At 47.1% G+C, this 282,815-nt stretch overlaps 10 protein-coding genes across 40 annotated transcripts in view; 4 read left to right on the top strand and 6 right to left on the bottom strand.

The window, feature by feature from the left end:
- ZDHHC22 (zDHHC palmitoyltransferase 22) overlaps positions 1-8,497 on the bottom strand; it is a 17,178-nt gene extending 8,681 nt beyond the window's left edge. The window contains exons 1-2 of one of the 5 annotated variants that reach the window (XM_082451878.1): positions 1,721-8,497; positions 121-320 (exon numbers count right to left, since the gene is read on the bottom strand). The gene's annotated coding sequence lies outside the window, so the exon portion shown is untranslated. Of the gene's footprint in view, positions 1-120; positions 990-1,177; positions 1,264-1,720 lie in introns of those variants that run through there. The other 4 variants (XM_082451879.1, XM_082451880.1, XM_082451881.1 and 1 more) reach the window with 4 other exon arrangements.
- A 27,681-nt stretch (positions 8,498-36,178) lies between these two features.
- TMEM63C (transmembrane protein 63C) lies at positions 36,179-107,360 on the top strand. Of its 6 annotated transcripts, XM_082451262.1 has the most exons (24): positions 36,179-36,422; positions 49,153-49,294; positions 71,742-71,904; positions 72,455-72,534; positions 72,944-73,025; positions 77,170-77,207; positions 82,072-82,214; positions 83,618-83,666; positions 85,483-85,591; positions 87,011-87,084; positions 87,699-87,779; positions 87,892-88,015; positions 88,770-88,903; positions 90,354-90,476; positions 90,935-91,088; positions 92,317-92,423; positions 93,463-93,549; positions 94,127-94,192; positions 96,698-96,860; positions 97,097-97,202; positions 97,565-97,732; positions 99,965-100,074; positions 101,460-101,528; positions 104,425-107,360. In XM_082451262.1, the coding sequence occupies exons 3-24, from the start codon at positions 71,755-71,757 to the stop codon at positions 104,623-104,625; spliced, it is 2,418 nt and encodes an 805-aa protein (XP_082307388.1). In that variant the 5' UTR covers positions 36,179-36,422; positions 49,153-49,294; positions 71,742-71,754; the 3' UTR covers positions 104,626-107,360. The 6 variants fall into 6 exon arrangements, with proteins under 6 accessions (XP_082307388.1, XP_082307390.1, XP_082307389.1 ...); XM_082451264.1 differs by lacking the exon at positions 49,153-49,294; XM_082451263.1 differs by lacking the exon at positions 36,179-36,422 and having other exon boundaries at positions 49,019-49,294.
- Positions 107,361-112,128: 4,768 nt separating this feature from the next.
- On the bottom strand, positions 112,129-119,395 carry NGB (neuroglobin). 2 transcript variants are annotated; one of them, XM_082451460.1, is made up of 4 exons: positions 117,894-119,395; positions 116,245-116,356; positions 115,501-115,620; positions 112,129-114,086 (listed from the first exon to the last, which is right to left on the bottom strand). In XM_082451460.1, exons 1-4 carry the CDS (start codon positions 117,980-117,982, stop codon positions 113,952-113,954), a joined length of 456 nt encoding a protein of 151 aa, XP_082307586.1. In that variant the 5' UTR covers positions 117,983-119,395; the 3' UTR covers positions 112,129-113,951. The 2 variants fall into 2 exon arrangements, with proteins under 2 accessions (XP_082307586.1, XP_082307585.1); XM_082451459.1 differs by lacking the exon at positions 112,129-114,086 and having other exon boundaries at positions 114,215-115,620.
- A 4,980-nt stretch (positions 119,396-124,375) lies between these two features.
- Positions 124,376-169,827, bottom strand: POMT2 (protein O-mannosyltransferase 2). 4 transcript variants are annotated; one of them, XM_082451258.1, is made up of 21 exons: positions 169,336-169,827; positions 161,641-161,725; positions 157,018-157,122; positions 155,153-155,261; positions 152,874-152,982; positions 151,472-151,631; positions 149,999-150,105; positions 149,117-149,199; positions 146,871-146,980; positions 142,864-142,930; positions 136,524-136,593; positions 134,423-134,501; positions 133,120-133,271; positions 132,580-132,671; positions 131,438-131,514; positions 127,564-127,635; positions 127,223-127,282; positions 127,025-127,130; positions 126,022-126,162; positions 125,733-125,847; positions 124,376-124,889 (listed from the first exon to the last, which is right to left on the bottom strand). In XM_082451258.1, exons 1-21 carry the CDS (start codon positions 169,581-169,583, stop codon positions 124,784-124,786), a joined length of 2,253 nt encoding a protein of 750 aa, XP_082307384.1. In that variant the 5' UTR covers positions 169,584-169,827; the 3' UTR covers positions 124,376-124,783. The 4 variants fall into 4 exon arrangements, with proteins under 4 accessions (XP_082307384.1, XP_082307387.1, XP_082307386.1 ...); XM_082451261.1 differs by lacking the exon at positions 169,336-169,827 and adding an exon at positions 169,043-169,228; XM_082451260.1 differs by lacking the exon at positions 169,336-169,827 and adding an exon at positions 168,861-169,032.
- Positions 169,828-169,929: 102 nt separating this feature from the next.
- On the top strand, positions 169,930-179,981 carry GSTZ1 (glutathione S-transferase zeta 1). 4 transcript variants are annotated; one of them, XM_082451415.1, is made up of 9 exons: positions 169,930-170,082; positions 173,097-173,148; positions 174,975-175,042; positions 175,589-175,669; positions 176,044-176,169; positions 177,165-177,243; positions 177,788-177,840; positions 178,616-178,665; positions 179,437-179,981. In XM_082451415.1, exons 1-9 carry the CDS (start codon positions 170,068-170,070, stop codon positions 179,561-179,563), a joined length of 651 nt encoding a protein of 216 aa, XP_082307541.1. In that variant the 5' UTR covers positions 169,930-170,067; the 3' UTR covers positions 179,564-179,981. The 4 variants fall into 4 exon arrangements, with proteins under 4 accessions (XP_082307541.1, XP_082307539.1, XP_082307542.1 ...); XM_082451413.1 differs by having other exon boundaries at positions 169,930-170,154; XM_082451416.1 differs by lacking the exon at positions 169,930-170,082 and adding an exon at positions 172,587-172,609.
- A 157-nt stretch (positions 179,982-180,138) lies between these two features.
- TMED8 (transmembrane p24 trafficking protein family member 8) lies at positions 180,139-215,739 on the bottom strand. 7 transcript variants are annotated; one of them, XM_082451401.1, is made up of 7 exons: positions 215,606-215,739; positions 202,722-202,833; positions 196,808-196,937; positions 194,930-195,056; positions 194,224-194,529; positions 192,719-192,951; positions 180,139-184,014 (listed from the first exon to the last, which is right to left on the bottom strand). In XM_082451401.1, exons 1-6 carry the CDS (start codon positions 215,721-215,723, stop codon positions 192,734-192,736), a joined length of 1,011 nt encoding a protein of 336 aa, XP_082307527.1. In that variant the 5' UTR covers positions 215,724-215,739; the 3' UTR covers positions 180,139-184,014; positions 192,719-192,733. The 7 variants fall into 7 exon arrangements, with proteins under 7 accessions (XP_082307527.1, XP_082307525.1, XP_082307526.1 ...); XM_082451399.1 differs by lacking the exon at positions 180,139-184,014 and adding an exon at positions 184,728-192,365; XM_082451400.1 differs by lacking the exon at positions 180,139-184,014 and adding an exon at positions 184,728-189,832.
- Positions 215,740-216,182: 443 nt separating this feature from the next.
- On the top strand, positions 216,183-248,827 carry SAMD15 (sterile alpha motif domain containing 15; the record flags this gene model as incomplete). 5 transcript variants are annotated; one of them, XR_014260961.1, is made up of 4 exons in its annotated part: positions 216,183-217,787; positions 218,641-218,739; positions 234,266-234,746; positions 235,109-235,889. XR_014260961.1 is itself a non-coding variant. In XM_082451327.1 (3 exons), the coding sequence occupies 3 exons, from the start codon at positions 216,183-216,185 to the stop codon at positions 248,789-248,791; spliced, it is 1,797 nt and encodes a 598-aa protein (XP_082307453.1). In that variant the 3' UTR covers positions 248,792-248,827. The 5 variants fall into 5 exon arrangements, 4 of the variants coding, with proteins under 4 accessions (XP_082307453.1, XP_082307454.1, XP_082307455.1 ...); XM_082451327.1 differs by lacking the exons at positions 234,266-234,746; positions 235,109-235,889 and adding an exon at positions 248,699-248,827; XM_082451328.1 differs by lacking the exons at positions 234,266-234,746; positions 235,109-235,889 and adding an exon at positions 231,095-234,255.
- Positions 226,676-246,930, bottom strand: NOXRED1 (NADP dependent oxidoreductase domain containing 1). 2 transcript variants are annotated; one of them, XM_082451393.1, is made up of 7 exons: positions 243,935-246,930; positions 243,248-243,419; positions 241,348-241,559; positions 237,448-237,628; positions 236,734-236,885; positions 235,889-236,111; positions 226,676-227,763 (listed from the first exon to the last, which is right to left on the bottom strand). In XM_082451393.1, exons 2-7 carry the CDS (start codon positions 243,400-243,402, stop codon positions 227,586-227,588), a joined length of 1,101 nt encoding a protein of 366 aa, XP_082307519.1. In that variant the 5' UTR covers positions 243,403-243,419; positions 243,935-246,930; the 3' UTR covers positions 226,676-227,585. The 2 variants fall into 2 exon arrangements, with proteins under 2 accessions (XP_082307519.1, XP_082307518.1); XM_082451392.1 differs by having other exon boundaries at positions 245,242-246,930.
- Positions 247,066-271,438, bottom strand: VIPAS39 (VPS33B interacting protein, apical-basolateral polarity regulator, spe-39 homolog). Of its 3 annotated transcripts, XM_082451363.1 has the most exons (21): positions 271,298-271,420; positions 269,882-269,932; positions 268,458-268,550; positions 267,729-267,831; positions 265,787-265,930; positions 264,642-264,680; positions 264,224-264,288; positions 263,443-263,499; positions 259,751-259,843; positions 259,066-259,099; positions 258,456-258,558; positions 256,420-256,447; positions 254,978-255,051; positions 253,162-253,237; positions 252,580-252,714; positions 251,932-251,973; positions 251,519-251,608; positions 250,038-250,124; positions 249,360-249,449; positions 248,836-248,940; positions 247,066-248,079 (listed from the first exon to the last, which is right to left on the bottom strand). In XM_082451363.1, exons 3-21 carry the CDS (start codon positions 268,548-268,550, stop codon positions 248,059-248,061), a joined length of 1,479 nt encoding a protein of 492 aa, XP_082307489.1. In that variant the 5' UTR covers positions 269,882-269,932; positions 271,298-271,420; the 3' UTR covers positions 247,066-248,058. The 3 variants fall into 3 exon arrangements, with proteins under 3 accessions (XP_082307489.1, XP_082307488.1, XP_082307490.1); XM_082451362.1 differs by lacking the exon at positions 269,882-269,932 and having other exon boundaries at positions 271,298-271,438; XM_082451364.1 differs by lacking the exons at positions 251,519-251,608; positions 269,882-269,932 and having other exon boundaries at positions 271,298-271,438.
- A 418-nt stretch (positions 271,439-271,856) lies between these two features.
- Positions 271,857-279,771, top strand: AHSA1 (activator of HSP90 ATPase activity 1). 2 transcript variants are annotated; one of them, XM_082451396.1, is made up of 9 exons: positions 271,857-272,115; positions 273,484-273,674; positions 275,373-275,455; positions 275,857-275,974; positions 277,079-277,167; positions 278,026-278,154; positions 278,615-278,716; positions 279,208-279,259; positions 279,377-279,771. In XM_082451396.1, exons 1-9 carry the CDS (start codon positions 272,036-272,038, stop codon positions 279,547-279,549), a joined length of 1,017 nt encoding a protein of 338 aa, XP_082307522.1. In that variant the 5' UTR covers positions 271,857-272,035; the 3' UTR covers positions 279,550-279,771. The 2 variants fall into 2 exon arrangements, with proteins under 2 accessions (XP_082307522.1, XP_082307523.1); XM_082451397.1 differs by lacking the exon at positions 279,208-279,259 and having other exon boundaries at positions 279,377-279,541.
- The last annotated feature ends 3,044 nt before the right edge of the window (positions 279,772-282,815 follow it).

Here is a 282,815-nt window from a genome sequence, read left to right as displayed (position 1 = left end):
TGTCCGTCCTGCTCCACGCAAACCCATGTCCCTCGGATCACCCCTCCTCTCTTCCCTAACCCGTGACCAAGCAGGCGTGAGACCCCGAGATCATGACAGCTTCTGGGAGCCAAGCCCTACCTTCTGGTGCCCACCTCCTCCGTTTTTGAGCCACCTCGGCGCCTTGACGCCCCGGGGGTCAGGTACGAGGAGGGCGAGGTGGGGACTTGTTCTCCGTCCGTAGGAGGTGGGTGAGGGTGGCAGAGCGGGGGCTGCCTAGGGCTCTGCTTTTTTATGGCAGTGGAGACGTGCCCAGGTTTGGGATTCTTCCTTCAGACCCCCTAGGAGGAGAAAGCAGAAGATTTGGGGTGGGGGCAGATAGAAATGACCTACTGGAAGTACTGTTTCACCTCCCCTTTCTCCGTGCCATCCCCCATATTGGGCAATACTCAGGGACCTTGCCCACAACGCAAAGAGCTTTGGGGGTATGTGTGCTTGCCTGTGTGTGTGTGTGGGGGGGGGGTTCCTTGTGTGTGACTTTGTATGTGTAATCTGCGTGCGCCTCGGTATCTGTGTTTGTGTATGTGTGTATCTGTGTGTACACACACGCAGCCGCTGCCACCTGGCTTTTTAGAAAAAATCAATTACAACGATCGATACATTCCCACAAGCACTTAGGCAATGGGTGGGATTGGGGGGCGCAGCAGGAATACCTGTGTCAGCCGGTTCCGGTCAGCCCATCTCTCCGAAGCTGGCTGCCCTAGCTATTTCTTGGCAAAGAGCGTTTTCATTTGAGGCGACGAAATTAAAATCCCCCCCTCCTCCGCGCTTGCCTCCCGCCCTCCTGGAGCGAGAAACCCAAACAACCCCGATGGCGCTGAAACCCCTTCGATGCCAACAAGCTCTCCCTGGGCGCAGGCGTGGATGCTTGGCCAGGTTTCCACGGGATCGACCCCCGCCGCTGAGCGCAGCCCTACCACAAATTTATTCCACCCCACCCCACAGCCCCGGTTCCTGTCCAGCTTCGGAAGCCATCGAAAAATAGGATTCCGGGAGCCCGCTAGAACTTTTCCAGGGGCTAAGGAGCAGGCGAGCCCGAGGCGCGAGAAAAGTTCTGGGAAGGCTGCTGCACCCAGGACGGGCGAATGCCACTAGGCCTCCGTCCAGGCTGTCCCGTCCCCACTGGGTGACTGATCACCTTGGAGTCCCCTTTGCAGGTGCCAGTGCCCCAGGAGACTCGCGGCCCCCATGGGGACCGCGGGTCCCTCTCTGCCGCAGGGGCTCAGCGCAGGGCACGCCCGGGGGTGGTCGCTGGGGGCTCCCGGGGGCTGCGGCGGCGCTGCCCACCCCAGAGAGCCCGCGGCCCGGGATCCGGCGAAGCAAGTGTCTTCCCCACGCTGGTCGCCAGGGGGGCCGCGGGAGCAGCCTCCAGATGCGCCGCGGCGCCTGGAAGGCGAAGGACGGGCTGGGGGAGTGCGGGGCGCACGGCGGGCGGCCGCACCGCAGCCCCGGCCCTGTGCGGGAGAAGGGACAGCGGAGACCGCTGGGGCGGCCCGGTGGCCGTTTAGCACTGGCGCCGGCCGCGCCCGCGGCGGCGGGCGGCACAGCCGGAGCCCTAGCGAGGCAGGCAGCGCGGGCGGCCGCCGGCTTCTCGGCCACCGCCTCCCGGACGCCCGGGAAGCCGCCCCCCGCGCGGCCGCCGCCGCCGCACCGCCGCAGAGCAGTGGGGAAATGAACTCACCAAGCTCTGGTCGCGGACAAGGGGAGCCTCGGACGCCGGCTCTCGCCCTCCCCGAGGCTGCAAAGTTGTGGGCTCGGCCCCGCCGGCTCGCAGCCTCCTCACGCTTCGCTTCGGGGACTGGGCAGGTAGCGGGGGTGTGGGAAGGAGGAAGCGGGCAGCTGCCGTCCTCCCACTGGGGCGCCAGCGAGTGGGGGCCCGGAGACGGCGGGGATGGCAGCTGGGCACCCCCGCCCCCAGCCCCGTCACCCCTCCCTCCCCTCCGAGGGGCGGTGCTCTGGCCACCCCTCTCGGCCTCGGGGACTTGACCCCCTTCCTCCCCTCGCTCCTCTGGAGCGGGCTGGGGCTCCCCGCCTGACTTCAGCCGCTGGTTCCAGCTGGGAGCTCTGGATTCCACCCTGATGTGATGCTCTAACCATCATCTGCTCCCTCCCTCCCCACTGTGGCTAACAGCCCTCCGCTGCTCTCCATTCTCGGAGCGAGGAAAACCTGGGGGTTTAGGAGTTCAGCTTGCCGGGGGCAACACGCCTAAAGATCAACGTCATTGTGCACGGAAGTGCTGAGAGCCCCGACTCCGGAGCCTGTCTGCCCGGGTCTGAATAGCCATCATTCACTACTGTGTGATCTTCAGATTCCAGTTTCCCCATCTGTAAAACAGAGATGTGAGGGTTATATGACAACAATTTATGTAAAGCCCTTAAACAGGGCCTACCTGTGGTGAGCACTATTTGAGCATTAGTTTATAATCACTGACTCTATTTATTGGGTCCTTACTATGAACCAGGCACTGTGCTAATAAGCCTTTAGCATAAGGAAGCTTTGTTAACCCTCTCAGCAGAAGCTCCATGATCCCCTTGTATGGATGAGGAGATTGAGGCACAGAGAAGCTAAGTCACATGCCCAAGGACATACAGCGGGTAAGTGACAGAGCCTGGATTTGAACTAATGGACCTGCTCTCAGCCTCTACACAACCCAGCATCACCCTGAGACCCAGGGGGAGCTCTGATTTGGGAGAAGGGAGGACAACTGAGTGGTTTATCCAGACACAGAGCTTGAACAGCTGAACCAGGAGCTTCTGCCTGGAGTCCTGCCCTCATCTCCCTGTTCCTATTTCCTTTCTTTTTCTGATCCCACTAGTCTGAGGTGGGTACCAGGAGGGTGGGGACAGTTGGCCAGTGCGTGTCAAATGGAGGTTGGAGGGAGCAGAGAGAGCTTTGAACCGCTGCAGGAATATTGACACCACCACTACCTCGGTTTCTTGGGCTGTCAGAGCTCACCTACCTGCCCTGTTCCACTCCTCTGGGTGAAGGCAAACATCATAAATAAATGATTATTTATTGCTTCCTCAACTGATTGATTAAAACAAGAACAATCCCTTAAAACGAGGACAATATGCTTATCAGCTCAGCCTGTATTTTTGAAACATCAGATACTGTTTTCTCTGGATTTCGACAGTGTGCATCAAAATAAAAGAGGGGACCAGGAAACCTTTTCCTGTTCTGAAAGGATTTTACATACAAACAAAAGAACAGCTTGCCAGGTGTTGGCTCTGAGAATCTGGTGGCCCTGTGAGATCCAGTGGCCACAGGGCAGATAGAGGAAAGCACAAGTGGCCTTTTTTTCCTTTAGAGCTTCTTGGTGTCAAAATCAGGGCTGTCTGGACCCTTTTCACAAGCTCTGCCTGCCTCTCACCCTGGCTTGGGAGGGAGGGAATGGAGCACTTGGCTGTATTCATTGAAGATCTCCATTCCCTAAATACCTTGAGAGTTGGGGAGTATTTCTAATTTTATTTTGCATATGGGTGTGTGGTGGGAAGGTGTGCGTCTGAATTTCTGTGTGTGTGTGAGGGTAGGGAAGGAGAGAGAGAAAGGAGAAGCTAAAGGCACATGGGAAGATGTTGGTGGGGGAAGGGAGTATTCAGCCAGGAAAGAGACAGAGATCTGGCCTTGGAAACGCAAACGGACAAAAACAATGATTTATTTAGAAATATGGTTTATCAACAGAAAAGGACATTAAAGCTTCAGATCTAGAGCTAGTAGTTCCTCGGCACCCGGCTCCTAAGTGAATGGAGTAAGAGGAAGCACAGCCAAATGTTAGTTTGTTTTTCTAAAATTGGTGATTATCTTTGACGAAATCAATATAGAAGGCAATTTGAAAACTTCCCTTCAATTCTGGCCCCACCAGAATTAAGCAGACTAAGAACGGACACTTTATTGCCACTAACCAGCTGTGGCACCTGGAGCAAGTCATCGAACCTCTCTGATCTCAGTATTCTCCTCCGTAAAACGGGATGAAGATATTACCTTGTGGTGGTGCTGATGATCAAATGGGATAACATAAGTGCCTCAGTCCCAGCAGGAGACTGGACAGCGTTAGCTTCTTTCTCCTCCTGTCTCTCTTCTGGGCTCTTATCTTTATCCACAAGAATGCCTTATCTTTCTAACTAAAATGAGAGCTCCCAGTCTATGTTGGAAATATTTGGGGGTCTCCTCCATATCGCCTAACATGATGACTTGTCCAGAAGGGACACTGAGTAAAAGTGTATCAATGATGAATTGATACTGATCTTTGTCTGAGAGGAAAAGCTACATTCCAAGGTCTTTGAAATGTCTGCTGAGGACACATTTCCCATTGATCTTGCATCCCGCCACCACCCACCCCAACTACAGTCTCATCCTCCACAAACAGTGCCAGAAAATGATTTATAAGCCACACTCTCCATCACCCTTATCATATATTCTCATAGTCAAGCTATGACTGTACCTGCAGGCGATCCCAAGGGGTCAGGAACACAGACAGGCATCTGATTGCTTGTGAGCACTTTCCCAGAAATATGTGCCACAAATCTTGCTATTTGCTGAGGTTATCTGGATAAGATGAATTCCCTTCCCAGTGGCAATCATTCCATTTTGCCTCAAAATGTTGTGTACAAAGAGAAGAACTCTACGCAGTAAGCAGCTTCTCCCTTGGGTGGGGAACCCTACACATGTCTGTCTGGCCCTACAACTCCCCAAGTGTCTGGGACAGAGAACATTCCAAGATGCAAGGGCCACACCTAAAGAGGCAGAGGGGGTGGGTTTCCTTCATTCTCATGCTCTTATTTCAGATTGATCAGGGTGAAGATAGACTGGGGTCTCAAGGTTACCTTTTTTTTTTTTCAATGTTCAGTTTCCTTTAATGACCCCCATTCTCCCTGAAGGGCAGGTGCAGGTAGCTAGGCGATGGCAAGAGATGTTCACTTGAAGATCTTGCCCTGATTGAAGGCTTTGCCTGGTGCCCTGAAATTAAGATTTTAATAGACATCCTCAGACAGGATGCTCTTTACTGTCAATAGCAAGTCATAGCCAGAGGCTACCACAAAACGCTCCCCAAGTCTCAGAAAATTCAGTGAGGTGCCATCCCTGCCTGCCTGGATTCAAAAAACATACAAGTGTAATCTTTGTCTTAGCCAGCCGAATACATGAAAATTGGATTATCACAGAATTTCTATTTGGAGGTGATAATTTCCTTGGCCAACTGCATCTTCATTTTAACAATAACATTACTTTGATGTAATAAACCGCTTTGCAGTTTACAAAGTACATCTACAAAATTAAAATTTTATTCTACAAGCCTCTCAACAGCCCTGTAAGCTAGCTAGGGAAAAATTATTAAACCCATTTCTCTTATGAGGAAATTGAGGTTCAGAGATTTGCTGCACATTAATTTGCAAGCCTTGCCTATATTCGATTTAAAATGTGACTTAACATGTAAAAATCTCATTGATAGTTAACTTTTCTGGAAGATGAATAAAGGATGCAGGTACAAACCATACTCCCTCAGAGTAAGAGATCTGCATAATATCTCTTTACATAAGATATTTGGGTAAAATTGCGTAAATAAAGTAAGCCTGCAGCACATTAATCAAATGCTCTCTAACGCTCTGCTGTTTGTGGTGCTGGAGAGTGTGAATGTGATTGGGGCCAGTGATGTTCATCATCCAAGACCACATGCCAAGGTAGAAACAGCAGGTGTGAATGTCACCCTCTGGGTGACAGGTAACCTCAGCGGTCTCCCTAGTGATTGATGCATCGGCGTGGCAACCTTGGCTTGGCTTTGGCAGAGCCTCCTTTGAAGTGTTCAGGCTATGGAAAAAAACGAATGCGATCTTTTACCAATTAGCCGTGGTTTCCAGGGACTGCTCAGGCAGTCGTGGTAGGAATGCTTATGCCTGTGGACCAGTACACAGCTTAGCGGACAGAGGTAGTGGCAGCAAGAGTAATTGGCCCTTTCGTCTCAAAGCATTCAGGAGGCAGAGGCAGAGAGAAAGAGGGAGGGAAAAGAAGAAGGAAGTAGAAGGCAGAGGGGGGAAGAAGGAAAAGGAGAGAGGAAAAGAAAGGAAAGGGGTGCTGAGAGAGTGGACATTCACCTGTCTGACGCAACCTCAGTTTATGTCTTCAGGATGGAGAAGCTCGGGAGGCACAGGAGGAGGTTAGCTGTCTCCGAGGAGAGCCCTGCAACGCCAGGTGTCCAAGATGCGAGGGTATGAGGCAGAAGGTTGACATCTTAACTAGAGGAGGAGGGAGGGGAGACCAGGAGAGTGAGGTCACTGCAGTGCGCTCGGCTGTCGCTGTCGTAGGGCTCTTGGCTATGCCCTTCTGGCCGCAGAGCAGCAGGCAGCCAAGACCTCACACCCCTGAGCCCCCGCTGCTCCAGCAGAGACGGCCCAGGGCCCGGTGTGATGTGATGGAAAAAGCACGAGCTTTTGGTGTGAGCTTTTGGTGTCTGCTGACTTGAGCTTGAAGCCTTGTTTTCCCATTCACTTGTTGTGTGACCTTGAGGAAGTTCCTTCCTTTGAGCCTCAAGTACCTTGCCCATTAAATGGGGATTTTAACTAACCTGCAGCTTTGATTGTGAATTTTCAATGACAAGGATAGCACCTGCCTTTTCGACTGAAATAATCCCCCAGCTACTAACTACCAAATAATCCTGCTTGCTGCATAGCATTTACTGCTTCTATGATGATCCTGTTTGTTTGTATGTTTATTTTCTTGTATACTGTCCCCTTCCATCTGATAAACTATAAACTTCCAAGGGCAGGGACTTACCTGTCAGCTTTGTTCCTGTAGCTTGGACCCAGCACAGAGCCTGGCACACAGTGGGTGCTCAATAAATACTAGAATGAGTAAGAAACAGTCTTGGGGACAAAGGAGGGAACAATTTGGGTGTGAAAATCTATACCTTGATTGTGGTGGTAGTTATATGACTATATGTTTGTCAAAACTTATAGATCTGTACCCTTCAAGAAGGTGGACGTTACTGTATCTCAATGTCTGACCTTTAAAAATAGGCTAGAGGGAGCAACAGATAAACAGAATCCCACTATATAAAGATACATATTTACTGATACTTATTGTGCCCAGTTGATGGGGGCCAGGAGCCTTCACATTGGTTATTTCATTTAATCCTTACAGCACCCAAGCCTAATGAAAGTCTGATTCTACCTATTTTGTAGAGGGGAAAATGGAGGCTCAGAGTGGTTATGAGATTTGCCTAGACTGCAAAGCTTGCTGGCAGCAGGTATAAAATTCACTTTACTTGATTCCAGTGCCCAAGCCTCACCCAGTGTGGCTCCTTCTGTGTTTCTCACACCTAAACCCTCACACTGACATAGAAATAAAGAGCCTGCTTTTCTTATGGAGAGGGAACATATCATGCTAATGTTGGTCTCTTATGCTTTAGCCTGAGTTAGCCAGCCAGAATCTTTTCTCAGTGAAACAAGGTGTAGAGAGAATGGGCTTTTTGCTGGAGACAGGGAATGGGGTGGGATGGGGACTAGAGCTAACATAAAGAGGTCTGCAGCAGGGGATGGAAGTGTCAGCTGGGACCAGGAGCCAAAGGAGAGGGTCCAGAAGAGCAGTCAGAGGACAGCCTCTGGCGCCAGATGATCTAGGCCCAGATTTCAGTTCCACCAGTCACTTGTGTGACCTTGAGCAAGTTAATCAACCTCTCTGTGTCTCAGGTTCCTGATTTGTGAAACAAGGTTAATTATAGTTCCCACCTCATAGAATTTTTATATGGATTAAACAAGGTAACACTTGTAAAGCACTTAGAATAGTGGCTGGGGTAGAAATATTAAGTAAGAGGTAGCTATTGTAATTAATTAAGGTTAGGTTCTGTGACATGTGACAGAAACCCCAAGAGAACACTGGTTTAAACTAAGATGGAAGTTTACTTCACTCTCACATCAGTGAAGTTTAAAGGAGCCGGTCCAGGGCTGCTATGGAGGCTCAATGTTCATCTGCCCAGACTCTTTCTACTTTGTTGCTCCATCATCCCAAGCATGTTGCCTGATGGTCCAGAATGGTTGCTCCTGCCCCAGCCATCATATCCATATTCCAACCAGCAAGAAGGGGACAAGGAGAAAGGACATGCCCCTCTCTTTAAGGATGTTTCCTGGAAGTTGCACACAACACATCCACTTACTTCTCATCACCCAGAACTTAGTCACGTGGCCACATCTAGCTACAGATAGCTAGGTAATCAGCTAAAATTTGTGAGTTGTATTGATAAAAAGGAAAAGTAAAATTAATTTGGGGGACACCTTGGAGTGCTTTCTTCTACTATGGAAAAGTTTAGGCATATTCAAGTTATTTATCCCCCAGGTCTCAGGACAGACATAAGATTTTCCTGGCACTTCCAGCCTCTCTGAGATTCCAGTTCCTCACTGGTCAAATGGAGCTACTACCCCCTGCCTTTCCCCGCACCCCCACTGACCTTTGCCTTCCTCTTGGTATCTCTCCTCAGAGAAACAGGCCCAGGAAAGGCAGCTCCAGCCTGCCAAAGCCTTGACCTCAAATGAACATGGACGGAGAGCACTACAGGCAGCTGTGGTCAGTATCCCAGACCATCCGGCCAGCTCCGCAAGCTTGAAATCTGGCCCCGGATAGAACAGAAAGAAGAGACAGAAAAGATGAATTCTGAATATTTTCTATTTTAAAAAATCATATTTTATAAGAAAACACAAAAATTTTTATTAAAACAAAGCAGCAGGGTTTCCCTGGTGGCGCAGTGGTTGAGAATCTGCCTGCTAATGCAGGGGACACGGGTTCGAGCCCTGGTCTGGGAAGATCCCACATGCCGCGGAGCAACTAGGCCCGTGAGCCACAACTACTGAGCCTGCGCGTCTGGAGCCTGTGGTCTGCAACAAGAGAGGCCACGATAGTGAGAGGCCCGTGCACCACGATGAAGAGTGGTCCCCGCTTGCCACAACTAGAGAAAGCCCTCGCACAGAAACGAAGACCCAACACAACCAAAAAATAAAGTAATTAATTAAAAAAAAAAAGAATAGCTCTTTAAAAAAACAAAAAAACAAAGCAGCAATCCTTTAATACTAAACCCAGAGATAATCATCATTAACATTTCATATGTGTCCTTCAATCCTCTATCTATTCAGACTTTTCCTCCTTAATTACAAATTTGGGCTCACACTTCATCCTCTTTTCTAACTAGTGTTTAAAATTCAGCAATTATAAAACAGTCCTTCCATGTTGATACATACATTTCCCACATCATTTTCAATGGACAATTTATATGTCTCTCTTACAGAAGGGACACAGTTTAGTAGGGATGCAATTTGGCTTTGACCTTGGTGTCTGGTCAGAATATGCTCTTCAGCTTCATCTTCAGCCTTGGTCTTTGAAAGGCTGAATAGCTAAGTTCAGACTTCAGCACCATTTCTGGGTTCCCTGGACTTGTGTATGATCCATGAGCTATGACTGTGTTACATAACCTTTGCATCCAAGAAGCAAAATAATCTCCATTATACACACATGGCATGTCATTTGGCTCTACTGCTAATAATCACTTTCTAATGTAGATCACCTTCTAGAAGTAATTTGTAATGAGTATCTTCTTTTGTGCTCTATTTGTTGAAATTCTATCAGTTAAAGAATAAATGTATATTTATTATTGCAAAAGTAAAATGCTGTATCACTCATGATAATTATAAACACTGTCCCTTTTTTGGGGTACAGAAATCATTATTAAGCCTTTTAAATGTTTAAATATAGAAGGAAACATTGATAGCTAATACAAATATTGAGAAAGCATGTCAGCCAAATACTTTTAGAAGATACTTTTGGAGGCAACAACAATAAAACATTAAAATAATATGAAGCAGAATAACAGAGATTAGATTGTATCGTAGTTCTAATCTTTGTAGAATTGTTTGTGACACTAGCATTTGCAACACTAAACAAAATAATCTTTTATTTTATTTTTTAAAATTTATTTATTTATTTTTGGCTGCGTTAGGTCTTCGTTGCTTGCTGTGCGGGCTTTTCTCTAGTTGCGGCGAGCGGGGGCTACTCTTCGGTGCGGTGCACGGGCTTCTCATTGCGGTGGCTTCTCTTGCTGTGGAGCACGGGCTCTAGGCACGCAGGCTTCAGTAGTTGTGGCGTGTGGGCTCAGTAGTTGTGGCTCGCGGGCTCTAGAGCGCAGGCTCAGTAGTTGTGGCACACGGGCTTAGTTGCTCCGCGGCCGGACCAGGGCTCGAACCCGTGTCCCCTGCACTGGCAGGCGGATTCTTAACCACTGCACCACCAGGGAAGTCCCAATCTTTTAAAATGTAGTCAACTTTTAGTCACTTTATTCTATCTAGAGCATGGAGCTTTAATAGAAAGCCCTATTTGTAATTATTTACACCTTGTAAAGATAAAGTAAAAACAGAATGTCAACTAACCTCCCAATTTCATGAGGAGGCAAACCTCTAAAGTAATGTGTAACACTATCCATGGCAAATCATATTTGACCCAACATGGGAAGAAATATAAAGAATTTAAAGAAAAGTAGAAATTATTAGAACAAGTGAGGATCACATTTCTCCACCATCCTCAGTTGAAAGTAAGCATCAATTTATTAACACAGATGTGCGTAGTATACAATACCGGAGCAAGCTCACTACTGCCAGCACTGGGGAAGTAAGTACTGTTCTTGCTCTAAGATGTTAAATGGTTAAGCACTGACAATGACATTCATTAATAATGAAATTATCGTCACAAGTAACCTCTGATAAAATTTTAGATGTACTCCTTTATCAAAGATGTTTTTTCCATAAAGGTCATATTAGACATTGACCTGGACTTCAGCTGAATACTACTGATCTTGGCCATTTGGCATTCAACCAAAGTGTGTGTTGAGTGCATCTCTGACTTTAGATTATTCCCAATTTCTCACTATTATTAGTAACATTGCAGTGAATGTCCTAGCACAAACAACTCTATGGGGCTCTATGATTATTTCCTTGGCTGAATTCCTAGAAGTGGAGTGGCTGAGTGGAAAGGATCCCTATTGCCAAACTACCCCCCCCAAGAAAGTTTGTACCAGCTTCTCTCCCATAAGAGGACTGGAGCAGGGTGAGATTGCCTCCTGGCTCCTCAACAGCTATGGCACCTGCATTCTCAACCTCCCACGGTGGTTGGCAGTTGGATGGTTGAGAGTAGCATCCTTCGGATAGCTCCAAACCCTCCTGGATCCCACCATTGTGATCATAGCTATACTTCCTTTTGGGTTTATCTTGTTTCTGGCATTGTGATAGACCCTTTAGGTACTTCTTGCATTTTAATCCTCACAATGATGGTCTTAGTAAATATTACTTGCCTCATGTTATACATGAGGAAACTGAAGCTCAAAGGTTGGGTGGCCCTGCTCCCAGCCCTAATGGAAGCCTCCAGAGGCTGGCCAAGCAGCAGAATGAAAGTCATTTCCTGCAAGTAAATGAAGCTGTAAACTCCGAACCTCATTATGCCAACTATTCAGTCCCTGGAAGCTAACAGGCTCCCTGAGCCCTCCTACCTGCGTCCATTCCAGCCAGGGCTTGAAGGTAGAAGAAAGGTGAAAGGCAGTGCCGACCAAACCCAGCCCTGCTCTGGGCTGGGCTCTGTGCTGGGCACTTTACGAGCTTGCATGTCCATTGCTTCTTGATTGTTTCTGAAGGAAACTGTGCCAGAGCCTCTGTTATCCCTGAGCAAGCCGCCCCTCTGCCTGGTGTGTGTGTGTGTGTGTGTGTGTGTGTGTGTGTGTGTGTGTGTGTGTGTGTGTGTGTGTGTGTGTGTGGTAACTCAGACTCTAACAGCACCAGGAGAAGGTCAAGATTGTTGGCCATTGAGTACCCCACCATAGCTAGTTGACAGTTGACTAGTTGGGGAGAAGTGTAAGTAATGACCACATGCCTGGGACTTTATATACACTATCTCATGCAGGTCTCAAACTGCCAGGTGAGATAGTCACATCTTACTGGCGAGGAGCCAGAGAGTTAGGAAAATGTTCAAGAACTCACAGCTAGTAAGTGGCGAAGGACACACATAGTCCAGGATAGACGCTTACACTTTCTCTGATCCAGATGGGAAAATACACCCTAGTACATTTCTATCAATATTACCCTTGTAAGAGCCTGAAGCCTTGAGAGAGAAACAAGCAGTCTTCAGAAGCCCCATAAGAGCAGGAAGGCTGTTGTTCTGAGGCCTTGCAGAGGAAGAACACGTTGTCCCTGAGCTGAGGGGGACACACGAGGGGAGACCGCCTGGGGAGGGTGCTGAGCCCTGACTTTCCAGGCTGGAGCAGAATTGCCTGGGCTGAATGAGTGGTAGCAGTGGGGCGTTGTCCTCTCATATGAGGACCTACCCCCTTCCTTTCCTTTTCTAGGTCTGGGCCTCAGGAAGGGAGACCTGAAAGCTTAAAGGAGATGAGGATGGAAGTGGTCTCCTCTCCTCCCTGGCGTCCTTCAGCAGAGACACATACAAGACCCATGGGTGCCACTGCCAGAGCTTGGAGTCACAGATCTGAATCCAACCTGTCTTAGTTACTCTCCAGCTATGTGACCTTGAGCAAGTTACTTAACCTCTCTGAGTCTCAATTTAAGCCATAGAATGTGGGCGCATGAATAGTTCTTTACCAGTGGTTGTGAGGATTGAGGGAGCTGAAGCCTCAGCCCCATTGCCACCTCAGCCAGAAGCCAGCCCCCTGACTCACTGTCTCCAGTGCCCACCTGTGCAGGGAGCCTGCCCTGGGCAGTGACCTGGGACCCCTGGAGCTCCAAGGACCCACCTGAGGCCCTCCAGGATCCGACCCCAAAGCCTTGTAGGCTGCATGCTTACTCAGAGCCTTCAGGCCTTTGCATGTGCTATGGCCCCCACCTGAAACACACTTCCTGCCCCTCTGCCCGCCTTACTGAACTAGCCTTCAGGCTTGACATAGCTGCCCTTGTCTCCAGGAAACCTTCCCTAGCCCCCAAGTCTGCACCATATCACACCGAGTTTTAATGTCCTGTTCTCCATTGAACTGTGAGCTCCTGAAGTGTAGAGAATAGGTTCTGCCCATGTGGTAACCACAGAGCCCAGCATGGAACTTGGCCCAGAGCAGATGCTCAGGACATGTGCACAAAGTAGAAGGAAGGATGAATAGAGTCTACAGGGGCCTGAGTAGCAAAACCATGGGAGACAGACTACAACAGAACCTCTGTTTGAGCCAGGGAATCCCACGCAAGAAAGAGGAGGGCAGGGCTTTAGTTACCATGGTTTCAGGGAACCTGTCGTTTCAATCTGTCAGGCAAGAGAAGATGTATCTAGGGCCACCCAGTACAGTTGTTCAGCTTCTGCACTTTACAATTCCAGGGGGCATCATTTTCACACTTGAGTCGTCCTAGATTTGCATGGTTATTATGACAATTTTCCAGTAGATGGCGGTAAAGCATCTTGAGTTAGGGGCATTTTTTTCCTGTTTGTGCAGATGCACAGTTTGGGTTCTCTAGTGCTGGGAGCACCTGTCTACCAGCCCTCCAACCTGCTGCGAGGTTGCCTAACGTCCCCAGCCTTGTCCCACCTCCTCTTCACTTCAGGGCTTTACAAACCACACCCAGGGCCTTAGTATTGGCCTGGGAATTTCAGGAGAGAGAGCCATTAGAGCCAGAAATCCCCAATTGCATCCTTTGTTCCAAAGAAGGTGATGTTTGTGATCAGAAGCCCCAGGTTCAAGTTCCAGCTGCTGCATTTCCTAGTGAGTGGTCTTGGGCAAGTGACTGCAGTTCTAGGACCTAGCTTTCTCTTCCAGAAAGAATGCAGTAATAATCCCTGCCCTTGAGGTTGTGAGGAACAAATGCTGCCCTGAACATGGTCGTGCCATTGCTAGCTGTAAAGCACCTCTTCCTAGGAATATCCTGACTTAATAACGTGCAGGACTTTCCCAGCTGACCCCAGGAGGATTGCACTATTTGAGCAGAGGTGTGCTACATACCGCACGACTCCTATTTTATCACCACCCCACCCCCTAGAGTCATCTTCTCTTCTCCTATGTTATTTCTCTCCTGGTCTCCACCACTATTCCATCCCCAGGGGTGCTTTGGTCCCCTTCAGTCTCTGCTCCAATCTCCTTAGTACAGTACAGAATAGTCAGTCTGCCAGTAAACAAATACTCAGCCAGCATCTTCTATGTGCTGGGTGCTGCGCTGGTCTCTACCTTTTAGTTTCTCATAGTCCCATGGGGGCATAAAGTTAACACAGTCACCATCTTGTTTCTGAGTCTTCAGACCTCATTCTCATTTTAAAAACACTTCTGAGTGTTGTTACATAAGGTGTTTTAAAGGGAAGGGATTATCTTTTTATAGGAAATAATTAGAGGCCAGAATATATTTCAAATGTACTCTTTCTTTTAGGTTTACTATTGCTCCTCTATTGAAGTTCATTAAATGAAGAACTGTCTTGTTTAAATGTGGCAGAGGAGAATTCAGCTCAAAATTGTTAATACTGGAAATGGAGAAATTATCCTTTCTGGAAGCTGTGTCTCTATTCCTCTTCTGCTGGCTGTCAGGTGGATTTTAGAACTGTATTTCCACATGTTCTGTTTCCATGATAGCTGGATGCTTCCATGAAGGGAGGATTACACACTGTTTTTCTGTTCCAACGTATATGTGTCCACTCACCATCCAGTTCTGGAGGTCAGAAGTCTGTCCTGGGTCTCACGGGGCTAAAAATCAAGGTGTCTGTCTGCTGGGACTCTGAGGAGAAAGAGGCCTTGCCCACTCCCTCCCTTTCTGGCTCCTAGGCCACTTAATGACTGGACACTGCCTTTGGCCCCCATCATTAAATATCCTCCAAGGTCCAAACCAAGAGAGGCTTAGCTGGGGTCTTCCCTGCCCATCTCATACTGGCGAAAGCCTAGGTGAGGGAAGCAGAGAACAAACTCACTATGGGTTTCACTTAGAATTTGGTTTGGCTGTGAAGGGACAAGAAACTCAAAGTAGGATTGGCTTAAATGAGATAGCCTTGTATTGCCCTCTCATGTAAATCAAGTCTAGAGGCAGGCCATCCACAGCTCATATAGACACTCTACAGTGTCAGGAAGGACCCAATCCCTTTCCGGTACCCCGTTCTGTCATCCCTCAGGTGTAGTCCTCATCCTCATGGTGGAGGTGGCAGTTCAGGGCTGGCAAAGACCTTCATGATATCAGGACCCAGGCTCGCTCTTTCTTCCTTTCTTTCTTCCTTCCTTCCTTTCTTTTTTCTTTCTTTTCATTTATTTATTTATTTAGGCTGCTCCAGGTCTTAGTTGTGGCATGCAGGATCTTTTTTTTTCTTTAATTGCTGTGTATTTTATTTTATTTTTTATTTTTATTTTTATACCTGTGTCGGGTCTTAGTTGTGGCATGTGGGCTTCTCTCTAGTTGTGGCATGTGGGTTTTCTTTTCTCTAGTTGTGCATGCAGGCTCCAGAGCGCATGGGCTCTGTAGTTTGCAGCACGCAGGTTCTCTAGTTGAGGCAGGAGAGCTCAGTAGTTGTGGTGCACAGGCTTAGTTGCCCCATGGCATATGGGATCTTAGTTCCCCAACCAGGGATCAAACCTGCATCCCCTGCATTGGAAGGCAGATTCTTTACCACTGGACCACGAGGGAAGTCCCCAGCCTCCTTCTATATCGTTTCCCCATCATTCTTAGTAGGCATCTCATGGTCCAAAAGGCTGCTCAATCTCCAGCCATCAAACCAACATTCCACAGGCAGGAAGTGTGAAAGAAGGCTGAGCAGGGACATACCCTCTCTACCTAAGGACACTCCTTGGAAGTTATTTGTGATACTTCCATTTTATCTCCCACTGGTTAGAACTTTGTCACATGATAATATCTAGGTGCAAAAAGGGCTAGGAAATGAATCTTTATTCCAGGGACATCCAATTCCTGGGCAAGAAAAGGAGAATGGTTATTGAGGAACCAGGAGAATTCTCTACCACATCTTGCCTATAAGGTATCATCCCCTGCCTACAGGAGGTGCCTCTACCTGGAAGTCTCCACAGCATAAATTAATCTGGGAAATAACCAATAACCATAAGACCACAGAACAAGAATTATCCAAAGACAGCAATGGGGTTATTTCCTCTCCACATATAAATGACATTTGTTTTCTGCTGTAATTACCACCACTGCCAACACCCCCATGCTCTCAGCTGCCCACAGCCCTGTCCCTGCTGGTCCAGCTATGGCATCCCTTCCCCCACCCCCTATACACCCAACACTGCCCCCTCCCTTTCTAGAGTGGAGTCTGGCTGAAGTGACAGTGAGGGGAACAGTGAGGGGGAGGTCCTGTGACAGCAGCTGCCTCACAGCAGAAGCAGCGGCAGTTGCGTTGGTGAGTTGGGCAAAGAGGTTTCCAGGATGCGGCCAAGTGTTTCTCCTGACCTGCTCGCTACCCCCTTCTATTTCCCGCCTAGGAGACACCTCTTGGGGGCTGAGGCTCCTCAGTCCCACCTTGTTCTTTCCTCTGCCTCCTTTTAAAATACTCACTTGCCTGCTCATTACCTGTTCTTGTGAGAAGGGGTCTCAGGCACCCTAGGGTGTGGATGAGGGATGGACATTAACGTTGCTGTTCCATGCACCCTCACACCAGCCCTGCCCCTTAGGTACCCCATCCCCGTTCGACAGATCAAGCCACTGAGAGCTGCCAGGCAGCTGGCCCAGTCACCCAGCTTGTAGGTGGCAGCCCTGTGACAGGAACCAGCTGACTCTAAAGCCCACGACACCTTCTTGAGTTCTCCATCGCAGGTAGGGCTCTGATGGCAGAGCTTTAAGCAGCCTGCCAGATAGTGGAGGCGACTCTGGGGGCAAGAGAATGTTCACAGCACTGACTGTCCTCACCAGCTTTTCAGGGGTAAGTTTGGAGCAGGGAGAGAAAATAGGACCTTGCTGGTAGTGTTGGCAATAAGCCACATACCTGGCCTGTGGTTTGGCCGTCACTTTGAGACCAAGAGCTGTGGGCAGCACTGGCTGCTTCGACTCCCCACAGCTTCCCAACTCCCTGACCCCTGATCTCCAGGGACACTGGCTCTGCCCTGTCTCCAACCCCGCCAAGCCGAGAAAAATCATCCCTCCACTCAGCAAGGGAGGTGCCTTCAGTTCCCCCATTCTTCCCCTTGGCTCTCGGCTTCTCTCCTTGCGTCTCAGTCTCAGGGCCGCCAGATCAGGGTAGTGCTGGAATCCCCCAGAGGGCCCTGAAAGGGAGGGCCTCGCTGGGCAGCTCTCCTCGCCCACAGCCCCATTCAGCGATCAAGGAAGGAGGATGGGGAGAGGGCTGGGAGGGCCGTCAAGGGTTAAGACGTCTCAGCTCACCTCCTAGAAACGGGACTTGGGGACCAGGGGCTGGATGTTCTGAATGTTTACGCGAGGACACCTGCTCCTACACACAAACACGTTCTCACTCACGCACACACACCCACACACCCAGACATTCACAAGCACACACACACACACCTCTGTCCAGTATACTCTCACAGTTCAGAGTCTGAGCTCTGAAGTCAGACAGACCCAGAGCTGGCTTCTACATACTTACGATAGTTTCTAAACGATGGTTTCTCATTTTCCGAAGGCACTGTGGGAGATTCAAGCCATACAGAGGTGCCCTGAGTGCCTGTCTTCCTTCTCCCCCTGCTCCCAGCCTCTTGTTCCCCTCCCCCGGGGGCAACTGTTGTCACCACTTCCTTGTCTCTGCTTCTAGAGCTGGTGTGCGGACGACAGCCTCTAGCTAAGTGTGCGTGCAACACATGCGCATGCACACACACACACACGGCAGCCCATGGGCACGCTGCTTTATTTCCTGTGTGTGCAAAGGCTCCGCCTGGGCTCTCCGCAGTGTCTACCAGCCCTCCGAGCTGCTGAGAGGTGGCCTGACACCATCTCCCAGCCTGGTAGCCGTAGCTGGGGCTACTCCTGTCCACATGCACGCAGAGCACCTCATCCTTTCTAATTACAGCCTGGGCCCGTCATGCACACGCACCGTGACTGATTTAACGTGCCCCGCCGGGTGAGCACGGATTGTTTCCAGCTGTTGCTTTGCTGTATTTGCTGCTCCCTTCGGTTCTTCAGCGGTGCGTGCTGGACACTAGCCCACATGGGCGTGAGGACCTGTCAGCGCCGGGTGTGAAGGAGTGACTCGGCCCAGTTGTTCGGCCTCTTGCACCTCACTTTCTGGCACTGTAGATGGCAAGAATCAGAGCACCAACCTCGCTAGGTAAGGATGAGATGAGACCACGCGTGCTGAGCGCCCAGCACAGGGACCGGAAATGTTAGCCCCTGAGGGGACAGTGCGGGAATGGGGTGAGTGAGGGGCCCTGCTGACGGGCAGGGGCTGCCCAGCTCCCGTCCTCCAGGCCATCAAGTGACATCACAGGGGCCTCGGCCTGGGAAGCTCCCCGCCCTGGCGATCGGGTCAGAGATCCAAGCCTCTGGCCAGCCCGTATGGGAGCCACAGGGAGGAGGGGCCCAGCAGGGAGCCGGTGGGTGGGGACCCAGCAGCTGTACTGGAGCCGGAGGGAGGAGCAGGCCTGGCTTATCCTGCTGAGTCATTCCCACCGGAGCTTTGAAAGAGGGGGGCAGGCCTGTGTGAGGGAGAGGGAGAGAGAGAGGGAGAGAGAGGAGAGAGAGAGCTCTGGCACATACCGCACACACACACACACACACACACACACACACACACACACACACACACACACACACACACACACACACACACACACACACACACACACACACACACACACACACACACACACACACACACACACACACACACACACACACACACACCTCCCAGCTTAAGGAAAAGGAGGCCCTCCCAGCAGAGAGAGGCTTTGTTCCCCACAAGATGCAAAAGCCACGGAAACAAAAGAAAGGCAGCTCCCACTGCCCGTCCCGCAGCTGCCATTTCTGCCCCCTCTCTCTATCCTCACCCCATTTCCACCAGCCCTGCGATCCCTCCAACCCCGACCCTGCCCCTAGGGCGGTGATAGACAGTTCCAGGGACAAGTTGCTCACCTTATTTGCCCACCTCTATCCCCTCCTCATCGTGCACCCATCCCCCTGGCCCCATCCCCTGTGAATCGTGCCCACCTGGCCCCTCTCAGGTGATAGACGCTTTCCTGGCTCCGAGGTGGTGTTCTGATGTAGCAGACTTTTCCTGGCACTGTGGAAGACAGATGAGGGAGGCTGGGTCCCTGTGCCCAGAGGGGCTGTATATACCCTGTGGGGTGGGGAGGCTGAGGATGGAGTTCATCCCCCTCTACCCCAGAGCCGGCTGAGTGCTGGGCCCCCATGAGGTGGGGCTGCCTGTAAATCGTAGGATCCGGATGGGCTGGAGACTCAGAGGCAGGCTGGGTGGAGGACAGAATGCTTCCTTCATTAAAAATCGCTTTTTGTCTTCATACAAAATCCCCAAGCCCGACTATTATCTAATACCCAACTCTATACCCGTCCAGACATATTCCTATTCATATGGACCGGGTTTATGGCAAAGTCTGAATTTGACAGGATCAAACAGGACACATTTTTGCTTTGTCTCTCGTCACAGCCTTCAACCATGCTCTGTCAAATCTCTTCTTCTGGCCTTGAACAATATTCCCGGCAGATTTCTAGTTTTCTGATCAAATTTCCTAGTTTTTTTTTCAATTATTAAAAATTCAGGTTAGTTTAGTCCAATTTAAAGGTTCAACATCATATGCAAATACAGGCTGATCCTACCCCCTCCTCCCCCAATGCCAAGCAAAGCTAGGAGTGGGGAGGGGGCTTCTCTTCCCTCTCTCCCCCATCAGAATGCTTTTACTCCCTGGGTTTGAGGTTGGGGTATGATGGGGGTTGGGGAATAAGAGCTGGAAGGGGGCGGCCACAGGTCTTGTTCTCTCGGCCAACACTGCCTGATGACCAGTGCCTCCTCGGGCTGAAGTCTTCCAAGTGGGGTGAGCAGTCACATTCTCTGCGGAGAAGGGTCATCTGGCTAGACTTTTTTCAACACACCCTGTCAACACTCACCCCTGGATGCCCGTCATTGGAATTCCTCCTCAGTTACCTCCTTAGGAGGTACTGACCCACAGGAAACTCCTGCATTCTTGCCTAGCCAAAGGGGGGCATGCAGGCCACCTTCACTGCCCCAGCTCTGCCCTGCTGTCTCTGTCCATCCTCCTTTCCATCCCCCCTCACCATGGGCTGGCCAGTCAGCAGCCACTCAACTAAGAAATGGGGCACCCAACTCTCCTCTCACAGGCACCCCTCCCTCTGGGAATAATCCCTAGCAGCCCTTCCTCTACAGCCAGAAAGTGGAGGGAAAACCAGAGCACTCCTGCCCTAGCCTGGGAACACTTGATCTGTGCAGTCATACAGAGCTCCACGCCCAGAAGTGCCCCTCAATTGGTCGGATGCTCTGCTGTCTTGAAATTCTTCATGATATTTGAACAAGGAGCCATTCATTTTCACTTTTCACTGACCCTGGAAAATTATGCAGCTGGTCTCCCCTGGGACTGACTGCTCTGACCATCCTCATCAGCTTGTAGAGTAGCAGGGCTGGTTCCAGAGGCTGTAAATGCCCTGGGAAGTGCCACCCCACAGTGATTTCCACCTCTCTTTAGAGTGAGGGATGCTCCCCTCACCCTATTATCCTCCCCTTTGGGTTCCAGTCATCAGCTCCCAGGCAACAGGATATGAACTAACCAGCATCCTGTTACGAATATAAGCATCCTTTCACACTATCCTTTGACATCAAACACACTATCCAAATTGTGAGTTGAATACATTCAGATTATGTGCTTTTTTGTGTTTCTTACAACAATGAAATCAGGTTGAATATATTTTTTTATAGCCTGCTTTTTTCACTTAACAATACATTGAAAATATATTTCCATGGAGCAAATACCCATCTATAATCTAACTTTCAATATCTGTTTCAGTTACTTATTGCTGGGTTACAAACCACCCCAAACCCAGGGCTTAAATCAACAGAGATTGATTGTTTCTCATTATTCTATGGTTTGACCAGACAGTCCTGATCATTCACAAGAAATACAAAAACTAGAGAGAGAAAAACTGGGTTCCAGTGTTAGCTGAGCCACTTCCTGCTTGTATGACCTTGGTCAAGTAGTTGAACCTCATATTCCTCATCTGTAAATTGTTACAGATGATAACAGTGATGTCTCCCTTACCTGAGATATTTTGAAGATCAAATGAGAACTATAATAATAATATCTACCATGTACGGTTGTCATGAGGATTAGATGAGTTAATATGGCAAAAGTAACAAATGTTAGCTATTAACTATTATGCGTCTTGGTGAGGGGCCAGGCTACAGAGGGGATTGCTGGGGCAGGGAAGTAGCTGGTTCTCCAGCTCATTAGACTGAGACACAGGAGGGAGGGAGGATTTCTGCTGGGAAGAGAAGCATGTGAAAGGATGCAGTGAACACGGCTGAGAGTATTAAGCATTGCTCAGCCACAGGGGAAATGAGGGCTGGGGGAAGAGTCATCTTGCTGCAGTTGAAAAATACTTACCTGTAGCCATATTTTCCTGCATACTGATAACATGCTGGTAATAAAGTCAGGATTAAAATATGCTGGAAAGCAGATAGTGCCAGCCTAGTGATACCAGACTCAAAGAATGACCCATGGGTATCCACTGCCTCTATCCCTGCTCTATCATAGGGACCCCTTCTTCAGGAAACAGAGAGAAGAGGATGAAAACCAAGGAAGTATCTTTGAAGGGCCAGAAAAACAGTTATCAGGTAGTCAAAATCTAGGCCCCAAAGGCTTTCTGTGCCCCAAATGTCTCATTTCAACTCTTTCATTACACTTTCAGAGATTCTAACATGTTGAGATTCATGTCCTTGCGTCTCTTTAAAAATTATGCAATATTTACACCAAAAGGATGTAAAGAATAACACAACAAAACCCATGTTCTTGCTACCAGCTTAAGAAATAAAACATTGTCAACACAGTTAAATTTTCCTACCTTTTCATAAGAGGTAACCACTACGCTGAACCCTGAGGTTAATTATGTCCTTGTCCTCTTTTTTATTTTTCGAATACATGAATAAATCTGACAGAAAGGATAGGTTGTTTATAGAAATTTGTGTTCCAGTGAAGGACTTTTAGGTTCTCCAGCAGGATCTGGATGACTTCCAAAGAGGCTACAGGAGAAGCAGAGAGGGAAATGAAAGGCTATAAAAAGGAAGAGAGTCTCAGTAGCCTGTGACAGTATCAACTGGAATAATGTATGTAATTATTCCATATACTTGAGGGAGGCATATACTTGAAAAGATAATGGCTGTAAAATTTTCATATTTGATGAAAAATATAAACCCACAGATCCAAGAAACTGAATCAATGCCAAGCACAAGAACATGACACCAAGGCACATCATATTTAAATTGCTGATAAAAATAATTGCTGAAAATCAATGATAAAGAAATTTTTTTCAAGGAGCCAGAGGAAAAAAGAAACATTATATAAAGGAAGAAAAATACATGAATAATCTCTGACTTCTCATTAGAAATAACACAAGTCAGGAGACAACGGAACTATATCTTTAACATCCTACAAGAAAAAATGAAAAAACTGTCAACCTAGAATTCTGTTTCCAGTGATAAAGCTGAGGGAAATCATCACCTGCAGACCTGTTGAAGGCCTGAGGGAAATGATACCAGATGGAAACTCAAATCCCTGCAAGGAAATAAATAGAAAGAAATGAATATGGGAAATGGTAAAAGTAAAAGATGTTTTCTCTTCATTTTAAAATTTATGTTAAAGATAAGTAAAAGTTTAAACAAAAATAATGACAATTTACTGTGGAGCTTATAATAAATATAGAAGTAGAATGTATGACAAGAAAAGCACAAAGGACAGGAGAGGAAGAAAAGGAACTACAGTGTTGTAAGTTTCTTGTGTACTATGTGAAGTGGGATAATATTATTTAAAGGTAGAAATTAAAGATGCACATTGTAAACTTCAGAGCAAACACTAAAAAAAGAGAAAGGAATAACTAATAAGCCAACAGATAAAACGAACTCCTAAAAAATACTCAATCCCCAGAAGGCAGGGAAGGCAAAAAAGAACAAAGAACATATGGGAAAAATGGGAAAAAATAGCAAGATGGTAGATTTAAACCCAACCATAGAGATACTTACATTAAAAGTAAATGGACTACATGGATGAACTGTGAAAATATGCTAAGTGAAAGAAGCCAGTCTTAAAAGACCACATATTGGATGATTCCATTTTTATGAAATGTCCAGAATAAGCACATTTATGAAAACAGAAAGCAGATGAGTGGTTTCCTACGGCTGGGGGAGGGACGTGGGAGGGAAATGGAAGTGACAGCTAATTGGTATGAGGTATCTTTTTGGGGTTACAAAAATGTTCTGAAATTAGATTGTGGTGATTATTGCACAACTCTATGAATATACTAAAAACCACTGAATTGTACATTTTAAATGAGTGATTTGTATGGCATGTGAATTATATCTCAATAAAGGTGTTTTCTTAAAAGTAAATGAACTAAACATTCTAAATTAAAGTCATCAAAGAGCTGATAAGAGGGTGAGGAAGCTGCTTTAGTTCTACAAACATTGCCAAACTAGAAGAGAAAGATGCAAACTTGGGCTGTGTTTCTGGCTGCTGGGCTACCAAAAATGATGAGTTTAAGAACTTCCCTACTTTAAGCTGGCACCCAAAATGACAAGCCCTCCAGTGTAACAGTGAATTAGAAACAAATCAGTTCTTGCATAAGTTTTTAGTCAGGGTTCTTGTCACACCTGTGATCAAGAAAACCTCAATACTTTAACTTGACTTAAGGTAGTTCCAGTATGGTAGTCCTCAGCATTCAGCAAAAGCAAATGAAAATCCTCCCTGGGGAAAGTGCTATGATCCTAGGCCTCAAAGTATTTCAGCAAATACTCTTCAAATGCAATGTCCATTCGTATAGCACACAATTAAGCAAAAGATAACCAAGCACACAAGGAAATAAGACACTATGAACAAGAAACAGCAAAAACAACAACCAACAGAAACAGACTCATAGACTCGAAGCACTGGAATTCTTGATCACAGGATATGAAATATATGTTTACTGTTTTAAAAGAAATAAGTGCTCAAAATATGTGCATGGGAAAAAAGAATTAAAACAAAAGCTATAAGAAGTGACAGCACTGTTTGCAGATGACATAATACTATACATAGAGAATCCTAAAGATGCTACCAGAAAACTACTAGAGCTAATCAATGAATTTGGTAAAGTAGCAGGATACAAAATTAATGCACAGAAATCTCTTGCATTTCTATACACTAATGATGAAAAATCTGAAAGTGAAATTAAGAAAACACTCCCGTTTACCATTGCAACAAAAAGAATAAGATATCTAGGAATAAACCTACCTAAGGAGACAAAAGACCTGTATGCAGAAAATTATAAGACACTGATGAAAGAAATTAAAGATGATACAAATAGATGGAGAGATATACCGTGCTCTTGGATTGGAAGAATCAACATTGTGAAAACGACTATACTACCCAAAGCAATCTACAGATTCAATGCAACCCCTATCAAACTACCACTGGCATTTTTCACAGAGCTAGAACAAAAAATTTCACAATTTGTATGGAGACACAAAAGACCCCGAATAGCCAAAGCAATCTTGAGAACGAAAAATGGAGCTGGAGGAATCAGGCTCCCTGACTTCAGACTATATTACAAAGCTACAGTAATCAAGACAGTTTGGTACTGGCACAAAAACAGAAATATAGATCAATGGAACAGGATAGAAAGCCCAGAGATAAACCCACGCACATATGGTCACCTTATCTTTGATAAAGGAGGCAAGCATATACAGTGGAGAAAAGACAGCCTCTTCAATAAGTGGTGCTGGGAAAATTGGACAGATACATGTAAAAGTATGAAATCAGAACACTCCCTGACACCACACACAAAAATAAACTCAAAATGGATTAAAGACCTAAGTGTAAGGCCAGACACTATCAAACTCTTAGAGGAAAACATAGGCAGAACACTCTATGACATACATCGCAGCACGATTCTTTTTGACCCACCTCCTAGAGACATGGAAATAAAAACACAAATAAACAAATGGGACCTAATGAAACTTAAAAGCTTTTGTACAGCAAAGGAAACCATTAACAAGACCAAAAGACAACCATCAGAATGGGAGAAAATATTTGCAAATGAAGCAACTGACAAAGGATTAATCTCCAAGATTTACAAGCAGCTCATGCAGCTCAATAACATAAAAACGAACAACCCAATCCAAAAATGGGCAGAAGACCTAAATAGACATTTCTCCAAAGAAGATATACAGATTGCCAACAGACACATGAAAGAATGTTCAACATCTTTAATCATTAGAGAAATGCAAATCAAAACTACAATGAGATATCATCTCACACCGGTCAGAATGGCCATCATCAAAAAATCTAGAAACAATAAATGCTGGAGATGGTGTGGAGGAAAGGGAACACTCTTGCACTGTTGGTGGGAATATAAATTGATACAGCCACTATGGAGAACAGTATGGAGGTTCCTTAAAAAACTACAAATAGAACTACCATATGACCCAGCAATCCCACTACTGGGCATATACCCTGAGAAAACCATAGTTCAAAAAGAGTCATGTACCAAAATGTTCATTGCAGCTCTATTTACAATAGCCAGGACATGGAAGCAACCTAAGTGTCCATCAACAGATGAATGGATAAAGAAGATGTGGCACATATATACAATGGAATATTACTCAGCCATAAAAAGAAATGAAATGGAGGTATTTGTAATGAGGTGGATGGAGTTAGAGTCTGTCATACAGAGTGAAGTAAGTCAGAAAGAGAAAAACAAATACAGTATGCTAACACATATATATGGAATCTAAGGGAAAAAAAAAAAGGCCATGAAGAACCTAGTGGCAAGATGGGATAAAGACACAGACCTACTAAAGAATGGACTTGAGGATATGGGGAGGGGGAGGGGTGAGATGTGACAGGGTGAGAGAGTGTCATGGACATATATACACTACCAAATGTAAAATAGATAGCTAGTGGGAAGCAGCCACATAGCACAGGGAGATCAGCTCGGTGCTTTGTGACCACCTAGAGGGATGGGATGGGGAGGGTGGGAGGGAGGGAGATGCAAGAGGGAAGAGAAATGGGAACATATTGTATATGTATAACTGATTCACTTTGTTATAAAGCAGAAGCTAACACACCATTGTAAGGCAATTATACCTCAATAAAGATGTTAAAAAAAAATAAAATAAAAATAAAAAAAAAAAAAAAAAAAAAAGAAGATGTGGTACATATACACAACGGAATATTACTCAGCCATTAAAAAGAATAAAATGAAATAATGCCATTTACAGCAATGTGGATGGACCTGGAGATGATCATACTAAGTGAAGTAAGTCAGACAGAGAAAGACAAAAATATGATATTGCTTATATGTGGAATCTGAAAAAAATGATACAAATGAACTTATTTACAAAATAAAAACAGACTCACAGACTTAGAGAATGAACTTATGGTTACCAGGGGGGAAGGGTGGGGAGGGAGGGATAGACTGAGAGTTTGGGATTGACATGTACACACTGCTGTATTTAAAATAGATAACCAAGGACCTACTGTATAGCACAGGGAACTCTGCTCAATACTCTGTAATAACCTAAATGGGAAAAGAATTTGAAAAAGAATAGATACATATATATGTATAACTGAATCACTTTGCTGTACACCTGAAACTAACACAACAATTGTTAATCAACTATACTCCAATATAAAATGAAAAAATTTTTTAAATCTTTATTCCCCAAAGGATTTCATTTCCCAGCTTTTCTTCCCAAGTTTTTGGTTAGCCTATTTTTTGCCCCAACTGTTATCCATTACCCCCAACTGTTGTCTAATACCCCCAACTGTTATCCAATACCCCAGGCAGCGGTGATTGATTCATTGGCCTTTAAATGTTTTCAGCAAATGCCTCCAAGTAGCCACCTCAGCAATGGGAGAATTCTGAGTTAGGTGAGATAAAGGCAAGGCTTTTGAGCCAGTCTTCCTGGAAGCTTCCAAACAGGTCGAAGTAAACAACTATAGCATTTTTTTAAAGAATGGGATCAGTACTGCTAACCTCCCAGTGCTGGTACTGGGAATGCAGGCTGTTGGCACCAGGATAAGTTAAAACACTGTAAAGCATGTACAAGATCTATATAAGGAAAACTACAAAACTCTGATGAAAAAATTAAAAGAATAACTAAATAAATGGAGAGATATTCCATTTGTTCATGGATAAGAGGACTCAATATTGTCAAGATGTCAGTTCTTCCCAACTTGATGTATAGATTCAACTCAATCCCAATCAAAATCCCAGCAAGTTATTTTGTGGACATTGACAGAATGATTATAAACTTTATATGGAGAAACAAAAGACTGATAACAGCCAGTACAATATTAAAAGAAAAGAACAAAGTTAAAGAACTGAAACTACTGACTTAAAGATTTACTATAATATGATCAAGACAGTGTGGTATTGATGAAAGAACAGACAAATAGATCAACGGAACAGAATTAAAAGCCCAGAAATAGATCCACATTAATATAGTCAACTGATCTTTAATGAAGGAGCAAAGGTAATACAATAGAACACAGATAGTCTTTTCAACAAATGGTGCGGAAAAACTGGACATCCACATGCCAAAAAATGAACCTTATACCCTTCACAAAAAATTAACTCAAAATGCATCTTAGAGCTAACTGTAAAATTCAAAACTATAAAACTCCTAGAAGATAACACAGGAAAAAAGCTAGAGTACCTTTGACATGATGACTTTTTGGATATAACACCAAAGGCCATGATTAATGGAAGGGAGACTTGTTAAGCTAATTGTTTTAATTAATTAAAAACCTCTGGGGTCGGAGGCGGGGAGGTGTGCCATGAGGCCTCGGGCTCAGCCGCTGCAAACCGTGAGCTAGCTGTCGGCACGCGGACGGCCTGGCGGGGCTCCGACTGTAGCTGTGCCAGCGTGTTATGCTGCCATCTCGTACCAACCTGGCTACTGGAATCCCCAGTAGTAAAGTGAAATACTCAAGGCTCTCCAGTACAGACGATGGCTACATTGACCTTCAGGGAGAAACTAACTGCTCAAGCCAACAGATTGTGGGAATCTTCCTTCTTTCCTGATGTCATGAGATCCAATTTATTAAAGTTTAAGAAAGGCCCTCCTAAGATTCCATGTAAGGCCATTGCGCTCGCTACGGTGCTGTTTTTGATTGGCTCCTTTCTCATTATCATAGGCTCCCTCCTGCTGGCAGGCTATATCAGCAAAGGGATTTTGTTCTCAGATAACAAGACATGTTTCTTCCTTTGAGCTTCAACAAACTTCTCCCACAGTTCCTATGAGGGGGCAGACTGGGCCGTTCCCGTCCTGATCATTGGCATCCTGGTGTTCCTGCCGGGATTTTACCACCTGCGCATCGCCTGCTACGCACCCAAAGGCTAGTGGGGATACTCCTACGATGACATGCCAGACTTTGATGACTAGCACACACCTCAGCCCTGAAGAAAAGAGTCACAGATGGGACTGAGCCCAGCTTTAAGACATTGAGCAGATACTATGGCTAAGGGCTAAGGGGTTCTGCGATTTGCAGATGTTTAACAAAACAGTGGCCAGATTTTATGGGTCCATCCTAAAGACGTTAACTGAGCTTACAACTATCCATGTCGTTAGGACAGTCTCTATTTTTCATCTCCTGGCCCTGGCAAGAGCTCCTGACAAGTTTTTCCACATGAATATGTATCATGAAAAGTAGCAATGTTAATTGTATGGGAAAGTGGGAGGTTATTCTGTAGTGGAATATGTTGCTGCCACCACCCTTTTTAGAGCTGAGCATTCTTTTAAATAGTCCGCATTGTCAATATGTTCTTGTGGCAAATGGAAGAATGCAGTAAGTCAGATTTCTTATTACTAAGTAATTTATTTTGAAAATATCTAAGTGTCTTATCCCCATACTCCAACTTTGTGTTCTAGTAGAAAACCTTGGCAAAATCAAATAATCAGTGTGGTGCATCTATAATATTTTTTACTTGCTTTCTTATTAAGAGCAACTAGGAATTTTTTAAACCTCAGAGCAAATTTTCAAACCATAAACACATTCTCTGTTCACCAGTCCTTGGCCAGCTCTGATACGGTTCACCGACAGGTTGGCCAGCGTATAATTTGGATAATTCTGTACTTTGTAGATCTAGATGTTCTGTATATCATGCCTTTAAGGACTGGACTTTTGGCTGTTTCCTAAGGAAAAAATGTAAATAAGTGGTTATTATTTATAGTTTTTAACCCTGTTGTTAGCACCTTGTATTATGATGTCATTCTGCTGAAGATTGTAAGAACTGGCCTGGATCTCTAGAGGACAAGACTGCCTTAGTTTGATTCTGTTTCCTAGCTTACAAAAAGTGACTTGTATTCAAAAGAAATTAAAATGTCAAAATCTAAAAAACAAACAAAGAAACAAAAAAACCCTCTGCTCTGTGAAAGACACTGTCAAGAGAATAAGAAGATGAGCCACAGACTGGGAAAAAATATTTGCAAATGACATATCTGATAAAAGATTGTTATTCAAAATATATACAGAATTCCGGGGCTTCCCTGGTGGTGCAGTGGTTAAGAATCCGCCTGCCAATGCAGGGGACACGGGTTCAAGCCCTGGTCTGGGAAGATCCCACATGCTGTGGATCAACTTAGCCCATGTGCCACAACTACTGAGCCTGCGGGCCTAGAGCCCATGCTCCGCAACAAAAGAAGCCACAGCAATGAGAAGCCCACGCACTGCAATGAAGAGTAGCCCCCGCTTGCCGCAACTAGAGAAAGCCCTTGCACAGAAACGAAGACCCAACACAGCCATTAAAAAATAAATAAATAAATAAATAAAGTTGTTCGTAACCCCAATTTCCACCAACCAGGATAAATTAATTATGGCAGAGTCAAGCAATGGAGTGCCATACAGCAATAACAATGAATAAACTACAACTGCATGCCACAACTTGAATGAATCTTTAAAATATAACGTTGAGTAAAAGAAGCCCTACATGAAGTATATACAGACTCAGATTCCATTAATAGCCACTTAAAAAAAGAGACCCAACCAAACTCTCTTGATTAGGGGTGAATAATCAGGTGGTAAAGTATAAAGAAAAGGAAGTAAAGGTTACCATTAAGGTCAAGAGAGGGTTATCTCTGGGTGAGGGGCAGGTGGAGAAGAGAGGGGTGTGACTGGGTAGCAACACAGGAAAATGTCTGGTATAATGTTCTATTTCTTGACCTGGGTAGTGGTTACATAGTGTTTGCTTTATGATTATTCATTATAGCTCTCATTTCTGTTTTATATACTCTTCTCTTATGTGTATTTTTTTTTTTTTTTTTTGGCCATGTTGTGTGGCTTGCGGGATTCTTAGTTCCCTGACCGGGGATTGAACGCAGGCCCTCAGCAGTGAGAGCATGGAGTCCTAACCACTGGACCACCAGGGAATTCCCTGTCCGTGTATTATATTTCACACGTTAATAAAGGTATAAAATAAAGAATGTGTTCATTACTGGAAACAAATGCCAACTCCCAGAGTACAGCAGAGCTGCTTTCAAGAGGCTGGCCATGGAGGCGGGATCCTCACTTTGTAGCCCAGAAGAAATCCAATAGGAAAACCATATTTCTGCCCTACGAGGATCTGCTTGAGGGGTGAGGGGTGGTCTATAGCCTCAATAAATATCAACATGAGGACCCAAGTATTTAATTAATTTATTTTTTATTGAGGTAACATTGGTTTATAACATTGTATGTTTCATGTCTACATTATATTTCTACTTCAGTGTATACCACGGCATGCTCACCACTGATAATTTAGTTTCCAAGTATTCTTTAACAACCTAATCCTGCAGGGCATCAGCCAGGCTCAAGACAGAACTGAGGTGAGGTTGTGCGGGCTTCAAACCTCCAGATCTGCCCTGGAAATGTTCAGTTTAGCTCAGTCCTGGATGGGGAAACCCTCCCTCTCCAGTGTGTCTCCAGAGTTCCAGCACACAGTGGTGCTTCCTTTGTGATGTCATCTGCATCTGCCTCTGACCCGGCCCCACCAGAAGTTTCCAATATTGATAATTGGCAGTGACTGTTGGAGGTAGATGACAGTGACCTCCCATTAGTCATGAATTTCCCTTCTTCCAGGACAGAAGTAAAAGAAGCTGCGGCTAGCTAAGAGCATCTACCTGGTGGGGTCTTGGTGAGTGGGGACCCAGCCTGAGGCCATGGGTGAGGGAGGGCAGGGAGGCCAGGGCTGTCCCAGCAGAGGGGAGGCTTAGATTCTCTGCCCTGAGGACCATGTGGTTAGAGGGCCCTGACTCCTCCACTCTGGCCCCACCAGCCTGGGGAGTGCCAGCTTCCAGTGAGGGGTCAGTGCTGTGTGTCTCTCAAAATCCACAACCCCATGTCTGATTAGACAGAGGACACTGAAAAATTAGTATTCAAACCCAGTACATTGCTTGCCTACTTTCTGAATAGGTAATCAAATTTCCTTCTGTTTGGAAAGGCAGATTAGAGTGTGTGACAGAAGCCTGAGCTCCCAAAATAGACCCACTTTCTTGGAGAGTCTTGATTGGGCTCTTGGGGATAGGGGATACCCTAGAGTATCTGGATTGTCACAAAGTGTGAATAGTGATGTGGTTCTGCCTTGAAAAATACTGTCCCTGTCAGTGGCATACGTTTACTTCTGGATCCTATAGCAAAATCTGCAGACTCTCAGGACCTCCAGACCTGCCGCCCCCCTTCTTACCCCCTACTTAGCTAGGTGACTAGCACCGGGCTTTAGGATGATGGGGACACTAGTGTAGCTCTCTTGCCTCGAAGCCATCGAAATGATGTGAAATAAGCAGTGAGCACACCTAGCTGACTCTTTCCTGGACCTCCCACTTTTTTCCCTCTCATTTTGAATTTTCCTGAACATCTCCCCTGGACAGTGAAGAAAGGCCATGCACTGTTGTGTAGCCTGTGTACGGTTGTGTTTGTTTTTGGAATTACAACCAGTTCTGCAATGAAAATCCTGTGCATGTTGGTCTTGTGAGCTCAGGGGAGTGTTTCTGATGAAATGATTTCTAGACAACAGGGGTAGGGTCACCAGGGGCTCGTAACACTCTTGGCTGTGAGGGCTGTGGCCCTGCAGCTCTCCACCAGGGTGTTTTGGGACCTCAGGCAATTTCACTGCTCAATATTCCACATCAGCTGGTGGGACCCTGCTAAGCGCTGGCATCTAAGGTAACACAGATTTCACCCCCTTAGTTATTAAAAAATATTTATTTGAGTTAGCACTGTGCTTGACACTAGGAATAAAAAGAAAAAGGAGATACAATCTGATCTTAAAAGGATGTATAATCTAGTGGGAGAAGGTATATATCAATGAGTCAAAATCTCTACTTTCTGACCCATCAGGAAAGGTATTATTTTGAATGGATGCTGAAGGTTTCTACCCTTAAGCATACAAGTTTTATGTTAACCATTTTCAGACACACTAAACATATCATATAATTGCTTTCCTTTTAAAATATTCCATCAGAATTAACCTTCTCTTAATGATTCAAGATTGTTATTCTGAGCATTTCCAACATTATCTTGTAATACAATGGTGCCCCCAAGGCTTCTTGGCATGGCCCTGAACTCAATGACCCCAAACTCTGAGTTTGTTTTATATCCTTTTGTTTATATAAGTTGTTCTATATCCTCTTGCTCTAGGCTTTTGCTAATTTCACGGTGCTTGCTTTTTGTAAGTCCTTTCTCCTTCCAATATGCTCTTTTCCATCTACTGTGGGCTTGAAAAAATCAGGAAACTAGGTTTATCAGGCTATAGGTTCAGCTGCTGTCATAGACAAAGGTGTCAATAGTTCAGGGCTCTTCTTCTCCAGGTCATCATGAAACTCAGGCCTTGTAGATTGGCCAAACTCAGGTCCCTGTCAGCACATCAAAGTTGTTCCCACCTCCACCCCCCTGTCCGTGGTCCAGTCTGCACAAGGGGAAAGAGGAACTGGGGAGCAGGCAGCTTCCTTTTAAGAATGTGGCCCAGAAATGAAACAGATCACTTCCACTCACATCCCATTGGTTATAACTTAGTCCTATTGCTGCACCTGCCTGCAAGGGAGGCTGGGATATGTAGTCTCTAGTAGGGTAGCCATGTAACCAAGTTTTAACCTTGGAAGCTCTACTGCTAAAAGAGGGGAAAAAAGGACATAAGCAGATACTTAGCGGTCTCTGCCACACTGGATCTGTTTAAACCGTGCATAGAATAAATGCAGGTGGGCTGTCATTGAAGACACAAGGTGCTCTCCTACAGAAAAAGCATCTGATTTTGACAGCAGTTCCTTCTGTTTGGATTGCTCAGAGGACTTCTGCATCTTTGTTGTTCTGGATTATGATCCCAGACAAGACACTGGAGGTTTAAGAAAGCAGTCACGAAGACAACACTCATCATCTTTCAGAGATCTCCCACCCTAATCCACATGAGTGAGAACATGAAAGATGTTCTCAGCACCCACAGGCCAGAAGCACCTTTTCTTTGAAAGCCTCTCAAGGCCACAGCTATTCACAAAAGCCTCAGCTATTCATTCCCACACACCTTCACGCCTTGACAAAGCACCTTCTACCAGTCTGACGCTCGTCTAGGTCTTTGGTGTTCAGTTGGTTGGGACATGGGGTCATCTCTCTGATTGTCCCACCATACAGCCCACCCGGTATTCCCATGGATTTCCACCCCCCCTTTTCTGTATCTCCCTTTATTGTATATCCTTGATGCCTATCAGGTCTCGCCTCCAGGAATTGGAGTGGGTTGGGTGTTGGCTCAAAAATGTTATCCCGTGGCTGCTGTTCAAAAACTTTCCACGGCTCCCTTTGCCTGCTGAGCAAAGTCTAAACTCCTGAGCCCCGCGTGTGAGGCCTTTCAAGACCTGCTTTCAGCCTCCCATTCTGGTCTCAGCTCCCAGCAGAGGGCATGTTCAGGGATCAGGCTCATCCAGGGAGGCTGGTTCATAGGTTCTGTGTGGATGGCACCTTGGCAAAGGGGGTTGGAGAGCTGCTGATGCCAGCTCTGGGTCTGAGCTAGAATACCCACTACCCAGTCTTCTCACAGGACACTCAGTCAAGGATGCCTAGAAATTTCAGCGCTAGGGTCTCCCCTCCATTCTATCTAGGTCCTTCCTGGAAGGGAGAGATTAATATTGACCAGCCTCTGTTTGTGAAAAACTGACCCAAGTAACTTACATGCATTTTATATTCACAGTGACTCTATGAGGTAGGTACTACTGTTGGACTCCTTTTATTTCCATCTCCATTTTATAGATGTGAAAATTAATCTCAGAGTGGCTAAGTAACTAGTACAAAGTCACCCAGCTAGTAAGAGGCAGAGCCCAGATTTGAACCAAGTTTCAACTGAATCCAAAGACCATGTTCTTTCCACTTAACACAGGGTCTTTCTAAAGGAACGGCTATCACCCTCATACATAAGAGGCTTAATCCTCCCACCCTGGAGTCAGACACTAGTTCTGTAGTGAGGAAGCAGAGAGGAGGACAAGATGCTTTTGTCCAGGTTTTACTCTCTCCCGCCAGTACCATAACAACGACAGCAAAAGCAACAATTAATATTTATTGAGCATCTACTTTGTATATAGTATCTCATTTAATCCTCACAACTACCCTTTAACGTTGTTATTATTATTCCCGCCATTTTGCATATACAAAGAATGAAGCTCAGGGAGGTTAAGTCCCATATTTAGATGGCCCAGCTGGGATTGGAATCCGGGCAGCTAGAGTTCTTAAACATTACTATTGTACTTACCTGGTTTATATTTGTTCCCACCAGACTTTATCCTAGAAGAGAGGAATAGAAATGTTAGGGCCAGAGGGGCCTTAAACCCCAACTAGCCCAGCCCTCTCAGTATATTACAGATGAGAGGGAAAAACAAAGACAGAGAGATCAAGCAAGTTACCCAAGATTGCAAAGCACACTAGCAGCTGAGCCCAGGCTAGAACCCAGACCCTTGATACCCTGTTGCCATTCCATGATAGACATCCAAAAGCCTTCCTAGCCCTTGAACGAATGAATACACGAATGGGTGAGGGAGCGAAGCAATCCTCAGGAGAATGCCTAGTGGCTCACTTTGGGTTTTCATGGCACAGCTTGGTCAGAAGGACCAGGGGGTGAGGGGGCGGGGGCAGGTGCAGGGGAGGGAGAGACGTGACCAGGGTGTGCCAGCCTGGAGGGAGCGCGGTGCTGCTGGTTATGGGGAACCAACCCCTGAAAGCCTAGCTACCCTTTGACCCTCCTGTCAGTGTCTCATGACCTTAGATTCACACTGATTACTCTGTGGCCTTCTTAGCACATTGCTAACAACTCCGTCAATATCTTACCATTATATAACTGTTAAAAGAGAGTCACTTTCAAAGACTGGTCAGCAGCCTGCCTCTCTCGTAAGGTCTGTTAAATAAACATGCTTAGGCCCCTTCCTGGGAGAGAGGAGAGTGGCTGTTTACTACTGCCCCTTAGTTTGTATACAGATCTTTGGGGGTTCAAACACTGACACCTGCCCTCAGGGTCAAAACTAGTGTCTCCAGCAGAGTAGCCAGGACTTTGAAGAAACTGGAGACCTACAGAACTGTGGCCCATGGCAAACTGGAAATGACCCAGCCCACCCTCTTGGGCCTCCTGGGCAGGGCTGTGGTCAATTTGTAGATCTCCCCTTTGCTGGGGAAGAAGGAACCAATCACTGGGCCGGTGCCAGGAGCTGGTCCCTGGGCGAGGCTAAGCGCTGTTACCTTTGTGCGGTTGTGTCTTTTCTTGCTTTGGCTGGCGGGGTTGGGTGGGTTGAAAGGGGCACGTGCCTCAAAGGGGAGCTTGAAGTGGGGGGGTGAAGGCTGTAGAGTGGGCAGAGAGCAGCAGGACGCCTGCCGGGGCCCAGAGCTTCGAAGGGTGCTGGAGTGTCTACAGCAAGGGACCGCCAGCTTTGTATATTTGCGATGGTAATTTGCTGATGGTTCCTGGTAGCTACAAAGTCTCTAAGGCGGAGCCTGGGCCTTTGCATATGAAAATCCAGCCTGGGTTCCCCCGCGGGTCAAGCAGCATTGGGGCGGGGCCAAGGTTGGCTTCTGCCTGGGAGGAGCCGGGATGCCGCTCCCATGGTGATGCAGCGGGGAATTTGCTGACAGTCCCTTGCCAGGTGGGGCTGGCTTCACTAGGCCCGCGAGGAGGAGGACCGGCTGGCAGTCTCCTCCCAGGTAGGGAGCGTGTTGCCTGTCACCGCATCCCGGCGGCCTGCGTACCTTGCCTGGCGCTGGGGCCGTGGCGCCGAGGGCGCAGACGTGGTGAGCAAGCGGGTGGTATCAGCTGGAACTGGTCTTCCCGGCTGGAAAAAGGGGCGCAGAATCCGGGTCCTGGACAGGGGAGGGGGTGGGGCAAGACTGCTTGCTCTACGCTTTCCGGGACCTCGGACTGGGAGGGATGGGGGCGGGGGAGACTGCGCCACACTCCCTGGCCTCGCCGGCTCTCCCCCAGCGTGGACCCAGGGCAGGGTGGAAGGAGCCGCCCACCAGGAAGGGCTGTTGCTTGGTCGACCGTATTCATTGGGTCGGGGGTGGGGGGTGGGGGGTGGGCAGGAGGCTTGCCTGGGGTGCCCCTCCGTCTGCCTGTTGGTTACCTCTCTGGACCACCCCCATGCAGGGATTCCCTGGGGCTGTGCCTCCCACTCACTGGGCTGGCATGGGAGGGGCGCGCTCTCCCCCGCAGTCTACAGCGCGGTTATGAGTTATGGCAGCGTCACGGCTGCGCTGCAGTTGCGGGGGGGGGGTCTCATTCTGTGCTGAGTGGGCTGGACTTCTGGGCTCTCAGGGGCATAATATGCCACCTTTTCTCATATGCTTTCAAAGAAAGGTTCTTGCGTTCATCCTCACCTTGGCCTTGAGAGAGAAACTTTGGATCTGGATGACAGACCTGGGGAAACTGAGGCCCAGGGGTGCTGTGGCTTCACCAAGGTCACTCAGCAGGTCCTGCAGAGCTGGCCTCCCAGGCACTGCCTTGCCCTGATGCTCTCTGGAGGGGCAGGGGCTGAGCTTACTCTGTAGGCCTCTGTTCCAATCTGGGTGGACACCCCCCTCCCCCAGTGCCCCCTTTCCTCATTCCTGAGAATGGAGGGTGAATAACTTCGGTGGAGGCTTCAGAGTGTCATGACTGTGAACATTGCAGGGATCAGAATTGTATGAGAACAGGGAAAAATTACTCATGAAAAACAGTCATCTAAGCAGAGGAGCTACGGGCCCCTGCTCTCCTTGTGGGCTCAGGGAGAGAATGAGAGTTGGCTTCCAGGAGAGGAAGGCCGGAAGGGGCAGCCCAGTTCTGGGCTTCAGTCTCGTGTACCAGCCTTGATGAAAGCCAATTGGAAGTTCCCAGGCTGCTGTGGCAAGGACGGGGGACAAGCAGATGGACTTTCTCCCTTAACAGCCCTCCTCTCCCTGGAGAAGAGATGGGGGAACTGAGTCCACCTTCTCTCAGTGTCAACCCCACTGCCACCCCGTGGATCTCAGCCTTGCTCTCTCCCCAGCTGCTGTCCCCCGGAGAAATGGACTGCATAGGATCTGTTGCCCTTGGAGGTGAACTTTTCCTGAATTCACCTTGTCCTCCTTCTCCCTGGTGCAGATGCCTTTCTCTGGGGGGAAACTGAGGCGGGCAGAGAGCTGTATTTTATTTTAGAGCTGGAGCCAGGCAGTGTCACTGTACAGGTGAGGAAGCTGAGGCACAGAGGGTGCAGTGAGTTGCTCCAGGGCTCTTACCTGCACCCAGGTCTGCTGACTCCCCCGGCCCATCGCAGGGCAGACTGGATGAGGCCCCTTCCTCTCTTCTCCTCTGCACCCTCAGCCCCTGCCCCGGTGAGGTGAGGCTGTGAGTGCCTCCTGATGGGAGGGGGGTGTCAGCGGTAGGGGACAGCTCCAGCATCTTCTCCTCCATTAAGATGTGTTTTCAGGTTTCTTAGGAAAGAAGCAACTTGAAGAGGGGAGCCAAAGTCTCTTGGTTACCTTCCCATCGTGCACCCAGAGTGGACACACAATTTCTGTGGGCCTCTCAGAGCCAAGAGCAGCTATTTCTCCTGCCCTGGTGCCAGCAGCTGTGATCACAGCTACTCTGAGGGGGCCCACGGGCAGAGGGACTTCAGTTATCCCTCTGACAGCATCACAGGATCGGAGGTCCGTGATTCTGAGCAAAACAGTTACCATGTGCCTGGTGCATGAGTTGATGCTTTTCAGACACACCCTCTGAGCACAGAGCCCCTGAAAGCTGGCCCCTGGTGATTCCATCGCATGCCCTGGGCTACATGATGACCACGAGTAATCACTGGGGTGGCCTGTGGGAGGGGATGGGGTTCCCAGATCACAGCTAGCTGCCCGTGGAGTGACAGTACAGTGCCAGAGAGAGGAGTACCCACCGTGTGTCTGGCTCCTCTGCCCCCCAAGGGTCCCTTCTAACCCTTCTCCAGGAGGAAGGCCACTGCCCCATGACCCAGGGAAGCTGGTGGTGATCCCTGCTGGTTGGCAGAGGCAGAGGCAGAGGCAGAGTCAGGCCTTGGAGAGGCCCTCAGGTAGTGGGAGGAGAACCACTTACAGAACGTAGTACCTGCTTCTGGGCCAGAGCCCCTATTAGCTGGCACTCTGCCCTCCAAGTTTCCCTACCTGAAAACATGAAAACACCTTCCCCTGATGGGTGGGAGGGCTTTGGACACATGTCAAGTGTTTATTGTAGATGGGAAATGTTATTCCTGGAGACTCTGGTCTAGATTGAAGCCATCTGTTTCCGGCCTCGATGGGGGAAATGTGGCCAATCCCTCTCCCTGCCATGGCCAGTCTAGAGCACCCTTCTAGGTTTGGCAGGCAGGCCATCCTTCCCCAGCCCAGTTCATGTTGTGTTTTGGCCCTTGAGGACTTCCTTTCCCCCTCCTCAACCACCTGTGACATTTAACGTGATTTCCACGCCCGGCGGCACAGCAGACCTGCCTGCAGGCCTGGATCCTCCCCACTGACTCTCGAATCCCAGGGACTCTCCACTCTGGTTCTTCCTGGGAAGGAGCTGGTGAAAGAACTGTAGAGATAATGGGCGTAAAGTGCTGGGAGCTCTTTGCACGGAGTGTCCAGGGTGCAGGGAGGCCGCAGAGCATTCAGGACCGTGGGCAGTCTCGCCCTGGGAAGGCTGTAATGTAAGCGCTTAGAGGAAGCACTCAGCTTCAAGTGAGAGCAGCAGCTTTTAGCGCACTGTTTTGCCTGACGTGGGGCCCGGCATTCCCTCCTCTTCCCTCTCCGGGAGAGCAGTGGTTTTTGCAGCTCACTCACAGGTCAGCATGGGTGGTGTACAGCGGGCCCCTCGTTCTTGCCCACGAGGTGGCTGGTGCAACTTGTGCAAAACAGGGTAATGGGGGAGTTGAGATGAGAACATGACATGGGCAGCTCATGAGGTATGCCGTGTCCTTGTTCTAGATCTGTCTGGATTGCTCTGGACCAACCAAGGGTGGCTCTTTAGAAGAGCACCAGTGGCCAGAACTCTGCGTCCTGTGTTTCTAGGGCAGGGTAGGTACCCAAGCTGCCACGGTCCTTCCCAGCGTGCCTGGGGCTGGTACTGGAACCTGCAGAGGCAGGGGGAGGAGTTGTCCCACTGTCACCTCCTGCCTCCTCGTGATTAGTAATGCTCCAAAAGGAACCTGAAGCCTGGGCCCAATTAGAAAACCAGGATCCAAGTGTCCTGGGCTCCCTCCTTCTGCTTTTCTCACTTTCCACTCTGCTGTTTCGCACGAGCACCCGGAAGGCAGGCTCTGAAGAGCTGAGCTGGAGTGGCTGAGGTACGGCACAGCCCCGTGCCACCTGCAGACCCTTGTTGATGCCAAGTCGGGGCCTCTGGCAGCCTCAGAGGATCAGAGGCAGAGGGGTCAGGCCAGCTTCCAGCCAGAAGCCAAGCCTGCCCTCCCCGTGACTGAGTGGCCTCCCCAAGGAAGGTGACCCCAGAGACAGGAGCCTTCGCCTCCCTCTGGCTGAGTCTTCTCAGAATTGTGCCCAGCCAGCGGGACACTGGCCCCAGGCCACGGGGTCCTGGCAAAAGAGCAAGGCATCCTGAGATCTGTGGAGATACCGATGAGCAAGGTGGACTTCTGGCCAGTTGGCCAGGGATATGGCTCTTTGTTAGGTTTTTGATGCGGAGGCCAAGCATGCTTGATGGAGGGCTTGGGAGCGTGGAGGCCGGCACACCAGACACACTGCCTGGGGGCACTTGGGAGCTGAGTTTCCACCTGCTTCATTAACTGCTCGCTTCACCTCTGTGAGTCTTCCATTCACAACATGGCAGAATAACCCCCACTGCAATGGGCCATTCGGAGGAAGAGTGGGAGGAAGCAGAAAGGTGTCTGGCATGTGATTGGTGACTGGGAGCCCCCTTCTTCCCAGTTGCTCACCCTTTTACCTGCCGAGTGGCCAGCTGTCCTGGGGTCTCTGGGCTGGCTGGCCACGCTTTGGTGGCAGTAGCTGACCAACGGTGTTGGTGGCCCTAGGCACTGTTGGAGCAGAGCTCTTCCCTTAAAAAGAGCTTCAGATCCCTGAGGACCTGGTAGAGGGGGACATCTCAGAGCCAGAATGGGGCATCCTTCAGTACAGCAAACAGGTTGGTACCAGGTCAGGGATCCCTCCTGGGCCAGGACCTAGTGTGCCCAGGCCTGCGAATTAGGCCAGACTTTGGGGAGACTTCCTCAGGCACCGGAAGAACAAGAGTCTGAACAGTGTCCCTGGCCCGAGATCCTGGTGCCACTCAGCGACCTCACATTCCTTGTCATTACTTTTTAGTTCTCTGCACACCCAGGAGAGGGGCAGAGCAGGTGTGAGTAGCCCACTCGATAGAAGAGAAAGCTGGGGCTCAGAGAGGTCATAATAGCTACAGCCACACCCACGCACAACAGTGGCGGAGCCTAAACTGGCCCAAGGCTGGTCCGTCTCCAGGGGAGGGTTCCTCCTCCCTGGAGCACAGCTGACCCATCCTCAGCTCACCTGCCGTTGCCGCTGCTGGTGGTTTTGCTGAAGTTGCTTAAGACGAAGTGAAGGTCATGCGTTTTCCCCTTCCCCTCCACTCTGGGCAGGGTGCCCAGAGCTGGGTTCTGCGGAAGGACAACAGGGAAAATGGAAGGATAGGATTCCCACCCCACCCCACCCCATGCCCTGGGACACACTGAAGGCATGTTCAGGATGCCTGAGCCCAGGCAGAGGGAGGAGATGCTCTGTACTTCACAGAGGGACTCCTCAGAGCCCTGGTCCAGGCACCTGCGTGGAGCAGGGGGCGTGGAGGGGACAGGAAGCGATGTGCCAGCCCCTGGCCTGGGCTCCCAGAGCTGCCAAGTGGAGGAGCAGGTAGAGCTCCCTCCCTCCTGTGGGTCTGGGGAGGAAACCCAGGCCCCACAGCCCTGATTTTTTCCCGGAGACAGAAGGAAAAGAGGTTGGGAGGAGCGGGCTCTCTGACATAGGCCTTATTCCAGGGGCCGAGCAGCTACCTGCCTGCTTATCGGATGAATCATCTTGGAGCCCAGCTCTGACCTGGTCCCTTCTTACTGGCTCCCCAGAGCCTGCCACTGAACGGTCGTCTTGGATTAAGCCCCAAATACCTTTTCCAGTCTGCCCTCCTGCTTCCTTTACCCTTCCCTCGCACCCTGCTCCAGCTCAGAGGCTCTTCCTGCATGGGGAGGGGGGAGGTATCGAATCCCCGTGAAGTTTTTACAAAATACACACACCCTCACCCCCAGCTCGGCTAAGAACTGTTACTCTAGCAAATCAAATGTACCCTGGATTGTCCCACCCACTTCCTCCTCCCAGCCCAGCCCTTGTCCTCATCCCCATCCTCATCTGTCCAGAGTCTCCCTGGTCTTCAAACCCCAATTTGAATGCCTTCTCCTCCATGAAGCCTTCCCTGGATCCCAGCCAGAGGAGGTCTCGTAGCCTTTAATGCGCTCGTCCCATTTGAGTCTGTCTCTTCTGCTAGACGGTGAGCTCATCCTTTCATTTATCGTGTTCACTGAGTGCCAGTCACATACATGCCCTCCAGTAATTCATGGGGAAGGGGCAGGTAGGCAAGTTACTAGATAATGACGACAGCTTCAGAAATGCTCCAATAATGGCAGTACAAACACCAGGGGACATTTGGGCAATGGCAGTTAAAGGTGAAAATGTACATACTTTATGACCAACAGTTTCACATCTGGCTGTATAATTATCCAGAGAAACTCACACATGTGCGTAAGGAGACGGTTCCATGGATATCTAGGGCAGCAGTGTTCAAAACACAAAAAAAGATGTCTCGACCTCAATATCTACAATAATGGAGTAGATAAGTAAAAATGTGATGTTGCAGCAGCAGTTAAAATATAAATAATTGGAGAATTTTATGTTTTATAAATTATACCTCAAAAAAGTTGATATATATATATATATATACACACACACACACATATCCTTTATTATCGTGCATCAGTCTCAAAAACAATATTGCAAAAAAAGGAAATTGCAGAATAGTACCATTAGTGAAAATTTAATTTTAATAAAAATCACGAAACAATATCTGTGATTTATGGACACAAACATGTTGCAATGCTGTAATACCTACTGAGTTCATGCTTGTGCTGGTCTTTGGAGAAGCAGAGAGAGGGCACTGAGACTGAAAGGGGAAAAGAAAGGACTTCTAATTTGTAACACTTCTTTTAACAAAAAAGATCGGAAGCAAAAATGACAATGTTAACATTTGGGCATTTTTTAAACTTTTTTTTGTTGAAGTAGAGTTGATTTACAGTGTTGTGCCAATCTCTGCTGTACAGCAAAGTGACTCAGCTATACACACATAGACATGATTTTTCTAATATTCTTTTCCATTATGGTTTATCACAAGATATTGAATACAGTTCCCTGAGCTATACAGTAGGACCTTGCTGTTTATCCATCCTATATATAATAGTTTACATCCGCTAATCCCACACTCCCAGTCCTCCCCTCCCCCTTGGCAACCACAAGTCTGTTCTCTATGTCTGTGAGTCTGTTTCTGTTTTGTAGATTGGTTCATTTGTGCCACATTTTAGGTTCCACGTATAAGTGATATCATATGGTATTTGTCTTTCTCCTTCTGACTTACTTCACTTAGTATGATAATCTCTAGTTGCTTCCATGTTGCTATGAATGGCATTATTTTGTTCTTTTTTAAGGCTGAGTACTATTCCATTGTGTATATGTGCCACATCTTCTTTATCCATTCATCTGTCGATAGACATTGTGGTTGTTTACATGACTTGGCTATTGTGAATAGTGCTGCTGTGAACATAGGGGCGCATGTATCTTTTTTAATTATAGTTTTGTCTGGGTATATGCCCAGGAGTGGGATTGCTGGATCATATGGTAATTCTATTTTTAGTTTTCTGAGGAACCTCCATACTGTTTTCCATAGTGGCTGCACCAACTTACATTCCCACCAGCAGTGTAGGAGGGTTCCCTTTTCTCCACACCCTCTCCAGTGTTTGTTATTTGTAGACTTTTTAATGATGGCCATTCTGACTGGTGTGAGGTGGTACCTCATTGCAGTTTTGATTTGCATTTCTCTAATAATTAGTGATGTTGAGCATCTTTTCATGTGCTTACTGGCCATCTGTAGGTCTTCTTTGGAGAAATGTCTATTAAGGTCTTCTGCCCATTTTTCAATTGGGTTGTTTGTTTTTTTGTTGTTGAGTTGTATGAGCTGTTTGTATATTTTGGAGATTAAGCCCTTGTCTGTCACATCATTTGCAGATATTTTCTCCCATTCCATAGGTTGTCTTTTCGTTTTTTTTATGGTTCCCTTTGCTGTGCAAAAGCTTGTAAGTTTGATTAGGTCCACAGAATTTTAACATTTGTTAATTTTGTTGGTTTTATACTTTTAACTTTTTTGTGTCTAAAATTTTTCAAAATTAAAAAAAAAATTGAGTAATCTGGGATGTCAGAGGAAAGGTGCTGACTTTTCCCAGGGAAATCAGGAAAGGTTCCAAGAGGAGGTGACAGCTGGCTATTGAAGGAAGGGTGGGAGTTGGTGGGTTTAACTGGGTGGGGGGAGTTGGGGAAAGGAGATGTAGGGTGTTCAAGGCCAGGGAGTATGTGGGCAGGCTCTTTGCACTTTTCAAATGTTTATCAAGCTGCCCCTCCCCTGCTACTTTCCTCATCCTCATCCCTCATTCTAGCTCCTCTATTTGTGGGCTGTGCACATAGTAAATAGGCTCCTGGAAAAAAAAATCATGTGTCACTTTATGATTTTTTTAAGTCCAGATAATCTAGTGTGAGTTGGGGGAGGAATGAGCCAAATACATAAAATAGAACATTAAAATAGAGAAGTAGCCAGTGAAACAGAGAAAACAGAAAGAATTCTTTAAGGATACTGTGCTCGACCACATGCAAGTTGAAAACCATCTGAAACTGAGAATTTTCTGAGAAAATACAAATCATCAGTTTGACCCCAGAAGAACTAGAAAACCCCAACAGACCAATAATCATGGAAGAAAGTGATTTTTCATAAAACTCCACTTCAAAAAACCCAGGTTTAGACAGCTCTTAATTTCTATCAAACCTTCAAGGAAGAGATAATTCCAATGTTATTTAAACTGCACCAACTGTGCCAGATCACAGAGAAGGAAAGATTCCAAAGTAGTCTATGAAGCCAGCACAACACTGACAAAAACAGCACAAAAAAAAGAGAAAAAGTACTACAAAAAATCTCATTTATGAATATTGGTACAAAATTCATAAATTACTAGAAACAGACTCACACAACATTATGTTTAAAAAATGAATATACCACAAGCAAGTGGGGTTATATTCCAGAGATGTAGATTCAATATTAGGAGAACTATTAATATCATTGAACAAACTAACAGTTCAAAAGAGATGAAAAATCATATAAGCAGCTCCATAAATGCTAAAAATACTTAAAAGGCATTTGATAAAGTTCAACATATGTCCCTGATTTTAGCTCTTACTTAATAGGAATAGATGGATATTGCTTAACATTTTATGTGTGTGTGTATGTATGTGTATATGTGTGTACAAAGACATACCTACAAGGAACAAGTAACCACCATTACCTTCATTCTTTAACACTTCCCTAGAAGTACATTAAAATGGAGAAGTAGCCGGTGATCGAGCACAGTATCCTTAATGTAATATGAGTTATAAAAGGAGGCCAGTTTATCAATTTAAATTGTAGATGATGAGATTGGCCATCTGCAGAAAAAAAGAAGATAGTCCACTGAAAAACTATTACAAATAATAATGGAATATACTAAGGTGACTGCTAATAAGTATTAAGAACAAAAATGTATAGCTTTCCTGTCTATAAACTTTAGCCTCTTTTAAAATGTAATGAAAAAAATATTTTTCATATCAGTAAAAGTGCTACAAATAACTAGAAGTGAGTCTAACCAGAGGAGGGGGCAAAACAGCTCTTATTACTGCTGCTCACTCCTGGTTCCCAACACTTACTTAGAACAGGGCTTCACACATAATTATAGATATTTGTGGAGTGATGGAACTGCCTCACAGATCAATGAAACAGAAAAGTATATCTAGACAAAGACCCAAGCACATTTACTATGCGGTGATGATAATAGTAATCACCAACATATAGTAATTCCCATGTGCCAGGCACTGTTCTATGGGCCTCACCTGTAGCCTAATATGTGATCTGTCGTGGAGAATATTCTGTGTGCCCTTGAGAAGAACATGTATTCTGCTGCTGTTGGGTGGAGTGTTCTATATATGTCCGTTGGGTCCAGTTGGTCTGTAGTGTTGAACATATCCAAGTCCTCTGTTTCCTTATTCATCTTCTGTCTGGTTGTTCTACCCATTATTGAAAGAGGTTTATTGAAATCGCCTACTATTATTGTGTTACTATTCCTCCCTTCCATTCTGTCAATGCTTTCTTCATATATTTGGGTGCTCTGCTGTTAGGTGCATATATATTTATAATTGTTATTTCTTCCTGGGCAATTGACTTTTTATCATTATATAATATCCTTCTTTGTCTCTTGTGGCAGCTTTTGACCTAAAGTCTATTTTATCTGATATAAGTGTGGCCACCCCTGGTTTCTTTTGTTTACCATTTGCGTGGAATATCTTCTTCCGTCCTTTCACTTATAGCCTGTGTGTGTCTTTACAGAGAAGGTGAGTCTCATAGTTTCATCTTTCTACATCCTTTTTCTGACATAACTCATTGAATTCTCATAATAACCCTAAGCAGGTGGTGCTATTGTTGTCCTTATTTCTTCCCAAAGTTAGAAATATTTATTTATTTAGAATGAGAAATGAAATTATATCAAATAATGTGTCAGAAAGCTGACAAGTACCACAAATATCCTAAAATCCATAGAAATAATATAATATTTTTCTTAGTGAACTGCCTGAAAATCCCCACAATACTTTGTTTCCCTGTATTTTCCCCTACATAGTTCGGTTAACCCCATTTTTAGACAAGGAGACTGAGGCACAGGAAGGTTAGGTAACTTCTCCTAGGTCCAATGAAGGTGGCATTTGACTCAGCACTTGACTCTTTGTTATCTATCCTAATACAGAGTTAAATTGAGATTTTGAATGTAGAGGGGTGATGGGCAGAAAATGAGTTATTCAAACATGACTTTGAGATAATTAGCCCCTTGGAGAAAGAAATAAAGCTGGCCTACCACATTTCTAACACCAAAATAAATTCTAGAAAGAAAATTAAAAAGAAGGAAAGATTAAAAAGAAAAAAAAATCCTAATACTAGTGGAAAACATGGGCAAATATTTTTAGGATCCTCTAGTAGGAAATACTTTTTTTTTTTAATAAATTTATTTTGTTTATTTATTTACTTTTGGCTGTGTTGGGTCTTCGTTGCTGCGCACGGGCTTTCTCTAGTTGCGGCGAGCGGGGGCCACTCTTCGTTGTGGTGCACGGGCTCCTCATTGCAGTTGCTTCTTGTGTTGCAGAGCACGGGCTCTAGGCATGTGGGCTTCAGTAGTTGTGGCACGCGGGCTCAGTAGTTGTGGCGCACAGGCTTAGTTGCTCTGCGGCATGTGGGATCTTCTCGGACCAGGGGTCGAACCTGTGTCCCTTGCATTGGCAGGCGGATTCTTAACCACTGCGCCACCAGGGAAGCCCCAGGAAATACTTCTGACTACAGAAAAATCTGAAATTTCTGTAAGCAAAAGATGCCATAAATAAAGTTAAAAAAAGAGACGAATGACAATTTGTAATACACGTAAAAGTTAATTGCCTTAATTTAGAAAAACCTCTTAAAAATCAGTAAGATAAATTAGAAAGAACATAGTTCACTGGAAAATAAATGCAAAGGCCAGTCAGTCAATAAACATGAAAATAATGCCTGCCCTTTCTGATATTTAAAGAAGTACACATTGAAACAAGATGCCATTTTCAACTTGCATATTGGCAAAGTTTAAAAATTCAATAATTCACAGTGTTGTCAAGGGTAGGGAGGGTAACAGGCACTCTTCACGCATGGCTGGGCAGCGCAAACTGGTTCATCCTCTTTGGAGGACAATTTGGCAATATCAGAATTTTAGATCCACCTAACTTTTGACTCCTTAATGCCTAGGGATTTATCCTACAGCTGACCTCACACTTATGCACAAAGATGTATAATCAAAGCTGTTCACTGCAGCTTTGTTTGTGCAGCAAAAATGTAGAAACAATCTAAACATCCACCAACAAGGATAGATTCATGTAAATCATAGTGCATCCTTCAGTGGAACATTATGAGCTGCTACAGGAATGAAGGATCTGTCTCTTGGTATACAGAGATGTGTGATGTATACTAACTAAGAAACAAAGATAGAGTACCGGGAATATGGTCCTGGTTGGGTTTAAAATAAAGATGCAGGTATAGATATATATTTGTCAGTATTTACGGAAAAATCCTTGAGGAAAACAAGCAGGAAACTTAAAAATGTTTATGTTTGGGAGTGGAACAGAGGTCTGGAATAGCAGGGAGACTTTTCATTCTGCATTATTTTGAATGCTTTGATTTGTCCCACCGTAAGTGTGTTATTTTCAGAATTCAAAAAGTGAATTTAAGGAAAACTATTTATACAGGGAGAATACTACTTAAAATGCCTCCCTGAACTTTCTTTTTAAATTCACTTCTCAGTGGGTTCACCTCTCCTTACATTCATTATTTTACACCTGGAAGGGCCCAAGAGGTCATCTCCAATCTGCATTTTGTCCACAAGGAAAATGAGACCCAGAGATGTTTTCAGGGGCTGCCCAGGGCCCCTGGCTAGTCTGCTGCAGAGACTGGGCTCCTATGATGCTGCTTTTAGGGGAGGGACTGATGACCCCCTCATGCGTATGATCAAAGTTTCATCCTTGGACTTGTAGACCCTTTCCCAGCACATAGTGCAGCGAGTCCTAGTTCATTTGCACTCACGTGGGGAACCTGTTAAAATGCATGTTCCCAGGCACCTTCCTGGAGATGGGCTAGGAAAGGGCCCTTAAACCTGCAGTTTAGCAAGACCTCCACCCCGAGATGATCCTGGTCTTACTTGAAGTCACCTGATGGTTACGGGTCCCTCTGATCTCCCCAGCTCAGCCCTGCAGGCAGTGTCTGTGTATCTAGCTGAAGCCTCCACCCCACTGAGGGAAAGTGGGGGTGCTCTAGCTCACCAGGGGGAAGTAGCAGAGCGGACCTAGGTGCCGGGACTCCAGTGCAGTGTTCGTCCATGGTCCCCCTCCCTTCGGGCCCTTGCCCATCTGTGACGAAGGATGGCTCCCTGGCTCAGCCACCCCAGGGCTGGGCAGCTGGATGTGGAGGTGGGGGGCAGACTGGGGGTCCTGGCTGCATCCGGGGTGTCCCTCACCCCATCAGAGCTCCCCTGAGTCAGGCCTCGTGAGAACATGCTGACAAGCATGTTGGACCTGGGAGGGGCCTGGCCTGCTTGGGCTGGGGGAGGAGCCACAGGGAGGCTCAGGGAGGAGTGGAATCCACGCCCGCCTGCCCTGAGAGCGCTTCTTTGTCCCTGTGCCACAGAGCCTTGGAGGACCCATCTTTGTGGTCAGGAATTAAGCAGGGACGCAGCCGGGACGCTTGGAAGCACCTGAGGACTGATTAAGAGGAGGGAGGGCCAGTGACAGCCCATCTCCTGAGTCCCCGACCTCACCTGCTGCTCCAGGTAGGTGCTCTTGCCATCATCCTACCCAGCAGGGCTAAGCCCCTACCACCAGCTCCTTCCTCAAGCCCATGGCCCGTGGCTGTCTAGTCAACGCTTGAGCAAAGGCCCTCCGCAGCCCTCCTAAATCCGTAGCCTAACAGGAGAGGCCAGGAAGGACACTGTCCCAGGTGACCCTGGCTCCTGAGACCTGGACAAGGGGCCAAAGACTCCCTGGCTCTGGTTAGAATGCCCCCAGCCCGAGCTGCTAGCTGAGTGCCAAGTGGCTCCTGCCCAGCTGACTCCAGTTTGGGAACGGGCCTAGTCCCAGCCAGACAAGGCTCTTCTGAGAGTTCCCTGCCTCTTGACAATTTTTCCTTGGGAAAAGGTTAGGACAGATGGTATCTTCATAGACTGTTGGAGCTGGAAGGACTCTTAGTGATATGTTCCAACCTCAATTTCTTTTAACTTCTCAAGCATTACTTATATGAATAGTGTCATTTAAAATGGTGTAGGCGAACATCTCAGAGGAATCAAGCGTAATCTTGTTAAAACAGCACAGGAAGCCCTGGGTCTCAGGGCCCTTCCTGGGTGCAGCTGCCTCAAGTTAATACATAAAACCAAGAAAGGATTGGATAGTCAAGGGAGGCTGTAACTGTGATAAGATTTCTTTGTCTGAGAGTCTCTAAAATTTCTTTTCCATGAAAAAAGTTATCCTGTATGGGCTCTTGGCTAAGAACATTGTGATTGTTGCTACTATCAATAAAAGTGATCTTAGCTATAGTTCTTTTCCGTTCAGATCAAAGTGCTTGATGTTCACATCTCCCTTCTACTTTCCTGGTCTGGCCTTGTGAGAGCCCTCCAAGGCAAGGAGTCTAAACCGCAGGCAGTGTTTACTTCTCTTCCTTTGGCCCTGCCCACTGCCCAGACCATGCTGGACCCTTGTTCCCCCAATCCAGATCACTGCGAGAGGCAGCATCAAATAATGGTAAAGAAGTCAGGCTTGGGAGCCAGATGAGTTCAGCTCCCAGCTCCACCACCTACTAGCCTTGTCATTTCTCTACACATCAGTCTTCTCATCTGTAAAATGGGAATAACAACGTACCCTAGGGTTACTATGAAGAGAAAAGTTGATATCTGTAAAGCACTTGAAACAACTCTAGCACTCAGTAAGTGAGTGCTTAACACGTTAGCTCGGATCATTTCGAAAGCCTGTTCTCCCCCAGCCATGCTTTGCTGCCTGATTCACCTCCCTAAACCACCGTGCAGTCATCTCACTCCCCTGCTCTAAAATCATCCATGGCTCCCCATTGCCTATTTAGTGACTGTGCTGAATGTTTGCTGAGAGAGAGGGTTTCTACCCTCAAGGTAGGTTAACTGCGTTCCTCTGCTGGGAACCCACAGCTGGGGTTTTGATCCAAGCTCTTCGGCCTCCCCACTGGTGGGGAGCTAGATCTGTTGGGCACCAAATCTGTACACGGGGGTAGGTTTGGTTTCCCTGCATCTGCTGGGGCCGCAAAGGCAGGGAGCCCTCTTTTGGACTCCAGCTCTCATGGTGCACACCGGAGTGAGGAGAGGATGCCTGGCCACAGGCCAGAACAGGCAGTGTTCACACTCTGATGAGCTCAGGCCAGGTGGCAGATGTGACATCATTGTCCTCGTTCATCACTGGGACGTGGCCAAAACTTCAGCTCCCATAGCTCACGTGGGAAGCCCGAGGCCAGCAGAGACCACCCATGATGTGGCACCTTGGACAGAGAACTCAGGAAGCTCCGCTCCGTGCATCTCAGCTGCTTCTCTGGCAGAAGAGAGGCCGTGTGCCATGGAGGAGCAAGCACTGGCTTGGAGGAGGATAGATCCATGTTCAAAACGGGGCTCCTCATCTGGTGGGAAGAACTTGGCCTTATCAATTAGCTTCTCTGAGCCTCTATTTTTCCATCTGTAACATGGGAGGATAATACCCACTCCATAGGGTTGATGGGAGGTCAGAATGGAACAAAATGCCTAGAGCCCCTGTATAGTGCTTGCAGTGGTGGAAGCTCGTTAATGTGCAGTTATTCTGATGAGTTCGTCAGAGTTGTTCTTCCAGGCTACCGAGTGGGGTTGCCTCAGTCCTGCAAGCTTCTTGCTTCCCTTAACTGAAATTTGCCTCGACTGGCCCCCACTCCAAGATGAAGGGAAGTGGTGGCGTTTTGGGCAGCATAAGGAGGAAGGAACAGTCCAAATCTTCTCAGACTCCTGGCAAGGGTGAGAGGCGCAGCAGGGAAGAAGCAGAGTTCTGTCTGATTTTCTCAGAGATTTTTCCACTCAGGCACTGCCAAGCTTAGGAAGCCAGGAGCGAAGTGACAGGGAGGAAACAAACCAGACTGTGCTGGTGCATGCAGGGTGGTATCTTTCTCTTGATGCATTCCACACATGAATGGATTTGTTGGGATTCCAGGCACTATGCTAGGCACTGGAACATTTAGCAGCGAGTAAAACAGACATGGACCCTGCCCTCAAGAGGCCTTCATTCTAATGAGGGTGGGGCAGACAGTAAACAGCATAAACCATGGAGGAAGTATGTTAGAAGGCAATGAATGTGATGGGAAAACAAAGAAGGAAAAGTGGATGGGGAGTGCCGGGGAAATTGAGTTATTAAATAAGGTCATCAGGATAGGCCTCACCAGAAAGGTGACATTTGAGACACCAGTTGTCTGCTCCCCTTGGGAGCCCCTGAGAAGTCTGTGGACTCAGAATCAGGGCCAGATGCCTTTCAGGAGCTCCTAGCAGAAGAGCAAAATCTAGAATCCCTTCCAATCTCAGCCCAGATAATGTCATGCTCTTCCTCCAAAACCTTCAATAGCTCCCTACTGCCTGCACAATTAAGTGCAAATCATTCAGCCTGAAATTCAGGACTTCATGGTCCCCAACCTGCCTGTTATCTTACAAGGTTCTTCTCACCCCACTTCTGCAGCCAAGCCAGTCTACCTGCTATTTCTGGAATATTCCATGCTATGCTTCCTTTCTCCACTCATTTGTCCCCTCTGCTTGAACTGCCCCTGCCCCCACTGGTTTCTGCCAGCCTAGAAATCCCACCTGCCTTTCTCTGAAGCCTTCCCTGGCCCCTGAGGCTGTGGTCTCTCAGCCCCATCACCTTGGCTTGTACCTTTCTCGTTGCGTGGCCCTTACTCTGCCTTGGGTGTGGGCATTGGTTTAACTGTCTGATCTCCCACCTGACAGGCAGAGCCCAGCAGATATAGGGCTGAGTGAACATGGGCTGAGTTGAGTGTGCCCAGGCTCAAAGGCCCCCAGCAACACTGAGACAAGCTGAGAGAGCCTTTGCCTACTCAGACAAAGAAGGCAGAAATGGGAGGTCAGCAGGAAAGGAGAGAAGGAACTAAAATGTAGGTAAGATTTGATGGAGAAGCTAGTGAAGGAAGGGGAGAGAGAACTCCCCACCATATTTTTCCCAGACAGGCAGACTGTCAGAGACACAAGGTTAGGTCCCTCTTCTTCCCCAGAAGAAGGTCTCTCTTCTCTCTTGAGCATCCTAGGCCAGTGCTTCCTGGTTTCTAACTAGAATACCTCTTGCTGCGGCTGGAGCTCATTTCCTCTGGCTCCATCCTCTGGATTCAGGTCACTATTTGAGTACTCATTTAGCATGGCTCAGAGTGGCTTTCCTTACCCCTCACCCAAGGGGCAGGAGCAAGGTTGTAAGGAGGCTGGCCCCTGGCCTGGGGGCTTGTGCTCTAGTTGAGGAGGTCAGGGACCCCTAGAGCCACACAGAGACTGCCTGGGGGCCACGCTAAGTCATGGAGGTTGTGCCAGCCAGTCACCCCTCAGCCTGTCTTCAGGGCTAAACTTCATCACAAACAAGTCTGTACGTAGCGGGCCGCACCCCTGCAGCACTGGGAGTCTCAGGCCCCTGTGTCCCCGCTTTGGCCCCGGCCAAGTGAAGCCATGTGAGGCAGACCTGCAGCCTCTGCCATCTGGCTCCCACCCTTCGCTGGAGCAGCTGCACCCAGAGAGAGAGCACTCTCCCTCTGCCTCTCTCCAGCTCCTGCCCAAGGCAGCAAGGCGGCCGGCCAGCGGGGTGTCCCTCCCTAGTCTGCTGCCCCGAGGGAGGGGTGGTGCTTTTCCAGCGGGGAAAGCCTGGACACAGTCTGAGCCCACCTCCGTCTCTGCGGGGATGCACACATGGTCTCCTCCTGGAATGTCCTGCCCTGGCCTCCACACCACAGCTCCTCTTCAGGTCAGGGTCCCCATAGATGCTCAAGGCTGGGAATGAGGCTGCAGATTGGGCTCAGATCTCCCTTCAGTGACAATAGTTCCCATCTTGGGATTGTTGTGAGGATTGAAAGAGCTCATGCTTGCAGAGTCTTAGCACAGTGCCTGGCAGTAAGCCTTCAATTAATGTGGCTACTGCTCTTCCTCCCTTAAGAGCTGCCTGGGCTGAAACCTCCCCCAGGCAGCCTTTCCGGATTGCCCCAGGCTCAGTCAGGGGCTCCTCCTCAATGCTCCCAGCACCCCTTCGGCAGGCCTCCTGAGTCCACTTATGCAGACGTGTCGTGGTTTCTTTGGGGGTCTGTGTACCCACCAGAATCTTGTGCCTAGACTGTAAGTGCCTTGAGTGCAGGGAACAGAGCCCATTATTTTGCTGAATAAATGATTTCCTGTGTGACAGGTGGGTAACTGTGAGAGACAGACTGTGAGAATAGGATTGAGCCTGCCAGCCCTGACTTTTCCAGGGCCTGTGCTAAAAGAGCTGGAAGCCTGCTGCAAGGCCTGCGGAAGGGGGAAGAGGAACCCCATCCCCTGTTGTGTGGTCTAACGCAGTGATTCTCGAAACGAGGTCCCAGGTCCAGCAGTGTCGGCATCACCCAAGAATTTATTCGGGATGCAAATTCTCAGGCTCCACCCCAGACCTAGTGCATCAGACACTCTGGGGTGGGGCCCAGCCATCTGTGGTGTAACAAGCCCTCCAGGTGATGCTGATGTACCAAAGTTTGAGAACCACTGCTCTAATGTTTCAAAGTAACTCAGAGTCACGGGAGGGGGTCTCTCTCTCAGGGGGCCTCTGTTCTGCGGAAGGCTTCCAAGAAGGCTGTCAGGCTGGGCCCCCAGCGTATGGCTCCTGCTAGACCCACATCCTGACCTTGAAACCCTTATGCCGACAGGACAGGTGCACTGGAGGACACTCTCCCCACGGACCTCCCCTTTCCCAGGTGGCTCTAGACCAGACGGGGTGCTGCTCCAACCTAGCCTTGATGCTAGTTCCTCTCCACAACCACTGGCCTGCATCCTCTGGAGGCCAACCTCTACAGCAGGCGCCCCAGGGCAGATTTCTGGAATGTTAGGGCTGAGCGAGACCCTGGAGATAGATCATTGGCTGTATACACATATGCTTGCAAACACACCAAAACACACATACACACATACATAAATGCACACACATAACTCAACTACACGTATATGAACACATAAACACGCATGCACCCCAAAATGCACACAAGCACCCAAAATTCAAATTATAGTCATAAGCACTTTCCCAAGCACATCCAAATACACCCCAAAACATACACAGATACACACACATTCAAAACCCATTGATACACACACCTCAAAATACACAAACACAAATGCATAGACCTATTGTATTCATTTCCTAGGGCCTCTGTAACAAATTGCCATAAACAGGGTGACTTAACAGACATCTGTTCTCTCATAGTTCTGGAGGCTGTAAGTCCAAAATCGAGCTGTTGGAAGGGCCACGCTCCCTCTGCAGGCTCTAGGGAAGAATCCTTCCGTGCCTCTTCCAGCTTCTGGTGGTTGCTGACAACCCTGGGTGTTCCTTTGCTTGTCTCTTCCTCTGTCTTCACATGGTTTTCTTCTCTGTGTGTCTCCATGTAGCCTTATTGTAAGGACACCAGTCATTGAATTTAGGGCCCACTCTAATCTAGTATGGCTTCATTTTAACTATCTCTGCAGAGATCCTACTTTTAAATAAGGGTGTATTCTTTTTCTTCAGTTGAGGTATAATTTTTTTTTTAATAAATTTATTTATTTTATTTGTTTATTTTTGGCTGTGTTGGGTCTTCGTTGCTGCACGCGGGCTTTCTCTAGTTGTGATGAGCGGGGGCTACTCTTCGTTGCAGTGCGCAGGCTTCTTGTTACGGTGGCTTCTCTTGTTGCAGAGCACGGGCTCTAGGTGCGTGGGCTTCAGTACTTGCAGCACGCAGGCTCAGTAGTTGTGGCTCGCGGGCTCTAGAGCACAGGCTCAGTAGTTGTGGCGCATGGGCTTAGTTGCTCCGCGGCATGTGGGATCTTCTCGGACCAGGGCTCGAACCCGTGTCCCCTGCATTGGCAGGCAGATTCTTAACCACTGAGCCACAAGGGAAGTCCCAGTTGTTGAGGTATAATTGATAACATTATATGAGTTTCAGATATACTACATAATGATTGGATATTTGCTTATATTGCAAAATGATCACCACGATAAGTCCAGTTAACATCCATCACCATATACAGTTACATAAATAAGGTCATATTCTGTGGTTCCAGGTGGACATGAACTTTGGAGGGATGCTATTCAACCCAGTAAGTACACACATCCCAAACACACAGGTACAGAGACAGACCCACACAGATACACACACACACCCCTTGCAGATGAGAACTTTGAGTCCCTTGATGTCAGAGCTGCCGGTTCCTCCTCCCCAAGCCCAGCACAAAGTTGCCACACCCTATTGTAGTACGTGTCACGTGGTGCTTTTCATCTTCGTTTTGCTTTTTTTGGTTTGGTTTGGTTAGATGTGAACTTAGTACAAAATCCAAAAATTACAATGAGAATGTCATGAAAAGAAAGCCTTCCTCTCCCTGCCTCTGCCTCCACCCCCCAGGCGGTATTCCTCTCCCAGGAGACAACCACTGTCAAGAGTTTCTTGAGTCTCCTCCTGGAGAAAATCCAGACTCAGGCAGGCGCACGGGAGGTGGCATCTGCCTCTTGCTTTCTTCACTGACCAGAGCACCTGTTCCTCTTTGTTCCGATTGTGTGCTCTCGCCTGACTGTGAGCTCACTGAGGGCAGATCCGTCTGCTATATATCTTTCCTCCCCGCTTCCTAGTCCAGTGCCGGGCGCAGAGCAGGTATTCAGTTAAGGCTGGCTCTGTCTGCACACCAGCGAATCACCAACAGCTAGTTGGTCTGCGTAGCCTAGGGCTCAGCCTCCCGGCTGCAGAGCCTTGGGTCTCTCTGTCTCCCCCAGCATGTGGCACCATCCACCAGAGCCCATCTGGCAGCAGACAGAGCTGGGGTAGGACAGCACCCAGTAGCATCCTGCCTATTTGCTCCTGCTGCAGGCGCCTTCATCCCGGCTCTAACTGGGGCTGACTCTGGGATGGATTGGGGCCTCTGCTGTGGCTGCATCTCCCCTGCCCTCCTCTCTCAGTCCGCTCAGGACTCCTGCAGAGGAATCCATCAGGGAAGAGGCTGAAGAGAGAACAACACTGCTGGCATCTTAGGCTGGGGGACGGGGTCTTGCTGCTGACAAGTCTTTTGCCCAGTCTCCGCTAGCTGAAGGCTTAGTCTGGACTTGTTACCACGGAGACGGGAATTACGGCAATAACTCAGGTTGAATGGAAGCCTGCAGCTTCACAAGGCTGTGGTGGGCATGTATTTTTTTCCACAACCCTCAGATATGAGATGACGTGCCACTTTTTTTTCCCTAAATCGACAGAAATGGATGCCTCAGTCCAAGATTTCACCATGCCCTCAATCCACTGAATGAGCAGAGCACAGGGGGAGAGGGAGTTGGGCAGGAGCCCTGTCAGACTGGAAGCCAGGGAAATGTTAGCCAGCAGCAACCTTCGCTCATCTGGGGGAGGAGGGGCTTAGGTTAGAGGATTTGTAAGAGCCTCTCCAGCCAAAACAGAGATCCTGTTGAGATCCTGGGGCCAAATGAGACCCGCCCTAGCCCCACTGCCAATCGTCCCTTTCTTCAACAAATATTTGTAAAGCACTATGCTCTACCCAGCACAGCAGAGAAAATAATGAGCAAATACAGCCCTGGGCTGTGTCATCAAGGAGCTTTCCATCCACTGGGGGAGTCAGCCATTTGCTGTGTCATCCCATAAATAAAATCAGAGGTACTAGGTACTCACAAGGAAATAATACTTCACTGTATTGAGCCATGGCTATGTGCTAGGCACTGTTCTGAGTGTTTCATGTGAATTGGTTCATGTACTCCTCACATCCACCCAGTAAGGTAGATGCTATTAACATTCTCATTTTACAAATAAGGAAACTGAGGCCCAGGAGGTTAAGACACTCACCAAAAGACATGAAGCTAGTAAATAGCAGAGGCAGGATTTGGACCCAAGTAATCTAGCTCTCCCTAGGGACCCACATCTAAATGCCAGCTATGTCTGTCTCCCAGGATGGAATGTGTGGGCTTGACCTGGTCTGGAGTTCTTCCCTAAGGAAGCAAAAATTGAGCTGAGATTAACTAGCGGGAGAACAAGTTAACTCATGGGAAGGGGAACATTCCAGGTAGGAGGACGAGCATATGCAAAGGCCCTGTGGCAAGAGGGAAGGTGGCATGCTTCAGGCATTGAGGGACAGACAGAGGGGCCAGGGGATGGAAATGAGGGGAGAGTTGGGTAAGACGAAGCTAGAGCCATAGGCAGGCCTTGTTGGCCAAGTTAAGGAGAGCTACAGAGAGCCCTTCCAGCAGAGTCCATCATGACCTGCAGGGCAACTTAGGCTCCCCTGATCCTGGAAGGGTCCCTAGACACTCCAGATTGGGCTCAGCTCCCCTCGCCGTGAGTCCTGCCCCTGTGGCAGCCCTTTTTACACACTATATGTTATAATTGCCTCTTAGCCAAGCAAGGCCTTTGTCACGTCCCTTCTAGAATGAGGTTGGTGAAGCGAGAGACACATCTCATTCTCTTTAGCACCTACTACCCTTAGAGAACTCAAGAAAGGATAAGTGAGGGCTCTAAGAGTCGAGGGGAGGATGAAATTGCTGAGACCCAGGGTGCCTGGAGGAAGCGGAGCTGAGCTGGCTTGACAGGGGGGCATCCTGTTGTGGGGAGGCTCACGAGGCCTTTCCACAAAGCAGAAGAATGGAGGGAGCAGAGAAAGCCAAGGCCTTTGAGGGACAGGGGTCTACCCATCTGCTGGAACTGAGGCTTCTTAGAGGGAGATGGGGGAGTTAAGACTGGAGGAGTCCCTGGGGCCAAGGGGCCCTCCCCCTGGAGCAGGCCAGGAGTCAAGAGCTCAGATGTCAGAAGGAGCAGTGAGCTATGGAAAAGCTCAGGCGTTGGCTTCAGACCCCCACCTCCATCTGCTTTACCACTGCTGGCTGTGTGACCCTGGGCAGGCTCCTCACCCTCTCTGGGCCTCAGCATCCTCATTGGTAAGATGGGGACAGTCATCACTCCTGCCCCCACAGGGCTGTTGGGGGCCAGGTGGGATGATGGTTGTAAACACATTTCATAACCTGGAAGGGAGTGTGCACCAGAGCCTGCCAGGCACCTCAGAGACAGTCCAGAGGTCAGGCCCAGCCCAGGAGGCTCCTGTTTCTCTTTTGTTCCCTTCCCCATGGGAACCTAGGTTCAGACCACCCGCCAAGTGGGCTGTAGGGGCCTCAGTGGTCCCCATCTTCCACTGATTGATTGGGGTGGGGTGGGGAGGAAGGGAGGGGCTGAGCAGGGTGGCAGGGCAGAACTGTGCTGGGGAGCCACGGAGCCCCCTCCCTGATCGGTCTTCACACTGCGGTCAGCACCACAGCTGCCAGAGGAGCTACTGATCTGCCTCGGCTTCCAGGCTGACCCCCAGGGGCTTGGCGGCTACCTTTGCCCATGTGGTGCAAGGTCAAGCCTTGACCTTCCTGCACCGGGCCAAGCCCGGCCCTGCGGTTGGAGGGAGGAGGAGGTGGCCTCAGATTCAGGCCTTGAATCTTCCTTCTGAGCAGGCAGCCTGCACAGGAACCCCTGGACCACATATCACCCCGAGGGCCAGGCCCCTGCACCCCGCACTACCCCCTCAACCCCCCTGACAAACTTGAGTGGTAGCTGGTCAAAATGAGGGCACTTGAGGGGGGAAGAAGAAGGATTTGATGCCGAAGGATGAGGGGAAGCTGATTGTATGTAGGCTTAGAAATATCAAGCCTGCCTTTTTAAATATGATTTTTTCTATTTATAAATAATAATTCATGCTCATATTCAATAGTTTTTCAAATTCAGAAAAAAATTTTAAAGACCAGTGAAAGAACATAGTCTCACCACCCAGAGATAACTGGTCTTTTTTTCTACAGGTATTATTTTGGTTTTTTATTGTCCCCCCATCCCCTGCCTTTCTTTTAGAATTGAAATCATCTAGTTTAACATCATTATATCCTGCTGTTTTTACTTCCTACTTTGTCTTTTTGGCACAAGTAGGCAGTTGCCCCTCCATCTCCCAGTGTCCCCCTGTCACTGCCCAGCTCCCAGGGGCTGGTGTCGAAGACATCCCCACCACTGCCTCGCCCCTGCCCCCAGCCCCATTTGGACATGATCATGGCTGCTCACCGACTTGGGGGCCATAGGCAAAAATGCATGAGCCCTGGGTTGGGGCGCAGGGTCTGGAGGGCAAGGGAAGGAACCTTGCCAGCAAGAAGAGGGCCACCTATGGAGGTCCCAGAGGTAAGACCCAGAGGTAAGAGTGAGGGGGAAGCCAGCGCACTCAGCCTCCAGCCAGGGACCAGATGGCTACCATCTCCCCTGGCTGTGCTGCAGCTCCTTTTGCCCACCGCAGCCTTTCCTCCCTGTTACTGGAGAGTCCCTTGGATGTAGTACAGATCTGAGGGGGGGCCTGTCTTCCTGTACCCCAGGAATACAGCCCTCCTGGAATGGGCAAAGCAGCTCTCTCCCCGGTTGTGCCTTCAGAGGTCACATGATGTAGTAGAACCAGACCCTTAGATTCCAATCCTGCCTCTGTCTCTCTCCAGCTGTGTAGCTTTAGGCCCATTACTTGACCTCTTTGAGCCTCAGTTTCTCTACCTGTAAAATGGGGATACTGATGATACCTACCTTTTAGGCTGCTACCTCTTAGCTTGCTTGTGAGGTGTGAGTGATGGTCAGTGGGATAACCATACGAAGGCACCAGTACCATGCCTGCCCTTCACAAACATCTGTGTCCTCTCCTTCCCCTTCTTCTTCTGAGGATTTGTCATGAGCTGCGTCCACTCGGGTCTGGAGTTTGTTGCCAGAATTCTCTGTCATCTTTTTCTTTTCTCCGTTTAGCTTCTGTATTTAGCCTGGAGGCTTTATTCCTGTTTGCTGGGATGTTTGCTGGTGTTCTCTGCCTTGGGGGTGGCGCATAGCAAAATGATTAGGAGGGGGCTGGGGAGGTGGATGTCCTGGGCTCAGGTCCCACTGCTCACTGGCTGCCTGAACTAGGCTAGTCACTTAACCTCTCTGTGCCTGAGATTCTCTGTGCCCAAGATGGGATAATAATAGTACCTACCTGTTGTTAGTACAGGAAGCAAAAACCACGTTAAGAACTTAAAGCAAACAGAGTTTAAACCAGAGAATTACATGCTCATAAAATCACCAAAAGGGTTAGAACCTGAGTCGTTAAAATAGAGCAGAACTGACCCACTAGACAAACTGCTCCTCAGCCACAGCCAGGATGGGACTCCTGGAGCCATGGATTCACATCCTCTCACCTGCAAGCCAGGACCAGGGAGCCTCTGCAGCCCGCACCACAGTTTCTTCTCACCCTCCCTTCCCCGGGAGCCAAAGACTGGGCATTGATCTGCTGCAGACAACTCCTTCCCCTCCTCAACATTGCTTGTCAGCTGAGCACAGCCGGAGCAGCAGGAAGATGGCCTCCGCCCCACTTCTTCCTTATAAATCTATCTCCAGTGCATCTAATCGACTGAACCTGACCTGTATTCAGAACCCCAGCTGCAAAGGGGTGTTGTAAATGTAGTCTTCAGCTTTCTAGCTTCTGCAATAGAGGAAGGCACGCTAGAAAGAGGTGGGGATGGATGCCGAAGGCCATCGACCGTATCCGACAGGCAATCTGATAGGTTTGTTAACCCAGGTGATGCATTAAGAGACTTGGCACAGTGCCTGGCACATAGAACTCATTCAATAGCTGTTACCTGGCCTTCCTATTATTGGGCCAGGGGTATCAGCAAGCACTGCCCACAGAGCCCTGGCAGAGAGAAGCAGCAGCGGAAATGAGTTGCTCTGCGTGGTGCTGTCCGTGGTGCTGAGCGCCTTTCCGATTTTAGCTGGAGTGATGGCAAAATGGGACACCAACCCGCCCACCCCGTGCTGGGGCTGGCCACAGGGGTGGTTGAGGGGATCATTTAGGGCTATTCCCAATCCTAGGAAGAGGATAGCAGAGGTAGCCACCAATATTGGGGGTACTTATAGTTTATAAAAATGTCTCCACTTATTATCTCCTTTAAGCAATCTTCATAACGCCCTGGTATAGGCAGGATGGACATAATTATGTCCATTTTATAAAAGAGAAAACTGAGCAGCAAGATGTTAAGTAACATCAAATAATAGAACCAGATCCACACCCGATCTCCTGACCCCAAATCATACGTTCCCTTTCCTCTATGCTGTGACATGAGGCGCAAGACTTGTTAACCAACGACGTGCTGTGGAGAGGCGAAAATGAATGACTCAGGCGCTCTCTGCACACTATGCAAGCGTATGCAAATCACCCACATTTTATTTCCTGCCCCAAATGTGGCCCTAGATAAAGACCCTTCTATTTCATTGAGGCCTATAAATGTTGGTCATGGTGGGGGAACCGGAATGACATAGGCCCTGCCATCAAGAAGCCCACAGATTTGTCAGGGAGCTGGCCACTCTTGTGCACGGAAAACCAGGAGAAGTGTGCCAGTTGGTGGTAGCAAAGGCCGGCTGTGAAAAGAGGGTGGGGACAAGGTACAGACCGGGCTGCTCACTGGAGGAAGGCTTTGAGCTGGACGCAGGGGCTGTAAGGCTGCTGAGACCAAGCCTCCAACCAAGGCCAGGAGAAAGTGGCTCAAGCTCAGTCAGGGCAGGAGGAGCAGCCCTGATAGATATGGGGACAGGACAGAGGGCAGGCATGGTGCGCCGTGGAGAAGTGGCCAGGCCATTGATCTCTGACATAGGGAGAAATGCAAGAGTTTGGGGATTCAAGTGAAGAGGTGGTGTGAGCCTCTCTAGATTTCCAGCCAACTTTCCGCAGACTCAAAATGAGCTGGGAAGGGGAGGGGAGCTCTCCGGAGAGAGCAATATAAGGACCAGTCTCATGAGCTGCTCCACAGTGGCATGATTTAAGGGGCACTGAGCTTCCATCCTTTATCCCCAAATCTCCTCTTCCTCCCTGCTTATTTAGGGGGTGTCAAAAACCTTTTGGATCTTCAAGAACTCCTTATCTAGATGCAAATAACCCTAGAAATCTTAAGCTGGTGTTTCTCTTTCTTGGCTGTATATAAGAATTGACTGGAGATTCTCATTCCTAAAGTCTGGAGTGGGGCGTGAGTATCTGGATCTACTAAACACCTTCCAGGTAATTCCAGTGTCCCCCACCCCAGGCTGAGGATCACTGGTCCAAGCCCAAGAGTGCTGAATGGGGAACCAGAAAACCCAAGTTCTGATCCCAAATCTACCACTTTTCCCAGCCTTAGGCAGATCTCTTAGACTGCTGGTGACCCAGTTTCTTCATGTGTAAAGTTGGGCAAACCATCCTGTGAAGATATGAGGAGACCCAAGAGGAGTTTAGAGCAAGGAAGGGCTTACTGACACTTGGGGAAGAGTCATGGCCAGCTTGCATGGCGGGTAGGGAAAGACATTAACCAGAACCCTCACGGCGGTTACACCCGCTTCCCCTCCTCCCTGTCCTCAAAGTCACTGCCCCCTAGTGATGAGAGTGAACCTGAGCCCCTGAGCTTTTGTCCTGGAAAGAGTTGGGGTGGGAGCAGATCTGAGAGCAGAGGGCATGCAAAGGGGATTTAAGGAAAGACCCAGAGAGGAAAGGGAGATGGGAGGGGTGCCCATGGCCAGGAACACTATTTTTTAAGGTCCAGAACCATGGGAAATAATCTTTCTTGTTGTTAACAAGAGGTGATGAATTATTGAAGAGACTGAGAAGGCCAGATGGCAGGGGGTGCAGGGCAGGTGCTATAGCTTCGTGTACTCTGGCGGGGGGAGTCTTGGGGGGGGATCGGGGTGACTTCCCGCCCACAGCTTCTTCTCCTAGGACGTGGCTTGTGACTACAGTGATTTGCTTCTCCAAATCAAAATGTGGGCCCTATGGACCAGTTCCTGAGAGCTCATGGGGATGGTGGAGCAGAGTCGGCTCTGGCCAGTGCTGGAAATGCAGGCCGTGTGGCTGTAGGCTCTGTCTCTGGGACACCTGGAATCCTGGCTCCAGCCTGGACCTCGGAAGCCTCCTACGAAAACCCCAGCCCAGAGAAGGGAAGGCACCTGCCCAAGGTCACACAGGTAGCCTAGAGCCCAGCTCTCCTGGGATCCCTCAGTCCACAGTACCTTCCACTGCACCACCCTGAGAGGCTGGGAAAGGTTCTATCCCTGGACTAGGGCTTGAGCGAGGTCATCCCCTCCCTCTGACTCCTGCCCAGCACTGCCAGCCCAGCAGAGGCCCAGAGGGTCTAGGAGGTATCAGAGCAGAGGGTTATGAACTGCCCAGGTTCAAGGCCCAGCTCTGCCACTTACCAGCACTGTGACTTTGGGCAAGTTATTTAACTTCTGTGAGCCTTAATTTTCTTTTTCATCTAGGGGAGATTCTAGTACCCTAGGGTACTTCTGAGGATTAAATGAGCTAGTACTTCAATAGGAAATATTTTCCTATAATAAATGCTCAATAAAGTGTTAGGGGTTAATAAGATTGGCCCCTTCTAGGGCTTCCTGGACCACCTAAACTCTGGGATTAGGACTTGGCCTTGAGATGGCCAGCTCACCTGGAAGGGAAAGTGGGGAGCAAAGTGCTGGCCTGTCTAGTTAGGACGGCAGTGGCTGAAACCAGGCCAGGTCTGGAAGCCTGGAAATGAACGATGGACCAGAGGAGTAATAAGGACAAAGCCAGTTCTTTCTGAAGCCTTTGCCCAGTTTCTGAGGAAAACTTTGGCCAGGCCTAGGACTGCTGAGCCTCCAGCTTGTGCCGCAGGAGACTGATGGGGCAGAAATGGGAGGGGAGGAAGGCCTCACACTTCCCTATCAGATAAGATATGCAATGCAACTGAGGGGACCTGAGAATCCTGACTCACCAATCAGCCTTAACACCATCCCCCTTCCTTGGCCCAAAAAGCAAGGCTGGCATTTGCTTTTCATATACAGGAAGAGCAGAAGCAACGCCAACCACAGGCTGCAGTTTGAGGATATCGTAAGGCCCTTCCCATACTCTGCACCTCTCCTTTTGCCTGTTCCAGAGCAGAGTAGGGGGAAGGATGCTAGGAATGGTCCAGTCTGGGCAGCTCACTACCATCTCACAAAGAAGCTAATGACGATGATGACAGTGCTGGCTAATTTTGAACACATATTTCCAAGCACCATGTGAAGGGCTTTATGTGAATTATCTTACGTCACCTTCACAATAACCCTGAGAGGCAGTACTGTTGTTATCCCCACTTTCCAGATTTGGAAACTGAGGCTCAGAGAGGTGAAGTCACTGTCCATGGTCACACAGCTAGCAAGGGTGGATCTGGGACATAAGCTCAGACACTCTGGATCCAGAGAGCCTACTTTTCCCTGATGCTCCGAACAGCCTCCCTGTGCTCTGCTGTGAAATTCATGCCCAAAGAGAGGAGTTCCTTTATGCCCCCTGCACCAGGCAGGTTGGTGTCCCTGCTCTGTGTGCCTTTAGTGCCCTCCAAATTTCAAGTTTTATTATTTCCAGGGCTGATACTCTGGTCTCCAGAAAGCTTTCTGTCCTCTTCTTCACACACAAGAGCTAGTTCCACCTCCAGAAAGCTCTCCTTCCGGAAAGAAGGGAGAAGGAAGGTCCAGGCATGGTTTAGGGGTGAGGAGAAAAGGCTGGGTGCTGCTCTGTGTTTCCATGGCAATGCAACAGCCTTCCTCATTACTGCTTTGTTTGCTGCTGAGAAACCTGAGGAGGGTGGTGAGGTGGGGATGAGGCTCTCTTCTCTCGTTTCCTTCCTCACCACCCCTTCAGGCTGGGCAGCCAGGTGAGCTGAAAGCCTGCACCTGACACAACCCTGCTGGCTGGATTCCACCCGACTCCAAGCTTAGAGGCTGGGACCTTGTAGCTGGAGTCCTCCTGGGCAGAGTGGCAGCCTGGGCCAGGCCTCTCAACAGCATTCCCCTCCCCAGATCCCAAAGGCTGTGAATTCCCTAAAGATGACCTCATGTTAGTACTTCCAGGGTCTACACAGGGCCTGGCAAGAGTAGACACTCAGTGGATTCTTATTGAATGAATGAATGAACAAATGAAAGAACAAACCAGCAATCCATCCTATACTAGAGCTACGAGTATTCATTTTCACTTTCCCAAACCTCCATGCTCTGTCTCCCTTCTGGGTCTTTGCCAATACGGTTCCCTCTGCCCATGCTTCCCCACTGCACTGTGCTGATTCTGACACTTCATGTCTCAGCTTGGAGGTCACATTCCCACAGAAGGTTTCTGTGACTGCTTGATGGTGGGCCCTCCGCATGGCCCCTGGGCTATGGTAGTGTGCTGGAGTGCAGAGGCATGTGCCTTGTGTGCTTGTGTGTCTCCCCAATGAGTCTGGGAGCCTCATGCAGGTGGGAACCATGTCTGCCAGGCCCCTAGATCCTGACATGATGCCTGGCTCATAGTAAGTGTGCAGCTCTTCTTTGTGAAAGGTCAGAAAGGATGGGGTGGTTCTTTTGGAATAAGAGAGAATGAGGGAGTGGGAGTTGATGAGTGAAAAGAGCAGCATCCAGAACTCAAACCTTCTTAGAGTCGGATGGAAGCCAGAGCTCTTCACAGCCCAGGACCCCCTCCCCTGCCCTCATCATGCATAGTGTTAACCAAATAATAGCAACAGTCCCAAGTCCTTGTGGTTGTGCAGCAGCTCACATCCTCGGCCTGGTTCCAGTCCCCAGACAGCCTTGAAGAGACGGCCTTATGAATCGTTCCCCTCATTTTAAGGTGCTGGGCAACTGGATGGCCACGTGCCCAAAGATGAACTTAGACCCTTACCTCACACCATATGCAAAAATTAACTCAAAATGGATCATAAGCTTTACTGTAAGAGCTAAAACTATAAGGTTTTTAGAAACATTGAAGAAAATCTTTAAGACTTTGGGTTAGGCAAAGACTTCTTAGATAACAATGCCAAAAACATGGTCCATAAAAGAAAATTTGATAAATTGGACTTTGTCAAAATTTATAACTTCGGTTATAACTTTGGCTTCAAAAGACACCACGAAGAAAATGAAAAGATAAGGAAAAGACTGCAAAAAAACTATTGGCAAAACACACACATGATAAAGGAAGAGCATTCCAAGCTTAAAGATGAGGAAAGGGGCCCTGAGGGATGATGCGGCCAGCAAAGACAGCCTGGGTTCCTAAGTCTCGTGGACTCTCCACTGCATTTGTTCTTCTGCAGCAGCCCTGTAGCTGAGTGGGGCCTCCAGGCGGGACTGGGACTCTCGCTGGAGAAGTGACTCAGGGAGGAAAAGTCTCTCCCGAGGCCTGCAGACTTCCTCCTTTTTCCACCTGCTTCCTCAACAAGGGCTTCCCTGAGTGGCCACCAGCAGAACCGTAGCTTCCTGCCACAGCTGACCCAGAGCCTGGGATGGCTGAGATGCCTGCTCCATCTGCCAAGAGACCCCAGGAATGCCATCGCTGCTACTCTGACTCTCTGGCAGATGGCTTACTGTTAAAATATACTGTGTTCAATGTAAACTATTATAATTTTACATTTGGCTAAACATGTTAGTGTAAATGCGTGGAAACCAGTGACCTGGGATAATTAAACTGTGGGCAACCTAGGCAGAAAGAGAGGGGAGCAGAAAGTAGGAAAACCTAAGAAGATAGGCAAGAGGCTCCCTGCTTCCGTTAGGTGCTAATCCGGAGGCGGGTGTTGTTCTCCTTCCTTTTTCCAGGACTAATCTCATTACGCCCTTTTCCCCTATTTTTGTGAGTTAGCACAGGGAATCCAGACTCCCGGGCCCCCTCTTGTCTCCTGTACTCCAGTCCCTTTACCTTTATTCCCTTCTCCATCCCCAGCACCCAACCACCCCTAATACCTAGAACCATTCCACTGTGTCCCCTGGAACTCTGTGTCCACTTTTCATTTTACAAATATCTATGTGATACTTCCTGTGTTCCAGGCATTTCTCTCCATGACTGACAAACCTTAATCCACATATCCCTCTTAACAGCACTGTGAAGTGGGTACTAATTGATAGCACCATCCCCATTTTACAGATGAGTAAATGAGGCATGGATAAAGAGCTTGCTCCAGGTCGCTTGGCAAGTAGGAGCTGGAGCTGGGATTCAGTGCCAGAGCCCACAGTGCCCAGAAACACCCCCTCAGAGCATCACCTTTTCACTGGGAACTGAAACCCAAGACTCCCCAGGACCCTTACCACCCTCTCAGGGAGTGGTTTCTGTTTCTCTCCCAACACCATGGACCTGGGCACGGGAGAGATGTCTTTCTTGCTCTTCTTTGTAGCTTTCAGACTATTCTTCCCTCCTCCCTGCAAAAGCAGGAGTGTCACCCACGGGTGTCGGCCTAGACATCCTGCTCCCCCTCTTTGTCATAGGCATCTACTCCCCCCAACCCGGGTCACACCCCTCCTTCCTGGAAGAGTTCAGTTCCTGCCTCAGTGTCATGACACTACTGCTCCTGTCTTCATTCTGCTGATTTCAGTATCCACATATCCGCAGAGATGATCCGCCTAACAGTCTCGCCCCTCGGTTCTCTGACGCTACTCCGCCTCTCACTCCATGGAAATGCCCTAGATCTTATCACTACCAATAACTGCAATCCCTTCTGAATCTCAACATCACCCAGATCATTTTCCAACAGCCAGTTCCTGTCTGTCAACTCACACCCTCTAGGACTCAAAAATTCTTCTACCCACTGGAGCTCCAGCAGCTTTCACTGTTCCTCGCCCTTCTCATGTTTCATTTCTCTCCTTAGGTACCTTAAATTCCACGGCCAGTCATTAAAATTACTCCCTTGCACCTTCAATCCTCTTGTTTCATTCTCGTACTTGCTTGGGAAAACCTCTACCCTGGTTAAAACTATCTGTGTGACTCTTTCACACCTGTAAGCACACAGATGAATACAGTTGAGGGAAATGCACAGTAAGTCTGGTTGCTCTTGTTGGAAATTCAAGACCGTCAACCTCAGTGGGCCTCTAGAGCTGCCCGTCAGTCCTGCTACATTCCCCTAACCCACTCACTCCTCTGGACTTCTGGTTCTACCTTTTTTCCTGTTCTCAAACAGCCCACATCTGCCTACCACCAGCATCACGCAGTCACCTGAGACCTTGTTCCCTCTTTTACTGAGAAAATAGAAACTGTAAGGAAAGCATGTCCACAATCTCCACCAGCACTCCTGCTACCATGGGTCAGCTATCTGCCCTCAGCTCTCAGCAGAGGCCAACTTCTCTCCTTGGGCACTAGTTCCCAACCCCTCCTACATCCCTGCTTTGCTCTGGTGATTCCTCATCTCTTACATCACCAGATTTTTATTTTCTATTGGATCGTTCCCATCAGCATACCATGCACAGCTATTTCTGCCTTCCTAACCACTTCCGCCTCTCCATGCTCTTCGAAAGAGTTTCTGATGCCCCTGGCTCCAAATCCTCTCCTGTCATTCTCTCTTGCAGCTCTTCTAGTCTGGCCACTGATAACCTCCGCCTTGCTTCAACTATGGCTTCTCCTCAGTTCTGCTCTTACTTGACCGCATCAGCACAACTGGTCCCTCCCTTCTCCCGGAAGCATTTTCTTTACCTGGCTTCCAGGACAGCACCGTCTCCTGCTGTTCCTCCATCCTCACTGCCTGCTCTTCTCAGTCTCTTTTTCTGCTTCCTCCTCATCTGACCAACTTGTATATATTAGAGCAGCATCCCAAGGCTCAGAACTTGACCCTCACTCTCCACTCCCTCCTTCAGTGATCCAGTCCTACTCCTCGAACCGTCATCTGTCTCCATGCTGGCAACTCCCGTGTTGTGTGTCCAGTCTCTCCTCTGAACCGCAGACACATATCCAGCCGCCTGCCTGGCATGTCCGCAACCCAGCTCCCGGTCCCCCCGCCGTCCCGCACTTTCCATCCAGCACGTCCTGTCTTTTTCAACCAGTGGCAGCACCTCTAGTTGCTCAGTCCACAAGCCTTAGTCATCCTGGACTCCTCTCTTTCACGCTCCCCGTTCAATCTATCAGCAAATCTGGTTGGCTCCACCTTCAAAATACTTCCAGAATCTGACCATTTCTGACCACCTCACTGCTCTCAGCCCAGTCCAGGCTACTGCTGTCTCTTGCCTGGGTTGCCACAGAGTCCTCCCAAATGACCTCTCTGCTTGCCCTCGCCCCCACTTATGCTCAGTGCCAGGGTCAAAGTGACCCCTTTAAAACATGAGTCACTTCATGTCACTCCTTTGCTCAGGTACCCCCCATGCCCTTCACTCTCCCCTGTCCAGCCACACCGGCCCATTAGCTTTTCCTCTGCTCCAGGCAAGCTTGCACCACTGCTACTACCGCCCTCAGGCTTTTGCTCTGCCTGCAGTGTCCTTCCCCCACGGCTGTATGGTTTGCTGACTCTTCAAGTCTTTACTCAGATGTCATCCTCTCAGTGAGGCCTTCCGCAATCACCCTCTTTACAATCCTAATCTCACCCCGACCCCTGCACTGCTTCTCCCCCCTAGAATCCCACGAGGGAGGGATTTTTTTGTCTCGTTCACTGATATACCACCAGCATTAGTCTAGCACAAAGCAGTCGCTCACCAAATACTTGTCGAATGAACAAGCCTACTTTTCTTGAATGGGAGTGAAGAATTTCTAGGGTGTGATGCAGTCTGGAGCCAAAACAAATGATCTTTTAAAATCAGAGCAACATTGCAGATAAGTCCAAGCAGCTGCTGGTCACATCCAGCTTTTGTTCGTACTTTCCGCTCTTACCCAGGCCTGAAGAATACAGATGCCCGTGACCATGAGCTCTGCATCTGAGTCTCCGACTCACTGCGTTGGCTCACGACCCTGAACAGGTGTTGATCTCCCTGGTTCAAGTTCTAGGTGAAACAGGGAGTCATTGCTGTGTGTCAGGCACTCTGCATCCTTTCCTTACTTAGTCTTGGGAGCTATTGCCTTTCTTGGAAACTAGATCAGAGAATCGTAAGATGTTAAAGATGATCGTCAGTGGCCCTATCTGCACGGGCGCCCCGTGATGCAGTGGTTCCATCCTCTAAACTGAATCTTTCCTCTCTGAGACCTTTGTGAGGCTTGTACATTTATATACAAGAAAAGCTTCACAAAGGTAGAAGTAGGAGGACCCATTGGATATGCGTTTTACAACTCTTTTAGCAAAAGGAGCAAGTGGTACAAAATAAACACTCTCCCAGGGAATCTGGGCTATTCTGCAATCTTGGCCCTGGGTTTGAGGAAGTGGTCTCTTACAGCAGCAGTCCCCAACCTATTTGTCACAAGGGACCGGCTTCATGGAAGACAATTTTTCCATGGACTGGGGGCGGGGGTGGGGGATGGTTTCGGGATGATTCAAGCACATTACATTTATTGTGCACTTTATTTCTGTTATTATTACATTGTAATATATAATGAAATAATTATACAGCTCAGCATAATGCAGAATCAGTGGGAGCCCTGAGCTTGTTTTCCTGCAACTAGATGGTCCCATCTGGAGGTCATAGGAGACAGTGACACCCGAAGTGCGTTGCTTATGTCCAATCTGCTCTGTAAGATGCAGCTTAATTGTCACTTGCCACTCACTGATAGGGTTTTGATATGAGTCTGCCAGCAACTGATTTATTATGGTCTCTGTGCAGTCACACCTCTCTGCTAATGATAATCTGTATTTGCAGCCGCTCCCCAGTGCTACCGTCACCGCCTCAGCTCCACCTCAGATCATCAGGCCTTAGATTCTCATAAGGAGCCCACAACCTAGATCCCTCGCATCTGCAGTTCACAATAGGGCTCCCGTTCCTATGAGAATCTAATGCCATCCCTGATCTGACAGGAGGCGGAGCTCAGGTGGTAATGCAAGTGATGGGGAGCGGCTGTAAATACAAATGAAGCTTTGCTCACTCACCTGCTGCTCACCTCCTGCTGTGTGACCCCGTCCCCCCAGAGGGTTGGGGACCCCTGTCTTACAGGACAGGGCTGCATGCCATCTCAGGGCTGAGCCTCCTGCCTTGACCATTTATAAGCTCAGTGCACCCCTGCCAGCTCCCCGGCAGGCTTCTGCGTGTTGCATAATGCGGGGGGAGGGGGGCCTCATGTTTGACTTGGAAACCCCTCTGTTCACCAGGGAGCCTCCCAGGATGACTGTCTCGCCGGGCAACCTGAATATGGTGGAAAAGCCCCGGAACTTCTCGGCGGACGACTGCTTCCACTCTCGGAGCACCGTCCTGCAGGGGCAGCCCTTTGGGGGTATCCCCACTGTGCTGTTCCTCAACGTTATCTTGTGGGTGGTGAGTTCTGGGTACTGCAGTGGGCAGACAGAGAGGTCTCACCCAGGGTGGATGGTCCAGCTTTCACAAGCGATACAAGGGGCCCCAGCTGTCCGTGGATGCCAGCCACAGTGGTGGGAACTATCTGAATGTCAGTCCTGCCCAGGGAGGCCCAGGGTGGGTGGGCCTTGGAGAAGAGGAGGCTGCGGGAACAGTGGAATCCCTGATTCTCTTCCTTGTACCCTTGTCCAAAGGTCCCCCTGGCCAGTGCCCTTGAGCCTCCCGTCTGTCCCCTTGATGATTTATTCAACGAATGCTCTGTCCATTGTTCTAAACATGCCACCAGCGCCTTCATTCAACCACTCTGAGCATCCACTCTGTGCTAGGATGCTGCTGGGCACTGGGAATCTAGAGCTGCAGAAGGCATGACCCCTACCCTGACAGAGCTGGCCACCTAGGGGGGAGCCCCTGGGGACCTCAGGGACAGTCTTCCCCATGGGAATTCAGGGGTCGGTCGAGGGGAAGGCATCCATGAGCTCTCTTGCTCCATATTGCTTTTCCTGACCTATAGGTCATCGTCTTGGTTTACTCCTTCCTCCGGAAAGCCGCGTGGGACTACGGACGCCTGGCTCTGCTGATACACAACGACAGGTGAGGAGAGGCTGGGCGTCGGGAGTGAGCTGCTTGCTTCATTGGGGGATGTGCTGCCGTGACCAGGACACGGCTCTGACCAGTGCCCAAACTGCACAGGTGTCTCATCAGCAGGTGGCATCTCATTGCCACCCCTGCCCGTGCTCTAGCCCTCCCTGCATTAAGGTGACTTGGAGAGCAGCCACCTCTGGGCACGAGGCCACTTTTTTCTATCTCAGCCTTTCTGGATCTCATGACTCCCAAGATGCATTGGCCACCTGTCTGTGCCCAGAGCTGTGTGCTCAGCAAACAAATTGAGGCGTGTCTGCTACTGGGCAGGAGGGGACCACAGCCCTCAGCCCAGGGAGCAAGGCAGGCACTTAAGAACTTTCTCCTTTTCCACCTCCCCACTACCTTTCCTGGCCGGCAGCCTGACCTCGCTGATCTATGGGGAGCAGAGCGAGAAGACGTCTCCCTCGGATATTTCCCTGGAGATGGAACACAGGGACAAGGTGGGTGCTGGGGTGGGCCTGGGCCTGGTGAGGGCGGGGGCAGGGGCCCGGGCATGTGCAGGAAGGAGCGGGCTCATCAGCGGGGCTTTGCAATCAGCCACCCAACCACTCCTAGCAGCGTGACCTTGGACAAATGCCTCCGCCTTGCCAAGCCTGTTTCCCCATCAGAAATATGGAGATATTGACCGTACCTGCCTCCTAGGGTACCAAGAAGGTGGTGGCAGTAAGTGCACGAAGGAGAAAGGGAGCAAGGAAGGCCCTCCAGAGCGATGGAGTGGAGCTAAAGTGCTCTAGAAGGCGCTCGGGGCCGGTCCGAGCTGAACTCCAGAAGAGAGGTCTGGCTTGCTGTCTCCACCTCCTCACCTCCCTCTCACTCCTCAACCCCCTCACACGTGGCTCCCACCCAGACAGCCCCAGGGTCACCAGCGGTCCCATGTGATGAAATCCAATGGGCTTTCCTGAGTTCTCGTCTCTCAGAAACACCTGAGCCTGCAGATCATCTTCCCTTCTTGAACAGAGGGGAAGCACTTCCCGCCGCTTCCGTGGCATCCCGCTCTCTGGGTCTTCCCTCTGTCGGTGCCTCCTCCACACCGGGAGTCCCCCCAGCAGATCCCAGACCCTCCCCATCTCTCTCCCAGGCGGTATCATCCACACTTATGACTTCAGCTGCCACCTCTACACAGATCCCTCCTAAATTCCTGGCTCCAGCTAAATTCCTCTGGGCTCCAGCCCCATTTATCCAATGGCCTTCAAAATACCTCCATGTGGATATTGTAAGGGCATTTTGGATTCAATTTGTCCAAAACATGCTGTGATCTCCCTCCCCCTCCACCCGTCCCTGGATCGCTGGTCTCAGACTTCCCACCATCCATTCAGGTGCACACGCCTTGCTCTTGCCCAGGCCCCTGGGCATGGCCAGTTCATTATGAAGTTGTGTTGCCTTTACCTTCCCAGTTTTGTTTCTCTCCACCTCTCCCACCATCCCCCAGTCCAGCCTCCATCAGTCTCTTGCTTGGAGGAGCGTGGTAGCTTCTAACTGATCTCTTTAGGTACACGCGTGCCCCCTACTCCATCCAGAGCGAGCTCCATGAACAGGGACACATGGCTGTGTAAGTGTAAGCTTTCAGTGGCTTCCTAATGCTCTTGGAGTCAGTTGCGGGTGCCTTGCCATGGTCTCGTGGTTTGGCCTCTTGCCCACCTGTCCAGTCTCTCTTTCTCGTCCCAACTGCCCCACCCTCCACCACGTTGGCCATCTTTTAGATCCTCAGAAGTGCCACCTCCTTCTCTCCCCAGGCCTTTCACCTGTTCTCCCCTCTCCCCCTTCCCCACTGGTTCCTCTCTGGCTAACACACCCAACCTTTGTTCAGATTTCAGCTCAAGTACCACTTCCCTGGGGATCCCTGCCCGCCCCCAAATCTGGGTCCAGATCTGTTGTTATACCCTCATGGAAAATGCATTCCTTTTCTTTTTAAGTTTTTTAAATAACGTATATTAGTTTTATTTTTTAAAAACATTTATTTATTTATTGGCTGCATCGGGTCTTAGTTGCGGCACGCGGGATCTTTTGTTGCGGCGCGCGGGCTTCTCTCTAGTTGTGGCATGCAGGCTCAGCTGCCCCACGGCATGTGGGATCTTAGTTCCCTGACCAGGGATCAAACCGGCATCCTCTGCATTGCAAGATGGATTCTCAACCACTGGACCACCAGTGAAGTCCCTGCATTCCTTTTCTTCAGCGCTCTTAACCCAGTCTGTGATGATTCCTCATCTACACAGTTAATCTAGTGTGCCCACTTCCCCCAGTGAGAGCTATACTGGTCTTACTCGCCACTGTCCCAGCACCCGGTCCAGCCTGTCGTGTAATTAGTATCTGATATGTATTTGGTGGAAGCAAATTCTCATCCATTTTCATCCCTCCAAGAGACCTGGTCCCTTTACTTGCCAAGACCTGCCCCCGACAAGAACGGGAGCCTCGGACAGGTTCACGTCCTGGAGGTTTCCTCTGTCGAATAAGGACAGTAACACCTACCTTGCAAGGCAATTCTCAGATTTATCTTTAGAAACATCACTTCAGCTTTGTGCAGTTTTTTTCTGTACAATGACATTTTGTTTTAAAAATATCTAGAAGATAAATCATGATGGCAGCAGTGGGGTAGTCAAACAGAAGAGGGTAGAAATTAGACACGGAGGAAGGGTGCGGTGAGGTAGCTCCTGCAGGGCCCCAGGCAGATGGCGAGGCCTCAACCAGGCTGAGTGGAGTGGGTGAAGTGAACAGGTCTCCTTATAGCACCCTGAGCAAGTCAGGGCAGATGTGGCGGGAGTAGGGAGGATGGAGCCACCGAGGTGGGTGCAGTGAAGTGACCGCTGTCACTCAGTCTTGTCAGCTGAGCTGGCTCCTGGGAGCCTGTGGCCATTTCCTCGGGGTGGGGAGAAGAGGGGAGATGTGTCTGATTCTCAGGCCCGCTGTTCAGCTGCTACGTTTTCTGAATGGTTTATGTCTTTCAGAGGTACAATATATATGCAGGGGAGTGTGTGTGTGTGTGTGTGTGTGTGTGTGTGTGTGTGTGTGTGTGTGTGTGAGAGAGAGAGAGAGAGAGAAAGAGAGAATATGGGTCCATACCTGGTCACTCACACATCTGTGTCCATGTGCCTTTCATGGGTACATAGGCCACACTTCTACTCACTACCTCTGCCCTCCCACTGATACTCCTCCACTCTGCATATCCACTAGGGCCCGTCAGCAAACCTGCTTGCTCCCTTAATGAATTGCATGTTGGCCCAGAGGTGGGAGGTGAGGAAAGACTCTCCATGTAGGGAAGGGGTGGCCAGACTCTCAGCCCAAGTCTTGTCTAGCAGTTCACCCCCTCCCTGGGACTTTCCCAGTCACCACTGCCACCATCATGCCATTTCCCGTCATCACGCTGCCTCATACCCGGGATTTTATCCCTACCTTAGTTCCCTAGGATATAGCTGGGGAGATGATCCCCCCACAAGTGGCCATTCCTGATGGGCGTTCCCACTGTCAACCCACGCAGCACAGGGAGGAGGCCTAGAAGGTGGGCCTTACACCTAAGGGAGCAAGGAACTTCCTTCTGTTTCATGTTTGCCTGCCCCTCATTTCTTCCTTTTGGGAAATACGCCTTCCCCAATCCATGCGGTTCTGGGGGACTGTCAACCAAGTGGGCCTGCCTGGGTCGCTGATGTGCTCGTGACCCAGTCAAGAGCAGCAACCTTTTCCAAGGTTTTGCCAAACCCTCTGGGATCCCAGAAGGAAGCATGCACCAGGGTAACTTAATCAGCTGCCACATCTGGCAGCTTTTAGAGCTGTGGCCCTCTGCCTACCCTATGCATACAGTTCCCGAGCTGACTGCCTCTCTAGCCCCTCCCATTCCCCGGCTAAGGCCACCTTTTCCCACCACCCGGAAACTCCAGACAGCAAGACCCTGAGAGAAATATATAATCGACAGGACCCTCAGATGCAGAAGAAGAAACCCAGCTCAAGTTAGCATTATAACAAAAGGGTGATGTGTGGCCTGAGTGCGGGGAAATCTAAGGGAAGCAGCTGCTTCAGGTACAGCTAGATCCAGGAAGTCCAGCATTGCCACCAGGATCCCCTCTGTGGTCCTCTCTCCTCTGAGCAGGCTTTTTATCTCAGACAAGCTCCTGCATGTGGCATCAAAGACTCACCAAGCCACTCCACTCCAGGATGCCTGGTGTTGACCGAGATGCAAGAACTCAGAGGAAGACCCTTCTCCCAACACCCATATCAATCCCCTTGAGAGCATTTTGCTTGGCCCCTCTTGGGTCATGTTCCCGTTGGTCAACTGACCACTGGTGGCAGACACCTTCTTGACGGACAGTCCACCGGGCCACATGCATAGGGGAGGGGCATTTCCCAGAAGGAAGCAACGAGGCACAGACAGAAAGCAATTGACGTCCACCCCAAAGTCCCTTCTCTCCCTCCAGTCTGAGGCCCACCCTCTAAGCCACCACTTGCTGTACCAGGATGCCCGACTTCTGAAAAGACATCTCCCTCAGCACCGATTCCAGTCCAGACCTTGCCGGGGGAGGGAGCCCCGGACACTGCCTCACTGCCTCAGATGCCCCAGCGCTGGGTTTTCTCACACTTTCTCTCCTTTTTCCCCAGGGCTTCTATTCCTGGTTTTTCAACACCATCACCATGAAGTAAGTGCCTGAGCTTCCTGAGCCTTATCTGGGAGGGGGTGGGGACAGGGTCTCCTGGCCTGCAGGACCAGGCCTTGGGCCTAAATTCTGTGCCCCAACGTCCACTCCCCACTCCCCCTGCCCACCGCAGCCCGGCCCTGGCAGAGGACGCCTTCCGGCATTCCGTAGGTGAAATGGGAACTGGACGCTGCCCACAGCCCATTTTCCCTCTGCCACAGTTCTCAGGAAAGACCCCTCTCATATGCTTATAAAAATGCTTTTATGAAGGCCACACGAGGAAAAAGAAATCCTTCCCGGGTACTCTTTGCTTTACTTCTGTGAACATCATTCCTCATATTTGCCTAGATGGAGAAAACAAAAACCACCAGGCAGAAGGGCAGGCTTCCTCTCCCAGCCTCCGTGCCCATTACGGAGGGACAGCCCCTGGCCCACCGCACCTTCTGGATCTCTTTAGTGTGAGACCCCACTTGGCAAGGAGAGAGACCCCGAGTCACCTGTCATCTCCTGATGGCCTCATACCAGCCAGATGCCTCCGTAGAGCGGACACCTGTCAGAGCTCCATGCCTCCACCACGTGTGTGGACACACATGCACACACACGTGCATACACACTTACATGTGTGCACACAGCTCCGTCTCCACCTCAGAGTGCTGTATGTTCCTGGGCTCTCCCTAAATATCCCCCATCTGGCCTGCCCTGCCTGTCCTTTGAACCCCTCCTTCAGGGTCCGTCCTTGCCTGGTGATGCCTGCCTTAGGGTGCAGCCTCAATGCTCCCCAGAGGCCACCTGCGTCAGGGGCCTGCCTGGACCTGCACATCTGCTTCTTTGCCAAGGCCCTTAGGGCTTCTTCCTTCATGTACCTCCATGCCCACACCATTCAAGGGCCTTGCTGGGAGCATTCAGACATTGCCGCAAGATCCCATCCACCCGCATGAGCTACACCAGGGCACCTCTGTTTCCCCAGACCTGTTGAAGGGCCTGGGACCCTTTGGGGGCACAAGATACCATGACTGGGCCTTGGGAATCCAGAGCTGGGCTTGGGACCAGCAGCCTCTGGGGTTTGAGCCCCAGCTCCACTGGTGGAGGACTCCCCATGGCCTTGGCCTCTCGTCTTCGTTCCTCATTCACCAGAGTCCCGAGGAAGTGATACAGCTAGTTTGTGTGTGGGTGGGAATCTTAGCCACATGTTGGGGGAATGGAAGGGGGACTTTTATTTCTTGGCACCTTCTCTGGTTTTGCTTTGTTAATATTTAAAACATGCACAAGCTTGGATAAATACATTTTTATTAAGAGAAACCTATACCTCCAGTCTCTCATGCCCCTCTTCATGACCGCCCTTTCCTGCAGAAGCCAAAGTCCCAGCGCACAAAGCCCACTCAGTCTAGTTAGGAAAACATGGGTTAACAACACCCACCACACATAATTGATAATGGGGAGAGCATAATTGCTGTGCAAAGGGCATTTGGGAGAGCGAGAAATTAATTCCAATTTGGGGGTTCAGAAGAAGCATAGTTTTGAGTGAGGCCTTGAGGAATGGGAAGAATTTTGACTGTTGTGATGTGGAATGCCCATCAGAAATTAAGGACTGCATGAGCAAAGGTTTGGGGCAGAGATGGGCAGGGAGTGTCCAGAAATGGTAAATCTTCTGGTGTGGCTAGAAGCAAGAGTACATAGCAAGAGAGGGGATGAAAGCTTGGGCCAGAAGGATCAGCTGGGATCTTGACTACCATACCGAGAATCTTGGCTTTTGATTTAGAGGCAGCAGGGAGCCAGTGACTACTTTTGAGCAGGACACTCAGGTGGTGTCTGTTTGTAGGCAGGGGCATGAGGGGTGAATGGCAGTAGGAAGAGTCCAAAGGCAACGCGAGCAGCTAAGAAGGTTTTTCCAGTGTCCAGGTGAGAGGTGGTGCTGACCAGGGAAACAACGTGGAGGAGACACGGGGAGGGAGATGATGGGGCAACAACAGTCAATGCGTTGTTGTTTCCACCTGGCTTCCACCCGGTTAGGAAAGAGGGAGAAATCGAGGTCTGGTTTCTGGGGAGGATAATAATACCACCAGTTGGGAGATGAGGAGATATGATGAGTTGGGAAATTAATGACATAGGGCCAGGGTGAGCATGTGAGTTGACCGGCAAGCTGTTGAAAAACAGGATTAAAGCTTAGGAGAAAGGTCGGAGCTAGAGATTTAGACTTGGGATATGGGTGCACAGAGGTCGTAGTTGAAGTCATGGGAGCAGATGGGACACCCAAGGGAAAGGGCCCAAGGAAGAGAGTGGTTGGGACAAGAGGAAAAGGTGGCAACCTCTAGGGCGCGGGCTCACTGAAGCCAGGCAGGTGCGAGGTCCAGACAGGGTGTGGTCTGCAGCCTCCAGTCCTACAAGGTTGAGTAGCATGAGCGCTCAGCAGAGGATGTCGACTTTGGAGATTTGAGTCTCCACTGGGAGGGCAGTTCCAGGATGAGGAGATGTCCAAGAAGTAGAGGCAGAGAATGGAAGCCACCTTTTTCAAGAGGTGGGTGGGAGCAGGGAAGGAAGGATATTGGATGGAACTTGAAGGGAAACTGGTGAAGGAGTGGATGCTTAAGGAGTTTCTTGGGGTTTTTTTTTTAAGAGTAGCAAGTGAGCACTTGAACCTGGCTGTAGTTGAAAGGGAAGAAGTGTGGGCGTCTGTAGAGACAGATGGATGTTAATTTAAAGATGAGACAGGTAGAGCAAGTCTCCAGCAAGAGGTAGAGGAGAGAAAGCGATTAGAGCAGAGATGAGAATTAATTGTGAGTAGGAGAAAGAGTGATGCCTGGAATGTCATGGGGACAGCACTTTAAAGAGTGGTGGGAAGAGAACAGAATTGAGTAGAGGAATATGTATAGGCAGACTCAAAAACTCAGGCTTCCCTCAGAACTGTAAGATAGGCTGCTGCGTATAACCTGCGCTTCCGGTGCAGATGGAACAATGGGCCCAGTGGGGAGGTGGGAATTGTCAGCCCAGAAAGGAGATTCTTGTGTTCTTCGTCCCGTCCAGCCCTCTGTTCCCTCCACCTGGTTGGAAGCTCTCACCCTGCCTCGGGCACACTGTTTCTATCAGGTGAGCAGATCTTGGCACCCCAAGCCTGCAGGCGGACATTCCCCCGTTCTCCCTTCTCACCAGTTCTCATCCACCCCATTCTTGGGATTTAATTCTCAAGTCCAAGGCAGGAAGTATTTTAACTGCTTGAAGTTAAAAAAAGGTTGAGAGCTCTAAATAATTACCTAAATGGTGATATTGAAAGCCTTGAAGATATGCTCTTTGTAATATTGTTGAAAAATAAATCTGAATCCTGGACTGAACGCTAGAAGTTGCATACAACCTTCAAGTCTGATCAGAGGGCAAGGGTGAGTAAACTATGGCACATCCACCAAAGGTGGTGGGGTGCAGCTTGGGGCTGGGTGTGAACCAATAATCCACAGAGGCTATTGTCACCATTATTATTGGGCAGCCATAAAAATATTTAGACAAAATGTAAAACGGTCAGAAAAGACTTAAGATTAAATGCTAAGCAAAAGAGCAATCCATCAAATGTTGTTTATACTACAGTCACAAGTTAAACCAGCAATATAATAAGAAACTAAAGGAAATTGGCCAAAATGATTAATAACCATTATCTTAGGTTTGATGAGATTGTAGGTGAATGATTTTCTTCTTTTGTATTTTCCAAAGTTTCTATAATAAGCATGTATTGCTTTAAAATTTTTTAATTGAAGTATAACACATGTACAGAAAAGTGCACAAAAAATGTGTCCAGCTCAGTCATCACAAGCAAAGCCTATACAAGCACCATCCTGATAAAGAATTAGAACATTGCCAAGACCCCAGAAGCCCTCCTCCTTCTCCCTCCCAATCTCCTATCACCTCCCACCTCTCCAAAGGTAACCAGTATCCTGACTTCTAACTCTGTAGTTCAATATTGCCTATTTTTGAACTTTGTATATGAAATGATATGGTATGTATTGTTTGTGCCTGGCATCTTTCACTCAACGTTGCATTTGTGGGGTTCAGCTATGGTCATTCATTTTTATCTCTGTATGGTATTTCATTACATACATATAATGTGATATATATAGCTCACTATATATATATTTCACTACATATATATTTCAATTCTTGTGTCCATTCTACCTTTGATAGACAATTAGGTTGTTTCCAGTTTGGGGCTGTTACAAATAATGCGTCTGTGACATTCTTATACATGTCTCTTGGTGCCCATGTGCATGTATTTCTGTTGGGTATAAACCTAGGAGTGGAATTGCTAGGTCATAGGGTATACTTATAGTCAACTTCTGTAGATAATGTCCACTCTTATCCAGAGCTGTGTGCCAGAGTAAGTACCCATGAGTGTGAGAGAGCTCCCGGCATCCCACACCCTTGCCAGCACTTTCTCACCAACACTTTCCTCACCGACTTTCCAACTTTGGCCAGTCTGGCAGGGTGGAGTGATACCTCATTGTGGCTTTAAGTACCCCTTTTTAATTTAAGGAACAACTTTTTGAAAAATAGGATGAATCCTGTTATCACTAATGGTTTATTCAGTGCCTATGCTATAGCAAGCACTCAAAATGTTTGAAGAAGCAATAAAAGAGGAAATAAATGCCTGATTTAAGAGGGCTTCTGGATTCCCAGGAGTGTATCTGTAGCCTCTATCTTTGATACGCCTGTGAAATTCAGTGAAATACATTTCAGGCATGACAAGTTTTGAGAAGGGTGATATTTCTAAAGATAAAAACTCGGGGGTGGGGTGGTCATCTTCTCTCCCTTTCCTCTATCTACCTCCGACTTCAGTTGTAGCCACGCTGGCTCCTGAGCAATGTCCTTGTCTCTGTGTCTCTTCCAGGAACGAAGATCTGATTAGCAAGTGTGGAGACGATGCCCGTATCTACATCATGTTCCAGTATCATCTCATCGTCTTTGTGCTTATCCTCTGCATCCCCTCCTTGGGCATCATTTTGCCCATCAACTACACTGGAAATGTTCTGGGTAGGCAGAGCTCAGCAGGTCCCGGGCCCGGCCCACTAGACCTAAGAGGCAGCCCAGTAGGCAGGACAGAGCTTGGGTCTTGAGCGTCTAGGAATCTAAATTTTAATTGCACTTCTCAAAATTAGTTATGTGACCTTAGGCAACCCACGCTTCAGTTCTCTCACATGGAAACCAGAGATGATACCTCTTTTGGTATAAATTTGGCCCAGGGCCTGGCACACAGAAGGCAGATAGTAGTAATTCAGTCTAAAACTGAATGTTTATTACCCCACACTGCACCTGTCCAGGTGTTCCTGGAGGCCTTGTTATGACATGTGACCCACTGCAAAGATCTCTGGACCTGATCTCTCTCTGTACCCACTCTGATGGACACAGCATGCAGAATTTCTCATAGGGCTATCCACACTCCTTATAACAGGGTAAATTTTCACACAATAATGTGGTGGGTGAGGGCTTGGGCTTCAAAGACAGAAAAATCATGGTTCCCCAACTTTTACCCACGTCTGCTTCCCAAAAAATTATTTCATCTTATACAGTGTCCTCAGGCCTCAGTTTCCTCAACTGTCATAGGGATTGAGAGACAATGCGTGTCAAGTGGTTGGCACAGTGCCTGATAGTGGGCACTTTGTGAATTACAGCCAGGGTTTCACTAGGAAATGCAAACATAGAGCTGTGTGAGGGCCATACAACTAGGTGGTACAGGATAGCACCTTAAATGCCCAGGTGGCAGCCAGGTGTACCCTGATTGCTCAGGTTTCCACCTATTTCTCCTCGGCCAGAGGTAGACCTCAGTTACTTCAAGGTAACACCCATTTCTCATGCTACCAAATACCACCACCAGAGTAAATAACTACTGAGCTCTGCCTTCCCAGATTCTCATCCTAAGAGCTAGTGTGTTGGCAATGATAGTATGATAGTATGGCAATGATAGTATGATTTCATAAAACTTGGAGATGTCTAAACCAGCACACTAATACACTCAGCCAGAAGGATTTACTCTGTTAGAATGAGGCAGCAATGCATTTTCAGAAGTTCTGGGTTTTGTGATTGTTGCCAGTGGTAACAGTGTTGCTAATTTCATCATTCCGCTCATGGTGGGGCTGCTGGGTCCCTCCCACAAGCATTCACCGATGTCTGCCCTGAGTCAGTCATGCTCTGGGGTTGCCGCACCAATGCTCAGTCTCACTTCACAGCCGAGGAGCCCCAGTCAGCAGTCCCAGGGAGGAGAGGAGGCCTCTGCTGGGGTTGTTTGGAAGCTGGGGACAAGCTCTGGGGAACTAGAAGGAAGACCAGGACGTAGGCAAGCATCTCTAGACCCTGGGCACTCACTCAGGAACCCTGAAGTCTGGCACCCAACCAGTCAAGGTGCCAGGCTTGAGGTCAGCAACTTTCTTCTCTTTCAGACTGGAATAGTCACTTTGGTCGGACCACCATTGTCAATGTCTCCACAGAGTAGGTACCTGATCCTCTTACCTCCCATTCTACTGGCTTGGGGCGGGGGTGGGTGTTAGCGTGGAGAGATGGTCCAATGCGTGGGTCCAAAACATGAGCACCACTCTGCTGATAAGAAAGGCCTGGTTTCCTTGGGAACCCAGGTTCCAAGTGGGATGCCAGAAGTTGCATCCTCTCGGTGGGGAAGTATTCTTGGTGCCTCAGTGTCCCCATCTCTGTAATGGATGGAACTACCTAAACCGGTCACTCCTGAAGATTTGGAAAGATGGTCCTATTTGCTTAGTATGTCCAGCTCCCAACAGGATTACTGTAGTAAGCAGAGGTTTAAGGTATTGCTTCCCTGCCCACAAAATAGTTCAGGTCAACCCTCATATAACCGAGTGAAGCCCAGACCTGATTGCCACAGCAGCGAGACTAAGGAACCACAGGAGCTGGGTTCATGCCCCGGCTTTGCCATTAGCTGGCCCTGGGTCTGGGGCAGTGCACCCTCCCCCTCTGAGCTTCATCCCTAGTCCATGGTGGGGGAAGAGCTGTTGGACATGACCTCTAAGCCCCCTCCAGCCCTCATGGTCCAGGAACCTGTGGATTTTAACATCAGCCAACCCATTTGGTGGCCAGATCAATCTGTACTGAGCCAGATGTGGCCTTGCTGGTCCAGGCTGAGATATCAGCCCCGCCTAGGTCTCATGGCCAGGCTTGACCGACGTCCTGACAAAGCTGAAGCAGCATTTCCGGCAGGTGTGAGTGGGGTTTGCACACTCCTGCCCCACCTCCCCTTGCCCCACCCCTGATCCTCTGCCCCTGCACCCCTGCAAACTTCATCAAATTCCAAATCCATCAAAGTCCAAACTCAGCAGAATGGTTGGGCACCCTCTTGCCTCCACCTTCAACCAACTCTTTCCTCGGTACTGGCAACACCAAAGCAGAGCTTACCAGCCTCTCCCAGGCCGGCCACTGTTATAAGTGTGGCACCTACAACTTCCCAACAAGAAGTGAATTTTAATAGGGCAGCAAAGAGCCTTCAACGTTTGTAAATCCATACTGGCAGAGAGCTGGAATGTCCCTTAGGGACCATGTCACCTTGCCCCCTCTGAGAACACTGAGGAGAGAAACATGTAACTAGATGGGGAAGGTTAGGTGAAATGCCAGCACAGAGACAGTGATGAGGAGATATTTTGAAGCAAGGCAGCCTTTCTCTCCTCCAACTGCACCAAATAAGGCAGGCCCTATTTCTGAGCAGTCATCCTGGCTGGATGCCTTGGGACAGCATCATGTGAGCACAGAGCCCAAGGGCCAGCACTCGTCCTACCCCAGGGAGGCGGGCCGAATCTGCAGGCCCACCTTCCTCCAGGCCTGCGTGTGACCCCGGAGTCCCTTACCACAGAGGCTGGGTGGCCCCTCCTGTTGTCCTCACGGTCGGCGGGGGCGGCCTGAGCCACAGCCGCTGGCAGCACGACACGGCGTGAAGAGTGTAAGTGCTTCTGCAGCTCTGGGCTCACCTCCCGGCACTGCCACAGCTAGGAGTGACCTCGAGCAGTCACTCTAGCCTTTGTTTCCCTACGAGTAAAATGAAGACATTCACAGTACCACCTTCACAAGGTACAAGAGTCTAGTGAGAAAATGTACACAAAGCATCTAGTCCCACCCTGGGCCTGGCGTATAGTAAACACTCAATGTTAGCCTCTATTAGTTGGAGTTACCCTTCTCCATTCCCTTCCAAGGTGCCTGAGTGTCTGGAGGCACCAGAGGGTGGCCCTGGGGAGACCTATGGGGTGGAAGTCGGGGTCTCACGCCTCCTGTGTCTTGTTCTTGGCAGGAGTAAGTTCCTGTGGCTGCACAGCTTCTTCGCTTTCTTATACTTTGTCACCAACTTCCTCTTCATGACTCATCACTGCTTAGGGTTTGTGCCCAAGAAGAGCTACAAGGTGAGTAAGTGAAAAGAGCTACTAGAACAACACCCTCTCGGCTAGAGGCTCTCCCCAGCTGGACACCATCCCACGCCCATACTTCATAGGCATCCCAGCTTGGTGCGTTCTGCACACCTGGGGGAGGGGGCAGTCTCACCTGAGTAGGGCAAGCCTCCTCTGCTTATCCCTGGGAATCGTCACCTGGCACATCTGTCCGGGCTGTTAAACCACTAATACACTTCCAAACCAGTTGGTAAATAGCTGCTCCCAGGTGCCTCCTCCCCCTGCACCCCTGCTGCCCTGGACCCTCTCCAAGGACCCCTGGACCTCCCCACCATCAGAAAACTAAAGGCTTAACTAAGCCCTGAACCTGCGGAGGGCCTCCATCCTCAGCGGCCAGTGCCCCCCGCTGACCCTCTAGGTAGATATTTTGACTACTTTGCCCCCTCTTGCTGTGCCCAAGCTCCTTGCCCTTCTACCATCTCCCTGAGGTCAGAGACCCCATGTCCTGCCCCGGTGTTGTCCCCACTGTCTTGGTTTGTGTTTCCCCCATCCTGCCTCCCAAGCAGACCCTGAGACAGGGATTTGAGTAACATTCACTTATTTGGGAGGTGATCCCAGGAAGGACCACTAGGTGGGTAGGGTCTTCTGCAAGGGAAGATGGCAGATAAAAGCGAGATCAGCTCCTTCAAGCTGTCCATCCTAAAGGACGGATTCACTTTACCCCACCCCAGAATGCAAATGCACATACCCCTGAAGGGTAATCCCGAATGTTTCAGCCTGCCAGTCATGGAGGCTTGGGCACCCCTGACCAGTCTGGACTCGGCCACTTCAGCTTTCCTTCTTGCCACCAGAAGCTTCTGCCCAGACTCCCCTCTCTTGCAGCACAGTTTACCAGACTGTCGCCTTGAGGCGATGGCTCAGGAAGACATTTCCCATCACAGAATAAAATGTGGACTTTGAGGGGCTTCCACATTCCCTCCCCAGAGTCTAGCTCACCTCCTAACTCCCCTGCACAGTCTGATGAGAGGGACGACCCGGCGAGGTGGGACGTCACATCGAGCAGCGGAGTTGCAGGGAGACCGTAAATCAGCAAGAGAGCATGAGCAGCCCTTGCAGGGCATGGAGCTGTGGTCCTTCCCCAGGCCCTGTCTGCAGCCTCTGGCTCTTCCTCCCTCGATCACAGCCATCTATGGCAAGGGGTCCACGGGGGGCACAGAGATTAACAGAGGTGTAGCTTCCCTGGCTGCAGCTTCCCACGGCCTGCTGACCTCAGGGACACAGGCTGGGGAAGCTGACACTTGGCTTACCCAGCAAGGAGGCGGCCTGATGGGAGTAGAAGACCTACTCCAGGTGGTTCTGGGCCACCTGAAGACCCAGACTCCAGGAGTCCTGTGTGAGCACAGGCTTCTTTCTCTATTGACCTTCCCCACTTAGGTCACAAGGACACTAATGATCACCTATGTCCCCACGGACATCCAAGACCCAGAAATCATCATTAAGCATTTTCAGTAAGTGGGTCGGGTGGGCTGAGGCATGGATTGCCTCCTCCTGGTAACCCTGCCTGGGTCCTCATGTGGGTAGTGATGCACCGGATGGTGGAGTGGGGCTGTGGCTCACCCTAGATTCAGCTCAGGATCAACCTTTCAGAATGGGGGAGGCCCTGGTTGGGGCCAGAGCAGGGTTTCTGAAGTCAGGGAATTTCTGCATGGCATGGGTGTGATGGGGGATGCTAGTTTTCCTTTCCCTTGTACCTCCAACTGTGGAGCGCAGGGAGCTGCCAGACCGCAGTTATCTAGAGCAGGTCATCTTGAGGCAACTTTTGTGACCCGAGTTCCTAGCCACAGGAGCTAATTATCTCTCCATGAGCAGAAATTTCCAGCTCTGCTCCCTGGCCCTGTTCTGTGTCATCTGGGAAAGATGTGGCAACTCTCAGATTAACAGGGATCAACCCTGACGTCCAGCCTTAGGAGCAAGGGGTGGATTCTACCATCCAAGCACCGGGAACCATGGGTAGCTGAGGCCCCTAGCCCTGTAGGCTGTAGCTCTGGGTAGGGGGTGGGGGGGGGAGGGGGGAGGTCCCCAGCCCTGCAGAATGGCTCAACCTCCATGTTTGTGGCTTCAGTGAGGCCTATCCAGGGTGCGTAGTGACCAGAGTCCACTTCTGCTACGACGTCAGGACCCTGATTGACTTGGACGATCAGAGGTGAGGCTGTAGCGGGACCTGTCTGAATCTGGGGTGGGGAGAGAAGGAGAGGCTGTGGCTCTGCTGGCACCCTGACCACAAGATCCTTCTCCTGTTTCCCATTGGCTGACAGGCGCCATGCAATGCGGGGCCGGCTCTATTACACTGCCAAGGCCAAGAAGAAGGGGAAGGTGATGATCAAGATCCACCCCTGCTCCCGGCTGTGCTTCTGCAAGTGCTGGGTCTGCTTCAAAGAGGTAACTGGCAAGGGCATCGGGGGACACAGCAGAGGGGCTAGGGCACCGGGTCTCCAGGCTTTGTCCAGGGCTCTGGGCAGTGCCCCTTGCCCGCACCCTGGGGCCACAGGCCTCATTCAGGTCTGCTCTGTGCTGCGGCACCTGGCTCCTGCTTTCCTTTCCACCCGTCCTATCTCCCTATTGAGAGGAGTCTTTCTTGGGGCCCCCTCCAGAGTGATCCAGGGAGGCTTGTTCTTGCCCCCTCCTGGGCTTGGATGGGAGGACCAGCGAGGACACCGCAGGCTGCTATAGGCTCCCAGGCCTCAGGCTTTCACTGAGCTAGGACAGGAATATTTGAAAGCAGTGGATTCAGTCTTATCGCCCAACCACCGTGGCTAGAAGGAGGTCTTGGCAGGACTGAACTCCAGCGAGTCCAGAAAAAGAATCATCCCCTTTCCTGAAAATGCTACAAACACATTCTGTCACTCCTCTGGGGGCTACTCCGAGTCCAAAGGCACCCCCTTACCCCCAGCGACGCCTCGCTTTCCCTAGATCTAAGAGCAGGGAGCTAATTTCAGAGTCATAGCCTCTTCCTCTTCTAGAGCTGGGATCTTGGAGCCCACCTGGGGTCCTGAGCTTTTTGCCAGGCTTCAAAGGGAGCCAGGGATGGAACCAAGACCTCGGGCCTGCCGCCTGAGTGGAGAGAGGGCTCACATCCAAGCGTGAGGCCTGGAACGCTGGCTGCTCCAGCTCTGAGGGCCACATCTCACCCCAGGTAGACGCAGAGCAATATTATAGTGAGCTGGAGGAGCAGCTGACTGATGAGTTCAACGCTGAGCTCAACCGCGTTCGGCTGAAGCGTCTGGACCTGATCTTTGTCACCTTCCAGGACTCCAGGATGACAAAGCAGTGAGTGCCAGGGCCAGCTGCTTGCTGTGCCCAGCCCAGCCCTGACAGTGGGCCTCTGCTTCTCTGAAACCATCCTCTTTCACCCTCATTCCAGCCAAGGGGAGGAGGAGAGAGAGCCTCCCTCCAGTTTGCCATATTCTGCCCTCCCCTCGACCCCCCCATGCTCCTCATGGGCATGGCAGCCGCCATCTTGTTTTCTAGAGCATGGCCACATCCATCTTCCCCCAGCTGCCAGGCTCAGCTTGTCTCCAGAGATGCCCAGGCCCTGGGCTCCTCACTCCAATATGTTCTTGCTTCAGCACAGAAGTGGTCAGAGTAGCTGTTGACCTCTTGGTTCCTCTTCCAGGCCTTGACAAGAATGGTACCCATTTCTCCCTCATTGCACATCACCCCTCCCCTCACCACAAGTGACAGAGGGTAGAGAAGCCCTGCTTGCCATTTCTCCTCTCCTGCTGCAAGCCTCCCCTAATTCATAGCCCTACCGCCTCCTCTCTCCTCCGCACCAGCCTCTGGCAGCCCCACCTTGATAGGGAGTGGATGAGGGCCACTCTGGAATGTTCTGGAAGGAATCTTAGGACTGGGTCAAATAGATGGGAGCCTCAGAATCAGTCTTTTGAGGATTATGGGGCCCTCCTCTCCCCAAGGGAGCCTGAACACTCACAACATTTGTCCTCACCCACCCCAACCCTACCAAGGAACAGTGGCACAGGCTAGAGTTTAGTCGCAAAAAATTGTGTACAAAATTGTGCAAGTCACTTACACCCTCAAATTTCTTATCTATCAAATTTGATTACTTATATCTTCCCTGTCCTCCTCCCAGAGGGTTAAGAAGGGATATGTGTTCTAGTTAGTGTATGTGTTATATAAAACAGTACATCTACATAAGACAATAACTTTCTGAGAACACTCTCCGTAGAGAGGATCTAAGGTTTAATTACAGCAGATGTTTGAATTAGAAAACCAAAGATGGGGCTCCAGTGCCAGCACCCGCCCCTCTTTGGTTGTGTCTTCAGTAATCTGTGCAATTAAGACGATGTTAATCACCAATTAGCACAGCGTCATGCACTGTGTAGAACTCAATAGTCGGTAGCTATGGATACTAAGATGGGGCTGAAATGAGTACCTCTCCTGTCAACCTCACAGAAAGAGCGGGTCTTTGTGCTGTCACTACTGTTAAGGGGAAAAGACATGAACTGAGAACCGTGTGGCCCCCTTTTTTCCTGGGCAGTCCCTCCCTCTAATGCCCCTTTCCTTCAGTGACTAGGCCTTGGGGACTGCCCACTTACAAGGTCGAGAGAGACATATCCAAGTCTCCAAGAATTCCCAGGAAGTGGATGAGCCTCTACCTGTGGGATGGCCACAGCGGCCCCGGGCCCCTGGCATGAGCCCCCCTCCACCCCAGACCATCGTCCTCACCCCCGGGCCTCTGTCTGTTCCCGCATCTCCGCAGCATCCTGGAGGATTACAAGTTCATCCAGTGCGGTGTGTCGGCCCAACAGTCCTCGGTGACCACCATCGTCAAATCCGACCACTGGAGGGTTGTCCTTGCCCCACACCCCAAAGACATTATTTGGTAAGCCCTCTCTGTCCCTCTCCTCTCCTTTGAGCTCCTCTGGGACTGAAGAAGGCCGTAGGACGGCGAAGGGAATCAGGGCCTGTCCTCCTGCTTCACTGCCCGCACACGGCCCCCGCTGGGCTGTTTCTCTCGTGGGCGTCACAGCCTCCGCCCACCCCCAAACCCACCCCACCACAAGCGTGGAAGGCACCCAACCTCTGGGGAAAGAGTTTTTTCCTGCAGAAAGAATTCGGATCGTTTCTTTGGCTCACCTATGGGATATATTCAGAGCCTTTACAAGTGGTGTGACTGAGGGGAAGGCCCAGGGCTGTCTCATGCAGGTATGGGTGGGCGCACGGGGTTGAATTAGACCAGGGCAGCCCGGTCCACAGCTGGCATGCAGGAAACAGCACGGGCTGTGTCTGAGGGCTGAGACCCGGGGTCCTAAGTGCGTCTCCCTCCTCCGTCCTGCCCAGGAAACACCTGTCTGTCCGCCGCTTCCATTGGTGGGCCCGCTTCATCGCAATCAACACCTTCCTCTTCTTCCTCTTCTTCTTCCTCACCACGCCTGCCATCATCATCAACACCATCGACATGTACAACGTCACCCGCCCCATCGAGAAGCTGAAGGTGCCTCCTCTGCTCAGGCCAGGCGCGGGGGCCCCAGGGAGATGAAGGAGGAACTCAGGCGAGGAGGGGGTGGGAGGCCCACTGGGACGTCACTCCGATGCCCACATACTTGTGGCAGTGGCAGCGGTGTAAATGGTGGCACAGCGCTTCCCGTGCTCTAAAGGGCATGAATGTGGGTCGTTGCCCATCTTAGGGACCGGGGCTGAAGAGTGGGGGAGCCCCAGGCAAGTTCTGGGGTGAGTTTGGGGGGATGGGCTTGGAGGGCTCCTTTACATTGGGCCAAGCTAGCGGTACAAAAGGGGCAGCAGAAGGTGTGGCAAGCGTGACAGCTCTGTTCTCCCCACATTCTCTAGAGCTGGGCTCCCTGCTCTGAAGACAGGGTTGAGGGCGGGGCAGGCAGAGGTTAGTTCCAAGGCACCCCTTCTAGAGGAGAAGGCCCTCCAGCTGTGTCTCCACTTCCCGCACTTCCAGACACACCCACACCTGGCTGGGGGTGCGCAGCAGCTCACAGGAGTCGTCCCTGGAGGGAAGGGCTGCTTCATGTGGACAGAGGTGTTCCGAGGAACTGGACTGGCTCGTTTCCAAGTTCTATAGCCTCAAGGCTGTTGTAGTGATCCTAGAAGGCCCCTCCTTTCCTGTTATCCCCGTGCCTGTTCCAGCAAAACACACGCACCCACGTGCGCACGCACGCACGCACGCATGTGCATGCAGTCAAGCCAGGCACTCCTGCTGCTGCTGCTTACCTTTGCCCTCCTTTGTCAACTTCACAATAGGCCCCAGGCAAAGGGACCACAGCTCTCCCTGGGAATTCTTGCTCCATACCCTCCCCCTCTTCGTCACTTCTCACACAACATCACAACAAAAGCAGTGTCTCCTCCCTGAGGTCTGAGGCATGAGTGACAGCAGCTGGCTGTGGCCTTAGGGCCAAGTCACTAGGGGCCGCCTAGGGCACCCCTCCGGTGACCTCAGCGTCGAAGGCCTGCACTCCTTGGGGATGTCACTTGACCTTGGGGTGTCAGCCTCCGGCCGCCCCAGCCGGGCAGAACCCTGACCAGGAAGGCGGGTCAGAAAGGCCAGGCGCACTGTGCAGCCTCGGGGACACCAGGCCTGCTCTGTGACTGAGCTGGAGGAGAGGCCGGGGATGTGGGAGAAGGCAAGGGAAGCCTGCAAGGAGAATGGGGCTTGTTTCGTTGACATCTCTCTGCCCTCGTCTGCTCCACCCCTACAGAGCCCCATCGTGACCCAGTTCTTCCCCTCCCTGTTGCTCTGGGCCTTTACGGTGATAATGCCCCTGATCGTCTACCTCTCCGCCTTCCTTGAAGCCCACTGGACCAGGTGAGCTGGGGGCCTCCCCTCCTAGCCCTGCTCTTGGAACCTGCTTCTTCCTCTGCTCCCCCAAACTCCACCAGCTTAGTACTCTGGCTTCCTGTCTGGCCTAAGGAATGGAATAGATATGGGGTGGCTTTGATGCCTGAAACCATCCCAAAACACTAACGGATATTTTTTTCTTTGGAAAGAGGGGACCGATTTGCCTCTGGGCCTCTGGCCTCAGGGATGCTGAGATAGGGCCACCATACCAGGCATGTGGGGTCAAAACCCAGCCCTCCTCGGGCTGCTCCCTCAGCCTCCAGCCATGCGCCTCCAGCCACGCACCGAGGGTCTGGAGCTGCGGGCAGAGATAGGCAGTGCCAGGAATTCCAGGCAGAGGATGAGAGTGAGAGAGCAGGACTTGTTTGGAAAATGTCAGAAGAGCTGCTATGGCCATAGCAGAGGAGCTCCTGCACTCAGTCTGACTGTAGACCCATGTAGCCTACACAGTGCCCACATCTTAAACAATTAAGAGCTATTTCCTACTTATTAGCACTAATAGTTCTATGGTAGGAGCTAATTAGTTAGAAAGGATTTACCGTATGCTGGGGCAGGTGGACCTGCTTTGGCCTGAAGGCTGCGTGGGTCTCAAAAGTTATTTCCAGCACCAAAAGTTTCTATCATCCTATCAGGCAGTAAGCCAGGAGGTTTATCTTAACAGAAATCCTTACTGGTCTTTCCTCTGGCCAAGAACAGGGCTCATGTTGCTTATTGAAACTCTGCAAGAATTCTGAGTATCATTAGTAATGTCCCTTGAACAGAGATGTCAAGTATATGGTATGTGTGTACCTTCCCTTCCTTTTCTTATGCCCAAGGCAGACATCACTAGTTGATCATGTTATTCTTTCCTGCTGCTCCCAGCCACAGCACAGCTCACAGTGCTCCGTGGAGATGGCACTGGTATGCACTATGAAACCATTTTCTAGGCCAGGTAGCCGTCTCTCTCTCTCTTCATTCTGTAGTAAGGCGATTGGTTCTTATCATGTCTCTCTTTGTTTCCTTCTAGATCAACTCAGAATCTGATCATAGTGCACAAGTGCTACATCTTTCTGGTGTTTATGGTAGTCATTCTGCCCTCTATGGGACTGACCAGGTACCTCACCTCCAATTATCTCTCCTCTGTCAGCCAGGCTCACCCTAGAGTTGGAACTTCCTCTTTCAGATACTGTAGGCCCACCTCTGGTTGCTGCAAATCCATTCCTCAAATGACACTCCGGTGCCTGTCATGAGCCTAGCATGAGTCAGGTATCATGCGAACTCTAGGCTGTCAGCCATGAACTCTGCCCTCAAAGAGCTTATCATCCAGCTGGGGAAACAAGCCTTACCTATCAGCTAACTGACAGCCCAAGGTGGGAAGAATGTGCAGTAGAAATTCAGAAGAGGGAGAGAACATTGTGGGAGCAATGGCTGGCGAAGGTTTGCTAGAGGGGAGGCCTTGAGCTGAAAGGCCGAAGGGTTAGGGCCCAGCATTAAGAAGAGAGGCAGTGTGGATTGGCCAGCTAGAATATTAAGATGCAAGAGTCTTTGGGGATTGGGCAAGGGAGGTTGAAAGGAAGGAAGCCAGCCCAAGAGGAACTGAACCCCAGGCCTTAGGTCATAGATTCATTAACTGAAGGGTCTGCTTTATTCTTGTTCTTTTCTTGTGCTTTATTCTTTATTCTTCATTCTAGTTTGGACGTCTTTTTACGCTGGCTCTTTGACATCTACTATCTGGAACAGGCATCCATCAGGTTCCAGTGAGTACTAGAGTGCATGTTTCAGGTGTACTCCCAATGTGCATTGGGGCTTCACATCAGGTGGATATGTGTATCCTTTATTTGCTCATACAGGTAGAGATGAATGCATGTTAACACTCTCATTAGGCAGCCTCTAAACATTTCCTGTGCCATGGACCCCTTTGGGGGTAAAGCCCAGGGACTCCTTCTCTGAATGAAGTTTTTGAAATAATTGTAGATTCAAAGGAAATTGCCCCCCAAAACAAATGTCCTATGTACCCTTTATCCAGTTTCCCCCAATGGTAACATCTTGCATAACTACAGTACAATATCACAACCAGGAAATTGATGTTGAAACAATCCACAGAGCTTGTTCAGATTTTGCCAGTTTTACATGTACTCTGAGTAGATTTCCTTAAATGTACAAAATACCTGGGTTATAACAAAAACCAATTATGCTGAAACATAGTTATCAAAATATTTTAAAATTCAAATTTGTAATGCAATCTCTATTAACACATTTAATAATAGGCTGATGCATTCTAAAGGTAGGCAAGCAAAAGTTACATTTTATTGTTTTAAAGGCATCGGTGTGAAAGCTGATGTTACTTAGCTAGAAGAAGAATATTAAATTGGGCAGGGGAGTGGATTTTTGACAAGGCAACATGCAGGTCGTGTTAGATATCCAGCCAATTTCTTTTTTGTTTTGTTTTGTTTTCAGGGTTCCAAATGTTGAAAGTCCCAATTTTCAAAGGTATATTATTGCAAATGACATGCAAGCTTTCACAGCTTGCTTTATAAGGCAAGGACCAGAATTTTCCAAGCTTTCTACAATTAAACTATAACTGTAATAAGTTGATTTTTTTCCAAGATGAGTGAGTTCATCTTTGGCTAGGTCATTATCTTCAATACAGTTTGTATATGAGAAAGAAAAGAATTGTGAGTTCATGACTCAACTCTGATGCCCTCAAGAAAGAATAGCTTTTGAAGGAGTTCTGAAATGTGTCCAAGGGCTTACAGATTTCTCTTTTCAAGGAAGGTGACAGAATTGTGTAGATGCAGACACTGGAAAGCAACAGAGATGCCTGGGTCACCAATGTGAGAACAGGCAGTGTGACCATCCATTCAGGTGGCTGAATGACTACTAGTTGAAGTCGGCCAGCTAGCTATGTCAAACACGCGTGTGCAGACAGAAGAATCTCAATCATGTGAATTTAGCATGTCTAATTTAGCGGCCTGACTAATAACTAGCATCATTTTGAAATGATGATGAGCACAAATGGTATCGTAAGAGCTCAGCAATAAGTACAACACGATATGAAAATACCTCATTTCAACTGGTGACAGACTCATGGCTGTGGCTGACATCGCTGTGACTTGTTGCCCACGCTCTTAATGGAAGGAGGTGCTAAATCGGAGAAAGTAAAGACGTAATCTTTTCCCTATTCAAGGTCACAGACCCCCAAAATTCTACCTGTGGACTCTCCAGGGTCTGTGGATCCAAGTCAAACAGTCCTTCTTTATTATTTTTTTTTTGAATTTTATTTTAATTTATTTTTTACACAGCAGGTTCTTATTAGTTATCTATTTTATACATATTAGTGTATATATGTCAATCCCAATCTCCCAATTCATCCCACCACCACCACCCACCCCCCGACTTCCCCCCTTGGTGCCTGTACATTTGTTCCCTACATCTGTGTCTCTATTTCTGCCTTGCAAACCGGTTCATCTGTACCATTTTTCTAGATTCCAAATATATGTGTTAATATACGATATTTTTTTTTCCTCTTTCTGACTTACTTCACTCTGTATGACAGTCTCTAGGTCCATCCACGTCTCTACAAATGACCCAATTTCGTTCCTTTTCATGGCTGAGTAATATTCCTTTGTATACATGTACCACATCTTCTTTATCCATTCGTCAAACAGCCCTTCTTTAGAGCAAGCCAGTGCATGTATCTCCTAACCCATCCACAAATGCCATAGACCACCCCCAGCCCTGCTCAGAAGGGCCCTTGTTAACTTAAATTGGTCTGAGAACACATGTATACAGTCAGCCCTCCATATCCATGGGTCCCACATCTTCGGATTTGACCTACTGCAGATCAAAAATACTCAGGAAAAGAATTGCAGGAAGTTCCCAAAAGCAAAACTTGAATTTGCTGTGTGCAGGCAGCTACTTACACAACATGTACGTTGTATTTACAGCTGTTTACATTGTGTTAGGCATTATAGATGATCTAGAGATGATTTAGAGTATACAGGAGGATGTGCCTAGGTTATATGCAAATATTATGCCAGTTCATATAAGGGACTTGAGCATCCCTGGATTTGGTATCCGCAGGGGCTCCTAGAACCAATCCCTCATGGATACCGAGGGATGACTGTATTTGAAAGCTGTTCTCCCCATCTCTACCTCCACCCCATCCCCACTTCCTCAATTCGTTTCCTCTCTCTCCTCCTTCCTCCCAATATCTCTGCCCTTTCCCTCTTCCCCGGCTTCTGTGGCTGTCTTCCACCCAGGTGTGTGTTCCTGCCAGACAATGGCGCCTTCTTTGTCAACTACGTGATCACGTCAGCTTTGATTGGCACAGGCATGGAGCTGTTGCGCCTGGGGTCACTCTTTCTGTACACCACCCGCCTCTTCTTCTCCAGGTCGGAGCCAGAGAGAGTCCACATCAGAATGGTGAGGGCCAGGCCCTTCCCTGAGCACAGCCCTCAGAGTTTCCCTTGCGCGGGTGTCAGGAAGGGGGCCTGTTAGAAGCACGGAGGGACCGGAGGTGGGAGGCATGGTGAGGTGGGGCGAGGTGCTCCTCGGACACCGGGGTTGGAAGGGAGCTTGCCATCCCGGACAAGGAGCACAGAAGCAGCCAAGCCAAGCGGACCAGGCCACCTCAGGAGGACCCCTGCCTTCTGCCCCAGAACCAGGCCATGGACTTCCAGTATGGGCGCGAGTACGCGTGGATGTTGAACGTCTTCAGCGTGGTGATGGCGTACAGCATCACCTGCCCCATCGTTGTTCCTTTTGGTGAGTCATCCCTGAAGCTCACTGGGGACTGCACACCCTCGGACTGGGAGCCCCACAGCATCCAGCTCCCTCCTGGATCAGGAAGAGACCTGGGACAGCCTGTCGCAAGGGTGGGGAGGGGCCGGGTCAGAGCCAAGCCAGTCAGGTGGCCAAGGTTGGGTGGCTGTTTACATAGGATGTTTGTTGACAGAATAGGTTCTAGGGGCTCAAGGGAAGCTGCTGGTCCCAGAGGTCAGCACCATGGAGCTCCCACAGCCTGTTCTTGGCCCTTGCCACTCTGACAGACCTGAATCTAGCATCTCAGGCCTGGGGGGGGAGCCTTGGGACGGCCGCTGAGCGCGCCTCCGTCTCCCGGCCCCCAGGGCTACTCTACCTGTGCATGAAGCACGTCACGGACCGCTATAACATGTACTACTCCTACGCACCCACCAAACTCAACGAGCAGATCCACATGGCTGCCGTCCACCAGGCCGTCTTCGCACCGCTCCTGGGTCTGTTCTGGATGCTCTTCTTCTCCATCCTGCGATTAGGTAGGTACCAAGCCCACCCCACCATCCCACCTCTGCCTGTTCCCCATTGCTCCGTCACCCCTCAACAACAACTCTGTAGGAACAGAAAACGCCTGGGAAGAGCAAGGTGTTACTCGTGGAACAGGGCAAAGCCCAGTGCCTTCTCTAGGCCTAGGGGGCTCGTGTTAAGAGTCCCGGCAGAACTTGGAAGCTAAGCGGAGGACCAACGTGGTCCAAATCATATACATTTTGGTTTACAACTTTCAGGGCAAAACCAAAGCAAAACAAACAAACAAAAAATAAAAAAACATCCTATTCCTTCATTCTAACTCAAGGCTGGCAGGAAATAAAATATTAGCTATCAGGCTCCATTCGCAAGACATTCCCTCCGGGATCCTAGAAGATGCCTGGTCTTATGTGTTGTCAAAAACCTGGAGTAGGATTCAGAGCCTGCCCCAGCAGCCAGCTTGGCTACACGAAGCTGCTGTCCCCGCCCAGGTGAGCTCAGAGACACCCTCACAGAGGGAGTCCCCACAGGCCACAGACTGGAACCCCCAGCTCTCTGCCCTCAGAGTCACCCATGCCCCAGGCAGCAGTCTCTGCCAGCCCCTTCCCAGTCTCAGGAAAGGCTCATGCTGACCTCCCCATCCTCCTTCTTCCCCCCCACCCCCCACACTTGCCTTCCCTCAAGACACTTGACCGTAACCTTCTCAGTGGTGTGGAGAAGGGAAAGTCCATGTTTTTTCACTGCCTGTCACAGTGGCGTCAGTCAACATTTGGCTCAGTTATTTATGTGCGTTGTCCATTTGTTGTCGCCCCCGAAGCCTTTCCTGCCGCAGCAGACTTCATTTTTTTAATAATGCTTTTTTTCTAAGTATAAAGAGCTACATGTTTATTATCAAAAATAGAAAAAATCGAAAGATCAAAATTTGAATGACCTACCAGCTCACCTACAGCCTCATGTCTATCGCTCCCACACCTCGCTCTGTGCATACGTTTCGGGGGACAGGGCAAAGTGGAGGGAGTTTATTGGTTTACTCTTACTTTACAAAATTGTGATATCCATTTTATACTATTCAGACTTGTATCCTGAGTTTCTTCACTGAACATTATGTTCTGAGCAATTTCTTACATTATCAAAATACTGTTGAGTACATGCCTTTTAACGTCTGCGTTAAATTCTGTCACTTTTAGTCAGTTCTCCATTGTTGGGATATTGAAGTTGTTTATCATTTTTTGCTTTTATAAAAACACAACAATAAACATCATTATGCAATAACTTCTGACTGTAAAGACTGATTTTCAATATTTATGTAGTTAGAAAACTGCTGCCATAAAAAAGTTACCAAACTTCCCCAAACAAAAATTCTGAATTGCTTTTGCATGCCATTAGCACATGTAACTGAGCACACTCACTTCAAAAGGGCTTACAAGGGCCAGATAGAGAAAGACAAATATCATATGATATCGCTTATATGTGGAATCTAAAAAAAAAAATGATAAAATGAACTTATCTACAAAACAGAAACAGACTCACAGACTTAGAGAATGCACTTATGGTTACCAGGGCAGAAGGTGGGGAGGGATAGATTGGAAGTTTAGGATTGACATGTACACACTGCTATATTTAAAACAGAAAACCAATAAGTACCTACTGTATAGCACAGGGAACTCTGCTCAATATCCTGTAATAACCTAAATGGGAAAAGAACTTGAAATAAGAATAGATATATGTATATGTATAACTGAGTCACTTTGCTGTGCACCTGAAACTAACACAACATTGTTAATCAACTATACTCCAATATAAAATTTTAAAAACTTTTTTAAAAAACGGGCTTACAAGAAAAGGTGTGGGTCTGAGACTGACTGTATTTTGGGGCAGTGGCATAAATGAGTGACTCAGATACTTCCCAGGGACCGTGAGGTGGAAGGTAACTGACATCGAGGAGGACGTCTAATGGGCACCTAAATGGATATTTAAGTCAATTAATTTTTTCATGGAATCCACCGGATGCCAAATCCTAAACTGGCCAAATAGCACAGAGGGTTGATGTCCTTGTGTCGGGCTCATTGATCAAATTGTTATGGGGAGAACTGGGCAGGGACATCTCTGCCCCAGGTCCCAAACTTCTACAGGGGTGCTGAGCTGGGCCGCAGGCATCTGTCAGCCCGGGCGGCATCTCAGCCGGCACCCCTGCCCACAGCTCTGGTCCTCAAACACCACGCCCATGCCTTTCCTTCTCCTTGCAGGGCCGCTACACGCCATCACCTTCTTTTCCCTCTCCACCCTTATTGTTTCCATGATACTGGCCTGCGTTGGCACTTTTCTGGGGAAGCTTCGGAAAGCATCTGACTATGAGGTGAGTGGCCAGCCTGGCTTTCCTCCACAGGTTCTCCCGGTCCCAGGGCACACAGCTCTCAGACGCCCACCCGAAGCACCACAATGACGAAAGGCTCTTGCCTTTCCCTCTGATGATGGGATGTGCAGACTCAGTGCCGGGTGTACGTGCTGCATGTGTCCTTGCACTGGCCCCGGAATCACGCCTCCCGGGGCGGGGAGATCCAGAAGACAGCTGTCCTCTTCTCCCCTCTGACATCTCCTCCGAACCACAGGCTGCTGGCCCATCCCTCCTACGATGTGAGCCTATTCAGCCACTGAGCTGTGAGGACCATTCCAAGGCACGGAGGGTTGAGAGAGAGGATGGAGTGAAGGAGTAAAAGAGGGGGTGGTAAAGTATGATAACCTGGGGAAGGGGGACAGTCATCTCACTTTTAAGAATCTCAGGATATTGAACTTGCCTGGAAGGGAGGCCTGGCTCTCTGGGCCCCATGACTCTTTCGGCTCTTTGCCAGTGGGGCCCAGCCAGTTATTAGAGAAGGGATCTAATGCATGCCAACAGAACTGTGTGCTCTAGATCAGCACTTCCTAAAGGGGGGTGACCGTAGAGGTGTACTGGAATGATTTCCAGTGGACTAAAACATTTTATATTTTTCATGGTTACACATTTATTTTTCTAGTTAACCTTGCTTACGGCAACTGACACAGGATTTCTGTTTATAATAGTGAATTGTTTCCTTTTCAAATGAATTTAAATAAGAAAGGAAGTTGATTTAAAGCACTAGCATCCTGCTGAGTCAGAGGAGGGAGCCTCTGAGAAGAGAATCTTCTTGCTTCCAGTGGTCCCGTATCTGTGGCCCTGGGCACAGGTGCCTGCTGCCCTTTCTACCCGGACCCTCCTCCATCCCCTGGCCCGAGTCCACGCTAGTGAAGGACCAGAGCGAACGACGCTTCTGGCTCTGTCTTCCCAATGCAACGATGTCCTGGGATCTGGTTGCTTAAGGGTCCATTCTAGAGACAGAAGGTGACAGGGGACCTAACCCCTCATCTCATTACAGAGATAGAGGGGAAATTCTGGCAGGAGAAGAGGTATTATGGAAGTCAAGACTTCTCCTAGAGTCAAAGCAGTCTCATCTTTGAACCCCAGCCTCCACTCTGCTTACTCTCTCCCACCATGGTCCTTGCGAATGGAATATTTCAGAAGGGTCTCCCCAGCTTCCCAGTCCACTCTCTGTCCCGCTGGGCTTCAGCCCTGCCAGCTGGGCTGCGGGTCTGGAAAAATAGAAGATGAGTTGAGTTTAAGGGGAGCAGTAGGCCCCTTAAGCCTGAGTTTAAGGTCCAGGCTTCTCTGGACGTGGGGAGGGCGGGGGCACCCCGTGACCCTCCTTGTCTCTCCCGCCGCTGCAGCCCGAGGAGGAGATGGAGACCGTGTTTGACCTGGAGCCCAGCAGCACCTCCTCCACGCCAACTTCCCTTGTGAGTCAGTGCCTTCGCCCTGGGGCATGTCAGGGGGCGTGTGCTCGCAGGGGTGGGCTACTCCAGCAGCACTGCGGGGACACCAGCAGTTAGTGGCCACGCTGGGTACTGGGGAGGAGCCGGGTGTCCCTGGACCCCCTCCTCTGACGCAGCAGGACTTGGCCCAGGTCAAATTGCTGCCGTGGCCCTGGCTGAAGAGCCTTCAGAAAGATAGAAGATCCAGGATTTACTCCAGGACATTCTCTAGAAGGAGCTCAGAGAGGACAAGAACGGTCAGGGCGAACCCAGCCACAGCGAGCTCAGTCGTGTAGACGCAGGGCCGTGCTGGGGCTCGGCTTCAGGACCGAAGGCTGCCTCCAAGGGCGCAGGGGCCAGGCAGAGCGGCGCAGACAGAGCCGCAGCGAGCTATTGGAGGTCTGCACCGCATGGTAAGGCAGGGGCTGCGCCGGATGAGTGAGCCCGTCCGCTTGTGAAGAGACGAGGCCGGACTCAGAGTGCAGGGGTCCAGCAGGCTGGGCGTTGGCTCCCACACCGTGGCTCAGCCTGGAGGGGCGTGAGCGCTCGCCCGCAGCCCGGCCACAAGTGTGGCTGCAGGGCCACTGATGCATGCACCGAGCAGGGTACCAGGTCAGCCTGTGCCCCGATGCCAGGGTGCCTTGGGGAGAACTGAAGAAGGGTACCAGCCAGCCTGGGCACTCAGGGAAGGCTTCCCGGAGGAGGGAACATCTAATCCGACCCCAGCAATGGGAGAGTAGGGGTTACCAGGTGGAAGAGTGTGTGTGGGGGAAGAGCATTCAAGGAAGAGGATCAGCCTGTGCAAAGACCCCAAAGAGAGAATCTGGAGAACCGGGGAACCTAAGACAGTTTGGGGCCTGGTGCAAATGCAGAGTGGGTGGCAGGGACCGGTGGGAGGGGAGGCCCTTTAGTCACGGCAGCGTTGGGTGAAAGCTCACAGACGCAACAGTGGGCGGATGTGCCCACGCCAGGTGCATAGAACTACAGGTCTGCCTCACTCTGAAACGAACCCTACAGATAGGGCCCGATGAGCTCTGGGAGGTGGCAGGCAAGAGGGAGCTCCAGTACCAGAGAGACAACAAAGGTTTCGAAGCAGGAAAGTCTCTCTTCACATAGCATCTCCCCTGGGGCCCTTCCAAGATGACCCCTCTGGAATATTGTCATTAATCAGTTATTGAAACCTTACAAACTAGACGCTTCACCATTCTCGCTCTTGATCTTTATGATAAACCTGCACAGTAGGGGTTTTTATCCTCATTTTACAGATGGGGAAACTGAGGCTCAAAAAGGTGAATTAGTTTAGACCCTAGAGTACTACTATGCAAGGAAGTGGCAGAACAAGGTTTGAACCAGGTCTGTCAGACTCTAGAGTTTGAGCTTTAAAAAAAAAATTACTGGAATTGATTTTTTTTAATCTTTCATTATTATAACCGAGGGGTCTGAGCGTTGTAGATAATTATGGGGAAAAAACAGAGAAGCAAAAATAAGAAAATAAAAAGTCCATGTTTCTACCACCTAGAGATGACCACTGATACCTTAATGTATATTTTTTCAGATATATAGATTTTTTTTAATGACATAATACTGTACACTATTTTATAACCTGCATTTTAAAAGATAATCTCTGTCTTTCTACATATATACATTTTTACCTCTTCAAATACCCAGTCCATATTCAACTTGCCCTACATGTTCCAGAAATATCTTTTACAGCTTGTCCAGACCAAGATCCAATCCAGTCTCTGTGCTAGATTAATCTGGCACCTGTGCATGTCCCTTTTATTTTAGCACCATCTCTGTTTTATGACTTGTTGGAGAGACCAAACCAGTAGTCCTGCAGAATGTCCCAACTTCTGGCTTTTTCTGGCTGTTTCTTCATGGTATCTTACAGGAGGTTACACTATCTCCTGTATTTCCTGAAAACTAGAAGTTAGATCCAAACGCTTGATAGATTCAAGTTCAACACTAGGGGCTAGATAGAACACATTACAGGCAGTGCTGTGAGTCACACCAGGCAATATATAATATCCCATTTATTGCCATTAATGATGCTGAAGTGACTCCCTGATTCAGGGATGACTGCTGGCTTCTTCCATTGTTCAGTTACCATTTTTCCCCTAGGACCCAAAAGTCATCTATGGGGTTTATTTTGGCCTTATGAAAATACCTAAATTCTTCTGTAGAAAGAGTGTTCTCTCATCAACTAGGGCTGTTTAGTTTCACTGAAATAAATTCCCACAGGAAAGGTTTAATTCTATCCAATAATTACCTATTTTCAAAATAAGGAGTTGGTTTAAAAGTCCCTTCAAAGGATGACAAACAGCTCTGACCCTAGTACTTCTTGTGCTTTTCTATTCTGCTGCCATCCCAGGCATTCCTGGGCCCATGCCTGGATTTCACAGGTCACATGACCAAGACCTCAGCTAGCAGCCTCAGTTTCAAATCCTGATTCACAGGCCAACCAATGACACAGCCTGAGGGAGTTGGATGCGCCTCTGAAGCTGTGTTAGAAAATGCGCTAGCTCAGGAATGGGGCGGGGTGGGGGGGGGTCCCTCCAGACCCCAGTGTAAAGGAGACTCACGTCATCTCCCCCTGGGTTCAGCCTGACCTGGAACCAAGAATGAATGGCACGTGTGCTGAAGGAAGCGTGGACTAGGAGTAGGAGACTCGCACTAAGTAGCCCGGGGAGCACGTAGATGCTCGATAAATGATCGAGAGCAACTGGGCAGATAGCCAGGGACTTGGGCTGCGGGGGAAGAAGGAAGGAGCCATGGCTTAGAGGGGCAGAGGCTCTGCGGGTCAAGTGTGAGGGGGAAGCGTGTGCCCAGGGCCCTGCCCCAGATGTGACCTCACCCCATCTCCCCTCTCTGTCCCGAGCAGCTGTATGTGGCCACTGTGCTGCAAGAGCCGGAGATGAACCTGACCCCAGCCTCCTCCCCCGCCCGGCACACCTACGGCACCATGAACGGACAGCCGGAAGAGGGAGAAGAGGAGAGTGGTGTGAGGGGCTTTGCAAGGGAGCTGGACTCGGCCCAGTTCCAGGAAGGGCTGGAACTGGAGGGCCAGAGCCAGTACCACTGACCAGGACCCAAGGCCTCCACCTGGCGACGCCAGCCGGGAGTGGCGGCCAGGGGAGAGCCCAGCAGGGGGAGGCAGGAGGGTGGCCTGGACCGCCCCACTACCTCCTGCAGACTTTGGGAAGGCCCCAGCGGAGCCCTGGCTATCTGTCGGCCACGTGGAGGCCCCGACCTGCTGACCAGCTAGAACGGGAGACGACAGGCAGTGTAGAGGGACCCCAGGATGGGATGGAGGATACCGGCGAGCACCATGTCTTGGGAGCAGGGGCTGGAGCCCTGAGCACAGAGACTGAAGGCTGGGGGACTTTCCTGGCGTCACGGTGGAGAAGGTTTGCGTCAGGGAAGAGGCAGGAGGAAGCCCACTGAAGACTCTCTGGGGTCTTCGCCACCCTTCCACCAGCTGCCCTGCCCAAGGAGCTTCTGCTGCTGTCCTACCCTCACCCTCACTCCCAGCCCACCCCGCTCCTGCAGTCTGAGGAAGCAAAGGTATGTATGCTGGGCCTCGCCAGCAAGACACAGACGGCCACCTCCTCCGGGTTTCCCTGCCTGGGGATCTGTAAAGAGAAAGTCTCCGCACCCACCCGCAGGAAGGGGCAGCTGAGACCATAGACTTAAAGGAGGCGACTGAGCCCCTTCCTATTCCTCTGCCCCTCATCAGATGTCCCCGGGAGCAGCAGGGTAGAGCGCCTTCTCCTTTCTATTCCTGCAAGAGTAGCTGGGGTGTGGTCACTCAGGGCTCATTAAATGGGACCTGTGTGCATTTTGATGAAGGCTGCTGGTTACTGTAAGGTGGGCAGGGCAGAGGCAGAATTCATGGAAGGTCTTCTCCCAAAACGCTGAGTGATGAGAAACCAGATATACCTCCCCAAGCCCCCGGGCCTAATGAGAGGACCCCCAAGGTCGAGGATGTGGCCACTGAGAGCTGCTCCGGCCGCATGCCCATCTGAGTGCCTGGGCCCCCAGGGTGACCAAGGTGGGGGGTAGCTGAGGGTGAGAAGCCCATGCTGCAAACTGAAGGCACTGGCCTCTCCCCGGCCTCCGAGCAGGACCCTTCCTCTCCTCTCGGGGCCGCCCTGCACTCTGCACTGAAGAGCAGTCCAGTGGCCTCCAGTGTGGTCCTGGCTCAGACACTGCGGATGCCCTGCGGGGGATTGAGGGGCACGGGCGGGGGCTGCGTCCTCCGTGAACAGGCATAGTAAGGCTGCCCTCCTGGGGCGGCCCCCACCCGAGGCCTGGAGGAGCCGAATCCTGAGTGGGAACAAGGCTGGTGACACCACTGCTGCAGGCCGGGGGGGTGCAGGCCTCTGGGGACAGGCCCCCATCAGGACCACCAGGCAGCCAGCGGGGGGAGACACGAAGAAGGGCTGGCTAGGGCCTGGGTGGACCAGAATGAGCCAAGTCAAATGCGGTCTGCGTGCTCTAGAGCTCTCCTGAGCTCCCTCCTCCAAAGGTCTGGGCCCCTGCAGCCAACCTACTGAGGGTGGGCGTCCAGGTTCACCTCACCTGGGTGTTTCCCACCGGCTGCCGGGCCCACAGATGCACCTGAGCTCAGATCACCTGAGCCTCACTTCTGCTCCACCCGTGCCCACATCCCAGCTCCAGAAGCTCCAAGCTTGACCCCAGAGGAGAAATAGCACTTGAGGGGCAAATATTGCTCTCCCGCGAGAGCTCAGCCCAGACCTTGGCATGAGGGATCTTTCCAGAGAGCCTGGCTCATCTGGGAGGAGGCCGTGTCTCCTCGTCCAGGTAGGAATAAGGAGGGAATTATACCCAGCTGGTCCCTTGTAAACCCAGGCCCCGCGGGGCTATCTCCCCCAAGCATTTCACCAGCCAACAGGGGGAAGTGGTCCTTTCCAGAACAGTCCAGCACAGAGCCCTGCCCACCATGGGGAAGTGGCAGCTCCAGGCCCTGCCCCACCCCCAGGTGTGTGGCGAGGGCCATCCTGCCAGAAGCTGGCCTGAGGGCTCTCCTTCACTTGGCACTACTTGCTGGCATCCGCCCCGGCCTCCGCAGCCCCTGCGTCCGACTGTTCCTGCTGCTTGTCTCGCCTCCCACTGCCCAGCTGGCAGCCTGTGGAAGCTACATATGGAAAGGTCCCAGCAGATGCTATGGCAGCATGGCTGGGGCTTCCCCCTCTGAATCTGGGTCAAGTGCAGTCTGGTTCTGAGAGAAGACGGTGAGGATGTTGGGAAAGTTGCTGCGTCTACTCGCTTCTCTACTCTTCCCGGAGACCCCGGCCACAGCCTCTCGACCTTCCGTGGTCACCGCTACGGGTGTGGGCGTACTTTGGCTCTTTACACACCACATCCAGGCCCTCCTCAAGCATCTCCCCTCCAACCTGCTCTCTCGGCCCACACGCTTCTCACCCATTGGCCTCCGCCTACCACCACCCACCCCATCCCACTGCCCACTTCCCAGCTGCCCCCGCCCCATCTGTTCCCCCAAGCCCCGCCTCTCAGACCTGATCCTCTCTGGAGGGAGCTGCCTCGGGGGACCAGGTATTGCCTAGAGCCTTTGAGAAGTGCCCCTCCCGGGGCCTAGGGCAGCTCCATGCTTGCCTGCCTCTTCCTCAGACACTTCTGGAAGCAAAGTGCCTATCAGCAGCATTGCATCCTCTGGGGACCCCGGTGGGGAGTGTGGACTTCCCTTGGCCATCACCACTAAAGGAATGTGCCAGAACGCCGAACCTTCTTGTTATTAACGCTATGACCGTGCCTTGAATAAACAAGTCCTCCCAACCTCTGCTGGCCTGTGCCTCTGCATCTGAACCAGCCCAGCAGGGCTTTCCCTCCATCTAGAAGGAGCCAGAGCTCCCAGAGGTGGCCAGGCTGGAGCACCACAACTTGCTTTGTGGCTTTGGCCCCTGGGGCCAGAGCTGCCACTCTAGGACCCTTGACCCCTGAGGCCTTCCCTGGCCCCTGCCCTCACAGGGGAAGGCCTGGCAAATGCTACCTCGTCTGCTGGAGAAACAGGAAGTGAATCTGCCTCTTTCCACCGTGGATGCTCTGAGAGTCCCCTGAGCAGTAGGGGAGAACTTTCCGGTCCATGAGCTACCCAGGAAGCCACCAGGGCAGCCTTTCCTGGGCAGCAGAAGCCCTGGGGTGAGTGCTGGGCCCTGAGAGCGGGCCCTCGGCCAGATGAGCAGCCGGGCTTGACAAGACGAAGACTTCAGGTGGGAGCCCGCAGGGAGCAGCACGCTGGGCTCAGGTCTGCGCCAGCCTCCGCCAGCAGCACGAGGGAGGGGCAGGTCAGGGAGAGGTTGGGCATTAGCGGGGTATGTGGGGCTGTCACAGCAGGCCTGCACAGGATAAGAAAACCCTCTAGCAAAGGGTAGTTATGTCTGCTGTCACACCTGTGGCAAGGGGGGTAAATTCCCTGCCCTGGGGGACATGTGTCCTGGCCCTTCCTCTAGCCAGCTCGCTGACCCTGGGCCGGTCACCTCATCCTGAAAGCAGGAGAGCAGGAGACTGACCACTCTGTCTCATTACTGAATAGAGCAGATTCAGCCACAGGGACAGAGGGAACAGGGTGTGGAGGGGGGCTTCCTCCCCCGCTGCTCCCTGTGAGGGCAGAGGCCACTCTCAGGGGCACGGTGCCCAAGGGAGGCTCCTGAGCTCCCCTCACTGGACCTTCTCCTCAAGCTTTCATAGTCCACCCATGGGCAAGGGCTCAAAGCCCCCCATGGTGTGAACCCGGGCAGGGGGCCGGGGCCCATCCCCTTGATCCCTCTCCCCTCAAAGCAATTATCTTCCAAGTCGGGTCAGATGAAATCCACAAGAGATGCTTCAGTGGGGAGAGGGGTAGGAAGACCACCCTGGCCGGGTGGGAGGGGCTAGGTCCTGCTGCCTGGGAATGGGGATCAGGGGGTTAAGGGGGGGGGAGTGGGCAGATGGCCAAGAGGGAGGCCTGGTGCCAAGGAGGTCCAGGATGCCAGCTCCATGGGGCTCCGCCCAAGAGGGCATTGGTGCACCAGACTGAGTGCCGGGTTGGGCTCTGTGGGACTGGGGAGGAAGCAGAAGAGCCCTGGACTCCAGGAGGCTGTGCCTGGAGGCCAAGCTTGGGGCAGCTCCCTGCCACCCTCCCAAAGCCGTCATGCTCGGGAAGCTCCATGCTGGCGGACTCTGGGTTTCTGAGCTCGCTCTGTGAAGGGCCCGGGGAAACGTGGCAGAGCCTGGCTTATGGGAAGACAGTTCACAGGTTTTTTCAACAGAGGCTGTTTTTTGAACATCTGAGGTCCCACCTTGACAACCAGCAGCCCAGCATCTCTCAAGCTTCAAGTGCTGGGTCTCTAGCCCAGCTGCAAATTGGAGCATCCTGGGAGATTTTAAACAATCCCAACATCCAGGCCCCCTCCGTGAACAAGCCAGAATTTCCCTGGACATTTCTATTTTGCGAAATCCCCCCGGTGACTCTGGTGTGTAGGAGGGTTGAGTGAGCAAGGCTCTCATGGAGCCGTAAGGAAAACCATCCCAGCCTCATGGCCCTGGAACCGCGCAAGCTGGTCTCAGCACCTCACACTGCCTCTCACCTCAGGGAGCGGGTAGCCCTGTAGCTTGTCCGTAGTTACAAATCCATAAGCTGGGAGACCTCTCCTCCCTTCACTCTGCCTCCAGAGAGCTCAGAAGGCAGTTGCCTGGTAGGTAATCAAAGATTAGACCCAAACAAGCATTTTCCTTTGGGCTTACAAGCAGTTAATGCCTAGCGTGGGCACAACTTCTGTTGTAATCATCTTACTTTGCAGTAAGTACTACTGTTGGGCCAGAGAGACACACACACCAGCTTCAGGGGTCATTTCTGCCTGTCTGGTCACCTTCAGCAATGGTTTGAAGCCTCTCCTCTTCCATCCAAACATAGAGCCCAAAGTGGCTTTCCTGACAGCTTTCCCATGTGGAATGCAATAGATTATAAGTACAGTAAACAAATTTACATAGTGGGAGGTCAGGATAGGTGCTTTGAAGAAAAAATAAAGCAGGATGGGGGGCTGTCTAGAGATGGGGAGGATGGGGGACGAGCTCTGTGGGAACGCGACATGAGACACGTGAGCCAGTGGAGGCTGCATGAAGGGAGTGGGGACTAAATGTGGGGCCCGAGGACCAGCGAGGAGGCCAGAGTGGCCGGAGCAGAGTGAGCGAGGGGAAGAAAGGAAGGAGGCAAGGTCTGAGGCGGCCGTGGGGCTCTGTGGGCTAAGCTACTGGAGGGTTCTGAGCAGGGGAGAGACATGATCCCCTTACTAGCCACTGGGTGGGGACAAGACGGAAGCAGAAAGCCCCGTTGGGGACTCTGTTGAGGCATCCAGGGGCGACAGTACAGTAGCTCAGCCAAGGACAGGGCAGTGAAAGAGGAGAGAGGTAGTGAAATTCGGAATAGGGCCTGGGGATCCCTGGATAGATTCGATGGGGGTTCTGAGAGAAAGCAAGGAGGTAAGGATGACTCCCAGTTCTTCAGCCTAAACAACTGGGTAAGCTGGTTTACCAAAGCAGAGAACGCTGGGAAGGAGCAGGTCTGGGAAAAAGACCAAGTGTTTTGGTTGTGTTACGTCTGAGATGGTGCCTTGTGTGGACGTTGGGCAGGTGGCTGGATACAGAGTCTGGAGTAAGGGAGAGTTGGGCTGGAGGTGTAAACTCCAGAGTCATCAGCGTCCGGATGGTGTTGAAAGCATGGGACTGGCTGCGACCTCTACAGGCGCAAGCGTAGGTCGGAGAGAGATGGGAAGGAGAATCTGCAAGGGAGACTGAAAAGGAGTGGCAGAGGGGAAGGAGGGAAACCAGGAAAGTCTGGTGTCCTGGAAGCCAAGGGAAGAAAGGGACTCAAAGGGGAAGGGGGACCCCCAGCTCTAATCACACTTGACAACAAACACGGGGCAGAGAGGAATGAGCTCAAAGACGCCACCACGAAGCATCAGCCAAGTCAAATGCTGGACACGCCACTGAACAAATAACCAGGTTTCACCCACAAATCAATAGCCTGGGGGAGGAGGCGAGAGGCTGGTAGAGAACGAGAGGTTTAGGAGACACAACCAGATACAGTGCGTGGCCCTTGATTGCATCTTGAATTGAACAAACCAGCTGCAGAAAGACATCTTTGAGATACCAGGGAAATTTGAATATGAACTGGGTGTTATTAGGTGATGTTGAGGAGATAACTGTTCATCTTGGTAGGTATGTTGATAGCATGAGTTAAAAGGTAAAAAAAAAAAAAGTCAGCTAGAAATTCATATGGAAGACTTTACGAGTGAAAGAACATGATGTCTGGGATTAGCTTTGAAACTGTCCAGCAAAAGAAAAGGGCAGGGGGAGGTCTTGAGTTGCTTCACTGCTGATTCTGGGTGAAGGGTACATGGAGATCTGTTAGGCTCTGATTTTTGTGTATGTTAACGTAAGATAGAAGAAGGGGTGATCAACTCTTCCAAGTGCTGCTGAGCAGAAGAGGAAGATGAACGCTGAGACATAGCCCCTGAGTTTGGCAGGATAGAGACAGTTGGTGACCTTGACGGTAAGATTGGTGGGTGGATGAAAGCCTGGTTGAAACGGGTTACCATCCTCTCACAGGAGTGAGGACGTGAGAACGGCAAGGAAAGACAACTCTTCTGAAGAGTTTTGCTATCAAAGGAAGTAAAGAAATAGGGTGGTAGCTGGAGAGGGAAGGGGGCGGTGAGGGAGGGGAGGTTCTTTGTGTAGAACGGGAGTTGTGGGCTGATGGAATGAGGAGAAGAGAGAGAGGATTCCAGGGCTGAGACCTGGAATGGAGGAGGAAGGAACTACCTGCCCTGCACACACACACACTCACACTCTCACATGCACGTACATGCAGACACGCACAAGTGGAAGAGAGGCCTTCAAGAGAGGCGAAAGCACCCATGCTTAGGATGGCTTAAGACACATCAGAGGAGGCTGTTTGGCCTCTCCAGAGCCAGGTCACCCCAGGCTCCTGGGCGGGTGTCAAGCATTCAGGAGCCCTAGGCCAGGCTTGGCCACCAGAGCCTGAGCCGCTGTTTGGTCACATAGCAGAGGAGGCCTCCTCACTGGAGCCTGTGTGGGCACAAGAAAAAGATACTTTTGATGCCCCAGCGGGAAAAGCACTCCTAACACGCTCCAGACCCAACGTGTGCAGTCACACAGCCTGGCAGGCCTGGCCCCCTGAGCTCAGCAAAAATGAGGCCCCAGCTGGAGCTAGGGAGGCTCTGCTGGTGCCAGTGGCATTGGTCTGGGCTGAGAAAACCGGACCTCGGGGTGTGGGTAGCTGGCCTGGGTGCAGTCCCTCCAGCCATTCACAGCCCAGCTCCAGGACCCCACACCTAGGAGGCCAGGAGCACGTGGCGGGTTAAGCCCAAGCCTGCTCGGAGGAAGCCCGCTCTTAAAGTCACTCGCTCCCCATGCCCCTGGCTATGTCTCTACTGTTGTCTGCGTGCTTCTCATAACCACACCCCCGCCCACACACTCACACTCACACCTGCTCTTCAACTCCAATGTGTACCCCAGGTTATCACGTTTAGTCTCCTTAAAAAGACCACCCTGGGATTGGCACCTTCCCCTGCCAAGAGGACCTAGAAGCTTTCCTCAGAAACACTGCAAGATTTGGTGCTGCTGTCCTGGCACCTAATCCATTCAATCCCTGGCCTCACCTTGTCCACCAGCAGGTGGGCTCCCAGAGCCCTGAGCAGTGAACTGCTTCAGACTCTGGACTAGTGTGGGTAAATGTTGTAACAAACCAACCCCCAAATGAACAATGGCACAAACACAGTAGAAGTTTATGTCTCTTTCCTGTAAAGTTCAAAATCGGTGAGCGCCTGCTCTACATGCTGGAGAAGTACCTGGACCCTGCAAGGCACTTCTGATGAGCGGGTGCTCTCCTCCAAGCAGTGATTCAGGGACCCGGCTCCTTCCACCTGTGCCTCTGCCACGTTCAATGCATGGCCCTCAAGGTCACTGTGAGGTCTGCATCAGGCTGGTGGAAGGATGACAGAGCACAGAGGGGCAGGCAGGAGTTTGTGGGGACCAGGTCTGGAAGTGGTATACATGTCCACACATTCCATTGGCCAGAACTCAGTCACATGCCCCACGTAAATGCAAGGGACGCTGGGAAATGTAGTCCAGTTGTGTGCCCTGCCAGCCAGTTTCCACCACAGACCCCTGGCTCCATCTCGGCCACTGGCTTCCCCACACTTTTCCTTACTTTTCCACCCACTCTGGCCTTGGCCCTGCTGAACCCATCCTCCCACCCTGTCCTACATCCACTGCCCTGCATCTTCATCTGGCCACAAGCCAACACCAAAGAAAAGACCAGTCCCAGCGGATCAGAGGGGCACACAAAATAAGTTTATTTCTCGTAAGTTTATACAACCACAACACGCAGCAGAAGATAAAAGTGGAGACAGCTCGGGGCGAGGGCAGGGGGCCTCTCCTGCAGCTTTCTCTTCTATCCATCCAGGTAAGTACAGGCACACGGCAGGTATTAAATATGGGGAGCTGTGGACCCGCCGTCAGTATGGGCAGAGGCAGAAAGGGTGGTGAGGGAAATGAGACTCAGGGTCTGACGGAGTGTGGGGTGAGAAAGAGCCACTGGGAGTCAGGTCTCTTGGGAATGAAGCCCTCCTCCTTCCTTGCCCTTCCGCAGCCTCGCCACACCCTGGCCAGCTGGCTGGTTCTTACAGAGCGATAATAGGGGAGCTCCCACCAGACACTACAAAAGAAAAACTACTCTGTCGGGTGGCATCTGAGTGGGCCCCCAAGACCCAGATAAGCCCCATCAGGGAGCCAGGTCTCCCTTCCTCAGCAGCTCTCCTGGTCCCCTGCTCCTGCTGCCCGTGATTCCACCATGAAGGCTGAAGCTATCCCACCTCTTTCCTTGTGAAAAGCAAACACCCCTGGGAAAGAAAAGCACTGAAGGCAGGCAAGCTGGGAAGGTGCCCGAAGCTCAGCCTCCCCACTGCCCCGCTTGGCCCAGGCTCGCCTGGGAAGGGAGGGTGACAGAAGAGCCCATTCCCTCAAAGCCCATACCCTCTGGGTCCATGCCACCTCTGCTACCAAAACGCTGCTCCTCCTGGAAGAAGAGGGGAGGCCACAGAGGAAAGAAGGCCGGCAGGGAGGAAGCTATTGGAAATTCAAGGAAATCCGAAGGCCCCTTTCTAAGGAAAAGCCACCCTGTCTGCCGTTGGGGGTGAGGGAGACTGAGACGCAGCCCTGCTCCATCACCTCTCCAGCATGGCCAAGGGGACAAGGACCATGATGCAGGGAGGCCTAGGGGAGCCTGGGCTACAATGGACACAGACCAACAGATAGACACAGACCGTCAGGGGCCGCCAGGCGGAGGCCGCTGGGCAGGGCCGCCTCTTAATCGCCATCCCAGCCACGACTCATGGCCTGTACCACGGCTCCGTAGAGCTGGCTCCAGGCAGCCCGCACGGCTGGTGTGAAGGCAGGGCCCAGGCACTTCTCCAGCATGTAGAGCAGGGACTCACCCACCGTCTGCAGAGGCAAGGGGCACCTGTCATTCCCAAAGGCAGGAAGGCGTGCCCTCATTCCACAGGTGAGAAAACTGAGGCTTGGGACTGATAAGGACTCCTGGGCTGTTCTTCTCTCCTGCAAGGGGGGGTCCATGCTTCCTGAGCAGGATTCTGCCCCAATCCTTGTGTACACCTTAAAGGTGAGGCTTTAAAGTGAACAAAGCATTTCACTCCACTCCCAGCCTCACAACCACCCCATGAGTGGAGCCGAGGCATTGCCTGGGACCTCCAGCTCAGACCAAGCAAAGTCATTGCCTCCAGGCCTGTTTCCTCCTCTGCAAGACAGCAGTCATGATGTTAAGAGTCCAGGCTCTGCAACCTGAGATGAACCTGAGTTCACTTTCTGACTCTACTACTTACGAGCTGTGTGACCTTGAGCAAGTTAGGTAACCTCTCTGAGCCTCAGATGCTTCATCAGTAAAACAGGGAACGTAAAACTTCCAACTCATCAGATTGTTGGGATGATTAAATGAGATCATCTATGAAAAGCTCTTAGCACAGCATCTACACACAGTAAGTCTTCAACAATAATAACGGTTCTCATGTTTTATTAGTAATTATAAAATACAGTTTATTTATTCCACAAATATTTACTGAATATGCACTAAATACCAGATACTGTGCTAGTGCTGGGGATGCAGAAAATGACAAGACAAACTCAGTGCCTTCCTCAAGGTGCGTACGTCTGGCAAGGTGACTTTGTGGTAGGCTGTCAGGTCAGGGTCCCAAGTGAGCCACACCTCAAGGATTCACACCCTTGACACTGGGCTCATCCATGTGACTGGCTTTGGCCGATGGGACATTAGCAAGAGTGATGCATGCAGAGGCTGGCTTGTCCTCTTGAAACACTTCCTCTCGGAACTCAGGTGCCACTCTGTAAAGAATCTCAGCTAGACTATTGAGCAATAAGAGGCCACAGGGAGAGAGATCCCAAAGGATGACAAGCCATCTTGGACATTCCAGCCCCAGCTGAGCTCCCAGCTGAGTGCAGTGCACGCGTGGCTCCAGCCACAGCACGTGGAACAGAAGAACCGCTCAACTGAGCCCAGAGAAATCAGAAATCATTGTTTTAAGCCAGGTTGTTCTGGGATGGTTTTATACACAGCAATATAAAACTGAGCAGACCAGCTAATCCCAAAGGCTCCTTCACTTCCTATGGTTCTAAGGGAAACCATACCAGAGAAGAAAAATTGGAGGCTCAGAGAGGTCAAGGCAGTGCCAGGGTCACACAGCAAGTACATAACAATGCATGCCCCAGCCCCAGTCATCTGAGGGTATAGGAGTGGGAAGGATGAACAGGTGGACTGGAGAGGCCTGGGAGAGAGTGGTGGCCTCAGGCCAGGAGCTTTGGAGAGAGAAAGAGCCCCTTTACCCACCGAGAAGGAGCTGAGCTTCACACCCACCGCCCGGTGCTTCCTGCCCAGGCTGGCAAGGTACTCCTCCAGCGAGGACAGGTCCTCCACGTTGGTCACCGCAGCATCAATCACGAGCATCACCTGCCAAGGCCAAGGTGGCAGTGAAACAGAGACCAGAGCAACTCCCCATCCCCACTCACAGCCATAATCCAGAACCTGGGGGTCCCAGCCAGACGGAATAGAGGACCCTCAGTTTTCCAGTATCAGAGACGAAAGGCAGCCTGCATCTGCATACAGTAGGCGCTCAACATATGGTGGCCAAACTACTCATGTTACACCATGGAGGAAGCTGCTCTCTTCTGAGGGGCTCAAAGCCCTAAACACACCTGCTGGACAGTGTTGTCCTCCTGGGACGAGGGGACACTGAGGCCCTGTGAGAGTCGCCAGCCTCTAAGAAAACCCCAGCTTGGTTTTCACAGGCAGATGGCCCCTGATGGATCAGCGCCAACACCACCTACAGGAGCCAGGGGACAAGGCCAAGGGCAAATGGCAGAGCTGGGAGCAGCTGGCTGAGAGCAGGGTGGGGGAGAAGGCTGACTCGGGTGCCCCAGACTCGGCCCAGCTCAGCGCAAAGGGAAAGGGGCAGATGCCTCTGACAGCAGGCAGCAGAAGGAGGGGGCTAAGACCAGGGCTGGGGCAGGAAACGGAAGTAACTCTCCCGAGTTCCTCGCTCTCTCCCAGGAAGGTGCTCCGCCTTCCCCTCACCTTCCTGATGTGGTCCAGGAACTCAGGGGAAGAGAGGCAGTCCTCCGGGCTGGAGAACTGGCGGCAGTTGTACTGGAAGAGGGGCAGCAGGTCCGGCTCCAGGTCAAACAGCCTGTGGGTGGAGGCCCGGTGTCAGCCCTGGGGTGTTGCCCCTGCAGGCTCCATGGGCCCTGGCTGCCCAGCAGCAGGAGAGGGTGGGCAGAGCCTTGGCTGTGAACTAAGCACACCCTCCAACCTAGCACGCACCCCTTGGCCAGCTTTGCCGGTGTCCCTCTCTCACCTCTTCTGCAACCTGGAAGTGGCATCCTGGAAAAAACAATGTGTCCCCAGGCCTCTCATACGACCTGGCATAGGGTAGCCCCTCCATAAACCACTGAGGGGTGGGGACTGGGACAGGAAGGGGTTCTCAAACAGGAAGCCTGGAGTCCATGGTGGAGAAAAGAAAACCTCTCTCTCCCCACCCACCCCCCTCTCTGCCTCTATCCCTCTCCCTCTCTCCCATTCTTGGGTCAGAACCTCCCAATGTCATCATGCCCAAGGGGGCTTGGGCCAGCAATGATAATTATAGTATTCAGAACCCCTTACACTTACTGAGAATTGAGTACTTTACACATGGTTAACTCATGTATTCCTCACAATCCTAAGCAGTGGGTATAACTGTTATCCCAGTTATATAGAAGAGGAAACAGAAGCCCAGAGAGGTTAAGTAACTTGCCTAAGGCCACACAGCTTAGGAGTAGCAGAGCCACAGAGGGTGCCTGAGAAAACAGTGGGTTTGGGGAAAGCTGGGAGGCACAAGCAGAAGCTCTCAGCCACATCTGGGAAAGCCACTGGGGTTTTGTGTAACTCTGCAAATTTATTCCCTTTTTGTTTGGGATAGGTTTTGTGAAAGCCTCTTCAGAATTTCTGGGCTGGCTTAGGGAGCCAAGGCTCCTGAAAAACCATGGTGAGGTAGCATTGCCTCTTTGGTGATGGCAGAGGGGTTACCTAGACACCCTCAAGCTGAGGTTGAAGACTGGCCTCCCCTTCCCCTTTGGGGTCTGCACACCCTCTTACCCCTCTCTCCAGTGGTGAGAATTGGGCATCTGTCATCCCTTCCCTGGCAGTCCTCTGGTCCTAGCCCAGTCCTTTCCTCAGAAAGGTTTATTCTTCTGTTGGTTGCTGGAAGCTCACACTTCTGGGGTCCAGATCCTGTGCTCCACAGGCCAGGCGCCCAGTACACCCTCCCCACACAAGCTCTCGGGACAACCCAGTCTACCCATATGGGCAGCGGTGGGCACCCCTGCAGTCACCACCCAAGAAAAGACCACTCAGGAGGCACACAGCCAGGGAGGGGGCGCAGCGTGGGGACCGGAGGCCGCTGGCCCAAGTGTAAGGAGGTCCGCCGGAGCGAACCTTGGCCGGCACCCAGAGAGCCCCATAGAGAGCGGGGCGTGCTGACTCGCAAGACGGGCCACCGTCGCGGGAAGAGCAGCAGGGGCTGCGCCACCCGTCGCCCTGCGCCGCTCCTCTGGCGCACATCTGGAGGCGCCCCAGCGCCCCGGCAGCGGGCTGGTTTCCCTCCTCTAGCGCCAGCTCAGCCTCCTCGAACCCATTCCTGGCGAGGCACCCCACTACCCGCACCCCGGGGGCGCTCGGGCCGCCCTCACCTGGCGAACAGGACGGTGCCATGCTCCAGCGGGCTGCGGCTCACCTCCCGCCAGCTCTGCCGGATCAGCTCGGGCTCCGGGCGCTCCATGCTCGCCCGGGGACGCGGGGCGCTAGGCTGGGACCCTCGGGGCGCGGGCACCGTCACCGCACGTGCCGCGACATCTCTGCGGCGACGCGGCCAGTCGGCACCTCCTACGGCCCCCGCGCCTCGGCCGGGCGGGGTCCTGCAACCGCTCCTTCCCCGCCCAGGTGGAGGAGCCCCCGCCGGGCCGGCCCCGCTGGCGCTTCCGGGGACCCCGCTCCGGCCGCTGCGCCCTGCACCCCACGGCTCCGAGAGCGCCCCGCCCCGCGCCGGCCGGGCTGGGGCGCTTTAAAGCAACCGCGGCCCCCGCCCTCCTCTCGTCCGTAAGGACGCGCATCTCTGGGCAACTGGCTCCGGCAGGGGACGACCCGGTGGCCTGGGAAACGACCGGGCTTCAGAGCTTCGCAGAAATCGTCGAGCCTCTCGGGACCTCAGTTTCTCATCTGGTGACTCTCCCTAGTTAGGGCAAGGAGTTCAATTTGATCGTCTTAGGTAAGCTCTTCGAGAGCCGCCTCTCCAAGAGCCCCACTCAAACACTGCCTGGAGGCATCTGACCCCTGGGTACAGGGTCCCCTTCCTTATGCCCCAAGGTGGGCCAGAGAATGCCAGGGTGCCTACCTGTGTGACAAGGCGGAAGCCACGGAAGAGGGGGAGGAGGTCTGCCCTAGTTCTGGGTCTGAGGCACCCCGTGACATTTGGGGACCACCAGGACTCTCAGCTTTAGGGACAGGGCCAAGACGACAGCCATTTCCAGCCAGGCCTGGGTTTTCTTGAGAAATCTGTCAGCTGCCATCTTTAGAAATTTGTCAGCTCAGGTTCTAAACCCAGCTCTGCTTGGCCAGGGCGGGGTCTTGGGTGCAGCAGCTGTGAGCATTCCACTACTTGGACATTAAGGGAGTTACGCTAGAATATTCTACTATTCAGCTATTTTTAATAGACTTTTGTAAATGTTCAGATAGAAGTACTATTTATTTCTTTAATTTGAAGTTCAGGATACAGAATCTCATGTTTGCCATTCAGGGTGTGAAGTCAATTAGACCTAAACCTTTCTCTTTCTTTTTTTTTAATATAAATTTATTTATTTCTTTATTTATTTTGGCTGCGTTGGGTTTTCGTTGCTGCACACGGGCTTTCTCTAGTCGCGGCGAGCAAGGCCTACTCTTCGTTGCAGTGCACGGGCTTCTCACGGCGGTGGCTTCTCTTGTTGCGGAGCACGGGCTCTAGGCGCGCAGTCTCAGTAGTTGTGGCACACGGGCTCAGTAGTTGTGGCACGTGGGCTCAGTAGTTGTGGCTCACGGGCTCTAGAGCGCAGGCTCAGTAGCTGTGGCACACGGGCCTAGTTGCTCCGCAGCATGTGGGATCTTCCCGGACCAGGGATCGAACCCATGTCCCCTGCACTGGCAGGTGATTCTTAACCACTGCGCCACCGGGGAAGTCCTAAACCTTTCTCTTTCAAGCATGAAAGTTCCTCAGGCCCTGGCCCAGTTCCAGTGGCCCAGGTTTTGAAGACCAAGACCCGCATTTATCTTTCATTATGTCAAGTCTCCGAGCCTGTCTCCTCTCAGTCTGCCCACCTCTTTTTCCGTTTCCTAAGCTGTATGGAGGGGGTTGGTAGCAAGGTCTCCAGGAGCCTCTCAGCCCACCTCCTTCGGTCCCTGGGTACAAGGTGGGTGTGCTGGGGCCTTTGGTTATGAACAGGCTGAGGCTCTGTGCGCAACCCTGTGCTAGGCCTGCAGTGTTGAATCTTTGCCTTCTAGAACTTCTCCTGCTGGCCCTCAATCAGGACTGAGGGCCTCAGCAGAACTCCTCTTTCTTGCTCCCAGCCGAGCCCGGAGAAACCATCTCACTGCCCTCCCTCTTCCGGGGACTCGAGAGTTTAGAGCATACCCTATTCCTCTCTTCCCCATCCCTCCCTGCATCTCGGGGGGGCGGGGCTCTGGGCTGGAGCAGGGGAGCAGAGCTGTAAGGCAGCCTGACTTGTGTCCTGAGGAGTCCAGGAGGTCCCCAAGTGAGAACACCAAGGGCCTGGGGGCTGAAGGGAGAAGGCCGGGGTGCTCAGGGATTGGACTCCCAGGTGGGTGTCCCATGGCCCTGCAGCCAGGTCAGCAGGTCACAGGGGAAAACCACGTATACCTCCGGCGACCTTCACCTTTCAGTGCCCAGATGCCCAGTGCTCCAGGCCACCGGGCTTGTCTAAGGCTTCCCACGACACCCAGTTTGCACTTCCTGGCAACAGTCTACACTCAGGACCCTCCTCGCCTGTTTTCTCCTTTGGGCAGGGTCTGGAGTCTGATAGGTTAATGAGTTGATGGCCTTAGCTAGTAAGTGGTGAAGCCAGCACTCACTCTGCCTTTCTAGAGCCAGGAGGTAGGAGGAGAGCGCTGAGTACACTCTAGTCTCCGCTCCCCTTAGTGAAAAGGCCCAAGAACCTGGCTGGGCCTAAGCAGTCAGGGTGGTGTATTCCAACCAGGAGACAGAGAATCTGACTCCACATTTGAGGGGCTGGGAGAAAGTCACCAGAGCTCCCCTCCCTGGCATCTGCCCACAACTTGGGCAGGAGGTTCTAATCGAGGAGAGGGTACAAGTACTGTCCTAGAGCCAGTGCTGTCACTGAGGCCGATTTATCACCCACAGTAAAGAGTTAGCATTTACTGAGCATCCATGTCCAGACACTGTGCAAGGGACTTTGCATCATTAACTTTTTTCATTCTCATAATAACTCTGTGAAGTAGATCCTATTTGTTATAGCCTGTTCTACTGTTGAGGAAACGGAGGAGGCAACGAAGTTTAGTAACTGGCCCGAGGTCACATAGCTAATCAGCGGTAGGGCCAGGATTTGACCTCTGGACTGACCCTGCACCTCCACTAGGCCTCCGTGCTCCACTGCCTTCCTCACTGTAATGGACTCTGACCACGAGCTGTGTCCAAAGTTCAGACCAAGCCAGGATCGCTGGGGCTGGGTCAGAGGCGTGTCAGAGCTGGCTCTCAGATGGCTTGTGACAGCAAACTGTGCTCATCTTTCCAGCTTCTCATTCAGGAGCATCAGGTTGGTAGCCTGAAACAGGCCATGGTGGAGTACAGACACCATGAAAACTGGCATATACTACAAATCAGGGCTTTTTTCCTCCCAGAGAACCACTGGTCTGGGCGCACCAGGAAACACTGGGCCCTGGATGAGCTATCGATGCTTTAGGCGGAAGGTGCAAAGGAACGTGCTAATCTGAGTCTAAGCCTCTTCCGCAGGGGATCCAGGCTGTCCTGGGCAGGTGCTCCTAGCCCCAGGACCAGGCTGGAGAAGCAGAAAAAGCCCAACTCGGCACCTAGTCCTGGCTCTACTATCTACTAATCAGGCAATTCACTGAATCTCTCCTGGGGAGAATGGGGACAAAAACAGCACTGACTTCACTGGGCCTTTATGAGGATTCGGTGTCACAGATGCATCATGAGTTGGTAAACTAAGCTGTGCCAGTCAAGAAGTGTTTGGTCCTTTTCTAATCTGCCTATCGTCGGCAGTTCCACCTCCTGAGGATCTGCAGGATCCCCTCTCTCTCACCTCCAGCTACTCTTGGTCCTAAGAAGGAGGTCGCTCAGACAGCCCAGAAGATCCCCAGTTTCACAGTGCAGTGGACTCTCCTCCCTCAGCTTCTGTCCAAAACATGTCAGCTCTTACCTCCTTTGGATCCTTAACATGACTCCTGATAACAGATGACCCCTGTCAAGATGGGGGCCTCTGGGACTTCCCTGGCGGTCCAGTGGCTAGGACTCCGTGCTTCCAATGCAGGGGGCACGGGTTCGATCCCTGGTCAGGGAACTAAGATCCCGCAGGATCCCGCAGTGCCAAAAAACAAACAAACAAAAAAACCAAACCAAAATAAAACAAAACAAAAAAGATGGGGGCCTCTTTGTAAGCAGAATGGACATTGCTGCTACCATGCTGGGCCACTCAGCTGTCTCAGAAGTGGACAACCGTTACTCTCTCTCTCATTCCTTTCTATACTTGTGAGAGGAGGTTAAAAGAGAAAAAGTAAGGTCCAGCTTCCTACTTATTTCAGAATAAGTTTAAATAAATCAAAATAACAACCAACATTACTCAAGTAACCTTATCCGTGAGAGGGCCTACATGTTCCCTGGTGTAATCAGGCTCACCTGCCTAGCCCAGGGCCTCTGCTGGAATCAGAATGGCCTTAGACTCCAGACACAATGGAATGGTTCCTGCACTCAAAACATTCTTCTCTTCTTTCTGGGAGCCAGAGGGCAAGTCAGGTTCAATTAAGTACAACAAGAACAACATGGCGTTCAAAATAAGCGCTATTTATTACAAAAGTAAACAGCCTCTGATTATCTGTGGAAAGTTTTTTTTAACATAAAACGTGGTTCAAGAAGCCGGCTGGAGGTTGAGCTACCAAACGTCTCCTTCCTCCGCCAGCAAGTCTGTGGGGCGTGTCACATTCTGCCTGCTCCTGGGGGCTGGAGCCCATATTCAGAGCACCACCACGACAGCCCTTCTCCCCTGCATCTTCCAACAACAGAACCTGAGTACCTGAAGCTGCATCAACCCATGCGGCCTTGTCCCCAGAGGAGTGTCTGCCAGTCTGGGCGAGAAAGAAGAGGAGGGAGTGGGCAGGCAGTTCTTCTCCATCTTTGGAAAGCAGTGTAAGAGACAAAGGAAACTTTTGTCCCCAGTGTGGCCGAATTAGGAGGGAGGGATGGGCAGGAAGCTGGCTGAGCTTTCTCCTTCCTCACCCTCACTCAGAGTGGCTGCCTTCAGAGCACCTCCCTTCCAGCAAGTTCCTATTAGGAAATAAGGCACGAGGGAACATCAGCCACCTTCCGGTTGTCATCGTGGGGCCGTTGTTCTTTGCTAAGAGCCAAGCACAGGTTCCTGAATTCCACCTCCAGGAGAGCCCACCAAGATGGCTGCCCCCACCCAGCTCAGAAGAAACGAAATTGGCCTGGGGGAGAGAAAGGGAGAAGCAGGGGAGGAGGGGAGAGCGGGAGGTTCTCCACCCCAGTTCTCCTTCCCTTCCAGAAATGCAATTAAGCAAGCAGCCCAGACTCAGCACCCGGCAGCGCTTCCTGCTGGGGGAAGTCAAAAGGGCTGCAGCCCTGGGAAAGGGGGGTCATCAGGCCCCAGATCTAATTAACAAACCTGCCTTGCTTTTGACATTGCTGCATTTCCTCTATTAACGTTAATGATGGTTGGTCTGAACGTCCGAGCATGGCCAGAAGCTTCCCTCCCCACCACCCAGTAAGTAGCACAGCCTGTCCTTGGGACCAATTTCCAGTCTCCGTGGCAACCGCCTAGTCAAGATGCTCTAAAGAGCTCTGACCCTGTCAGAGCTGGTGGGGGCTCCAGAGGAGGGACGATGGAGTGTGGCAGAGATGCATCATTAAACCTTGAAGCGTCACAGCCCTCTGAGACAAAACAATATTTTGTCATGCACCGGGAGGATGGAGGCCGGCTGAAGGATTGGCCTTGGGTTTGTTCAGTTCTAACCCAAGGGTTTTCTTTATCTCTTTCATATGGGGAGGAAGTAAAAGGAACAGCTCTGAGCTTCTTGCTTGGGCTTCAAAGTGGTAGGGAGGAGAAGCTCCAAGGCATTTCTTGGCGCTCTGGGTCTCTGGGGAAAAAGAGATTGGTGAGACAGTGACACAGAGTAAGGGAAATGAAATGAAGTGAAAGGGAGGGGGGCTGTCAGCAGGGGAGGACTAGAGAAGTAAAAATGGGGAAAGCTTAGTGAGTGACAGGAACACCAGCCCAGAAAGGCCAAGGCAGCCCACACCCCGACGCCCCGCTGGGACCCCAGCCCAGCACCATACACATCCCTGCTCTGCCACACATCCACCTCAGCTGCTAAGAGAGGGGCCCCAAAGGCTCTCCCTGCGATCAGGAGAATGCATCGGGCCCACCCTCACAGTCAGGCTGGATGCAGAGGGTAAGGGATGGGCAGCCAGAAACCACCTCTGGCTCACAGGGCCTGAGAACACACAGTAGCCAAGGACAGGGTGCCGTCCCTCCCACCAACCTCGTGATGTGACGTTCTCAGACAGCGAGGAACCGGGGGCTGAGGAGGGCCAACAGGGCTGGTGAGTCCTCAGCTGCCTCGCTCTGGGGCCCCGTCCTCTGCGCACATTGCAGGCGGAAGTCCAGCCGGCAGCAGCCACGCGGGGAAGCAGCTGGGAGGCGGGCCCTCCGGCTCAGGGGCCTCAGCTGTATTTGCTTATTTGTGGGAAGGAGGGCAGCACAGCCGTGACAATACCATCTGCTCTGCCCTTGGTGACATCCCAAGGCAGGGTCAGTGCTTTCAGCCTTCTTGGAGGTCTGAGAATTTTTGATGAATCTTACAAACCAAATCCAGTGTGAAAAAAAACCCCAGAGAATACTACTGTAGCTCTGGACGATTTCTTAGAGTTTATGACACTCAGCTGTCCACAGTCACGGTCTATATTCCACAGGGATACGGACACACGTACCCTCACACGCACACTCCCCCACACACTCACACCCACCCTCTCGCACACTCATCCCTCCTCATGCTGCACACTCGGGGAAAGGGGCCTGAGAGATGTTGTCGCCTGTTGCTGAGCCAGCCCCAGCGGAGGAACCTGTGCAGTTAGAGCAGCGCCATGGCCCTCTCTAGTGGCTTAAACTCCGGGTATGCTCCCAGGGCGTGGTCCTGGCAGGTGGCAGAACTCCGCAGGCTCCTCAGGCAGCGTCCTCCACAGCTGGGAGGGTCCAGGGACTGGCTCCACAGCTGGCTGTCCCCAGGAAGCTCCTGGACGCAGGCTGGGGTCCTTGCAGTGGCCTCAAAAGTCCCAGGATTCCAGCCACCTTAGTCCTGCCATCGGACTTCGGGGGTCCTGGGCTAGCGGACCAACCATCCCATAAGCCAGAGGATGGAAGAGGTAGAAGCTGAGGGAGAGAATCCGGGGGGAGGCCGTTGGCACCCTAGTGCCTCCGCGGAGGCGAGAAGCCCTACAGACCTTTGAAATTCAGGTCCTCCTGCCGGAGCTCATCGGACCCTCTCTACCTACAAGGCCCACCCCTTTTTGTCACCACGTCTGCCTGAGTTTGCCACCTGGCCATACCATAGTCTGCGAACTTGGAAGAGGCTGACTTAATGCCAGTGAGGGAAAGGGCTCTTCCCAAGAGGCCCAGGAGACAGAGCAGTCCAGGGTCTGGTCATGGACTGTTTGGCCCAGACTATACGTTAAGATGTGGAAATGCTCTCGGGCCTCAGGCCCCCGATTCCCTGCTCAGGCTTTTGCGTTGCCCCGCCGCCCCTAAAGGCCAGTGATTCTCAGCGCGGATCCGTGAGACCTGCGAGGTGGGGAAGAGGGCGGCTTTCCAAACGACACCCTCCTCCTAGTCATTCCGAGCCGCACCGCAGCCCCGGCGCCCCTCCACCACCCGCTCCCTCACCCCCGAGAGCTGTTCTGGTTGGGAGCCACGTGACTGAAGAGGGGCGCCCTCCCACGTGGGCCGGAGTGGTCCATAAGCTGGGAGCCACCGGCAAGAGGAAAGAATGCAGAGAGGTAGCCCGTGCTTCGCCCATCTGGCTGCACATTCGGGTCACGTGGGAGCTTTAAAAACTGTGGCTGACAGGACCCAAACTGGGCTCAACTGAATCAGAACCCCTGGAGACGGAGCCGGGCACCAGTGTGCTTCAAAAGCATGCCAGGGGGTTCTAAAGCGCCCCCGGGACCGAGGCCTCAGTGCTGGGGGGCAGCCGTGCAAGGTGCAGGAGGTGCTCACCTGTAGGCAATTCCCAGGAGAAGGCTCAGGATTCCCAGCGCGTGTACGTGCCCAGCCAGAGAAAAGGAGGCCAGGCTCCAGGCACAGAGCCGCAGGAGCGTGTCCCACAGGAGGCCTATGGAAGGAAGAGAAACCTCGCACCAGTCTGGCAGAGGATGCATTCTGGGCAGGCAGCAGACGGAGCCCCCCAGGTCAGGGAAGCAGAGGGCTCTCCCTCAGCGCTGGCGCTCCATGGTGGCCTCCTCCCCGCCCCACCCTTATTACCCAGGTCCAGGAGGGCAGCACTGACCTGTCAGCATGCTGGAGAAGAGCATGGCGGGGAAGTAGTGGTGGAAGTAGAGGATCCGGCCCATCAGGAAGAACGGGAAGTAATGGATCATCCAGCCCCACAGGAGCTGCCCGCCTCCTTGCAGCAGGACCTGGGACAGCCCTGGGCCCCAAGCAGCACAGCCCGGTCAGCCGACAGGGAGGGGGCAGAGAGCCTGGTCTAGCCCAGCTCTGCCCCTTCCTTGCTGTGTGACTTGCATAAGCCACATCACCTCGCTGGGCCTTCCTTCCCTCCTCTGCCCAAGCTGAACAATCCTACAGCAGCTGGCAGGAGAGGAGCAACTGCTTGCTACCCGGCCCAGGGAGGCCTCGGCACCCAGGGCAGGGGCGCCAAACCCCAGCAGCAGGCAGCCTGGCCTCCAGCTCCAGCTCCCACATCTCTGCTGTCACGCAGGTCTTTGCAGCAGCAGACGGGGTGGAGGTACGGGCAGAGGTAAGGACGGAGGTGGGAGAGGGGGTGGTCTGGGACTATATCTGTTCAGACGCAGAGCTGCAGAGGCAGAGAGAGCCTGTGTGAATGTCTCAGATGCTGTGGCCTATGGCCTGGGGGCTGCTCTCTACGTGACTAGAGGACAGGGCCATGGGACGAGGAAAGGGCAGAAGAGAAAAGGTGGGCAGCTCTACATAGAGCATAGAGGTCAAAAGTGAAGGCTCTGAACTCAGTCCGCTTGGGTGTGAACCTCAGTTCTATCCCTTGTCCCTTAGGGACAAGTTTCTTAACCTCTTTGTGCCTTGATTTCCTAATCCATAAAGCAGGAGTAATAAACTCTACTTTATAGGGTTGTTGGGAGGATGTAGTGTTTAACACAGCACTGGGCATTTGGTGACTGAGTTCTAAAAAGCAAAAGAGAAGGGAAGAAGGGGAGGGAAAGGCAAAGGATGGCCCATCAGCAGGCGGGCCCTCCCCGAGTGCAGGCACCCTCCTGACTGGTAGGTGGGGGGGCGGGAGAGCCCAGGGACCTGACCTTCAACCTCGGCAGGCAGACGTGCCCCTCTCTGCACAGCCACAGCAAAGATGCTCCCTGAGAGGAGGTAGAGGGCGATGCTCAGCAGGTTCAGCCACCAAACCACCTGCAGGGAAACGAGAACAGGAGGGTGAGAGAAAGCAGCAGCTCCCCACGGGCACAGCTCAGGGCCCAAAGCGCGGTGCGCGGGGCACTCACCGGGTTGCCGAGCAGATACACTCGGAAGTCGGTGTCATTGATCCCCGAGAAGCGCAGGCCCTGTGGAGCAGAGGACACGCTGCTGGCCCAGAGCTCAGCTCCTCCCAGCCGCACGAGTTCCAGGAGGAGGAAGATGGGTCACCCTTCGTAGACAGGGAGCCCTGACGGGAGGCTCGGAGTGGGCGCATTCTACGGGAGCTCCCTGGGAAGGCGGATCCGAATGGGGCAGAAGACAGAGCCCACCTCTGGCCACCCTGAGCCAGGCGAGGCCGCGCCCTGCCCCCCCAGCGCACCCCACGTCCACCAAATCTCAACGCCCTCTTTCTTGCCTCGGGCCCTACCTGATAGTTGATAGGCCAGTGCCAGGGTTTGGACGTGAACTCATTGTCTTTGGGTTTGAGGCCACTGTTCCCCTGCAGGAAAGTGGCAAAGAAAAGCTAGTCAAAGCAGAGCTCTAGAAGGCCAACAGGAACAGGAGGGACGGGGATCTGATGTGTGGCCAGGTGTCAAGAGAACCCCTCTCTCCTCTCCCCTCTCCTTCCCTTGCAGGGAACAATCAGGTGCTCATTCTCAGTCACTGCCCACCTGCTTACAAAAACTGACTGACTTTTCCCAACAAGCAAGCCTCCATGTCCCAGCAAAGACAGTCCGTTCAGACCCTCTCTGCTTGAGAGAAAGAGGAATGAGAGACTTGTTTGCCATGGGCACAAAATACATATCCATCTCCAGGCCAAGGATAAGGTGTCAAGAGGATGAGGAGGGGCATATAAAATCAGGGCTGACTTAACTGTTCCCTTGGAAGGCCAATTTCAAACACAAACCCAGAAACTCTAAGTTCCTGGACTTTGAAAAAGTTACTTTAGCCTAGTGTTTCTCAGCGTTTTTTCCCATTATTGCCTGCCCCCACTCAACCTTTTTAAGACATCTATTCCCTAAATACTCCCCCACTGTGACATTTTAAAGAAATTTTTATTGAGGTATAATTGATATATAACATATTAGTTTCAGATATACAACATAATGATTTAATATTTGTATATATTGCAAAACAATCACCACAATAAGTCCCCTCATGGCATTTTAATATCATAGCTATTCTGTATATCTGTTTACATAATGCAGGAATACCTGTGCTTTATACATTAAAAAGTTAAGGGTTTTTTGGGGTTTTTTTTTTCCCACCCTCCAAGAATACATTTTACCCCCTGGGAGCAATATCGCTCTGGTTGAGAATGCACACTTTAGCCTGAAGGACCCAGATACAGCCCATTTAGTCCAACAGCCAAGAATATCCAACAACTTGTCTCTAAATGGCAAAATCAGGCCTTTGCTAAAACAAGAAGGAAAAGGAGCAGGATCCTGGATCCTACCCAGCAGGATGGCGTCAGCCTCATCATCAGGACAGACTGAGAAGTCATTCCCAAGAAGGGGAGTGAGGTGCTAGGAGTTAGGCTGGGGTTTCTCCACCTCAGCACTATTGCATTTGGGGCTGGAGAAGTCTCTGGTGTGGGCTGGCCTGTGCAGTGTAGGGTGTTTAGCCCCCCTGGCCTCTACTCACTAGATGCCTGAAGCATTCCTACCCCTCCATGATGCCAGCCAAAAATGTCTCCAGACATTGTTAAATATCCCCTCAGAGGCAAAAATCGCCCTCTATTGAGAACCACTGGCCTAGCCCAAGAAAGATCCAGGTCTGGTTCAGTGAACCACCACCCAGTGCCTTACTAATCCAACTCCTCGAGGTCTTGGGAATCATTTGCAGGCCTCACTACGGTGGCTGGATTGATCCTCCAGGGTCAAAAGTGCCAGTGGGGTGTCACACCCCAAGGGGTCAGCTGCACAGCCCCTGAACCATTACGGCCATCTGAAGGGCCTTGGAATGAAGAATGAATCATTCTGGACCCCAGAGAAGCTGCTGAGGGAAATCAATTCCTTCAAACCAGTATAGTCCAGTCCCAAACCCAGGGACTCCAGCCAGAGCTATAACAAGCCAAGGGCATCCTACACATTAAACTCTTAAGAAATACAGCTCCTTTAGTAAACCAACAAATGGAAGGAAGGAAAATCTGTAACCATTATAGGCATGTGTATTTGTACATTGTTCTCTATGCTTAACGCCTAGGGGGCTTGTTCCAGCTAACCTCAGCAGGCTGGGCAGCCTTCTCCGCCCAGGCCTTAGGCCCTCTGCTCAGCTAGCAGAAGCCCTGTCCCCTGCAGTTTCTATAGTCTAGACAATTTTGATCTCTCTCCCCATCCTGACTCTGCATCAGTTGAATAAGAAAGGTTCCTTATGTCCCTTTTCTTCTTTGACTCTACCTCTTAGATAATGAAAGAAAAAATGAGACTATTTATTTAGACTTAGTCTTAAAATTCTACCCAGATCTAAAACGATATATTGACTGACAGGCACATATTCAAAAGAACTATGTTATCAGGCCAGAGTGACAGCTACAAGCAGAGAGTCAGAAAAGAAGGGACCCAGAGATTGCTTATTGTCAACTCATCACCTCCCAATGTGCAGAAATGACAAAATTTGAATTTTTAAATTTAATCTGTTGAAATAAGTCAACTATATTTACTGAGAACTGCTTACGTAATCACTTCCAGGAAAGACCAATTGACAATGGCTCACCAGGGGAAAAATAACAACTGCTACACCTCTCTGCAACCCTGCAGAGATAACACGAACCTGGCTTGAGATACCGTGATTCTTAAACATCGTTCCTGCAGAACACCGGTTTTCCAGAAGCCAAAGTAAAGAGGTTTCCCCCTCAACATCAAAACCGCATCAGGGAGGGCTTCCCTGGTGGCGCAGTGGTTGAGAATCTGCCTGCCAATGCAGGGGACACGGGTTTGAGCCCTGGTCTGGGAGGATCCCACATGCTGCAGAGCAACTGGGCCCGTGAGCCACAATTACTGAGCCTGCGCGTCTGGAGCCTGTGCTCCGCAGCAAGAGAGGCCACGATAGTGAGAGGCCCGCGCACCGCGATGAAGAGTGGCCCCCGCTTGCCACAACTAGAGAAAGCCCTCGCACAGAAACGAAGACCCAAGACAGCCATAAATTAATTAATTAATTAATTTAAAAAACAAAAAACAAAAAAACACATCAGGGTTTTTCCAATTCACAGGGGAAACTTTAAGCTGCTAGGTAGAATTTTCTCAATTTAAAGATTTCTTCTCTCGGGCTTCCCTGGTGGCGCAGTGGTTGAGAATCTGCCTGCCAATGCAGGGGACACGGATTTGAGCCCTGGTCTGGGAAGATCCCACATGCCGCGGAGCAACTAGGCCCGTGAGCCACAACTACTGAGCCTGCTCGTCTGGAGCCTGTGCTCCGCAACAAGGGAGGCCGCGATAGTGAGAGGCCTGCGCACCGCGATGAAGAGTGGCCCCCGCTCGCCGCAACTGGAGAAAGCCCTCGCACAGAAACGAAGACCCAACACAGCCAAAAATAAATTAATTAATTAATTTAAAAAAAAAAAAGATTTCTTCTCTCAATTGTTCTTAAACCTTTGATGTCAGCTGTCAGCTACTAACGATACAGAATACAAACAATGAGTCTTTAAAACCTTAAAAAGAATCAACCATGCTCCCTAAACAGTTTGTTTCTGTTTGGGAACCTGAGTGGGCTCTTGGTTGGGATTTTATGCTGCATATAAACAACACACTCAAATTAGCTGTTCATCCTAACTAATCCTAATTTCATATGATGGAATCACCTATCGGTGTCTCATGATTTTCAACCAAGGGCACTATGATTTTCAGGAGTTCTGCCACTTCAACAGATGTGAGAATCACTTAGAGGCAGAGGAGTGTAGTGGTAACTAGCACTGACTCTGAAGGCCTGGATCCACCTCTTACATTTAGCTGTGTGACCCTGGGCAAGTTCCTTAACCTCTGTGCCTCAATTCCCTCGTCTGTAAACTGGGAACAATAATCTCTGGAGGACTGTAATAAGTATTAAGTTAATATATGTGCAGTGCTTCGAGTAGTGCCTGGCACATAAGAGCTACATAAGTGTTCATCATCATTACCGTCACCATCATCACCACCACCATTCAATGCCTTTGAAGACCAAGTAAGCCAGTATAGGTGAGGACACTTCCTAAGTCCTCCACAAGGGGGCAGTGGGTCTATACCATGGTTACTGATCCATGATCCAGATTTGTGGATGCCCAAGAGCTCTTAGAGAAGCCACCAAATGGGAAGGGGCCACAGTACCCGGATCATCACCATGTGGGCCTCCAGCATTATCTCAGGAAAACTGGGCTGCAGCACATCCAGGCTGATGTTTGGCACTAGAAAAAGAAATGACAGAGGCGTAAACCTTTCCCACACACCCCCTCCTCATGGCTGTCTGTCCATGGTATCCATATTGCTGTCAGGGTCTGAGTGTAGCCTTCCTGACAAGCTAACAAGCAGGTGAGAGCGTTGAGAGGACAGAAGGATTCTCGATCATTCGTTCAGCACGTATTAAGCACTCAGCAGATATTCTGAGGGAGGCAGTGGCAACAGACGAAAAGCCCCGGCCCCCGGAGCTGGCACAGCCCTCGGCACCGTCAGCCTTCATGACGCCGCTCCCCCCGCGAGGCAGGGCTGTGAGGACAGGGGCCGAGCCTGTCTCATTCACCAAGGCATCCCCGGGGCCCCACACGGCTCCCAGCAGCTAAACAAAGAGCTGTTTAATTACTTAATTAGCTGGTTGGTTAAATTAGGTGGTAAAAAGAATGAAATGGGAAGCATGAAGAGGAGAAATCAAGCAGAAGCGTGAAGGGGGTAGCTTAAGAGGACAGATGATGAATCCAGACACTCGTTGAGTTGAAGATGACACGGGAGTGGAAATGTCAATTGGAGCCTGGTAGTATAAACATGGGGATCAGATCAAGGGCTGCACCATCGCTTTCTGTAAAAGCCTTGGCTGGATGTGGGGAGGGGAGGAGCCTACACAGGGGCAGAAAGGGAAAGCACCGGCCTGCTCTAAGCCTTGAGGGTGGGGAGGTAACCACAGAGGGGATAGAACAGCCCAGGAGGCAAGCAGATGGACCTGCATTATAGGCGGCAAGAGAGTCATACCCAGCAGGAGGCAAGGAAAGTGACCAGAGACAGCCAGCTCTGGCCCCGAGTGAGGTCGTTGGTCACTTTAGGGAGAGGAGTTTAAAGAGGATGGGAAGTTTAAGTGGATGGGGAGAAAAAAGGAGCTCCCTATCTAGACAGTTCATATGACGAGATTAGGTTTAAAAAAGGAAGAAAATGGCAACAGTAAGATAAAGTGGCAGCAGAGTCTGTAAAGGTTTCTTTTCCTAAGATGAGAGTTACTTAGAAATGTTCACTTCAGAGCCAGCCCAGGACATGGCCTCACTCACATTTGGGATTGATATGGTCTTCCACATTCCAGATGGAGTTGAGGGTTTCCTTTAGGTATGGAGTGCAGGTGACTTCCAACTGCTCCCAGCCCCTGTGAAAAGTAGTCACAGATGTCTCTCAGAAGACCTGAAACCCACCAGAGAGTAACACTGCCAACTGCTCTTCAGTCTACAGTGCCCCTCTCTTTCCAGCCCAGTGGTCATGCTTTTTTGAGCCTCACACTTTTATATTCCACAACTATCCTAGGAGGAGTCTAGCACACAACATTCCCATTTTAGAAAGAGACAAAGATCCAGAGAGTTATCACAAGCCAGATGTACAAATGCTCAACTATTACAACACACGAAACACCAAAGGAACTCTGGAGCTCTGGGCTCCATAAAACTCCTGATGCCTTTCCTCCCTCCATCCACCACAAAGAAAAAGCAAACCTGAGGTAAACATCGACCACTGCGAAATGGAAGTTTTTGGTATACTCCTTGTAGTGTGAAAGGAAAAGCATGAGCCACTAATGGGACATCAAAACCCCAGAGACTCACCACTTGGGCAGGACCTTTCCGGAGGAGCCCAGGACACAACCTGTCACCAGATGGATGAGGCGAATTCGACTTCTCAGCACTTTGATTCGGTTTCCAAATTTTCTGTTTACAACCTCAATCCGCCAGAAGTCATTTGAGTCTCCTGTCCCATTCTGCCACATAAATCAAGAAAAAAATACAAAGGAAGTAAGATGACTTTAGAGAAGACATATCAGAAAAGGGAGATGGTCACCCTTTCAGATGCCATCATGTTACAGTTTGGTCAAAGACCAAACTGACCTAAATGATTGAGGTGGGAAAGGGAACAAGAGGGCCATAGAAATATACCAAGTGACTGCCATTGCCCCAGCACTCGCGATTACAACCAAGAAAAGTAGTATAATTCCTGGAACCTGAAGTCTAATTCTTCACTTCACAGAACTAGAGTTTAAGTTCTAAATAAATGTTTTTGCCCTTAAACCAAACTCAAGACATCACCGTGTGCCAACAGAAATAAATTTGGGCTATTTGCATCCATTACTGTGGCCATGGGGACACTCACTCATCGGAGAAAGGTCTGGCCTAGATATCGTACTGTGGAAATTAAGACAGTTGTGTCTAATTCTCCTCAGGAAATGCCCACCAGAGAAAGATGAAGTTCAGAGTCTTGGCTCTAGGATAACATGGGATGAGCAAATAGAAACAGGGTTGGGAATTCCACCTTAAGGAACCCAGAATCTTTACTAAAGCACCAAAGCCCTTGGAAGGGAATGTAACAGATAGTCATAAATCTACTTTCCCACTAGTTGTTTCTGTTTCCAAATTACTCCCCAAGCCATAAATACTCATAGAGCTTCCTCTATTAACTGCATCACCCCAAGGCAGTAAAAATCCAAAGCAATGTGGACAATATCCCTCTGTGGAAAAGGGAAGTAATCCTTAAAAATAAAGCCAATGAGAATTTGGGATCTGGCAAAGGATGAACTTGTATATTCATCTGGGGTCATATTGTGGCCCTGTGGCTTCTAAGTATAATATGATTTTAAGAGACCCTTACAGTATTCATATTTGACGTTTATTAAGTGTCAGAACATAAATATGACATGGTAATTATGGGAGGCAAGAGATGGAAACAAATAGACTTCATAGGCTGCCTTTCCCACAGCAAAAAGCCTAGCCAGAAAGTTCCTAAATGTTAAGAGTCCCTGTGCAGCCAATCGTTAGGAACATTCCAGAATTCTGGGGAGGATGTGTTCCGCCACATGGCCCTGAGCCAGGCCCCACAGTTTTTGACATGCTGCTCACACTCGAGTGGCTCACTTACTATGCCATAGCCTGTGACCTGATAGTGCTTCCGGGTCAGGGGGGCCTCGTGATAGTGACTGTGCAAGTTCCGAGAAGTCCTAGAAATTAAGAGAGAGAAGTGCCACTATCCTGAAGAAAAGAGATGTGCAATGTTTCTTCTTTTACCAAGGCTACTCAGAGTCATCTGTTCGGATAAGAAAAATTAGAATCCAAACCATTAAATCCAACATATCGGGAGGGACAGATGGTAGGAGTACTGGACCATATGCCAAGAAAGGGGCTTCACTTCCTGTTCACCCCACAACTTCAGGTGGGGGGCAGGGGGATGACTGAACACATTGGTGGCTTTGAGGCAAGCTAGCCTGACTTATGAGGCAGGTTTAGGGAGAAGAAAATTAAAGTTTGTAATCTACGTATGCCTGAGATAGGTAAACTGCCTCCCTACCATCTATGCTTTCTACTCCTATCACCAGTTTTACAAAGTGGGGATCTGTGGGGGAAGTGGAGGGTTTAATTTAGATTTTATTTACTTTGTGCTTTTTGTAATAATCCTTACTTTTATCCATAATAAGTAATCAATGTTCATTATAAAAATATTGGAAATTTGCAAAAATAAAATTTAGTTAATAAATTTTAATTTATTTTAAAAAATAAAATTTATTTAATAATAATAAAATTAAAATTTTAAGTATCCATAATCTTACTGACTAGGGAAAAAACACTGCTCATAGCTTTTCTATATGTATATTAAAAAATCCCTGATTTAAAAAAAAAATCTGTATCTGACAATTCATATGAAATGTTTGCAGGGCTGCTTCTGTTGCCTATTTCTCCTGTTCATTCTTGCACATGGTGCCCTATTTCCTTGTGTGCTTAGTTATTTTTTACTGTGTACTATTCACTGCCACTGAAAAACTATTTATAGGAATGGATAACCACGTTTTTCCCAAAAGAGCATTAACATTTGCTTTTAGCCAGGCACCTAGGGAACATTACCACAGTCTTAGGACCATGTTCATTTAAATTCATGGGCTGAAGATTTTGAGACCATCCAGGTGAAATGAATTTGGGTTGCAAATCCATGTGAAGATCAACTGGTAATGACAACTTCTCAGGAACCAGATTTAGTGTCCCCACCAACCTCACCCCCTGCCCTGCTCTCCCAAACACACTCTGGATATAGGTAGATAGGGCAGATTTATCCTAACCCTAAGCCTTTGGAGGTTACAAATTTGGGGGAAGATCACAATAATTTACCACTTTCGGTGAGCCTAGAGCTTTGACTTTAAAACTTCTTCTCTCTAGAGGCAGTCAAAACCCAAAAATCAAAACTCAAGATTGTGGGTTCAAGGCAGAAGTGGCCAGTGTCCCACTTTTTCTCTGGATTCCCCCTTTCACTGAGATTTTGACCTAGTAACTCCTTATTATCTTGTCAGTTCTTTATGCTTTTTTTTTTTAATTTATTTATGGCTGTGTTGGGTCTTCATTTCTGTGCGAGGGCTTTCTCTAGTTGTGGCAAGCAGGGGCCACTCTTCATCGCGGTGCGCGGGCCTCTCACTATCGCGGCCTCTCTTGTTGCAGAGCACAGGCTCCAGACGCGCAGGCTCAGTAGTTGTGGCTCACGAGCTTAGTTGCTCCGCGGCATGTGGGATCTTCCCAGACCAGGGCTCGAACCCGTGTCCCCTGCATTGGCAGGCAGATTCTCAACCACTGCGCCACCAGGGAAGCCCAGTCCTTTATGCTTTTAAGAAGATGTTTCTACATTTTCCAGCATTTTTAGTCATTTTCAGTGAGAACACTGGTTAAATGAACTAGTTTGCCATATTCAGAAACAGAATCCTATAACTTTCTAAAGGCAGCCCCTTAAGAAGAAGCTTTGGGCAACTCAATTTTTTTCTTTCTTCCCCCTAGGAAAAGGGCAGTTGAAAGGTACCTTCAAAATCCAAAGCTTCCCAAAGCCAAAACAGGCAAAATAATCATTCCCCCATTCTAGCACAGCAGCCTTGTTCCATTTACTAGAGCCTCATCCACATTTGACTTCTGTTTATTTCCAGCTTAAAAGAGCTCTGTACCTTTGATGCTCATGCCACTCATTTATCCCAAACAGCAAATTTACTTACTCTTTGTGTTCTAGTCGAATGACGTCTCCATGTCTTACAAACTCCACTGGGAGTGAAGGGTCTAGGGGATCTGTCAAGAAGAAACAAGCATTGATGTCTGAAACCGTTCACTCATTAAGCTAGCATTAATCAAGGGCCTACCGGTAAAGAGTTATAGTACAACGTGGTATGCGCATGAGGTACTGACAGAGTGCTGTGGGACCAAAGCGGACTGTCTCAGAGGATGAGGGAAGGGTGTCCCAGAGATAATGACTGAAAAGACTCTCAAAGGAGAGGGAGAACTTGTCAGGTGAACAAGTGGGGAAAAGCCACAGAGGTATGAAAGAGCAAAACTCATCTGAATCAGTGGCAAATGAATTCACTTGGTTAGGGACGGTGGGCATGAAGGAGAGTGGGAATAGGTGAGGGTGTGGACAAGTGGGGCCAGACTCTGTATGCCAGGCTAGGAAATGTGGCCTTTATCTGACAAGCACTGAAGCCCCCACTAGAGGATTTTTAAGCTGGGAAGCTAAATAATAAGATTTTCCTTTTAGAAGTAAAAATATAGTCTTCCAAATATTAATGCCATGCAAAAGACCATTTGCCCAGCTCTCTTCAAAAGGACAAATCACTGGCTCTCAAGAGAATTAGAGAACTCAACTGCAGATATGCCCATTCCTGCGCTGCCTTCTAAGGTCTCTTAAGAAGAATAATCAGGACTTCCCAGGTGGCGCAGTGGTTAAGAATCCGCCTGCCAATGCAGGGGACACAGGTTCGATCCCTGGTCCCGGAAGATCCCACATGCCGCGGAGCAACTAAGCCCGTGCACCACAACTACTGAGCCTGCGTTCTAGAGCCCACGAGCCACAACCACTGAGCGTGCAAACCGCCACTACTGAGCCTGCATGCCACAACTACTGAAGCCCACGCTCCCTAGAGCCCGTGCTCCACAACAAAAGAAGCCACTGCAATGAGAAGCCCATGCACCGCAACCAAGAGTAGCCCCTGCTCGCCGCAACTAGAGAAAGCCTGCGCGCAGCAATGAAGACCCAACACAGCCAAAAATAAATTAATAAATTTATTAAAAAAAAGAACAAGAAGAAGAATCAGCAAGATGACAAATCAAATAAGTCAAAGGGGAGGGAAATTTTACTTAATATGGATCTGTGGGGGAGGGGCACTTATGGCCATCAAGAACACAAAGACCTTTGTCTAGACAGTTCCCACTTCCCAGAATGCCTGTAGTGATCTGCCTTCACACGAATCCTTAGTCACCGGAGTGATATGCAGCCACCTTAACCTGGAAGCCACAGTGGAATAACAGAACAGGGACGTTCAAAGACTTGGTCCATGCCCACATGACTTTAGAAGGAAAGCTGGTCTTCCCTCAGAACCCCTCATTGCAATAGAGCACTTATGTTTGGCTTGTTGAATCAAAACACAATCTATAACAGTACTATAAGGGACAGAAATAGATCCTGCCCAATGGTGTCATAATTTATATTACCGAGGAGTAGGATGCAAAGACAGTGGTCATGTAGGCCACGTTTCAAGCCTAAAAACCATGGCAATAAGGGGAGGTGGGGAAAGGAACAGAGAAGGTAAATTTAGATGAGCAGCTGCCCACTTCCCCACAAAGGCCAGGAGCAGCTGACTCGAGACAGGCTGAGCCAGGTGGTGTTTGCTGAGGAGAGAACACCTGTGGCATAAGACAATCAGAAGGTGAGCGGGAGATGCCCTCTGTTCTGTTCTCTTCTCGGCTGCAGCAAAAGGCACAGTCTGCAGGTAGTCAGCTGTCTGACCAAAAAAACAGAAGATCCAGACATAGCCCTTGTCACAAAGCCCTGGGAGCCCGATAGATGTGCTTCAGAGCAGCTTCACCCTGGCCTGTCAGAGGCAGATGTGCAGGCATTGAGGGAGGTCCCAGGCACCAGCCTAGACGAGCCCAGCCACAGGGCTGGCAGGCCCGCAGATCTCCAACAGACTAGCCCAGGCCTGGGATGACCAGTGGGCAGCAGCCCTCTATCACATCCAGACAACCTGAGCTGTACCACATGCCGGGGTCTGCAAGGCTTGGTGTGCTCTAAATCAGAAATGAAAGCAGCCACAGTGTGCCCCAGGCACGTGTCCAGGTAACCTCTTCTGGATTAAGTCTGAGCCTCAGCTCTCTGAGTCCCATATATATGCTGTCTACAAGAGACCCACTTCAGACCTAGAGACACATACAGACTGAAAGTGAGGGGATGGAAAAAGATATTCCATGCAAATGGAAATCAAAAGAAAGCTGGAGTAGCAATACTCATATCAGATAAAATAGACTTTAAAATAAAGAATGTTACAAGAGACAAGGAAGGACACTACATAATGATCAAGGGATCAATCTAAGAAGAAGATATAACAATTATGAATATATATGCACGCAACATAGGAGCACCTCAATACATAAGGAAACTGCTAACAGCTATAAAAGAGGAAATCGACAGTAACATGATAATAGTGGGGGACTCTAACACCTCACTCACACCAATGGACAGATCATCCAAACAGAAAATTAATAAGGAAACACAAGCTTTAAATGACACAATAGACCAGATAGATTTAATTGATATTTATAGGACAGTCCATCCAAAAACAGCACATTACACTCTCTTATCAAGTGCACACGGAACATTCTCCAGGATAGATCACATCTTGGGTCACAAATCAAGCCTCAGTAAATTTAAGAAAATTGAAATCATATCAAGCATCTTTTCTGACCACAGTGCTATGAGATTAGAAATCCATTACAGGGAAAAAAACGTAAAAAACACAAACACATGGAGGCTAAACAGTATGTTACTAAATAACCAAGAGATCACTGAAGAAATCAAAGAGGAAATCAAAAAATACCTAGAGACAAATGACAACGAAAAGACTAAGATCCAAAACCAATGGGATGCAGCAAAAGCAGTTCTAAGAGGGAAGTTTATAGCAATACAAGCCTACCTGAAGAAACAAGAAAAATCTCAAATAAACAATCTAACCTTACACCTAAAGAAACTAGAGAAAGAAGAAGAAAACAGAACCCAAAGTTAGAAGGAAAGAAATAAAAATCAGAGCAGAAATAAATGAAATAGAAACAAAGAAAACAATAGCAAAGATCAATAAAACTAAAAGCTGGTTCTTTGAGAAGATAAACAAAATTGATAAACCATTAGCCAGACTCATCAAGAAAAAGAGGGAGAGGACTCAAATCAATAAAATTAGAAATGAAAAAGGAGAAGTTACAACAGACACCACAGAAATACAAAGCATCCTAAGAGACTACTACAAGCAACTCTATGCCTATAAAATGGACAACGTGGAAGAAATGGACAAATTCTTAGAAACGTATAACCTTCCAAGACTGAACCAGAAAGAAATAGAAAATACGAACAGACCAATCACAAGTAATGAAATTGAAACTGTGATTAAAAATCTTGCAACAAACAAAAGTCCAGGACCAGATGCCTTCACAGGCGAATTCTAACAAACATTCAGAGAAGAGCTAACACCCATCCTTCTCAAACTCTTCCAAAAAATTGTGGAGGAAGGAACACTCCCAAACTCATTCTATGAGGCCACCGTCACCCTGATACCAAAACCAGACAAAGATACTACAAAAAAAGAAAATTACAGACCAATATCACTCATGAATATAGACGCAAAAATCCTCAACAAAATACTAGCAAACGGAATCCAACAACACATTGAAAGGATCATACACCATGATCAAGCGGGATTTATCCCAGGGATGCAAGGATTCTTCAATATACTCAAATCAATCAATGTGATACACCATATTAACAAACTGAAGGAGAAAAACCATATGATCATCTCAATAGATGCAGAAAAAGCTTTTGACAAAATTCAACAGCCTTTTATGACAAAAACTCTCCAGAAAGTGGGCATAGAGGGAACCTACCTCAACATAATAAAGGTCACATACAACAAACCCACAGCAAACATCATTCTCAATGGTGAAAAGCTGAAAGCATTTCCTCTAAGATCAGGAACAAGACAAGGATGTCCACTCTCACCACTATTATTCAACATGGTCTTGGAAGTCCTAGCCACGGCAATCAGAGAAGAAAAAGAAATAAAAGGAATACAAATTGGAAAAGAAGAAGTAAAACTGTCACTGTTTGCAGATGACATGGTACTATACATAGAGAATCCTAAAGATGCCACCAGAAAACTACTAGAGCTAATCAATGAATTTGGTAAAGTTGCAGGATACAAAATTAATGCACAGAAATCTCTTGCATTTCTATACACTAATGATGAAAAATCTGAAAGAGAAATTAAGGAAACACTCCCATTTACCACTACAACAAAAAGAATAAAATACCTAGGAATAAACCTACCTAGGGAGACAAAAGACCTGTATGCAGAAAACTATAAGACACTGATGAAAGAAATTAAAGATGATACAAACAGATGGAGAAATATATACCATGTTCTTGGGTTGGAAGAATCAATATTGTGAAAATGACTATACTACCCAAAGCAATCTACAGATTCAATGCAATCCCTATCAAATTACCAATGGCATTTTTTACAGAAGTAGAACAAAAAATCTTAAAATTTGTATGGAGACACTAAAGACCCCGAATAGCCAAAGCAATCTTGAGAAAGAAAAACACAGCTGGAGGAATCAGGCTCCTGGACTTCAGACTATACTACAAAACTACAGTAATCAAGACAGTATGGTACTGGCACAAAAATAGAAATATAGATCAATGGAACAGGATAGAAAGCCCAGAGATAAACCCACGCACCTATGGTCATCTAATCTATGACAAAGGAGGCAAGGATATACAACAGAGAAAAGACAGTCTCTTCAGTAAGTGGTGCTGGGAAAACTGGACAGCTACATGTAAAAGAATGAAATTAGAACACTCCCTAACACCATACACAAAAATAAACTCAAAATGGATTAGAGACCTAAATGTAAGATTGGACACTATAAAACTCTTAGAGGAAAATAGAGGAAGAACACTCTGACATAAATCACAGCAAGATCTTTTTGATCCACCTCCTAGAGTAATGGAAATAAAAACAAAAATAAACAAATGGAACCTAATGAAACTTAAAAGCTTTTGCAAAGCAAAGGAAACTACAAACAAGACAAAAAGACAACCCTCAGAATGGGAGAAAGTATTTGCAAACGGATCAATGGACAAAGGATTAATCTCCAAAATATATAAACAGCTCATGCAGCTCAATATTAAAAAAACAAACAACCCAATCCAAAAATGGGCAGAAGACCTAAATAGACATTTCTCCAAAGAAGACATACAGACGGCCAAGAAGCACATGAAAAGCCGCTCAACATCACTAATTATTAGAGAAATGCAAATCAAAACTACAATGAGGTATCACCTCACACCAGTTAGAATGGGCATCATCAGAAAATCTACAAACAACAAATGCTGGAGAGGGTGTGGAGAAAAGGGAACCCCCTTGCACAATTGGTGGGAATGTAAATTGATACAGCCACTATGGGGAACAGTATGCAGGTTCCTTAAAAAACGAAAAATAGAATTACCATATGATCCAGCAATCCCACTACTGGGCATATACCCAGAGAAAACCATAATTCAAAAAGACACATGCACCTCATTGTTCACTGCAGCAGTATTTACAATAGTCAGGTCATGGAAGCAACCTAAATGCCCATCGACAGACGAATGGATAAAGAAGATGTGGTACATATATACAATGGAATATTAATCAGCCATAAAAAGGAACAAAATTGGGTCATTTGTAGAGACATGGATGGATCTAGAGACTGTCACAGAGAGTGAAGTAAGTGAGAAAGAGAAAAACAAATATCGTATATTAACCCATATATGTGGAACCTAGAAAAATGGTACAGATGAACCGGTTTGCAGGGCAGAAATTGAGACACAGACGTAGAGAACAAACGTATGGACACCAAGGGGGGAAAGCGGTCGGGGGGGGGTGGTGGTGGTGGTGTGATGAATTGGGAGATTGGGATTGACATGTATACACTGATGTCTATAAAATGGATGATTAATAAGAACCTGCTGTATAAAAAAATAAATAAAATTAAATTTAAAAATTAAAAAAAAAAGACAGCTCTAAGAGTGAGATCTTATCTGTCTTGCTCACTGCTTATCCTTATGCCAACAACAGTCCTTGGAACGTAGCAGGGGCTCAATAAATAACTGTTGAAAGGATAACTGAGATCAGTAAAGATGGCAAAGAATGCTCAGGAAAGCCCATCCCAGTACCATTATTTTAGAGGCATGAGAAATGTTAAGGAGGGCTCAGAGTAAGTAATAATACAAGAAGCGCCAGTTCCCTACCGCATTACCTGAGTTTGTATTATGTTTCTTGATAATCCACAGGTTGTTGTAGTCCTTGTGCAAATAGGTGGTGACCTGGGTGGGGTGGGTGAGGGAGGAGGAGGTGGGAGGGAGAAGACAGTCACTATCACCACAGCCGGCCACAGGACAATCAATAGCAAGCCAATGTTGCTTAAGCCTTTTTCAGAATCCCCAGCCACCAACCCGAGGGGCTGTGTTTCCCGACAGGGCTCAGAAGTAGCATTTGGTGAACGTTACTTTCTCTCCTTCCTTCTGCATTTAGAGGTCTTTTCCCACAAAAGCCTTTTTGATTTGTCTCTATGTACCCCTCTGCATCCTATCTTTCAACTTCCCACCTCCTAGAGGGAGGAACCATAACACCTTGTGTAACACAGTCTCCAGCACACAAAGAGGATTTAGTGCATTTTTAAAAAGTCATCAAGACCATGTCTCAAACTTTCTAAATGAAAAATTCATGCTATGATATTTTCTAGAATATGGCCAAATATTTTCTAGAATATGGCCAAATTAAACGAAAAAAGCTCTATTAATATCTTATCCTAGAAGCCTGAAGTTTTAGACATAGCCATTTTGTATACACTGATTTTTTAAAAATTGTATGTGTGTGCGTGTGTGTACACACATGTAATGCTGCAATTAAACTACCAGCAAAAATCCTGGGAACAATATAAATGTCCAGTACTAAAGGAAGAGTTACGTGCTGGTTATGTCCACAGGATAGAATATTATACAGCCGCAGAAAATGTTTCAGGGCATTTTTACCCAGCCCAGGAGAAGGCGTATAACATGCTGCTGTTGAAAATGGCTACCATTTATCACTAGGCACCGCTCTAAGCACTGGACACGTCTTATCTCTAGGTTGTAGGTACTATGGTTACCCCCACCTTACTTACAAGCAAACTGAGGGTAAGTAATTCGCTGAGGTTAAGTAAAGGTCTCACAGCTTGTCAGCTGGAGAGACAGGATTCAAACGGAGGGAGCTAGCTCCAAAGCTCCCAGGATAGAGACTGCATACATACAATTATGCTAATTATGTATAAAAGCACGTAAATACCCAGAAGCAACGGAAACAAAGGCATCTCTCTCACAACGTGAGTTTTAATAACTCCAATTGGACAAAACATGACTTATTTACTTGCAAAGAGATTTGGAATTAGCGTGTAGGAAAATAATTTTGCGTGTATTATGGCTGCTTTGTTTCAATGGCTTTTGCTTTCTCAGAAACAATTAGGGATAATGGTATTAAGAACATACAAGTTAAAAGCTGTGGCAGCCATAGAGAAATTAAGTCCACACTCCCGAACAAAAGCTGCATACATCAAGTTCACCCAACTTGATTTTGCTCAAGGATGTTAAGCTTTTGTGGTGCTCGTGTGTGCACTCTGTGCTGTCATTTTGTTTTTGTTTTTGCTTTTTTACAAAAATCATTATTATTAAAATTCCTATTAGAAAAATCACTTATTTATTGTGAATACAGTCCATGGCCTCTTTTTCCCCTTGAAACATTTATTTTTACAATGGAGTTTTTTATAATATGAGGTCTCCTAAGGACACAGGTATGCTATTACAGCAGAATGTTGTATATCAAACTACGTGGATAAACATTGATCCTTGGATTATGTGTAACTTTGGGTTTTTTTTTATACTTTTCTACACTTTCCAATTTTACTTTATAAACGTTATGCTTTAAAAACATTTAAAAATTGAGACCTAGAGTTGTTAACAAGACATTAAACTACAGGGCAGGGAGGGCTACTAGAGGTTATTTAGTGCGGTCCCCGCAATTTACAGATGAAGACACAGGCTGAGAAAGGCTCAGTGACTCAGTCAGGGACAAAGGCAGACTCTCTGTCCCCTTGGCCTAATGTGCTCTCTCTAGGTGACTGTCACAACTTCATGCCTCCACCCATGGGCTTCAAGTGTGTAACACTAAGACCAGCTTAATAGGGCCGTTCAGAACGTGGCTCTTCTCTCCCTTTGCACAGTATAGATGTTCCTGGTCACCACATCTGTAACTTTATCTCCTGCGTGACACCAGTAGCAAGGTATCACTATGGAAGGGCTAGCAGTACATTAGACTCTTCTGGAGAGCTTAAAACCAAAACAAAAATGCACAATGCATGGGCCCCATCCTCGATCAATTAAGTCAGAATCTCTGGGGTGGACCTCAGGCATCAGAATTCTTTAAAAGCTCTCCAGTGCACTCTAAAGCGCAGCCAGGGTTGAGAACCACTGCGCTAGAGAGAAGCGGAGAGTCAAGAATGGGAAACTGATACCAAAACCCAATACTCTGGGTCACCTTTCTAGTAAGTAAGGAAATAATAACAATAAAATATTTTGAGAAGCAAAAGTTTTTCACAAAGTAAAGATTTTGGTCATTTTGCAGGAAGAGAAACTTCACTTCAAGCTTCTCAGAGCAGCAGCCAGCCCTGAAGCCCCGACCTCCTCACTCTCCTCTCCTCGGGTCACTGCATCCGAGACCTCCGCCCTGCCCACGCCATGGAAGCCATCCTTGTCAGAGCTGCCAGGCCTCCCACGTTGCCCTTCGAAGGCCTCTTGCTCTGTCCTCCCCTTCTCCGCGGTCTCTGCAGCACCTGAACTGCTGGCGTCTCCTCCCACTGGAGGCTCCCTCTGCTCGGGACTATCCTCGCGTTCTCCTCCAACCTCCCCGTCCACCCCTTCCTTCTCAGCCGCTTCTACCAGCGCCGCTCTGAGCGCCTTTAGTGCTGCCTTACCTGCCGCTGCTCCCCAGGGCTCCTCTGCTGGCCCTCTTCCCTCTGCACACCCCTTCAGGGCAATGTCCCCCATCCCACTGTGTCACTGACACCTGTATGCTACACACTCACGTCTCTTTCCTGAGACAAGCCCCAGACCTAAAATACACAAAGAAAACTCATCTCCAAAGCCATGCTTCCTGCTCCATTGCTGATTATGGTGAAACAGCATTATCACACAAACACCTTGACCTCCAGACTACAGACCTGGACGTGGCTCATCGCTGACATCTCTCAGTTACCAGGCCCTGACATTCAACCTGTGAAGAGTTTCCTGAATCACTTCCCACCTCTCTCCCTGTGGTCTCTGCCTCCGTTCACCACCCTTTGTCATGATTATTGCCTCTAGTCTCCTCCTCCTTCCAATCCATCACACTCCTGCTAGAGCTGTCCTTCTAAACTAGAAATCTAAGCACATCTTATCCCTTAATAAGTTTCAATGCCTCCCCAGCGTCTACTGAACAAAATTAAATCTACTGTAACACGTAAGGCCTCTCCATAATCTGGCCCCACGGTCCTCTCCAACCCCCTCCTTCTCCCTCTCAGGCATCGTCCACCACAGCCACATCCACCACTCCTTAACGTGGACACGGGCAGTGTCGCTCACTCGTTCAGATGATACTCACGGCTAATCCTCCAGCGTGCACGTCACACGGATTATCTCACTTAATCCTCACAACAACCTTATGATGGAGAGAAGTACTATTTATTTTCCCCAATTTAAAGATGAGCCCACTGAAGCATAGAAAGGTTAAGGAATTTGTCCAAAGTCACACTCTAGTGGAACCAGGATTCGAACCCAGCTAAACTAGTCTGGTTCCCAGGTCTGTGTTTATAACCATTACGCTCTACCCATCATCCACTTCGTGCCAGGCACTGAGCCTTCCAGGAGCCAGCAATCAAACAGCAAAGAGACAGGAAGAAGGAAGCACTCACAATTCAATGCGAAGAGGGTTACCATACAGGCTCGTAAAGGTGCCGAGAAAGCCGCCCACACCAGACGCACCTAACCCAGGAGCAGGCAGAGGTAGGACATTGTGGTCAGAGGGGAACTCCCCAGCTGAAGCCTAAGGAAGCTGGAGTTAGGCAGAGGAAAAGGATGTTTCAAGCCGGGGAAACAGTGCGGGTAAAGGAGGGGAAGCCAGAAAGAGAACGGAGGGTTCAGTCATGGCAAACAGCTTAGTGCTGCCGCAGCACACGCGCACAAAGGGCTCACTGACCTGCTGCTGGCGGGCGCCGATGCCCTCGGGGTAGAGGTGCCCGTGCGAGTGGAGGTAGCCAACGGCCATCCGCGCGCTCTTCACGGTGATCACAGAGCCATAGGCCAGGTCTGCGGGCAGACGGCGACGGCGTGAGCTGGTGCAGCACTAGACCTGCCCCTGACTGCAGGGGCTGCCGAAGCCACAGGCCTCCCCAACCCCTAACAGACTCCACTGGGCCCCGGACTGCCGAAAGCAAGGTGCACGGCTGCCTTCTCACCCCAGTGGAGTCAACTCAAGAGGAGTTCACCAAATAGTCTCGCCTGTCCCCTCCCCTCCCTCCTAAGGACTTCAAAAGACTAGGAACAACTTGTCCTTCAGTCAAGGTCTATCATATACATTCCATGGAATAAAGAAGGAAGAAGCATCTTATATCTTCATCTGGAATGTTCTCCAAGATATAGTGTTACTATAGACTGTTAAGAGAGACTTTTCACTATATATCCTTTTGTGCCTTTTGAATCTAGTACCACATGTAGTAACTGTTCAATGGTGTTTGGGGTTTTTACTCTGAATTTAAAAAAACCAAAACCAAAACCCAGAGTAAACAGCTTACCCAAGAGCATCCATCCCCTCCCCACACAGGCCCGGCTTATGGAGGAGCCTCTTTCCTTCTTACTGCCCCTCTTCTCCACGCCCTGCAATCTGGCTGCCCGCCATTCCCCACTCCACCGAAACAGGTCTCACTGCACCAGTGCTGGCTGCTCCTGTCTCCCTTCGTTCATTCATTTGGTCGCTAGACCGTATAGATTACATGGTGGATCCAAAGGTGGAGGAGGCCTGGCTGCAGACCTAGTGGAGCCCGGTCTTGGGGACGATGGCCTCACACACTGAGATGCACAGGATGATCAGCAAACGCTCCAGCAAAGATGCGGCAATGTGTGACATGGTGGGAGCCCAGAGTAGGGTAGAACAAATTCTTGCTCAAAGAGTAAAAAGAGGATGGCTTGATGGAAGAGAATAGAGCTGAGCTAGGCCTTTTAAATAACGAGTAGAAATTTGCTAACCACCGCTCCATCCTTCTAAGTTCTCGTGCTGGTCAACACACGCAGCCCCGCACACTGCCGACCGCAGCTGCTTCTCGATTATGCTCTGTCCCCCATCTCAACCCCACACTCCCTCACGGACTGCTCCTGAGCAGCCCCTTCCTCCTGCATCCCCAGTGGCCTGACCGCACCCTGTTGTCTTCCTCTTTCTACAGTTTCCTCACAGACCACAGCCACTGCACAGCATCGACTATCCCTTACTTGGCTAGTCCTCCTTTGAAAGCCTCAGCCCCAAGCCCACTGGCCCCGCTGCATGGATTTCCTCAAGCATCTCAAAGCTGACTTCTCCAATGTGGAATCCAGTGTCTGCCTTTCCGAATCAATTTTTGCCTGCTTTCCTATTTTTCATTCTTTCCACACTCTGGGCGGGCCCACTGTGTTCTAGGCCCTCGAGAGACTAAAAGACATTGTCCTTGCCTCCAGGAAGCAATGACCTGGGCCCGACCTATCTTGTCAACCTTATCTTCCAGTATTTTTCTGCATATAACCTATGCCTTAAATTTTGCCCTGTTCTTAGCTTTGATCATGCTCTCCCTTCTGCCTGATACGCCCTCTCCCCCGTCTCCCTCTGTTGAAATCTACCCATTTTTCCAGGGCCTGACTCCAAGGCAACTCACTCACTCTGATCACCCCCCAACCCCCTAACAGAAGTGATCTCTTACACCTTTGAGCCCCACGGCTCTGCGTTCCCTCTTTCTATACTTAACACATATGGTCACATCATGTAGAGGTCCCCTACTGCAGACTCTACTCCAGACTCTCTACTCTGGAGGGCATCCACCTACAGCCTCCGACATGGCTAACACTTGCTCAGTTACCCGGTGTGAATAGTGAAGGGATGCAAGTAGCAGGATACTCTGGTGGGAACTGACCTCTAGCCCTGAAGGGCCTTGTTCCTTCACCAGATTCTCTCTGTTGGTCTTCCCACAGCCACAACGGACAAGTTATTCTTTAGGGTCAAAGAGCTCGTTGCTCAGGACGTCTTCCTCTGCACTTCCTGTGTTCCTATTCACTCTCTTGAGTGCTCGGACCAGATTTAACTGGATCTTTCTCCCACTTTGCCCATCTAAAATAACTCAGGCTGTCATATCATCTTTTCCAATTCAACTCCCAGGAATCCCTTCTGCCCTTCTACCTTTGTAAAGGACAAGAGACACTCACGTTCGGGGATGGAAGCATTGTGAAGGTTGTTTCCTGAAAGCCGGGCCTGGAAGGCAGAACTGAAGAAGCCATCACCAGGACCACTGTGGGGAAAGGCAGAGGGAAGACAGCCAAATTAATGGAGTGAAACTGTGATTTCCCAGGAGCCCTAGGAAGAGTTCTGCACAGCTGGTTTAAAAGATGTACAAGGGAGTGACAGTGTGGTATTGTGGACAGACATGGGGGATAGAGTCAGAGAAACTGGGGTCCAAAATACAACTCAGCCACTTACTAGCTAGGTGAACTCTGGAAGATACCTGGCCTTGTTCAGCCTCAACTCTTCATTTATAAATCAGGGATTTAAAAAAAAAAATCAAAAGAATTATTATGGGACTTCCCTGGTGGTCCAGTGGTTAAGACACTGTGCTTACAATGTAAGGGATGTGGGTTCGATCCCTGGTCGTGGAACTAGGATCCCACATGCCGTGTGGCACGGCCAAAAATTTTTTTTAAAAAAAGAATTATTATGACTAAATGAGATAATGTATATAAAATGCTGAACACAGTTCCTGACACGTAGTCGCTACCTGTTAAATGGGAGCTGCTGCTGGTGTTACTGTTATTATTATCCTCACTCCAACTGCACATGCTTATGGTGGCCCATCCCTGTTAAGCACAAGGAACTGTGTTTAGGGATAAGGGGCAGTTTGGCTATTAGGACATTCTCTTCTTCCTTCAGGCCAGGGTACCCAAAAGATAGAACATAGGAGGAAACCAACAGGAAAAAAACCCTGGGTCCCCTCCGAGCATCCCAACCAGACCCAGGAAATCACACGGCCCCTCCATGGGCTTAGAGGCAAGAGGAAGACCAGAAGCGAGACACTGGAAAGGCTCTGGCTGTACCTTTTATTCAGCACCATGAAGTGAACAGCGTAGGTGGCCGTGTAGAGAGCCAGCGGCAGCACTATGAGGCACAGGACGCGAGCGGTCAGGTGTTTTCCCACAGTCACCTGCAAACCAAGCCAGTGCAGGGTGCTGGGCATATGAGGCATTATTATGCCTTATGCCTGACATGTGTGTTATTTGTAAGTTTTTATGTGTAAGTCATAATCAGAAACAATTGAAAAACTAATGGCTATCAAGAAAGAAAGATATGGGGAAACCCTAAGCCTTCCCATAACACCCCACCAACCAAGCACTGCAGGGGGCTGAACCTGGGCCAGCCCTCCGCTGCCTGTCCAGACCCTCACCCAGGACCCCGGGCTGCCCCCACGTTACTGCCAAGGTGTGGCCTGCATCTTCAGCATCGTCACTCATCACTCCCTCTCCATCCTAGTCACACTGACACCCTGCACTTTCCCCATGCTTCTCGCACTGTACCAGCCCCACCCATCACACTGATAAGTGCTCCTTATCTTAACTTTGGGCCTCAGCTTCCTCCTAGAGCCCTTCCTGGATTGCCCGAGACTGGGCTCGTGCTCTCCCCTGTGCTTTCACAGCACTTGTTGGCTGGACCATGACTTATTTTTTCTTTTCTTTCTTTCTTATTTCTCTCTCTCCACTGTCTCTAGAGGGCAGGAATCTTGTCTTAATCATCTGCATATTCTGTGTCTCACACTTAGCGGATGGTCTGTCTATATGTTCTGAATGAATAAATGAACTTGTTGAGACTTTGGTCCAGAGGTGCATTACAGCAAAGTATCAATAGTTCAGGCCTGGAGTCAGCCTCGCCTGTTTGAATCCTAGATCTACCTCTTACTACTTGTATGACTTTGGGAACGTTATTACCTCTCTAGGTCTCAATTTCCTCATTTGTCAAGAGGGTAATAACTACCTGCCTCACGGGTTTGTTATGAGGAGGAAATGAGATGATGAAGGTAAAGCATTTTGCATACTGCCTGACACAGAGTCAGCTCTTAATAAATAATATTGTAATAAACCATAATGCCCTTACTGGCCTCCAGATCCAGAGACTCTGGGTCAGGAGAAGAAAATTTTAAGTTCAGAAAGTCAGTCCACCGATTTTACCTCAAGTCCCAGGCAGTCAGTGTCTGTCACACATTTGGCAAGAGCCCAGATGGACAGAATCCCCTGGCTGGGTTGTTTGCAAAGCATTTAAAAACCAATGCAGGAACAAATGCCAAAAGAGAATCCCAAGGATATCAGTCCATCCTCTCTCTTTATACCTCTCCAGCCTGTCAGCCATGGCCCACTCCCTGCTGCCCTGCTCCCTACAGAGGGCAGCCGGATACAGCCCACCTCGGGCCCAGAACACAGCTGTTCTGCCACCTGCAGCAGAAGTGGGGAAAGACCACTGGCTCTGCTGAGCGAGGAAGGGGGGAGCAAAGACATTTCTACAAGCACTTGGGTTCTCACCATTGAAAGATTGAGGTCTCCAAACAGGTGCCAAAGGTCTGAAAGGGTGTTCCACCCCACTTGCAGGATGATAAAGAGGCCAACAAACTTGACTCCCAGAGCACCAGCTAGATTAACGCCAGTCAGGCTGAGCCAGATCCACCAGGGGGCAGAGAAGGGCCTGAAAATCAACAAGGCACAGAGTTCAGTTTGGCAGCTGGAATCAAACTCAAAAGCAAGAGCAGCAATGGGGAAGGCAGAGGTCCTCTGACTCTGGGAGGCTGCACTGTGGCCTCTCTCTTGAGGGCTCCCAACCTCAGGGACCATGCATGGCTCCGAGCAGGATGTGGTCTGTGAAACCCCTGAAACTGCAGGAAGCACAGTGTGAGAGTGAGTAGGTGATTCTTCTGAGGAGAAGGGCCATCGCTTTCCTCGCTAAGTACAGGGCTTCAAGTAAGCAAGAGGCTTATTCTTCAGTGGTGACCAATCAAGTGGAAGGAAAAGGAAAATCCAGAGAAGCCTGATGGATTCAGTCAGCCCTGTCCTTTGTGCCACCTCTGGACCCTGTAAAAGCCAGCAATTACTGAGTGCCTACTATGCGTCAGGCATCGTTGCAAGCACTTTACACGTATTAGCTCTTTAGCCTTCACCACAACCCCCTGGAGGCAGACCCTGTCGTCAGCCTCCTCTTGCACACGAGGACCCGAGGTACAGAGAGGTTAGGGAACACAGCCAGCCAGCAGGGGAGCACAGCGCTAAGCCCAGCAGTCGGTTCCCAAGCTCGCTGCGCTTAGATCACCTGGCGCTCTGAGCTGCAGTCTCCTCATCCCCTGGCTGACCCCCTGCCAGAGCAAATGCTCCTGAACAGCCAAGACCTATGTGTTCCTGTACCTCTAGCTCCTGGCACAGTACCTGGCACATAGTATGTATTCAAGAAATGGCAGGTGGAAGGGGATGTGGTGCAAGTAGAAGATAACCCAAATCTGGAGAGAGCTGGTGGTCACTGCTTGGTTGTGGTGAAACCAAGGTGACTTCTGAAAAAGCCGTGGCAGAGCCAGCTCTTTTGGTTTGAATAAAATGAATGACCTACTCTACTCTCTCAGAGGCAGAAGGATGATCTGGAAGGGGCTATTCTGGAAGAAGGCCAGGCCCTCCAGAACAGCTTTAGAATTGACCGGGGCCTGCAGGGATCCTCTTGACTGATGTAGACTCTTCAAGCCAACCTTTGTATACCTTATTCCCATCACCAAGTCAGGACTGGCTGCAACCACTGAGGGCAGGGAGACAAACAGTTCCCAGGCAATATCTATTCTGGTGCCCACCCCCCACCCCAACCACCACACCCACCCTGTCCCTGGCCATTATAGAAATTCTAGAGCTGCCACAGCTTCTGACACCCCCTCCAAAAGATGGTGTTTCTGACCTGTTGGCACAGGAGTTGTACTTGACCATGCTCAGCATGGCAGCCATGATGAAGAACATCAAGATGGGGTCAAGGAGGATGTACTGGGACAGAGTGAGGCATCCTGTGTCTGAAAAACATGAGCTCAGTGGTCAAAAAGTGGAATCAGAGATGGGCCCCCCTGAGAACCAAACACCCCAGTGGTAAGAAACAGTCCCCCTTGTGCTTAATTGCATGTAAGCATTTGTGCAGTCAAGATTAGATGGGCAACTGAGTCATCTGGAAGGTGGAAGGCCACAGCTTTGGGGTACACCAAAGCCCAATGATATGAAAGAATAACTCACACTGCTTCCAGGCCCTTGACCCACAAAGGGATCATGTCATTCATTCAGATACAGTGATCCTGAGATGAGGGCTCCTGCTAATTTCCACCATCAAAAAGGGAGTTCTGCTACCATGCTTATGCAGCCACAATCTACATACACTCAGGAAAGAATCTTACCATTTCATATGAAGTCTCTGTTGGGAGTTGATTCTCCATGCAAGTGCTGAAGTGATTTTTTTTTTTAAACAAAATTTCATTACATCATGGCCTGGCCTAAGTCCTCCAATGTCTTCCCATCTCATTCAGACTAACAAGCTCCTTCAGACAGCCTCAAGACGGCCACCAAAGCCTTCATGGTCTCCCCACCTATCCAGCCTCCTATCCCAACACCCTCTGCCTCACTCACTCTACTCTGGCCTCACTGGTCTTCTTGCTGTTCCCTGAATCCACCAAGTGGTGCCTTGCACCAGGACCACTGCACATGCTATTTCCTCTGCCTGAACACTCTTCCCTCAGATCTCTGCATGGCTTAATCTTTGGCTTCACTCAGGTCTCTGCTCAAGGCCACCTCCTCAGGGGGCTCTTCACAGACCACCCTGCCTAAAACAGAATCACTCCCCATTTCTCTATCCCTTACCCTACCCTATTTTCTACATTGTACTTATTGCTTAAGGTGCTACATTACAGACTTAATTTACTTGCTTATTTATCATCTGCCCCACTAATGAGCAAGCTCCATGATAGCAGTGTCTCATCAGCGTATCCTCTGAGGCCAAGAAAGTGGCTTAGCACAGAGTAGATGCTTGAAAATAGTTGTGGAATGAAAAATGAATAAACGAATAACTGAAGAGGGAAATTAAAGACCCAAGGAAAAAGCCACCAGTCCTCTAGAAAGAGATCCTGTAATTTTGCAACATTATCTGTCAAAGCAAAGCCAGAGGGACTTCCCTGGTGGTGCAGTGGTTAAGAATCCGCCTGCCAATGCAGGGGACATGGGTTTGATCCCTGGTCCGGGAAGATCCCACATGCCGCAGAGCAGCTGAGCCTGTGCACCACAACTACTGAAGCCCGCGCACCCTAGAGCCCGCGAGCCATAACTACTGAGCCCACACACCGCAACTACTGAAGCCCACACACTCTAAGGCCTGTGTACTGCAACTACTGAAGCCCGCACGCCTAAAGCCTGTGCTCTGCAACAAGAGAAGCCACCGCAATGAGAAGCGCGCACACCACAACAAAGAGTAGCCCCCACTCACCGCAACTACAGAAAGCCCGCGCACAGCAACGAAAACCCAACAAAGACAAAGAAAAAAAAAGCAAAGCCAGAATCGCCCTTAAATTAACCACCTAAACTGGTCTGGACTTCTTCAAATGTTAAGCTGTATGAGGTCATGAATTCACTTTCATATGAGCAAGGCTAGAAACAGGATCAATTTCTACGGATCAACTCTCAATTAGCCATGTGAGAATTACCCACAGAAATAAAGTTCCCATTTTGTTATCCTCTGCCACCCAGCTACTTCTGCAGCATCTACCTTTGCATTCAGTTGAAATTAGCTTAAGGAATGCAAACTAATCTTGACAGTAACCTAAGAGAAGCAGAATTAGAACTGTAAGCCTCCTTCAAACACACACACACACACACACACACACACACACACACACACACTTACACACAAGCACACATAAACTTATTATCCATTCCAAACTCAAATGTGGATAACTTGGAGATAATCTATTCCTTGGGATTACCCATACCAACTCACCACTCCAATAATATAAAGGCTTGCTACGTATAAGTATTTATATATGTAAGTATTACTAGTGAACAAAAGGAGACTTGTAATACATTTACCCAATTCTAAAGTTACTTAAGAACTGGGCCCGTAGACAGGATCTTTAAGCATATTGATTTCCAGCTACATTCATAGTGTGGCAGTCAATATCCCAAGAAACGTGGTCTAGGACAACTTACCAAAGGTGAGGAGGGCAGCCGTGAGCAGCGCTGCCGGGAGGGACTGGGACAGCTCCAGTACAGTGAGGTAGGCAAAGGGGATCAGCAAAGCGCCGAGGAACGCACAGAACTGTGGAAGGACAGGAGAAGCAGTCAAGTAACTAACTAAGCAAAGCATCAGGGACCTACTTGGCTTGGTACAAACTAATCTTTTAAGATGGAGGGCCCTGATGATGGCATGACTTGGTGACCTAAAATCACCTGCAATATGTTTAAATATGAAAGGGGTGGTGTAACAGTGAAGCATCAAATCAAGCAACATTTACGTTCCCATTAAGCACCAACCAGTGCACTGACAAGAAATCAGCAAAGTTCAGCCAGGGAGGTGTGGGCAAGACGGCCCACGATTTCAAGCGGGAGACTCCGGCAATGGACCGTCCCATCATTGCTAGCTGTGACCTTGACAAAGTCACGTCTCTGTATCTCAGCCTCTCCTTCTGTGTAATGTGAAACTTAACAGTTCCTACCTCACAGGGTTTACTTTTTAGATTAAATGAGCTAAAGTTTATTACCACACAGAAAGTTCTTGATAAACACTAGCTTCTGTTACGAAAGTGGGTGCAAGTTGACAAATACCTCTCTGAAGGTGTTTTAATATTTTAGAGAACTCTAATGTTATTTCCGTTATTTCTCCCTTGGTCCTTTTCTTCAATCACACCAGGAATCACTCTTTAATCTATAGGCTGTATTTTGATTTTAGAAAAAAGACTGCTTGACACTTCAGCATCTGGAGGGTTGTTTTTCAGTTTTGTTTTGTTTTTAACCACCAGTGTTCTCCCCATCCCCCTACCCTGTCCATCAAAAGTAATCAGACAAACCCAGGGGAATGGAAATTCTCACATTTGGGTTGTCACTTTTTGTTAGCAGAAAGCAATGTGCTCTAGTGTGAAAGGGAACAGGGCTGATATATTTGGCCTTCTCATTTCCATAGCAAGTTCACAGTGAGTCAGGCCTATATCCAATTATGTATGCTATGTGGTATTCAAACATCATTAGGAAGACACAGAATCACTTAAGAATATGAACTTGAGGGTAGTGGACACTTCTTGTTTAATATGGTATGATATGACCACACAAACAAGCCAGTGATTAGCCCAAGTAATCACATGGCATTTATCTAAACTGCTTTGATAAAGCAGTTTCCTGAGGAAAGGGGCTTGTAAATGCAACCTGCTCTGAGAGCTCCACATTGGAGGACAGTTTCCACAGGTCTTATTAGCTCCAGGTACAAGGTCCCCAGACATTTGGGTGTTTAGGCCCTGCCATGCCCCATCAAGGCTGGTGCTGGGACTCAGAGCACAGAGGGACCAGGCAAACACACACTTCCCTTAAAAGACTGGAAAACCCCTTGTGCGCCTGAAACCTTCGTGGGGAAAGAGAGAAGAACCTGGTGACAGGGGTGTGGGGATGCTGAAATGTTAATAAAGGCCCTCAGAGGTAGGCAACACTCTAGCAATTGTGGCCGCAGGGGAAGGATGCGTAGCCTGCCAATGTGCTGAGGCCAATGTTGGGACTGCAGGAGATTCCTGGCTGCCTGAGTCCCAGGCTGCCCTCTGATCTGAAATCTGATGCCTCACGTGGGCAGGAGAACAGGTGACGGGGTGCGCTTGCTCCTGTCTGTCATGGCTGTATTATCTGTGGCCTCCCTCTCCCTTCCTGCCCACCCCAGCTCTGAATCTCTACTACAGGGTGCAGGTCCAATCATCCTCCCCCACCAAAGTCCCTTTATCTACACCTGCCACCACTCCAGGGCTTCCAACTGTAACATTTCTGACTGAGTGTGGCCCCAGGGTTGAGTCGGGCAATAGCAAGTCAGGAAGCCTTACTCCTCTCATTCCCAAGTAGCTGTGATGCTCATATTTGTCCCCAGGCTTCTGGAACAAAAAGGTGCCATCATATCCACTCAGGTAGCCAGCAAGACCTATCAGCATCTGAGGAGAGAAGGAGAACAAACAAACAGATGAGAGACTTCAGAGGGAAGATTCCTCTGCCCCCTGAACTTCCCTCCAGCTGCACCCAGACCTTGGCTTCCCTTGACTACTGTCCATAGAAGGAGCTACCATTGTGACATTTTCTCCGGCAGCTGTTGCAGAGCAAAGAATCTTTTGTCTACAGAGCTCATCGCTTGAAACAAATCCTCTCTTGTGTTAAGGCCAAGTTCTTGGGAACAGTGCAGACTGAGTATTTAGGAAGAAAAAAATCCCACAATTCGAAGGGCAGGGCCAGTGAGGGGCTCTCTCATTCAGCCTTCTTTCATTTGCTATGAAATAAAACACAACAGCTCATGGGGGAGGCCATGGGCAGGGGCTGATTCCTGGGAGACTGGGCCACTGAAAAGAAAATGAGGTTCCAAGTCAGAATGAGGAAGGAGGAAAGTGGCCAAGTTGCTACACACCAGGAATAGAGAGAAGGGAAGAAAATGGGAAAGCGGAATGCAAAGACAGATGCATTTCCCCAGAGGGGAAGAGCGAAGTCCCAGTGGAAACAATGCCAAAAGGCCAGGGACTGGTTTCTCCTACCGCCAGTATTCCAAAGGGAGGCCACCCTGGCACATCCCAAAACAGAACAAATCAACTGTAAACTAAGACTGTGAGCTGTAAATCCTTCAAAACGTTCAAGAGGATCAGCCTCTTCATTTCTGTCTTTCCTTGACCGTCAACAGTGTAAAATTTTCTTTTCCACACACGTAATCAGAAGCAGCTAAAACATAAAAACTGTCAGCAAATATCAAGCATCTGTAACAGCCCTAGGCTGCCTCAGCCTGACCCCTGTGCTCGGGTTCAGCTGTGTGGAGGGGCAGAATACACTGGCTGTGTGGAGGGAAAGCCCTTCCCAGCGATGCTGCTTGTGGGGGCTTGGATTTCGACCACTAACCAGCTCACTTTTTTCTCTAAGTAGTTCTAAACACAGTTAGTCACTCTCTGTAGTTCTGTGTCAAGGTAGAGAAGCCAAAGTTCAGCAGTAAATTATTATGAAGCCTTATTTAAAAAAAAAAAAAAAGGAATCCCAGGGTCCAGAAGTTAATTTAATATTAATTAATTTAATGTAAAGTAATATAAGGTATTGAGAAGACAGAGCCATCCGAATACCCAGGTGAACTTAAACTGACAAATGACAATCTAATGAATGTCCCTTCCCCCCTGGGATCTCAGAGGACAGACCCGCCTGGTGCTGGCATAAATTCCCAGACTTCTTGGCTGGCCTGGTAGAGTGAAGAAATGCACAGATGGTTTGGATCTCAGAGCCCCCCATACTAGCTCTCTGATCATAGACAATACTTAATAATCTCTTAACTACAGGTAATAAAACCTTCCTTGCAGATGGTTGTGAGGCTTAGAGGTAATGTTGTAGGTAAAACACCTAGCACTCTGACAAGCATTTAACAAGCACTCAAAATTCAGTTCCCTCTCAGTTTCCATAAGGTTAAAAGTAGCCCTGAGCTAATTTCCTAACTAAAGAACTCATTCAAATCAATAAGAATAAGAGCAACTTACTAGAAAAATGTTTTCATAGAAAACAAAACACAGATGGCTAATAAACATATGGAAAAATGTTCAACATAATTCAGAAAGACATGCAAATGAAAACAGTGATATATCATTTTTTACTCTCAAATTTGCAAAATTTTGGAAGTATGATCATACCAGTGCTGGCAACGATGTGAGGGAAGCAAGCACCCTCATACACTGTTGGTGGGAGTATATATTATCACAGCATTTTTGCAGGAAAACTTAACAATGTCTAACACAAATCTAAATGTGATTATTTGACTCTTTAGTTCAGCCGCTGAGGCTCTTTTAGCTACACCTGCAAAACTATGAAAAGATAAATGTACAAGGATGTTCATTGCACTACCTTTTGTAATGGCTAAAAACTGGAAATAACATAAATGCCCACCAGTTGAAGAGAGGCAAAATAATTTATGGCACAACTGTATAACGGAATAATCTATAATCTACAGCCATGAAAAAGAATGGGGTACATTTTATGTACTGATGTGGAAAGAAGTTAAGATACATTATGTTTAAAATACAAGTTGCTCAACAATTTTAGTCTGATCCCATTTGCATACATAATGTGCTGTTCACGTGTACTAATATATGTGTGTGTAGAAATGCATACACACTTATATTTGTATAAAGTTTCTGAGAGAACATATAAGAAACTGTTAATAAAGGTGACCCTGGCTGCCTCTGAGGAATAAAAATGTGAGGGAAGGTAGCTTTTGACCTTTTATTTCCTTCTGTACTGATCAAATTTTTTGCTATGTGCAGGTATTTTTATTTCTTTTAAAAGTACCTATTTCCTTGGAGCCCCTGGAGCCCCTGGAGCCCCTGGCGCCCAGGGCTGGGACCAGTGTGAAGGGGCAGGTACCGGGGTCAGTACTGTAGGAGAAAACGTTCTACTCACCACTTCAAGGGGCTTTTTGATTCTTTGACTGACTTGGCCTCAGAACCTATGAAAGCTACTTTGCTTATCACTCTCTTTCACCCAGGTAGAGCACAGGACCATCAGGAGATAAATTAGAGGGGCAGATGGACCACACTCTCTGGCGGCAGCCTTAGAGAGAAGCCTCACATTTCTCCCTTCACACAGGAGCCACATGTGAGGAAGGGAAGGCTTCAGCAAAAACAAATCAGCAAGTGTTTTCCACACGCCTTCACTGTGCTGAGCACTAGCAGACTCCAAAAACAGACAGGCAGTCCCCAGCTGAAAGACTGGGCTAGGTTTCCTATGGAAATCTCCTCTACTGGTGGGCTGATTCCCAGGCTAGCCAAGTGCAAATATTCAGCACGTTCTGTGGCTTAATTCTACAGCGGTAACAGATGTACTTGCCCGAATGCTGGGGCAAGGCAAGTTCATCAGGCAGTGGTATCATGGTTAAGAGAGCAGACTCTAAGCCAGTCTGAACCTTGACTCTGCCACTTACTAGCTTTAATCCCTATGGCAAACTACTTATCGTCTCTGAGTCCCAGTTTCCCCTTCCGTAAAATGAGGATACAACAGTACCTACACTTCATAAGGTTGTTCTGAGCATTATATAAGTTAATGCATCTAAAGTGACTAAAAGAGACTGTTCAATTGCTCCTATCTTATTGTTGTTATCTTATAAAGGAGACAGAAAGAGGCATGACATTTTTTGCTCCTTCTCTGGGCTCGGAGCTAATTTTGAAATAGGCCACCTAGGAACTCCCCTGGTGGTCCAGCGGTTAAGACTCAACACTCTCAATGCAGGGGGCCCGGATTTGATCCCTGGTCATGGAACTAGATCCTGCATGCCGCAACTAAGAGCCCGCATGCCGCAACTAAAGATCACACGTGCCACAACTGAGACCCAGTGCAGCCAAATAAATAAATTAAATATTAAAAAAAGAAAGAAATAAAGAAATAGGCCACCTATCCCACCTTCCTCTCCACCCCTCCCACCTGCAGGGCCTTGTCCCTGGTCCCTACCCCATGCTCTGGTGCTTTCCCCCTAAGCCCACCTGTCACAGATCACCACCCCTGCCACCCCTCACCCCCTGCCTTCATCCCCAAGTACTCCATGCTCCAAGAACACTCCCCATCTTCATACCAGGCAAATTCCTGTCCCCTTAGTATCAAAGAGCTCAGCCTCCAGTTAGGAAGAAAGGACTGAGCGAAATGCCAGGGCTAATCCATTAGCCTTCTCGGGGGTGTTTGTTTTTAAGAGAGTAAAATGAATTCTGATTGGTGGAATTTCTAATTGTACATCATGTGAAAGGAACAAGCCAAACAACGTGCACGCTGGGAGTGGGGAGTGGAAAGGAGTTTCAGGCCCTTGTGGACAATCAGCTCCCCTAAGCTATTTCTGCTTTATGCAACAGATTCCTTCTCTCCATCTCTTTTTTTTTTTTCCAATTAAGATAAAATTCATATACATAAAATTCACCATTTTAAGGTGTACAATTCAGTGGCTTTTAGTTTATTCACAAGGTTGTGCGACCATCACCACTACCTAATTCCAGACTATTTCATCACCCCAAAAAGAAATTCCACACCCATTTGCAGTCACTCCCCAATCCTCCCTTCCCCCAGACCCTGGCAACTGCAATCTAGTTTCTGTCTCTGTGGATTTGCCAATTCTGGAAACATATAATATGTGGCCCTTTATGTCTGACTTCTTCCACTTAAAATAATGTTTATGAGACTCATCCATGTTGCAGCATGTGTCAATATTTCACTCCTTTTTATGGCTCAATAGTATTCCACTGTATAGATAATACCACATTTTGTTTATCCATCCATCAGTTGATGGAATCTCTCTCCATTTCTGAGCCCAGAGGACTCCTAGAAACACCAAAGGTTTCCCAGGAAAGCAGCTGTTCTGGAATGTCAGGGAATTCTTTCTACAAGCCCAAGAATTAAATCTAAATCTAAGACTTGGCTCCAACTCTTAGGAGAGCGCTGTCATTCACCACACTGCTCACCTTTCCCAGAGGCGGGTGCACATCAAAGAAAAAGGTGCGGTTGATATAGTAACTTCCCATTTTTCCAAAGTGAGTTTCATCCCAACTAAAAAGAAAACAGAAAGAGAAATGAAATTCTTAAAATTATCATACAACCCAAACAGCCTTAATAAAGCATGGTTAAAATTACAGTTAAAACCAAAGGTTTTAAGTTTCAAGCAATTAATGAGAAAATCTGGATTAAAAAAAAAAAAAAAAGCTTTGACACAAGTGATTTGAGGAAGCAAGACATCAGGCTGGTCCTTAATCTTCTTTTAGACAGATGAGAAAGGCTAGCAAATACTTGCCAACCAGTTATCATAAATTTAAGTTAAATCTATACTTATTCTGTATCTTGAGTTTCTATTTATTTTAAAAAGGCAAAGAGTTTCCTATACTATAAAAAGTTTTGCAATAAGAGTTTTCTTCCAAGTCTGCTAACTTCTTTTTTTTTAAATAAATTTATTTATTTATTAATTATTTATTTTTGGCTGCATTGGGTGTTTGTGGCTGTGCACGGGCTTTCTCTAGTTGCGGGCGCTACTCTTGGTTGTGGTGCAAGGGCTCCTCATTGCAGTGGCTTCTCTTGTTGCAGAGCACGGGTTCTAGGTGCGTGGGCTTCCGTAGTTGTGGTACATGGGCTCAGTCGTTGTGGCGCATGGGCTTAGTTGCTCCACGGCATGTGGGATCTTCCTGGACCAGGGCTCGAACCCATGTCCCCTGCCTTGGCAGGTGGATTCTTAACCACTGCGCCACCAGGGAAGCCCCAAGTCTGCTAACTTCTAACCCTAAGACTATTTTTGCTACTAGAAACTACATTACTCTTGCTGCTACAAACTACACTGTGGGCTACTGATCAGTAAGAGCCTATAGACCATGGTTGTGCCTGGAGTCTGATTTTGCTCCCAACCTTGTGATAATTAACCTGCTACCTATGAACTCACTGACCTTATTATAATGAACTAACCAGTATATAAAAAGTGAGGGCTTTCTTACTAAGTTAACAACCAGTCTAAAAACCTATCCTCATTATTTACAAATTATTTAAAAATTATCTCGCAAGTAAATAAGTGATTCTAATACACTAGCTTTTAAACACAATGCAAAAATCTTGTTCTTCTACACAACCACAGTAAACCTTTCACACTCTACACGGGGGCTTCACAGCGGCAGGCTAGTAATCCAGCAGAACCTGACCATTTCTGTTTGTCAATCTCTCCCTGCAGCTCAGAAGAACAGTTGCTTTCTAGTGACTATCCATCCCCAGGTCAGCTTCTATAAGCAGTTATCACTGTCCTACAAAATAAGGGGCAAAACATGCTCTTACCAAAAATGTAGGGTTCTTTTTTTTGTTTGTGTGTTTTACACACTGGTTCTAATAAATAGGCAGAAGGGTAAATCTACTTCTGCGTCTGCTAAGCACATTGCTTGACATGAAATGAGGACGGTGACACGGCGATGTCAAACAGAAAAATAACTTCCAAGCAGTGTGACAAAATACATTTGCAGAAAAAAGAGAGACCCGGTCCCAGCTCCGCCACCCACTGTGGGAGCGTGACCCGGCAAAATCGCTCACCCTCTCCGGATCCCTTTTCTCATCTACGTGATGAAGACAACAACAGTACCTGCCGGTCCACCTCGCAGGGAGGTATCAGGTAACACATGGGAAAGATCTTTGCAGACTATAAAGTCCCACACGTGCTGGGCACTATTTAAACTGTCCCAACATTTGTGGTTAGTTTTGAAGTCTGTTTGGAAACATATTGATAAAGGGGTATAAGATTTTTACTTCAAGTAAAACTAGTAGCAATAGTCACGCTTCCTCTTGGCTTACTGCGTGTTTGTGGTGGGACGGACGGTCTTCTCTGGCTCTCTCTTGCTCTACAGATCTTGCAGGGTACGCCAAGAACGTAAGGTCCTGGCTGCTCTTTACTCAGGCCACTTCTCAGGGTTATGCTTGCAGCAACCTTGAGGAAGACATCACGCCTCCCTCTGGGACACAGAGCAGTCTTGTTTACTGCTTATTATAAAACAGCGGATTCCCCAAGATCAACACTCCTCAGCTGTGATTCAACCCCCTGCATGTGCAGGCATTCATCCAGACCCAGGGTATCACACGGGACACTGGAGGCAAGGGGAACTGATGCCAACATACTGATGCTCATCCTGCTTGCTGTGCTGTGAGAAATAAAGGCCTTTGTCTCTGACCCAGGACTTTGTCTCCTGCCAGCATCCATAAAACACTGACAGGCTAACTCATTAGTTGGCAAGTAGCATAAAAATAAAACCCCAAACCCTGACAGTTTTGGTGACAAGCATAGGATGCTGAGTCATAGCTTTCCTTAAGAGAAAGGACAAGGGCCACGATGGACTGGGTTAGGGGATAAGAGAAGACTCCCTGGAATCTGGTAGCGAATGCTCTTGCCCAAGTGGTGGGGAAGGCAGGTAGTAAGAATCCCCCACTGTCCTGCCTATGAATGAGGTTGAGTGGAGAGAGGCTCAGAGCCACTCCGTCCCTCCGTGTCCCATGATCCCTTCCCCTCTGCCACAATCTCAGCTGCTTTAAAGAGTAAGATGATTACAGGTGGGGCTAAGGTCTCCCTGTCCCTAAAGGGGACTAAAGGCCATACACACCCATCCTCGTGTGGTGGGGAACTCTGGGGAGGAGAGGGACTCAAGCTCACAGTCGTACTGGATACAGGAGCACCTACTCAATCTCTTGGAGTAGGAGGATTTGCTAGGTGCAGGGATTACCAAAGGTGCCGAGGACTGCAGGGAGGACCATAGCAGTGTGCACAGGGACTGAAAGAAAAAGCCCCTAAGCCCAGGTGCTCACCAGACACAGGAAAGCAGCCTGGGAAGAAGTGGTGCCAAGCCTGCCGAGGGGCTGAAGGAGCAAAAAGGCCTCCTCCTGCGCCCTGCATCCAGCACTCGCCACACCTCCCACCTGGGAATGGCATAACCTCTAGGTGGTTGTCATTATAGCTCCTGATGCAGGCCTATTAGACTTGTTAGTTGAAAGGGGAAAAAGCACCGAAATTCAGCTGATAGGGTCTGAGCCAAGTTCCCAGCGGGGAAGGGAAGGGAAAGTGGCCTTGTGGGTAGGGCCCTTGCAACTACAGTTGTGTCTCCCACTGCTGAAGGCATAGTCATATTTATCCCATATGTGTCCAAGATTATCCCATTGACAGACTGCTACATTAGTGAGAGGTGATCCTGTCCCCTCCCAAGTGGTCCTACAGAAATAATATAAATCACAAGACGAGAAAGGGACATTACAGCTTTAAAGATGGAATTTCGGGGCAGGGGGTTGGGGAGGGGGGCTTGGAGTGCTCCACGATAAGAGCGCCATCTGCTGGACGTAGGCACCAAGTACACACCCTTTTAAAGGGGCAACTGTCAACCTACTACTAAGCTCTTGTTGAACTTGAGGGCCTGAACCATGAAGACCTTAGGACTCTTTGGCCTGATACTGTCACTTTGGAGTGGGTCAACTTGAAATCTATGGCTAACGACGGAAGGGCTCAACAAGCCTCGCTGGTGAAATGGAAGTGGTATATTCAAGAGTATAGCCGGCCTGGCCCTAGAGGCAGCTTGGGTTTTTCAAGAAGAGGTGGCAGCTGCCCCTTTGGAAGAAACTATCTTCCACTCCACCACCTGAAGCAAAGCCGCTGACTCAGTGGGGTCCTGATTCCCAGAGGTTCCTCCTAATGTTAGTGCCTGGTTCACTGATGGTTAGGCTAAATTAAAAGCACATAGTGTCCACAGGGCAGTAGCTATCATCCAGCCCTACTGACATTTCTGGAAGACCGACTGCAATAAGGGTTGATTGGCACAACGCACTGAATTGAAAGTCATCACCCTTGCCTTAGACAATACTCCTAAGGAACAGACAAGTTATATTTTTATTTACCCTTAGGCTTTTGCCATTGGCCTAATCATCTGGTGTGTCACTTGTAAGGCTATATACTAAGAAATGTAAAACACCCCTCTTCAGAGCCAAGAACTGTGGAAAAAAATCACGGCTGCCTGCCAATGGGACAATCTGGATCACTCATGTAGATGCCCCCAGTAAGGGCCAGTATTCTGATAAGACTGATTAGAATCAAGCTGCTGATCAAACCTGCACCACCCAGACTGCTGCATTGCCACCTGGATACATCAATACACCAGGCATGGAAACACATCTACCACCACGGACTGGACACAAAGTAAAGGACTATATGCCTCCAAAGCAGAAGCCATCGCTACATTGTGGTAACTTGAGACTCCTGCCAAAGGTTGGCGTGTTTGCCTTGCAGTAAAGGAAGCCACATTGCGTGGGGTATTGACCACTCCAAGGAAACTGACTGTATAAGGACTTTGCTCCGCGTTCCAGGCTGTCACTGGTGCCCCACTGCTGTTGACACCGTTTCGAGTTAGTGTTGATGATGCTATTCCAGTCCAATCATGACTCTAGCTATATCACTGCGGCCCTTGGAACTAAACTGTGTTGTGTTTTCAGCTTTCCAAACCATCTACAGTCTGACAATGGTACACCTTTTTTTTTTTTTTGCAATGTCTCAATAGCCAAAAATCTGATGACATTCCACACTCCAGACCATCCACAGGTATCGGATATTGCCAAGCACTGAACAGTCTTCTCAAAAAGATTTCTGAGTCAACTTCCCTCACCCTCCTCCTTGTTCACACACCTTAGTCAAGTAGTTTGGTCACCTAACTAGGTGTTCATCTCCTCTTGGCCACCACCTGGGTAATGATCAGAACAAAAGGGGTGGAAGGTTATAAAAACCTATTTTGAAAATTTGAGATTCTTCCTTGACTATTCCTGGGCTCGACTGGTCTCCCCTAACAGCAATTCTGGATCAGCCTGGGGGTGCGGTTGGGGATTTATGGGATTCAAACTTAATTCTAGTTCAGTCACTTGGGTTTTCCTGCTGGAGTGACGTGGTTTTAGTGCATAAAGCTCACCTGGTTGAGCACACTGCTTGTGAAGTCCCGCTGCAGTGGCTCACATGGGCCAAGGTGGGAGACATAATAAGTCTCTGTCAAGTTTCTGACAGTGCCCATGACAGAAAGGTCTGGATATTAGTAGTACGCAATAACTGGAGTAAAGGTGAATTACTAGAGTGGGACATACTGATTATATGGCAGTGGGAGGAAAGAAACCACCTTTCCACCTGGGAAAGGAACATCTTAGGCCCCTGGAAATGTAAAGAGAAGGGAAACAATTAATGCTCTCTTTGCCTCCTAGGCCCAGCACCCAGCCTGGCAAAATACTAACACGGTTCAACTAAGTCAAGTGGCAGCTGTAGCTAGCAATCTGACCTATTGCTGACTCTGTTATTCCACTATGAAATCAGAAAAACTCATGTGGACATGGCCGGTCTTGAACTATCCTCATGTCCCTGACGACATCAACATTAACTCCCAAACACGGACCTCCCTCGCATGTGCGCAAAAGCACAGACTGGCACAACCTTCTGTTAGTGTGACTGATATAAATTCATAAGCTTCTCCTGACACCCTAGGGACCCTAGGTTATGCCTTGTATAGTGATTGAGGCTGCAACTACGCAGTGACTCTCACTGCCCATGGGGCTTAACCAAATCACTGTAATGATGATCTAAATCAAATCTGATGGAAATCCAAATAAAATTTAACAATACATCCTGAACTGGAGTGATCTGCACCCCTTCAGGTAATATATTAGAATGCAGGGAAGAATGGGCTGTGGAATGTCTTTCCACTGGGCATGGGAGTTGCTTTTTAAATGGGAGAACTCATTGTAATTATTGGCAATGACATCAAAAATCAGAGGTCAGTCTAAGCACCTGTGTACAGACTATAATGGATAACAGACTGGCCTTAGACTACATCTCAGCTATCTGAAATAAGACTTCCTGGTCCCTGCCCACCCCACTCCACCCTGCAACACACACAATTATTAACAGGGGGCTGGATCCAGCACCCCGGAGGGCACAGGTTAACACCACAGGTTGGCCTCACCCTGCTGCTTTGACTCCTGGTGAGAGCAGCCTGAATTAAATGTTGTATGAGACAAACTAGACAGACTGGGTCCTGCCTCAGCCAGGTTAATCTGAGTAGCCAATGGAGTTGCACATTCATGTGAAAATTTGCTAGAAGCCAAGAGAGTGTAAAATCAAGGAGTGAGACTGTTGGGAGAGACAGTCCTCCACAGGTCTCTTGTACTTCCACACATCTTGCTGGGTATGCGGAGAATGCAGGGCCTTGACTGCGCTTTACCAGGGCCATTTCCCAAAGTTGTGTTTGCACCAAGCAGCCTTGAGAGATGAGGTAACATCTCTCTCCAGGACAAAAAGTACGCTTGCTTTTTGTAAATTCCCCAAGCTTGTTGCTCCTTAGCTGCAAGGCAACGCACAGTGTGTGCAGTCATCCATCTGAGCCCATAGTGTCACCCCGTGGGACTTCGGAGCCATGAGAAACTGAATCCAATATGCCGATGTTCATCCTGCTTCCTCTGCTACGAGTAATAATCTTTTGACTCTGACCCAGGAGTCTCACATCTTCCGCCAGCACTCATGAAATAGTGACAAGCTAATTCATTAACTTCCAAGTAGGGTAACCCTGATAGTTTGTTAGCCTGCTTGCTTTTTAGTCAAGGAGTTCCATTTCTAACAACCTCTACACTAACTTTCTCCTCAGTGATACTGAGAAAACATGGTATCACGTCTTGGCCAAACAAAATAACCATTTTCAAACTGTATAAAAATTTTCCTCCTTCGAGCTGGAGACTTTTTAAGCTTTTTTAACGAAATTTGACTCCTGCACCTTAGTCCTACAAAATAAAGCCTTTAAGAAAATACATCCTCTGGGCTTCCCTGGTGGCGCAGTGGTTGGGGGTCTGCCTGCCAATGCAGGGGACACGGGTTCGAGCCCTGGTCTGGGAAGATCCCACATGCCACGGAGCAACTGGGCCCGTGAGCCACAATTACTGAGCCTGCGCGTCTGGAGCCTGTGCTCCGCAACAAGAGAGGCCGCGATGGTGAGAGGCCCGCGCACCGCGATGAAGAGTGGCCCCCACTTGCTGCAACTAGAGAAAGCCCTCGCACAGAAACGAAGACCCAACACAGTCATGAATAAATAAATAAATAAAAGAACGTGAATTTCTAAAAAAAAAAAAAAAAAAGAAAATACATCCTCACAGGATGACCCCAGACCTGCTTCCTGGGACCCTTGTTATCATCCGTGGACACACAGGTTGTTCCGGCTCCCGAGAATGCGGTACTCAGATAGGAATGTTCCCCTCCGCGGAGGTCTGGAAATCCTGCAGATTAGGAACTCAGGCCTTAGGAAATTCTGTACTAATAATTTCCAATTCTCCTGGGTCAGTTCAAAGCACCTTTAAAAGCTACCATTTGAGAGCCAGGTGAGACGCTGCAGCATAAACTGCAAGACATGAAGACTGCTTCCTCAGATCCTAAGGAATACCACCGCCACACACCGGAGCAAAAAGGTTTCTCTCACGGAGACTGCACCTGGGCAGAGGCAACCACCAGAAACCTGTTTCCCTTCCAGCGCGGCCCCGCCCCTCCGCCTGTGAATCCCGCCCTCTCTGTGCCTCCGGACCAATGAGAAGGCGCGCCCCTCCCTCCCAGTTGCCATGGTGCCTGCCCAGTCCCTCCCATCACTCACCAGATGTGCGGCGGCTGGTCCAGACGATGGAAGCGGGTGGCGAAGGACATCAGCGTCACCAGGGCCAGCAGAGCCCACCGGCCGGGCGCCTCGAAGCGCCGCGAGCTCGGAGCAGGCCGTTTGGGGCTCCGTGCTGTAGCCTCGGTGGCCACGTCCGGGCCCACGGCCCTAGCAGCCTGGGACCCACAGCGGCCCCTCCGGGGACGCAGCTCGGACTCTGCCAGGCCTCCGCCTACGGCCGGCGGCATCCTTCCCCTCCTCAGGATGGCCCTCCGGCCCGCAAGCACGCTGGGTCTTGCGAGCCGCCCCGCCAAGAAGTCACCAAGGGGCGGCTCGGGGTGCCCTGGGAAATGTAGTTCCCTGCGCCGGCAGCGGGGAGCCCTGGGAAATGTAGTTCCCTGCCCCGGCCTCTGGGCTGGAAGGGGAGTGCGGTCGCCGCCCGGGCCGCTAGGAGGCGGCTAGTGGCGCAGAGCATGACGTCCGGGCGGGCCGGGGAGAAAGCGGGCTCACGGAACTGCAATTCCCAGCAGCGCCAGGAGTGGGGGCGTGGCGGCAGGGCGGGGCAAGCTAGAAGAGACCTTAAAGCTCATTCTAGTCCAAGCCCTAGCTTTACCGAGACGAAAACGTACGTTCTGACGTGTCGGGGTCTCGCTGGGCCTGAATCGTCGACGACTCGGAGAGTCGCAGGCGCGAAGTTTCCTGGCCTGGAAGAGGAGTCGCCCAGAGTGCGAGATGCAAGTGGGGAAGGTCTGTGTCACGCATCCGGGGAGAGAGGTTCTACTTAGAAACACGGAGAAATCTTGGGGGGCGGGGTCAAAGGTGAGCCGCTCGGCCCCGCCCACAGCTCCTACGGCGACTCCCAGCATGCAATGCGCCGCGCTGGCACCGCTCTGCACCTGCGCGCTACCCGCTGTGGCCTGTGATCCCGAGAGTGTTGGGCGCGAGGTGCTGGGCCCTCGTGGAGAGTAGCCGGCTTGGTTTGGTGGCTGTACCCTTGCTCTTCATCTGTCTCTCCACCCACCCCCAACCCCACTCGACCTGCTAGGACTTTCAAGCGTCGTCCCTCGTCTCCCTGTTCCGCACAGCCCTGGCGGTCGGCCCGGCAGGTCTTAACAGTTAACAAATGGCCTTTCAGGGTTGTTTGCGTTTTGAGAGAGCGCCAGGGGCGAGGAGAGGCTGTGGCACTTATAGTCATCACAGTCACTTGGGGACCTTATTACCAGTTTTAATTTGCATTTCCCAGGACCGCCCCAGAACCACTGTTATCAATCTCTTTATTAAAGATTGAGAACAGCTATTGTAGCTCAAAGGAAGGTGGCAGGCCCATCAGGTGGGATATAGCATCACTTTAACAGTGTATAGCCCTCCCACTCCCAAATGGGAGTTTAGGAGTCTTTTTCAAAAATCATGTGTAAGAGATGGTTTTAAAATAAAATCTGCTAGAGGGGTGAGAATCCATACTTGAATTAAAAATAATTCCTCCAGGAGTGGTGATGAAATGGATATTTTACTTGGGCTTAAAATTTAACCCTACAAATGCAAAAAGGAACATGGGATGGTTTATGCAGTTATCATTGGTAAGAGAAAGATCAGAAACCGCCCTGCATTACATCTCCTGATGGCCCATAAGTAAGAAACCTGAGGGCAGGGCATTTACAGTGATTCTGTGGTCACCCTTAGTCCAGGTCAAAGGTGTAACATTTAGTAATTAGGTAAGGCATTTCTTTAAGGATTCTAAGCTGATGTCTGCAGCTCTCTAGTGATTCCATTCTGTTTTGGTGTCGCTGCCTCTTGGCCCCAGGGGCCCCTCCAGCCTAACCAAATAAGGAAAGGGATGCACCCTGGAACAGGGTACATCCGGTTGTAGCCAACGAACTCTTCTCCTTCCAAGGATGCCTGCTGCCTATCACTTGACCTTTGTGCCAGAACTATGTATCTTCACTTTCCCCTCGAAAGTTGCCTTCAGGATAGACTGGAACTCCCAGGCTCAGGAACTAACTTGGGAGGGACTGGGTTCCCACTTGTGCCCTTGCCCATGTAGAAGGTGGAGTAGAAGATGGAGTTGGTGATGAAAGCAAGGTCAGGTAGCAGCTTGGTGAGCTGGGGCATACAGAAGGGAGAGCGAACTTGGTTGAAATGTCTGTAGTCAGAGGGATGGTAGACAAGGGTGATCTAAGAAATTCTATTGCGTTCTACCTCATCCAAAAGGCTACATATGTGTCTGCCAAAAGATTCTTGAGTGCTAATTACTGGTAACTCTGTTCTGGGTTCTGCTTTGAAATGCTGATGACCAAGAAGCACCAGAGAAATTAACTTTGAGTCCCCTAAACTTTAGAGGAGAGGTCACACACCCTGCTGCCTTCAGGGGCCTGAGAGTAACAAAAATGAAAGAAGTGGGCCAGGTGGGGGCCATGGAAGATCTGAGAGGGCACACCCTCTCTAAAGGGGGCCATTAATTGGCTCTGATCAATTTTGCTCCTCAGGAAACTGAGTTCACTATCCAGATTTTTTTTTTTTTTTTTTAAGAAAAAACGGACAACAGGATTTGTATATGAAACAATGTGACTTTTAATGTTAGCAATGAATTGAAACATTTTAAAATACAGTATAGACCAAACAGAACACTGTGGGCTGCCAGCTTATGACTTCAGCTTTGGAGTCAGTGGGCATATTCCCCAGCTATTTTTTTTTTATAGATTTTTTTTTTTTGATGTGTACCATTTTTAAAGTCTTTATTGAATTTGTTACAATATTGCTTCTGGTTTTCTTTAATGTTTTTTGGTTTTTTGGCTGCAAGGCATGTGGGATCTTAGCTTCCTGACCAGGGATCGAACCCACACCCCCTGCATTGGAAGGCAAAGTCTTAACCTCTGGACCGCCAGGAAAGTTCCCCTCTCTGAGTCTGGCCTGAGTTTTCCAGATGCTATTTTTATGAGATCAGCTGAGAGTCTGGAGGACTGGTGGGTGGAATGTTGAAAGAGATGGGCACCAAAGCGCAGAAAACTAGGTTTCCTGATCCTTCTGCCACTGTTGGAAGGAAATAAGCTATCATTTTAGGGCAACCCTTTGTTTTACAGATGAGGGAGCTGAAGACTAGAGAAGGCAGGGATTTGTCCCCAGTCATGCGGGGCTAGTTCCTGCACTGGGACCAGACTCCTGATATGCCAGCTCCCAGCCCACTGCACCACATGAACTACTGCTTCAAAACCAGGCCTCGCTGTCTGCCCAGGACACCAGACCTGGCTCCACCAGGAGCATAAAAAGCTTCCCCCAGGTTAGAAAGAGATGCCGTTTCTGACCAGAGTCAAAGTTCTCCTGTTGCCTGTTCAGCCCAGCTTCCCCATTGGCTCATGGGATCCACCCCTTTAGCGTTCCTCCCCCTGCCCCGCAGTTCTGTGGGAGGGGACATTCCCTGAGAGGCCAAGGGTCACCACATCATCATGGCTGAGTCTAGCAAGGTAAGGAGGGCACTTGCAGTCTGGCTGCCCCTTTGGGGGCCCCCCGGACATCAGGAATGCATGACAGCACAGTTTGGAGCTGAGGGACCCCACGTGACTCCCAAGGCCTCTAACCCAGAGAGCTCTGAGTCTGGCCTGAGTTTTCCAGACGCATGCCTGAGGAAGGAGGCCTAGCAGGCTGGGAAGAAACAGTGCTGGCTTGGAGACCCCTGTCTGGGAGCTGTTGCCTCCCCTCCAGTGGGCTCCTGGGGCTGAGAACCCACCAAGCATGGGTTAACATGCATCCTCGTCTTCTCTCCTCAGCCCATCCTCTATTCCTATTTCCGAAGCTCCTGCTCATGGAGAGTTCGAATCGGTAAGAGCTGTACCTCCACTGAGAGCCGGAGTGGGGTGGTATGGGGTGGAGGGAGGCCTGGGTGAACAGCCTCTGTCAGACAGGGCACCAGCCACAGCATCCCCAGTCTCCTGGAGCCCTCAGCCTTGAATGGCACCTCCACCTCGGAAGTCCACCTAGAGGAAGGGGGGGAGGGGTGTTTTTTCTCCTGGGCCTGCCACCCCTCCCACTCTGCTCTCCAAAGCCCCTTAGCAGCCATGCTTCAGGCAGGCTCACAGAATCCAGAGATCCTTGGTAACTGGCAGGCAACAGCTGGCCTTCCTCAGTTCTTATCTTATTTGATCTGGCAAATTAAACAGAGCTGGCCAGTGTCGCCCCCAGAGGCTTCAGGGAAGGAGAAACTGGGCCCTCTGGTTTAGTCCTGGTTTGACCTTTCTCTCCCTCACCTTAAGTCAGCCTCTGCCAAGGTCATAGTCATAGCAGCTCATACAGAAAGAGAACGGTGCTGAGTGTTTTTGTGTACATGATTCCATTTAAACCGCAACAACCCTGGGAGGGAGGTATTATTATTGTCACCATTGTACAGGTGGGAAAACTGGGGCACAGGGAGGTTAGATAACTTGCCCAAGATCATGTAGCTAGTAAGAGGCAGGGCTGGAATCTGAACCAGCTAGCCTAGCTGCAGCTATTCCATGCTCTTTACTACGCTATGCTGCCTGTCAGATGGGGAAACAGGCACAGAGGCTGACGTTACTTGCCCAGGGCCACACAGCTAGCAAGTGAATGTGATGACATTTAAACCCAGGTAGCCTGCTGCCAGGAACCTGGTCCCAACTCGGAAGCCATCCTCATGACCCTCCCCCTCCCACAGTCACTTGGTATTTGCTAGAATCAGTAGGCAAGAGCACTGGGGTGCCCGAGGACACATTTCTCCAAGAAGACGCCCTCCCTGGGCCCAGAGCCTCTGCCCTGACTGGGCCAGACCAGCAGCGTGGGCACTGTCTCTGCAGGGCCACCATGCATTGGCCTCCTGCCTGGCTCCGACCGCTTCCACTCTCCAGGGTGGAGCTGACCAGCGCTGAGGAGGAGCCCCGCGTCTCCTGGGCTGTCTGCAGACTGACACGTCTTGCCCTCCTCCCCTCGCTCGTTTGCCTGATACCGGCCATCACCATATTTTAATGCACAAGTGTGCACACTTACACACACAGTCTCCTCCACTAGGGTTGACCGAGTGTTTTGCCCTCACCTTGCTGGGAGGAAAGCATCAAAGGAGATGGAGAGGAAATCCAGCCACTGGGAGTCACAGCAGATGTGCTGAGGTCACCAGAGAGCCCTGATGCCTTGGAATCTGTAGTGAACAGCCCTGAGAACAGAGAGAATGGATTAGAAAGGGGTTCTCCTCTAAACAGAACAAGAGTGTTCTCTGCCTGTGTGGGCCCTGCGTAGTCACTGAGCACCTTCCCTTGGCCCTCAGATGACCTTTATGGGGGAATGATTGCATGTCTCCAACAAGTAAGCCCTGCTTGCCACTGGGTAAGGCCCTGCCGGGGGCAGAGATGAAGGGGACATTTCCCTGCTGTCCTCCAGGAGCCCTCAGTGGGCCAGGGCACACGCCCTCATAGCACCACCTAGGGGCATGAGAGGTCCGCTGGGGATACAGAGAGTCCAGGGGCAAGAGAGGCAGAGCATCATGGCCCTGGGGTAGGGGAGCAGGTGGTGATCCAGGAAGCTGGGAAGAAGGCGACAGGGCTACCCAGCAGTGCGGAGAAAGAAGCCTCCTTCCCTCTCGTCACCCTGGGAAGTGTGGTCAGAGGCTGTCACCGACTGTTGTCTGCTGTCTCTCCTAGCTCTGGCCTTGAAAAACATGGACTATGAGATGATAACCATCAACCTCACAAAGGATGGGGGGCAGCAGGTAAGGAGGCTGCCCCCAGGCCACAATGTAGGAGTTAGAGGCCTTGGAGAGGGACCCGGCAGGGGGTGCAGACTTCTGCAGGCAAGAGATGAACATGCACCCTGTGGTCCCCATGGCCAGAGGAGGCTGCTGGCTCTCCCTTGTGGGACAGGGCGGCCAGCTGTGCAGCAAGAGGAGCCATGGGAAGGGCCCAGGTTCCAGGCTCCGTGCCACAGCCTGGCTTCTCCACATCTGACTCCAGAAGTGTGGGTGGTGAGCGGGTCCTTGCCCCATGCCAGGCCCTCTGGATGTGCCTTGGTGACCACATATAAGGTGCAGGGACAAGCACATAGCCAGGCCGTTGGGATGAAACCTGTATCTCAGCAGCCACTGGGGTTCAGGATACTTCACAGATCCCCCAGGTATCACCCTGGGCCTGGGAGCCAGGGCCTTTCCCAGGGGAGGGAGATACAGGTGGGCAGTAGGCTAGGGGCTTCCTGCTTGCCAGACTCTGCTTTAGCCAGCTCAGGCCAGGCTGCCCAGTCCACCAGGGCCTTGTCTCCACAGTTCTCTGAAGAATTCCAGGCCCTGAATCCCATGAAGCAGGTGCCAGTCCTGAAGATTGACGGAATCACCATTGGCCAGTCAGTGAGTGGCGGCTTTGGGAGGCCCCTCATGAGCGTGGTGCCCTGAGCAAGAGGACCTCACCGCTCTTCCTTGCCTGTGTCTGCCCCAGGCACCCAGCTCTTAGCAGGGACGAGGGAGGGAGGGAGGGAGGAAGGTTGCTTGCTTGCTTTGGGAAGTGAAGGGAGACTCAAGCATATGGGGGACTAAGTTCTGTAGGGCAAGGGTCCAAAATGATCTCATCCTCCTGGGGAGCCTCTTGGCTTCACAGGGCTCAAGTGGAGGATGGTAAGAAGGGTAAGAAGGGGGGTGGTGACGATGGTGGTGTTGGAAGTGGGGGAGGAAGAGGAGTTTACAGTCCCCCCGTGGTCCCTGCCTCACTGCTCCCCTCCGGACAGCTGGCCATCATTGAGTACCTGGAGGAGACCCGGCCCATGCCGCGACTCCTGCCTCAGGACCCAAAGAAGAGGGCCCACGTGCGCATGATTTCCCACCTCCTGGCCAGCGGCATCCAGCCCCTGCAGGTGCGGCTCCCGTGCGATTTCTCCCTCATGCGCCTCTCACCCTCGTATCCCCACACGCACGCGCTCTCCACGCGCGCCTTGGCCAGCCCACTGTGAGGTGCCCAGCTTGCGGGGTGACAGGAGGACAGAGGGGATTCTCAGGGGCTTGGCCCTGGCCCCTGTGGCAGAGGGAGGAGGGAGGCCAGAAAGCATCCACTCCCTGGGACCCCAACCGCCTTCCAGGAAGCCCCAGGTTTCCAAGGACACGTCCGGAGTTGCCGAGGTGGGGAAAGGGCCAGGTGGCAGGGAGAGGCTGAGCAGCACATGTCCCGGCCTCCCGCCTTTAACTAGAGCAGCCTTCCTTTCACCTGTTCTGTGTCATAGATTGGGATTCTCCTAAGATTTTTTTGGTAAGTTTTCACTGGTAAAAAAGTATTAAAACAATTCATCTGTTTAAAAGAAAAATTCATCTATGCTAATCCCTGACTTTGCAAATAAGGAAATAGCCCCAGAAAGGTGGAGTGACTACAGAGTCACTCTAAGTGTGACAGACCCCCTGACTGTGTACCTGTGCCCCCCCGCCGCGCCCCATGTCACTTTTTTTATTTTTTTAACAGAGGAGGTTGAAGCAGACAGACATCCAAATCTCCTGAAAGCCAATCCTGTGTGCCTCCCCCATGCTGCCCTCCCCAACCTTGCGTCACACTCCCTCTCCTCACAAGGGACCATGTCAGGGAGAAGCATTGGATGCAAGGGAGAGAGGCCTTGGGTTGTGCCTCCACCCTTACACATCTCTGCCAGAGTGATAGGGGCCACGGAGACAGCCAGAGAAGGTGGCCTCGGATCGTCACCTCCCTTCCACCTCAGGGCCCAGATGGGAGCTCACAGGGTCCAGGGTAGGACAGGTGTACAGCCAGGGACACATGGGAACCAAGCTCGCCTGAGGGGACTTGGCTGAGTGGGCGGGCTCAGCCTGGCTCCCAAAGCTCATCCCAGATTTTTCTTGGGCTACACAGAACTTGTCTGTCCTGAAGCAAGTGGGACAGGAGAACCAGCTGACCTGGGCCCAGCAGGCCATCAGTTCTGGCTTTAACGGTGAGTCCCTGCCCCTGTGAGCTGCCCCCTGGTGACCTCTTAGAGAAATGGCCCTCACACTAGGGGCCCCGGCATCTGGCAGCCTCCCGGGCTCTTTGGCCTTGACAGTGGCATGGATGAGGGTGGGGGGGCAGGGCCGAGGAGGCAGTGGGCTGGGCAGAATACAACCTGGCCTCAACCCCTGGCACTTCTGGGAACCTCATGCCTGAGGCCTTTTGGAGATGGATGGCCCAACTTCCACTCCATTGCCCACTCCAGGCAGGAAGCCAAGGCCAGCAAAGCGCCAGCACATCAGCGTGAGAACTGCTGCCTTGGCCAGTGGCAGCCTTGTCCCCTCAGGGGAGGGAATGGTAGCTGAGCTTGCAGAGCATAGGGAGGCGTCATCTTATCCCCATGTGCCCATCACCTCTCTCCAGATCTGACTGCCATGTTCCCTCTAGCACACACTCCAGCCTGCCACTCAGATAGCTGCCATGTCAGAGCTATGCACCAAGGCCCAGAAAGGCTGCTCTCCCCTTAGCATATTCATGTTGCTTCCCTCCAGCTCTGGAGCAGATCCTGCAGAGCACAGCGGGCGAGTACTGTGTGGGAGACGAGGTAAGCTCTCCCCTGGCCCGGGAGGGTGGCCTCCTCCCTCAGGCTGCCACTGTCTTCCACGTAGATTCAGCCGCCTCCCTCCAGCCCAGGGCAGGCACAGCTCAGAGAGCTTCCTGAGGGGGCAGCTGTAGCAAGGGTGGGGAGTCAGCAACCCAAGGTCGTCCTCTCTGCGTTAAGCAGAAGTTAGCTCACGGGGAGCTTCTCAGCTCCTTCCTGGTCAGCTGCCTCAAGAGGAAGTGAGTTTCTCATTGCTGGAGGTATTCAGGTCGAAGACCTCATCTCTGAGATGAGGAGGTGGTTCAGCCATCAGATGAGGGATTAGACTAGGTGATGTCTCCATTCCCTTCCAATGCTAGGATTCTAGGATTCAGGTGCCCTTGACTCCTACAGGCTAAGGCCCTGGCTCTATGGTAATTCTGGTTCCAGAGCCCCCCACCTGCACCCAGAGGCTTTCCCTCCCTGCTGGGAGCCCTCACTAAGTGCCTGTGGTGGCAATTTTGAACAAGCACAGTAACATCCACTAAGGCAATCGAGCCTTCTCTGGCTACCCACAGAGTTGGTTGTCAGCGCAACTGCAGTGTAGCCTGGGAGAAGCGCTTCAGCTGCAGGGACAGACCCAGCCAGGCCCGGGGAGATGAGGAGGGGGTGGGGCAGTGGGGGTGGGGTAGAAGAGCCAGAAGCAGAGGGGAATGCCAGGGGCCAGCACCCCAGTACTGTCACCGGTGGGAGTCTGGGGTGCGCACCCTGATGCAAGCCCGCCCGACCCTCTTTGCAGGTGTCCATGGCTGATCTGTGCTTAGCGCCTCAGGTGGCAAATGCCGACAGGTAAGAGAGAGCCCAGCCACCCTCCCTCTTCCTCCTGGCTGCTCCCCTCAAAATGCCCAGCTCCCTCGTACAGTCAGGCCCTGACTTCATCTACTGAGGTAGCATCTCATGCAGACTCTCCCCCACTGCCCCCAGCAGCCACTGTGGCCGTAAGAGACGGGCAGAAGCCGGTGTAACACCCTTCCCATGCCCACTGCAGTCCAGGTGACACCGCATAGCCCCCGCTCCTAAGAGGAGGCGTCTCACCTGGTGGACGCCCCCGCAAGAGTCCACTCCAAGAGCCTGCTCTCCCCAGACGTGGTGTGTCTGTGCCCGGCAGTGAGCTCTGCCTCTGCTTTGCTCCATCAGCCCTTCAGGAAGGCACGGATGAGAACCTCTCTGTGGAAGGCATCGTGCTGGGCACTGTTAGGGGTATGGAAATGTGTGACACATTCCCTGCCCCTGAGAAGCTTATGACATGGGTGGGGAGATAATCTGTATATAAATGCCCAGCACTGGCCGTACACATAGTAGGTTGTATAGATAGCCATGGCCTGGAATAGGAGCAGTAGGAAACTGAGATGCCAGACGATACTGCACAAGACCTGTCCCTCCCCAGAGAGCTACCTGTGAACAAGGACACCCCACCTGGCAGGGCTACCTTCCTAGGCCTTCCCTGGCCAGCCCCAGGGACCTCATCCAGCCCTGCCTCTGTGCTTCCCCCATTGCCCACAGGGCAGTCTCCCTGTGCCCCTGCAGACCTTGTCTTAGGTGGATGTTTCTCTGCCACAGGTTCAAGGTGGATCTCACTCCCTACCCTACCATCAGCCGTATCAACAAGTCACTGCTGGCCTTGGAGGCCTTCCAAGTGTCTCACCCCTGCCGGCAGCCAGATACACCCCCTGAGCTGAGGGCCTAGCTCTCAAACCGTGCCCCACTGGTGCAGGGGCAGGGAGCGGGTGCAGGAGCAGAAGCTGCATGGGCTGAAGAGGCCTGGAAACGAGCGAGCTTTAACTGGGGAGGCGGAAGACCTGAACTCCTAGCCCTTGAACTCTAGCCCTGGATTTGCCTTCCCACTGAAACTCCTCCTGCCTCAGCCCCTTCATCTGTCACATGCGGGCAGAATGGGGTGGGAGAATGCCAGGAGGCGGGTAGGCAGGAAGTCTTCATGACTGTGTCGCGGGCAGTCATGAAGATGAAGTGAACATAGACTAAAACGTATGGCGAGTTTACCAGAGAGCCATGAGGAAGTCTGAGCCCCTTTTCCCATCCCCTCGACTGTACCTGACTCCAAAGAATGCCCACACTGAAATCTGATAATTAAACTAAAGCCCAGGCCTCCGGGTTGTTCACTTAAAGCTGAGCTGGGTTCCAGAAGGTGAACACTCTTCCTAGCTGGAATCCCTCTGCGTCTGGACCAGGAGAGAAAGCCAGCCAGCCACTTGCCCACCCTGTGGTTGGCCTGGCCCCTGGGACCTAAGGGCAAGGAAGAGAAATAAGCCCAAAAGCCTGCCTGAGAAAATCAGACAAGATCCAGAAGAGAACCTTATACCTTATCCAGGTATAAGAAGCAGGAAAGAAAGCCTCCTGTGACCAGATGAGTGCCCAGGCCTGGGAGTGGTCCTGTTGTTCACTGCCATGGCAGCACTGAGGAGACGCTGGCCCTCTCAACCCAGTCCCTCATCTTCAGGGGCAGCGTCCTCTGGACCAGCCTCAGGATTAGGTGCTTAGGATACATCCACTTGTGAGCGGTCCTGGGAGCTGGAGGCAGGCTCCTCCGTGGGCAGTATGGACAGCTACTGACCAAGCTAGCAGGAGGCCAGCCGGGTAACGGCTTACCTTGGGCTGCCCTGGAGGGAGCAGGTCCCCATGCCTGGCAGTGCTCAGCCAGAACCAGGATCACCTCGGGCAGAGATACTGTAGGGAGATGCGGGTCACTTCTGGGAGTGAAACAAGATGACTTTTATGTTCCATACGTGAGATTTCATTTCCCCTGTGTGGCTGAGGTTTAAACAGGGAATTAAGATAGATGTGTCTGGTCCACATGGAAGCCACCTTTCTCAGCCATGAGTCCCTTTTCTTTAGCTCCAATCCCAGGGCACCTAGTTCTCCCCTCTCATCCTGGGCTCCTTAGTGGTCTCTCCTTCTCTCTTAGATGGCCTGGGTTCCAGGCTCTAGAATGACCAAGGTGGGCCACTCTTGTTCCCAAAGTGAGTTTGTCCTGGCAGAGCCAAGAGAGAAGCCCAGGAAGGTAGAGGGGACACAGCAATGGTGAGGGAGACTGTGCCTGCCCTGCCTGCTGCCATCTGGACCTTTTCCTCAGATTACTCCAGACCTGCCTGGCTGCATAAGGCTCACCTGGGCTCTCACCAAGAAACCTTAGACTTGAGATAAGAGACTAATCTCCTCAGCTCAGGGATCAGTAACCAGTCACCAGACTTGGACTTTTGACATTGAAGGTGATTCAAGCTCCTGTGGATTTTAAAGAGAAAATGAACTCAGGGGAAAGCAGGGTGGCCCCATACTTAAGGCTGCGCTCCTGCAACTCCCACGGCAGTGTGCTCCCTGGCCCTGGAGAGACAACGGGGCCAGCAAGGAGCGGCGGGCAAGCTGCAGGGGCTAGGCTTGGCCAAATGGGGAGCTGCCACCACTTTCCCAGATTAAGGAGGCAGCTGGCTCTGCCTGTCACTAACAGGTGCGTTTGGGAGCCCAAATGATCCAAAACAATTTCCAGTACTGCTGAGGTTACCAGGTTCCCCTACTCCTCCCTCCTCCCAGTCTCGTTTCCAGGCAACAGAGGAGCACAGAGACTTCTGGGAAGTACAGGCAGTAGATAGAATCCACATCTAGGACAAGGTACAGGCGCAGAGACAACTTGAGACCACTCCCCAGCCCTGAATGATTCTATGGGGAACTAGGTATAACGAGCGGGCGGACTGGGGTTCTTCCTAGAAGGAAACTATCTGGTGGCTGTCCTGCTCCAGCTGGTAATGCACGTCCCACGTCCCCCCACTCAGCATGCAGTGAGCCCTCCCAGGGGACTCCCCGCGCTGGGAGCTGGGGGGTGTGACTGGGGATATGGCAGACATGGCCCCTGCTCTTACTGAGCTTATGTCCCTCCACTTATTCCTGGAAATTTAACTGGCCATCTCTATCTCCACCCCTCAACATCATGGGCCTGTTGCCTATCTATCTGCTTATCTGTCTGATCTGAGGTAGCATCCAAGAGTTGACTCAGGTCTCCTCCTGGACGGTCTCAAAATATTAATTTGGTTAACCTGAGGCTCCATCAGCCATCCTAAAACTGGTGGCCAAAACTGAGTTGGCCTCCTTAAAATTTAGATTTTAAGGAAATCTAAATCAGGTAAAGAGGTGATACAGCCTCCGTTATCAAGCATTTTTAAAAACCATCCTCATTTAATGCACGAAACTCATTTTAATATTTTTCTCATAGTTCCGGTCCTCTAGTTCAACAGGAGTTTTGAGATACGTGTCTGAGTGTGAGGTGAAAACCAGCCGTGAGTAGGGGAGGGTAGAGATCAAACGCTGTGGCTTTTCCTCTGGGCTCAGTGAGATCCTTGGAGTCCATGACATTTCTGAGGCCCTCCTTTATCATCTGGTTTTCCCCAAACCCAGACAAAGCTGTCCTTCCTCACAAAAACAGATGTGTCTAAGCCAAAGAAACTCACTCCAGCCTCCTCTGAGCTGCCTCACCTGGGAAGTGCTGGGTTCTTCAAGTGTCCCCACATCCATGACCTGAGCCACCCAGAGACACGGCGGGCTAACCTTTGTGGTTCTCAGCTGTAGGAGAACCATAGTCCTCCTTGTTTCATGATGCTTTTGTGAAGGAGATTTTTGTATTTTAAAGCTAGAGCTATGGGAATTCCCTGGCAGTCCAGCGGTTAGGACTCCGCGCTTCCACTGCAGGGGGCCCGGGTTTGATCCCTGGTTGGGGAACTAAGACCCCGCCATGCGGTTCAGCCAAAAAAAAAAAAAAAAAAGCTAGAACCTAAGCCATAGAGCTCTCCACACAGTCTGTAGCAACACAAGCTGGTCTCCAGGCCAGGGCTGGGAACCATCCTTGCTGCCTTCTTCACCTGGAGCCAAGGAGAAGACTAATGCAGGACCAACTTAGCTCCCAAGGGCCTGCCAGAACTTCCTGGAGTCTCCTTTGGCCTTTGGGGGCTGGGGCTGTAGAGGTGAGGGGACCTGGGGGGATGGATTCAGAAGGGCTGCCAAGAGAAGGCAGGCCCAGGGGAGCCACCGGCTCAGGACCCCCCCGAAGGATGGGAAAGGACTGGGGGGGGCGGGGGGGCAGTGGGATGAGTAGAGTTGAGGCCTCACTGAATGACCACAGCTCATGAGAAAGGAGAGCCTCTGTGGATTTCTGGGCCTGCAGTTTTATGTCAGGGAGACTATCACGTGTTCCAGGCCTGGGGCCTCCGTGGGGCCCAGGTCATCAACATGCGTAGCTGCCCTGCTGCTCAGGAACGTGGAGACCTGAGATTTGGCCGACTGCAGCCCCTCCCCTTAGGGAACCATCCTCCCAGGACCTGGGGCTGGATACATGGGAGAGAAGAGAAGCCTCTTCTCTATTCCCAGAGGAATTTAGCTGTGCTCTGAGGAGTAAGAGAATGCAGCGTTACTAAGCCTTCTTCCCTGTGTGAGAGCAGAGCTCCCTCAAGCTCCTCTAGGGCTACACTCCTGACCTCTCTTGCCCCAGTACCAAGCAAGATGACTAGCCCTGCTCCATGAATGCATGTGAAACTGAGACATATCCTTCCCGTACAACCGTGGTTGGCTACCCCCTCCCTCCCTGAATGTCTCTCTCCTCTTTCAGGGCCCTGGAAGATCATGAAGGAGCAAATATTTCCCCAAGTGCATAGACTTTTCTCTAGAGGTCAGACAATGGCTCCAAGGCTTAGCAATAATTAAGCTTCTATAAAGGGTTTTTAAAAACTACCCCCCCCTTCAATTCCCTCAAGTCTGCAAATAAATTGTTATTTTGGGGGGTCAGGTGTATCTCTCAAACCAAAAGCCATCACCTATTCAGAGGATGTTTTCCAGGCGGGGTTTCTCCCCAAAGGCTGACTGAATGGTGAAAAGTCAGGTCCTTCTTCATTTCCACATCAGTTGTTAGATCTGTGAAGAACGATCTGCAGACACCTGATCTTGGGACGCCAGGGACCACAGGGAGATCTGATCTGCCATCTTCCCGCAGTGGGTGTGGCCACAGCGGATGAAGAACAGACGTTGGAGTGGCCTGATGCTGGTAATTAGATGTGGAGGATCTTCCAACTCTATGGAAGTAGTAAGTCCTGGCAAATACTTTAGAAGGATGAAAGCAGGAAGGGGGTGCTGCCAGGAAATCTTTGAGAACAAAGCAAAATATATACGATTTTATTCCAAAGCAATTTTATATAACCATTAAGGAAAGTAGTAAGCTTACTGGACAAGCAGGTAGATACACATATTCATAAGATAAGTACTCACTCTACTGGCTCCTCCTAACTTTTAAAGATAACCTATTTAGCTCTTGATTCCAAGGTCGTACGCAGGTGTCATCCCATTTGGGCGAATACCTGAACTAAGATGGCTGCTGAGTGTAGCCAGAACCTCATGGGCTAAGGAACATCAGGCTGGATGTCAAGGCTGCAATGTGTGGCCTGCACAAATTTATATGATCCTGAACTATGTCAGGGTCAATGATATGGCAGATATGAGTGCCTTTAAAAGTTAGAAAATAATCTCCAATATGTTCTGTGTCAGCAGTGACACACTACATTTGGCTCACCCAAACACGACACATTAAAGATCCCCAGCTATGTGTAGTCTGCCTGGGCTTTTTATTATTGCTTGTGGTGTAGTTTGGTGGGAAGATTATACTCATTTAACTCACAATTAGTTCAGATCTCTTCCTCCTTTATACATCAGCCTCTAAAATATGTGGCAAAGGAAGGCAGGGAAAGATCTAACAGGCTCATCTTAGACCACAGATATCACCAAAGAAAATATTTAAATGGCACCCCTCTCTGCTCAGATGTGGGTCCTTCCTATTCTGTAATAGGCACCAAGGATGTGCAGAGGCAGGATTTTGAGAGATGTCAAAGATATCTTATGGTGTCATTTCTGTACATGAAAGTAGGCTGGATTAATATCACCTAGACTATGTTAAATGGTTACCGTGGTGTCCAAACTACTGATTCCAAATTTGAATAGAGTAAGTCAGTCCACTGGAAAATGAACATCACTGGGGACCAAATACTAACAAAATTCAGTAATATTCTATTAAGTAATCATTACTCTAAACCCAATTTTTCTGCCCTTGGGCCAAACCCAGATCCCAGTTCATACTCAGCCATAAATTTAAATGCAGATGAAAGATCTATCATTAATCTCATTCTCCATTTTTCTTAATTGTTAATTTTTCTTAATTTTTATAATAATAGATCATAAAATAATTGGTATAGATTTAAAGAATACTTTTCTTCTTAAGATGCAGAAGAGAGATGAATAAAAAAATTTTAACTCTAAGTCACGTTCATTAAGATATAACTCAAATGTTTCAGGTGCATAGTGAAAAAGTTTATTTGTGACAGATTCCAAAATTCGGAAGAGAAGACAAAGAATGCACAGAAGCATCACAAAACTGTTACATAATATAAAAACAAAAGAACTGAGCTATTTCAGGAACCATAGCTCAGGATCATCTATGTATCTCAGCAACACATTCAGTGCCACAGGGTGGTAAAAGTATGGTGTTTTAAAGGAAAAACCACTCAGCAGGACATAACAGATAACAATTTCGGTCAGAGCTCTTAGAAATCATAGGAGATGCTGACAGCATTCCTCATGATAGGGTGCATGTAAAACAAGTTGACCTCAATAAACGATTGCTTGGGATAATTTGATTTTAAAGAAAAGACTGTGACACTGTTTCCCTTCCAGACCCCTTTTTGTAACGTCAGCATCAGTGCATGATACAGAACGATAAGGAAAGAATGCCGTTGTGGTTGCCAGTTGCTTAAATATTTACCAAGAAAGCGTGATCATCTTTCAATCAACTGATAGATCTCAGTGCATGGCACCAAAGCAGGCCTTTCAGAAATATAAGCTAAATGGCATAAAGTAGTTTAGGGAAATCCTTACCCAAAGTCTGCTTCCTTACAATCCATCACTTTAATTACAAAGCAGCTTTCTTCTGGGGATTTCAAAACACTTCCCATTATTAAGGGAATGGATACACCAGATTCATGGGTTACTGGATTGCTTTCTCCAGACTTTACTTGCTCTTGAACATGGCTAAATGGAAATAATTCAACTTGATTAAATAAAAACAAATTCATTTATGGGAAAATAATCTCAGAAAGGGCTGTTACTGTTTTTAATACAGAATTTCTTAGTAAAATGTACTGCTTAGGACATGAGAGAAGGAATTAGGATAATGTTTTCCAGATGATTCTTTCCTGAACCTGAAAACCAACAATAACAATCACTTACAGGTAACATTACAGATGAGGCATTTCAAACCTGAGTGAGAGAAAGAGTTCAGGAAGAGAGCTCCTTTACATGACGGTGAGTTAAGGGCTCTTCTGTAATCCCATATACTATAATATTTCAAACCAAAACTTAACAGTTGTTCATGACCCTATATCAGAACATTTAGAAAATACATTTTGTCCCCTGGAAATCATTTCACATATATTATTCTATCCCTAGATAAGTCAAAACTATCTGCTTAAAATGGCAGAAAACTGTGGAATTTAATTTTGAAAAAGCCTGTATCTCTAGACTTCTGGGGCACCTTTTCCTTATCTCTTAAGAGTGAAGAACAGCCATGAAATTAACTCTGGTCCACATGCCTGGGGGACTAAAAGAAATCAGATCATGAGTTCAAACCAGTGACTGGGACTACAAATAATTTCAAAGCCAGAGTCTTGTGCCTTTGGACTTAGTTTTTGAGGGGCTGACTGTAAATGAACCCCACTATCAAGGCTTTAGGCAATTAATTGGGTTTTCTCAGGTTGGTGACAAGACTTTTAAATAGGAGGAGTTTTGTTTGGCCTTCTTGGTTCCAGCAGGGACATGCAACACCCCAGAGGGAGCAGTGATTTCTGAAATCTGGCCACGCAATACTTAGCAAAGTTTCTCTCACCCTTTAGGTCCCAAATCCTACCTTAACCTCACTACCTAAATAACTGGGTAGATGTCAAAGGAATGCCCACAGGTGCTGGACTGGTTGGACAGAGCAAAGGGGCAACACTGACCATAACCAGGTACCAAGAGAGCCAAAGCAGCTCTTGCTGGGGTGTCTCCGCCCATTCCCAGAAAAGAGACCACCAGGAACCAACTCCCAGGAGGTTCTCCTTTGCAGAAAGCCAGAGTCACTGCCCACAGAAGACTGGTTCCTTTAGCGGGCTCTGAAGCCAGACTCTGAGAACCTGCAGAGCTCACGCTCACTCTGAGATTCCGCTCATAGCCGGTGACAGAATCTACTTCCCGTAGATGGAGGCCTTGCTCTATTTCTTAGCCAACTCAATTAATTTGTCGTCCTCATCAGCATAGCATTATCACATCCTCTTCACTCACCTGGTAAAGTTAGTAAGAGTTCCAACCACACAGTCATACACGAGTTACCCAGCTACCCCAATGTGGGACTATAAGTCATAATCCCTCCTCAGCCCTACTTCCAACCTAGGTTGATTGCCTTTATCTACTCAACTCACATTATTATTTAATTCTGGTTAACCAGGTAAACGGAGGCCTTGGATACCATGCTGCCAGTGCTAAACAATACCATAAATACGAGAAGTGGAGGGGGGCCTAGTCCCTCTCTTTACCTCTCAGCTGTGTGGGAATGAAGGCTTAGGGGCAGGATCCCATGTGCATGAAAATTGGGACTTTGGCCATATGAATATTCACCATATACTGGGTTGCTGGAAAGCACCCAACTTGTGACTGGTTTTAGACACCCATTCCCTATTTACTCCCCAAAGAATCATGCATCATGGCTCCATGAGCACAATCAAATACAATGAATACAATGACTTGCTCTCTAAAGAGCATAAATCCCTTAGCAAGCTACCCCTCACAACAACAAAAAATGAAATCACCTTCCTTCAGACAGAAACTCACTTTCCCTTTTCAACCACTGAGATTCTACATGGATGGTGCTCTTTCCTTTTCTAGCAAATTCAGGTTTCTAAAAGGTCTACACTTTTGGCCAGGTGGAAAGAGACTAGTTAAAGTGGTTGCTTTGGACCTTTTAGACCCGGGAGAAATTCTAAATGGAAGCTCTAAAATGAAGAACAAACTGTGTCTGTTTGGTTGGTCCCATTGCCTGCTGTGTGTATGACTGTCCCACACAGATTAAAGAAGATGGCGATTCCTACACCTCACAGGGAAGTCAGCCTACAGAGGGCAGAGCTTCTTCACAAACACACTCTTGTGGCTTGAGGCTCTTCTGGGATGTTGGTCAAAATTAACCTGTTTCTTCCCTTTTTAGCCATAGTCAAAACCAACTGAGGCTACACTGACACAGCTGGAACTCCTCCTAGCCTCTTTCTAAACTCACCATCTTTTTTTCATGGCACTGGACTCACAAGTCTCAGAGAATATAGAGATGAAATCAATCTTCAGGTCAGGATTACACTTAGCAGAGGAGACCTACTCAAAAATATTTCTAAAGTCGATCCTGTTGGAAAAGACAGGTAGGTTTGGGATTTCTCCAAGAAGCACAGTGAGAACCAGTGAGGCTTCTGGCCTAAAGAAAAATTCCAACGGATGAAATGCAAACTAAAGAACTACACAAAATCAGGATATGAGCAGAATTCTGGGATACATTTGATAGCTTTTCTCTCTTCCTCTCATTGTTTTCATTCCTTACTATCAATGTAAAAAGGCGGTTCACAAGCTGCATGAACTGTTTCACTCTTGCCCCTTCCTCTAAAACAATAGCCTTTTGTGTAAATGTTAGGGTCACTCAGCTCTGTACCTTAGAACCTTATACTTTGGGGTTAAAAGGCAACCCTTTGCAGAAAAGCAGTCTTAAAATAAATATAAAAATACAGACTTTAGGGTTTGGGCCTCACCTAATTCTTTCAAAGAGGGACTGGATAGGGCTCATCAAAAACATGCAAACACATATTTTCTATAAATGATGTTTTACAACAATATCTAAACCCAGTGATCAAGATAAGACAGTGAGCTTTCAGGTTTAACTCTTCCATATACATATTATAAGGGACAATATATACTTTTTAAAAGTCTAAGATTTTCTTTCCTAAATAACAGATAAAAATATTTTTAAAGTGCATGAATCAATTAAGAAAAAAATAACTAAGAATGGCCTAATTTCAAGTTGCTACCTACTTCCCTTTTAAAGCTACATATTATCTGAGGATTGAGTTTTAATTTCAGAGTCCTGAGGATGTGTTGGAAAGCAACAGAGATTAGAATAAAGTCCTTCCAGAGCAGTTTCACAATTACCTTCAGTCTGACATGCCAGGTAGAGAAGAAAACATGAGAAATTATGGCCTGAGGGAGAGGGGAAATACAGCATGAGTTTTGAAAGATGGAGACCAAGAAACATTTTTATGAGGACCATCTCCCCAGGTAACTGGCATTGAATGAAATAATTCTGCTAATAAACCAGGAGCTCTCTGACATAGGAGAGCCGATGTCTGTGCAGGGAATATACTCTATTGGATACTTGTCAAAAGGAACAGAATGGCAGAATCATCTTTGTTTAAAACTTAGCAATTTATAATTTTAAAATCTATGTGCTGGATATACATGAGGGTGCTTACTATATACTTCTTTAAAAATTTTTTTTTAAACATTCTTTTTTTAAATTTATTTTATTTATTTTTGGCTGTGTTGGGTCTTCACTGTTGCGCGCAAGCTTTCTCTAGTTGCAGAGAGCGGGGGCTACTCTTTTTTGCGGTGTGCGGGCTTCTCATTGCAGTGGCTTCTCTCGTTGCAGAGCACGGGCTCTAGGCACGTGGGCTTCAGTAGTTGTGGCTCGCGGGCTCTAGAGCGCAGGCTCAGTGGTTGTGGCGCACGGGCTTAGTTGCTCCACGGCATGTGGGATCTTCCCAGACCAGGGCTCGAACCCGTGTCTCCTGCATTGGCAGGCGGATTCTTAACCACTGCGCCACCAGGGAAGCCCTCTTTTAAATTTTGTTTGCTGAAAATTTTTCAAAATAAAATGTTGGGAAAAATTAATACTCTAAACTTTCTAAAAGCCCTGTCTCTCAACAAAGTAGCAAAACTAAACAAACTGAAGAAACTTAAGAACTCAGCCACTCTGTGGAGAGACTTCCAGTCTCTCTCCTACTGTGAAGTACCTTCTTTCCATTGTATGTTAATATTTATTTATCCTCTAAAGAAGAGGGTGAAGGTGAAAGCAACGATTTTCATTTGATTGTTTGGTTCTGTAAACTCAGACAGGGAGAGACTAAGGAAGTGATACCTCTTAGGGTCTGGTGGACTATGAAATTCTCAGTAATTACCTGTGTTCGGTAAGTAATATTTTGTCCCTAAAGTTCAATAATTTCAGATACTTAATACAGGATAGTGAATTAATTAGATGGTGAATTAATTTACCTATTTTTTGTGAATGGATCAAAGAAGCACTGACTGTTAATGAAACACCGGTACAGAATGAAATGTAACAATGTCCAGGACTTCAAAAGTGACCAGACAATAAGAGGCACACAGAGGCGATGGGAACAAGTCCCTCAGGCTTCCCTGATGCCACAGAACTAGGATTCCAAAGAAAATAAGTACAGGCTCTGATGGCAAAAATAAACAACAATAAATGTTATCCCAGGGAGCTTCCAATGGCCTGACAGCTCCATTTTAAGAGAAAGTCAGAAGTTAATAATGAACAGGAAAAATAAGCCAGGCTTTAGCTGACTGGAGAACAGCTCAGTAGAAAATTATTTTATAAAGATTCTATTCAATTAGCTAAGGCATGATTCAACTTCAGTGATGAAAAGAGCAGTCATACAGCTACCAGATGGGATGACGCACAGCAAGTTTGCTTTCACTGCCCAAACAGGCAGTCACTAAAATAATTTCTAACTTCTTACAAGGTATATAAATTTGGGCCAGTATAATCCTCTATAAAATGCACTCAAATATAAAATAATGGAGGTATGAGGCCGCTCAGAGGATGGGGATGCTATGGTGGTCCACAGCATCCTCTCCTACTTGGGGCTTTGCCCCCAGAGGAACAGAAGGTGCGGCTGTATCACCCTTTGTTCATAACGTAGGTGCCACTACAGACCTATTGTGAGAAGCCCTGTTCTTTGAGTTTCTGCTTCTGTGCAGAGGGAAGGCTTGGTGTGAGGCACCCACACAAGGAATGAATGAGCTAAAGGAAACATCGTGAAGAAGCTGACTCCTCAGAGTAGGCAAAGGACTTTGAAGTCCTAGAATCACAGGATGCCTCTGGTTGGCTAGTCAAGTCCTCTGCACAATCTGGGGCAAATGGGCAGATCCCCTCACAATCTAGAATTCCTAACAGGGAGTGCCGGGGCAAGCTGGCGTAACCCGTCCGTCTGAGAAGGGGCGGACTCCTCCCAAAGCATCACAGGACTGACCTGCAGGAGTGCAACATCAGCCCTTCCCCACTCCTCCTGAAATCGTCAGCTTTTAACTCCACAGAAGAGGTGCCCTCAACGGCTCACAGCAGATGGAAGCCTTCTGAGAAACAGACGGAAACTGTTTCCAAGGCAAAATGAAATGTGCTTTAAAAATAAATAAAGTAATAAATAAATCTAATTATTCCTCAGAATCCTAAGGCAGTAACAGGCTTGACACAAGGGATAAGAAAGAAGGAGGTACAGATAATCGCAGTGGTCCCTTCTCTGCCCCCTCCTCCGCTGGGGGCCTGGACACCCTACTGCTCTGGTGACACTGGCTGCAGCACCCTGGGCCTCAGGGCTCACAGGGTGGAAAATGCGGTCACCAGGGACTAAAGAACAAATACACCAGCAGCAACAGTGAAGTTTCATTATCACCTTTCCTGAGAGACTTTGAACACCAAAAGCTTTGAGCCCTCAATGCAAGAAACCTAAATCCAGAAACTCTGGAAATCTGACTGGTTCCAAAGCAAAACTTCTAAATAACACTCCTAAAGACCAAAAAAAAAAAAAAATCGTGGGGAATCTGGAGTGTTGTTTTATTTGTTTTTTTAACCTCCTCTCTCAGATTGTACCCCTCCTTCTCTGATTATACAAAAAAAAAATAATTTAGTAATACTTGACTTTCAAAAATGTGGGTTCTGACATCAATCCAGTACCTAATTTCCACCATTTCCGCTTCGACCACCAGTGCCTCTTGAAATAGGGAGTGATGGAGGCAGTTTTTCTTCCCAGAAGATCTTAGACTACAGTGATCATCATTTTGGATTGCATGGAAGTTCTTGCTGTAATAGCAAAGACGCAGACTTAGAAAAGGGAAAAGAGGAGAGAAAGAGGCGGAGTCAAACCATCAGGACTAGTAGCACCCCTCCAAAGGCAGCGAGGGCCCCCAGCCCGTGCTAGAGACCACAGAGAAACCGCAGGTGGGAACATGGCAGTGGTGAGAGGCTGGACAGAGCTTTCTCCATCCAGGAAACTGGGCTCCTTCATGGACAAAGCGCTTTGCCCTCTTCCAGCCCTTTCAAAAAGTGAAGAGAGTGGGTGCCACTAAACACATCTGCAATAAAGGCTCTGGAAGAGAAGAGAACAGCAACTGAAATAATACACCTTGTACCAAAACAAACCTATTTTTAAAAGGCAACACCCAACTTCCTTTCAGGCTTTTGCCTGATGGTTTCCTCCACAGAGAGATTTTGCTGGAGTCTAAAGCCAGAAGAGCGTGAGTCAGGGACCGCGGAACAGGGGCACTATACCACCATCTGCAGAAGCCTGGGAGGGGGAAAAGCTACATGGGGTCAACAGTCAGGCACGCCAGCCAGGGCGTGAGGGTCGGGAGCCCCACGCTCAACTTTTAGCTCTTGCCTATCCAAAACAAGAGGCCCCAGCTGGCAGCCTGCTCCAGCCAGCGAATACCGCCTACCCACTGTCCCAGCGGGCCTTCAACTGGTGTAGTAGATGTGGAAGTAGAGAGTCTTGTTGCGCAGCAGGGAGTAGGAGTTGTCGAACTTGAGCAGGTAGATGCCCTCGCCAGGGTAGTCGTGGCTGCCGGCCTGCACGTCTCGGTGGCTGTCCCGCCGGTACACGGGCATGACCTCCCCATAGCGGCCCCGCAGGGAGCTCCTGGAGCCTCGCTCCACGTCTCCAGCTGGGACAGGGTCTGCATGAGCAAAAGGCAGAGTGTCTGGATATGAGCTCAGAGACCAAATACACCTACCTGAGGGTGAAAAGATGGACCAGGTAACCCAGTGGCTTTCACCCAGGGGAGATACTATTGCCCTCCTACGGGCATTTGGAAATGTCTGGTGGCCTTCGGGCCATCAGAGTGACCAGTGATACGGGTCACAGTGATACGGGTCACAGCATTTGGGTGATAGGGGCATTTAGTGCTCAAGAGTCCAGGAGTGCTAAATATCAGGATAGTACCTTCTCAACAAAGCAGTGTCTCACCCCAAATGCCAACAGTATCTGCACTGAGAAATAATGATTTAGCCTTATAGAGCCTTCCTAGCTCCAGGAGTATCTGGAAATTTCCAAGGGGGAGAAAAAGATATTTAGAAGGGAAAATTCTGACATCCTTTCATCCAACAGGTAAAAGAACTAGCTAAAGGAGGTAGGAAATGCAGGTGAAAGTGCTATATGGAGTGACCCCGAACTCCTACTGGTCCCCCTGAAGGGCAGCAAATAAGATCTGAGGTTCTCCTCCTTCCTGAATACATGCTGATTTCCCTGCAGACTTGCTTTTCCATGAAGAAGCAAGTTAAGGGAATGACTTAATGACTTCATCTTTCCCGTAAGATTATACAGGAAAATAAAGGAATAAGGCTAATGCTTAGAACCTACTCTTAATCTACAAAACAAACAAACAAACAAAAGCAGCTTCAGGGCCATGTGAGTAGGCGCTGCAAGTAACAGCTGGAACAGAGCACACAGACTATTTTTAAAACTGCTCTTGTCAACCAGCTGCGACAGTTTGGAGGGAGGAGAGAATGGGTACATTTAGCAAACTGTAATCACTCAGTTTGGTTCCAGACCAAGAATAAATGTAAATATCCCACAAGTAAGAGAGAAACATAAAATAATCTCAGATTTATACATGTGATCTGAAAAACACTGCCCATACATACACCAGCACGGACCCACCCCTTTTCCTGCCCCCGACCCATCCCTGGCCCCAAGGAGATCTTGGGGGACATGGCTAGGTACTGATTAAAAAGAAAAGAAGCTTCCCACTAAGGCATCAAAGCCACCCCACCAGAATGTTCTTTGAGGGTCTGACTTTGACCTGCATCACTCAACTTAGCTTGTCATGCTGAAAGGGATTCTTCACCTGCATTCTCAGGAAGAGGATGACTGGTACAACACAGGAAGTGATCGCTGCAAATTAGGTTGAGACAGAAAAGGAAACTGCAAATTATGTTAATAAATTTACCTTCAATCTCCTCCTCTTCCTCCTCATCTTCATCCTCATCCTCACTGGAATCACTGACCTGCACCGTTATGTCAGTGCTGGTTACAGGGGTCCAGTCAAAGTAAACTCCAAAGCCAATGTCATAGTCATCGGTCGCAAACTCCCAGCAGACACGCTTCCCCTCTGGGTGGGTAGGAACCCGGATGGTCACCACCTCACCCCGCTTCACCACCAGACGGCTGTTCTTCTCTTTGCCCAGCTTGCTTTTGAATTCCTTCATCTTGGCAAAGGTCCAGATGCACGGAGGAGCCATCAGAGGTGGGGAGACTGAAAGGACAGGCAGCTTACTACTGAGAAAGAAACCCAGAGAAAATGCTGCCACACCCGGCATTTTGCTCAGAGAGGTTGTCATAGTCGAAGACATTCTTCCTACTGGCTTCCCTGACTTCTTTTCACAAGGAAGGAGAGAGCACTGCCCTGAGGTGGGTCAGCTACTCAGCTTAAGAAATAGGTCTCTTTAAGTACCATATATATACCTGGTACTCTATCCAGAATGTAATATTCAGACACTAGTTGTTTTTCCTCCTTTTGTAATATAATCACCTATGTAATCTTATGCTTTCTCCTTCCTTTCTTTCTTTCCTTCCATCTGTCTGCCTGCCTTTCTTTAAGTACCCACTGGGAACCAAAAAAAAAAAAACACCTTCCACACCCCCAAAGTTCTCACCTCTCCTGTGGTCCCCCAGAAGGTCTGCAGATTCCAAATCAGCTGAAAGAATATCTACGGCTCCTGTGTGCTCAGACTGGATCATAACGATGTCCCCAGACCTTGGCAGACCATGGTACTTGGCCATCTGCACAAGAGAACTCTGGTTACGGGACATATATAAAGGCGGATTCCAATTAGCCTCTTTCCACCTGAAGGCTGCCTCCCCTGCCCTATTACCTCCACTCTCCCAACTCACAGTCTGAGTGCTAGTCAACATTCCTGCTCTCTCCTCCAGCTACAGGTTGCTAATAAATTCTACCAACTTTTTTTTTTAATGCCATCAACATGTTCCCTAGTTTAAAGCTTCTTTCTTGTTCTCTCCTGCTTTTTGCAACTTTCCCACTTCAGACTCTTCATAAAATCCTTGCCCACGAACATCCTCAAAATTTGCTACTGACTTTTCCATCGACAGCGTTTCTGGGCCCAGCGTTTCTGGGCCACGCCTGCAGTCCCTCCCTTTGGCTCCTCTCAGGACAGCTCTTGCATCTGGGCTTTAGCTCAACCTTCACTCGGCCACACATCCTCCTGCTACAATTACCATCCAAAGGTTACTTCCAGGTCACTGTCAATCAGTTCACCAAAGTACTGCAGAGAGAGAGAATCTGGCTCCTACTCTCTGGCTGTCTCTGTCTCTCTCTCTCACCCATGGCACACCTTGGATGTCTTACCCTATAGGTTGTCTCATTCACTAACAATGTTGTATAAATAATCACAATCTCACTTTAGACCAGCCCCAGGATTTGCATTTAAACAGTATATTTGCTGCCAGACATCTAACTTGCACATAAGTGCAAATATCACTCAATACTCAAAGCCCTCACTGACCCATGGCAGGAGACTGCAGTCTCTCCCTAGTGGGTTTCACTTCAAACCACTCAGATTACCATTCCCCTATTTCATGCTATTATGCCTTAATTTCCTGCTCCTTCTCCAAGCAGTTGACAAGCAACTCAAGAAGAAATGTACGCTTACTGCCAACACGGAAGAGCACATCAGTGAGACAGCAGTCCAGTTAAGGAATCAGAATTATATTTGCAATAAATGAATGAATGAATAAATGAATGCTGTAATCCTCCCAGACTATTTTCTCATAATATCTGTTTCTGAAGAGTAAGTCCTTCAGCTCTTATTTCCAGTGTTAAATGAGGTAAATCAGACTTTGACTAACTTGCTTGAATGAGTCCTTCCTCTTACAGAAGGTTAAACAAAAGATTTAGTTTGCAACTTATTAGCTGCATAGACTTAGTAAAGTCACTAACAGCTCCTAGCCTCAGTTTCCTCATCTCTAAAATGGGGACATAATGGTACCTATCTCACAAGGTTGTTCTCAGGAGTAAATGAAGTATTGTATTATGGATAAAAATGCTTTGTAAACTCTAAAGCATCATACAAATGTAACTATAATGTTCAGCATTGTCTTTACTGACACCATTTGTTATTCTAATATATATGTTAATAATGATACAAACAACCCATCCTTCCATGGCAGGGAGACCACTACTACTGGTACCATTTCTATGGAATCTTTACCATAAATACCAAGTAGATCTACCACAAGAAAACTGAGACTAACACATAATCCAATGGTTAAAGTTTCCTCACATCGAGTGGATTTTAGACAACATGGGAACATTCATTATAACACTTTATTTTTTGAAAAGATGCTTACTGGGTACTAGTACAGTGATGGGCCCTGGGGAGGATACACATGATCATTCCCCAAATAATTAAACCTGAGATGACAGTGCTTTCTAATTCCAACCCATCCAAATGCATCTAAATTCTGTTGCCACAAACTAGTGCTTTTCAGAGAGAGAGTAAGAATGTGCGCCCTACCTTGCTGAGGACCTGGGCCTGGTCTGCAGACAGCAATTCCTGTTCCACCGAGGCCTGTGCCTCCATGGCACCGGCTGCCTTCTGCTGATCTTCTGTGGCATCCTCCCTCACCGGAGATACCATCTGTGGCCTCCCAGAGAAAGAGAGCATGTCAGTTCAAGGACTCCTTTTTTTTTTCCAGCCGCACCGTGCGGCTTGTGAGATCTTAGTTCCCTTGTGGGATCTTAGTTCCCCAACCAGGGACTGAACCCGGGCCCCTGGCAGTGAGAGCGTGGAGTCCTAACCACTGGACCGCCAGGGAATTCCCCTCAAGGACTCTTTCCAAAGGCACAATGGTCCTGGAGAAACTCAGAAAGAAAAAAAACCTTCAAAGGGTACCCCCAAGCCCTGCTTTCCTCTGGCATTTGGGCCCAGCGTCATTTCAGCTGACCACTGCCCAGGGCTGAAATGGCCTACAATGAAGCAGTGACAGCATGTGAGGGCTCAGGACTGACAACACCACATCCCAGGCTCCGAGAACCATGGTAAACACACAGCTCAGTTATCTGAGATAGACCGCAGGTCTGGTTTTTATTCCTCACTCTGGGACCCAAGCCATTTGCTCCGCACAGAATTTCAACAAAAGAAGTGTTAGAATCCCAGTTCTGTTCCACACGTAAAGCTGCTGTTAGAAGCAAAGGGAGGAGGCCTCGCCTAAGCCAGAAACTGATCACAAAACAAAGGAAGTACAGACTGATTAGCAAGGCAACCCAGGAGCAGTTCAGCGTTTCCATTCACACCCTATCGCTGATATCCATAGCACACCCAGTTCACTTTTTTAAGCACGTTAATCTACTATCCCAGTAACTTAAAACACAACTATTGGGACTTCCCTGGTGGCGCAGTGGTTAAGAATCCACCTGCCAATGCAGGGGACACGGGTTCGAGCCCTGGTCTGGGAAGATCCCACATGCCATGGAGCAACTAAGCCCATGCGCCACAACTATTGATCCCACGTGCCACAACTACTGAAGCTCGTGCACTCTAGGGCCTGCGTGCCGCAACTACTGAGCCCACGTTCTGCAACTACTGAAGCCCGCGCACCTAGAGCCCGTGCTCCGCAACAGAGAAGCCACTGCAATGAGAAGCCCGCGCACCACAACGAAGAGTAGCCCCCGTTCACCGCAGCTAGAGAAAGCCCGCAGTCAGCAACGAAGACCCAACGCAGCCAAAAATAAAATTAAAAAAAAGAAAACCACTATTCTAATAGTTGATTTTAAAGAAGCAAGGGAATAATTTATGCTCTCTTCCATTTCTTTTGGCTTTGGAGAGACTAGAAAATGAGTTAAGAGCTGGGGCTGTAGCACAATATCCCAGGCCTCTTGGAAATCTGTTGCCGACAAAAGGTGGCGTGGAGTCTTTAGACAAGCAGTTATCAAAGTATGGTCCAGGGACCCCTGGCATCCTTAAGACTCTTTCAGGGGAGTCTGTGAAGTCAAAACCTTTTCATAATAATTCTAAAATATTATTTGCCTTTTTTCATTTTCATCTTCTCAAGAGTTTACAGTGGAGTTTTCCAGAGACTACATGACATATGATATCACAACAGAATAAATGCAGAAGCAGATCTGAGAATCCAACTGTCTTTTGTTAAGACACACATTAAAGAGATTTACAACATCCCTCTTCTCACTAAATTATTTTTTCTTTGGAAAACAATTGTTTTTCATTAAAGACATGTTATTTATATTAACATGTAATGAGTTCCTTATTATTTTAAATGAATGAATAACTATTTTTTAATTTTCTAGTTTTAATTACTAGTATAGTAAACATTGTAAGATATAATTCACATAAACAAAAATTCTTTGAGGTCCTCAATAACTTTAAGAGTGTAAAGTTTTGAGAACTGCTGCTTTAGGGTATCGTCCATTTCCTCAGACAGGCTGAGCAAACAACTGGGAAACAGCACTACAAACTGCATGGGGAAACAGAGGGCTTATTTTGGAGTTCATTAGTTTCTTCTTTCTTTCTTTCTTTTTTAACATAAACAAGAAAGATCACTCCTAGTTTATAAATTACCTCTTCTTCAGATAAAACAGAGCCATCTTTTGGAATATCTAAGTCACTCCAATTTACTTCAGAACAAACAAGAGGTAGTTACTATGAAAATCAGAGCTGTGGTTGATTATTCTGTGCAAACTGTAAATTGGTCTAGGCTGTGAGCCTATTTTATTCTCTTAAACCCAGAAATTAGAGTCCATTTTGGTTCCTTGGCACTACTTATTATGTCTCTTCCTCTATTAGGAGGTGAGCTTGATGGCAGGCACTGGGTCTTACTCCCTCTATACTAACAGCCTCCATAGCCAAGCTTGTCGCATGGAACCCTAAGGCCCTTTGCACTCTGACCTCATCTCCTAGAATGACCTCCTCTTGCCTTGCCCAGTCCACGCCAGTCACAATGGCCTGTTGAATCTCTGAGAGTCCTCAAGCACCTCAAGCACTCCCCCGCTGAGGGTCTGGGGGCCTGCTATGGCCTCAGCCTAGAATGCTCTTCCCCCAGTTACTCAGGGCTTCCTTCCGTCCTTCAGGTTTCTGCTCAGACATCACTTTCAGAGAGGCTTCCCCTCCTGGCTCATCACTCTTTACACCCTTACCCTGCTTCATTTTTCTTCACTGCACTGATGACTGCCTGACATATTATATAACATATTTTGTTGACTGCGAGATGCATATTTGTTTTCAGATTTTAATACAACTGAAATACAGGATGTCCTAAAAACTGGTGGTATCTTAAAACTGCCGTGGGCCTGGAGTGACACGGAATCCCTCCTCAGGGGATATGCATTTGCTTCTGCCAGGGCTTGGGAATGCTACCAACTGAGGTGACTTGAATTATGTTCAGTTTAAGAGTTTTGTTTGGCCCACACTGGCAGAGTGAATTTACACAACAGACTTGTGGCTCATATTCTCAGGGGAGGTATTTTTCCCGCCTTAGACAGCGCCAAGGTTGAGACATTCAAGTTGCCCTGCACTCCTTTTCTGTGTGGAGCAATCTCTTTCCTCGTTTCTCTTTTCACTGAAGGTGCAGGCTTTTGCGGGAGGTCTCTTATTAGCCTACCTTGGGCATTCTTTCCTTTCTTGGTGGTATATAAAATAACAGTACATCTTATAGTTGATGACAACTTAGATTCTATGAAATACGATGTATACTTTTTTTCCATCCACCTCCCCCACTAGAATATAAGCTACATGAGACCCGGGATGTGGATTGTCTGTTCATTTGTGGTATCTTCAGTGCCTAGAACACTGCCAGGTAATAGCAGGCTCTGAATAAATATCTGTTGAATGAATAAATGAATAAGTTAACTTCTGTTGGGGAACAAAAGAGGACTATTCGGAATGTGAGAACACAATAGTTAATCTGACCATCAGCCTGACCTTACTGTATATGGCATCTAAAATGTAGTCTCTCCTTTGCCTTTGTGCATGCTACTTGGCACAAATATGGTTCTGCTTATTTAAAAAATATTTTAAACAGGACATGCACAGCTACATAAATTTAATATTCACATTAGCATTTTATGCTCTGAAGAATTAGTGAAAGGTACTTTGGGAAAGATAAATTGCAAATCACTTGATGCAGATGATAAACCATGTAAAGGAAAAACTCTCACTGTAAGCCTTCTGGTTTATGCTAACCCAGAGAAGGGAGGCCATCCCAAAGGGAGGGAGAGATTGGCCAGCCAGCCTCACTAGAAAAGATCGAGAGTCATGCCGTTTCCATTTCTAAAATATACAAAACACAAACACCAGACTTCAGGCGTCATGCATGCTGGATTTTTTTTTCTTCACACATTAGATTTTAGAAACAAAACTTGAAATTTGTATCTCCTTTTTTCTAAGAATAGTCTATATTCTTCATTCAAAAAATTTATTTACTCTTAGGATGAAAAAATCAGCTCTGTACCAAAAGCCATCCCCCAAGGATCCTTCAAATCAACATGTGCAGGGACTTCCCTGGTGGTCAAGGGTTAAGACTCTGCGCTTCCACTGCAGGGGGCAGGGGTTCGATCCCTGGTCAGGGAACTAAGATCCCGCATGCCACGGGCCGTGGCCACGAAACAAACAAACAAAAATCAACATGTGCAGAAAAAGGGTGGTGGCAGGAAAACAGAAGGACAGAAGGACACTCTTCTCACAGGATTTGATGAGAACATGAATTATCTCAAATAATCAATGCCTGGAGGAGGCTATATCTTCTAAAAGTATCCTTATATGTAATAACCTAGTAGCTCTAAGCATAGAACTCAAAACCCTTCTGTTGCTACTTATGAGAAATAAGCTTTAGAGTAAACAAAACTAAAGCTGTGTGAACTTGGGAAAATTATTAAATTCACTGTTTCATTTTCCTCATCTTAAAAAAAATACTTTATTCGGTTTGTTATGAGGATTAACTGAGATAATACATTTTAACACCTAGTACAGTATTGAGCGAACAGAAATATTTGATAAAAAGTAACTAGTTTATTATCATTATTACAGAGAGGCATTCAATAAAGGGTGGCTATTATATTATTATCACCAACTGTATTAAAATTATATTAATTATTATTATTTTCCATCGTCTGAATTCTGGGGGAAAAAGTTTTATTTCATATACAAAGGTAAGAGGAGAGAATTTCTACTTAAGAAATAACATTTTAAAAATATCATGGGACTTCCCTGGTGGTCCACTGGTTAAGACTCCACGCTTCCACAGCAGAGGGCACAGGTTCGATCCCTAGTTGGGGAACTAAGACCCTGCATGCCGTGTGGCGTAGCCAAAAGAAAAAGAAGCCTTGACATACCCCCACCCCCAGCAATCAACTTTGGGTGGGGCATGGAGACCACAGGTTCTACTGGACAATACTGCACCATGAGCTGATCAGTTGGACTATAATATTCACTAGCTCAGCATTCTCCAAAATAACAGTTTTTCATTAATTATTCCATTAATGTTTCGTGGCTTCCACTTATTCTAGGGCTCAGTACTACTATTCCCTTTCTGCTATATACTCTGATATCAGTGATGGCAGGAGGATGAGATGGGTGGAGAGGGAAATTAAGACTGACAACCTGAAGATCATCATCGTGGTTTGATCTGAAAATTACATAATAAAAAACTGCCTCCAACACTGTGTTTGTGTGTGTGTGTGTGCATTTTATGGGTAAAAACCAGACACATGTTCTCTTGAAAGTCCACCTGTGGACACTCTTTTTCTTTCTTTTTTTTGGCGGGGGGATGCTGCGTTGGGTCTTCATTGCTGTGCGCGGGCGGGCTTTCTAGTCGCGGCGAGCCGGGGCTACTCTTCGTTGCGGTGCACAGGTTTCTCATTGCGGTGGCTTCTCTTGTTGCAGAGCACGGGCTCTAGGCACGCGGGCTTCAGTAGTTACAGCATGCAGGCTCAGTAGGTGCGGCACATGGGCCCTAGAGTGTATGGCCTTCAGTTGTGGTGTGTGGGCGGGCTCAGTAGTTGTGGTGCACGGGCTTAGTTGCTCCGCGGCATGTGCAATCTTCCCGGACCAGGGATCGAACCCATGTCCCCTGCATTGGCAGGTGGATTCTTAACCACTGTGCCACCAGGGAAGTCCCTGGGATCCATTTCTAATGTTTTAACATTTGAACCTGGTCTTCAAGAGGAGATAAATGAAGACACTACACTATTTGTTACAGTTCTATTCTCTGAGAGTTAAAGAAAATTTTATAACCTGAAATAGACCTGCATTCCCCCTAAACACACTTAAGGATTGATTAATTAATGACAAAACACTCCATACTCTTCACTTCATCTTGTCTTCCCCCTTAAAGTCTCTGTTTACTTCTTTCATCAATTACCGTCTCAGAAGATAAAACCCCAAGAAGCATTATATCCAAAGTAGTTGCGGTCCCTACCTGTAGGGTGAGGAATGGGGTTCTGGATCAGAGGCAGAAGCTGCTAGAGAGGTGACCTTGGTGACTTCTAGATCTTCATTGTCTAGAAAATCACGGGAAGAAAACTTCAGTACTGGAGAAGGAACACAATAATAATTATCTTGTATCTTTTTAAAAAATCTGGCAGTTTCAACCAACTTTCTCTTTCTAAAAATAATCTAGGCACAAACTTTATACTCTGGGAGGCCCAGTACATAAATTATTCAAGTCATCACATCCAAGTATTCTCAGACCATTATAACCCACTCATAAAAAAAAAATGTCATTTTCCAAAACAAGTCCCCACAGAATTCATCCTAATTCAAGGATCACATTTCACAGAAAGCAAATGGTTAAACTAGGCAGAACGTAGAGGACAGAATGGAATGTAGAATGAAATGAACGGGAATTCAGTGCCAAAGTAGAGAGTGCCACCTCTACATTCGATCAGCTCACGTCACTGTATCCAGGGTCAGGTAAAGGATTTTTGTAATTTCATTCATTTACTCATTCACTCATTCACCAATGACTTACTGAATAACTGCTGGGCATCATCAAGGAATATGCAGGTGAAATGTACAACGAAGACCAGTTTCCCAGGCTCACAACAAGCCTGTGACTGGTATTATCATTGCCATTTTGCAGGTAAGGAAACTAAGGCATAGAGATAGGATGCAAACCCAGGCAATTATGCTCTTAACCATTAGGTGTTACTAAGTTTCATGGTGTATTCATTTAGCCTTTCCGTGAGCACTCAGAAAAGCATATGGTTTAGTGTGTTTACATAACGCCTGGTGAACCTCCTCTAGTTAAGACAGCAAAAAAACTGAAGCCCAAAGTTCACTTCTCAATATAAAATATAACTTATTGATGTAAACCTCAAACACTGAAAATTTCAGAGTTTGGTAGCAACATAAAAGTATAAATGACAGGTAAATATTTGTGTTCAACTTTAGTCTCATTTTTTTTTTGTATGTGAATAGGATCTATTTTCTTTTTGTCAACTCACATTCTCATAGGTAGAAAGACCTTAGAGCTTATGCCACCTGATTTTCCTCTTGTGAGATAATAGAAAATACATATATTAGTTTCTGCCCCCAGTTCCTGGCACAGAACTAAAACCTTTATAATTCCCTAAGTGATTAGAGCACTATGAGTACCTTTTGTTCTAATATTTGGTCTTTGACTTTGGTTCCTGCCACAGAGTCCCTTAATCCCATGGAATTTCCTGGGTGATAACAATGTCTCTTGTTCTAAAGAGGTGCCTCTTGGGCCCCTAGATGGGGGCTGGTAACGAGAAAGACCAAGCCATGATTAGAAGCTTGGGATTTTCAACCCCACCACCCATTCTTCAGAGAGGGGAGAGGGGCTGGAAATGGAGTTAATGATTGATCACACCTACATGATGAAGCCTTCATAAAAATCCCAAAAGTACTGGGTTTGGAGAGTGGCCAGCTCAGTGAACACATCTCTATAGCAGGAGGGTGACCCACCCCAACTCTGTGGGGACAGAAGCTCCTTCGCTTGGGACCCTCCCAGACCTCGCCCTCTGTATCTGACTGTTCATCTGTAACCTTTACCATATCTTTTAATAAACTGGTAAACATAAGTGTTTCCTTGAGTCCTCTGAGCTGTTCTGGCATTTAATCAAACCCAATGGGGAGGAAGTCATGGGAACTACCAATTTGTAGTCAAGTCTGACAGAAGTTGTGGGTAACCTGGGGAACTACTACTGGCGATTGGCATCTGAAGTGGGATGGGAGCAATCTTGTAGGATTGAGCCCTTAACCAGTGGGATTTGACACTATCTCCAGGTAGATGGTGTTTAGAATTGAGTTAAATTGTAGGACACCCAGCTGGTGTTGCAGAATTGCTTGGTATGGGGAAAAAACTCCACACATCTGGTGTCAGAAGTGTTGAGAGTGTGGCTGTGTGAGAGAGTAAAGGAGAAACACAGGAGGACTGAGGTTTTCTTTACACCTCTCAACAAAGGAACTAAGACAAAAGTCAGACGTTCCCCAGGGTCCCCTAGTCTTTGAAGAGGCCCTTTTCACCAAGAGATAATGAGAATAGAAAGTTCTTCCCTATGTTGACCTAAGTAAAATTTGCTTCCTAATAAATTCTGCTCTTCGATCACTACTCCCCACAATATCCTTTCAAATATTTACAGCCTGCTATCACATTTCCTGCAAGTTCCTTCCCAGGCCTACCATCTCCAGCTCTCTCCATCATCTCTTTGTTCCATTTCAAGAAAAGAGCTAAAATGGACAACTTTTTCAGATGAGTTCTAAACCATGCAGAGTACATGGAGACAATCATCTCTTAATAAGGACACAGTATTTCTTGACGTAAGACATTAACTGGGCACTAGATTTTTTTAACTGCAAACTTACCCCGTTGGCCTAAATAAGTCAATCAAGATCTCCAAGGGCTTATAAAAATAAACTTATTCCAAGCTAAGTCTCTCCTATGCTCTATTTTTGAAACAGATTTTTGGAAAATAACTGACTTCTTAACTTAAATGCAGGACTTTATGTATCCGTATTATTGATTTTAAATTAGGTTTTTGAAATGACACAAGTACATGCTTTGCGCATTGTAGAACAAATTAAATACAGATAAGAAAACATTCTGCATTTACCCTTCCAGACTTTAATATACAAATAATCCATTATTCAGTGTAGAAAAATCAGGAAATACAGACAAGAAATAAACAAAACAACCAAACACAATCCCACTAGCCAAAAATAACCATTGTTAACATTTTGGTGCATATCCTTTCAGAAATATATTTATACATATACATACACATATATGTGCATATTTATATGTATTACATATATAGATAAATGTATACATATATACATCTGTATATTTATATATTTTCCCCCCTATCCCCAGCAACCAACTTTGGGTGGGGCATGGAGACCACAGGTTCTACTGGACAATACTGTACCATGAGTTGATCAGTTGGACTATAATACCTACTAGCTCAGGTATGAATACAGCTTTTCATTAATTATTCCATTAATGTTTCATAGTTTCTACTCATTCTAGGGCTCAGTACAAATATAAATGTATATATAATATTTATATATGTACATATTATATAAATATTTATATAAAAATTCTGTTTATATACCTATATTTCTGAAAGGACATGTACCTAATGTTATTGAACATTATTCATGAAAATTTTTCAGGGTCAATAAAAATGGGACTAAAAAAATAATTTTAAATGGCTGCATATTATCCCATAGGCTGTACCATAATTTCTTTAACCAATCCCCAAGCCCCTATTGTTAGAGCTAGACTCTGTTTCAAATCTTTCCCTGTTATAGAGAATGATGTTATATTAGAGATGTCTACAACCCTCTCTTAAGAACTTTGCCTGTCCACAGCCTTGAAGGGGCAGTCCTGTGACCAGGGAACACTATGTTGCTATTGGTTTTGGGTGAACATCTGCCCCACAGTTTGCAATTCTCTTCCCCCAAGTCTGGGGTTGGTACCAGAGACCAAAACAAACTGTGAAGAGCCTCAGTCGGGTCAGGGACTGGGGCTACCTTTTGGAAGAAGCCTTTGCATGCCATGCAAAAGCAGATGACTAAGCAGAGGAGACAACTGTCAGAGACAGAAAATAATGCATTCAAGCAAAAAGAAACAAGGCGTGGTGGGGTCCAGGCAGCTGGTGTCAGGTGAGCCCGGATTAGGAACAACCAAAGAAAGCTGCACCTTGGCCTCCTCTGAGCCAAAAGCTGAGCGCTGGATTGTCATTTTATTATTTATAGGAGTTCTGGATACAAATTTTTGTCAGTTGTATGTTATAAATACCTGCTTCCACTCTGCGATTTACCTTTTCACTCTTCTAATGGTGTCTGTCCTTTGATGAACCAAAGTTCTTAATTTTAATGTAGTCAAAATTTATCAATCTTTTCCTTTATTAGTCTTTGTGTGTCCTGTTTAAGATGTCTTTCCCTACGTTGAGATCAAGAAAATATTCTCCTTTATTATCGTCTAGGAGCTTATTGTAGTTCTTTTCACATTTTGATCTACAATCCAACTAGAGTTGATTTTTTGTGTTTATGGTGTGTGAGATAAGGATCAAGGTTTTTTTTCTTTTCCTTCTTTCTCTTAGGATATTCAATTTTACCAGCAATATTTACCATTCTTGCCCCACTACTCTACAGTACAATCTTTGTTGCAAATGAAAGATTTTGTTTCTAGGCTTTTATTCTATTCCTAGGGCTTAACTGGGCTATTCTATTAAAGCCTTAAAATAAGTCTTGATTGTAAATCAACTATATTTCAATAAAACTTTTTTAAAAAAGTCTTGATACCTGATAGACCAAATCTTCCCATCTTGTTGTTCTTACTTGAGTGTCTTTGGTATTTATGGCCTTTCATTTCTATATAGATTTTAGAACCACCTTGTCAAACTCCACCCAAAAGGCCCACCAAAACCCTCTAGGATTTTTACTGGGATTGTATTTTATCTATAAATCAAGTTGGGGAGAACTGACATCTTTACAATACTGAGTCTTCCAAACTAAGAATATGGTAGATCCTTCCATTTACTTATTCTTTAATTTCTCTCAATAATAATGTATTATAATCTTCTGCATAAAGTTTTTGCATATATTTTGTGAGATTTATTCCTAGGTATTTGAAGTTTCTTTACTGTATAGTAAATTACATATATATATATATATTTAACTTCTTTGCTAGTATACATGAATGCAATGGAATTTTGCATATTGACCTATATCCAACAATCTGGACAAATTTATTAATTTCAATAAATTATAGATTCTTTTGGATTTCCATGTACACAATCATCATCTGCAAACAACAGACTGAATAGGATTCCTTTATAATCCTCATATATTTTATTTTTCTTGCCTGACTGTTCTAGCTAGAATATCCAGTAAAATGATGAAAAGCAAGTGGTGAAAGTGGACAACCTTGTCCTATTCCTAATCTCAAAAGGAAAACTTTCAAATTTCCCCATTAAGTTTGATGCTGCTTGTAGGGATTTTGTAGATATGCTTTATCCAATTAAGAAAGTTTCCTTTATTCCTCGTTTGCTAAGAGTTTTGAATCATTAGTAGAGGCTGAATTTTACCACTTTTTTCTCCTTCTGCTAAACTGATCATTTTTATCCTCTACTGTATTAAAATGGTGATTATACAGCTGACTTTCTAAAAAAAAATGTTAAAGCAACTTTGCATTCCTGGAAAAACCCAACTTGGTCATATATATTGCTGGATTCAGTCTGCTAATCTTTTGCTAATGACTTTTTGCATCTATGTTAATGAGGGAGATTAAACTGCAATTTTCTTTTCATCTGGGATCATTTTGATTCTGCCTAAAGAATTTAGTTACCTGTAGGTGATAAATCCTGTTTTTGATTGCCTGAAAATATCTTTATTTCACCTTCATTCTTAAAGACTATTTTCACTGAAAAAAATTCTATATTGGTAGTTATTTTCTTTCAGTATTCTAAAGATAATCTAGCTTTCACTGCTCTGTGCATAAGTCAGCTTTCAGTCTAATTACTATTCCTTTGAAGGCAAACTGTAATTTTTTTCTGGCTACTTTTAATATTGTCTTTGCTTTGGTTTTATAGCAGTTTTAATTTAATGTGTACCTACTGTGGATTATATACCCCTACCTGGGGTGTACAGGGCTTTGTGAATCTGTAGATTCCATTAGTTTTGGAAAATTCATAGCTATTATCTCATCAAACATTGCTTCTGTCCATTCTTGCTCTCCTTACCTTCTAGGACTCCAATTATACAAATGTTAGACCTTTTTACCATATCCACTATGTCTCATCTCTTTCCTGAATTTTCCATTGTTGTATTTTTACATATTTTCTTCTGACCTTTCTTCCAGTCCACTGTTCTCTCTTCAGGTCTAATAACTTGTTGTTAAACCTATCAACAGAATTCTTCATTTTCATCTGTATTTTTCAGTTACGGAATTGCTATTTGGTTCTATTTTTATAAATTTCAATTCTCTGCCAAATTTCTCAACTTTCTCTTTTACCTCCTTGAACATAATAAATATAATTTTTAATTGAAGTATAGTTGACTTACAATATAATTATTATTTTTTTAAAAATTTTTATTTATTTATTTATTTATGGTTGTGTTGGGTCTTCGTTTATGTGCGAGGGCTTTCTCTAGTTGCAGCTAGTGGGGGCCACTCTTCATCGCGGTGCGCAGGCCTCTCACTATTGCGGCCTCTCTTGTTGCGGAGCACAGGCTCCAGACGCGCAGGCTCAGTAATTGTGGCTCACGGGCCTAGTCGCTCCGCGGCATGTGGGATCTTCCCAGACCAGGGCTTGAACTCGTGTCCCCTGCATTGGCAGGCAGATTCTCAACCACTGCGCCACCAGGGAAGGCCCACAATATAATTATTTTTAAGTCTGTATCTGGTAACTCCAAAATCTGATGCTCCTATGGATCCATTTTTACTGTCGTTTCTTTTGATTTTTGTTCATATTGTGTCTTTTCATGCATTTGGTCATTTTTGATACATGCCAGAAATTGTTCTTGTAAAACTGTTTGTCAAAATAATTTGAAGACTACAGTGACCCTTCAGAAAAGATTTGCCTTTGCTTCTTCCACATACCTGGGGGCACTAGCACCCTGGGGTTAACTTAATCCAATTTCATGAACTCAGATGTTTCTGAAGCTGAGCTGTAGTCTTTGCAATGGCCTGCTTCTAACTTACCCTTACTTCTAGAACATGGCCTTTCATGGTCCTAACCCAGAGAAAAGGGGGTTAACCAGGGTTCCCCCTACTTGATTAACCCCTGTTGCTTTAGTTCAGAGACGCACTTCCACAGTCTTGCCATTCAGCCTCCCCACTTAGGAGTCCAGCATATCCTCTCAGAGGAGAAAGGAACCCCAAATTGGACTCTCATCCTTGGACCTCTATCTTTATAATTCTGCCCTCACATGGATCATAGCCTAATAATTATTCATTATCTGACTAGCTGACTAGCTTTCCAGGATCTTCAAGCAGACGTTTATATTTTGACAATTATTTCCTAATTGTCCCCAGTGGGAGAAATAATCCCAATTACCTAGTCTACCGTTACTCAAAACAGAAACCTGCATTGCCTCTACCCTTTTCAGTTTTAAGATACCTTCGTGAATAAAATGGAAACAAAATAGAATTTTTACAAGTCTGCCTTCTTTCTGTCACTGGCTAACAGTATCAGCCTCTGTAAGTAGTGGATCACAATGAAGACTTCGGTAAGGTTGAATTTTTAGACAGAAATGAAAATTAGCACAAGAATAAAGGAAGTCAGTAGTGGATTTAAAGAGTAACATAATAAAATAAGCTGTAAGGATATACTGTACAACACGGGGAACATAGCAAATATTTTATAATAACTATAAATGGAGTATAACATTTTAAAATTGTGAATCACTATATGGTACACCTGTAATTTATATATTATACTTCAATTTAAAGAAGAGTTGTATGAAAATAATCCCTAAGGAGATTTACAAACTGTATTTCATAGAAACTTCATCTGAGATAAAAAAACCCAGAAGAGGTCAGTTCCTGATGAGCAGAAAGGCAAAAAGAGATACATAGAATGGCTCCAACTTACAATATAAACACAGTGAAGAATCTCATGACATGCTTGTGTGTATTTTTTCTGAATAGGTAATATATGCACATTATTCAAAATTCAAAAAGCATAAAAGTATACAGTGAAAACTTCCTCCCATCTCAGTCCCTACCTCCAATGTTACTAGGTTTTGTATAGTCTTCCAGAGATATTTTGCATCAAAAAAGTGTGTATGTGTGTATAAAAAGAATATATATATATACTTTTTCACACAAATAATGGACATACTAGACATGCTAGCATACACGTTTTTTCTACTTAACATCTCAGAGACCTTTCCATAACTATATATAAAAAACTTCCTCATTCTTTTCCACAGCTGATTAATATTTCAATGGCTGGATATTCCATAATTTATTTAACCACTTCCCTATTGACATTTATGTCCTTTCTAATCTTTTACCATTACAAGCAATGCTATAATAACCTTGTGTCTGTGTCGTTAAATAGGTGTGTGATCTATAGTATAAACTCCTGGAAAAAAATGGATCAATGAGGACATATATTGTAATTTTGAAAGATATTGACAAGTTGCCCTCCATAGCATTTGTATCAATTTCCACACCCATCAGCAATACATGAAAGTTTTTGTTTCTGCACACCCTTACCAACATAGTGAGATATTGAACTACCCAGCATAGTTACGATTTTCACTTCCCTTATTGTGAGTTAGGTTGAGCATCTTTCATGTGTGAAGAGCCACTTCTCATAGCATCTTAACAACTTGATGTATTCAGGGAAAAAAGTGAAAAGAGATATTGCTTTTGATTTTTAAGTTTAAAGATATTCGCTAAACTATGTAAGAACTACTGGTAAAACAACTTGTAATTGGATTCAGAGAGGCAGGAAGTAAGAAAAGGAAAAAGAAATATATGTTTATTTCTAGAAGTTTAAAGTGTGGAAGATGCAGTACTGTTTTAAAGAGAGAGAAAATAGGGCTTCCCTGGTGGCGCAGTGGTTGAGAGTCCTCCTGCCAATGCAGAGGATGCAGGTTTGGGCCCTGGTTCGGGAGGATCCCACATGCCGCAGAGCAACCAGGCCCGAGCATCACAGCTGCTGGGCCTGCGCTCTAGAGCCCGTGAGCCACAACTACTGAGCCCGCGCGCCTAGAACCCGTGCCCCGCAACAAGAGAAGCCACCGCAATGAGAAGCCCGCGCACCGCAACAAAGAGTAGCCCACGCTCGCCCGTCACAACTAGAGAAAGCCTGAGCGTAGCAATGAAGACCGAACGCAGCCAATAAATAAATAAATTAATTAATTAATTTTTAAAAAAAACAACAGAAACCCAAAAACCACTGGGGCTCTTTGGCATAGACTTCCACTCTTTTGCTCCACCTAATATAGTAACCACCAATTTTTAAATTTTAATTGAAATCGAAATAGCCACAGATAAGCAACATTTCCATCACTGCAGAAAGACTTATTGCACTGCTCTAAGTCTTACATAAGAATAATGAACAAGTTCACCTGACCTGTTTGCAGTCCTTGACGTCTACATGCATTGATAGCTCTCAGGGTCATGTATACCAGACCAAGTTCTGCTCACTTCAAGGTCATAACAGACTTTGCCCTTTATTTTCCCCAAAGCTCCCTAAACTTAAAAAACAAAAAAAAACAAAAAAAAAACAATGAAAGAAAGAAAAGGCCTGTTCTTAAGTGATGTAACATATGCCTCAGAGAGTTTCACTATATAAAGAGTGTTCTCTCTCTCCTCTTGGGAACTGAAGGACCCAGGTGCCCCCAAATAAAAGACTATTAAAAACAATTACAGTTCATAAAACAACAAGAACACTATGACCAATGGAGAGCTTAGTTCAGAAGAACATCAACATTTTTCTTACTTTATAACCAAAACTGCAGCTGACAAACACGAAGACCCTCAAAAGGTATTCTTTGCCTAGAATACTTTTAAAAAACAAGTCATGGTTATTCTGGATAATTATAAATTCCTGCTTTGAAGGAACAAGACACATTGAAAAAAAATCAAAACCCTTAATTCAATAACAACTGAATGTCCAATCTCATTTCTTATTGCTGAGAGAATGACAGAAACCTCTTTTGTTGTTATTGTTGTTTTTGGCCGCGTGGCATGTGCGATCTCAGTTCCCCAACCAGGGATCGAACCTGCTCCCCTGGCAGTAGAAGCATGGAGTCTTCAACCACTGGACCACCAGGGAAGTCCCCCGAAACCTCTTTTGATTTCATTCTTAGGCCTCTATTGCTTACTCATTGGATCATTTTCCAGAGGAAGGTGGCAGAAAGATCCAATCAAACTGCTAGTTCCAAGCAGAGTTTTGAGTTTACTCCCAAGCCTATACAACTCTGAGTTAAGCCAAATGCATGCTTTGCACACCACTTTGGAAACCCAGCTGAACTCTAACTCAAGGTTTCTCAAGAGCTGCACTACTGACATCTGGGCCAGATAATTCTTCATTGTGGGGGCAGTTCTGTGCACTGGAGGATGTTTAGCAGGTTCGCTGGCCTCAACGCACAAGATGTCAGTAACAGTGCTCCCCCTCCTCCCCAACCCAAGTTGTGACAATCAAAATGTCCCCTGGGAGAGGCAAAATCGCTGCTGGTTGAGAACCACTGCTTTAACCTAAAGAGCATTCTTGATATCTCAACCCTAATTCCTCAATTTCATTTGATGCTCCTTCAAATCTGTGTTGAGACTTTGTCTCACAATCCAGCAAATATTTACAGAACCTCTAGGACACATCAAGGACTCTAGGAGAGAAACAGACAAGATAGATTCTGTCCCTACCCTTAAGCTGGTTTCTTGGGGGTACGTACATAAAGAATTGTAATAGGGACTTCCCTGGTGGTCCAGTGGTTAGGACTCTGTGCTTCCACTGCAGGGGGTGAGGGTTCAATCCCTGGTAAGGGAACTAAGATCCCACATGCTGCACAGCGTGGCAAGAATTGCAATAAAAAACACCCAATTATATAAAGTTTTGAATTGTCGATTTTTCTTCCTGGGTACTCTCATCTTACCAAACTAAAAACCCCTAGACAACAAAGACCATAACCTGCCCTAGAATACCAATACTTGATTAATGGCCAATAAAAATAAAAAATAAACTGTTCTGAACTTCATCATAACAAGGTGACAATTTCAGACAGACAGTAAAAACTCCACACCTCACTTGGGCAAATAAGTTAACTTCTCTCAGCTGTAGTTTGTTCTTCTGTAAAATGGGGAGGAAATGACTGTTGACAGGATTAAGTCAGATAATACAAGGAAATCTTTTTCCACATTCTGGCACAGAGTAAGCATTCAATTAATGTACGTTATCATTACTATTATTTTATTAGCTATTTTATTAGCAACAAATCTTACCTCAAGGGGAGGAGCTTGCTCTGGGCTACAATAACAAACCCCTACATGACATAAAAGAAATCAACACTCACCCTGCTTTCTGAGGGCAAGAGGAAGAAAGTAATCATAAGTATTTCCATCTACATCCTGGGAGGAAAATGTGAACGCAGGAACCAATTACAAGGTTTGTGGGTGGGGGGAGACACACCAGAGACAAACCCACTATCCTCCAATACATTCCTGGACTATTCTTAAGACCTTTCTGTTTAAAATGCTTGGGTATATTTGCCACAAGGATCTAAAGAGGAAGTAAAAAAAAAAAAAAAAAATCCTTAATTTATAAATATTAACACATGCAAGGGACAGATGTTTATGAGACTTTCTAAGTGTTCATTTGCTTAATCGTTCAGAAAGTATGCTTAAAATTTCTATTGTTATAATGTTAAATACATGCCAGTAATTCTGAATTTACTACAAAGCATAAGAAGGAAAAAAGACAACAATTGTTAGATATTTTAAAGTAAGAGAATATAAAGTCACATGAAAAAGCTGGGTGATTCAAAGGTGTGTGTGTGTGTGTGTGTTTGACCCAAGCAGCATTAGGAAATGGGAGATATTTAGGATAGAAGTAAAAGACGGGGAAAGTCACCATACCCGAAGATACACATCCAGGAACACCTCCTCTGACAGCACGTGGAGTTTCGGCGAGAAAAAACAGACCTCTTATTCTCATAATGGATAATACCAGTTTAGTGTGTACCGTGGCTTAGGCACCAAGTGCCTCAAACATAGTGGTCCATGCAATCTTATAGTGCCCACATTTTATAGATGAGGAAACAAACACAGACTAGTGACTTGCCCAAGTAAATTAAAGATTCACACTCCAACCCAGGCATCATGGCACCACCTCTACCGCTATACTTCATGGTGTCTATTTTAATTTCAGAACTGGAAATTTAATTTTTACTTGCTACTTAGTGAGACCAGTACTCTCCCCCTACCTACCCTTCCGTATTTCAAATGAGCATCTTTTTAGTTGCATCCTGTGTGGTGATCATAAGGAGGTTTGGAAGGTAAAAGTGTAATCGCTGGACACTTTCGCCTTCGGACACTGACAATGAAGTAATCCACACGGAGGAACTAGCGTGGGTAGAAGTAAGACAGTATCCGGAACAAGAGGAGGGTCCCAGAGAATGAGGGAGGTCGCCAAAGTTCCTATTTCGGCCCCGATTTCCTGCCTTGGCTCTGGCCGCTATGTTCATTCAAAAGACCCCAGAGCCCACCTATTTGCAACCGCGCTTTTCATCTCGCCCACTCTGAGAGGCGGAGAGGATGGATGCGAGGTGAGGCGCGGGGGCCTATATGCAGGGAGCAAACGGGATTCTGGACAGATGAAGGCGAGGCTGCCTATTCGGATGGGGGCAGAGAGGCGCGTGGAAAGGCTGGGACCTGGGACAGAGGTGAGGATTGGGGTGGGGAGCCAGAAGCAGGGGCAGCGAGGCCGGTGGGGTCGGGGTCGGCAGCCAAGGAGAGATGGGCAGGCGTGCTGAAGCTGAAGAGGCGCCAGGGTCAGAGATGCCCTGTCACTACTATCCGGGCTGTTCTGAGAAAGGAAGCGGGGCAGGAACCAAGGCATTTCGAAACAGGAGTAGAAAATAATCTCGAGCGAAGACCAGGCCCGAAGGATGACAGTGGCAGGGGCGGGAGTTGCGGCCCGGGGGAGCGGGGCCCGGGCAGGAGCCAAGGCAGGGGCTCCGGGGCTCCGCGCGCGAAGGGGCTGCCCAGGCCGGTCCGCTCCTCCGGGCAGCGCGGGGCAGAGCGCGGCCGAGCCTCGCATCGAGGTGCGGGGCCCCGAGGCCGGCGGCACCCACCCGCCGGAGCCCGGCCTTGCGTACCTGAGGCGGCCGCCTGGCTCCCCTCCACTCCCGGGCCGTCCCCGACGCCGCGCGCCGGCCCTCGGCGGGCTGCAGGGCTCCAGACGCCCGGCCCCTCAGCCGCCCGCCGGTCCGACATCTGCAGCCCGCGCCCCCAGCGCCTCCGCAGCCTGCCGCAAGTGGCTCCGGAAAGAGCCGAAGGCCCAGCGCGCCGGGAAGAGCCGAGCGGAGCCTGCGGGCCGGAAGGGGCAGCGCGTCGGCCCCCGAGCGGTCGCGAGAGCTCTGGCTAGCGGAGGCCTGCGACGCGGGCTCGGGGAGGGTTACTGCGTGCTTATGGTCGCAGGTTTTTAAAGTCAGTGCTTGAAAGAACAAACGAAACCTGGGGAAGATTCCGTGAGACCCGGCCGGAAGTCGTGGTATCCATAGACACGCTATCGGAAATTGGGGTTGCTAGGAGGCCTGGGCGCGTCGGCTAGTCTGCGTCACGGCTGAAGTCCCAGAAGATTACGATTCCGGCCCCGGTGAAGATGAAGACCTGCAGCCTGAGAGACCAAAACTTCAGTCTCTTAAGGTGACTGAAGATGTCGAACCAGGCAGCATGACAGAGGCAGTCCCGGAGCTGCCTGTAGAGACTGACCAAGAGCCACAACCAGAGACGGAAGAAGAGGGCTTCAAAGAGGAGACACCGGCGAGTGCTAAGAATATACACCTACGCCTGAAACCCACCTGGACGTCCGAGGAAGAGGCTCCCCACAAGTCCAAGACAGACCTTTCTAGCGAGATTGAGCTAGGGATTCCCAAAAAGGTAAAGTCGGAGACATCCAGACAGATAGAAGTAGAGCTTTTCAAGGATTTGGAGGTCCCTGTGGACGAAAAGCGTGGGGAGCCAGAGGAGGAAGCCAAACCAGATGTCGCAGAGGATATACTACGAAAGGAAACTGAGGTTCCAGGGGCCACAATCAGTGAGACAAGATTAGAGTTACTAGAGGGGACCAAACCAGAGGTTTGGGAGGAGTCACTTAGAGAGCAATATGGAAAGACAGGTCTGGAACCTACAGAGCAGACCAAACTGGAATTTCCAAGTGAGAAACCAAGGAAATCAATTGAAGAGGCAGATCTGCAGCCAGCAAAGATGACCACACCAGAGATTCCAGAGGAGACACAAAGTAAGTCACCTGAGGAGAAAAGGACAGAGCCACCTGGGCAGGCCAAACCAGAGTTTCCAGAAGAGGAACCAAGTATGTCTACTGAGGAAACACAAAGAAAGTCAACTGAAGAGAAAATTCCAGAGCCACTAGAAGAGATCAAATCAGAGTTTTCTGAGGAAAAATCAAGAAAACCAATTGAGGAGACAGTTCTAGAGCCATCAGGAAAGACCAAACCAGAAGTTCAAGAGGAGACACAAAGAAAGTCAACTGCAGAGAAAGTTCTGGAGCCACCAGAGGACACCAAACCCCCAGATCAAAAAGATAAGCAGAAAAAATCAACTGAAGAGACAGGTCTAGCACCATCACAGAAGTCCAGATCAGAGGAGACACTAAGAGAGTCGACTGAGGAGAAAGTTCCAGAGCCACCAGAACAGACTAAACCAGAGTTTCCAAAGAAAGAACCGAGAAAGTCAACTGAAGAAACAGGTCAGGTACCACCACAGAAGATCATACCAGAGGTGCAAGAGAAGACACAAACAGAGCCAACTAAGAAGATAGATTCAGAGTTACCATATAAAGCCAAACCACTACTTAGAAGAGAGACACGTGTAGAATTTGCCAAGGAAGATAGGCCAGAACCAATCAGACTTACGCATTCTGTAGACAGGGATGAGGCAGAGTACTCTGACTATCAAACAAGAAAGTTGTTAGTAAAAGAAACTAAAGATGTTTCAAAAGACTCTGTGTTAGAGTCTCTTCCAATAAGTGAAGTAGACTCAGTGAATACAGATTATGAGTTTTCTAAAGAACTCCAAAATCTGTTTCAGCCTTCTGATACCAATTATGAATTCTACTCATATTTCTCTGAGTCTCAGAGGAATTTAAAAGAGTCCTCTAATGAAAAGAAAGATCTGTCCCCAGTGTCAATGACACTGGTACATAAAGATAAAGAAACCCAGCCAAAAAAAAGTACTGACCTACAATTTGAGTATCTTGAATGGAGCCCAGAGAAAGTTGCAGAGTGGATTTGCCAGCTAGGCTTCCCTCAATACAAGGTATACAAAAATAACATTTTTTGAAATCGTATACTCTCATTCGTCTACCTCTTATTCCTCTATCCTTACCTGAGCTTTTGCATCTTCACTAGAAGGAGTGTAGAAGAGGCATGGACTATGGTAGAGGTAACTTGGATTTTAATTTTGGCCTTTCCACTGATACACACATATTTGTATATTGGGAGAGGAAGGAAAGGTCACATTTGTTTGTTTTTCCTATTCATCACAGTGATTATACTTCTCTGCAATCCTTGAATAAAGACTGAGAAATTTATGTAGGTTTCTTTTCATAGAAATCTGTATTTCTAAAAAGACTTCATCCAAGGTAGACTTTTTGGTACTTTGTTTGGTTGTTTTAGTAGCAACTCCCCTAACTTGAACTTGTACTATTAATCTTAGTGTCTGCCCCAAATGTGTTATATGTATCATGATCACCTAACAGTACTAATTTATATAGCCAATTAACCAAGGATAGTTTTCTTTTTAAAATAGGGTGAATCCTATTATTTCACTGCCAACTATGTTCCAAAAACAAAACAAGATCTGAAATCTTTGGTACCACTGTACTTAAAAATGTAGTTGAGGCAAGAAAGAAGCACTGGTTGTATTGTGCCAAAAAAAAAAAAAAATTAAGCAGCAGTATGAAATTTAATCAAGAGTTTAGATGGAAAATATGTGGGATTATTAAATTAAAATTTTTTCTCAGTACAGAGCTAGAGACAAACATGATTTATTTATTCCTCCTCCCCTCCCTCCCTCTTTCCTTCCTTCCCACCTCCTTTTCTCTTTCTTGCTTTTTTTCTTCCTGTATTTGCCGTACATCTTTTGAGTAATGTTCTCATTGTACTGACAGGAGTGTTTTACCACAAACTTCATCAGTGGCCGAAAACTCATCCACGTAAACTGCTCAAACCTCCCTCAGATGGGTATAACAGATTTCGAGGACATGAAGGTGAGTTGTGTATAGTTTCCCACTAGAGCACTGAAACAGTGCTACCATCTATCTCAAACCATCCTCCTTTTATTCCAGCCTGGCCTCCAATTTCTCCCAACGGTGTTATCATACTCCTAGTTTCCCAGGCTCAGAGTGGTTGCTTCCTCTCTTTCCTTTGATCCCCACAAAGATCCCAAGAACTATCAGTTCCTCCTATAGCATCTGGTTTTCTCCATTCCCACTTGTTCAGACCTTTATCAGACCTTTACTAGAATGTACTTAGAATGTTCCGGTAGCCTGCTTTTAGCCTCTGTCTCTAGGCCCTTTGGATTCACGGACCCTGCTTTTAGACTCTCACCTTCCAACTATTTATACAGCGTACTACTCAAAGCTTCTTTGGATCCCCTCTACTTACAAGGTAGTCTCAACTCCTCAGCTTAGGATTCAGGGCCCTCTACAAGTTTTCTCCTACCACCGTTCTCTCGCCTGGTACTCTTCTATGTGAATCTTCTGCCTCAGCCTCACAGGTCCAGCTCACACCCTCACAAACCTGTCTTGTGCATTCCTCCCTCTACATCTTTGCTCAGTTCCCCCCCTCCCCCGCAAGACTAATATGACTCTTAACCATCCCTCAGGACCCAACTCAATTCTCATCTCCCCATGAAGTCTTTCCTGATCTTCCCAGCCCACAGTAACCTCTCCTCCAAAGCTCTCATACATTTTATGTCTCTAACACCTACAGAAATGACTCACCTTTCCCTTTGTTCTTCCTACAAAATACTAAGATGACCAGAGAAGGTATAGGTGAGACTGGTGAGGGGTGCAGGAAGAAAGAAACACTAATTTTTTTTCTTTTCTTTTTTCATGGAAAGACATTTTAAATATAGCAGTGTGTACATGTCAATCCCAAACTCCCAATCTACCCCTCCCCTCCTCGCTGGTAACCATAAGTTTGTTCTCTAAGTCTGTGAGTCTGTTTCTGTTTTGTAAATAAGTTCATTGTATCATTTTTTTTTAGATTCCACATATAAGCGATATCATATGATATTTGTCTTTCTCTGTCTGACTTACTTCACTTAGTATGATAATCTCCAGTTCCATCCATGTTGCTCCAAATGGCATTATTTCATTCTTTTTAATGGCTGAGTAATATTCTATTATATGTACCACATCTTCTTATCTGTTCATCTGTTGATGGACATTTAGGTTGTCTCCATGTCTTGGCTATTGTAAACAGTGTTGCAATGAACACTGGGGTGCATGTATCCTTTTGAACCATGTTTTTCTCTGGATATATGCCCAAGAGTGGGATTGCTGAATCATATAGTAGCTCTACTTTTAGTTTTTTTAGGAACCACCACACTGTTCTCCATAGTGGCTGTATCAATTTACATTCCCACCAACAGTGTAGGAGGGTTCCCTTTTCTCCACACCCTCGCCAGCATTTATTCTTTGCAGATTTTTTGAAGATGGCCATTCTGGCGGGTGTGGGGTGATACCTCATGGTAGTTTTGATTTGCATTTCTCTAATGATTAATGATGTTGAGCATCCTTTCATGTGTTTGTTGGCAATCTGTATATCTTCTTTGGAGAAATGTCTCTTTAGGTCTTCTGCCCATTTTTTGATTGAGTTGTTTGTTTTTTTGATATTGAGCTACATGAGCTGTTTGTAAATTTTGGAGACTAATCCTTTGTCAGTCGCATTGTTTGCAACTATTTTCTCTCATTCTGTGGGTTGTCTTTTCGTTTTGTTTATGGTTTCTTTTGAGTTTAATTAGGTCCCATTTGTTTTCTATTACTCTGGGATATGGATCGAAAAAGATATTGTTGCTATTTATGTCAAAGCGTGTTCTGCCTATGTTTTCCTCTGTTTTATAATAACCAGTCTTACATTTAGGTCTTTAATCCATTTTGACTTTATTTTTGTGTATGGTGTTAAGGAGTGTTCTGATTTCACTTTTTTATGTGTAGCTGTCTAGTTTTACAGCACCGTTTATTGAAGAGACTATCTTTCCTCCATTTTATTTTATTTTATTTTTTTTTAAGAATTTTATTTTTATTTATGGCTGTGTTGGGCCTTCGTTTCTGTGCGAGGGCTTTCTCTAATTGCGGCAAGTGGGGGCCACTCTTCATCGCAGTGCATGGGCCTCTCACTATCGTGGCCTCTCTTGTTGCGGAGCACAGGCTCCAGACGCGCAGGCTCAGTAATTGTGGCTCACGGGCCCAGTTGCTCCGCGGCATGTGGGATCCTCCCAGACCAGGGCTCGAACCCGTGTCCCCTGCATTGGCAGGCAGACTCTCAACCACTGTGCCACCAGGGAAGCCCCTTTCCTCCATTTTATATTCTTGCCTCCTTTGTCGTAGATTAATTGGCCATAGGTGCATGGGTTTATTTCTGGGCTTTCTATCCTGTTCCATTGATCTATATTTCTGCTTTTGTGCCAGTACCATACTGTTTTGATGACTTAGTTTTGTAGTATAGTCTGAAGTCAGGGATCCTGATTCCTCCAGCTCCGTTTTTCTTTCTCAAGATTGCTTTGCCTATTCGGGGTCTTTTGTGTCTCCATACAAATTTTAAGATTTTTTGTTCTAGTTCTGTGAAAGAGAAACACTGATTCTTCTCACCTGGCCAAGGGAGCACTGGAAACCACTATCCTGTCTTTCCCATTTACAGTGATGCACTAGCTTGGTAAAAAGGGGAGAGAAAGTCAATCTTATTTATTCTAGGGACAAGCTAGACAAGATAGCACTTACTTCAGCTTTCTGTCTTAGAAAATAATTCACAAAATATTTTAAACTATTCACTCCATCAAGTGAACAAAAGAACTCTGTGATAAATATTTGGAGAAGAATATAGATGAATTGCTTATTCCTTTCATATGCATGATTTTATGTTACAAAGTAGAGCCTTATAAGCTTAATAATATCTCAGGAATTTTATTACACCTGCCTTATTGCAAGCTATTTAAATAGCACAATTCATAACAACATGTCAGCAATCGTCACTAAACAAAAGTATTTTTCTTTTTTTAAAATTTTCAAATGATTTTAGCTTTACAGAACAGTTGCAAAGATAGTACAGAGAGTTCCCATATACTCTTTTTTTTAAAAAATATTTATTTATTTTTTGGCTGCGTCGGTCTCAGTTGCAGCACGTGGGATCTTTCATTGTGGCACACGGGCTCTGTAGTTGCAGCACTTGGGCTCTCTAGTTGTGGCGCATGGGCTTAGTTGCCCTGCGGCATGTGGGATCTTAGTTCACTGACCAGGGATTGAACTGGCGTCCCCTGAATTGCAGGACCAATTCTTAACCACTGGACCACCAGGGAAGTCCCCCATATACTCTTAACCCAGCTTATCCTACCTAATGTTAACATCTTATGTAACCATTTATCAAACCATTTATATATTTATCAAAACTAAGAAATTAACACCAGTACAGTACTATTAAACAAACTACAGACTTTATTCAGATTTCTGCAATTTTTCCACTGATGTCCTTTTTTCGTTCCAGGATCCAGTTGGGGATACTGTCTTGTATTTAGCTGTCATGTTTCCTTGGTCTCCTCCAATATATGACAATTTCTTGATCTTTATCTTTCATGACCTTGACACTTTGAAGAGTAGTGATCAGGTATTTTGTAGATTTCCCTCAGTTTGAGTTTGTCTCGTGTTTCCCTTGAGATTATGCTTTGGGGGGAGACTATCACAGAGATGATGAGCCCTTCTCATCTAATCATATCAGGGAGTACATGGTATCAATGTGATTTATTACTGGAGATGTTAACTTTGATCAGTTGGTCAAGGTGGTGCCTGCAGGTTTCTTCACTACAAAGTTACTGTGTTTCCCTTTTCATATTCTATTCATTAGAAGTGAGTTACTGAGTCCAGCCCATACTCAAAGAGAGGGGAATTAATCTCCACCTCCTGGAGGGAAGAGTATCAAAGAGTTTATGGACATAGAGTAAATACCACAGTAATAGATATACTGGGGGAGGTAGTTTGAGGCTATGCAAATTACCTGTTTCTTCTTAAAGTTTTGCCCACTAATTTTTAGCATTCATCAGTGTATCTTGCCTGCATCAGTTATTACTATGTTGTTCTAATGATGATTTTCTATTTCCTCATTCCTTCCGTGTTTAATTGGAACTCTGCTTAACGAACTCTTCTGTTTAATTGTCCCTTCTTCCCTATTTGGGAACTCTTTCAGTTTGTCTCCTGTGTCCTTTTGACATGTTCCTGTTATTTTATTTTTTAGCATTTTCTGGTACTACACTTTACTTCAGACTCATTTTCTATTTTCCTTGCTACAGCCCTAGAAGCAGGCATGTCTCCAAGGAGCCCTGGTTGCTTTTATTAGAGAATGGTATTTAGAAACCAAGATGTGGTCACTAGTTGTGCTTGTTGCTACTGAGGTGTTACTGCTTCTAGGCACCCTCAGCAGAAGCATGTAGGAAATATATGTATATATACTAACCCATGTATACACAAATATTTATCTTATTTCTGTAAGCATGTGTTCGTACTGATATCCCTGACTCTAGTCCATCACCACAGGGCTCATACTAGCTTTCATCCTTCCTACTCCCTACCCCACTTTGCATCTTTATAACTTCTTTCTCTGACAGTGAGAAACCTGGCTCTGCTTATTTATAAATATGTATCCTTATGAGAAACAAATTTACCAAAAGAGTACAGTATTTGTGTATGGTTCTTTTTGTCATTAGCCTTACGCTAACTAGACAAAGCACTGTTTTTCAAAGTTAAAGTTATTTAGGTCAGCTCCTTTCTTCCCAGCCCCCTTCAGTGAGATTATGTCTTAATTTGTAATAAAGTTAGATTCATCTGCCCAGAGTTTATATTCCATCATGGGTTCCCACAACATCCTGGCTTTTAAAAATTTTACCTGCAGTAAAGTCACTCTTTTTAGTATACAGTTCTGTGGGTTTTGACAAATGCACAGGGTCATGTATCCACCACCACAGAACTGTATAGAACGATTCTATCACCCTGAAACTTCCCGTGTCCCCACTGTAGTCAGCCTATCCCTCCATCTAATCCCTGGCATCCATTAATCTGTTTTTTGTCCCTATAGTTTTACCTTTTCCAGAATGTCACACGAATGAAATCAATATGTAGGCCTTGAGTCTTGCTTCTTTCCCTTAGCAAAATGCATTTAAGATTAATCCACACTGTTATATGAATCAACAAGCAGATCTTAAGAACATTATACATCTGCTTTAATAATGGTATTTTACCTATCTAAAATGTACTCCTAATGGGCAGTTTTGCATCAGGTTAAGAATTGTCTGTGGTGTGAATTTTCCAGCCTTGTAACTATGGCCAGTAGTTTTAAACAAACAAAAATCCATTCCACGTACTCCTTTGACTGTGTTCTAGCAGCAATTTCACGGACTACATTCTCACCCAGAGGCAGAATATGAATTCAAATAGCAGTGTTATAACAGACCTGCAATTAAAACTAGACTTTGAAAATGCAATGACAGTTTAGGATATCAAGTGGCATGGTACTCAATGAATACAAAGTATGTTTTAGAGACACTGAAATTGTGGCAAAAGATATTTTAAAAGAATATACAAGTATAGGCACTAATAAAATAACTGGAACTTTAATGTCTGCTTTTTAGTGTTTGAGATTTCTTTCCAGGCAAATAAATTGAATAACTGAGTAATGATTTTTTTCTTAGTTGAATATTAACTGAGCCCCTTATAAAGTTATTTATTAACCTTCCTAGAGAAAGTCATGGCTCCTAATCTGAACATATTATCTGCTCATATCGTTGGTCAAATTGCTCAGCCAAAAAAAAGAAATGAACCCATCCATGGCTATCTGATGCAAGGGCCTAGAAACATCTTTAAGTGGTACTTTTAAAAAGATAAATCATGTGATGTTTCTCTTAAGAACTGTGTTTTGATAATGCCAGGGTAGGAAGCCTTTCAATGTGTTATTTAATTATTATTTCCCCATAGAATTAGCTTAAGGGGTTAGCATTCAAGAGGTCTAGGAAGCTAAGTAAAACTTACTTGATTTAGTTGTATTTTCAGGTTAATCCCATTAAAAAATTATCCTTGCATTACAGGTAATTTCTCAGCATACCCGGGAGCTGCTGGGAATTGAAGAGCCATTATTCACACGCTCCATCAGCCTTCCCTACAGGGACAATACCGGTTTATTTTTAGAGCAAAAATGTCATAGTGGAGTTAAATCTGATTCCTTGACCTTGTCTGAATTTGTGCAAGCAGTGGGATTACAGGATTATGCTCCAGAAATAACCACCCCTGAAGAGGATGCAGCATCATATTCCATTGAACCATAGGGCAAGCCGTTTCACTTAGCTTGAAAATCAAATTGAACTATGTGGGGGAAGAAGTGTGGTATTTCTGCATTTTCTTTTTCTCTTCATTCAGGATCAGAGTTAGAACTGCTGGCTCCATTCCTAGTTATGCCACTGACTCACAGCACCTTCCCTTTATTTGTGTGTCAATTTAGTCCCTTGTTAAAACAAAGATAGCAATATTTCTCTTTCTGGGTAATTGTAAGAATTCCTGATAAATTCTAGTACTTCATCTGGTAGTAGGAACATGTTGGAGAAACAGACTAAAAGTAAAATCACCTGCCAACCCAGATAATCCTCTTCATAAGTGCAGACAAGGAAACAGTTTTATTATTGAATCAGCATAAAATCAGACTGTGATGCACATTACAGGCAGGCCACTAAAGAGATTGCCAAGACAAGGAAATCTCACCCTTCTATATAGCCAGGCAGATATAATCCATTATTTACATGTTAACTGTCTGTATCCAAAGGAAAAATAAAAGTTCTCAAATCTTTGTGACAAACAGAAAGTTACTACCTGGAGCCAAGCACTTAGGCTAAACCCTCAGAGTCAGGGAGACAAAGTGCCATTCTTCTAAATGCTCACATTTCAAAGAGGTGGCTCCAAAGGCCCCCTCCCCCAAAAGACAGTCCTGGGATGTAAAACTGGCAGAAGGTTTATTCACCTTTTTAGAAGATGAGCATACGTCTCAAAAACAGAGAAAAAGGATTTATATTACAAGTTTTTAAAAGGAAATGTATTATGAAAAAGGAGGGGGGAAGTTCTCATTCCTTTTTGGCATCAGAGAACAAAATTTTAAAAATATTTTTTTAGATTTGTATTTACCTGTTAAAACAACATGGCTTATAGAAGTATATCATTGACCATGGACTAGGGTCTGGGGTTCGTTTACAAGGCGTTTTATGTGGTAACTCCAGACTTTTATAAAATGAAATTCAGACCAGAGTCTACCTGTGACTGGACTGTTCAAAAGAAATTAAAAATACTTCTTGTTGCTTGAATGACTCCGATTCCTCTCTAGTTTTATAGACTAACTTCTCTTTCTCTTCCCAGCCACACTTCTTAATCCTAAGAACCACTGTAGGGCTACCATAATCCAGAAGCGCAATGATGTACCCTATCCAGTTCCTTACATCTGAATGAATAGTCAAAGGAATCCATTTTTTTTCCTACTGAGAGAAAGAACAGTGCCTCAAATTAGCATTCATGTCACGTGTTAATGTTTGATGATGAACCTAATTTTTTTCCCAAGTGGACTAGCAAAATTTTATCTTATACCATTTAACACCATACCATTGAGTCTGCTTGGCTCACAAGCATGCAAAAAAGAAAAATGTAAATGATTAACCTAAGACCATGGTGGTTTACATGTAGAGTAAATGGTTTTGTTCCAAAGCGCTTTAGCATTTGGCAAACAATAGTTCTGTTCAGTGACAGAGCATATTCAGCGCCATGCTTTCTCAACTTTATGGTTACTGCTATTGTTTTCTACTCTATTATAATTGACATAAAGTAATTGCAAAACATGAAATAAATTTGAACTGTAGGAATAAAATATATTTTGCAGAATTATTTTTAGCCATTTAATATAAATGCCGGCTATTTTTTTTTTTTGGCTGTGTTGGGTCTTCGTTGCTGCGCACGGGCTTTCTCTAGTTGCAGCGAGCGGGGGCTACTCTTCCTTGAGGTGCGTGGGCTTCTCATTGCGGTGGCTTCTCTTCTTGCAGAGCATGGGCTCTAGGCATGCAGGCTTCAGTAGCTGCAGCACACGGGCTCAGTTGTGGCACGCGGGCTCTAGGGCGCGCGGGCTTCAGTAGTTGCGGCGTGTGGGCCCAGGGCACGCAGGCTCCAGGGCATGCAGTCTTCAGTAGTTGTAATGCCAGCTATTTTTAAAAATGGTTTTATGGTTTAAAATAGTTTAAAGGGGAACAGCTTTAAATAAGATAGTACCAGAACAGTCATGTTTAGCTGAAATAAGCCTAAAATGAGTCATAATTCAATTAAGATTGTTTACCACACATTTTATTTTTCTACTCAAAGTGTGGGACAATCAAGGTGTATCATTTGTCAGCTACATACTGCTACAGGGAAAGAATGTAACTACATACTGTAGCTACATATTGTAGGAAAAGAATGCTACAGAAGAAGTATGTAACCATTTAATAATGACAGTATAACTTCTTGAATTTAGCTTTTAGACAAGAGGTAATTTGAATTAACTGAATTGATAATTCGCTGCTGGGGAAGCAGCTTACTTAAGTGTGTCAGGTTATGTGGTTTCATTCAGTTGCTTCCAAAAGCCAGACACACCCAAATATACTGATGTAAAGAACCTCTTGTTTTATTCTAGTTCTTAAAGAGCCATCAGTACAATTTTCTAATTCCTTACTGCCTAACATGTGGCAAGCACCACACAGTCACATGACTTCCACTGTCAATTATGATAATCAGGGCACTACCACTGTAGAGGGAGAAAAAAATCCTGATTCCTGAGGTCTCTTCTCTTATTGGGATGAAGAACCCGTGGAAACCTCTGGCTCTTGTTCTTTGGTTAGGGTGATGCCAAATGAATCACAGTATAGATGGGTAAGGTTGTCCTGAAAAGTAGTGCTCTGTGAGAGATACTGGCTAAAGGGAGTTTCCTTGAGTTGCACAGCAGTCAGATCAAACCAGGGGAAAGGCCTGGGGTAGGGAAAAAAATAGTGTTACTTTTTTATGTCTGTTTAATACATCTGATTTTGCTGTTAAACATTTCCTTTAAAGAAAGTTCTCCTCCACTTGGAAATAAGGTTCTTCATTTTCTATGTCAAACTAACTAAAATTCTTAGTTAAATTAAAAATTCATCTGGGTCTATTCAACACGTGGATTTAATTGTACTTATGAGTTTTCACACTTAAAATTCTCTAAGTGCATTTGGGGAGGAATTCATAATTAGAGAATGATTATGACAATAAAATCAACATCCTTTTCAGTATATTTTCCTTGAATTTAGAAAGAAAATACATAAGAGGATCATGGACATTAGGAATGGAAAAGACCTCATTTCTTTTACAATATATCCTCTTCAAAAAAAAAAAAGATACCCTCTTCAACTGTATAGGGAAAGAAGTAGGAGTTAACATGCAAATAAAAATGGGGCAATGTTAAATATTAGTCTGTAGTGGAATTCAACTTAAAAAGCATTAAGACATAGGGTTTTATAGTATTAAAAAAATCAGGAGTAAGGCAAGGATATCTGCTCTCACCACACTTATTCAACATACCACTAGAAGTTGTAGCCAGTGCAATAATGCAAGAAAAGGAAATAAAAGGCACACAGATTGGAAAGGGAGAACTGAAACTGTTGCTATATATAGATGACATGATTGTCCATGTAGAAAATCCAAAGGAATCTAAAAAAAAAAAAAAAAAAACTCCTAGAACTAATAAACGAATTCAGCAAGGTCATAGGATATAAAAAAACATAAAATAAATTTTATTTATATATATTAGCAATGAACACTTGGGCAAAAAAACTCTAAAAATGCAGTTCCTTTCACACACACAAAATAGAATACTTAGGTGTAAATCTAACAAAACATGTACAGGACTTGTATACTGAAAACTATGAAATGCTGATGAAATAAAGAAGATATAAATAAATGGAGAGATATACTGTGTACATGGATGGGAAAACTTAACATTATAAAGATGTCAACTCTCCACAAATTGATTTATAGATGTAATGGTAAAACAAAAATTAGTGACAACACCAGATGCTGGTGAGGATGCAGAGAAACTGAATCATACATTGCTAATGATGTAAAAGGATATAACAACTTTGAAAAACAGTTTGGCAGTGTCTTAAAAAAAATAAACATGCAACCAGTCATTGCACCCCTGAGCATTTGTCCCAGAGAAATTAAAACTTATGTTTATACAAAAACCTGTACATGAATGTTCAAAGCATCTTTATTCATAATAGCCAAAAACTGGAAAGATCCTAGAAGTCCTTCAACAGATGAATGATTAAACAAACTATGGTACATACATGCCATGAAAACTACTCAGCAATAAAAAAGGAATAAATTATTGATACACACAGCAACTTGGATGAATCTCCAGAGAATTATGCTAAATGAAAAAGGCCAATATCCCCTAAGTTTGCATAATATATGATTCCTTTTATATAATATTCTTGAAGTGACAAAATCATAGAAATAGAGAACAGCTCAATGGTTGCCAAGTTGGGGAGGAAGGATCAAGATGAAGGATCCCTAGTTATAGAATTGTTCTGTATCTTGACTGTATCAGTGTCAATATCCTGGTTGTGGTATTGTACTATAGTTTTACAATATCTGTGTATAGATATTGTACTATGGTTTGTTCCATTGGGAGAAACTGGATAAATGGGTACATGGGATTTCTTTGTATTATTTCTTAATAACTGCATGTGAATCAAAATTATCTAAAAAGTTTTTTAAAAGGGGAGGGATAGAATTAAAAAGTATAATCTACCAAGAAGATGTAAGAAGTACAAACTTCTGTTCATCAGATGATATGGCTTCAAACTTTATAAAACAAAGATGAGAAATATAAAGAGAATTTGAGAAACTACAATCATAGTAGAAATATTAATATGCCATGCCTCCCATTCTAACAGGTCATCTGATGAAAAAGACCATAGAGCAGCACTTTTCCACCTTTAATGGACATATCACTTGGGAGCTTGTAAAAAGGCAGATTCTGATTCCATATATCTGGGGTGGGGACCCATAATCTGCATTTCTAAACAAACTCCCAGATGATGGCATGGTTATCAGGCAGTTTGAGTGGCAAGGATATGCTGAAAAGGGGAGAAATAAAGTGAAAAAATATATTCTGAATGATAAGACCACCCCTCTTCCTACACATGTGCAGCTTTCTTTCCCCAAGTTGGGTCCCAAAGACTTAAAGATACCAATATTCAGGGTTTCCCAAGGAAAAAGCTGATCAAATCACTCTGTAGTAAAGACCACAGTAGCAAACACAGAGTTTCCAAGCAACTTTTTAGTAACCAGGATCTTAAATATGAGCAGACAGGACTTCCCTGGTGGCACAGTGGTTAAGAATCCGCCTGCCAGTGCAGGGGACATGGGTTCGAGCCCTTATCTGGGAAGATTCCACATGCCACAGAGCAACTAAGCCCGTGCATCACGATTACTGAGCCTGTGCTCTAGAGCCTGTGAGCCACAACTACTAAACCCACGTGCCTGGAGCCTGTGCTCCACAACAAGAGAAGCCACAGCAATGAGAAGCCCTGCACTGCAATGAAGAGTAGCCCCCGCTCGCCACAACTAGAGAAAGCCCATGCGCAGCAAAGAAGGCCCAATGCAGCCAAAATAAATAAATTTATTAAAAAAAAATATGAGCAGACAATCAAGGTTCTCCATATACTTGAAGAAAGCCTCTAAAATGAATGATAGAGGCCAAAATAAATGGTCAAAAAAATCCTGAAGGAAAGACTCCTCAGAGAAGAAAAAATTCTATCATTTACATTCTCAAAGGGATAAGAGATGGTATTGCATAGGGAAATGACAACAGGATGCTACATAAAAAAGGAATATTTGGAGACAAAAAATCTTTGAAAGTCAAAATATAGCAAAATGAAAATATGTTCTAAATATAATAGTAAAAACAGGATAGTTGAGGAAATCTCTCAGAAAGCAGAACAAAAAGGCAAAGATACTGAAAATAGGAGAGCTAAAGAAAATCAGAAGATCAGCCCAGGAGGTCCAACGTTTGGCTAATAAAATATTCAAAAGAGAGAACAGAGAAAACAGAGGGAAGGGGAGGAAATTATCAAAGACATAATAGGAGAAAATTGGAGAACTTGACATGCAGATTGAGAAGGACCATTGAATGTTCTGTTTCTTTTATGGGTGGCAATTACATGGATATTTGCTTTACAATAATTCATTAAACTGTATATTTATGAATATATGGAATAGGTACTTTTCTGTGTACCTATTTTACAATCTTTTTCTTTTTAAGTTAAGGGGAAAAAAAGGAGAGGCCCACCAACTGCCCAACACAGTGCATTAAAATAGATCCACATCATGACGCATAATAAAATTTCAGGATGCTGAAGTCAAAAGATACTATAAGCTTCCAGAGAGAAAAGGAACAGATTTCAGACCAAGCATGAATTGAAGAATTAGAAGGGCACTGTACCTCTCAACAGCAATTTAAAAGCTGAAAGATGACGGAGCAATGCTTTCAAAATTCTGAGGGAAAATTGTTTCTAACCTAGATTCTTTTTTTTTTTTTTAATTCTTTTTGTTGCAATGGTGAATGGGATTGTTTTCTTAATTTCTCTTTCTGATCTTTTGTTGTCCGTGTATAGGAATGCAAGAGATTTCTGTGCATTTATTTTGTATCTTGCAACTTAACCAAATTCATTGATTAGCTCTAGTAGTTTTCTGGTGGCATCTTTAGGATTCTCTATGTATAGTATCATGTCATCTACAAACAGTGACAGTTTTACTTCTTCTTTTCCAATTTGTATTCCTTTTATTTTTCTTCTGATTGCCGTGGCTAGGACTTCCAAAACTATGTTGAATAATAGTGGCAAGAGTGGACATCCTTATTGCTTTGTATTTCTGTGGTGTCTGTCGTAACTTCTCCTTTTTCATTTTTAATTTTATTGATATGAGTCCTCTCCCTCTTTTCTTGATGAGTCTGGCTAAAGGTTTATCAATTTTATCTTCTCAAAGAACCAGCTTTTCGTTTTATTGATCTTTGCTATTGTTTTCTTTGTTTCTATTTCATTTATTTCTGCTCTGATCTTTATGTTTTCTTTCCTTCTGCTAACTCTGGGTTTTTTCTTCTTTCTCTAGTTCCTTTAGGTGTAAGGTTAGATTGTTTGAGATTTTTCTTGTTTCTTCAGGTAGGCTTGTACTGCTATAAACTTCCCTCTTAGAACTGCTTTTGCTGCATCCCGTAGGTTTTGGATCATCATGTTTTCATTGTAATTTGTCTCTAGGTATTTTTTGATTTCCTCTTTGATTTCTTCAGTGATCTCTTGGTTATTTAGTAACATATTGTTTAGCCTCCATGTGTTTGTGTTTTTTATGTTTTTTTCCTTGTAATGGATTTCTAATCTCACAGCATTGTGGTGGGAAAAGATGCTTGATATGATTTCAATTTTCTTAAATTTACTGAGGCTTGATTTGTGACCCAAGATGTGATCAATCCTGGAGAATGTTCCATGTGCACTTGAGAAGAAAGTGTAATCTGTTGTTTTTGGATGGAATGTCTTATAAATATCAATTAAATCTATCTGGTCTATTGTGTCATTTAAAGCTTCTGTTTCCTTATTTTCTGTTTGGATGATCTGTCCATTGGTGTAAGTGAGGTGTTAAAGTCCCCCACTATTATTGTGTTACTGTCAATTTCCTCTTTTAGAGCTGTTAGCAGTTGCCTTATGTATTGAGGTGCTTCTATGTTGGGTGCATATATATTTATAATTGTTATATCTTCTTCTCAGATTGATCCCTTGATCATTATGCAGTGTCCTTCCTTGTCTCTTGTAACATTCTTTATTTTAAAGTCTATTTTATCTGATATGAGTATTGCTACTCCAGCTTTCTTTTGATTTCCATTTGCATGGAATATCTTTTTCCATCCCCTCACTTTCAGTCTGTATGTGTCCCTAGGTCTGAAATGGGTCTCTTGTAGACAGCATACATATGGGTCTTGTTTTTGTATCCATTCAGCAAGCCTGTGTCTTTTGGTTGGAGCATTTAATCCATTCACGTTTAAGGTAATTATTGATATGTATGTTCCTATTACCATTTTCTTAATTGTTATGGGTTTGTTTTTGTAGGTCCTTTTCTTCCCTTGTGTTTCCCACTTAGAGAAGTTCCTTTAGCATTTGTTGTAGAGCTGGTTTGGTGGTGCTGAATTCTCTTAGCTTTTGCTTGTCTGTAAAGCTTTTGATTTCTCCGTCGAATCTGAATGAGATCCTTGCCGGGTAGAGTAATCTTGGTTGTAGGTTCTTCCTTTTCATCACTTTAAGTATATCGTGCCACTCCCTTCTGGCTTGTAGAGTTCCTACTGAGAAATCAGCCGTTAACCTTATGGGAGGAGTTCCCTTGTATGTTATTTGTCATTTTTCCCTTGTTGCTTTCAATAATTTTTCTTTGTCTTTAATTTTTGTCAAGTTGATTACTATGTGTCTCGGCATGTTTCTCCTTGGGTTTATCCTGCCTGGGACTCTCTGCACTTCCTGGACTTGGGTGGCTTTTTCCTTTCCCATGTTAGGGAAGTTTTTGACTATAATCTCTTCAAATATTTTCTCGGGTCCCTTCTCTCTCTCTTCTCCTTCTGGGACCCCTATAATGCAAATGTTGTTGCGTTTAGTGTTGTCCCAGAGGTCTATTAGGCTGTCTTCATTTCTTTTCATTCTTTTTTCTTTATTCTGTTCTACAGCAGTGAATTCCACCATTCTGTCTTCCAGGTCACTTATCCGTTCTTCTGCCTCAGTTATTCTGCTATTGATTCCTTCTAGTGTAGTTTTCATTTCAGTTATTGTATTGTTCATCTCTGTTTGTTTGTTCTTTAATTCTTCTAGGTCTTTGTTAATCATTTCTTGCATCTTCTCAATCTTTGCCTCCATTCTTATTCCGAGGTCCTGGATCATCTTCACTATCATTATTCTGAATTCTTTTTCTGGAAGGTTGCCTATCTCCACTTCATTTAGTTGTTTTTCTGGGGTTTTATCTTGTTCCTTCATCTGGTACAAAGTCCTCTGCCTTTTCATTTTGTCTGTCTTTCTGTGAACGTGGTTTTCTTTCCACAGGCTGAAGGATTGTAGTTCTTGCTTCTGCTCTAACCTAGATTCTATACCTGGCTATGTTCTCAATATTAGGTTAGAATAAAAACATTTTCTGAATCATAAAGTATGTAGCCTTTTCAGATTGGCTTCTTTCGCTTAGGATTATACATTCAAGATGCCTTTATGCCTCTTCATGGCTTGATAGCTCATTTCTTTTTAGCACTGAATAATACTCCATTGTCTGATGGACCACAGTTTATTTATCCATTCACCTACTGAAGGATACCTTGGTTGCTCCCAAGTTTTGGCAATTATGAATAAAGCTGCTATAAACAACAACAAAAAAAATTTTCCGACATAGTCCCTAAAAATTACTTCCTATGCAGGCTTTTCTAAGGAAGCTACTGGAGGAGGACAGATTCCACCATAATGAAGAAGGAAATGAAGCCAGAGGAAGAGGGGTCTAGGAAAAAGAGATCCAGCATAAGAGAGAGGCGAAGAGAATCACAGGATAAGGGGGAAGGAAAATTCCCAAACTGAAAGTGTACCACAGGTCATTGGTGATTAATTAGAACACAAAAGATAAGAGGGGGGGAAGATCAAGGATTACTTCCAGGTTCTGGCCTGAACAACTCTGCAAAGGAGCATGTAATGGCAACCTAAGTCCCCGAAGTGGAAAAGATCACCCAGGAACAAAGTGTAGAATGAAAAGAAAAGAAGGCCTAGGACAGAGCCCTGAAAACTGCCAGATTTAAGGATGGGGCAGAAGAGGAGCTGGCAAAGGAGGGATCGGAGGGACAGGAGGAAAATGAAGAGAATGTGAGGGTATCATGAAAGCTAAGAGAAAAGATTGTTTCAAGAAGGAAGGCATAGGGGCTTCCCTGGTGGCGCAGTGGTTGAGAGTCTGCCTGCCAAAGCAGGGGACGCGGGTTCGAGCCCTGGTCTGGGAAGATCCCGCATGCCGCGGAGCGGCTGGGCCCGTGAGCCACGGTTGCTGAGCCTGCGCGTCTGGAGCCTGTGCTCGGCAGCGAGAGGCCGCGATGGTGAGAGGCCCGCGCACCGCAATGAAGAGTGGCCCCCGCTTGCCACAACTGGAGAAAGCCCTGGCACAGAAACGAAGACCCAACACAGCCATACATACATACATACATACATAAATAAAAAGAATGTAAGCAGACAAGAATAGCATTTAAAAAATTAAAAAAAAAAAAAAAAAAAAAAGAAGGAAGGCATGTTCAATAGCCAAGGAAGAAAAGGATTTAAAAGTGTCCAGTGAATTTAGTGACATGGAAGTCACTGGTAACAAGGGCAACCATTTGTCCCTATTAGATTATTAAAGATTAAAAAGAATGATCTAATAGTTATCAAGCTATAGTGAAATGGCACTCTCATACACTATTGGTAGAAATATAAGTATCGCTTTTTTGATAAGCAGTTTAGGAATACCTATCAAACATAAACTATATATAACCTCTGACCCAGAAATTCTACTGGTACAAGTGTGCAAAGTTTAAGGATGAAATGTTCAAAGCAGCCCTTTGTGCAAAATGTGGGGCAGAGGGAACTACATTGCCATTAAGAGGAAATAGGATGAATAAATGTAGCTAAAGAAATGTATCCAATGGATGCCTGCACAGTGCTCATAAATGAAATAGATATGATTGTACTAACATAGAATGGTAGCTATGATGTAGTAAGTATAATCCCCATGTTTCTAAAATGTATATATAGATACAGATATGCATATACATTATAATGACAATATAAATATATGTTTGTAAATGCATAGGTAGAAAGACAAAAATACAAATACCATCAGAGGTAAAGTCTATGAAAAGGGATTTGGGGGGCAAAGGAGGGCTCTCACTTTTCCACTAGTTGGATTTTTTTTATAAGAATGTATTCGTTTTATACATTTTTAAAGATAACATGAAAGGAAAAAGATTAAAAGCATCTGCTAAGAAAACAGTGTGGGAGAAGTTAGAATGGCCACTCGTCTAATACTTTACCTTTTCCGAGACAGGTTCTTGGCATAGGCTTTGCTGACAAAATCTTGTGCTTGAAATTTTTGGAAAGACACTCTGTCCTTCTCACAGGCTTCAAAGTGCTTGGAGAGGAACAGTTCATTCAGAAGCTGCAGCACTTGTGAGTGGGGCATGTCCTTTGCTGTGCAGACATTTATGGCTGCATAGAACACTCCCTCCAACCACTTGATATTGAGGATTATTCCCCCTAAACATCAATGAGAAAGGAAATACCAGTTAGCACCACCAAAAAGGTTTGCAGGAACCTAGGACAAACCCCAGACGGTGTCTTCTGTCCAAGACAGTTCGGTTATATGAACCTCAAGATAAGCGCTCTTCCTTTCCAGGCCAAGAGCCCTGTGTGTGCCCTTTATAACACATCACGTGTTGACCCTGCCAGAGGAAGACAGATATGTTAATGTAGGCAGTGCTGATGACAAATGCATCTCTAGAAATCTCTAGAATGGTCCTTGCCAATAAGCCAAACTGCAAGATTACAGTAAGGAAAAGCCATTTAGTCCCAGACACTGCATCCTCTGGTTTAAATAGGCTCCATCCTCTGGTTGTTTCCAATTCATCCTTAAAGGGTCCGATTAATCACACTTCTTAGCTTTCCCTAAAAAGGCTACTTTTTGCCACCAAAGCTATTCCCATGTAAAACCTAAATAGCTGAGAATGTATCTAGCTTGTACTTACACACACACACACCCTCAGCACACACGCATGCACGTGCACACACACACACACACACACTCAGGGATTTAATAAGATAGCAACAGGCCAAGAGGAAGGTAATTTTTAAAAGTGCCAAAAATATCGTGAGCCATTACCAGCAGGACTGTAGGGACAGGTAGCCTGAAGAACCACAGGGTCTTGGAGAGCAGCTGTGATTTCCTTATTGGCCCCCCAGATGCTGGCAAGATCTTCAACACACTGATACTGAGGCCGTAAGACATTGGTGTGGTTCAGTAGGAGTTTCAACCTGAAAGTAAAGCCACCAACGCAGGAAGTGGAGGGCCCGGACTGGAATAAAGCACCACGTGACCCACTGAGTTCACATCCAGCCCCAACAATGTAGTCCCCTGCACAGCACCGCTCACAGGCAAACGCAGGTGTGGGTCGGCACTGGGGCACTACATCGTGGCTGGATTGTTCACCCATCCACTTAACACTTATCAATGTCACCACGAGCCAGGCACTGAGCTAGACACTCGAGGTACAAAAATAATATCTGACACATGCTCTAGATCAATTTTCATGCTGTTGAGTGGTGTACAAGGGGAACACTAATCAGCTTCAAGTAGTTGGAAGTAATGCTCTACTGCAGTTCTGAACATTTGCACATCAAAGAAAAGGTCCCACCCACAAGTGCTGTTAGTGGAAAAGCGGGGAAGACACAATTTCAAAGGCTGGCTGGGTCCTTCTGCCAATGAAGCTGCTTCCACCTTATGACTGGGAATGACCAACTCCAAGAGGTAGGGGCCGGGGTGGAGATGAGGAGACAGAGCAGTTCTGCCAACCCTGTGCTCACCCTAACAAGATACCTGGGTAGTGGGACGGCAGCTACAAAGCTGTACACAATGCAGGCTTTTCCAAGGCTGGTTTGAACTTCTACACAGATATTAGACAGCTGAGATGGCAGGCAGCAGAGGAATATCACGTTGGCCCACTCCACCAGAGAGGAGTTATCGTAAAAGCACTGGATTCCCAGTTTCTTGAATTCATCTGGGAGGGAATAAAGGAAGTCAGAAAGATCACAGTACAAAGAACTTTGAACTCAACATCAACTGTGGGGAGAGGATGGCAATTATTTTATCTCGTCTTGTCACCACATAAATCAGAAGAGATTCCCTCATGCCTTCTAAAAGCCACGCAGCAAAGCCCTGACCCCATGACTATGGCAGCAGGTGCCACTGCAGCAGTGCTCGAGATTGTAAGATGATTGATCCTTATCTTATGTTTTAGACCAAATGCTAGAATTTTTCAGATTTTTTTTTTTTAGGAAGAAAAAAAGTCTGAATGAAGCCTTCTCCAATTTACAGAATTCATCGTGTACCAGAGAATGTACAAAGTACATACGTTACCTAAGGGAATCTCATAAGGACCTTATGAGACAGAGGCTAGTATTATTCCTATATTATAGATGCAGAAACTGTATATATATATATACATATAACTGAACTATATATATATATACATATATATACATATAACTATATATATATACATATATACATATATATACATATATAACTATATATATATATACATATAACTGAATATATATAACTGAATCACTTTGATGTACATCTGAAACTAACACAACATTGTAAATCAACTATACTTCAATAAAAAAATTAGTATGGAAATATGTATGGAAATATGTTAATATAAATGTTTCAGACATTACATGAAATTTCTAAAAATCTTATATGTTCTGGTGTAATGTTATAAGTAATAATCCTAGTTATTACTTTAAAATGTATATCTCAGAAATAACTAATTTTCTTGTCAACTGCATTATTATGAACTTTCATCAGATCTTTAACTGTGGTCATTTTTAAGTCTTTTGTCATTTACAGACAGTTCTGGGTGTACTCTGATGCTTTTGCAAATATGTTCCTATAAAAGGGTTTCATCTTCAAGAAATTCATGGAAAAGACTCTGACAAGTACAGGTTTCTGGTAACTGACTGTACTGCTGAACTGAATGAATAAGCATTTTCAGAACTCTAATGAAAAACTGATGAACTCATAAAAGTGCTAACAAAAGATCAAGATGAAAAAAAAAATTAATTACATGGGACTGAGTGAACTGATGAGGATGAGTATAATTTTTGTGACTTTCTGTCTGAATTAAAAAAAAAAAATCCCACAAGGACTCAGAGGCAAAGAATATACAAATCAATTTTCACTGCAAAGTAAAGGAGCTGTTACAGTGGAGGATTACTGGACTGAATGTCAATATTATGACATAGTATGAGTGTGTTTCATGTTTGGTAATTGCCATCATTGTTGCTTTTGTTGTGGTCATCCATGTACAATGCTTGGTGTCAGTCTATTTATCTCTTGTAAAAATAAAATACAGTGTGTGTGTGTGAAAAAATTAATTAAAAAAATAATTCAGACCAAAGAAAAAGTACAAACTGTATGACTCCATTTATACAAAATTCTACAAAATGCAAACTAATCGGTAGTGACAGAAATCAGATCAGTGGGGATTTCCCTGGTGGCGCAGTGGTTGGGAGTCCACTTGCCAATGCAGGGGACACGGGTTTGAGCCCTGGTCTGGGAAGATCCCACATGCCGTGGAGCAACTAAGCCCATGCGCCACAACTACTGAGCCTGTGCTCTAGAGCCTGCACGCCGTAACTACTGAAGCCTGCGCGCCTAGAGCCTGTGCTCCGCAACAAGAGAAGCCAATGCAATGAGAAGCCCGCGTACCACAACGAAGAGTAGCCCCCACTCTTTGCAACTAGGGAAAGCCCGTGTGCAGCAACGAAGACCCAACGCAGCCAAAACTAAAATAAATAATTAAAAAAAAAAAATCAGATCAGTGGTTTCCTGAGTGGGTTCTAAAGGGAGGTAGAGAGATTCATTACCTTGATTACGTTGATGGTTTCACAGGAGTATACATGTGTCACAAAACATCAAACTGTACACTTTTATTTTTTATTTTTAAAGTATTTATTTATTTATTTATTTATTTAGGCTGCGCTGGGTCCTTAGTTGCGGCACGCAGGATCTTTTAGTTGCAGCATGCAGGCTTCTTAGTTGCAGCATGCGGACTTCTTAATTGCGGCATGCATGTGGGATCTAGTTCCCCGACCAGGGATTGAACCCGGGACCCCTGCATTGGGAGCTAAGTCTTACCCACTGGACCACCACGGAAGTCCCTATACACTTTTTTAAAAAAATACTTATTTCTTTTCTTTTTTTTTGGCTGCGTCGGGTCTGAGTTGCAGCATGCGGGATCTTGGTTGAGGGATGCGGGATCTTTTTTTTGTTGCCGTGCGCGGGCTCTTCATTGCAGTGCTCGGGCTTCTCATTGTGGCCGTGGATTTTCTCTCTCTAGCTGTGGCACGCGGACTCCAGAGCACGTGGGCTCTGTACTTTGTGGCTTGCGGGCTCTATCGTTGAGGTGCGTGAGCTCAGCAGTTGTGGCACACAGGCTTAGTTGCCCTGCAGCATGTGGGATCTTAGTTCCCTGACCAGGGATTGAACCCGCGTCCCCTGCTTTGGAAGGCGGATTCTTTACCACTGGACCACTGGAGAAGTCCCCGTGTATACTTTTAAAATGTGCAGTTTAGGACTTCCCCGGTGGTCCACTGGTTAAGACTCCGCACTTCAATGCAAGGGGCACGGGTTCGATCCCTGGTTGGGGAACTAAGATCCCACATGCCTTGTGGCCTGGCCAAGAAATTTTTTTTTTAAATGTGCAGTTTATTATATACAAAGTATATCTTAATAAAGCTGTACCTGTACTTTGACCTAGTAGTTTTGTTTTTTAAATTATGTACAAGGAAGTCCTATTAAATAAGGCACAGTTACATAAATTATCATACAGTCATACTTAGGAATACTATACAACCTTAAAATCATGAGTTTGAAGACTGTCAAATAACATGAGAATAGGCTCATGATACATTAAGTGAAAAAAGCAGGATACAAAAAGCTTTGTAGAGTGTTAATTGCTGATATAATCTGATATAATGAGAGGAAAAAATGGGCAAGAAATGATAACCCTGCTAGGAGAATTATAGGTAGTTATTATTTACTTCCCTATAGAGTAGTTTTCTAAATTTTCTATAACATTCATATATTATTTTACATTAAAATTTTTTTGAAGTATGATTTACATACAATGCGACACACAGATCTGAAGTAAACAGTTTGATCAATTTTGACAAATGCATACACCTATGTAACTCACACCTCTCTCAAGATACAGAATATTTCCAACTCCCCAGAAAGTTCCCTTGGGCCTCTTCTCAGTCTCCCCAGAAGCAACCACTGTTCTGATTTCTATCACCATAAGTTAATAAATGGAATCATTATAAAACTTTTTAAAAAATTTTCAGTAAATGTTATTTTAAAAAAATAAGGCCAAATATTTGGAACTGGTAGACACCACTCGGACTCTAACTGGTCCAGTTAGAAGATCTGAATTCTGTTTGGAAAGCTTCTCTATATCAAAGACCCAGAAAGATATCTCGCCACCAAGGGCACAAGGAGGAGAGATGGATATAAATATTTAGGTGGAGAAGAAAGCTGCTTTAAGGAACAAGTTAAAAAACCATCTTTCTGGCTTTTCTCAGGGCCAACAAGCTGAGAACTCGGCATGCTGTATGCGAGGATTCCTCTTTCGAGGGACCCTTTCAAAATGGCCTCGTCACCACCTAAAGAGCACACCCGAGCCCCCTTCTACTGCGCAGTGCTCCTCACCCAGGGCCTCTGGCCTCCGAGTGGAGATCCTCAGGCTGTCAGCTGGGATGGGGACAAGCTGAAGCAGTGTATGAGCCAGCTGCTTCCCAAGGTGGCCGCCTCCAATGATGCCCACCTTTAACTCATCGTCATCAGGAGTGTCTTCACGCAGTCCAGTCAAGGGACATCTAGAAGTTTGCTTCTCCTGTAATGATTTTCTGGAGAATGATTCTCTGGAGAATGAACACAGACACACACCCAAGTAAACGCAGACCCTTAGTCCTTCTTGACTGTCAACCTCTGACGTTCTCTGGTTTAACTTCCTCACATGCAGCCTGCTGTGACACCTTAAGTACTTCAGAGAGAAGAATTCCAACTATGTCCCACTGATCCAGCTTCACTGATGGAATGGAATGTTTCCTCCTGAGTGAATTTTCCAGGAAGTATCAAAGGATCAGAACTTGTTTAAAACATTCTTAAGTGAACATTTTGGTTATATGTATCGTGCATTTCCCTGCCTTCTTAACACAAGGTCTGACTATTTAACCATTTCTTTGACTCAGGACCATCACTGTGAACAGCCTAATTACAATTACACCTTATCCTGGAACATGGAGAGCCAGTTCCTTCACTGTTTCCTGTGCAGACAGCTGTCAATTTCCATCTCCATCAGGATGAGTGCACCCCTCTCCTACTATACACCTCCTCTTTCTAGTTTGCTATTTCAGTTCTGCACAAACCCAGGAAACCACGTAACTTAGCTTTTTTCCAAACGTAATGATTTATAAAAGTAAATGGTTTATGAGGGAAAACAGACCTAAGAAACTGAGGATCAAGGACCTGAGGCCTCTCTTTCTGGAGGTTCACTTGACCCAAGATGAACAAAGTCTGACCTCTGAATACATAAGGCATTTTTTATGTTGTTATATGGCAATCTTATATTTGTTCTGTATTTCTGTGAAAATTGGAGTCTTAAAGCTCTGGAGTTTCCATGTAAGCATCACAAGCCCCATTCCATTTAAGGCTTCTCTTTTGGTTAAAAGGAGAGCATTTTCTCTCTGTGCCTGATCCTTGCAAATAGAAGATGCCTCCTGGAAGTTTCCCATATTGGTTTCTCGTCACTCATCTTGGAGGCAGCCAATAGGTTTACGCATCTGCATCAGTCAGCCAGTCAGCAAACTTCTTGAGTAGTCTGCCTCCTCGGGTATGTACTGTATCTATAACATGTTTAATTCAGATCTGGTCCCACCATCTAGGAATTAACCTAATTTCAGAGAAAAGTAAACTGAGAAGCAGACTGAGGGGTTGGGGGGTGGGGACAGATGCTCCAGGAGTGACCTAGAGTTACAGAATCCAGGAGCCTAGTCCTAGGTACTTGGCTCTCACACACCTCCTATTTAAGCGTCAGAAGCCAGGACTGGACTGAGAGCTTCTTTGAAAATCAGTATTCCTGTTTCCAGGCAAGTCATCCGGCCATAAGGACCCCCAAATTCCCAGGAAGCTTTCTTGTGAGGAAGCATTCCACTGTTAGCTCAGCCCCAAAAGAAAAAAATGACCCCATTTTCAGCCAATAGCCAAGGAATGGCTAGTGATTAGTAGCTGTGGCAGACAAGCTGGTCATCCTGATGAGGGAGTGAATGATAGGATGGATGGATGAACGAATGAATGAATGGATTATTTAATGTCTACTCACCGAAAGGAAATCACCACTAATCCGTGCTTTATTACATAAACACAGCCAAGGGACCCTGGTGTGCATTTCCCTGGTGCTTTCAGACCAGGAGTACTTGAGTGTGGGTTGGAAAAGGTAGGAAGACACTCGCCCTGCCAAAGTTATTCTCCAATATAAAAAGTTTAAGTCATCTGGATTCTCTGCAGTGAGATTCTTCTCCGTCTGTCTGACCTTGGAGACCCAGCTTACCTCAAATTATGGAGTAGCTTGCAGAAGAAGGTTGCATGGGCACAGGCCTTGGTCGTCAGCCCATGAGAACGGCCCAGCAAATACAGCCAGCTGTGGTCTTCCTCTTGAATCCCATACTCAAACTGCAGTGTCTCAAGGTCCTCTAGCATGTCCATCTCCAAACCAGCATCTCCTACAACAACAGATACCAATCAACTCAGCTCCCTGTCCGGGAAGAAGAACGAGTCTATGCAGGAGGGTGTGTGTGCCCAAGTCTCAGGCTCTCCTGATGGTGGCTTCAGCACCTCTCCTCCCAATTCTGAACTGGCAGCTCTCCTCCACTTCTCTGAGTGTGACTCCTGGAGAATTCCTAAGCACTGACTACCCGTGAATCAGGAATACTGAATTCATGAAAAACCTGGACAAAATACATATAGGCTCCAAGCACAGTTTTCAGCAGATGCATTTACATTAGCAATGGGTTTCATAGGCACTCTTCTCCCTTCCATTCTCTCCTAGGTTTTAGAAATAGGACTGAACACTAGACCACATTTCACAGAAATTCCCCCCTTTCACTAAACTCTGTGTTCCCCACAGGGTAGAAAAGAACCCAAACTAAATATCACGGTCCTTTGTCTAGGGCGGGGACATCTAGATTTTAGAAAATGAAGCCAGAGATGTACAAGCCCATCCACATATATCTCTCACCAACCAAACGGAGAAGATGGCTCTGCTCCTCAGTGGTTCTGGTCCTGGAGGGTAAGAACTACATTTTCAGGGAGAATCACCCAAGAAGATTGTCATTATGACTCCTTAGCTACCGGATTACTTCAGTCTTGGAGCCTTAAAGGGGCCAGCCCCACTTAGAGGTTTTCCAGACCTGCAACATGAGGGCAAGAATTCCTTCACTACTTCTTGGAGTACCACACCAGGGCAGTATGGGATCCCCCTTTTCCCAACAGAAGTTTCTAGACTTCTAGTTTTTTTTTTTTCTTGCAGACTGCAATATCATACAGATCTTAGCACTACTCAAAGAGTTATTTTTCAAACCCCTTCTTTTTGTGTTCAAGAAATCAATGAATAAATAATAATAAATAAAACAATAAACAAAACAACAGATAAAATAAATTCTGGGGATCTAATGTACATCATGGTGACTATAGGTAAGAATACTGTATTGTCTCCTTGAAATTTGCTAAGAGTAGGTCTTAAGTGTTCTCACCACACACACAAAAAAGGTAACTGTGAGGTGATGGACACGTTAATTAACTTGACTGTGGTACTAATTTCACAGTGTATATCAAATCATTATATTGTTATCACTTAAATATATACAATATTTATTTGTCAATTATACCTCAATAAAGCTGGGAAAAATAATATTCAAAACTCTAATCTATTTTATAGCAATGGCAAAATTGAGATCAGAATTCAAAACTACTCCTCTCTAACCTGCTTTTTAAATTAAAAAAATTTTTTTATTGAGGTGAAATTCACAAAACAGCCATTAAAAAGTGAACAATTCAGTATATTCAGTGTTGTTCACCCACTACCTCTAGTTCCAAAACATTTTCAACTCCCACCAAAGGAAACGCTATACCCAATAAGCAGTCACTCCCCATTTCCTCCCCACCCTCCCACTCAGCCCCCGGCAACGACATATCTGTTTTTTATCTCTGTGGAATTACCTTTTCTGGCTATTTCACATGAATGGAATCATACAAAACGTGACCTTTAGTATCTGGCTTCTCTAATCCCTTTTGTAGGAGGGCTGTTAGGTCACTCTCTCAATCTCTTTAAAAGCAAAGTCTCCAGCACTTGAAGTGAAGAGCAGACAAGTTTTCAAGTCTAAGAAACCCTTCCTTAGACCGTAACAGTGGGTAGGCCATCTGAATGTTGCAAGTGATGTTTCCTGATCCGAAGGAAAGAGACGCTCAAGACCTTCCAGCCCAGCATGACAACGCAGCACACGTTAACTTGTATAAGCGTGGATTCTAGACCCATCCGTTACTTACGCATTCTCAAAAATGGGGATCTGCTGCTCGTGGCTTTGTAACACGTCGAGTTGGCTAGGCTGAACTACATTTTCCAGCATTCCCTTCCCCGTCTGTTTCCAGTAAGGGTGTGCCACCACAGGAGAGGTTTCCGTGCAGGATCTGGGGGTGGAAGTGCAGCAGCCATTTGTGCTTGCGAGGCTGGGCGGGCGCTTTCGCTGTCTGTGGGCGGCGCTGTGGCTATGGGGCAGCAGTTGGGCCCGCAACTGCTATACCTTCCCTGGGATCCTCCTGTAGCTTCTCACACTCCTGGGCCAGGTGTGTGTTCAGCTGTGTGACAAAGGCCGCCAGTGAGCTTCCCCTGCAGGTCATCCACTTCCTCAGGTTGGAGGCGGTGAGAACTGGCAGGGGTTCCAGTGCATCCTCATGGGCTCCAGCTCATCCTTGCTCCCTCTCCCCTCACTTTTTATCCATCTTCCCTTCCCCACGGATTTCTAGCTCTACCACCAGACATGAGGACAACCTTCCAGAGACTGTACCAGCTGCCATACTTGAGCAAGGTCAAAGCCCTGTAATGAATCCCACATATAGATTAGATAGGTAGACAGACTGGCAGACTATATACTCCTAGTGGTTCTGCTTCTCTAAATGAACCCTCATACACTAGTTAGGTCACCACTGTTTATTTGAAGATCAGCCAATAACTTCAGCACAACTTAGCGAATTAAACTCCTGTTTCTTCAATAGCAAGAGGGTTGATCCAGAAAGGAACCAAATATGAGGTTACCTGGAATTGCAAAGGCCATTGCAAAGTAGAGGAGCAAAAGATGGAATCTGACCCCCTTAGAGCAGGCTTTCTCCGCACTGGCACTACTGACATTTGGGGCCGGATAATTCTTTGTTGTAGGGAGCTGCCTGTGCATTGTAGGATCTTTAGTAGCATCCCTGGCCTCTATCCACGAGATGCCAGGAGCTCCATCCAGTTGTGGCAACAAAAAGTGTCTCCAGGGCTTCCCTAGTGGCACAGTGGTTAAGAATCCGCCTGCCAGTGCAGGGGACATGGGTTCGAGCCCTGGTCCAGAAGATCCCACACGCTGCGGAGCAACTAAGACCGTGCACCACAACTACTGAGCCTGCGTTCTAGAGCCCACAAGCCACAACTACTGAAGCCCGTGCGCCTAGAGCCCATGCTCCGCAACAAAGACAAGCCACTGCAATGAGAAGCCCGTGCACCGCAACAAAGAGTAACCACTGCTCGCCGCAACTAGAGAAAGCCCGCGCACAGCAACGAAGACCCAACGCAGCCAATAAATAAATAAATAGATAGATGAATAGATAAATAAATAATAAATTCTTAAAAAAAAAAGTGTGTCCAGATATTGACACATCTCCTGGGGAGCAAAATTGCCCCCAGATGAGAACCACATTGCCTTAAAGCCTGCTGTGTGCCTCTGTACGAGCGTCTTCTCTTCCCCCTACCACTTCAGGGTAGGGCACCACTTCAGTGTGTGCCCCCACTCCACACAGCCACGAGAGCACAGAATCCTACAAGCTCTGAGAGAATCGTGCCCTCCCCTCACAGATTAAGATGAGTCCAGAGAGAAGGGGACTCGCCCAGCACCACACAGCTTGTCGGTGGCAGAGCTGGGACGAGAGGCCAGGTCTTTAGCCAGGGGGCAGCGCTCCCTCTGTTAACCACACAGCCCTGCTTTGCCGTAAGCACTGTTACTCCATAACCTGAAGTGTTGACAGGCTGCTGAATGCAGTCACCAAGGCAGATTTGTAGTGGTCCCAAGAGACGGGGCAAATGCTTCACTGTTCTGTACAAAATAACTGGGAGGGAAAGAGAAGGCACCAAGGAAGAAGCAGCTTTATTAGGAGTCTAGGCATGTCTGGGAAACCCAGTTCAGTCACAGAGAAGAAAGGCTAATATTGGTACAGGAATGCAGGAAACTGGCATTACAGAATATCCTCTCGAAAACCAACCATGAAACTAAAACCTCCATCTTAATAGCCTAACAGAAAAGCTGCTGAGTTTAGCCCCGGTGCAACTTGTGGAAGGTCCTAGTGAAATAATGAGATTTGTACAGAAAAGGAGAGCTTGCTCCAGCAATGCTGAATCTGAGCTCCATATAAGGTTAGGGGTCTGGGTGGGAGGGAAAGGTAAGGGGGATGCTCTCATCTCTCACACAGGGCCACCTCAGGGTGCAGGTGAGAGAGGAACCACAGTTTTTGTACAAAGGGAAGACCATGGCAGCAGAGGGACGCTGGCAATCTCTGTCATGAGGCGGAGGACTGTACAGTGTGAGGGCGCCTCCAACAGGTCCTGGCAACACTGGCAGCCCTTCCTGAGGCCCCCTGGGAGAGAGCCCTTCTGGTTCTGTCCTGACTTCCTTCAGAGCAAAACTGCCAATGTCCAGCACCAAGTCCAGGGTCATAATTAGCTGAGGGGAATGGAGTGGCCACCTTATGACACCTGTACCTCTCAGTCTAGGAGACTTCCTTTCTGGAGCAGTCCCTTTCCGCAGACCAAGAGAGATCTTGCCCAATATGGGCCCAATCTAGAAATTATTCCCACCTTCACAAGAGCACCAGGTGGAGAGAGTCTCTCATGAGGCAAAGCTTTAGATCTTGCCCCTCAGATGATGGCGCCTGGACAAAAGATCGGTCTGAAGCTGTCGGTGCCCAGGTGCTAGTCTCTGTCCCACGGGTAGCAGGCACTGCCTGTTGACGATGGGCCCAAGCGATGTGATGCTTAACTCTCCCAAGAAGAGCGCTCTCTACTTTCACAGGCAGGAAAGTAAGAAATGAGGCAGGTTTCAAGGGAGCTGATGCCACTTAATTCTTCCATCGAATTTGCTGTGAAAAAAACAAACAACGATCAGTTTTTCACTGATCCTTACAGATAGGCAGAGGGAATTCAATAAAACAAGGCCCACAGCTAGGTAATGTAGGGAAAAGAAGGATGGAGGGGGGAGGTTGAGAAAAAAAAATTTTTTAATGTGGGAGGGAGTTCATTTATTTAGAGATGGATTAAATACCTATTCTGTATCTTACAAGCCTGATTCAGTGCATTTATTCTGGTTCTGCCCGCCTGAGGACAAAGATTCACTAGCTTTAGCTTGTGGAAGGTTCCAAAATATCTAACAGGGACCTAAGCTCCACGTTAACAATAAGCTCAGCAATTTTATGCTATGAGAGATGAGTCAGCTGTGTTCCCCAAATAGCTAAAATCTATTTCACCCACTTCTTTCTTGCAACAGGTAAGTCACATCCAGCCCCAGGAAACTATACAGTTTGGATATTCTGAATCTGTAATGTTTGTTTCTAGACTCCCAGTAGTTAGTCCTTCCTACCTGCTAGGTTTAACAATGATCGGAGGACTACAATTGTCAGCCAAGGTCCCCACATCACCCTTATGTCATCCCACATCTCAGGAGTGATTTCTGCTGTTCTAACCAGTGCTTTTGCCCTGTAGGCCCATAGGAGACCCTTATCAAGAGATCCACAGGCTTGGCTGACAGCAATCCCATCCAGGCCGTGGGAATATAAACTCAGCGCTACTCTATGAACTGTCTACTGACACTGCTGGAGGGGTAAGCTGCAGCTGCTCACCGAGCTGTTGAGAATGGCATCAATCTTCTCCTCCTCGGCAGATCCTTTATCCACCTTGCTCCTGTATGCAAGCAACTGCTGACGATCCTTCAGGTCCCGGCAAGTCTATCACCAAAACAGACAACAATAAAAACCACCAATCAGCCTTCTCCAGAAGGGCCTTTTTCCTTTTGTCACTCCCGTTTTGAGCTAAGGTTCAAGGAGAATCCAGGAAGCTAGAGTGGGATGACAGTGGGGTCAAGCACCCACTGAACTTCATGCTGAAGAGAAGTCTACAGAGGTTACATGGCTTGATTCAGTTCTATGAATTCTCCGAGTGCAACGAATTTATAAAAGCAGAGAGAAACCAGTCAGAGGGCTGGGAAAATCATACAGGAGTGCTGGTCTCCAAACTAACTCTTGCCAGACCACTTTATCCACTGAGTTGAAACTGAGAGACGAACCTCAGGATCTAGGACTTACGACTATAATCTCCCACTTTCCACTGAGGTCTAACTCAGGGTTTTCATTTCTTATGGACTCACATCAATGACGACATCATGACACTTGAACTTGGTGGCTAAGTTCAACTTTGTGTCCACATCTTCCACCAGATTGACATACTCCTGTAATATCTGTGAAAAGAAGTACTTCTGATTAATGATTCCCAGATGCACTAAACCCAGAGCTCTGAAAGGTAGAAAAAAAATCCTGAAGAAGGAAGAGAGTCAGTATCTGTTGTCTACAATTCCCACCATCAACCACAGGACTAGTTTTGCAGAGGGAAATGAGGTGGACTCTCTGCAGTACCTCCATGCTCCCCCAGGAAAGAAGGGAAGGGCCCATTCCTCCTTATCCCGGAGCTAGATACCCGTGCCAGCACACGTGTGCCCTAGATCTGACCCCGTGCTGTGCCCCCTTGCTCCTTGATGTCCTTTCTCATTAAGCTCTCTTTTTGCATCAATTGAATAGTATGTCAGTACTCCACCCGCGCTAAACACAGTAGATGCTCCTCAGAGAGGGGAGACTGGGATTACTTCTTAAGGGCAGAGGAGAACTTCCTTCCCTGGCCTTTTCTCTGTCAAGGTGCAGTACCGCCATTATGCTGCCTTTAAGATAAGACCAGAGCAGGTCAAGTCTCCCATCGCTGAGCACTAGAGGCTGAAAGTTAGGTTTCCTAGAAGATCCCGCACCCTCCTCCTGCACCCTCTAAGAGCCATTACCTGGACAGGGGCACTGCTCTTGTGCAAAATTTCCACAACCCGATGGAAGCCAATGGGTGCTCTCTTCTTGGTATAGCCCAGCCAGTTCTGAAAAAGGAAGATGGGGCAGCCGTGGGTAGGCCAGACATCTGAGCTAATCTCCCTACGTTTTATGGTCAGACTAGAATAACATGGTGATGAGGAGTGGATGAGTGGGAGGTGGGGGAGAGAGAAATGGAGAGAGATGAGAGTTTCAAAAAAGTCAAGGAACTCAGGAGGGTGGAAAAGAGTCAGAGGTATGAAATAAGCCCTTAGATCTATAGGCACGAATGCAGAAAAATGTCTGTGAAGTATGGCTAAATAAAATAAGCAATTTACTTAACAATCCTTGTACTATGAACTTATCTGGGTAGACTAATCCTACCCTTTACATCTTTATATTCATATAAATGTTTACTTGTCAGTTCATGAGGAAAGGTCTGGAAAGCCTCCTGTCAAACTTTTCACAGTGCTTGCCTTGAGGAAGGGACTGAGAAAGGAACAGGTGGACAATGGAAGAGGAACTTCACTCTTTACCCTCTACACTGTCATATCGTGTTTGATTTTGACACAGGCATATGTTGCTTTGGTAGTTAATGTAGCCAATTAAATAACTAACAAAGGGGGAGAACAAAAAATTGTCAAACCCATAATGGAAAAATGGATATTTAATCATAAACTAATAGAGACATGACAACCAAATGTAATGCAAGATCCTTGACTGGATCCTGACAGCAAACAAAAACAAAAACAAACAGAAAACAGCTCTAAAGAGCTAATTTATGTGTATGATAATATTCTTATATTAATGTTAAATTTCTTCAGACTGATAATATTGTGGTTACAAATGAGATAAATGCCTAAGTAATTAAAGGAAAAGTATCATGATATTTGCAACTTACTTTCAAATGTTTCAGCAAACGAAAAAAGCATATGGCAAAAATTTTAACAAATTAGTGGGACTTCCCTGGTGGCACAGTGGTTAAGAATCCGCCTGCCAATGCAGGAGACACAGGTTTGAGCCCTGGCCTGGGAGGATCCCACATGCCGCGGAGCAACTGGGCCCATGCACCACAACTACTGAGCCTGCGCTCTAGAGCCCGTGAGCCACAACTACTGAGCCCGCGTGCTGCAACTGCTGAAGCCCATGCGCCTAGAGCCTGTGCTCTGCAAGGCCCCGCTTGCCGCAACTAGAGAAAGCCCGCGCACAGCAACGAAGACCCAATGCAGCCAATAAATTAATAAATAAATAAATTTATTAAAAAAAAAAAACCAAATTAGTGAAGCAGGTGAAGACTCTTAACTATTCTTTCAGCTTTTCTTTAGGTTTGAAACTTTGGAAAATAAAAATCTGAAGGAAAAATGTCTACCAGTAACTAGAATTTGAGACTCCCAGGAGGCGTGGGATGACAAGATGGTATCGCCAAGGCATCAGCGGCATGGAACAGTCCCAGGGCACCCACCTTTGTGGTAAAGAGGGCATCGACATCATGCCAGGCCCGAAGCTTGGCGCGAGCAGCCAGGGCTGTCAGCACATACTGTTTGTCTGGGATCTAGAAAGCAGAGGCCAGGGGAAATTAAGGAGAAGTAGAAATGCATCAGGGGAGGTGCTTGAGAATTCTGGAAAGATAGGCAAGAATATTCCCTGGTGTTGATTCTGCCTCTTAAAATCCACAAATCTCTCAGGTTTCCAAGCCCCAGCACTGCTGCAGGCCATTCGGTTAAAGCCTTCCCTCACTTCCCACAAACTTACTCCATTTTCCCCTTAACCTTGAACGTTAAGGGACTTACTACTGTGCAGGGATAGAAAGCAACATCCACTCCATGTAGTTACTCTGATACTACTTTTACCAAACACTGACTAATTTATATCTACCTTGAATGTCTTCTTCAGGTTGACCGGACTGCTGAATGTGCCCTAGGATGTAAGTGAAGAAGGAATTTTAGTGGTATTTCTCAAATACTACCCATCTCCCCTTTTCTTTTCTACTACATAGACAGTCTACATTTCACTCTGTAACCATTTAAACCTGGAAATTAATTTAAGAGAAAAGCTCCATCAGGTCTAATTGGATATCACCACAACCCAGCTTAAGAGGACTGGATTAATAGGTATGGTGTATTTCCCAACTTTATGCTAATCCTATGATCATTATGATCATGCCCCCCTACGGTCATTAAATTTACACCTCTTCAAAAAATTTTTTAAAGTACCCACAAGTATCTACCCTCCGCTGCTCTTCTCTATACTGTGCGAATCCATTTGAAACGATGGACCTTTGCACAGAGACTGCTATGGAAGCAGCACTGCTGATGCCAGCTCACTGGAAGCCATGCAAACCCTTACAGACCTCTTTTCTCCTCTTGGTTCACCCCTGCTGAGAGCCGGGAAGGCTTCCCAGATGGATTGCCGAGAATTATGCGCACCCATTGTAAATAGGATACGCTGAAGTACTGGCTTTGAAATATGCTCGTCTTGTGCAGTGAGAATGTGTGGGGCCTTTCTTTCACGTTCTGCCTGTACCTCAGCCTCTGTGTAGTGGTAGAAGCAGGAGTAGAAAAGCGTCGTCACTAACGGCATGTTGAGGATAGAAGCTTTGCGGGGGTGCTTCCGGAAGATTTCAGTCTGTCCTGCTGATTCTAGATGTCGATCATTTGCCTGTGGTGGCGTGAGCCAAGTGAAAAAAAGAACAATGCCCATGGAGTAGAGGCAGGAGAGAAGCCTTTAATATTACAGCAGTTGTGCTTCCTACCCTAGGAAAGAGGCAAAGAAGAGAAAAAGAAAGAAATTGCCTAGGATAGCCCAGAGGAGCTTAAAATTCAGAAAATGATGACAGGTGCAAGTTGGATGGAGGAAGACCAGAGAAATAGTGATGAAATGGAGTTCTGGGATAAAGAGGAAATACTTCCAGGTTAACAGCAAGTGAGAAGAAAAAGGATGCCTGAAGACAATGGACAGAAGGCTACCACGTAGAGACAGAGAATGAAAGGCTCTTAGAAAACGTAACAGGAAATGACCTATGTGGGCAGAGCAGAAGTCTCCTAGCTGCTGAATGGCAGTGAGCTTTGGCACTGAAGCAGAAAGCGTAGAGACGAGGAGTCTAACCTCGATAATGATTTGACGTTCCAGGAGCGTGTAATGGTCTTGTATGTGTGCAGAATCTTCTGCTGAAAATGGCAAACTGGGAGAGGGCCAGAAGGTTAGTACCTCATTCTCTACTCAACCAGGAAACAAACCCAACTAAACCAAATCACCACTGTAAGCATAGAAAGCTCATGGGGCTTCATAAATCTGATCTCAGTTCACCTTTAGAGCATCCCTGAAAGGCAGAGAGAGAGAAAGCAGAAAATAGAGGAGACCGTTGGCTGGGATTTTATATTTAAGGTTTTGTCAATTCGAGAGGGAGCCTGAAAGTCCACGAAATATACACAGTCACTGGTGATTCTGCTGAGGAATGAACTGGAATCCCCTCATTGTGGGAGCTGGAATGTTTGATGAATGAGTCACTTAGCCAGTGAGTGAGTCTAGCCAGCTGCCTATCATCCACATCCCCGTGAAGCACATGGTTCCTGTCATTGCTTAATGTCAATGCTTAACTCTCCTTAAGAGGCACTTAACATTTGTTAGCAATTTTTTTTTTTTTTGAGCAATTTTTATTGGGGTATAGTTGCTTTACAATGTTGTGTTAGTTTCTGCTGTACAGCAAAGTGAATCATGTTAGCCATTTTTTAATGCAGAGTAATAAGGTAAAATCAAGTTACACAGCACGGCAGTACGTTTGTAGATTAGTAAAGATCTCAGAGCTCTACATAATGTCAAGGGTCCCATCTTCAACACTACATTATATTTTTACACATGAAGAAGTTGAGGGACAAATAGTGTCTTACCTAAAAGCTATATGGTAAGTCAATGAGTAAGGCCAGGAATAGAAGCCAGATTTTAAACTCCCAGTTCCCAGACCTTCCTTCAGAAAGTGCTGCCTTATTCCCCTACTCCACTCACTCCAGGAAGAATTCTGAAATTCAATTACACTCTCCCAGATAAGTGTGATCCCCAGCCAATTTTTGGAAGAGATAAAAAAGACAGCAAAAGGTTCCAGTTACTTCACTATTCTAACTTCTCTTTGTTTACGAGAGGCCATATGACATATCAGCTCAGTAGCTGATAAAGTTAAAATTACGGATTGCATTGAAATAAACAAATTCCTAAATGTGAAACCTGGAAATCATGTCACATGAGGAATGACTGAAACAACTGTGACCACTGAACCTCGAGCAAGGTCTACTGGGTAGACTCCACACCTGTCTTGACAGATACAGGGAAGCAAGTCTTAGCTCAATATAAGGAAGCACTTTCCAATAATGAAGGCTGTCTGACAATAAAATAAGCTACTTCCCAGAGAACTGTGTGCCCCATCACTGGAAGAATAATATGAGGGGCTGGTTTTTACAGGGATTTATATTCTGAATGAAAGCTGGACTGAATCAGTAGTTCTTGAACTGTGGAGTTTCAAGGACCAGTAACATTGAAAATAATATATAAGGTAAAATGTTGCCAACTTTTTCTTTTAATACATAAGGTCACACAAAAAAAATTATAACCCATTTTTCTACCAAAAAGGGGGTGGAGGAGGAGGGGAAAAAAAAATCCCAGAATAAAAGGTAGTCTTTCAAATTAAATAAATTTAGCTTTAGGAGAAAACTCTCTACGTTGTCCTTATTATTCTCAACTTACCACCTATCAGAGAAAAGTCTGTGGGGGACTAGTGTTTGGAACCACTGAATGAGATGATCATTAACGATGCTTGTATGATCCACTGTTAGCCTTTCCCTGCAACCATCTATCCATTCCACCCTTTTTTAGTCTCTTCATTGCTCTGTATAAGAGTATTTATAGTTAAAAACATTTCTCCCCCACTTACCCAATGCAGGTCTTAAGAAATTCTTTTCGTTTCTCGGGGTCCTGAATGTTCAAATGCTCTCGATAATGGGTTAGCTACAAAAAACAGAGAAAGGCTTTGAGCTATTTCTTCTCCTCAGAAGAGCAAGGTAGCTCTGTAAGTGGATTTCCCATGCTTAAAAACTAAATTCTCATTACCAGAGATTCCTCTGTGAATAGATGAGGGGGCAGAGGGTGGGGAGGAGGGCAAAGAATGATTCAAAATTATTATCTCTAACTGCATTATCCAATATGGTAGCCACTAGCCACTAGTTTCAAGAAAAAGTTGTTCTTAGGAAATCTTCATATTCTACGGGGATAAACTAAAAGCAGACTATCAGCTTTGCCAATTCCGAAGTTTACAAGGTTGAAAAACTCCAAATTTATATACGACAGCATGCATGATAAATCACCTTCAATTCAGACATAATACAGAATATGAAGAAAATATGAAAGTTTTAGATAAAAATAAGTTATACAAAACACATTTCACTGATTAATCAAACTTCAAAATAACAAACTTTATAAGAATGCTATTTGAAGAAAATTCCTTATAGTTTTGAACCTACAGAAATTAAAAATGTAAACGAAAAGTTTTTCAAAATGATTACTACAGATTCCCAATCATTTTGAGTAGATTAAGATAAAGGGTTTTTGAGATTTTCCCATGCCTTGAATATTAAGTACAAGTTCCTTTTACAAAATATTACTGAAAAACATTTTCCTGAATTATATTCTGTTGTGCAAAGAAGGTTAAAAATATATTACCACCAATGTGTGGTACAGCAACTAAAAGGACAATCCTGACATTGACGGCACTGAGAAATTCTTACCCCTGAACTATAATGTTCAACTTTTTAAATGGATCACTGAAGTCTGAATAATACAATTACATTTTGGGTAAAATTTCAGATTTATTCTTGTATTCCAGGAGTTTCTTCTCTAATGGTAAAAATCTGCCCAAAATCAATTTTAACACTTAGTCATTGAGCTCCCAGCCAAAATGTGTATTGGGTGCACCACCAGCAGCCTGACCTATCTTCCTTCATGACCTGTATCTGGTTTCTTATCCCTCTTTGCTTTCAGTATTATCTTTAGTATTAGAAGCCAAAACCCCAAAGCTCCAACAAACCAAGAATTGAAAACAACCAGAAATTAAGAGACAAATTCCAAATTGACCAGGCCAGTTTTCATTCAGCTATTAAAAAAAAAAATTATTCATAAGCCTAATCAAAACAGCATATAAAAAGAAACAAAATGGTACATCATTTGGATTGTTTTTAGGCTTCCCAGATGCCTTTCTCCCCTGGATATAATCAATACCAAAGGAAAGAAAATATTCAATCAGTTTGGGATCTTGGAGGCTGGGTTTTGGCTTAGACTTCTGTTAAAGAGGCCCCCAACTGAAACAAAGGCCACACTTACCGCAAGCTCTTCTGTTCTATCTAGGAACCTGGGAAGAAGCAGAAGGGAGCAGGGCATTTTTATTTATTGATGTGTGGCAGTATAACCTCACAAAATAGGATGACTGCTCTAAAAGAAACACAATTCAAACTCATTTGCCTCCATACATAAGATAAGCCCTTCTCTTCTTAAACTCTCTACTAATCAGCAACCCCTTGAGAACACATGGTGAATCAGGTATCATCGTTCCCCCATCTACCTAGCTGAGCAAAGAGCAAGGACAAGACACTGCAGGGCACTCATAACTGTAATGTTAACAGATCTGACAGAAAGGCTCAGAGCCTCCACAAAACCTTAGCCCACAGCAGCCTTCTGGTTTTTTTTTTAAAGATGAAAACATTCTTCTCTGTCAGTACTATCTTGAAAACAGATTGTCTATACTGCCCTCTGTTGTTTTCAGGTACAGCATACAATGTGTTTGGTCTCTCCCCAAAGGTGGTAAGGCCTTGGAGAACAAGGACTTGTCTTCTGATTCCTTCTTACCCTGAATGGACCACTATAATTAACATCACTAATTTGGCATAGAGGTGATACTTAATAAAGCCTTGTTGATTAGGAGGGAAAGAAGGAAGGAACGAAGGAAGGAGGGAGGGAGGAAAGGGCTGGGGGAACAACCTGTCTCGAGGAACATGTCTTCTGCAAATTCCTGGCTAACCATCTGTAATCTTCACCCTGCCCAGGTGACCTGCTTTCCCCACCTTAGGCTTCCGGGCAGCTCATCACTGTGCTGAAGCCATGGGGTAAACGAAGTTACCTTGGGCCACATGTCAGCCTAAACAGAGGTTGCAACCCCTTCTCTGATACTGAAGAAAGGACATAAAATAGTCCCTACCAGTTGAAATGAGACAGGGAAGAAACACATGATAGAAGACAGCCACCCCCAGTAGATACGCCTACCTCTTGCCTCTCTACCTATCGGAATCCTACCTAGTCTTACAGGCCCAACTCAATTCCTAATCACTTCCATGAGGCTCTCCGCAGATATCCTGACTGAAAATTATATTTGCTTCTTCTGCTCTTCCACTGTACTTCTCACTGGCATCACTGGGGACCAAGTAAGAAAAGATACATTTATTCTAGGTCTTTTGTAAGAAAATACTTAATAAATATTAATACTACAGACTAGGCATTATGCTGAGTGCTTTACACACACGAACTCTTTTCATCTTCATAATGACCTGTGGGGGTGGGTAAAATCATCTCCATTTTACAGATGTGAAAACTGATGCTTGGAGAGGTTCAGTAACTTGTTCAAGGTCACGCTATGAACTAAGTGGTGGAGACAACAGTCAACACAGGTGCTTGACTCCAGAGCCTGGTTCTTAACCACCTGCTGCACGGTCACTTTATCACAGGTTGTGGTACATTATTAGTTATCCCATCACGTTTCTTTCTTTCTTTCTTTTTTTTTCTTTCTTTTTTTTTTTGGCCGTGCTGCGCGGCTTGCAGGATCTTAGTTCCCTAACCCGGACTGAACCCTGGCCATGGCAGTGAAAGTGCCAAGTCCTAACCACTGGACCGCCAAGGAATTCTCCCATCACATCTCAATATCCTGTCTGATAAGCGTTTCCATAAAAGAGGGGCAGTGTCGGGCTTCCCTGGTGGCGCAGTGGTTGAGAATCTGCCTGCCAATGCAAGGGACATGGGTTCGAGCCCTGGTCTGGGAAGATCCCACATGCCGCGGAGCAACTGGGCCCGTGAGCCACAATTACTGAGCCTGCGCGTCTGGAGCCTGTGCTCCGCAACAAGAGAGGCCGCGATAGTGAGAGGCCCGCGCACCGCGATGAAGAGTGGCCCCCACTCGCCGCAACTGGAGAAAGCCCTCACACAGAAACGAAGACCCAACACAGCCAAAAATAAAAATAATAAATAAATAATAAATAAAAAATTAAAAAAAAAAAAAGAGGGGCAGTGTCTTCTCTTTCTTTGTATTATCGCCCAGAGTGCTTTGAACAAAGTACTTAACGAACTTTATAGACCAGATGATCAGTTCTTACCTAAAGAGGTCTAAAAGCAGCTTTTGATCCCCTATCTCCTTAAGGAAGTGAATGAGATGTCTCAGGGCAACCTGCCGCACCTCCAGCTCTCGGAAGAGGATCTCTAGCAGGCAGGAAGAAGGAGTTAGACGGGGAAAGATTAAAGCCTATTACTCAATAGGAAATTGCTCTCCCTACTCACACATTCCAAACATGATCTCCTCAAAATCCACAGAAGCTAGGAATGGTTTTCTATGGTGCCCATCCCTATGGCTCAACCCACCAGCAACATACTCCATGGTCCAGGGCAATGCTTAGCCTTTGTGTTAACTTTCAGTTCTCACCAACCCAAACATCAGGCACTGAGCATGGACTTTCACGTCCTCAAACCCACACAGCCATCTGTCTGTCCAATAAATGGAGGGGCTTTGTAGTTACTGTAGTTATCACCCCGAAGGAAGAACAACTGCCCTCAGGGTTGTGAGGTGTATTCAGAAGTCTCAGGCCACCCCAGCTGTCCCTAAAGTAGACATGATGCTGGTAAATTCTGGTATGAAAGCCACAATGCCATTCTCCCTTCAAATGTAGTAGACACCTTACTGACTGAAGATTTCCCTCAAACCATGCTCACCTTTGCTCAATGTCCTCTTCAGGAAGATCAGAACCTAGAGGAAAAAGAGAACCAAGAATGAATTATCCTGTGTAACCTTCCAAACACAAGGCCCTGTCTGAGCACCTGATGTCTAGGAATAAGGCCAGCAACTCATTAGGAAGCTCTGCCGGTCTATACAACAGGTTTCTCTATGTGACAGAGGACAGGTGATGGACATATGGAATGAGCTGTGTCTTGGGAGTCCACATACCTGTGCCCCTACTGGTGAGAGGCACCTCCCTCCCTGTGTGAGAAGCTGCTCTCATAACTCTCCTCCGTCAGATTATTTTTGAGAACACAAAGTGGCCAACCTGTTGCTTCTGGGTCATAATCAAGAGTGCCACACACAATGCATATCCTGCCAGCTAAGCCTTAGAACACGTACTTCTGAGAATCTTCCACTTCAAGAGGAAACCCAGGGTCTCTACTTGACATTACCAACAAGGACCTACTGTATAGCACAGAGAACTATACCCAATAGAATCTGAAAAATAATAGCTACATATATAACTGAATCACTTCACTGTACACCCAAAACTAACACAACACTGTAAATCAACTATACTTCAAATAAATAAAGAGATTTTAAAAAAATCTATTCTGATCAGACTTTCAGAAACTAATGAAAACAATACTTAAACAACAAACAAAACCCACAACTCACTGCAGTAATGACGTTTCCATCATGCATGCTTACTGCTTCTTCTAGGAGTTGTAGCTTGTCCTGTAAGGAGCGGAATCTTTCCAGGGAGCAGACCTGGCAGAGTAAGAACAGAATTGGTGTGCAAGGAAGAAGACAATTTCCTATATTCTTTTGTCACTGGATACTGAAGAATGGGCAAGAATAAACTAAAATGTCCCCAAGGAGAGCTTCTTTGTTTTCATACAACAGCCCCCAGCACTCTATGAGCCAAGAGATTCCCATCACACCCTCCCTGGTTCAGCCTTATGCCCTAGAAGATGCTGATGTCCTGATGAACTCTTGCCAAAGTCAACGGGTAGAGAGCTCACTTGTTCTCTTTTCCTCTTTTTCTTTAAATCTGGTTTTTCGGTTTGTTTGTTTGGTTGTTTTTTTTCAAACCCTTGTGTCGAGGGCCGACTTTCAGTAGGTCGCAGCGACGGAGCTGCTCTGCTACGAACGAGACGCCGACCCAGAAGCAGGTCGTCTACGAATAGTTTAGGACCAGGTTCCCCAGGAACGTGTGGTGTGTGATGGGCAAGGCGGCGGCTGCCTTTCCAGCGGCGCCCCATGTCCTAGGACGAAGGGCTCTCTGCACTGGACCCCGGTCCCGATGTGCCACAGGGTATGCCACGCCACTGGGGACAGTGGGGGACCAGCTATCTGAGGCCAACTTGTTCTCTTTTTAATGAGGCATAATTTACATAGCATAAAATCTACCCTATTTAAATGTACAGTTCAGTGAGTTTTGACAATAATTCCATGTAACTACTACCACAATCAAGATACAGAACATTTCCATCACCCCAGAAAGTTCCCTTGTCCACTCTGATGTCAATACCCTTCTCCCATCCCTACCCCCCAACAACCACTGATCTATTTTGTCACTAAAATTTTGCCTTTTCTAGACTTTCAGAAAAACAGAATCATACAATATGTACTCTTTTGTATCTGGCTTTTCACTCAATATAATGTTTCTGAGATGGATCTATATGTTGTGGTATTAGTAGTTTGCTCCTATTTATTGGTGAGTAGTTTTCCATTGTATGGGCATACCACAATTTTTTAATCCATTTACTTACTGATGGATATTTGAGTTATTTCCACTTTAGGGGCTGTAACAAATAAAGTTACTATGAACATCTGTGTACAAGTCTTTGTATGAACATATTTTCATTCCTCCTGGATTGTAAATGTCTAGTAGTGAAACTAAATGTGTTTAATTTTGTAAGAAACTGTCAGACTATTTTCCAAAGTAGTTTTACCATTCTACCTTCCTGCTTGCACTGTATGAGTTCCAGCTGCTCCGCATCCTCCCAATGCATGGTAAGATCAGTATTTTTAAATTTAGCCATTATAGTGGCTGTATAGTGATATCTCAGTTTTAATTCATGTTTTCTTAATAACTGATAATGTTGAGCATCTTTTCAAGTGCTTATTGGCCATTCATGTATCTTTTTTGTGATATAACTAGTCAAATCTTGAGTCAATTTTTATTTATTTATTTTTAAAGATTTATTTATTTATTTAATTTATTTTTGGCTGCGTCAGGTCTTAGTTGTGGCACACGGGATCTTGGTTGAGGCATGCAGGATCTTTCGTTGCCACATGGGCTCTTCGTTGCAGCACGCGGGCTTCTCTCTAGTTGTGGTATGTGGGTTTTCTCTCTCTAGTTGTGGCGTGCAGGCTCCAGGGTGTGTGGGCTCTGTAGTTGTGGCACACGAGTTCCAGAGTGTGTTGGCTCTGTAGTTTGCAGCACACAGGCTCTCTAGTTGAGGCACACGAGCTCAGTAGTTGTGCCTCGTGGGCTTAGCTGACCCATGGCATGTGGGATCTTAGTTCCCTGACCAGGGATCAAACCTGCGTCCCCTGCATTGTAAGGCAGATTCTTTACCACTGGACCACCAGGGAAGTCCCCTTGAGCCAATTTTTAAATTGGATTGTTTGGGACTTCCCTAGTGGCGCAGCAGTTAAGAATCTGCCTGCCAATGCAGAGGACATGGGTTTGATCCCTGGTCCGGGAAGATCTCACATGCTGCAGAACAACTAAGCCTGTGTGCCACAACTACTGAAGCCCGTGCACCTAGAGCCTGCATGCTACAACTACTGAAGCCCGCACACCTAGAGCCCGTGCTCCACAACAAGGGAAGCCACCACAATGAGAAGCCAGTGCACTGCAACTAAGAGTAGCCCACACTTGCCGCAACTAGAGAAAGCCTGCGCACAGCAACAAAGACCCAACGCAGCCAAAAAGATTTTAAAAAGTTAAAAAAAAAATAAATTGGATTGTTTATCTTATTACTGAAGATAATTCATTATTTTTTATATACATATTCTGGATAAAATCCTTTATGACACATGTATTTTGCAAATATTTTCTCCCAGCTATGGTCTTTTTGTGGTTTCTTTCGTTTGTTTGTTTGAATTTATTTTATTTTATTTATTTTTGGCTGTATTGGGTCTTCGTTGCTGCGTGAGGGCTTTCTCTAACTGCATCAAGTGGGGGCTACTCTTCGTTGAGGTGCGCGGGCTTCTCATTGCGGTGGTTTCTCTCGTTGTGGAGCATGGGCTCTAGGCACGCAGGCTTCAGTAGTTGTGGCTTGTGGGCTCTAGAGCGCAGGCTCAGTAGTTATGGCGCACGGGCTTAGTTGCTCCATGGCATGTGGGATCTTCCCGGACCAGGGCTCGAACCCATGTCCCCTGCATTGGCAGGCGGACTCTTAACCACTGCGCCACCAGGGAAGCCCGTCTTTTTGTGTTTTTAACAGTGTTTTTAAAGAACAAAAGTTCTTTATTTTGGTGAAGTCCATCTTTTCAATTTTTCCCTTTCCGTTTGATGGTTTTTGTGTGCTTAGGTAATAAGTCTTTGCCTAACCCAAGGTCACAAAGATTTTCACCTATATTTTCTTCTAGTTTTACAGTTTTAGCACTTATTCTACATTTAGGTTTATGATCCATTTTGATCCATTAATTATTATGATGTCAATTCTCCCAAAATTGGTATATAGATTCAATGCAATCCCAATCAAAATCCCAGCAGCTCTTCTGTAGACACTGACAAGCTGATAGTAAAATTTATATGGAAATACAAAGGATCTAGAATAGCTGAAATAATTTTGGAAGAGAAGAATAAAGTTGAATAACTTATATTACCTGATTTCAAGATTTACTACAAAGCTACAATAATCAAGGCCTTGATAATAGCATAAGGATAGACAAATAAATCAATCAATTAGAAGAGAGTCCAAGAAGAGACCTACATATATATGGTCAATTCACTTTTGACAAAGGCACCAAAGTAATTCATGCGGAAAGAATAGTCTTTTCAACAAATACTGCTGGAACAAACAGAGAACCACATGGGAAAAAATGAATGTCAATTTTTACCTCACACCATATACAAAAGTTAACTCACAATGGATCAGACCTAAACATAAAAGATTGTTCTCACTCTTAAAGGCACTACTTTTCACTCTCATCCATCACTCTTTTCCCCCTTCCCCATCAAAGCAACACTAAACCCTGGAGAATCAGAAATTTTGCAGCTGACTTGTCATCTTAGTGGATTGATTTTCCTCCTGAAAAGCACTTCATTTAACAAATATAACTGAAGAGAAAGGTCAAGCTGCCCAGCTTCCCAAAAAATCTCACAAGAATTCTCTCCCCAGTGGCCTTACCTTGCCCTTCCGAAGGCGTCGCACTGTGTCACTGGGGCTCCAATCATTGCTGTAATCCTGGAATATTAGCAACGCATGAATCCCAGGAAGTTAAGGGATCAGAATTATAAGCGTGCCCGCTCCTCATCTCAAACTCATAATCTTAGTCCCTAAAGGGAAGATATTTTGTGGAAGGAAATGGATGAAAAAACAAGAACTGGGATGGTCTTGTTCTGAGTTTCTTAAGGAACTAGAACAGAGACAATACAGGCAGGAGGAGTTGGATCATACAGGGAATGGATCAACTAACAAACCCAGCAATGCTATGCCTAAGTGGTTCAGGATTTCAACCCCTAAATGCAGTTTTGGGACTCTAAATAACGGCTTTGCCAACAGAGGGAAAGAGAGAAACATGTTCCTTTTTTGGACCTTATGATATCGTTTCTTCCTTTTGAATCGATTTGCTTTTTTATGTGCTTCATGGGAATATGAGTTCCACCAAGCTTCCAGACCACAGTGATGATCAAAAGTTTCAAAGTACAACCTAAAAAAAGGCAGCATAATGGGTAAGGAAAGTGTGCCAGGACTGAATCAGAAAATAGAGATTCTGAGTCCAAGTTCTACCATTTAACTAGCTGTGAGACTCCAGGCAAGTTCTAATGTTTAGAAATCCAGTTTTCTTACCTATAAAAGGGGTTTAAAATAATACCTGCTCAAAGATTTGAGAAAATCAAGCAAGATGACATACGTCAAGGTATGTCAAACTGTGTAAAGATATAACACAGTGTAAAATATAACTCACCCTATACTCCCCCTTGGGTCTCCCTAGCTCTGGAGCATAGCTCTTGGCAGGTGTGTCCGACAGAGCTGAAAAAGAACAGGCAACTGATTCAGAAGGGCACCATCTCCTGCCACTCCCTTCCTCTACTGCTTCCTTCTCAGGCACATTTTTTTTTTCATTTGGCCCCCAAGGCAACATTATGGCCCAAAGTAGATCCCATTCCTCCCCCAAAGACAGCATCCCTAGAAGTTACCCTTTGCCCCTGTAACCAGAATGGTCTTGACCTCCTTACTCAGCATCAGAAAATCTTTCTAATAATGATGATAGATTCAGAAGAAATGTCATCATCTAATTATCACTTGTCCCCATGACTCCCCATGTTGTACCCCAGATCAGTAACATCTCCCACAGTAATCAAGAGAAGAGGGTCAATGCCTACCATCAGAGAGGGACTGGAAACTTCCAGGTCTAGTTCTCCCTAAAGGTAAAGTACACATAAGGTCAACAGTTCAAGTCAGAGCCATTCAGACTTGGTTAAGGATGCAGTGCACATAGAACTTTTTTATGCAATATGAGAACTTAAGGCTTAGAAAAGTTTTTATTCAACTTCAGAAATTTGAGGTGCTACAAAAAAAAAAAGGCACTGAGGAACAGTTTTAAAAATTGCGGTTAAAATATACATAACATAAACTTTACCATTTTTAAGTACACAGTTCAGTGGTACTGAGTACATCCACACTGTACAATCATCACTACTATCCATCTCCAGAAACTTCTCATCATCCCAAACTGAGACTCTGTACCCATTAAACAATAACTCCCATTCCTCCTCACTCTCATCCCCTGGTAACCACTATTCTACTTCCTATCTCTATGAATCTGACTATTCTAGGTATCTCATAGAAATGGAATCATACAGTATATGTCCTTGTATGTCTGGCTTAATTCATTTAGCATAATGTCCTCAAGGTTCATCCATGTTGTAGCATGTATGAGAATTTTGATCCTTTTTAATGCTGCATAATATTCCACTGCATATACCTGCCATATTTTGCTTATTCATTCTTCAGTCAATGGACATTTGGGTTGTTTCCATATTGTGGCTATGCTGAATAATGGTATTATGAACACTGGTGTATAAATACCTGTTCAAGTCCCTGCTTTGAACTCTTTTTGGTATATACCTAGAAGTGGACTGCTGGATCATATGACTGTTCTATGTTGAATTTTTTGAGGGACTGCCAAACTGTCTTCCACAGTGGCTGTACCATTTTATATTCCCACCAGCAGTGCACAAGGATTCCCAACAGAAACGCACAGGGGTAGGGAGGAATTTTGACCTACGCAAATTTCTTCAGTACCTGTCACAGGGTTAATGTCAGTTTTGTTCATCATGTTCTAGAAACCCAGTCCAACCCCTCTGAATTTCCCTCATTTCTGCCCTTCCTCATCCCCAACTGCCAGCTCCAAAGATTTTTCATCCCTCAATAATCTTTTTCTTACAGAGTAAATGAAAATTATAGCCTCAGTGGCTTTTTTTAAAAAAGAAAAGGACTCCCTGTCCCTTTAACCATCACTCTTTACCTCTAAAAAAGCTGCTCAGGGAGTAGGTAGAAGCAGGTTTGGGTAGTTGTGCATAGGAGGAGAAGCTGTTTCGGTTCTTTAGCTGTTCACGCTCATGGTTTGACCCACTATTACTAGCAGTCTCTTTGATGGACCATGAGATACCTGCAAGACAATAAGATCTAGATCAGTAATTCTCATCCAAAATAATGCCTTGGCATCCAGCATTCCAATAAACTCTAAAAGCTTTTCATCAGAGGCTCTGGTCCCTTGTCAACATGAACTTAAAAAATTGGGGCAGGGAGAAAGGACAGAATCAAATAGACCAATCAACAGAAAAAAGGGGCAAAGGAACTGAATAAATGGATCACAGAAAAGGAAATACAAGTGGCTATTAAACATGTGAAAAGATGCTCAACCTCACTCTTAATAAGAGAATTACACAAAATAAAAGTACACTGAGATACCACTGGCCCCCTATAAGATTGGCAAAGACCCAGAAGTTTGGTAATACCCTGTGTTGCCAAGGCTGTGGTGGAGAAAGGAATACTCGCACTGCTGGTGGGAGTGCAAACTGGTGCAACCCCTGTGGAAGGCAACTTGGCAATATCTAACCAACACAGATGCAAATACTCTCTGCCAGTAATTCCACTCTAGGAATTGATCTTTCGGACCCTCTTATATGGGCAAAATACAAGGTTATTGACAGCAATATAAACAACAAAAGATTGGAAACAATCTAAAGTTCATCAACAGTAGACTGGTTAAATAAATTATGAGAAATCCATACAATGTGTACTATGCTACTATTTTTAAAAAGGAAGAGGCAGAATGAGAAAGCTCTTTATGTACTGATATGGAAAGATCTTCAAGCTATACTGTCAAGTGAAAAGAGCAGGGTATAAAGTATGCTACCACTGGTGTAAAAAAGGGAGTAAAAATATATATTCCTATATGTATTTCCAAATGCAAAAAGAATCTTTAGATGAATACACAGAAAGCAAACAACCGCAGTTGTATTTTGGGTGGCCAGGGCCTGAGAACCGAGTAGATGCATGACAGTGGGGGAGGGAAACTTTTCACTGTGTGCCTTAAATACTTTTTACTTTTTAAATCATGTGACAGTATTTCCTATTTAAAAAAAAAAAACCTTTAAAAATACGCTTAAGAGTCAGATGAAGGGACTTCCCTGGTGGCGCAGGGGTTAAGAATCCACCTGCCAATGCAGGCGACACGGGTTCGAGCCCTGGGCCGGGAAGATCCCACATGCCATGGAGCAACTAAGCCCGTGCGCCACAACTACTGAGCCTGTGCTGTAGAGCCCATGAGCCTAGAGCTCCGCAACAAGAAGCCCTGAGCACAGCAATGAGAAGCCCGAGCACCACCCGCCAGCAGCAATGAAGGCCCAAGGCACCCTAAATAAATAAATAAATAAATAAATAAACAAATGAAAAATTAAAAAAAAAGTCAGATGGACTCTGCAAAGGTATTAAGTGGTATTATAGAACAGCTAGGCAGTGAGACTTGGTGGCTAAGGAAATCAGTTCTTCCAGCCAGTTATGAGCATTTAACTCAGCAGTTCCCAAATATGACTGCATATCAGAAGCATCTGCAGTGCTTATTATCAATTGAGACCCCACTCTACCCCTCAACCACCCCCAACCCCAAGACCTACGGAAGCAGAGTCTCTGGAGTGAGACATAGAAATCTAATTTTAACAAGCACCCCAAATAAGTCTGAAATAGCCAGCCAAGCATTAGCTCTAGGGTAGCAGGTCTAGATAGCTGCATGGAAACTACTGCTGTATTTCCCCAGTATCTTCTCCTGGGTTAAATTTCCAGATGTATGCTCATGTGAGAATAGTTTAGCCTCATTCCCTTTCCTGACAAGTATTGAGGAGACTTTATTAGTGGTAAGAACCCTGAATAATTAATTAATCCTTCCTAGGGCCTCTTCTACTTACTTCCCACAGGTTCCCCGCTCCAGCTGACTCTCTCCAGGTCATCGTCATCATCATCATCCACGAAGTCTCGAAGGCTATTCACTGCCCGCTTGGATTCCTTTAACTGCAGACAGACATAAGGCAGGGCACTCAGGCAGTCACCACTTCTCACCTCTCTCTCTGACAGCCAAGAAGGCTGAGGAACTGGGACTTGAAGATGGCCAACATTTTCACCCTCTGCAACTGAAAGCCTAGCCTGCTAGACATCTGCCAAGAAAACAATTTGCTTTTTAGCCAACACTGGAGTCCAGTGGCAAAAGGTTAGGAGGAATCAAAGCCGCTTTTGAATTCTAATCACACTCCTGGTATTGACTTGCTTTGTAGTGAGGTTATCCATCTCTCCAAAAATGAATCTGCTCCCCCATTTGTAAAATAGACACAATAAAGACAAACTTCCAATCCAGTTCATCCTTCAAAAATAATAAATTATATCACACGATAAAAGACTTAGGGTTCTTGAAAAAAAAAAACTCAAAGAAATGAATCATCTTAAGAATGTAAAGGAAAAAGGGCAGAGAGTTGGTTTTTACAATCCCCCTCTTTTCTCAGGGTTCTTTTCCATGAAGATTTTTCTAAAGATCTGACTGAAAACACTTCTGAGCCTCATGGAGACAGGTTACTGAGGATGCAAGGGGAAGGGTGCACAGTGGAAGAGGGTGAGACCTTCAGCAATTGTTCATGGAAACCCACCTGTGAGAGCTCATCATCATCGTCATCAAAGGTGAAAGCCTTGAACTTGGAGCTATTCCAATACTCCTCCTCATCACCCTTTGTCCGATTCATCTGGAGTGAGAGGAAGATAGATATATGTCCCTTTCTGGATTCCCCTCAAAAGAGCTCCAAAAGCTTTAAGTTCCTAGACTACAAACTCCCCACAGTAATCAGGGATGTATGAAAGTGTCTGGTAAAGCAAATACTGAACATGCCATATAAAATCAGATCCTTGGGTCTCCAATCAACTCATACTTTTGATCCTCTGATTACCCACAAGTAGTCATTCATTCCTAGAGCAGCTACTTTCTTCATGGCACTCTCTCAGGTGCTGGAAGGAAAATTTAAAGTACAAAAAATAGTCTCTCTCTGAAGGACCCTACAACAGAACTCGGGTATTCAGCATAGGTTATGTATAAAGGTAATAGTACAAAGCAGGCAAGTGTTAAAAGAATGCATCACGAACTTTGCTGAATATCCAAGATCAATCAAAGCATGAATAAAACAGATAATAACTGCATTCATGTACTCAACATATATCTATTGAGTGCCATCTCTGAGGCACTGTTCTAGGCTCTAGGAATACTACAGTGAATAAAACTGACATATATCTTGCTCTCATGTGTGCTTGTTAAATGCCTGAAGGCAAGCAAGCAATTAAAGGAAGCTAAATTATCCCCCTTGTATCTTCAAATCATGATTAATTTATTAACAAGTATTGGCCAAAATGTGGGAAATGAGGGCATGGCCAAAAAAGTATATAAAGAATCAGTCAAAATATGACAAGTCCCTCTCATAACTACACTAAAATTAGATTTCACCCCGAAAAAAAAGTTTTGCCTTAGAATTACAGACTAAACTATCAATGCCAACTGGATTAGAGTGAAAACTGATGTAAGCCAAGAACCAGGTACGGAACCTTCCACAGCACCCAAAATAACTCCAAAGGCTACAAAGTGTCAAATTCTAAAGTATCAATTTGCTTTTTCTTTCATCTCAGTAGCACCTTTCTCAACAGAAGGTTAAGAAACACTCATCATGGCAGCCCCATTGAGGCTCCCAGTGGCCCTTAACATACTCTGCCCTCACTGTGTTTTCAGGGGATCTAGGGATGGCAAAGGTAGGATGACAATTTTTTACTATCTGATCCTTTCCCATTGCGGACATCACTAACTGATTTCTACTGAACCCAAATATGGCTTAAAAATCTTTTTGTATATTTAATCCAGGGAGTCAAAAGCAAATAAAAAAGCTAGCAGAAACAATAAAATCATCCCTTATATTGGAACAAGCATAGGCTTTGTAGTCAGGCGACTTGAATTCAAATGTCGCTTCTCCAATTCTGAGCAAACTGGGTAAATATTGTTATTTACTTCTAAGCCTTGGAGAAAGTGATATCCTACCTCACAGGGTTGCAGTGAAGAATAGGAGTCAAGAAACAGCTAACAAGGTGCCTAGTAAAATAAATACTAAATGTTAGTTCTTTTTAGTATAGGATATCTTCTGCCATCTTTCTATCTCGGCCATCTGCGAAATTTGGGCGTAACAATAGAAACCTACCTTTTAAGACTGGTGTGAGGCTTAAACCAGTTAAAACAATACATGTAAAGCACACGTGCTGACAGAAAATTAATGTTCAGTATTAATTTTTATTATTAATAAATCGCTATCTTGGAAAAAGCTAGAAGAATATTTCAAAGCACTCCTGAAGCTTAAAAAAATTTTGATACAAAAATTCTGAGTAGCCATCACAAACACTGAAGGTGTGCATACAGCAGGTAAATGCCTCTGGCACAGATGCCGGTTTATAAAGCACTTTGTAATCCTCAGAACAACCCTGTAACGTAGGCCTGGCAGATTCCATTTCACTGATGAGGGAAATGAGACACAAAAGGATTCATTATCAAAGTATTAAGCTAAAGCTAGCTGCTCCTAGCTAATCCAGGTTTTCTGTCTCCTGGGTCATTTCCACTCTGATTTGCATGGTCCTTTTATCACTCTAGGGAAAACGAGGGCAGGTCATTACTACAGTAAATAAATAAATGTAAATATCTACGGACAGGCATAGAATGTGTCTAACAAACCCAAAAATCCACCAGAGGATTTCTGGAATCTTTTTTAACCATGCAACAGCAGTGGACATCTGACACTAATCTGTACTTCAAGCGCCAAGTCAGAACACAGATTTACTTAGCAAGTAAAAAGATAATGATTTAATGGTTCTAGAATTTATAAAGCAACCAGGTACAATTTTAAGAGGGACTGAGAAAGCTGCTTCAACATGATTTAAAATATTTCAAAGGCTTGTCCTTGTCACTTGTTTACTGAGATCCCACCATATAGGGTAGTAGATCCGAGGGAAGAACAGGAACACGACAAAGAAAGGAAAACGATTCAACCAAAAATATCTATAACCAACACCCTCCCGGCCTTAGGACACCCCAGAAACCAGCTACTGAGAAGTTACATTCGGATTCATTTATCATTTTTAGGGCCAGGCTACGAACTGAGACGAGGAAATGTGGGTTAAACTAGGAAGACTCTACGGGCGAACGTCCAGGAAACACGGATCAACCGCAGTGGCCAGAGCCCAGAACCCTGGTACAGTAAATGCTCGTTCAAAATCAGTTGTCCGGGCTCACTCGCGGCCCCAACCCCGAGTGGACAGCGGCTCCCAGCCCACGGGTCGCCGGGACCGGAGTAACAGAGTCAGGCCTGGGGGGTCTAGGGACGCCTCAGAGAACAGGGTGAAAGGATATGGATGCGGAGAGGCTTGACTTGGCCAGATATGTGGCCCAAGGGCTTTGGGACACCCTCACCTCTTCCACACCGAGCCCTCCCTCTCAGGTCAGCGTCAGCGTCCTCAGCCTTTGGACCGGCCTTTCTAGACAGGCTATGCGGCATAGAAAAGAGGCGGAAGGGGATAGTCCCGGGGACAGGCGGTCGGCTGTGGGGGTGGGGACCGTGGGGTCAAAAAAGCGGCCGCAGGGCATGCTGGAAGTTGTAGTTCCTTCCGCCTCTGTCATCGGGCGCTGCCTGGACGGGCCACAGGGGCCTATTGACTACAACTCCCAGAATCCGCAGCGTACCGTGCTTAAGTCTTTTCCTCTGCATTTCCCGCGGTTATCCTGCGGGTCAGTCAACAAGACTACAACTCCCATGAGGCTTAGCAAGGCCGATTAAGGGTTCAGGGAAACAATGAGAAGTGTCCTTTGTGTCTCCACGGGTGAGGAATGATCGTGTGAGCGGTTGCATTTCGTGTCTTTTAGGCGATAACCCGAAGGAGTTTGAAGGATCCCTAGAAGAGACAGAAGTTGAGGTCCGGCGAGGCGGAACGGAAGCACCTGGTGGGAGGGAGGAGGAGCCGGAAGTTAAGGCGGGGAGGGGGCGGGGGCGGGGGCGGGGGCGGGGGCGGGGAGGTGGAGGGAAAAGCAAGCCAGGAGGTTCTGCGGCCGCTTCTAGTAGTTTCCAGGCGCTGCCGGGCGGCTGGGTCCGCGCGGTCCTGAGGCTGTGGCTGTGGCTGCTCGGGAGCTGGTGGCGGCGCGACCGGAGAGCCGATGGCCAAGTGGGGTGAGGGCGACCCACGCTGGATCGTGGAGGAGCGGGCGGATGCCACTAACGTCAACAACTGGCATTGGTGAGGGCCAGCGGGCCAGGCCGCGGGAGCGCTCCGGCCGGGCCAGGGTTGCAGGGTCCCTGGAACCTCGGCCGGGACAAAGCTGGGGCCGAGGCAGCCCTTCCTGCCCAGAGATGGGCGTGGGTCCTTCCTGTTGCAGGGGTCCGTAGTCCCAGGTCCCTCCACCCTCCGGTCTCCGTTTCATTGGCGGGGGAAGCGGGGGGACGACATGGAGGGCTGCGCCCCAGACGAGGGGTTTCAGATATGAGAACAGAACCCCTTGGCTGCTGCATTCAGCCTGAGCGGGGAGATGCTTCCCACTCGTGGCCGCAGGAGTCAGTGAGACCCAAACCGCCGTGGATTGTGTTGGGAGACTGCAGTGTTAGTCTCGGGAGGGTTGGAATTCCTATTTTCCGGCTTACGGGTGGAATTCAAAGTCAGTCTTAGGGGACTGCTGCCTCACTCCACAAAGCTAAGGTTTAGAACGTGTTCTGCCGGTGCCCAGAGCTCAGTGATGCTGAAGGCGCCGTGTGGCCTCTCACCCGGAACTATTAAGTTAGTTGTATTGTAGCTCCAGGGACTGCCCCTGGTTGCCGGGCAATCATGGTTTATAACCCAACCACTCTTAAAAGCCTGCTCTCCTTCCTGAAATCCTCTACAAGTAATGTCTTATTTTTTGAGTCCAGTGAACTTTGTTCATACTGTCTTTACTGTATTTTTATTTTGTTGCAGCTCTTTTTACTGTTGTTTTCTCTACTAGTTAGAAAGTGGGGAGGTAGACAGTTTTTCTTCTCTATATCTCAGCCTGCCTCCTTTCCTCTTAACACAGAGTGTTTGACTTAATTTTTGTTTGTTTTGAAGTGCTGGACTTACATTGTTTTCATGGCCATTTAGAGGGCATAGAATGTGTAGAGCCTTTATAGCATAGCCTGAATTTGACAGGTCAAAACACTGTGCTAATGAGATCAAGATTATTGGTTTATTCGTTACTGGACCTTTTAGCTCAATACTGCATTCTGTGGCCCCGTTGTGTGCTCCTGACTTCAGCAAGATGTGCAGTTTTCCACTTGGTCAGACGGGGGCGCCACGTTAAAGTGTCTAATGCTGACCCCAGCACCATCATGCTGAGAAAGGAAAGCAGAATTTTCCATTTAGTTTGAAACCATTCTATTACAGCAATTGACCTTATTGACAGTATGGGACTCCTGGTCTTCCTTTTAGGAGTCCCATACTGTCAATAAGGAGTAACACGTTTGTGGACATACTGGAGTGGGGCTGAGGGTTTTGTGTTCTTTTCCGGCCTCCTTTAGCCTTGGATGCTCTTGCGTAGAGCAAGCAGTTGTATCCTTCACTTGGCTGCTGGTCCATAGCTTTGTTTCTGTTTTGCAGGACAGAGAGAGATGCTTCAAACTGGTCCACGGATAAGCTGAAAACACTGTTCCTGGCAGTGCGTGTGCAAAATGAGGAAGGCAAGTGCGAGGTGACAGAAGTGAATAAGCTTGATGGAGAGGCATCTATTAACAATCGCAAAGGCAAACTTATCTTCTTTTATGAGTGGAGCATCAAACTAAACTGGACAGGTAAGTCTATGCTTGGGTTTTAGGACAGAGGTTAACCGCATTTTGATTGACCTGTTCAGGAGCCGGGGAGAACAGTTTTTGAGAGGTTATGAACTTTTTTCAAGGGAGATAGTGCTGTTTTGGAGTCCTGTTGAAAACAGTATTGGATGCTGAAATTCTTCTGCCACTGTGGGACACTACAAATGGGTTTCCTCTCTCTGGGTCTCACAAGTCCCCACCGATGAAGCAGCTGAGCTGCTGAATCTTTGGACCTGGTCTGTGTTGGGACATATAATGTGACATTTCTCAGACTAGCTGTTTCTGCCTCTTGGATGATTTTAAAGTGGGGAGGGGGAGTTTTTTGGTTTTCTTTCTTTTTTTAATTTTTTTTAACTCTCTCCAGTGTGACCCTAACAGTTCAGAGTGCTGTGGTAATGAAGCTTGCATGTGATTATAACTTGGGTCAGTTTTATTCTCTAGCTTAATGTCCCTTTTGTGAAGATATTAACATAGAACTGGGCCCATGGTTAGATTGTCCTGACTGTTGGAAGGCTGAATTTTAAAAGACAGTAAAGTTAAAAGGGTACATGTATGGGGCGAAGCATGAAATAAATTTTTGTTTCAATAAACATTTCTCAAGTGAATGTTAATAAAGAGGGGAAATGTATTTATCGTCTTTTTTTGTTTTTTAAACTACTAAAGCACAGCAGTCTGGAAGAAACCTTAGGTATCATCTTGCCCAGTCTCCTTTCTATAGATTGAGAAACTGAGGCCTAGAGAAGTAAAGATAAATAAGTGTTTTGTGAGTTAACTTTGAAATACAGTTAGTTCTGCTGTAACGTGACACATGTGTTTCTAAAAATCACCACACTATGCAGAATCTTACAACAAAAACCACAGGGCTTGTAGGGAAGATGGGGTTAGGGACATGACACTATACTCAAAAGTTTCATCAGTGATATTTTTTTAAATTTAGGAATGTAAAAATTGATGGCACAGTTTACACATGTTAAATCATAAGAAATACATAAATAACATGATAAATATGATGCTTTACCTTGACAAAGACCTGAAGTTTGCTTGTGAAAGTGGGCATCAGAAGCATTGAGGCATGTGGGTTATTGTGAGGTGGTGGAAGGGGAGTCACCTGAAATCAGAAGGAGCATTATAACACCACTAGTGGGTGGCGTGGCTCCTAACACACACAGTGAACTGAAGTCACTGGCAGACAGATGTTTGAGATGTGTATTTCGCGTATTCCTATACAGCTCCATTCAGCTGGGTTTGGGTTTCTTTGGGTTCACTTAGTGTTTCTCAAGGATGAAATCACATATAAGCAAACATGAAATTCATGTTATGATCAAATCGTCCCTTAATATATCAATAGTATTGGAACAAATTTGTATTTTCAAAACAAGCGTTCTAGCAGAGCTGTCTATATTGACTATTAACCAAGTCCTCCTTAGCAGAGTTCACGCTGGTGCCAAATTCACATAGTTCTTGGTCCCACACTGTAATAGCACAGCCTCAAGAAATCTGATGGGGAAAGGCATTTCAGGGTGGGGGGCAGTGGCTGCATCTGGCGTGGCATTCTCTCAGAATAAAGAAGGTCAGTTCAGTTGTCCAAAAGAAGTGTAAGCAGAATAGTAGTTAGCACTCCAGAGCAGAAGAGGAGGAGAGAAGAGAAGGAGACTGATAACATTGCATTACTTTTGACAGGTACCTCTAAGTCTGGGGTGCAGTACAAGGGCCATGTGGAGATCCCCAATTTGTCTGATGAAAATAGCGTGGATGAAGTGGAGGTTTGTGCTTTCTATTTCCTCATCTGTCTGAGTCTTCCACATCCTCTTATTCTCAGATGAGAAAAATGACCTGTCATTCAAGATTGCAGGCCAGGCTTGGCCCCAGCCTTCAGAACCCCAGTCTGCAGATGATTTTCTAGGCCTTTGGTGCCACCGGGAGCTCCCAGAGCAGCTTGTGCTTATTTAATTACTTTGCTTTAGTGAGTAGTGTGGGTTCTAACATTAGCCACCTTTGTCTTGGCAGAGAGACCTCGAGAAGGAACACTCATGGGGATTGTACAAAAACCTCAACCCTCATTTCCTTTGGAAATGTTAGCAGTTATCTGATTGCTCAGCACCGACATTCCACAATGTGGGTGCCTCTCAAGTTATTTACCACCTACTTCTGATCTTTCACTCAGATTAGTGTGAGCCTTGCCAAGGATGAGCCTGACACGAATCTCGTGGCCTTAATGAAGGAAGAAGGGGTGAAACTTCTAAGAGAAGCAATGGGGATTTACATCAGCACCCTTAAAACAGGTATCCCTTGAGTAGGTATGAGTGCCTTGAGAAGATAGTTTTCCACCTGTCAGATGCTAATTAAGGGGCTTGACAGGTCTTTCTTTGGCAAATGGATAAAAATTTGGGGGGAGGAGGTTTATTTCATCTTAAAATCAGTCTATAAACTTTAAGTAAGGGAAAGATCTACAGATATGTTGTCTAATGTGTTGGCTGTTGAGCACTTGAAATATGGCTAGTCCAAATTGAGATGTGCTGTGAGTACAAAAAACACAATGGATTTTGAAGACTTAGTATTTTAAAAAAAAGTAAAATATCTCAATAATTTTTTGATACTGATAACATGTTGAAATGGTAGTTAGGATATGTTAGGTTAAGTATATTGTTAAAATTAATTTCACCTGTTCGTTGTAACGCTTTAGTGTGGCTGCTAGAAAATTTAACATTACATTTGAGGTTGAGATTGTATTTCTGTTAGAGTTGCTGATCTAAAGACTTGGCAGCCCCAGACTCACCACGTGAGCATAGTCCTGCACTGTTTTTGATACGCATTCTCCAGGGACATTTATAGGGTTATTTGAATAGTAGTCAGCTCAGCTGTCCCCTGGAATTCTAGTTCTGCCAGTGTGTTCTGATCTTGGCGTCAGAGTACATATGATGATCATCAGAGGGAACCAGTATAGAGGTGGAAACCTTTTTTGGTGGGAACCAGTGCTCTGATGCCATAACTAGTTGTGGCTGTCCTACAGAGGTAAGGCAGAGTGGAGAAAGGGGACTAAATATGCAGCTGTGGGTGTCTTGACACGCTCTTGAAGTCTTTGGAAGTGCCACTGCATTCATTGGCTGCCATCCACAGTAGACCTCACGTACATTTAACAAGTCGTGATGCTTCTAATTGAGTCAGGGGTTTAAAATATTCCCAGTGAACATACTGTGTTCTGTAGCATACACTCAGATACCTGTCTGGCATAGATCAAAGTTAAAGACGCTAAAGTGGATTACTCTTCCCTCCCTTGTCGTGACCTCCATCTGAGTTAAGATGGCCATGTTTGTCAAACTACAATGAAGCCCTGAGTCTCAGCTACTAAGAAATAACCTCCAAGAGCTGGGATTTTATCTTTTCAGAGTTCACGCAGGGTATGATCTTGCCTACAGTGAATGGAGAGTCAGTAGACCCAGCCAGGCAGCCAGCACTGAAAACTGAGGAGCACAAGGTAACCGGTGTCCCCATGTGCTGGGGCGGGAGGCCGTCTGGAAAGGGAGTTAAGGCACTGCCTCCTTCATAAGTCTCTATCTCAGCTCTTTCTCTCCCACCCTAACCTCTGAGCCAGAGCTGGTGCTTTGTAGAGAGTCCACAGAGTGTAGTTGTCTGTCTCCCCATCTTTAACCTGGTGTTTATTCATTCATAACAGACCCCTTAGAGCAAATGGAAGCCATCAGGGACTTCAGAGTCCGACTGTTGCGTTTAACCCCAGTGGGGAGGTTATGAACGCAGGGTCCTCTTCACCTACATGCATCTTAAGTGTTATGTCTACATTTCATACTTTGATACTAAAGGTGTCATCAAGGTATCAGGGGTTACTTAGATCACTAACTTCACCTAACAGGAAACTGATCGATTTCACTCCATTTGCAGGGTGAGCAAATATTTTTTCTGGAGATGGAACTTGTGTGGTTTGGGTTCAGCACTTGGTTTTCAGCCCTGTTGCCCTTTTGTCAGCACACTGAAGGATATTCTGGGGGTGCTGCTTCCAGCTATTTAAGCATAGAAATTCTGCTTGAGAATCACTTGGGGCTCTTCAGAAATACGTTATGATTTGGTGTGCCCTTCCTCAATGGGCTTTTAAGTGAGTGTCACTGTTCTTTCACCTAGAGTGGCATTGAGGATTTTCTGGGAAAGTTCCCCTTCTGACTGAAATGCCCGTGCACATAAATTTCCTCTAACTCCCTGGAATGATTAGCCTTGGAGGTGAAAAAGTTTGTGAGAATGAATAGCAGGGCTATCTCTGAAGCCCTGTTAATTGAGCTTTCACCATTACTCTAAACTGACAATTTCACTGCCACTTCCACAGGCTAAGTCTGCTCCTTCAAAAACCCAGGCAAGACCTGTTGGTGTCAAAATCCCCACTTGTAAGATCACCCTTAGAGAAACCTTCCTGACGTCACCAGAGGAGCTCTATAGAGTTTTTACTACCCAGGAGGTAAGTATAGTCTTGTCCTTCCAGCTCCTGGCATCTGCCGTCCCGAGTGACTGGAGTTGTGGGCACATCCTCGCACTGTGTGGAGGAAGTGCTGAGTGGAACCGTGAAGCTTTCCTTGTACGCTCAGAGGCAAAGGGAAAACACTTTTGTTCAACCCACTCGTCAAAGTGGATGCGTCTTCTTTTTTCTCCTTTATGCTAATTTTGGGTCATGTAAGTGGGAACCACTGGAATCATTCTCGTTAGAAAAGTAAATGGATTCGAAGTAATGGCATCCTAGGTTCAGAAAGAGTTACTTGAGTCGAAGCCTGGTTTCTAGTGGAACAGAAAAGAGCCTAAACCTGGTTCTTGGGCAGAGTAGTGTCTTTGGAAGTGAGAGCTGAGGCCTGCAGGTGGCAGCTGGCGTTTCTTCTGAGTCCCACTGAGAGCCATGCATCTTCTTACCTCCTTATTCTCTGCAGCTTGTTCAGGCCTTTACCCATGCTCCTGCAATGTTAGAAGCAGACAAAGGTGGCAAGTTTCACCTGGTAGATGGCAATGTCTCTGGAGAATTCACTGATCTGGTGAGTACGTGCTTGCCAGGATATAGCTTTTGTCTGGTCAGAAGAATGACATTTCCCCCTTTTCTTTTTCAGCCCTGTAGATAAAATTTAAGGCTGTAATCTCTTTGGTTAGTAAAACCTCATTATGTTTTTCAAAAGAATGCTACAATTGAATTCTCTTGCTTTCATATAAATTTTTCTTTAATGGGGTAAAATTGCTTCTTCCTGGAAAAATCAAACATGGTAGAGAGGTTAGATACATTGGTGGCTTACAGCTTTCCGTTTGCGGCACTGAAATTTCACGTGGGCACAGGTGACTGGACCCAACTTAGGAGTAAGAGGAGAGGCTGTGGCTGATGTCAGTGCCGAAGCTACCAACTCTGGTCCACTTTGTCCTCATCAGTAGCACAGCGGCAGATGATGGGCTCCGTGTGAGAGGCAGATGGGTGATGCTTGCTAGGATTGGGTACGTTGCAGTCTGTAGTATAGGCTGACCTCTTTGATTATTTTAGATCCCTGAGAAACATATTGTGATGAAGTGGAGGTTTAAATCGTGGCCAGAAGGTAAGTAAGCATGTGTATTTATTGCCATTGCCCCCAGAACTTTTTCTTTTCCCCTTAGCCTCAGACCCACATGGAAACCCTGGATCTGAAACCTCCCTCCCCTTTGCCTTTCCCCAGGGCACTTTGCCACCATCACCTTGACCTTCATTGACAAGAATGGAGAGACTGAGCTGTGTATGGAAGGCCGAGGCATCCCTGCCCCTGAGGAGGAGAGGACACGGCAGGGCTGGCAGCGGTACTACTTTGAGGGCATCAAACAGACCTTTGGCTACGGCGCACGCTTATTTTAGGACCAGCAGCAGGGGGTACAGCCCGCCGAACACTTCAGTCCAGCCCTCTCCTGACTGGGGCTCGTGACTTAAAGGATTGCACCATCCCAACCACTAACTTGGGGCTGGGGCCCCTTCCCTTCATGTATACCTTGGGTTTGTGCATGTTTTCTGCTGGGTGGGAACAGAGGGTGATTTCTCTTTTATGTGTACATACGCTAAATAAACGTAATTTAAAAATCGTGCATGTCTGGAACCTGTGTTGACGGGGTGGCTGGTATTAAGAGTTCCCTTGAAGGTTTTGAACAAAAAAAAAAACAACGGAGGGATTTTATCTCCGTTCTGTGTAAGTGTACATAATTAAGAGGCCTGAAAAGAGCCTACCTCTCACCAGCAAGCATTCCTGAGCTCATGTCCTTTCATAGTGCAGACTGGCAAAAAGGGTCTCTTCCCCTCACTGAGTTTCCCTCAGTGGGGTGGAGTTTCCCTGGGGTGAACGGTACCAAGAAACTTTATCGCTGGTCCAGGTGGCATCCTGGGCTTCCCACTCTCCATGGCCTCTTATCCTCTTCCAAGAAGAGGTGACCAACCAGGCGCTGGTTTGAGGTGTGGAAAGAGATTCCCCACCCTGTGACCAAGGGGAACTGTGGGCTTTGGGTTTCTGTTCACTGAGCTTCTGTTGAGCAGTTACTATGTACCAGACAGTGTACTAAGCAGTTCCCTTACAGTAGCTTATTTAGCCCCCATAATTTAGCCCCTATGAAACAGATACTACCATCATTTCTGTTTTACAAGAACCTAGTCCTTGGATTTCTTAACGCATATCCCAGACCCTACAACAGATAATTTAGCAGAGTTGGAATTTGGAACAAGAACCATAACGGCAGAGCCAGTGCTCGAGTCCAAATCACTGTCTACTGCCTTGTTGTCGCGTTCATCCCTGAAAAGCAGCAGCTGCATTTCTAGCATGTTAGGCATCCTTCCTGGAATAGGAAATTCCAGGCCTGTTGTTACTCCCAGAAAGAGGAAGAAACGAATATAGAGTATGTTTAAATACCTGGTTCCATTAAGCAAGTTCACTGAGCACTGGCGAAGGGGTTCCAGTGGGGTCCAGGCTGCCACGTTGCAGGAAGAGGTAAACTGTACCTTCACAGGGAGGGTCATTTTCCTCGACAAGCCCCGCCCTGGTGACCCCAGTGTGAGTCAGCACCCTCTAATCCAGACACTACCTCCTGCAGTTACAGCTATTTCCTTCATCTGTCCTTGGCTGTTTTATTAGGTGGCAGTGAGGCCTGCAGGCTAATCCAACCAACATGACTTGGCCAAAATGTAATTAAAGTAGGAAATCAGTACTGATCTGGATAATTTAGACCCCCAATATCCCCCTTTGGCTTGAATTAATCCAACAAGTGCTGGGCTGAACTAATTTGCATCTAGTTCGGCATTATATCTGCTTCCTGGGGGTCCGAACAGATACTTTTTGATAAAGTACCTGTGCTCTAGCTTGAATCAAATCAAGGACCCCTTGGGACTTCCCTGGCAGTCCAGTGGTTAAGACTCCGTGCTCCCAATGCAGGGGGCATGGGTTCAATCCCTGGTCAGGGAACTAAGATCCTGCGTGCTGCACGGCGTGGCCAAAATCAACAAAAACAAAAAGCAAATCAAGGACCCCTTCTAACACAGAGACCAGTGACAAAAAAGGACCCCTTTCACACCTGGCGGGAGAGTTACCAATTCCATAATACCTAGGAAAAATCTGAAGTGAAGTTTACAAGTGTCTTAGTAATAACCAAAGCACCAGGCAAAGTTCCTGTTATATGACAGCTCGGTAACATTCATATCCCCAGTACTGATGGCTGTTCCAATTTTCACCACTTCCATTTCACTGATCACATTTTGGTTAGCCATCGGAGCCTAAAAAGCAGAATGACAGAGCTAAAAACAGAACTTTGGACTTGGGTTTGAATTGTAAATGTGTCACTTCCTAACAAATTGGGCAAATTTCCTCATGTGTAAAATGGGTAGTATAATAGGTACCTATGAGGGCATTAGAGATGGATGTAGAAGCTCTGGCCCCTGGTGACATGTTACCTGATGACTTTTGGGCTCCCAAGCCCACACGTTTTCCCTTGAGCAGGCATTGATCTTTTGAAAATCTGGTTAATTGGCCAAATTGCAAATCCTAGGCCAAGGGTTCTCCTCAACTAAGAACCACCTGAGGGGAACCTGTTACATGCAGGAAAGTGGACTCCACCCCTAGATACTCTGAGTGGGTGGGGGGCGTGGCCTGTGCGCTTACATTTTAATATCCCAGGTGATATTGATACCAGGGGTGGATTCTGAGAAGCACTTCAACATGTTAAGAAAATCTAATTGTAATACAGGAGCCAAAGAAGCACATCTGGGTCCCTTTTGTGAACAATGAGACAAAGGATCTGAGACATCCTGTCTTCCAAGAGACAAGGGAGGCCAGCAGGATCCGGCAGGTTTGTACTGTTGGTTGTTTTAAACCCTAGTAAGAATTCAATGTGACCAGTCTTTTTTTTTTTTTTTTAATTTATTTTTGGCTGCGTTGGGTTTTCGTTGCTGCATGCTGGCTTTCTCTAGTTGCGACGAGTAGGGGCTACCCTTCGTTGCGGTGCGTGGGCTTTTCATTGCGGTGGCTTGTTGCAGAGCACAGGCTCCAGGTGCGCGGGCTTCAGTAGTTGTGGCACACGGGCTCAGTAGTTGTGGCTCGTGGGCTCTAGAGTGCAGGCTCAGTAGTGGTGGCACACGGGCTTAGCTGCTCAATGGCATATGGGATCTTCCCAGACCAGGGATCAAACCCGTGTCCCCTGCATTGGCAGGCGGATTCTTAACCACTGGGCCACCAGGGAAGCTCTCAACGTGACCAGTCTTGCCTGGCCTAGAACCTTTTACGAGGTAACCCAGAGGAGGAAAAATGGGGCAAAAACATCCAGGTGGCCGGGGCAGCTAAGTTAGAAACAGCTGTGGGGTTCGTGCTGGATGCGTAGCCACGGATGGCTCCTGGTGTCCGGGATGGGAAGAACAGCCAGGTGAGCCAGGACGGCCTACACTGGACCAGAGCGGGGGAGGGTCCTCTCTGATTTCATGGGCCTCTCCTGGCTCTGATACCAGCGGCTCCTGAAATCCTCCCTTTAACAGGGTCAGTGACCCCTCTGTGACGCTTTCTCCTCACACACAGGTGTTCCCTAAGCCGGCAGCCACCTGCACAGCATCTCTTTCTCCTTTGTACAGTTCGAATAAACACCATTTCATAGCTGATC

The sequence above is a fragment of the Balaenoptera physalus genome (assembly GCF_965194825.1).
Source record: "Balaenoptera physalus genome assembly, chromosome: 2".
NCBI lineage: Eukaryota > Metazoa > Chordata > Mammalia > Artiodactyla > Balaenopteridae > Balaenoptera > Balaenoptera physalus.
This window is presented reverse-complemented; position numbering and strand designations above follow the sequence as displayed.

What these genes read in the sequence shown, in the direction of transcription:
- POMT2 (XM_082451258.1), bottom strand. Translation starts at nt 169,583, where the DNA reads ATGCCGCCGGCCGTAGGCGGAGGCCTGGCAGAGTCCGAGCTGCGTCCC. An exon ending in GGCTGCCCTCCTCACCTTTG is followed by an intron (nt 152,983 to 155,152) that starts GTAAGTTGTCCT and finishes CATGTTTTTCAG; the next exon opens with ACACAGGATGCCTCACTCTG. An exon ending in CCCACATGGTGATGATCCGG is followed by an intron (nt 127,636 to 131,437) that starts GTACTGTGGCCC and finishes ACTTTCCTGCAG; the next exon opens with GGGAACAGTGGCCTCAAACC.
- VIPAS39 (XM_082451362.1), bottom strand. Translation starts at nt 268,550, where the DNA reads ATGAATCGGACAAAGGGTGATGAGGAGGAGTATTGGAATAGCTCCAAG. An exon ending in TTTCCAGTCCCTCTCTGATG is followed by an intron (nt 264,289 to 264,641) that starts GTAGGCATTGAC and finishes GTTCTTTTTCAG; the next exon opens with CTCTGTCGGACACACCTGCC. An exon ending in AACGTCAAATCATTATCGAG is followed by an intron (nt 252,715 to 253,161) that starts GTTAGACTCCTC and finishes ACGCCACCACAG; the next exon opens with GCAAATGATCGACATCTAGA.
- NGB (XM_082451459.1), bottom strand. Translation starts at nt 117,982, where the DNA reads ATGGAGCGCCCGGAGCCCGAGCTGATCCGGCAGAGCTGGCGGGAGGTG. An exon ending in GGCACCGTCCTGTTCGCCAG is followed by an intron (nt 116,357 to 117,893) that starts GTGAGGGCGGCC and finishes CTCCACCCACAG; the next exon opens with GCTGTTTGACCTGGAGCCGG. An exon ending in TCCTGGACCACATCAGGAAG is followed by an intron (nt 115,621 to 116,244) that starts GTGAGGGGAAGG and finishes TGGCCTTGGCAG; the next exon opens with GTGATGCTCGTGATTGATGC.
- TMEM63C (XM_082451264.1), top strand. Translation starts at nt 71,755, where the DNA reads ATGACTGTCTCGCCGGGCAACCTGAATATGGTGGAAAAGCCCCGGAAC. An exon ending in GACTCCAGGATGACAAAGCA is followed by an intron (nt 88,904 to 90,353) that starts GTGAGTGCCAGG and finishes GCATCTCCGCAG; the next exon opens with CATCCTGGAGGATTACAAGT. An exon ending in GGAAAGCATCTGACTATGAG is followed by an intron (nt 100,075 to 101,459) that starts GTGAGTGGCCAG and finishes CCGCCGCTGCAG; the next exon opens with CCCGAGGAGGAGATGGAGAC.
- AHSA1 (XM_082451396.1), top strand. Translation starts at nt 272,036, where the DNA reads ATGGCCAAGTGGGGTGAGGGCGACCCACGCTGGATCGTGGAGGAGCGG. An exon ending in CATCAGCACCCTTAAAACAG is followed by an intron (nt 275,975 to 277,078) that starts GTATCCCTTGAG and finishes TTATCTTTTCAG; the next exon opens with AGTTCACGCAGGGTATGATC. An exon ending in CTGGAGAATTCACTGATCTG is followed by an intron (nt 278,717 to 279,207) that starts GTGAGTACGTGC and finishes TGATTATTTTAG; the next exon opens with ATCCCTGAGAAACATATTGT.
- NOXRED1 (XM_082451392.1), bottom strand. An exon ending in AAGCTACTCCATAATTTGAG is followed by an intron (nt 241,560 to 243,247) that starts GTAAGCTGGGTC and finishes TTCATTCTCCAG; the next exon opens with AGAATCATTCTCCAGAAAAT. An exon ending in TCGGAGGCCAGAGGCCCTGG is followed by an intron (nt 237,629 to 241,347) that starts GTGAGGAGCACT and finishes ATTCCCTCCCAG; the next exon opens with ATGAATTCAAGAAACTGGGA.
- TMED8 (XM_082451401.1), bottom strand. Translation starts at nt 215,723, where the DNA reads ATGTCGGACCGGCGGGCGGCTGAGGGGCCGGGCGTCTGGAGCCCTGCA. An exon ending in CCCCATTCCTCACCCTACAG is followed by an intron (nt 196,938 to 202,721) that starts GTAGGGACCGCA and finishes TTTCTCTGGGAG; the next exon opens with GCCACAGATGGTATCTCCGG. An exon ending in AGGCCCAGGTCCTCAGCAAG is followed by an intron (nt 195,057 to 196,807) that starts GTAGGGCGCACA and finishes TCTCTTGTGCAG; the next exon opens with ATGGCCAAGTACCATGGTCT.
- GSTZ1 (XM_082451413.1), top strand. Translation starts at nt 170,068, where the DNA reads ATGCAAGTGGGGAAGGTCTGTGTCACGCATCCGGGGAGAGAGGTTCTA. An exon ending in CATCAGTTCTGGCTTTAACG is followed by an intron (nt 177,244 to 177,787) that starts GTGAGTCCCTGC and finishes GCTTCCCTCCAG; the next exon opens with CTCTGGAGCAGATCCTGCAG. An exon ending in CAGGTGGCAAATGCCGACAG is followed by an intron (nt 178,666 to 179,436) that starts GTAAGAGAGAGC and finishes TCTCTGCCACAG; the next exon opens with GTTCAAGGTGGATCTCACTC.